Below are 288,358 nucleotides of genomic sequence, written 5' to 3'. Positions count from 1 at the left end.
ATATACTACGGCGCTGAGCAATATACTACGTCGCTGGGCAATATACTACGTAACTGGGCAATATACTACGTCCCTGGGCAATATACTACGTGGCTCTGTGCTGTATACTACGTCACTGAGCAATATACTACGTAACTGGGCAATATACTACGTGACTGGGCAATATACTACGTCGCTGGGCAATATACTACGTAACTGGGCAATATACTACAGTGCTGAGCAATATACTACGTCACTGGGCAATATACTACGTGGCTGGGCAATATACTACGTGGCTGGGCAATATACTACGTGGCTGGGCAATATACTACGTGGCTGGGCAATATACTACGTGGCTGGGCAATATACTACGTGGCTGGGCAATTTACTACATAACTGGGCAATATACTACGTGACTGGGCAATATACTACGTCGCTGGGCAATATACTATGTCGCTGGCCAATATACTACGTCGCTGGGCAATATACTAAATACTACGTGGCTGGGCAATATACTACGTGGCTGGGCAATATACTACGTGGCTGGGCAATATACTACGTAACTGGGCAATATACTACGTGGACATGCATATTCTAGAATACCCGATGCGTTAGAATCGGGCCACCATCTAGTACATCAATAAAAATACAGGTCCTTCTCAAAAAATTAGCATATAGTGTTAAATTTCATTATTTACCATAATGTAATGATTACAATTAAACTTTCATATATTATAGATTCATTATCCACCAACTGAAATTTGTCAGGTCTTTTATTGTTTTAATACTGATGATTTTGGCATACAACTCCTGAAAACCCAAAAAACCTGTCTCAATAAATTAGCATATTTCACCCGTCCAATCAAATAAAAGTGTTTTTTAATAACAAACAAAAAAACCATCAAATAATAATGTTCAGTTATGCACTCAATACTTGGTCGGGAATCCTTTGGCAGAAATGACTGCTTCAATGCGGCGTGGCATGGAGGCAATCAGCCTGTGACACTGCTGAGATGTTATGGAGGCCCAGGATGCTTCAATAGCAGCCTTAAGCTCATCCAGAGTGTTGGGTCTTGCGTCTCTCAACTTTCTCTTCACAATATCCCACAGATTCTCTATGGGGTTCAGGTCAGGAGAGTTGGCAGGCCAATTGAGCACAGTAATACCATGGTCAGTAAACCATTTACCAGTGGTTTTGGCACTGTGAGCAGGTGCCAAGTCGTGCTGAAAAATGAAATCTTCATCTCCATAAAGCATTTCAGCCGATGGAAGCATGAAGTGCTCCAAAATCTCCTGATAGCTAGCTGCATTGACCCTGCCCTTGATGAAACACAGTGGACCAACACCAACAGCTGCCATGGCACCCCACACCATCACTGACTGTGGGTACTTGACACTGGACTTCAGGCATTTTGGCATTTCCTTCTCCCCAGTCTTCCTCCAGACTCTGGCACCTTGATTTCCGAATGACATGCAAAATTTGCTTTCATCAGAAAAAAGTACTTGGGACCACTTAGCAACAGTCCAGTGCTGCTTCTCTGTAGCCCAGGTCAGGCACTTCTGCCGCTGTTTATGGTTCAAAAGTGGCTTTACCTGGGGAATGCGGCACCTGTAGCCCATTTCCTGCACACGCCTGTGCACGGTGGCTCTGGATGTTTCCACACCAGACTCAGTCCACTGCTTCCTCAGGTTCCCCAAGGTCTGGAATCGGTCCTTCTCCACAATCTTCCTCAGGGTCCGGTCACCTCTTCTCGTTGTACAGCGTTTTCTGCCACATTGTTTCCTTCCAACAGACTTACCATTGAGATGCCTTGATACAGCACTCTGGGAACAGCCTATTTGTTGAGAAATTTCTTTCTGGGTCTTACCCTCTTGCTTGAGGGTGTCAATGATGGCCTTCTTGACATCTGTCAGGTCGCTAGTCTTACCCATGATGGGGGTTTTGAGTAATGAACCAGGCAGGGAGTTTTTAAAAGCCTCAGGTATCTTTTGCATGTGTTTAGAGTTAATTAGTTGATTCAGAAGATTAGGGTAATAGGTCGTTTAGAGAACCTTTTCTTGATATGCTAATTTATTGAGACAGGTTTTTTGGGTTTTCAGGAGTTGTATGCCAAAATCATCAGTATTAAAACAATAAAAGACCTGACAAATTTCAGTTGGTGGATAATGAATCTATAATATATGAAAGTTTAATTGTAATCATTACATTATGGTAAATAATGAAATTTAACACTATATGCAAATTTTTTGAGAAGGACCTGTATATAACAAAAATCCAGGTTTACTGCAGCATAATAGTAACCTCAACTAATACAGTACCAAGACGCAAATGATAAAGTCATTCTGTACTGGCTAATGTCACTACATCCAAGTAAGTTTGACCATAACATAAATAAAGCTAAACGCCACAATGCATATCTAGATGTGTCACTATACCCATCCACTGAAAACCATTGAGTACAGATAATGAAATCAGAGAAAAGATATAATCCTATACTAATCTGCTGTATTCATGGTACATGAGTGATTATGGGTCCAAATGGAGTGACTACTTCGATAGTTGAACACAAAAACTCTCGACGCGTTTTCCCCACCAATGGGTTCATCAGGAGAGGCTAAATTATAGCGTGGCAGTGTGGAGTTGTCCAAAAATAAGGCTGAGGACAACTGTAAGGAGAGGTTGACATAGTGAGTAGGTCCAAATAAGTAAGTAGGCTAAATGCAGTTCAAAAATGGTAACAGGACTAACCAGGCGGCATTGCTTTGTTCAGTGGAGGACAACTGTAATGAGAAGCTGACACAGTGAGTAGGCCCAAATAAGTAAGTAGGCTAAATGCAGTTCAAAATTGGTAACAGGACTAAACAGGCGGCATTGCTTTGTTCAGCGGAGGACAACTGTAAGGAGTGGCTGACACAGTGAGTAGGCCCAAATAAGTAAGTAGGCTAAATGTCTGCCAAAATTTTTTTCATAAATAAACAGGTGGCATAGCTAGGTACAGGGGTGGGCTCCTCTGCTGAGTAGCAGACAGTGGTAGTAGGCGCAAAGTATTAACTGGTCTAAATGGAGGCCAGGGCCCCTGTATATTTTAACTGTCATCTATCATTTCAAAAAATTTGTATTGGCAGTGCCATTGAAGGATTTAACAGCACAGACTACACAGTGGTGGCGCAGGGAGAGGTAAGTATTGCAAGTGGTAGAGCACTGTTCGAGCTGGGGGGGAACACTCTCTCGTGGGCGGCGGTACTGGCACAGGGCCCCTCATATTACGACGGTGTGTCTGACGTTGGTTGTGCACCACCACCGTCAGAGATACTTCATTGTACTATGAAGGACCCTGTGCCAGTGCCGTCGCCCAAGAGTGGGCACACCCACCTGTCCAGGCAAATGGCACTCGCACGGGTGCTTGTGCCAGGTGGTGACCACGGCCCTGTGGGGGGAGTCAGCCCATTTAGGGAGGTATAAAAATGGCCTATGGTGGACATTCAGCAGCCGCAAATGGAGGAATTGGAGAAGTCAGTAAACAAGGTAGAAGGTGTATACTGTATAAACTTGTTGAGAATTTAAATCTCCCTTTTTTTTGGGAGACTGAACCAAAACTCAGGCCCTGTGCATAAAACAACACCCTCGCTCAATGCTAATGCTGACACATGAATGTTTTCTCTGCCAGAAAGAAAGAAGGAGTTTTGGGTGTGCAAAAAAAACTAAAGCAAATCTAGGTGACAAGTCAGAGAATAGTGTGGCGGCCCAGGGTCCTGGTCATCACAGTAGCATTGCTTTCCTCACGGGGAGAGTGATGTTACATTTGGAAGCGATGAAGGAGATCTTTTATCAGGTAACCACTAGGGTTGAGCGAAACGGATCAGACAAATTCAAAAATCGCCAACTTTTGGCAAAGTCTGGTTTCATGAAACCCGACCCGATCCTAGTGTGGGATCGGCCACGCTGTTGACGATCTTCGCACCAAAGTCACGTTTCGTATGACGCTTTCAGAGCCATTTCTCAGCCAATGAAGGAGGACGCAGAGTGTGGGCAGCGTGATGACATAGGTCTCGGTCCCCACCATCTTAGAAAAGGGCATGACAGTGATTGGCTTGCTTTCTGCGGCGTCACAGGGGCTATAAAGGGGCGTGCACGCCGACCGCCATCTTACTTCTGCCGATCTCAGCATAGGGAGAGGTTGCTGCAGCTTCATCAGAAGAAGGGATATAGTTAGGGAGGAAAGATTAACCCCCAAACCGCTTGGCTGTAGCGATTTCCACTGTCCAACACCACCTTTTTTTGCAGGGACAGTGGAGGCTAATTTTTTGTGCATCAGCTCTGTAGCTTATTAGGCTGCCTTATAAGGCTCCCTGATAGCTGCATTGCTGTTTGCACACTGCTGTGCAAACCAACAGCTTTTTTAAAAGCAAAAATCCTGTTGATCCTTTCTGCAGTTATCTTGTTTATTTGTCCATACTTTGGTGTGCAGCAGTCCTTTTTGTTGCTGCCATACTTGTCCTGAGATCATTGTAGGGAGATTGAAATTGTGCTACAGTCCTTGGATTTTTTCAGATATCTTCCAGCCACGTTCTGACACTTACATTGTGTTGTGTTATACACTGGGCCTGAGTTGTGGTGCAGTCTCCCCCCCAAAAAAGGGAGATTCAAATTGTCACAAAGTGGATATACGTCAATTCTGTTAGTTTGTCGTATATCAGCCAGCCACGTTCTGCCACTTACATTGTGTTGTGTTATACACTGGGCCTGAGTTGTGGTGCAGTGTCCCCCCCAAAAAAGGGTGTTTCAAATTGTCACAAAGTGGATATTCGTCAATTCTGTTAGTTTGTCGTATATCAGCCAGCCACTTTCTGCCACTTACATTGCGTTGTTTTATGCACAGGGCCTGAGTTTTGGTTCAGTCTCCCAAAAAAAAGGGAGATTTAAATTCTCAACAAGTTTATATACACCTTCTAACTTGTTTACTGACTTCTCCAATTCCTCCATTTGCAGCTGCTGAATGTCCACCATAGGCCATTTTTATACCTCCCTAAATGGGCTGACTCCCCCCACAGGGCCGTGGTCACCACCTGGCGCAAGCACCCGTGCGAGTGCCGTTTGCCTGGACAGGTGGGTGTGCCCACTCTTGGGCGACGGCACTGGCACAGGGTCCCTCATAGTACAATGAAGTGTCTCCGACGGTGGTGGTGCACAACCAAGTCAGACACACCGTCGTAATATGAGGGGCCCTGTGCCAGTACCGCCGCCCACGAGAGTGTTCCCCCCAGCTCGAACAGTTCTCTACCACTTGCAATACTTACCTCTCCCTGCTCCACCACTGTGTAGTCTATGCTGTTAAATCCTTCAATGGCACTGCAAATACAAATTTGTTGAAATGATAGATGATAGTTAAAATATACAGGGGCCCTGGCCTCCATTTAGACCAGTTAATACTTTGCTCCTACTACCACTGTCTGCTACTCAGCAGAGGAGCCCACCCCTGTACCTAGCTATGCCACCTGTTTATTTATGACAAATTTTTTGGCAGACATTTAGCCTACTTACTTATTTGGGCCTACTCACTGTGTCAGCCACTCCTTACAGTTGTCCTCCGCTGAACAAAGCAATGCCTCCTGTTTAGTCCTGTTACCAATTTTGAACTGCATTTAGCCTACTTACTTATTTGAGCCTACTCACTGTGTCAGCTTCTCATTACAGTTGTCCTCCACTGAACAAAGCAATGCCGCCTGGTTAGTCCTGTTACCATTTTTGAACTGCATTTAGCCTACTTACTTATTTGGGCTTACTCACTGTGTCAGCCTCTCCTTACAGTTGTCCTCCGCTGAACAAAGCAATGCCGCCTGGTTAGGATACTTTCACACTAGCGTTTTTCTGCGAATGTCTCAAAGCGTCGGCGCGACGCATCGACGGAGGCGTCACAATTTGTGAAAAACGGATGCAACGCATACAGTATTTCGACGGATCCGTCGTAGATCCGCTACACGGTTCCGTCGAAAAACTGGATCCGTTTCATCCATTGTGTCCGTTTTTACTATCTGTTTCATCCGTTTTTATGACGGATCCGTTTTCCCTGCCTAAAAATGGGAGTCTCTTTATGTGATTGGCTACTGGAAAATGGTGAAAACTATATATTGAATGTTTTTACAGCCCATCTTTGAAAGGATTTAGAGAAAGTGGAAAAGATGGAGCAAGTGCTTGTGAGGATTGCAAACGTGGCTACCGATGTGATTTTTGAGATAAATCGCCTGGATATAGTGGTTCGGAAGAAGGAGGCGGCAGCAGAAAGACGGAAGATGCTTCAACCTCGACGTCACAGACTATGGATTCATCCCATTAATGCTCTGCGGATGACCCGGGGTGTATATTCTACTCTGTACATGGAGTTGCACCAGAACCAGGATAAATTTTTAAATTATCTTCGGATGAGGCAGGAGCATTTTGATTTGTTGCTGGAACAAATTGGAGATGTCATCCAAAGGCAGGACACCCACATGAGGTTTTCCATTTCACCAGCGGAACGGCTGATGGTGACCCTGCGGTAAGCTCTTTTTTTTCTTTTTTTTTTTTAATCATTGTTCATATTTAAACCTTCACATCAGCAGTGAACATGCTCCACAAAATACTGCGCTGAAACACTGCGTTGCATTTTCTGGAGCATGTTAATTTTTTTTATTGTTTGTGGCCATTACTAATTTTTTAACACCTGCTGCATAAATGAACAGATGTAAAAATGCTTTTTTTAATGTGCAGTACAACAGACAAAAAAAAAACGCAGTGCCATTTTTTTAAATTTTTTTTTAAAAAAGTAACATTTGTGTAAATTGTTTAAAAATGTTATGTGGGTGTTTGCAAATTTTACTAACATTTTTTTTTTCACAGCTTCTTAGCAACAGGAGAATCCCTTATGTCACTACACTACCAGTTCCGCCTAGGAGTTTCAACTATTTCCGGAATTGTAAAAGGCACCTGCTGCGCTATATGGGATAACTTGCACACGGAGTACATGCCACAACCGACAAAGGACATCTGGCTGCAGAGTGCAGAACTGTTTGAGAAACTGTGCCATTTCCCAAACTGCTTGGGTGCAGTAGATGGGAAACACGTCCGCATAGCCAAACCGGCAGGATCAGGCTCTGAGTTCTTCAATTACAAGAAGTACTTTTCTATCATACTCATGGCCATTGCAGATGCCAACTGCAAATTCCTGGCTGTGGACATTGGAGCCTATGGCCGGTCCAATGACTCCCAAGTATTCAAAAATTCACCGATGGGCCGTTGTTTGTACGGAAACAGTTATGACTTTCCACCAGCCAGAGCACTCCCGGGAACAACAGGACCACCTATGCCTTATGTATGTGTGGGTGATGAGGCCTTCCATTTGTCCCCACATCTCCTTAAACCGTATTCAAGCAGAGACTTGACCCGAACAAAAAGAGTGTTCAATTACAGATTAACAAGAGCAAGAAGAGTCGTGGAATGTGCATTTGGCATTCTCACAGCCAAGTGGTGCGTGCTGCTCACCGCCATCAAACTTCACACTCAAACAGTGGATGAGGTTGTGAAGGAGTGCGTGGTCCTACATAACTATGTACTTTCCAAGGAGCCTGTTTCCGTGGAAGATGAGGACTTGGAGACCACCCTGTGGGATTACAACAGCAGCTCTGTACATTCCGCCGGTTCTGTTTCCAGAATGAGGGACCAGTTTGCTGAGTATTTTGTTTCACCTGTGGGCAGGGTGCCATGGCAAGAGAACATTGTGTGACATCTTTTTTCATTTTTTTGGTGATTAATGTTTGTGTAAAAAGTTTTTTTATTGACACCAACTTTTACTAATTACTGTCCAAAACTTTGGTATATTTTGGGTAATAAACCAAATATTATACCTTCTAATGTGTGGTGTGTAATGTTTTGGTACATTTAGTTAGCATACTTAAATGAAGGCACTTCACAAAGAAATTCATTTTAAACCAAACCAAATTTTATTTTACATATTACAATACAAAATTTGTGATACTTTTTTTTATAAAAACTTATTTTGGAAAAAATTTTTTTTTTTTTGGTTAACCTTTTCTTTGGTTACCCTTTTATTTTTGGTAAACTTTTTATTTTAAGTAATCTTTTTGTTTTGTTAACCATTTATTTTTGTAAACCATTTTTTTTTGTTAACCATTTTTTTTTGTAAACTTTTTTTGGGTAAAATATAACAACAAATGCAACACATTACAAATCTGTAAACTGTGGGGTGGAGATAGTAGCGGGGGGCTGGAAGGTTGGACCACGTCGATAGGTGGGGAAAGCCTACTGGGTTGGGTGTAGTGGAAGGGGTGGAAAAAACAGGAGGCTGAGCAGGGGTGGGTGTTGTTGGGGTAGGTGGAATACTAAATGGGGAAGGTAAGGAAGAAAACATTGGGGAAGACACTTGGATTTGGGGCCGGGATGGGAATTGGGACTGGGTTGGGTATTGCGACTGTGGTTGGTATTGGGCCTGGGGTGGGAATTGGGACTGTGTTTGGTATTGGACCTGGGGTGGGAATTGGGCCTGTGGTTGGTATTGGGCCTGGGCTGGGAATTGGGACTGGGGTGGGAATTGGGACTGGGCAGGGAAAGTTGCGGTGGCAGTGTGGGGAGGCGTGGGAGTTTTGGATTTGGACATGACCCGCAGTAGAGCAGCATGGCAGTTGTGCATTACCTGCATCTGCACGTCAAGATTAAGCTTTCCCATGCTCCTGAGCATAGATTGAAAGAAAAGGTTGCTTGGAGCTTGACTTGCATCTGAATGCAGCCTATCCAAGCGACCGCTGTTTTCACTGATGCGTGTGCAGCGCCCCAGAGTCCTGGTCGTTGCAGTAATGTCGCTCTGCCACTAAGGGGAGTGATGTTATGTCTGATTGCACTAAAGGAGTTTATCTAACCAGGTAACACTCACACTACACTTCACACTCCGGCCACCAAGGGGGGTGGTTCTATCTAGTAGGCCACTCCTCACACTCTGGTAAAACTGGGGGTTGGACAGGAAGACAAGAAGAGAAGTAACTGGGAAGAGCTAGTGAGAGGACCTGTCAGGGATGGGATCCTGGCAGACTCCTAAGAGCAGAACTAACCAGTGAACAACGGGAATACAGTAAAGAGGAATTAGGACCAGAAGGAGTCGTGCTGTTAGACCGAGGCAACATCCTTCTGAGGCGCAAACAGTCGGTGGCCGGAACACCGAGCAAGTAAGAGACTCTAAGTACTACTGCAAACCATGGCCGGACAGCCAATTATAGGTTGGCTGTCTCACACAAATCACCTAAGCAGACAACGGAGGCAGCTGTGGGAGAGGGGCGACTCTAGGGTCCCGGAAGAACTCCAGGCCTACCCCGTCATACGGGTGCGTCCTACCATATCACCTGGGGGACGGAGAGAACGAACATCAGAGACAGGCAGAATCAGTTGTGAGGACTATCCCGGGAGCTCAGCAGGGAAGAACTACAACACCCAGCGCTAGAAGGTAGACACTGATTCCCACCTGTAAAGGGAACTCCTGATGTGCCTTTGGACCGGCCGGTCTCTGACAGCCCTGTTGACAGCACTCTGGACTGAGGACTCTAAAACCTTCAGTAAAGAGGTAAAGAGACTGCAACCTGGTGTCCTCGTTATTTACTACGACCTACACTGCACCGCAACATCACCAGCACCTTTCATTGGATGCCCCTCAGCAGGGTCACGGACTGGGTCTAGCCACCGTGACAACCCCAGAGCAGAGACTCAGAGGCCCGGTACCGGGTACCCCTCGGCCCTGCGGCAGTGGGGGGGCGCTCCAACTTGGCGTCACGAACAGGATCTACTTAAGCCTGAAGAATCAGGTCATGTGTGCCCTGGAACTGTGATTTATTGTGCTTGGACTGTAACTTATTGCAAAGACTGTGCGTCAACAATTGCCGCCAAGAGTTCCCGCCACGATTCGCCATCGCAGTGTGCGGAGGGAGGAGCCACAGCTTCGTGGGCGGAACCGGCCAAAAGAAGCGCGGAACAAGAAAGCGCGGTAACGTGCCGATCCCGGAAGAGGAACCCCGATCTCCAGCAGGTTAGTGGAGGAAGGGCCAGCCATGTCCGAGTCGGGAGGAGCGGGGGAGGAGGCCGCAACCGGGGATGCAGGGGCACCTCCGGGCCCCGCAGCGGGCGAAGCCGCGGCCCTAATACCACCACCGGTTGCCGCAGAACCCGCTGCCCCCAGCAGTCAGTCGGACACTGCCGCTACCACAAAGGCCATAATGCCCTTCTCTATGCCGTACCTGCCCGGAGCGGCCTGGCTCCCGCGATACTCCGGGGAGTCGCATACATTCACTGTCTTTAAGGAAGGGCTCTGCAGCCTGCTCGAGTTCTATCCCCTGACAGAGCCTCAGAAGGTTCATATGATAACCGGCCAACTCTTTGGGGCGGCTCTGAGAGAATTGAAGTCCTGGCCCGCCGAGGATAAGGGAACTGCACAGCAGATTTTTTCAAAGCTTAAAGCCACCTTCGATACTCGCACTGCTATAGAAATTAAACTGACTTTCTATGGATGCAAACAGAGACCGCAGGATAGCTTACGGGACTATGCCCTTAATCTCCAGGAGGCGATGCGGGCCATTAAGCAGAGTGACCCCGGCAGCATGCAGGATGAGGATAAACTCCTGAAGGAGCGGTTCATTGAGGGGCTCCTGTGCAGTCACCAGCGGGGCCAATTGCACTTCCTGGCCATGCAAAATCCAGACTTGACTTTTGCGCAATTCAAAGATAAAGCTATTCAGGCCTTGCAGGAGCGACAACCCAGCCGTGCAGCACCTCCCTGGTGCCCCGCTCTCACATACCACCAGGGGGTGGCGTCGGATGCCCCAGTCGCCGCCGAGACCGATGCCCAGAGCCTAGAGGACGACTCCCCTGCAGGACTTCGCCTCCAGATGCAGGAGCTAACCAAGAGCGTTGCTGCCCTGGCCCGGACGGTGCAGTCCCTACAGGAGGCCCCCAAGGAGAAGATCCAGTTGGCCTCCAGACCAGAGGATGTCCCTTGGATGCGACAGAGGAGGACTCCGCCGACCAGAGGCCGGAACGATGATCACGTCCACCAGGACGGACGACCCATCTGCCGCCGCTGTCACCAGGTGGGCCACCTTGCAAGGTACTGTCCTTTAAACGAGCAACCCCTGGGGCAAAGGGCCAACCCCCAGGAGTAGGACGGTCAGGCCCGCAGCATTGGAGAACCAAGTACATCGGAGGACGACCAGTTCTCCCTGTAGTGGTTGATGGAATCCCCTTGAACGCTTTGCTGGACACCGGTTCTCAGGTGACAACTATACCTTACGTGCTTTATAGACGGTATTGGGAGGACACCGATATTACTCGTGTCCCTGACGATGATTTCACCATAATAGCCAGTAATGGTCAGCCGTTGCCACAAGTGGGGTATAAGGAGGTCACCATCAAGGTGGGGCGGGTGGAATTGAAAGCCCAAGGGATTGTGATTGTTGATATTGACCGTCGAGAATGTAATCCCATGATGACTCTTGGTACTAATGTTATAGAAAATTGTCTTGCAGAAGTTATTGTTTTATTGCAGCAGGTGGCAGAAACCGCTGGCCACAGTGAGCAATGTGCCCTGCAGAAGGAAATCAGAGCTCTGATGCAGAGACAGCAGGTAGAGCTGACTGGTGGTGAGATTGGTCATGTCACTGTGAGTGATTCAAACCCCATCGCGATACCCCCCAGGAGTGAAATGTTAATATGGTGTCGGGCAGCCATAGGCCTCAGGGGAAAGGACTACCAGGCCTTGGTAGAGCCCGTATATTCAGACAATAGGCCTACTATTCTGACAGCCCGGGGGGTGGTCGACGTTCGCCAGGGGAGAGTGCCCGTACGTGTCCTCAATTGTGGGGAGGAAGAGGTTCACCTCACCAAGTATGCCACGCTTGCCAAATTGTTCACTGTTAATAATAGTGTGATACAGACACCTGAACCCTTGGTCCCGTCAAACGTGGTGGAGGACAACGGTTCTGCAGAGCACTCGAAAGACTGGTGTCGGGAATTGCATGTGGGCACTGACTCTACCCCATCCCATCAAAAACAGGGGGCCTACAGGGTGGTACATGAGTACGAGCAGGTATTCAGCAAACACCCCTTAGATTTTGGGCAGGTGAAAGGGATCCAACACCATATCCCCACGGGAGATCACCGACCCATAAAAGAGAGATATCGCCCTGTACCCCCAGCTCATTACCAGTGTGCCAAGGACATGTTGCGGGAAATGAAGGAGGCTGGGGTGGTGAGAGACAGCTGTAGCCCCTGGGCAGCTCCGTTAGTCCTTGTTAAAAAGAAAGATGGTACAATGAGAATGTGTGTTGATTACAGGCAGTTGAATCGCATTACACATAAGGACGCATACCCACTGCCCAGGATAGAGGAGTCTCTGGCTGCCTTAAAATCTGCTAACTACTTCTCTACCTTAGATCTCACCAGTAGGTACTGGCAGGTTCCTGTAGCGGAGGCGGACAAAGAGAAGACGGCCTTCACGACACCAATGGGTCTCTGCGAATTCAATTACATGCCCTTCGGATTGTGCAATGCTCCCGGGACGTTCCAGAGGATGATGGAGTGCTGCCTGGGACACATGAACTTCGAAACCGTGCTGCTGTATTTGGATGATGTCATTGTCTTCTCTAAGACCTACGAACACCATCTGAAGCACCTGGCCGAGGTGTTTGAAGCCCTGTCCAACTTTGGCTTAAAAGTGAAACCGTCCAAGTGTCATCTGCTGAAACCTAAAGTGCAGTACCTGGGCCATGTGGTGAGCGCTGAAGGAGTGGCCCCAGACCCCGACAAGGTCACAGTGATCAAGGACTGGCCAAAGCCCAGTGACCTTCACGAAGTCCGGCAGTTCCTCGGGCTGGTAGGCTATTACCGGAGGTTCATTAAGGACTTTACCAAGAAGGCCACACCCTTGCAAAACCTGTTGGTGGGCCAACCAAAGAGGACCAAGGGGAGGAACACCCCCTTTGATTGGAACGAGGAGCTGGAGGGATCCTTCACTTGTTTGAAGTCGGCACTGACGGGAGAAGAGGTACTGGCTTACCCCGAATACGACCAACCATTTGTGCTGTACACAGATGCCAGCAATGTGGGATTAGGAGCCATACTGTCCCAGGTCCAGAAAGGCAAAGAAAGGGTGATCGCTTACGCCAGCAGGAAACTCCGTCCCACGGAAAGAAACCCTGATAACTACAGTTCTTTTAAGCTGGAATTCCTTGCCATCGTCTGGGCAGTGACAGAGAGGTTCAAACACTACCTGGCCTCCGCGAAATTCACCGTCTTCACGGATAACAATCCGCTAACGCATCTGGATACTGCCAAACTCGGGGCCTTGGAACAGCGGTGGATGGCCCGGCTGTCCAACTACGATTTCACCATCAAGTACCGGGCAGGACACAAGAATGCCAATGCCGATGCCTTGTCCCGAATGCCCAATTTGCCAGAAACGGGAGAAGACCCGGAGGCACTTGAAGAGGTGGAGCTGCCTGCATTCCATCGCCCCAAAGCCACTCAGAACTCTCATCATGTGAAGAACAGGCACAGGAACCAACCGGATGCCACGCTGAATCCCCTGCCCCATCACGGATGGGCGGAAACTCAGGATGGTGACCCCGCGGTCCGTCGGGTGAAAGAGCTCTTGACGCAGGCAGGGTTGCATCCCGGCCCAGATGATCCACAAGAAACCCAACAGCTGTGGAAGGGGAGAAGCAAACTGTTTATCCATGATGGCAAGCTGTGCAGGAGGAGCATCGACCCACATACTCATGAATTGGTGTGGCAGATAGTGGTGCCAAGGCGAGATTCACCCATGGTTCTGGGAGCCTACCACGATGGGGCCGGACACTTCGGATGGAGGAAGCTAGAGAGGCTACTCCGAGGGAGGTTCTATTGGATTGGTATGAAGAGAGCCATTGAGAAGTGGTGTCGGGAGTGCGGTCCATGTAGCCTGCGCAGGAAGGATCGTGGCAGCCAACGGGCTCCCCTGCAGCCTATCATCACCAAACGGCCGCTCGAACTGGTCGCGCTGGATCATGTGAAGTTGACACCTAGCCGGTCCGGCTATATCTACGCTCTTACCATCGTAGATCACTACTCCAGATTTCTGGTGGTTGTACCTGTCAAGGATCTAACGGCCAGGACTGCCGCCAAGGCCTTCCAGCAGTACTTTTGTAGGCCCCATGGCTACCCGGAGAAGGTACTGACTGATCAGGGACCAGCATTCGAAGCAGAAGTGATCCAAGAGTTCTGCCAACTGTACGGGTGTAAGAAGATCCGAACCACGCCGTACCATCCTCAAACCAATGGGATGTGCGAAAAGATGAACCAGGTAGTGATCGACTTATTGAAGACCTTGCCCGTAGAGGAACGGAACCTGTGGCTGACAAAGTTGCCTGACTTGGTGGATATCTACAATCACATCCCAGTAAATTCCACCAACTGTACTCCAGCGTACCTAATGAGGGGAAGGCCTAGCCAGTTACCCGTTGATCTGGACATGGGGGTCCTAGTCCCCGAAGATACCTCGCCGGATGCAGATTGGGATGCAGAAAGGCAGCGAAGGTACCGCAAAGTACAGGAGTGCGTGGAAAGTGCGTGTTTTTTAACCCTTTCAGACAATTGGATTAATAATGGATAGGTGTCATAATTGACGCCTCTCCATTATTAATCTGGCTTAATGTCACCTTACAATAGCAAGGTGGCATTAACCCTTCATTACCCCATAGCCCACCGCTACAGGGAGTGGGAAGAGAGTGGCCAAGTGCCAGAATAGGCGCATCTTCCAGATGTGCCTTTTCTGGGGTGGCTGGGGGCAGATGTTTGTAGCCAGGGAGGGCCAATAACCATGGACCCTCTCCTGGCTCTTAATATCTGCCGTCAGTCACTGGCTTTACCATTCTGGCGGAGAAAATTGCGCGGGAGCCCACGCCAATTTTTTCCGCCATTTAACCCTTTATTTTAGCAGCTACAGCGCTGAAATTTTGCACATACACACTACTAACATTAGTAGTGTGGAATATGCAAAAAAAAGGGGATATGAGATGGTTTACTGTATGTAAACCATGTCTCATATCCTGTCGGGTTTAGGCAGGAGAAATGCAAAGCCGGCAATTGAATTACCGGCTTTTCACAGATATCGCGCTGAATGAAATATAAATACAGAATATATATATGTGTCTCAATGACATATATATATATATATATATATATATATATATATATATACTGTATATATGTTTTCCCGAACATTTGAGCACATAAATCCATTAGATGTCGGTTTTGCAAGCTTGCGAGAAAATCTCGGCATACGGATGCCATACGGATGTCACACGGATCATTTGATGCGAGGAAATCGCATCCTCGCACTGCACACGGATCACTGTTTTTGAAACATTTGTGCGATTCTCGGCCGTGAAAAACGGACCGTTTTTTTATACGTTAAGTGTGTCCCCGGCCTAAGAGCAGAACTAACCAGTGAACAACGGGAATACAGTAAAGAGGAATTAGGACCAGAAGGAGTCGTGCTGTTAGACCGAGGCAACATCCTTCTGAGGCGCAAACAGTCGGTGGCCGGAACGCCGAGCAAGTAAGAGACTCTAAGTACTACTGCAAACCACGGCCGGACAGCCAATTATAGGTTGGCTGTCTCACACAAATCACCTAAGCAGACAACGGAGGCAGCTGTGGGAGAGGGGCGACTCTAGGGTCCCGGAAGAACTCCAGGCCTACCCCGTCATACGGGTGCGTCCTACCATATCACCTCGGGGATGGAGAGAACGAACATCAGAGACAGGCAGAATCAGTTGTGAGGACTATCCCGGGAGCTCAGCAGGGAAGAACTACAACACCCAGCGCTAGAAGGTAGACACTGATTCCCACCTGTAAAGGGAACTCCTGATGTGCCTTTGGACCGGCCGGTCTCTGACAGCCCTGTTGACAGCACTCTGGACTGAGGACTCTAAAACCTTCAGTAAAGAGGTAAAGAGACTGCAACCTGGTGTCCTCGTTATTTACTACGACCTACACTGCACCGCAACATCACCACCACCTTTCATTGGATGCCCCTCAGCAGGGTCACGGACCGGGTCTAGCCACCGTGACAACCTCAGAGCAGAGACTCAGAGGCCCGGTACCGGGTACCCCTTGGCCCTGCGGCAGTGGGGGGGCGCTCCACGTGCTTGCACCATGTTGAAACCAGCAGTCACTTGCTCTCCCAAAATTTTGAAAGAGCTTTGGAAGGCTGCATTCAGATGCAAGAACTCAGGAGCATAGCTCCTTTCCGGACCCCTCTGTCGCTGCCGCCACGAACCTAATGGTGGTCTAGAGGTGGCAGGATCAGAGGGGTGTGGTAAAGGGAACGCTACGTCTTGACCAGCAGATTCAAGTAACGAGGGCTGCAATGCTGCTCCAGTGCTTGTGGAGGTGGATGGGGCAGAGGTACTGGAAGGGCCAGATGAGGGGTCAGAGGGGTGGGGTCTACCGACGTGGCCCTCGGTGGCGGACTCCTGAGAGATCGCTCCAGAGGGGTCCAAAATAGATGCAGGCACCCGATGACTGGAGAAGGTGCTGTGAAATAGAGAAAAAAAAATTATATATTGATAGGGGAAAAGCCCTGACTGAAACCAAACAAGTTATACAGGTAAACATGGTGATTTATTCAATGGGCTGTTGAATACTTACACTCTACTCAGCATACTTTCTCTGAGGAAGGACAGGGCACGGCTGTATTTATACCTAGTCCTTTGCCGACGTGCTGAGCCACTCGGGGCCTGCATCTCCTCGTTAAACTCCCTCTTGAAGCGATCTCTGAGTGACCGCCACCGCTTCCTAACATTTTCACCTGTAAAGTCAAGAATAAAAGAAAGGGTTAATTTAAACACATTCCATTCAGTTCAAAACATAACTGAAAAGTGAATACTTACATTCTTGAGTCTGCTGCCTTGGATCAAGGTCCTCCCACCGCGGCAATACGTTCTGGCATACTTCCTCCCAGAGCCGACGGGTCACATACGTATCAGCATGCCTGCGGTCAGCCATGTTCCACAGCGGCTACCGCTCGCGGACCTCCTCGATGAAACGGTCCACATCAATTCCCATATCCTCACCATCTGAGTAGGGAGCACGCTGTGAAGACTGAAAAGAAAAAAAAAAGAAAAATAATTAATACACTGAAACCAAAAACAACAAAGAGAAAAAAAAAGACAAAAAACAAAACAAAAACTTACTGCTGGCTGACCGTGGCGGCAGCCACCACGTCGACTCCGGGAGCGGCTGGCAAAGGTGGCCTGTGGTTCCTGGTGGCTGGCAAGGCGGTAGGGTCCCTGGTGGCTGTGTAAGTAAAAAGACACTTGTAATCTGCTATACACATTGAATTGGCAGATTTATGGTCTTCAAAACTTACATCTGGAAATTGCCTTGTTGTGTGCATGTGGCTGTAGTCCCTTGCAAAGGTGGCCTGTGGTTCCTGGTGGCTGGCAAGGCGGTAGGGTCCCTGGTGGCTCTGTAAGTAAAAAGACACTTGTAATCTGCTGTACACATTGAATTGGCAGATTTAGGGTCTTCAAAACTTACATCTGGAAATTGCCTTGTCGTGTGCACGTGGCTGTAGTCCCTTGCAAAGGTGGCCTGTGGTTCATGGTGGCTGGCAAAGGTGGCCTGTGGTTCCTGGTGGCTGGCAAAGGTGGCCTGTGGTTCCTGGTGGGTCTGTAAGTATAAAAAATGTATAGTTATACCCACCCCCCAAACTCATCTAATAGATTTAATAACCACCCTGCTCAAATTATGTGAGCAATGTTCATGAAGGCCAACACCAACAGTTTTGAGAAAGAAACCCAAAAACAAATAGATCCAAGGCACACCAGTTTGAGCTGGATTACCTACTTCAATAGTATGTGCAAGAAGAAAAACCATTTCCCTATCACCCCCCCAAAAAAAAAAAATCCTCTTGTGAAATTGAAATTCCTACACACAAGTTCAAAATGTATTTATCACATATGTGGTTTGAAAATATCCCTTCAAAAATAACTTTAAAAAATTAAACTTCCCTTTAAAAATTTTTATATTACCTTTTATCTTAAAAAATAAACCCTTAACCAACACAGTATTGCATGTGTAACCATTTGTATAAAAACCAGTTTAAAATTTATCTTTGTGAAATGATACTACGGACATTTTTTAGAACATTTTTATTAATTCTTTTTTAATTTTTTTTTTTTTTTACATCACAATAGGCTAAAATGCTCTTTATTTTAAATACAAGTACATCAACTGGAAATGTGTTGAAGAAAAAAAAAAAAAATTTACAGGAAAAAAAAACCACACGCAAGAAATACGCTCACACACGCTCACACACTGAAACCACATGCTGCACAGACCACACTACTTGGTAAATACATCACAGTAAAAAAAAATGCATGTGAAATCACCGCACGTGAGTGCACGGATGCATGCACCTGCAATCACCCAGACGCATGCACAAAAGCACACAGGCACCTGCACAACGAATGCACACGCACAAAAGCACACAAGTACAGGCATAATGCACGCACACACACACAAAAGCACACAGCCATACGCAAACACACAGATGCACACACACAAAAGCACACAGCCGGAGAAAAACACAAAGACGCACACAGACACGCACACACACGCATGCACCAACACACATACGCAAAAATGGCAGGACTCAGGATGGAGCTGGACGCTGGCTGCATTCACAGTGGAAGGCCTCATGCTGCAGCTGGACTCTGGCAGGACGCTGGCTGTTGAAGGACGATGGCAGGCCTCTGCTGTATTCAGGTTTAGCTCTGGCTGTATTCAGTAGCACATCATACAGACACAAACACATGCACACGCACACACAGACATGCACACAGACGCACACAAAAATGGCAGTTTTAGTACTCACACAGGCTGGAAGGCTGCAGCTTGAGGTTCTGTAGCTGGCAGGCCTCTGGACGCTGGCAGGCTGGGCAGATGCTGGCAGGCTGGGCAGATGCTGGCAGGCTGTCTTTAGGCTGGCTGCTGTCTTCAGTCTTCTGTCTGGCACATTTGGGGTTGAAGCCCCAGGCCAGGTTTATATAGATTTGGGGGTGTCTGGTGAATTGGCAACAAAATCCTACTTCTGAGCATGCTCAGTGTAAAAAAACGCATTGCAGCGCTGCATTCCGTCATACGAAGTGACTCGACGCATCCTGCGCCCATAGGCTTCCATTCTAGCCAACGACGCATGCCGCAGGATGCGTCGCGACACGTTTTCCCGCTGCAGACAAAAAACGTTACAATCAATGTTTTTTCCAGACGACGTGTCGCCAAATTCCGACGCATCTGTCGCACGACGCACACAACGCATGTCAATCCGTTGCGATGCGTCGCCAATACAAGTCTATGGGAAAAAAACGCATCCTGCGGGAGATTTTGCAGGATGCGTTTTTTTTCACAAAACGACGCTTTGAGACGTCCATCGAACAACGCTAGTGTGAAAGTACCCTTAGTCCTGTTACCATTTTTGTACTGCATTTAGCCTACTTACTTATTTGGGCCTACTCACTGTGTCAGCCTCTCCTTACAGTTGTCCTCCGCTGAACAAAGCAATGCTGCCTGGTTAGTCCTGTTACCAATTTTGAACTGCATTTAGCCCACTCTATTATTTGGGCCTATATCTGTGTTACCTCCTCATCCTGCCCATTGCCCAGCCACTGCTAGATGAGTCTGCTGGTACATTGACCCAGACCACTACATTCCCCTTGCACTCTACACACCGTGACATCCCCCTGTAAACTCAGGACCCGGTACCGAGTACCCCACGGCCCAGGCGGGGCAACTCAACAACTCTAGGTACAATTCATATTCTATTTTCATAAGAGTATAATGATTGTTGTAGATTCATGGCATTAAATAGTTATATACGGTGTATGGTGTATATATACACTCACCGGCCACTTTATTAGCTACACCATGCTAGTAACGGGTTGGACCCCTTTTGCCTTCAGAACTGCCTCAATTCTTCGTGGCATAGATTCAACAAGGTGCTGGAAGCATTCCTCAGAGATTTTGGTCCATATTGACATGATGGCATCACACAGTTGCCGCAGATTTGTCGGCTGCACATCCCAAAGATGCTCCATACAAGGCAGGATGGATCCATGCTTTCATGTTGTTTACGCCAAATTCTGACCCTACCATCCGAATGTCGCAGCAGAAATCGAGGCTCATCAGACCAAGCAACGTTTTTCCAATCTTCTACTGTCCAATTTCGATGAGCTTGTACAAATTGTAGCCTCAGTTTCCTGTTCTTAGCTGAAAGGAGTGGTACCCGGTGTGGTCTTCTGCTGCTGTAGCCCATCTGCCTCAAAGTTCGACGCACTGTGCGTTCAGAGATGCTCTTAGGCCTACCTTGGTTGTAACGGGTGGCGATTTGAGTCACTGTTGCCTTTCTATCAGCTCGAACCAGTCTGCCCATTCTCCTCTGACCTCTGGCATCAACAAGGCATTTCCGCCCACAGAACTGCCGCTCACTGGATTTTTTTTCTTTTTCGGACCATTCTCTGTAAACCCTAGAGATGGTTGTGCGTGAAAATCCCAGTAGATCAGCAGTTTCTGAAATACTCAGACCAGCCCTTCTGGCACCAACAACCATGCCACGTTCAAAGGCACTCAAATCACCTTTCTTCCCCATACTGATGCTCGGTTTGAACTGCAGGAGATTGTCTTGACCATGTCTACATGCCTAAATGCACCGAGTTGCCGCCATGTGATTGGCTGATTAGAAATTAAGTGTTAACAAGAAGTTGGACAGGTGTACCTAATAAAGTGGCCAGTGAGTGTATATATATATATATATATATATATATTATTTGTATAATTCAAATATAAACAAACATAACCATTTCTGTACTTAATCATGATGTCATAAATAACAAAATGACCGTTTATCTGTAATAAAAATAAGTTGTTTATACAACAAAAGTTTGTTTGTGTTACCATTCAATAAAGATATAGGACAAGGTTGACAAGTGATTGTGCCACGATGTCACAAGGATTGCAAAATTTAGACAACTTGGCCACAACTAAAACTGCCAATAGCATTAGGTGGTCAGCAGTCCTCCATATAGAAACTGCAGCCTATAACTTTTAGGGCAGGATTTATGACCTATTTTAAAGTGTCATCATAGGTCACATTGCAGAATAAGCTGGCATGTGTGTATACATGAGAAATAACGATATGTTTGGGTATTGAAAAACCAAAGAAATGAGCCAGAACATGAGTTGGTATGCATGCAATATGTGGGAGCACGTTCACACTGTGCCCATGTAACAGACAAAACCTAAGAGAAAAACAAAATGAGCATATACCCAGTTGTAAGTAAATAGTAACAGTACATGTAGAGTACTTAGTTAACACTATATTGCTACAAAAAAAAGCTTAAAAGCTATCCTGCCGCGACAAGGTTTTCCAAATTGGGATGGTCCTATCTTCAGCAAGACTCTTGATCTTGCTGAAGAAGATAGGACCATCCCAATTGGGTAAATTGCGAGGAAAAACAAATGCTTGTTCATATTTATAAAACTTAGCTTTTATTTAGCCATATAAAAATGCTCCCAAGACTAATGGTAATTAGTGATGAGCGAGTATACTCGTTGCTCAGGTTTTCCCGAGCACGCTCGGGTGATCTCCGAGTATTTGTTATTGCTCGGAGATATAGTTTTCATCGCCTCAGTTGCATGATTTACGGCTTCCAGATACGCTGAATACATGTGAGGAATGCCTGTTTGCTAGTTAGGGAATTCCCACATGTATTCAGCGTATCTGGAAGCCGTAAATCATGCAACTGAGGTGATGAAAACTATATCTCCGAGCAATAACAAATACTCGGCGGTCACCCGAGCGTGCTCAGGAAAACCCGAGCAACAACTATACTCGCTCATCACTAATGGTAATATGACAGTGCAACAGGAAGGACTAGGACCTTCGCGTTTCGACAACAAGTCATACTCATGGTCCTATCTTCTAGTATAAAAACCAACCTTGTGTCTGGTTATTCTATGACTTGTGTTCCACATTTCCACCAGTTTTCACCTCTGCTGGCTTTATCTCTCTTTTTAGTTCTCTCTGATCTAGTGGGTGTAGGCTAGGTGCTATGAAGTCTTCCAAAACTGTACACAGAAAAAAAATGGATTCCTGCTTTCCTGTGTAGCATATGTTCAGAAGAAGCACAATCATGGACATTATACAGTAGTACTGAACGGTGTAGCTGTGGATCCAGCAACAAAGTGAGACTAAATCACTTACTAGGAGATGTGCACATAGCTGATCTTTGATGTGTGTCTCGCTTTGGGAGTCTTGCCTAATCTCAATCTTGAGATGTTCGTATTAATTGACTATGAAACATAGAAAATGTAAATGTAAATTCCGTTTTACAGAATGGTAACCAATATTCTTTAGGTATGAGTGAAGATAACAATTCTTCATGAAATATTAACCATTTAACCCCTTAACGACCGGAGGTATTTTCGTTTTAGCGCCCCTTCTTCCCAGAGCCATATCAACATCATTGGTTTTAAGATACTGTGTACTGGAAACCAGGAAAAAAATTCAAAGTGCGGTGAAATTGCCAAAAAGTACAATTCCACGTTTTTTTTTTACCATGTTCACTAAATGCTAAAACTGACCTGTCATTATGATTCTCCAGGTCATTACGAGTTCATAGACACCAAACATGTCTAGGCTTTTTTTTTTTTTTTTTATTTAAGAGGTGAAAAAAAAAATCCAAACTTTGGTAAACAAAAAATGGCTTCATTTTCCGAGACCTGTAGCGTCTCCATTTTTGGTGATTTGGGGCTAGATGAGGGCTTACTTTTTGCACATTGAGCTGATGTTTTTATTGATACCATTTTGATGTGGATACGATCTTTTGATCGCTCATTATTGCATTTTATTGCACTGTAGCGGCGACCAAAAAAACGTAATTTTGGCGTTTTGAATTTTTTTCTCATTACGCCGGTTACCGATTGGATTAATTTTTTCATATCGATAGACTGGGCAATTCTGAACATGGCGATACCAATTATGTGTATGTTTGATTTTTTTTATTGTTGATTTGAACTATTATTTTTTTTAATTTCTTTAATATTTTTAAAAACTTTTTTTTTTAACTTTTTGCATGCTTCAATAGTCTCCATGGGAGACTAGAAGCTGCAGTTGTCTGATCGTCTCTGCTACACACAGGCGATGATCGGATCGCCTGTATGTAGCAGAAATGCTCACTTGCTATGAGCGGGCGACGTTCATAACAATCCGGCTATGAAAACCATAGAGGTCTGCTGAAGACATCTGGTTGTTATGCCAACCCATCGGTGACCTGCGATCATGTGACGGGTTCACCGATGGGTGGGTTATAAGATGCGCTTCCGGTAAACACGAGTTAAATGCTGCTTTCAGAGATTGACAGCGGCATTTAACAGGTTAACAGCCGCAGGTGGATCACGATTCCATCCACGGCTGTTAGAGGCACATATCAGCTGTTTAACACAGTTGATATTAGTTGGGAAAGATGTGGGCTAAGTGCCGGAGACCACTTTAAAGGGAGGGATTCCGACATGGGTGTACTATTACGCCCAACATTGGAAAAGGGTTAAGGACCAGGGCATTTTTTTGTTTTCACGCTTTTGTTTTTTCCTACTTTCTTCCAAGAGCCATAACTTTTTTTTTATTTTTCTGTTGACATAGACGTAGTTGGGCTGTAGTTTTGAATGACAGCATTCATTTTGCTGTACCACGTACTGAAAAAAAATGAAATTATTTCCAAGTAAGATGAAATGGTGAAAGAAATGCAATTCCTCTATTGTCATTTTTATTTTTCTGTTGATGAAGTAGAATAAGGCTATGTCCCCACGGTCAGTAATCAGCAGCGCTTTGGACACAGCACATGTCCACTGCGTCCAAAGCGCTGCCGGCTTTTAAACGCAGGTGATTCCGCACGTGTTCATTGAACCGTGCAGAATCACTGCATCCTATACATTGGACGGTGATATTTATCTTGCGGAGACTGAGCGTTTCCTCAATATAAATAGACGGGCTGCCGCATGCGCTGCATGTCCGTCTCTGCAGGGATGCCACGGGTGCCGATGCACGCATAGTGGACATGGGATTTCTTGAAATCCCCTCCACTATGCTGTAACATCTGGACGATGTGGGTTTGGCACTGCGGATGTACGCAGCATCCAACCCGCAAAGTTTACTGAACGTGGGAACATACCCTAAGGGCTTGTTTTTGCGTGGTGGGCTGATATTTATATTTTTACCAATTTGGAGTTTATACAACAGCTTGATGGCTTTTTATTGCATTTATTTTGAGAGGTGAGGTGACGAAAAAAAGTTTATAGTGTTTTAACTTTCTTTCTTTGTACAGTGTTTACCACAGGGATTTTTTAACTCTATATTTTGATAGAGCGATGTTAATAGATGTGGCAATATCAAATATGTTTTTTTATTTACCTTTATTTTCAACAGGGAAATGGGAGTGATTTGTATTTTTATATAGTTTTAAAAGTTTTTTTTATTTTTTACATTTTTTTTGTCTCCTTAGGGGACTGTAGTTGTCTGATCGCTTATACAATATACAGAGAATATTATTGTCTCCTATGAATCTCAGCATATGGCTGAGCTTCATATGAGAACTAAGGTGGCAGCAATGGGGATCTTCTGTAAGGCCCTGTCTGCCACTGTAACCCATCAATCCCCCGTGAGGTGCCGATAGAAGCCACTGTGCATGCAAGTTCCATTTAAAGAAGCCCTCCTCCTCCCATCATCGTTTTATCCTCCTAATTATTGCAGTCATCATATTATATAGCACTGTGTATTTACAGTTGCTCATTTTACCTTTCTACCCAGCTAATTCTTGTATTTTCCATTAGGTCTATGAGATATGTCAAACCTTGGCCCATGGGCCAAATCTGGCCAGAAGGATGATTACATTTAGCTTGTGATGACATATGGAGGACTATGTGGGGCCCATTATACTGTATGGAGGACTATGTGGGGCCCCATTATACTGTATGGAGGACTATGTGGGGCCCCATTATACTGTATGGAGGACTATGTGGGGCCCATTATACTGTATGGAGGACTATGTGGGGCCCCATTATACTGTATGGAGGACTATGTGGGGCCCCATTATACTGTATGGAGGACTATGTGGGGCCTATTATATTGTATGGATGACTATGTTGCCCATTATACTGTATGGAGGACTATGTGGGGTCTATTATACTGTGTGGAGGTCTTTATGGGGATCAAAGTTCGGGAATCATATTGTGTTGAGATCACCATACTTTGTCAGGGGATTTGAGGGCGGGGAGGTCAGTATGGTCAACATACCATGCATGTGGATAGTACTGTGAAGGAAGTCACTATGGATATGGTACAGTTTTTGGGGGCACTATTGTTGGAATCATACTTTATGGGGTATGCTCTTCTGTTACACTACCGAATATTAAGGATTTGTTTTGGAAGGGGCGGGGCCCAATTAGAACTTCTTCTATGGGACCCCATGATTTATATGTTCGCTCCTACCCATGAGAAAATACCCAATGCTCCGGTCATGTGATTTGTCTCTTAAGATTTATTTATTAAAATGTATGCTGTTTGTGGGACAACCCCTTTAAGCAAGTTTCCATATTTGATGATAATGAAAAACTTCCTAATTTGTACACATTTTTTAAATAAATATTAAGGTTGTCCCATGACTTTGTCACAGATTTTAATTTTGTCCCTCTATGTATTTGAATTTGACATCTCTGGCCTATGACATCATGAGATTAAAATAGACTACCTGAATCCTTCTAAGCTATCTGTAGAAAAAAGGAAGTCACTTTTTCCTGCATGAGTCATCATTAGAAATACAATTTTACATCAATGCAAAGTCTCTGGCAGCCCAGCTTTTTAATGGGGTTGTCTGGTCAAGACCGATAAGTCTTATGAATCTCCCCAGTACATGCACTGTGCGCTGTGTGGATTCGCCGCTTTCAGACCAGGGAATGGAGGTTATGTATGAATTATACATACCCCCGGCCAATGGGTGCAGCCTCGCTCTCCATACACTTATATGGAGTGAGTCTGCGCCCTCTAGTCCGCCAAGCCCAGTTGTCATTCGAGTCTCTGGATGGGACGCGGCTTCAGCTCAATATAAGTTTAAGGAGTGGTATAACTACCCTCTGTTCACCAGACTGAAACTGGCACTGTGCGCTGGGGGGATACATAAGTCTGCAGTCACACAGAGTGACTGCAGACTTATCTGTTTTGACTGGACAACCCATTTAACTTCTGACCTAACTTCTCTGTTCTTCTCCCGTTAGGGACTTTGCAGTGATGTACAATTGTAGTTCTAATAATGACTCATGCAGGGAAAAGACTTTTTGTTTCAGCATAAAGCTTAGAAGGACTCAGCTAGTCAGTTTTTAATCACGTGATGTCATAGTACTAATGTAAAAAATAAATAACTGGATAGAAAGACAAAATGAGCAATTGTAAGTACACAGTGCGGTATAATATGATCACTGCAATATATTAATAGGATAACAATTTTGATGGGAGGAGGAGGGCTTCTTTAAATGCTGTTGTTACAGATTGACAGTCCCGACACGGTTGTTAGAAACAGATTCCGGCCATGTAAAATAGCCAGCATTAGCCACGTGTGGAGGGTCCTCAGATCCCGAGCCCAACCATACAGGCGGACCCCTTGCAAGGATGTTGATTCACATCCTAATGTAGGAATGGGTTAAGATATGCTATTTTACAACACAGCTACTGAAATATATTCCCCCTCCAGATGCGACCTTCATTGTAGATCTACTCCAGCGCTGTCAGCAGCTTCAAATACAGAATAAGGGTCACAAAATCTATGTATTTTCAATATAAATGAATTTGCCTGAAGCCAAATTTCCTATTTTTGCAAATGAAGACAGTCCCTCACTTATGCAATTACACGCTGTAACAAATGCTGTATTCCAGCTACCTCAGTAAATTGCATTTTCTCATTTAGAACAATGTAATAGATTTTTCAGCACAGTGATTTATCATATAACAATTAAGAGCTCTAGGGAAGAGATGACCATTTTACATTTTATCAGCATGTCTCAATAAACTGTTAATGTGACCTTAATGTCCGGGAAACACTTGTACATAATCAGATTCCGATTCATGAATCCACTGACATTAAATGTTATCTCATTAATCACCGCTTCACAGGCTTTGTACCTTCATACAACTCTAGGAAGTTATTTCACTGCAATAAAAATCAGCATTAGAAAGGATATTTAATAAGGGCATGCATCATCTTTACACCCTGCAGCTCCCAAACACAAGGAGCTGGAAATATGATTATCCGACTAGTAACGCATTCACCGGCTGCATCCGCAGCACTCATCTTTATGAACTGCTATCATATTCGAATCAATATTGAGAAGAGGTGCCATAAAACTGGAAGCACGGGGGTCTGAGAAGTCAGGAAACATCCAAACAATGTGGTAGGTGGTGATCCAAATTTTAGCCAGTGGAGTAACCCTCTTAGGCCAAGTCACCAACATAGTCGTCATCCTGAATATCCACATCTGAAATTTAATTTAAGTTTTTCAAATAAGAAGGTAAGTGTGTGACAGAATAAACTGGTTGAGAATTTCACTTGAAACCCATCAGAACATTAGATCGGTGGAGGGTCCATCACCCAGACCCCACAGATCTGTGTAAACTTAGCTCAACTCGTACTCACCTCAAACAGCTGATCGCATTTTGTGTACAATCTAAGGTGCCAACCTCCGCAACAAGGTAAGGACTCCGACAGGGATACTGGAGGGTGAATTATGGTTAGATCCAACCTCCATTAGTCCCCCCTAACAAAATTAATGTTTTTTTTACGAGTTATCTGGGCATTTTTGATTGATATATGTTTCTGTGTATTGTTTGGTTATTAAGAGTTTATATGCCATGTGATTAGTTGGCATTTTATCCTTTTTGTACTTGCTAGGGTCACACCTTAGTCACTACCACCCTACCCCCCACCCACACCCCTGAGGACAAATGTATGTCATTTGCTTATGCATTGTGATGTAAACCCCTTTTTTTAAAGGGGTTATTTGTGGATTTGGCTGCCTTTTGAGGCAATCCCTCCTATTGGTGCTCTCGGGATAGAGTAGGGATTTATAGGGAATATCTACGGTGAGCAGGGGTGCCAATTTGTGTTCAAGGTAGGGTGCCAACCTTCGCAGCAACGCAGGTGTGAATCTAGGGTTTAGTAGGGTGACTAAAGCACACTTACTGTGGTTACCCTGGTAGCACACTTGTATATCTTTATCTGTTTTGGTCAGAAATCCGTTTTGTTTGCCTGGTAGAGCATTAAGCCCCCGTCACACTAAGCGAGGTCGCTAGCGAGATCGCTGCTGAGTCACAAGTTTTGTGACGCAACAGCGACCTCAGTAGCAATCTCGCTATGTTTGACACATAGCAGCGACCAGGCCCCTGCTGGGAGATCGCTGGTCGTGTCGGAATGGCCTGGACCTTTTTTCGATCGTTGAGGTCCCGCTGGGTAGCACACATCGCTGTGTTTGACACCTTACCAACGACCTCGTTGACTACAACGTCACACAGGACGTCCCTCATCGAGGTCTGAATCGTCATAATAGCTGCCATGTGACAGGGTCACAACGACCAACGACATCGTTCTACAGGTCGCCGCATCGCTGCTGCGTCGTTGGGAAGATCTCACTGTTTGACATCTCACTAGCGACCACATAGCGACGCAGCAACGATCCCTGACAGGTCATATCGTTGTCGGGATCGCTTTAGCGTCGCTAAGTGTGACGGGGCCTTTACTTGTAGTTGGCTGTTTTTGTTTCTTTTAAATGGTTTAATAAAAGTTAAATTCTATAAGCTATCAGGTTTCTGGTGAACCCTTTTGTCTACTAAACCTGCCAGTCTAGAATTTGTAAGGTTTTTTTACCCCTGCTTTGGGCAACATTAATTAGATATCTTTAAGTCTGTCGGTACAGAAAGTGTATAGAAATTATAGGTGGAAGGAGGACAGTGAAGTGTAGCAAAGTTTAATTTCACCTTGCAATTCAAACTGTAAATCCAAGCGTGGAGAAAATCAAAAGTTTGACACCTCTGGCAGCAGCTTATGCCCCGAGTGAACAAAAGAATTGGGTGTTTGAACTCCAATTTCTTGATCCTACTTTCTTCCACTAATCAGGAGATACCCATGCACATTAGATCGGCAGGAATTATTACAGGTTATTTTTCTTCTAGACCTTTATGGTTTGTTAAAGTTTCAGTGCCCAAGCCAATGAGAAGATCCTCAGGGTCAGTCTGACCCTAGTACCCATTCTCCTCCCATGCTCTTTGTGGCTCCTAACTTGGGAACAAATTGCAGTGTCTGATATATGGCAGGAGTACAAAAAGGCCTTTTAGTTTTCTTTACAATAAACCAGTTGAGTTATAGCACAGGTATAGCAAAAAAATAAATAAATTAGAGTTCTGTTTATATATCTAGAATTCCAAGCGGTGACATTTTGCTCCGATGTTCTACAGTATATTTACACCAACGACGTTGATGTAATTTGCACAGAAAAGGGAAACATTGCCAGTGTACACCACTCAAACACCTAAATTCCCCTTAGAACCATGAAAATCATTTTGGCTTTCAATAACCAAGTCAATTATTGTTCCGGGTAATACAGAAAGGAAGGTAATTACCTAAAGTGAAGTTAGCAGTCAATGCAATGAAACACTGATTTCTCTCTCTCTCTCTTAAAATAAATGCAGCATTTCCTCATCACAGTCTCCGGTATAGTATTAAAATGTCTTTTAGAGGGTAAATTGTCTGCACCATCTATTTGAAATTTGAAGTATATGTGATTAAAGCCTATAAAAATTACATTTTATGGAAGCACTTTCATGTTCTGGACAAAAATAGCATGTTAGAAGCAATGAAACTGTAGGAAAATGTTTTGCAGGGTTAATGCCATCCACGCAACCAGTACATAAACTTTTGCACTGGGGTGGAGGCTTATTTTAAGGATACATAGTTTTACTAACATGGAAAAAGTAACAGCAAAAAAAACACACAAAGTTATTGATACACTGATCTTATAATCGGTCCATGCCCAAAAACCATTAAAACAACCTCACAAACGGATTGTCAAGGTCAGCGGTATAACACTAATGTGATTGATGCCAAAGCTTTGGAGATTTCAAAGTGTCCTATCTGCTCAGTATCAAGTGTGGCTCTTCAGAACGGTAACGTGTTCGGAAAGATGAAACCAAAATACAGAACTGTTTTTACTCACTGCAGTAAGAGAAGATCAATTGCTGATAGTCAGGAGGTGATTTTACAGGAATAGCTTTTACCACACGCTGAACATATTCTCATTTCATAAAGCTTCATTAGAATTTCAATGCACTTGAGATTTTCACAAGTTACCGAAAATGTTGTCTTCAAAGAAAAACCTTGAGTTCAAAAGTTACCATAAGTTTTTATGCAGCCTTGGCAAAAAAACAAAACAAAAAACATCAATTGTGACACCTGCTTCATCACGTCACTTCCTGCAGAACATTTCTATAAGTTAAAAAACATTAAAGCGGTTGTCCACTACTTTATCATTCATGACCTATCCTGCGAATAGGTTATCAATGTCTGATCGGTCGGGGTCCGTAACCCAGATGGAAATACTTAATTGCGGAGCTGCTCAGTCTTCTGATAGTGGCCGAGGTAGGATACTGCACACCCAATTCCTATTGATTTGAATAGTATAGCGGATGTGCAGTATCCTGTCGTGGCTACTATCAGAAGACGGAGCGGCTCCGCAATTGAGCAGTTATGGGTGGCATCCACCACAAGAACATCTGATTGGCGGGGGTGCCGGACCTGGCCGATCAGACATTGATGACCTATCCTAAGGATAGGCCATCAATATAAAAGTAGCAAACAACCTCTTTAAATCAATGACGTGTAACTAGTAGTAAAGTAGTAAGCACAACAGTTGCCATCTGATACTTTAAGGCATTCATGCAAACATTCCGAGACAATAATGGGTCACATTTATTAAACCATATATATAGGGGTTAATTAAGAAACTTAAAGGGGTGGTATGTAACTAACGTTTATTTTAATCCTAAATGTCTGTAGAATTAATGTTCTAAAGGCCTTGGTACTTACCATTGTGAAATTTCCTACGAAGACCAGCTCGTAGCTAGACATCATCAGATACCAGTGACTAATATATTATACTATGATATTGCAGTGTATTGTATGGGCGATCTTCAAGTCGCCTAAGGAAACTAACTAAAAAAATACCCCTTTTTTTTCTCCACATGACTATAAAAAAAATTTAAAAAATTAACATACACTCCTCAACATTGTAAATGCAACACCTAGAAAAAAATGTTGTGGAATTATGGAAATCTCAGGATGATGAGGCATGTTGATGATATGAAAATGATGACAAAATTGAATCATTTCCATTTATTCAGCATGAAAGCCACACACTTGGCTGCTATCCAAGAGATTGTTAATGGTTGTCTGAGAACTGTTCTGCCATTCAATGCACTTGGGCAGCAAATGATCAAGATCCGCTGCTGGCAGCTCCATTTGCAATTGCCAACCAATAACTTCCCAGATGTGTTCGATGGAAGACAAGTCCGGAGACTCTGCAGGCCATGGCAGGACGTTTAGGCAAAGCAGGGTGCTTCCATTAATATGCGGCCTGGAATTATCGTGTTGAAAAATGGCTCATATGATACTTTGGAAAAATAGGCAGATTTGGTGGTTTTTGGTCAACACAAATCCCCCCAAAAAGCAATTATACCGTATGTACCCCAAAATTATGTCAATAAAACTGTCAGCCCAGGGCTCACACAGTCGCATATATCAAAAATTGAAAACGTCAAGGCTCTTGGAAAATGGCGACGCAAGCAAGATTATTATTTATTTATTTTTCCGTAATTTTTTTCACCACTTAAAAAAAAACCTATGCATGCTTGGTATCTTTATAATCATACTGACCTGGGAATCATATTGCTAGGTCAGTTTTACCATATAGTGAGCATGATCAATAAAAAATTCAAAAGAACAATTGTAGAATTGCACTTTTTTTGGCAATGCGCTTTGAATTATTTTCTCACTTTCCTATGCATCAAATTATAAAATAAATGGTGTAATTTAAAAGTACTAGTTGTCCCGGAAAAAAAAGCCCCCATATGGCTTTGTGGAAGGAAAAATAAAAAAGTTATGGTTCTTGGAAGAAGAGGAAAAAAGAAAAAAAAAAAAGAAACGGAAATTGGCCGTATTGCGAAGGGGTTAAAGTAAATTATAGGCTTAGAAAGTAGGATCTGTAATTGGATTGGAAACTGACACACACACCGCACGCAGAAAGCTGTGGTGAATGACTGCTACTCTAAATTGTCTCGAGTTATAAAGGAGTGTACCATAAGGTTGAGTGCTGCATCCGCTATTATTCAACCTATTTTCTATGATATAGAACACGAGATTAATAGTGTTGTTCCTATTTTTGCAGATGACACCAAGCTACAGTATGTAGTGCAGTGCAGCATATGGAAAATGTTCATAAGTTAAAGACTAAATGGACAAACTGAGCGTTTGTGCATATAAGTGGCAGATGTAAAGTGATTCACCTGGGAACGAATAATATGCAGGGAACATATGTTATAGGGAGGGTAAAATTAGGAGTCACATGTAGTTGTAGATCATAGACTAAATAACAACATACAAATTCAATCTGCTGCTTCTAAAGCCTGCAAAATATTGTCACGTATTAAAAAAGGGATGGACCATGGGACACAGCATTAGGGCGATCTATTCTGGAGTAAGAGGTTCAATTCTGAGAACCAGGACATAGAAAGGATGCCCTGTAGGTAGAAAGAAGAGCCACAAAACTGATAAGTGCCATGGAAGATATTGGTGCAGAGGAAAAATTAAAATAATTAAATTTTTTTAGGCTTGAGAAAAGATGGATAAGTGGGGAACTTAATTAAATTGTATAAGTACGGTGAGAGGTTGACTCACTCAGTGGCATTCCCAGGTAGACACAGGAACCGTTCTGGTAGAAGATCACCTGCTGGTTTATTGTGGATAGCATAAACCTTGGCAGGGTTCAGCAAAATAAACAGAGCCTTGCTGGCATAACGGTAAACAAAGCAAAGTATAACAGGGTTCACCTGCAGTTATCCCGCACAGTCCTTTAGCTCCTCTGGGACCTATGTGGGCGTTCCTTCTCTCACAAGACACAACACCCACAGACTCTCATGGTCAGGTGGAAAAACGGTGGACCCCCGCCCACCCGCTTTATGGAGGTCCACTAAAACCAGCCCAAACATGGGTTCCTTTTAACCCTCTCAGCACTTAGCGTGCTGGAGGCAAAAACACTCTGGTTTTACATCACTGACCGCAGTATGCGCAGTGACACATATCTCCGTTCACATACTATGCCTGTGACTCTGTCACATATTCCCCCCTCTACCCAAAGCCGGGTGTTTTGGCACCTTCAGATATCAAACAGGGAATTCGGGTGAGAGCATCTGCATTACCATGTAGCTTCCCTGACCTATGCTCTATGTGGAAAGTGAAGTCCTGAAGGGCCAACAACCACCTAGCCACTCTGGAATTCTTACCCTTCTTCTCTCTCAAACATCTCAGAGGGGCTTGGTCTGACACTAAGGCTAGTTTCACACATCAGTTTTCTCGCTGCATGCCGATTCCTATCCGGCGTAATTTGTGAAAACCGGCTGGGACGGATCCAGATTTCAGCCGGATCTGAGGCCCGGATCCGGCGAGAAACCGGATTCGTCCCATCCGGTTGGCATCCGTTTTGTCTGGTTTTTCATCCGGTTTTTGACAGATCCGGCTTTTAAGAACGCCCCTGGGAGGCTCCAAAATGTGATTGGCCCCCTCAAAACTATATATACAGTCTTCCTACGCACAGGTTGGAGAGGAGCAAGTGTTTGGAGAGAAAGATGGATGTCGTTATTGCGAAGATTCTGCAGAACAACGTGGATTTCATTGTGGAGGCGAATCGTTTGAAAGCAATTGTTCTGGAGAAGGAGCAAGAGAGACAACACATCATGCGTCTGCGCCGACGCCGTTTGTGGATCCACCCCACCACCGCACAGAGAATGACACGTGGGGTGTTTTCTACACTGCACATGGAGCTAAGAGGAAACCCAGAGAAATTTTTCTCATATATGCGGATGAAAGCGGAGAACTTTGATCTATTGGTGGACCGAATTGAACATCTCATCCGAAGGAGTGATACGTATTGCCGATTCTCTATTTTACCGGCCGAGCGTCTGTTGGTCACTCTTCGGTAAGCCATTTTTATTGTATGTACGCCTGTAATACACTTTCATTGATTTTGGTTTTGTAGTAATTTCTGCCTTGATTTTGTTCCCAGACTTCTTGCTACTGGAGAATCCCTTTCGTCACTACATTTCCAGTTCAGACTGGGAATTTCCACCATCTCTGGAATTGTAAAGCACACTTGCCGTGCACTGTGGGACTCTTTGCATGATGAATTTATACCACATCCCACAATGGAGATTTGGTTGGAAGTAGTTGAGAAATTCCAGCAAGTGTGTCAGTTTCCCAATTGCTTGGGTGCGGTGGACGGGAAACATATCCGTATCGTAAAACCGGCTGGTTCGGGATCAGAATATTTTAACTATAAAAAGTACTTTTCCATTGTGTTGATGCGGATTACAAATTTGTAGCGGTGGATATGGGGGCGTATGGCCGCTCTAATGATTCCCAAGTTTTCAAACTGTCTGCAATGGGGCGTCATTTGTATGGAAACAACTTTCAATTCCCCCCCAAGACCACTGCCTCAAACCTCTGGGCCACCAATGCCTTTTGTTTGTGTTGGGGATGAAGCCTTCCAGCTGTCAGAACCTCTGCTGAAACACTACTCCATTTGTGGATTAACCCAAACTAAAAGAATTTTTAACTACCGCCTCACACGTGCACGGAGAATGGTGGAGTGCGCTTTTGGGATTTTGACCGCCAAATGGAGAGTTCTACTGACATCTATAAACTTGAATACAGACACTGTTAACGAGGTGGTGAAAGCTTGTGTTGTCCTGCACAATTGTGTGATGTCCAAGGAACAGATTTCCATTGAGGACCACTCTGAAGAAACCACCTTGGCTGATTATAATAACATTACGTATAGAAGTTCTGTGACAGTTTCCCAAATTAGGGACCAATTCGCAGAATACTTTATGTCACCGGAAGGAAGAATAGACTGGCAGGATGAGAGAGTTTGAACAATTTGTCTTTGACCTTGTAACCGTATTTGACCTACTTTTACCCAAGTTGTGTACCTGTTTGGGTTCTACCCAAAGTATTTTACCTCCTTTTACCCAAGTTGCATACCTCTTTGGGTTCTACCCAAAGTATTTTACCATCTTTTACCCAAGTTGTGTACCTCTTTGGGTTCCACCCAAAGTATTTTACCTTCTTTTACCCAAGTTGTGTACCTCTTTGGGGTCTCCCCAAAGTATTTTACCATCTTTTACCCAAGTTGTGCACCTCTTTGGGTTCTACCCAAAGCATTTTACCATCTTTTACCCAAGTTGTGTACCTCTTTGGGTTCTACCCAAAGCATTTTACCATCTTTTACCCAAGTTGTGTACCTCTTTGGGGTCTACCCAAAGTATTTTACCATCTTTTACCCAAGTTGTGTACCTCTTTGGGTTCTACCCAAAGTATTTTACCTCTACCAATAAACCATCTTTAACCCAAGTGTTAACTATACCTTATAAAGAAAATAAAAACTTGCTTCAAAAACACAGTTTTATTACAACTTTTTTGAACAAAACAATAATAAAATTCTGTTTGGCAACACAAAAATATACTTTATTTGACTGCGGCAAAACTTAGAGGTTTGAATACGTCGGGGTGGAGATAGTGCTGGAGGGGCTGTCAGATAGGAACACTTTGACAGTGGGAGTGTGGAGAGAGGAATGTGGTGGTGGTGGGGAAGGATCAGTAGGTAGTGGTGAAGGGGTGGAGAAAGCAAGTGAAGGGGTGGACAGGAAACTGGGAGTTGGGTTAGGAATTTGGTATGATGGAGGGGTGTAGCTGATAGTTTGGTAGGATAGGGAGGCTGAAGCCTTGATGGGTGGAGAAGGGGGTTGGGACATGACGGGTGAATGAGGCTGGTGGTAGTGGGTAGGGAGAGGAGGGGCGGAAGATGTTGGAAACTGGTATGGGGAGGGATGTTCATACTGGTCTGGAAGGTGGGAAGGGGCACGGGCAGGATGCTTGTAGTGGTCTGGATGTTGGGACGGGGCATGGTCACGATGTGGGTAATGGTGAAGTTGGTGGGACGGGGCTCTGGCATGTTGCTGGTATGGGTCAGGAGGATGGTAGTAGCTGTAGTGAGGGACAGTGGATGAAGGGGGGCAGGTGCAGGAGGGGTGGCAAGTGCAGTGGCTTGGGAGGCAATGAGCGCTAGAGTAGACTGGCAGGCTTCCATTACTTTCATCTGCTGATCAGTAGATAGCTTCTCCATTTGCTCGAGTACCGACAGGAAAAAAGTGTGGTTCGGTGACTGACTTGCCCCTGAACGCATCGTTAGCAGAAGTGTATGCAACTCAAGAATGCGTTCATTTATTAAATTGAAACCTGCAGCCATTTGCTCAGACAAAACTTTGAGACAGTTCTGGAAGGATGCGTTCTGGTGCAAGAACTCGGGCGCATAGTTCTGTACCTGACCCCTCTGCCGCTGGCGCCCCGAAGCCACAGGTGTACTAGAAGTGGCAGCAGCAGAGGGGTGGGGTACAAGAAAAGCTATATCCTCACCAGCAGATTCATGCAATGGAACCGGCCAGGATGCTCCAGCGCTGGTGGATGGTACCGAGGGATCAGATGGGTTGGCAAGGTGGGAAGGTGCAGAGGGGCCGGGACTGTCAAAGTGTCCCTCGGTGGCGAACTCCTGAGGGATCACCCCAGAAGGGTTCAACGCAGCTGCAGGCTCCCAAGTGCTCCCGACAGTGCTGTGGAACAAAAAAAAAAAAAGTAATTAATATACTGATATTGCATGGCCTTTGCTGAAACAACAAAAGAGGGTTAGACATGTAAAACATTGCTTATTACATGTGGTGGGTAATATTTACCTTTGGGTCACCATCGTTGACCTGAGGAACGACAGGGCTTGGGCATATTTGTATCTGCTCCTGCGTCCTCCAGAACCACTCGGGGCCCGCATCTCTTTGTTGAACTCCTTCTTAAAGTGATCCCTGATAGACCGCCACCGCTTCACAATCCTCTCACCTGTAAAAAAAGGAGAAACACAAATTGGTTAAGATACAATACTTAGAATGCATCAACATAACTGAACTGTGTATACTTACGTTCTTGATTCTGGGCCCGAACATCGAGGTCCTCCCAGTTCTCAACTAGCTGTTGGCATACTTGTTCCCAGAGTCAACGGGTCACTATGACATCAGCATGGTGGCGGTCACCCATGTTCCACAGCGGCTCCCTGTCTCGGATCAGATCGATAAGGAGGTCAATATTGAGGCCGATCTCCAATCAGGAGCACGCTGTGAAGCCTGATATAAAAAAGGGCAAAAAAATAAAATTTGATTTAAAACATAAAGAAAATACCAAAAAACAAACAAAAAAAACCCCTGCTTACACGATGACGGCCGCCACGACTCTCACACCGACGACCCTGGGAGCCACTTGGAGGACCTCTTGATGGAGCACCAGAATCTGAACTCTAAAAGAAAAACATAAAAATTATGTGCTTGTAGTTAGCCTTTTTATGTGTTGTGTACATTTTGATATCTATAATGATCATTCTGTTCATGTTGTGCGATGTGTCCAATGATCTGTTTCTATGTGTTGTGTGCATTGTTCTTTCCGTAATCTTTTGTTTTTATGTGTTGGGTGTAGTGTGTGGTTTGTGGTTCCGCGATGCATGAAAGAAACATACCAATTGTGATCCCGCTCCAGATCTTTCTCCACCCCTTCGGTCTTCTTCCGGAAGCACCTCTTCTGCTGCAGCAGCTTCCAACCAAAATGAAAGATGGTGAAATACATTTTATATATACTATACATACATATATATATATATATATATATATATATATATATACATATATATATATATATATATATATATATATATATATATATATATACACACAGTATATATATATATATATATATATATATATATATATATATATATATATATATATATATATATATATATATACAGAGAGAGAGCTAGACAGGGAGAGAGAGCTAGACAGAGAGAAAGAGAGAGAGCTAGACAGAGAGAGAGCTAGACAGAGAGAGAGCTAGACAGAGAGAGCAAGACAGAGAGAGCGCGAGAAAGCTTGAGCGAGAAATTATAAAAAAAAGATATATTCACCTCAATGCACTGCCGACTAGAGGGAGGGCTCCCAGAAGAAGACATGGCTGATGGCAGGTAGGCTCTTGCAGCAGGCAGGCTAGGCTCTTGCTGACAGGCAGGCTAGGTTCTTGCCAGCAGGCAGGCTAGGCTCTTGCTGGCAGGCAGGCAGGCTAGGCTCTTGCTGGCAGGCAGGCAGGCTAGGCTCTTGCTGGAAGTCAGGCAGGCTAGGCTCTTGCTGGAAGTCAGGCAGGCTAGGCTCTTGCTGAAAGGCAAACAGGCTAGGTTCTTGCTGGAAGGCAGGCAGGCTAGGCTCTTGCTGGAAGGCAGGGTGTGGCAGGGTGTTGGCTCTCTTGCTGGAAGGCTGGAAATGAGTGAGGGCCTCAATGGCATTGTTTCATATACAGTATGTGTCCTGGGGGCAGCCCTATAGGTTCTGAGCATGCTCAGATTAAAAAACTGGATCAGGCAGCCGGATCCGCCTTTTTCAGGATGCGGCGCATTCCGGCGTCCACAGACATGCATTGTAGCGAAAAGCCGGTTAAGCCGGATCCGGCCCTTCCGGCTTTTTTGCCACAGACAAAAAACGTTACAGTAGAAGTTTTCTCCAGACGCCCAAATCGAAATTTTCGCCGGATCCTGAAAAAAACGGAAGGAACGCTGGGCCATCCGGCGCAATCCGGCGCGAATACAAGTCAATGGGGAAAAACCAGTTCCGGTTTTTATTTTTGCCGGTTCCGGTTTTTCACAAAAGAGCCATAATCAGCCGGAAGGAAAAATCATAGCAAAAAAGTTGGATCACAAGTATCCATACACACGACTCAGAAGGAGGTATAATAAAAATATTAAAAATTTTCAAAAATATATATTCCAAAAATTAATTTAAATATTTAACAGACATAAAGTAAGAGGGAAAGAGTATACTCAAGTAAGAACACACATGGTAAAGTGGGAAAATACCAGGTTATGGGATGGACAAAGATTTTAAATAACACATGTTTCATACAGAGATCTAGTATCCTGCGTCCTACTCTTGCTGAAAGTAGCAGATAGTAAAGTGCTCACAGTGCAAAAAAAGTTGCAAGTCAGAATATCATATGTAAAATCTAAGACATACTCATATAGAAGTCAGATTCCCGTCCACAGTACCACTAACGCCCCGACGTGCGTTTCGCGGAAGTGCTTTCTCAAGGGGAGGTGTGTAAGTTACGTCCGACCTAATCCGCCTTTTATCCCCCATCGGTTTGTATATGCGGCGAATCATATACCGCGCATAGCGCCACTACCCCCAGGTCCCAGATGCATTGACTATCGGCACTCAATCCCGGCATGCGGGGAGGAAATCATCCTCGACGTCACTTCCGCATACCGGCAGTTAGTAGAGGCCTCTGATCAATGCAGGGATCCTGGGCATAGTGCGCATGCGCGCCGCCATCTTTTTGAAGACCGAGGATAAGTGTGTATATTTGTATCTCTGTGCTATATAGATCTGTGGTGGAATCAAAAGTAATACATTTGTATGACCCTAACAATGTCATTTACAGCATAACAACAATAAATCAAACAAAAACAAAAAAATTCATTATTAGCAGAAAAAGTACATATCTCATATCCACATAGCAATCCAAGTGTCAAAGTAATTAGATGTGGAACATCGAATGTCCAGACCACACAGACACCAGGAATTGCTGTATATACATGCTCAATGTAAATAAAAAATCCCGTTACCCCTATTAACACATATAAGGTCAAATAAGAAAAGTAATGATAGACACCATTGCTAGTGGTTGCAAACACAGGCCTGAGCCCTCCTCTCATTCTCAGCCTTGCATCCTCCAGCACTGATCCTCTCATCCTCAGCCCTGCCTCCTCCAGCACTGATCCTCTCACCCTCAGCCCTGCCTCCTCCAGCATTGATCCTCTCACCCTCAGCCCTGCATCCTCCAGCACTGATCCTCTCACCCTCTGCCCTGCATCCTCCAGCACTGATCCTCTCACTCAGCCCTGCCTCCTCCAGCACTGATCCTCTCACCCTCAGCCCTGCTTCCTCCAGCACTGATCCTCTCACTCAGCCCTGCATCCTCCAGCACTGATCCTCTCACCCTCTGCCCTGCATCCTCCAGCATTGATCCTCTCACCCTCAGCCCTGCCTCCTCCAGCACTGATCCTCTCACTCAGCCTTGCATCCTCCAGCACTGATCCTCTCACCCTCAGCCCTGCATTTTCCAGAACTAATCCTCTCACCCTCAGCCCTGCGTTCTCCAGCACTGATCCTCTCACTCTCAGCCCTGCATCCTCCAGCACTGATCCTCTCACTCTCAGCCCTGCATCCTCCCACTCTCAGCCCTGCATCCTCCGGCACTGATCCTCTCACTCTCAGCCCTGCATCATCCAGCACTGATAAAGCAGACGAGGGAAGGCTGCAGCTTCTATTGGAGGAGCTCAGCGCTGTAATCTTCAATAGTGTTTTTCTCCTCACAGCACTGGCCCCGCCCACCTCCTCTCTATGGTTTCTGTAGCTCCCCTGCTTGATTTCATTGGCTGGGTGCTTGTTGTGGATTCTGTTTTTGGGCTCCCTCTGGTGGTTACAACTGGTACTGGGTGACTTTGGTGGGTTGCGGTCTCTGGTTTCCACCTGTCCATCTGAGGCTGGGTGTTTCCTATTTAACCTGGCTTTCCTGTCATTCCCTTGCCGGCTATCAATGTACTCAGATGTGCTCAGTTTGGTTCTGACTACCTGCTTCCAGATCTCTCAGGATAAGCTAAGTTATGCTTTTCAGTTGTTTTGTTTTTTGTCCAGCTTGCTAAATATTACTCTATGCTAGTTGGAAGCTCTAGTGGGCTGAGGTGCTCCCCATGTGCCATGAGTTGGCACATGGGTGCTTGTAATCTCAGGATGGTTTTTGATTAGGGTTTTTTGCTGACCGCTCAGACCCCTTTTGTATCCTTCTGCTTTCTAGTTATAGCGGGCCTCGTTTTGCTAACTCTATTTTCATATCTATGTGCATGCCTTCCTCTCATTTTCACCGTCAATACATGTGGGGGGCAACTATACCTTTGGGGTTTATTTCTCTGGAGGCAAGTTAGGTCTTTATTTTCTCTGCAGTGCTAGTTAGCTCTTAGGCTGGCGCGAGGCGTCTAGAATCAACGTAGGCACGCTCCCTGGCTATTTCTAGTTGTGTTTGTCAGGAGTAGGGCAGCCTGAATAATCTCGCTGCAAAAGTTCAAAACATACAGGATTTTGTTGTTCACACTCCTATGTCTGAACCTAGAATTCCTATTCCAGAGTTTTTTTCTGGAGATAGATCTACCTTCCTGAATTTCAGGAACAATTGCAAATTGTTTCTTTCTTTGAAATCTCGCTCCTCTGGAGACCCTGCTCAGCAGGTCAAGATTGTAATATCTTTCCTGCGGGGCGACCCTCAGAATTGGGCATTTGCATTGGCACCAGGGGATCCTGCATTGCTCAGTGTGGATGCGTTTTTTCTGGCACTGGGATTGCTCTATGAGGAACCTAACCTGGAGATTCAGGCTGAAAAGGCTTTATTAGCCCTCTCTCAGGGGCATGATGAAGCGGAAGTATATTGTCAACAATTTCGGAAATGGTTGGTACTTACTCAGTGGAATGAGTGCGCCCTGGCTGCAAACTTCAGAGATGGTCTTTCTGAGGCCATTAAGGATATTATGGTGGGGTTCCCTGCGCCTACAGGTCTGAATGAGTCTATGACTATGGCCATTCAGATTGATCGGCGTTTGCGGGAGCGCAAACCTGTGCACCAGTTGGCGGTGTCTTCTGAACAGGCACCTGAGACTATGCAATGTGATAGAATTCAGTCCAGAAGTGAACGGCAAAATTATAGGCGGAAAAACGGATTGTGTTTTTATTGTGGTGATTCAGCTCATGTTATATCAGCATGCTCTAAACGCACAAAAAAGGTTGATAAATCTTTTGCCATTAGTACTCTGCAGTCTAAGTTCATTTTGTCTGTAACCCTGATTTGTTCACTGTCATCCATTTCCGTCGATGCTTATGTGGATTCGGGCGCTGCCCTGAGTCTTATGGATTGGTCATTTGCCAAACGCTGCGGTTTTAGTCTGGAGCCTCTGGAAGTTCCTATTCGTTTGAAGGGAATTGACTCTACACCACTGGCTATGAATAAACCGCAGTACTGGACACAAGTGACCATGCGCATGACTCCCGTTCATCAGGAGGTGATTCGCTTCCTTGTACTGTATAATTTACATGATGTACTAGTGCTTGGTCTGCCATGGTTACAAACTCATAATCCAGTCCTGGATTGGAAAACAATGTCTGTGTTAAGCTGGGGATGTCAGGGGGTTCATGATTATGCACCTCTGATTTCAATCGCTTCATCTACTCCTTCTGAGATCCCTGCGTTTTTGTCTGACTATCGGGATGTTTTTGAGGAGCCTAAGCTCAATTCGCTCCCTCCTCATAGGGATTGTGACTGTGCTATAGAATTAATTCCTGGCAGTAAGTTCCCTAAGGGTCGTTTATTTAATCTGTCAGTGCCAGAGCATACTGCTATGCGGAATTATATTAAGGAGTCCTTGGAAAAGGGACATATTCGTCCATCTTTGTCCCCTCTGGGAGCAGGTTTTTTTTTCGTGGCTAAAAAAGATGGTTCCCTGAGGCCTTGTATAGATTATCGCCTTCTGAATAAGATTACAGTCAAATATCAGTATCCATTGCCATTATTGACTGATTTGTTTGCTCGCATTAAGGGGGCTAGGTGGTTCACTAAGATAGATCTTCGCGGTGCGTATAATCTTGTGCGGATAAAGCAGGGTGATGAGTAGTGTTGAGCGATACCGTCCGATACTTGAAAGTATCGGTATCGGAAAGTATCGGCCGATACCGGCAAAATATCGGATCCAATCCGATACCGATACCCGATACCAATACAAGTCAATGGGACTCATGTATCGGACGGTATTCCTGATGGTTCCCAGGGTCTGAAGGAGAGGAAACTCTCCTTCAGGCCCTGGGAACCATATAAATGTGTAAAAGAAAGAATTAAAATAAAAAATATCGCTATACTCACCTGTCCGACGCAGCCGGGACTTCAGCGAGGGAACCGGCAGCGTTGTTTGTTTAAAATTCGCGCTATTACTTGGTTACGTGAATTCCCGGCTTGTGATTGGTCAGGTCGGCCATGTTGCCGGGACGCGGACCAATCACAGCAAGCCGTGACGAAATTACGTCACGGCTTGCTGTGATTGGTCCGCGTCCCGGCAATATGGCCGCCCTGACCAATCACAAGCCGTGACGTCACGGGAGGCTGGACACGCGCTCATTTTAAAATGGGCGCGTGTCCAGCCTCCCGTGACGTCACGGCTTGTGATTGGTTGCGCCGCGGTCAACCAATCACAAGCCGGGAGGCTGGACGCGCTCATTTTAAAATGGGCGCGTGTCCAGCCTCCCGTGACGTCACGGCTTGTGATTGGTTGCGCCGCGGTCAACCAATCACAAGCCGGGAGGCTGGACGCGCTCATTTTAAAATGGGCGCGTGTCCAGCCTCCCGTGACGTCACGGCTTGTGATTGGTTGCGCCGCGGTCAACCAATCACAAGCCGGGAGGCTGGACGCGCTCATTTTAAAATGGGCGCGTGTCCAGCCTCCCGTGACGTCACGGCTTGTGATTGGTCAGGGCGGCCATATTGCCGGGACGCGGACCAATCACAGCAAGCCGTGACGTAATTTCGTCACGGCTTGCTGTGATTGGTCCGCGTCCCGGCAACGTGGCCGACCTGACCAATCACAAGCCGGGAATTCACGTAACCAAGTAATAGCGCGAATTTTAAACAAACAACGCTGCCGGTTCCCTCGCTGAAGTCCCGGCTGCGTCGGAGAGGTGAGTATAGCGATATTTTTTATTTTAATTCTCTCTTTTACACATTTTAACATTAATGTTGTTGCGATACCCGATACCCGATACCACAAGAGTATCGGAATCCCGGTATCGGAATTCCGATACAGCAAGTATCGGCCGATACCCGATACTTGCAGCATCGGAATGCTCAACACTAGTGATGAGTGGAAAACCGCATTTAATACGCCTGAGGGCCATTTTGAGTATTTGGTAATGCCTTTTGGACTTTCTAATGCTCCTTCAGTCTTTCAGTCCTTTATGCACAATATTTTCCGTGAATATCTGGATAAGTTTATGATTGTGTATTTGGATGATATTTTGGTGTTTTCTGATGACTGGGAGTCTCATGTTCTACAGGTCAGGAAGGTGTTTCAAGTCCTGCGGGCCAATTCTCTGTTTGTGAAGGGCTCGAAATGTCTCTTCGGAGTCCAGAAGATTTCTTTTTTGGGGTACATTTTTTCTCCTTCTACTATTGAGATGGATCCCGTCAAGGTTCAGGCGATTTGTGACTGGACACAACCTACATCTGTTAAGAGTCTTCAGAGGTTCTTGGGTTTTGCTAATTTTTATCGTCGGTTCATTGCTAATTTTTCCAGTCTTGTTAAACCTTTGACTGATTTGACTAAAAAGGGTGCTGATGTTGCTAATTGGTCTCCTACTGCTGTGGAGGCCTTTCAGGAACTTAAGCGCCGGTTTTCTTCTGCTCCTGTGTTATGTCAACCAGATGTTTCACTTCCTTTTCAGGTTGAGGTTGATGCTTCCGAGATTGGAGCGGGGGCGGTTTTGTCACAGAGAAGTTCCGATGGCTCGGTGATGAAGCCATGTGCGTTCTTTTCTAGAAAATTCTCACCCGCTGAGCGCAATTATGATGTGGGTAATCGGGAGCTTTTGGCCATGAAGTGGGCATTTGAGGAGTGGCGTCATTGGCTTGAGGGTGCTAGACATCGTGTGGTGGTCTTGACTGATCACAAAAATCTGATTTACCTTGAGTCTGCCAGGCGTCTGAATCCTAGACAGGCTCGTTGGTCGTTGTTTTTTTCTCGTTTCAATTTTGTGGTTTCATACCTGCCAGGTTCAAAGAATGTGAAGGCAGATGCTCTTTCCAGGAGTTTTGTGCCTGACTCTCCTGGAGACTCTGGGCCTACTGGTATCCTTAGGGATGGGGTAATATTGTCCGCCGTCTCCCCAGACTTGCGTCGTGCATTGCAGGAGTTTCAGGCGGATAAACCTGATCGTTGTCCACCAGAAAGACTGTTTGTTCCGGATGATTGGACCAGTAGAGTCATCTCCGAGGTCCATTCTTCTGTGTTGGCTGGTCATCCGGGAATATTTGGTACTAGAGACTTGGTGGCCAGGTCTTTTTGGTGGCCTTCCTTGTCAAGGGATGTGCGCAGGTACGGACTGGGACTAAAATTCAGCCCTGGCATTTGCAGTCGCACAGGCCCATGTTGTCCCGTTTCCAAGAAACAGATGGGGATATATTAACATTATCGTGGATGGAGGAAAGCAAGATTTACTACAAGACCAATATTTCTAATGATACCCGTGGCCTGTTGGGGTAAGTGACGGAGTCAGCGACTTTGTGCTCCATCACAACTGTATGGGAGTCTTGAGAACACTGATTCTGCTAACAACGTAGCAGACAAGACAGCCCATGACCAGACAGGCCCTTCTGGCATTTGCCAAAATTGCCCAATGGCCAGTCCGGCCCTGGATGTGCGCACCTTTGTGCAGTCTTGTGGAGTGTGTGCTCGGGCTAAGCCTTGCTGTTCTCGGGCCAGTGGGTTGTTGTTATCCTTGCCTATCCCGAAGAAGCCTTGGACGCACATTTCCATGGATTTTATTTCAGATCTCCCTGTCTCACAGAAAATGTCCGTTATCTGGGTTGTGTGTGACCGCTTTTCTAAGATGGTTCATTTGGTACCCTTGCCTAAGTTGCCTTCCTCCTCTGAGTTGGTCCCTTTATTTTTTCAGAACGTGGTTCGTTTGCATGGGATTCCGGAGAATATCGTTTCTGACAGGGGATCCCAGTTTGTGTCTAGATTTTGGCGGACGTTTTGTGCTAAGATGGGCATTAATTTGTCTTTCTCGTCTGCATTCCATCCTCAGACGAATGGCCAGACGGAGCGAACTAATCAGACCTTGGAAACTTATTTAAGGTGTTTTGTTTCTGCTGATCAAGATGACTTAGTTGCCTTTTTGCCACTAGCCGAATTTGCCCTTAATAATCGGGCTAGTTCTGCTACTTTGGTTTCTCCTTTCTTTTGTAATTCGGGGTTTCATCCTCGTTTTTCCTCTGGTCAGGTGGAGCCTTCGGATTGTCCTGGAGTGGACGTGGTGGTGGACAGGCTACATCAGATTTGGAATCAGGTGGTGGACAATTTGAAGTTGTCTCAGGAGAAGGCTCAGCAGTTTGCTAATCGCCGTCGCCGTGTGGGTCCCCGACTTCGTGTTGGGGACTTGGTGTGGTTGTCTTCTCGTTTTGTCCCTATGAAGGTCTCTTCTCCCAAGTTCAAGCCTCGGTTCATCGGTCCTTATAAGATCTTGGAGATTCTTAACCCTGTATCTTTTCGTTTGGATCTCCCAGCATCGTTTGCTATTCATAACGTGTTCCATCGGTCGTTATTGCGGAGGTATGAGGTGCCCGTTGTTCCTTCGGTTGAGCCTCCTGCTCCGGTGCTGGTGGAGGGAGAATTGGAGTATGTTGTTGAGAAGATCTTGGATTCTCGTGTTTCCAGACGTAAACTCCAGTATTTGGTTAAGTGGAAGGGTTATGGTCAGGAGGATAATTCCTGGGTGGTCGCCTCTGATGTTCATGCGACTGATTTGGTCCGCGCCTTCCATAGAGCTCATCCTGATCGCCCTGGGGGTTCTCGTGAGGGTTCGGTGACCCCTCCTCAACGGGGGGGTACTGTTGTGGATTCTGTTTTTGGGCTCCCTCTGGTGGTTACAACTGGTACTGGGTGACTTTGGTGGGTTGCGGTCTCTGGTTTCCACCTGTCCATCTGAGGCTGGGTGTTTCCTATTTAACCTGGCTTTCCTGTCATTCCCTTGCCGGCTATCAATGTACTCAGATGTGCTCAGTTTGGTTCTGACTACCTGCTTCCAGATCTCTCAGGATAAGCTAAGTTATGCTTTTCAGTTGTTTTGTTTTTTGTCCAGCTTGCTAAATATTACTCTATGCTAGTTGGAAGCTCTAGTGGGCTGAGGTGCTCCCCATGTGCCATGAGTTGGCACATGGGTGCTTGTAATCTCAGGATGGTTTTTGATTAGGGTTTTTTGCTGACCGCTCAGACCCCTTTTGTATCCTTCTGCTTTCTAGTTATAGCGGGCCTCGTTTTGCTAACTCTATTTTCATATCTATGTGCGTGCCTTCCTCTCATTTTCACCGTCAATACATGTGGGGGGCAACTATACCTTTGGGGTTTATTTCTCTGGAGGCAAGTTAGGTCTTTATTTTCTCTGCAGTGCTAGTTAGCTCTTAAGCTGGCGCGAGGCGTCTAGAATCAACGTAGGCACGCTCCCTGGCTATTTCTAGTTGTGTTTGTCAGGAGTAGGGCAGCGGTCAGCCCAGGTTCCATCACCCTAGAGCTCGTCCGTTATTTGAGTTATTTTTTGCTTGTCCAGTGCGATCCCCTAGCCATTGGGATCCATAACAGTGCTACAGACAGCAGCTGTGCCTGGTGCGGCCTCTAGAAGTATGCAAGTTATCCCCGGCCATGAGCAGGAGCTGGGAGATAGCCTGGGGATATATGATGCCTCCCTGCCCCCAGCCCAGCTTACCTCCACTCTTCCTCCTGGGATCCTGGGCATAGTGCGCATGCGCACTGCCATCTTTTTGAAGACCGAGGATAAGTGCGTATGTTTGTATCTCTGTGCTATATAGATCTGTGGTGGAATCAAAAGTAATACATTTGTATGACCCTAACAATGTAATTTACAGCATAACAACAATAAATCAAACAAAAAAATTCATTATGAGCAGAAAAAGTACATATCTCATATCCACATAGCAATCCAAGTGTCAAAGTAATTAGATATGGAACAACGAATGTCCAGACCACACAGACACCGGGAATTGCTGTATATACATGCTCAATGTAAATAAAACATCCCATTACCCCTATTAACACATATAAGGTCAAATCAGAAAAATAATGATAGACACCATTGCTAGTGGTTGCACACACAGGCCTGAGCCCTCCTCTCACTCTCAGCCCTGCATCCTCCAGCACTGATCCTCTCACCCTCAGCCCTGCCTCCTCCAGCACTGATCCTCTCAGCCTCAGCCCTGCCTCCTCCAGCACTGATCCTCTCACCCTCAGCCATGCATCCTCCAGCACTGATCCTCTCACTCAGCCCTGCATCCTCCAGCAAAGATCCTCTCAACCTCAGCCCTGCATCCTCCAGCACTGATCCTCTCACCCTCAGCCCTGCATTCTCCAGCACTGATCCTCTCACCCTCAGCCCTGCGTTATCCAGCAATGATCCTCTCACCCTCAGCCCTGCATCCTCCAGCACTGATCCTCTCACTTTCAGCCCTGCATCCTCCAGCACTGATCCTCTCACTCTCAGCCCTGCATCCTCCCACTCTCAGCCCTGCATCCTCCAGCACTGATCCTCTCATCCTCAGCCCTGCATCCTCCAGCACTGATCCTCTCACTCTCAGCCCTGCATCCTCCAGCACTGAAACAGCAGACGAAGGAAGGCTGCACCCTCTATTGGAGGAGCTCAGTGCTGTAATCTTCCATAGTCTTTTTCTCCTCACAGCACTGGCCCCGCCCACCTCCTCTCATTGGTTTCTGTAGCTCCCCTGCTTGATTTCATTGGCTGGGTGCTACAGACAGCAGCTGTGCCTGGTGCAGCCTCTAGGAGATGTATGTAAATTATCCCCGGCCATGAACAGGAGCTGGGAGATAGCCCGGGGATAAATGATGCCTCCCTGCCCAAAGCCCAGCTTACGTCCACTCTTCCTCCTGACTGCCAACTCCTGTCCCACTGCTGATGTTTGCATGAAAAGATCAGCTGAGGCCACACCTCCTTCTCCTGCTCTTGAGCAGCTCCTGTCACATCAAAGGGGCTCCTGCAGAGGGAGCGGCCCACGGCAGGTGGCGGCCCCTCTGGCAAATGCCAGAACTGCCCGATGGTCAGTCCGGCCCTGGGTACCACTTGGAGGTTGGTAGCGCCATCAACGGCTGGCATGGTGTTTGTAAAAGGAGATTCAGCTGGTAATGGTGGTCCGTCTTCTGGTGGCAGCAGTCATTCTACGATACCTTCCATTGAGCCCCTAGTCCATGAACATATGTGGCTCGAGGAAACAAGGCCGCAGCACAATCAGAGCCCCCCGTGGGTGGAAAGGTATATGGTAGTAAAGTGGTACGCAAACATCTGTCCAGTAATCGGTTCTCTCTCTGCAGCACATGCGCTGTACTCACAGTAACGAAGTGCACAACACCTCGCTCACTGTCAGTTACCGGGTGCGCTGCACTTATATCTTTGCAATCCCCGCTGGTCACGGCGGGAATACATGGACACGGGCCGGCACAGCCCTGGTGCTCAAGGGCTGGAGCGCTTCTCTCTCTGTGCTGCACGCTGCTTGTTCCCGCCAAGACTGACTGCTTCAGCGTGCGGTGTGGCTGTTGCCACTTAGCCACACCCCTATTTCTGAGCGCAAAGGACTGTCTGGTCTCTTATTCCTTCCCCCGGACAACAGAGGAGACAGCCCCAACAGTTTCGAACCCGGCATAGGAAAGGTACCTGCTGCCCGGTTCTCCTCCTTACAGGTGTGTGTGGGTGTCTGTGTGTGTGTGCACGGGGGTCTGTGTGTGTGTAGCGAGGCATCGTCTGATGGGACTACTACTCTCATCCGGCTATGTCTGCTGTCACATATAACAGTGACAGCATGAGCCGATTATCGGACAGTAGTCCCATCATCCGGCAACTGTGTTCAATTTTAAAACAAAAACATTCATACTCACCAAACACCTAATTCCCGAAGCCTGTGTCTCCTGCAACAAAAGTAAAATAATAAACTAACATACACATGTGGTCAAAATTGTTGGTACCCCTCGTTTAATGACAGAAAAAAACTAAATGTTTACAGAAATAACTTGAATCTGACAAAAGTAATAATAAATAAAAGATCTATGAAAATGAACAAATGAAAGTCAAACATTGCTTTTCAACCATGCTTCCACAGAATTAAAAAATAAAAATCATGAAATAGGCCTGGACATAAATGATGGTACCCCTGAAAATAATGTGACAAAAGGGACATGTTAAATAAAGGTGTGTCCACTAACTAGCATCACAGGTGTCTACAATCTTGGAATCAGTGAGTCAGCCTGTATATAGGGCGACAGATACTCACTGTGCTGTTTGGTGACATGGTGTGTATCACACTCAACATGGACCAGATGAAGCGAAGGAAAGAGTTGTCTCAGGAGATTAAAAAGAAAATGATAGACAAACATGTTAAAGGTAAAAGTTGTAAGACCATCTCCAAGCAGTTTGATGTTCCTGTGACTACAGTTGCACATCTTATTCAGAAATTTAAGATCCATGGGACTGTAGCCAATCTCCCTGGACGTGGCCGCAGGAGGAAAATTGATGACAAATCAAAGAGACGGATAATACGAATGTTAACAAAAGAGCCCAGAAAAACTTCTAAATAGATTAACCCCTTCCCGACATGTGACGGTATAGTACGTCACATGTCGGGACCCCCGCTTTGATGTGCGCTCCGGCGGTGAGCGCACATCAAAGTCGCGACATGTCAGCTGTTTTTTACAGCTGACATGTGCGCGCAATAGCGGCAAGTGAAATCGCGATCACCCGCCGCTATTAACTAGTTAAATGCCGCTGTCAAACGCAGACAGCGGCATTTAACTACCGCATCCGGCCGTGCGGCCGGATATGAGCGCATCGCCGACCCCCGTCACATGATCGGGGGTCGGCGATGCTTGTACATTGTAACCATAGAGGTCCTGGAGACCTCTATGGTTACTGATCGCCGGTGGCTGTGAGCGCCACCCTGTGGTCGGCGCTCACAGCACACCTGTAATTCTGCTGTGTAGCAGCGATCTTATGATCGCTGCTGCATAGCAGAGCCGATCGGGCTGTGCCTGCTTCTAGCCTCCCATGGAGGCTATAGAAGCATGGCAAAAGTAAAAAAAAAAAGTAAAACAAAATGTAAAAAAATAAAAAAAAATAAAAGTTTAAATCACCCCCCTTTCGCCCCAATCAAAATAAATCAATAAAAAAAAAACCCAACCTACACATATTTGGTATCGCCGCGTTCAGAATCGCCCGATCTATCAATAAAAAAAAGCATTAACCTGATCGCTAAACGGCGTAGTGAGAAAAAAAATCGAAACGCCAGATTTACGTTTTTTTGGTCGCCACGACATTGCATTAAAATGCAATAACGGGCGATCAAAAGAACGTATCTGCACCAAAATGCTATCATTAAAAATGCCAGCTCGGCACGCAAAAAATAAGCCCTCACCTGACCCCAGATCACAAAAAATGGAGACGCTACGAGTATCGGAAAATGGCGCAATTTTGTTTTGTTTTTTGCAAAGTTTGGAAATTTTTTTCACCACTTAGGTGAAAAATAACCTAGTCATGTTAGGTGTCTATGAACTCATACTGACCTGGAGAATCATAATGGCAGGTCAGTTTTAGCATTTAGTGAACCTAGCAAAATAGGCAAGCAAAAAACAAGTGTGGGATTGCACTTTTTTTGCAATTTCACTGCACTTGGAATTTTTTTCCCGTTTTCTCGTACACGACATGGTAAAACCAATGATGTCGTTCAAAAGTACAACTCGTCCCGCAAAAAATAAGCCCTCACATGGCCAAATTGACGGAAAAATAAAAAAGTTATGGCTCTGGGAAGGAGGGGAGCGAAAAACGAAAACGGAAAAACGGAAAAAACTCCGGGGGTGAAGGGGTTAAAGGTGAATTTCAAGCTCAAGGAGCACCAGTGTCAGATCCAACCATCTGTCGTTGTATGAGCCAAAGTGGACTTCATGGGAGATGACCAAGGATACCATTGTTGAAAAAAATCATAAAAAAGCCAGACTGGAATTTGCCAAACTACATGTTGACAAGCCACAAAGTTTCTGGAAGAAATTGAACTTTTTGGCAAGGCACATCAGCTCTGTGTTCACAGACGGAAAAAGCATGTCAAGCAAAGAACACTGTCCCTACTGTGAAACACACAGCTACAAACATCCAAGAATGGCTAACAGGAAAACATTGAACTATTCTGAAGTGGCCTTCTATGAGCCCTGACCTAAATGCTATTGAGCATCTTTGGAAAGACCTGAAACATGCCATCTGGAAAAGGCAACCTTCAAGCACGAGAAAACTGGAGCAGTTTGCTCTTGAGGAGTGGGCCAAAATACCTGTCGAGAGGTGCAGAAGTCTCATTGACAGTTACAAGAATTGTTTGATCGCAGTGATTGCCTCAAAAGGTTGTGCAACCTTTAATGTTAAGTTAAGGGTACCATCATTTCTGTCCAGGCCTATTTCATATGCTTTATTTTTAAAAAATGTCTGTGGAAGCATGGTTGAAAAGTAATGTCTCGCTTTCACTTGTTCATTTTCATAGATCTTTTATTTATTATTACTGTTGTCAGATTCAAGTTATTTCTGTGACCGTTGTGGGTTTTTCTGTCATTAAACGAGGGGTATTAACAATTTTGACCACGTGTGTATACGTGTGGATGTGACCGATCTACCCGGCTGCCAGCGATACACTGAGAGGAGGTAATATCTCCCGTAGTGTATCACTGTGCCACCATGAGAGTTCACCGGAGTTCGTGCTGTCACTTGAGGCACCGCTGCGTGAGAAAATTCTCACGCAGTGGTGCCATAAGTGAGAGTACGAACTCCAGTGGAGTCTCAGTGGTACACTGCAGGAGTAATTAGCTCCTGTCAGTGTATCACCGGAGGCCAGGTAGAGTGGTCACATTTCCCGATGTGACAGTTCTACACATGAGATCATCGTGGGACACTCGGTAAATGGACTACGGAGGACAGGGAGCATTTATGTTCGTTTATTATTTTATTTTTGTTGCAGGAGGTTGAGGGATTCGGGGATTAGGCGATGCCGTAAGTATGGTATATTAAGATGAATAAAGGAGTCTGGGTGATTATTTCAATTAAAGGACTTTATTCTGGCCGTGTCTTTATTTACCATGTAACTATAGGATTAGTAATGGATGTCTTATGGTGTCTTATTGACGCTTCTCCATTTCTAATCCGTGGGCTTGATGTCACTGGACAATACAAAGGTGACGTCAACCCCACAAATATTACCCCACTTGCCACTGCTACAGGGCAAGTGGGAAGAGCGAGCCTAAGTGATGGGCAGCACGGTGGCTCAGTGGTTAGCACTGCAGCCTTGCAGCGCTGGAGTCCTGGGCTCAAATCTCGCTAAGGACAACATCTGCAAGGAGCTTGTATGTTCTATAAGATGCGCCATTTCTGGGGTGGCTGAGAGCTGATGTTTTTAGCCTGGGGGGTGCCAATATACATGGCCCCTTCCCAGGCTATTAATAGCAGCCTGCAGCTGTCTGGCTAGCCTTTGCTGGTTCGATTTTATAGGGGGACCATATGTCAATTTTTCTCTGGGGTTCCCCTGTAAACTAGCCAGTAAAGGCTAAGCAAAAATCTATGAGCTGATATTAATAGCCTGAATGAAAATTACACGGGAGCCCACGCAATTTTTTTTTTACATTTTTTGAAAAATGAACAGATATTGCATTTCAAGCAGATTTCTGGGGGTATTTTCTCACAGTCACTAAACGCTGCGGGTTAGACGCTGCATACATCCGCAACGGCCAGATGTTACAGAATAGTAGATGGGATTTCAAGAAATCCCATGTCCACTATGCATGCACAGGTGTCCGCGGCTTCCCTGGGGAGACGGACATGCGGTGCATCTTTCCAGACTGCAGCATGTCTGTTTATCTTGTGGAGACGCTCAGTCTCTGCAAGATAAATATCACCTGTCCAATGTATAGGGTGAAGTGTTTCCACACGGTTCAATGTTCAATGAACACCTGCATTCAAAAGCCAGTAGTGCTTTGGACACAGCGGACACGTGCTGCGTTCAAAGCGCTGCCAATTACTGACTGTGGGGAAGTAGTCTAATAACAGTTGCTGTTTTGTTACGGCATATGTAGGTTAATTATGTTAATGCTCCTACATAGGCTGGTGACTGTGTGTATGTGTGTGTCTTTATTTAACCCCTTCCCGACATCTGACGTTATAGTACGTCAGATGTCGGGTCCCCTGCTTTGATGTGCGCTCCGGCGGTGAGCGCACATCAAAGTCGCGACATGTCAGCTGTTTTTTACAGCTGACATGTGCGCGCAATAGCGGCGGGTGAAATCGCGATCACCCGCCGCTATTAACTAGTTAAATGCTGCTGTCAAACGCAGACAGCGGCATTTAACTACCGCATCCGGCCGTGCGGCCGGATATGAGCGCATCGCCGACCCCCGTCACATGATCGGGGGTCGGCGATGCTTGTACATTGTAACCATAGAGGTCCTGGAGACCTCTATGGTTACTGATCGCCGGTGGCTGTGAGCGCCACCCTGTGGTCGGCGCTCACAGCACACCGGCATTTCTGCTGTGTAGCAGCGATCTTATGATCGCTGCTGCATAGCAGAGCCGATCGCGTTGTGCCTGCTTCTAGCCTCCCATGGAGGCTATAGAAGCATGGCAAAAGTAAAAAAAAAAGTAAAAAAAAATGTGAAAAAAATAAAAAAAATATAAAAGTTTAAATCACCCCCCTTTCACCCCAATCAAAATAAATCAATAAAAAAAAACCCCAACCTACACATATTTGGTATCGCCGCGTTCAGAATCGCCCGATCTATCAATAAAAAAAAGCATTAACCTGATCGCTAAACGGCGTAATGAGAAAAAAAATCGAAACGCCAGATTTACGTTTTTTTGGTCGCCACGACATTGCATTAAAATGCAATAACGGGCGATCAAAAGAACGTATCTGCACCAAAATGCTATCATTAAAAATGCCAGCTCGGCACGCAAAAAATAAGCCCTCACCTGACCCCAGATCACGAAAAATGGAGACGCTACGAGTATCGGAAAATGGCGCAATTTTGTTTTGTTTTGTTTTTTGCAAAGTTTGGAATTTTTTTTCACCACTTAGGTGAAAAATAACCTAGTCATGTTAGGTGTCTATGAACTCGTACTGACCTGGAGAATCATAATGGCAGGTCAGTTTTAGCATTTAGTGAACCTAGCAAAATAGGCAAGCAAAAAACTAGTGTGGGATTGCACTTTTTTTGCAATTTCACTGCACTTGGAATTTTTTTCCCGTTTTCTAGTACACGACATGGTAAAACCAATGATGTCGTTCAAAAGTACAACTCGTCCCGCAAAAAATAAGCCCTCACATGGCCAAATTGACGGAAAAATAAAAAAGTTATGGCTCTGGGAAGGAGGGGAGTGAAAAACGAAAACGGAAAAAAGGAAAAAGCTCCGGGGGTGAAGGGGTTAATAGTGTGTGTGTGTCTCTTTATTTAAGTGTGTGTGTGTGTGTGTGTCTTTATTTAATATTAATGAGGGTAACTGGCTGAAGAGGTTGAAAAAGGAAATGACATCACTTTTTTTTTTAATAACATATCTTTATCTAGCTTACAAAATGAAAATCCGCATCATAACCACGCGGAATTTCAACTGCCAAGAGAGCCAGAATCTGCTCAGAATTATACACAAGCAAATCCTCAACGTGCGCACATAGGCTAGGAGGGCACTCCCTCGAACTGAAGAAAAAAAAAGGTTCAATCTCCAAAGGAGATTTCTTTACCATAAGAATTAACCTTAGTAGAACAGTATAATTATATATATATATATATATATATATATATATATATATATATATATATATATATATATATATATATATATATATATATATATATATATATATATAAATATATATATAAAAATACTAGATGGAGGCCAGTAATGTCATGATGGGGGCAGGCACGCGGTGCTGTTGTTGCCTAATGGCATCCTGTGATAATTTAATGACTTTTGCATCAGGGTACTCATGTGCTTGACGCCTACCCTGATATGCATTGTTTTTGTCCCAGCGATGCTGTTGCTCTTCAAGAGTCTCATTTGCCCTTTGTTGTCTTTGAAATTGTGCCTTTGCTGCTTTCCTTTCATTGTCATTGGCGTACTTTTTAGGAGGAGCCATGTTGGCATTGATATTTGCTTTTTAAAGGGGTTTTCCCACAAGCAAAAGTTCATTTTAAAAATTGTCTGTGTCTAACCGTGTACCGAACATACCACAGCTCCTGGGCACTGGAGGAAGCAAAAGACAATACTGACATTACAGAAGATCGCAGAGGATTAGTGTTGAGCGATACCGTCCGATACTTGAAAGTATCGGTATCGGATAGTATCGGCCGATACCCGAAAAGTATCGGATATCGCCGATACCGATACCAATACAAGTCAATGGGACACCAAGTATCGGAAGGTATCCTGATGGTTCCCAGGGTCTGAAGGAGAGGAAACTCTCCTTCAGGCCCTGGGATCCATATTAATGTGTAAAATAAAGAATTAAAATAAAAAATATTGATATACTCACCCGTCCGGAGGCCCCTGCACCTTACCGCTGTTAACCGGCAGCCTGCTTTGCTTAAAATGAGCGCGTTCAGCACCTTCCATGACGTCACGGCTTCTGATTGGTCGCGTGCCGCTCATGTGACCGCCACGCGACCAATCACAAGCCGCGACGTCATTCTCAGGTCCTAAATTCCTAGAATGAGGAGTTTAGGGCCTGAGAATGACGTCGCGGCTTGTGATTGGTCGCGTGGCGGTAACATGAGCGGCACGCAACCAATCAGAAGCCGTGACGTCATGGAAGGTGCTGAACGCGCTCATTTTAAGCAAATCAGGCTGCCGGTTACTACCAGGGCGCGTCAGAGGGTGAGTATATCCCTATTTTTTATTTTAATTCTTTATTTTTTACATGGATATGGATCCCAGGGCCTGAAGGAGAGTTTCCTCTCCTTCAGACCCTGGGAACCATACACTGGGAACTTCCGATTCCCGATACCACAAAAGTATCGGATCTCGGTATCGGAATTCCGATACCGCAAGTATCGGCCGATACCCGATACTTGCGGTATCGGAATGCTCAACACTACATTGGATACATTTTGAGAGGTAAAATATTTTTTAAAAACAGTCAGTGAAATATTTTACCTCACAAAATGAAACCACTGTGATCCCCTGCTTGTTAGAATCTGTTTTGTTTTTTGACCATCCGCCTTGTTGTGGTTTTCTGGCTGCTGGTCTTTTTCCCCTGGTGCTGGGTTGTATTAGGTCAGTTGATTGTATCACCCTTTATTACCCAACACCTGCCTCTCATTCCTTGCTGGACAACAGTGTTAATCCGCTAGAGTTCTGGCTAGGTGCTTTAAGGGGAATCTGTCACCCCCAAAATCGTGGCTAAGGTAAGCCCACCGACATCAGGGGCTTATCTACAGCATTCTGGAATGCTGTAGATAAGCCCCCGATGTATCCTAAAAGATTAGAAAAAGACGTTAGATTATACTCACCCTGTGGCGTTCCCGCTGCTGGTCCGGGTCCGGCGCCTCCCATCTTCATCAGATGACGTCCTCTTCTGGTCTTCTCGCTGCGGCTCCTGCGCAGGCGTACTTTGTCTGCCCTGTTGAGGGCAGAGCAAAGTACTGCAGTGTGCAGGTGCTGGGCCTCTCTGACCTTTCCCGGCGCATGCGCACTCCAGTACTTTGCTCTGCCCTCAACAGGGAACACAAAGTATGCCTACACAGGAGCCGCAGCGTGAAGACCAGAAGAGGACGCCATCTGATGAAGATGGGAGGCGCCGGACCCGGACCAGCAGCGGGAACACCCCTGGGTGAGTATAATCTAACGTCTTTTTCTAATCTTTTAGGATACATCGGGGGCTTATCTACAGCATTCCAGAATGCTGTAGATAAGCCCCTGATGCCGGTGGGCTTACCTCACCCGAGATTTTGGGGGTGACAGGTTCCATTTAATAGCTTTCTGTTTGATATTGTGCAGTTCTGGGATCTCTGGTTCTGCTATCTTTAGTTTCTGTTTTTAGTTGGTTTCTGCAACCGTCTCTGTGTTTTCTATTAGGAGGTAACCTGTTTTTATACTAAGTCCTTAGATCTTTCAGGGACCTCCTGCCCCCTGTCTATAGGTCTTCGCTTGAGTTTAACCTAGGGTCGTCGGTGGGTCTATTAGCAAGGAATCGGTCGCCCACTCCATCGTAGGGTATCAGCCTAGTCTCAGTGCAGGGTCAGTTTTCCCCCTTCTATTCTAGTTCTGCGTTGCAGTTCCGTAACAGTTTGTCCAGCCACACATAGAAAAAAAATTTAAAAATTCTCTCCCGGACTCCTTCAATATGTACAGCGTCCAAGAACTTGCTAAACGCTTGAAAGGGTTAACTTTGGAAGTAGCCGACCTGCAACAGCATGTGAGTAATTACTCTGAAGCACGCTCTGAAGAACCTAAGGTAGGATTACCTGAGTTTTTTTCAGGTAAACGGCAGGATTTTTTTACGTTTAAAAATCCATGTTTACTATATTTTTGGCTCAGACCCAGATCCTCTGGGAGTGAGTTACAGTGTGTGGGGATTATTATGTCTTTATTGCTAAATTAACCCCGAATCTGGGCATTTTTATTACATCCTGATGATCCTTGTTTGACATCAGTAGAAGCATTTTTTCTGCTATGGGGTTGTTATATGATGATCCTGATCGGGTCACATCAGCTGAGGCAGAGCTCAGACGGCTTAAACTGGGTTCTGTTGATGCTGAGAGGTATTGCATCCAGTTCAGACGATGGTCCGCAGAGGTCAGGTGGAATGACCTAGTGCTCAAGAGTCAGTTGTTAGCAGGTTTGAGTGAAAGAGTTAAAGATTTGCTCATTGCATATCCTGCACCTGATACTTTGGAAACTGCTATGCAGTTAGCTATCCGTGTGGATAGAAGATTGAGAGGCAGACAGAATGAAGAGAAGGCTCTCATAGTGCTGAACCCCGTCTCTCAGGATAGCCCCGTTGACTGCGGGGAACCGATGCAACTGGGGTGATGTCCTCTCGTTGCCAGGAGAGGGAGAAGAGGTTTTCTGAAGGGCTATGCTTGTATTGTGGTAAATCTGACCATTTTATTAAGTAATGTGAGGTTCGCATAAGGAACAAAAAAAAAAAAAGGTCAGTAGGATTTACACTCCAGTTCGTATTGCGTTTTTACGGTCTGCAGGAGTTTTTTTTCTGGTAATACCACATATCATGGTCATTCCATTGATTTTCAGGTAATGGTGGATTGTGGTTCTGCACTTAATTTGATTGATCAACAATTCTTAGACAAATATAAATTTGATTCTGAACCATGGTCATCTCCTATTCCTGTTGTGGCTATTGATAACACTCCTCTGGAACATGGGTGTTTTTCTTGAAAGGTTACCGCGTTCCCACTTACTATGAATATGGAACATCAGGAGTGTATAGACTTGTTTGTCCTTGCTAAATTACCTTGCCCAGTCGTCCTGGGTTTACCCTGGTTAAAAATGCACAATCCTTTGCTTGACTGGTTGTCTAGTACTATAAGGTCCTGGGGTCAGGGGTGTTACAGTAATTGTTGTAATGTTCACATTGCTGCTGTTGTGAAGAAGGAACTACCTGAAGCCATTCAGGATTTCTGGAGGGTATTTTCAGAGGTTGAGTAGCAAGCTCTACCACCCCCCATAGAGATTACGACTGTGCTATTGAGTTCGTCCCAGGTGCCACACTTCCTAAGAGTTGTTTATTTAATATGACGATTCCTGAGAGGGAGGCCTTAAAGAAATACCTACAGACTAGTTTAGCTGCAGGTCATATAAGACCCTCTAAGTCCCCTGTGGCTGTAGGACTCTTTTTTGTCAAAAAGAAGTATGGGGTCCTTAGGCCGTGTCTGGATTTTTCGGGAGATTAATAAGATCACTGTGCAATCCTTACCCGTTGCCGCTGACTCCGGATTTGTTTAACCAACTAACCGGAGCGAAGTGGTTCTCTAAGATTTACCTTCGTGGGGCATATATAATTTGCTGCGGGTGAAGGAGGGCGATGAATGGAAGACAGCCTTTAATACCCCGGAAGGTCATTTTGAGTGTCTGGTGATGCCTTTTGGTCATACTAATGCGCCTGCGTTTTTTCAAAATTTCATTACTGACATTCTGAGGTCATTGATCGGTAGGAGTGTTATTGCTTATTTGGATCATATTTTGATCTATTCACCTGATCTGGAGTCACATTGGCAGAGAGTCCGCGAAGTTCTACAGATTTTGAGCGAAAACTCACTCTGCTAAATTGGAGAAGTGCGAGTTTGCGGTACAGAAAATGAGTTTTCTGTGGTACCTTGTCTCCAGTGATGGGTTTGAGATGGACCCAGTGAAGGTTCAGGCAGTGCTGGAGTGGTCTAGGCCTGAATGTTTGAAGTCGGTTTAGAGATTTTTAGGGCTTGCTAATTATTACAGAAAATTCATAAAGAATTTTTCTGTGATTGCTAAACCTATAACTAATCTCACCAAGAAGGGTTCCAATACTGTCCAATGGTCCTCTGAGGCAGTTAAGGCTTTTGAGCATCTCAAGGAGAGGTTTAGCTCTGCTCCTGTTTTGATCCAGACAGATGAGATCAAGCCATTTCTGGTAGAGGTTGATGCCTCTTCAGTAGGGGTGGTGGCAGGTCTGTCCCAAGAGGGAGAGGATGGGGTGCATCCCTGTGCTTTATTTTCTAAAAAAATTTCGGAGACTGAGCTCAACTATGATGTTGGGAACAGAGAGTTGCTGGCTATTAAACTCGCATTTGAGCATTGGCGACATTTTTTGGAGGGGGCTAAACATCCGATACAGGTTTTTACTGATCATAAGAATCTTATAAATCTGGATGCTACTAAACGTTTGAATGCCCGTCAAGCTAGGTGGGCACTGTTTTTTGCCCAGTTTCATTTCTCCGTAACATATATCCTGGGACTAAGAATGTTAAAGCGGATGCTTTGTCTTGTAGTTTCTCTCCAGCAGTTAACCCCTTCATGACCCAGCCTATTTTGGCCTTAATGACCTTGCCATTTTTTGCAATTCTGACCAGTGTCCCTTTATGAGGTAATAACTCAGGAACGCTTCAACGGATCCTTGCGGTTCTGAGATTGTTTTTTCGTGACATATTGGGCTTCATGTTAGTGGTAAATTTAGGTCGATAATTTCTGAGTTTATTTGTGAAAAAAAAAGGAAATTTGGTGAAAATTTTGAAAATTTTGCAATTTTCACATTTTTAATTTTTATTCTGTTAAACCAGAGAGTTATGTGACACAAAATAGTTAATAAATAACATTTCCCACATGTCTACTTTACATCAGCACAATTTTGGAAACAAATTTTTTTTTTGCTAGGAAGTTATAAGGGTTAAAATTTGACCAGTGATTTCTCATTTTTACAACAAAATTTACAAAACCATTTTTTTTAGGGACCACCTCACATTTGAAGTCAGTTTGAGGGGTCTATATGGCTGAAAATACCCAAAATTGACACCATTCTAAAAACTGCACCCCTCAAGGTGCTCAAAACCACATTCAAGAAGTTTATTAACCCTTCAGGTGTTTCAGAGCAGCAGAAGCAACAAATAGGGGAAAAATTAACATTTAACTTTTTAGTCACAAAAATGATCTTTTCGCAACAATTTTTTTATTTTCCCAAGGGTAAAAGGAGAAACTGGACCACGGATGTTGTTGTCCAATTTGTCCTGAGTACGCTGATGCCTCATATGTGGGGGTAAACCACTGTTTGGGCGCACGGCAGGGCTCGGAAGGGAAGGAGCGCCATTTGACTTTTTGAATTAAAAATTGGCTCCAATCTTTAGCGGACACCATGTTGCGTTTGGAGAGCCCCCGTGTGCCTAAACATTGGAGCTCCCCCACAAGTGACCCCATTTTGGAAACTAGACCCCCCAAGGAACGTATCTAGAAGCATAGTGAGCACTTTAAACCCCCAGGTGCTTCACAAATTAATCCGTAAAAATGAAAAAGTACTTTTTTTTTCACACAAATTTTCTTTTAGCCTCAATTTTTTCATTTTCACATGGGCAACAGAATAAAATGGATCCTAAAATTTGTTGGGCAATTTCTCCTGAGTACGCCAATACCTCATATGTAGGGGTAAACTACTGTTTGGGCACATGGTAAGGCTCGGAAGGGAAGGAGCGCCATTTGACTTTTTGAATGAAAAATTATCTCCATCGTTAGCGGACACCATGTCAGGTTTGGAGAGCCCCTGTGTGCCTAAACATTGGAGCTCCCCCACAAGTGACCCCATTTTGGAAACTAGACCCCCCAAGGAACTTATCTAGATGCATAGTGAGCACTTTAAACCCTCAGGTGCTTCACAAATTGATCCGTAAAAATGAAAAAGTACTTTTTTTTCACACAAAATTTTTTTTAGCCTCATTTTTTTCATTTTCACATGGGCAACAGGATAAAATGGATCCTAAAATTTGTTGGGCAATTTCTCCTGAGTACGCCGATACCTCATATGTGGGGGTAAACCACTGTTTGGGTGCACGGCAAGGCTTGGAAGGGAAGGCGCGCCATTTGACTTTTTCAATGGAAAATTAGCTCCAATCGTTAGTGGACACCATGTTGCGTTTGGAGAGCCCCTGTGTGCCTAAACATTGGAGCTCCCCTACAAGTGACCCCATTTTGGAAACTAGACCCCCCCAAGGAACTAATCTAGATGTATAGTGAGCACTTAAAACCCCCAGGTGCTTCACAGAAGTTTATAACGCAGAGCCATGAAAATAAAAAAATATTTTTCTTTCCTCAAAAATGATTTTTAGCCCGGAGTTTTTTAATTTCCCAAGGATAATAGGAGAAATTGGACCCCAAATGTTGTTGTCCAGTTTGTCCTGAGTACGATGATACCCCATATGTGGGGGTAAACCACTGTTTGGGCGCACGGCAGGGCTCGGAAGGGAAGGCACGCCATTTGGCTTTTTGAATGGAAAATTAGCTTCAATCATTAGCGGACACCATGTCGCGTTTGGAGAGCCCCTGTGTGCCTAAACATTGGAGCTCCCGCACAAGTGACCCCATATTGGAAACTAGACCTCCCAAGGAACTAATCTAGATGTGTGGTGAGCACTTTGATCCCTCAAGTGCTTCACAGAAGTTTATAACGCAGAGCCATGAAAATAAAAAATTATTTTTCTTTCCTCAAAAATGATTTTTTAACCCACAATTTTTTATTTTCCCAAGGGTAACAGGAGAAATTGGACCCCAAAAGTTGTTGTGCAGTTTCTCCTGAGTACGCTGATACCCCATATGTGGGGATAAACCACTGTTTTGGCACACGTCGGGGAGCGGAAGGGAAGTAGTGACGTTTTGAAATGCAGACTTTAATGGAATGCTCTGCGGGCGTCACGTTGCATTTGCAGAGCCCCTGATGTGCCTAAACAGTAGGAACTCCCCACAATTGACCCCACTTTGGAAACTAGACCCACAAGGGAACTAATCTAGATGTGTGGTGAGCACTTTGATCCCTCAAGTGCTTCACAGAAGTTTATAACGCAGAGCCGTGAAAATAAAAAATGTGTTTTCTTTCCTCAAAAATATTTTTTTAGCCCAGAATTTTTTAATTTTCCCAAGGGTAACAGGAAAAATTTGATCCCAAAAGTTGTTGTCCAGTTTCTCCTGAGTACGCTGATACCCCATATGTGGGGGTAAACCACTGTTTGGGCACATGGCGGGGCTCGGAATGGAAGTAGTGACGATTTGGAATGCAGACTTTGATGGAATGGTCTGCGGGAATCATGTTACGTTTGCAGAGCCCCTGATGTGCCTAAACAGTAGAAACCCCCCACAAGTGACCCCATTTTGGAAACTAGACCCCCCAAGGAACTTATCTAGATGTGTGGTGAGCACGTTCAACCCCCAAGTGCTTCACAGAAGTTTACAACGCAGAGCCGTGAAAATAAAAAATAATTTTTCTTTCCTCAAAAAAGATGTTTTAGCAAGCAATTGTTTATTTTCACAAGGGTAACAGGAGAAATTGGACCCCAATATTTGTTGCTCAGTTTGTTGTGAGTACGCTGATACCTCACATGTGGGGGTAAACCACTGTTTGGGCGCACGTCAGGGATCGGAAGGGAAGTAGTGACATTTGAAATGCAGACTTTGATGGAATGGTCTGCGGGCGTCACGTTGCATTTGCAGAGCCCCTGATGTGCCTAAACAGTAGAACCCCCCCCACAAGTGACCCCATTTTGGAAACTAGACCCCAAAAGGATCTTATCTAGATGTGTGGTGAGCACTTTCAACCCCCAAGTGTTTCACATAAGTTTATAACGTAGAGCCGTGAAAATAAAAAATAATTGTTCTTTCATCAAAATTATGTTTTAGCAAGTAATTTTTTTTTTTGCAAGGGTAACAGGAGAAATTGGACCCCAATAGTTGTTGCCCAGTTTGTCCTGAGTACGCTGGTATCCCATATGTGGGGGTAAACCACTGTTTGGGCGCACGTCGGGGCTTGGAAGGGAGGGCGCACCATTTGACTTTTTGAACGCAAGATTGGCTGGAATCAATGGTGGCACCATGTTGCATTTGGAGACCCCTGATGTGCCTAAACAGTGGAAACCCCTCAATTCTAACTTCAACACTAACCCCAACACACCCCTAACCCTAATCCCAACTGTAGCCATAACCATAATCACAACCCTAACCCCAACACACCCCTAACCACAACCCTAACCCCAACACACCCGTAACCCTAAATCCAACCCTAATCCTAACCCTAATCCCAACCCTACCCACAACTGTAACCCCAACACAACCCTAACCCTATCCTTAACCCTAACCACAAGCCTAATCTTAACCCTATTTCCAACCCTAGCCCTAATTCCAACCCTAAGGGTACCGTCTCACATAACGATTTACCAAAGATCACGACCAGCGATACGACCTGGCCGTGATCGTTGGAAAGTCATTGTGTGGTCGCTGGGGAGCTGTCACACAGACCGCTCTCCAGCGACCAACGATGCCAAGGTCCCAGGTAACCAGGGTAAACATCGGGTTACTAAGCACAGGGCCGCGCTTAGTAACCCGATGTTTACCGTGGTTACCAGCGTAAAAGTAAAAAAAAAAAAAAACGTACATACTCACATTTCGGTGTCCTTCAGGTCCCTTGCCGTCTGCTTCCCGCTCTGACTGAGTGCCGCCATACAGTGAGAGCAGAGCGCAGCGGTGACGTCACTGCTGTGCTGTGCTCTCACTTTCCGGCCGGCAGACAGTCAGAGCGGGAAGCAGACGGCAAGGGACCTGAAGGACACCGAAATGTGAGTATGTACGTTTTTTTTTTTTGTTTTTTTTTACTTTTACGCTGGTAACCACGGTAAACATCAGGTTACTAAGCGCGGCCCTGCGCTTAGTAACCCGATGTTTACCCTGGTTACAAGTGAACGCATCGCTGGATCGCTGTCACACACACCGATCCAGCGATGACAGCAGGAGATCCAGCGACGAAAGAAAGTTCCAAACGATCTGCTACGACGTACGATTCTCAGCAGGGTCCCTGATCGCTGCTGCGTGTCAGACACAACGTCATGGATCGTACCGTCGTAGCGACCAAAGTGCCACTGTGAGACGGTACCCTAACTCTAATTCCAACCCTAACCCTAAGGCTATGTGCCCACTTTGCGGATTCGTGTGAGATTTTTCCGCACCATTTTTGAAAAATCCGCAGGTAAAAGGCACTGCGTTTTACCTACGGATTTACAGCGGATTTCCAGTGTTTTTTTGTGCGGATTTCACCTGCGGATTCCTATTGAGGAACAGGTGTAAAACGCTGCGGAATCCGCACAAAGAATTGACATGCTGCGGAAAATACAACGCAGCGTTTCTGCATGGAATTTTCCGCACCATGGGCACAGCGGATTTGGTTTTCCTTAGGTGTACATGGTACTGTAAACCTGATGGAAAACTGCTTCGAATTCGCAGCGGCCAATCCGCTGCGGATCCGCGGCCAATCCGCTGCGAATCCGCGGCCAATCCGCTGCGTATCCGCTGCGTATCCGTGGCCGATCCGCTGCGTATCCGCTGCGTATCCGCTGCGTATCCGCTGCGGATCCGCTGCCGATCCGCGGCCGATCCGCTGCGTATCCGCTGCCGATCCGCTGCGGATCTGCGGCCGATCCGCTGCCGATCCGCTGCGGATCCGCTGCCGATCCGCTGCGTATCCGCGGCCGATCCGCTGCGTATCCGCTGCGTATCCGCTGCGGATCCGCTGCCGATCCGCGGCCGATCCGCTGCGTATCCGCTGCCGATCCGCTGCGGATCTGCGGCCGATCCGCTGCGTATCCGCGGCCGATCCGCTGCGGATCCGCTGCCGATCCGCTGCGTATCCACGGCCGATCCGCTGCGGATCCGCTGCGGATCCGCTGCCGATCCGCGGCCGATCCGCTGCGTATCCGCTGCCGATCCGCTGCGTATCCGCGGCCGATCCGCTGCGTATCCGCTGCCGATCCGCTGCGGATCCGCGGCCGATCCGCTGCGGATCCGCGGCCGATCCGCTCTGTGTGCACATGCCATAACCCTACCCCTAACCCTACCCGTAACCCTAACCCTACCCCTACCCCTAGTTCTAACCCTAGTTCTAACCCTAACCCTAGTGGAAAAAGAAAAAAAAAAATTCTTTATTTTATTATTGTCCCTATGGGGGTGATAAAGGGGGGGGTTATTTATTATTTTTTTTATTTTGATCGCTGTGATAGAACCTACCACAGCGATCAAAATGTACCTGTAAGGAATCTGCCGACTGGCAGATTCGGCGGGCGCACTGAGCATGCGCCGGCCATTTTCCAAGATGGCGGCGCCCAGCGAGGAGACGGCCGGACACCGGGAGGATCGGTAAGTATGAAGGGGTGGTGGGGGGGGGGTGTCGGAGCACAGGGGGGGTGATCGGACCACAGGGGGGCTTTATTCACACAAGGAGGGAGCGGACAGGAGGACGGGGGAGCCGGCAGGCGGACGGAGGGGACCGGAGGACTAACGGAGGACTGGGGGGGCGATCGGTGGGGTGGGGGGGGTCCACTTAAGTATTTCCAGCCATGGCCGATGATATTGCAGCATCGGCCATGGCTGGATTGTAATATTTCACCAGTTTTTTAGGTGAAATATTACAAATCGCTCTGATTGGCAGTTTCACTTTCAACAGCCAATCAGAGCGATCGTAGCCACGGGGGGGTGAAGCCACCCCCCCTGGGCTGAAGTACCACTCCCCCTCTCCCTGCAGATCGGGTAAAATAGGAGTTAACCCCTTCACCCGATCTGCAGGGACGCGATCATTCCATGACGCATACGCTGCGTCATAGGTCGGGAAGGCACAGACTTTCATGACGCAGCGTATGCGTCAAAGGTCGGGAAGGGGTTAATACTGAGAAGGAGGAATGTATTTTGCAGAGAGGGGTGGTGGTGCCAGCATTGGGTTCTGAGTTGGAGAGTAGCATCCTAGAGGCCCAGAATGCTGCACCAAATAACACTCTGTATGGTAAATTATTTGTGCCTAGAGCCTTGCGGAGAGCTTTGCTTGCTGAATGTCATGAGTCTCGGTTGGCGGGTCATCCAGGGATTTCGAAAACTAGAAAGTTGATTGGTCGAAGTTTCTGGTGGCCAGGGTGGCAAAGAGAAATCATCAAGTGGGTGTGTCAGTGTACTGTGTGTGCTAGGTCGAAGGCCTCACATGCCCCGGCTGCAGGGTTGCTGTGCCCTTTGGAGGTTCCTAGTTCACCATGGTCACATCTTGCTATGGATTTCATCACCAATCTGCCAGTCTCTGAGGGTTTTTCTGTCATTGGGGTTGTTGTGGACCGGTTTATTAAGATGTGTCATCTGGTCCAGTTCAATAAATTACCCTGCGCTAAGACTCTAGCTAAGGCATTTGTGAAAGAGATTGTCAGGCTCCATAGGGTTCCCACAGACATTGTCTCCGATGGAGAACCACAGTTTGTGGCTCGCTTTTGGCGTGCTTTTTGTGACAGATTAAAGGTTCATTTGTCATTTTCGTCAGGTTATCTTCCAGAATCCAATGGAGAGACTGAAAGGAAGAACCAGGACTTCGAGCAGTTTCTGAGATATTTTGTAGCAGACAATCAGGAGATGTGGTCGGAATATCTACCACTAGCTGAGTTTGCTCTTAATAATCATACGTCTTCCTTGGCTGGGTATTCTTTTTTTTTGCTGTACAGGGAATCATCCATCTTTAGGTTCATTTTCAAATATTTGGGCAGTGGTGCCTGAGGAGGAGCGTTTTTCAGGAAATTTCGACAGGGTTTGGACCAATGTATGCCATAATCTGAAAGAGGCAAATAGGAGGTCAAAATATTTTGACAAGAAAAGAAGGGAGGCATTGTTTGCAGTTGGGGACATGGTCTGGTTGTCCTCTAGGTATCTGCGTTTGAAGATCCCTTCTAAAAAACTGGGGCCTAAGTTTGTAGGACCCTTCAAAGTGGTTCAGGTTGTCAACTCGGCAGCGGTGAGATTAGACATCCCCTCGCCCTGGAGAATTAATTCAGTTTTTCATGTAACTTTACTGAAGAAAGTTGACACACTAAATAAGGAGGCAATGCCGACTGTTCCTCCCGTTGATGAGGATGGCGAGTTTGAGATATCACGCATTTTAGATTCCAGGTGGCACAGAGGAAGGTTGCAGTATCTCGTGTCCTGGAAGGGTTTCGGACCCGAGGATAATTCCTGGGTGAAAGCTGAGGATGTCTCGGCCTCAAGGCTGATTAAGGCTTTTCACAGGAGATTTCCGAATAAGGCTAGGCCAAGAGGATCTGGAGGATCCTCATAAAAGTGGAGGTATCGGTAGCATCTGATTTTTGACCATCCACCATCTTGTTGTGGTTTTCTGGCTGCTGGACTTTTTCCCCTGGTGCTGGATTGTCTTAGGTCAGGTGATTGTATCATCCTTTATTACCCAGCACCTGCCTCCCATTCCTTGCTGGACAACGGTGTTAATCCGCTAGAGTTCTGGCTAGGTGCTTTGATAGCTTTCTGTGTTTGATATAGTGCAGTTCTGGGATCTCTGGTTCTGCTATCCTTAGTTTATGTTTTCAGTTGGTTTCTGTAACCGTCTCTGTGTTTTCTATTAGGAGGTGACCTGTTTTTATACCCAGTCCTTAGATCTTTCAGGGACCTCCTTCCCTGTCTATAGGTCTTCTCTTGAGTTTAACCTAGGATCGTCGGTGGGTCTATTTGCAAGGAATGGGTCGCCCACTCATTGTAGGGTATCAGCCTAGTTTCAGTGCACGGTCAGTTTTCCCCCCTTCTATTCTAGTTCTGTGTTGCAGTTCCGTAACACTGCTGTAATGTTAGTATTATCTTTTGCTTCCTCCTGTGTCCAGGAGATGTGGTATGCTTCGTATACGGTCAGACACAGTCAATTTTTAAAATGAACTTTCATTCGTGAGAAAACCCCTTTAATGTGACCGGCTTCCTCTGCCTGTAGACTGTTGTGAATTCTGTTCTCGAGCTCCCTCCTGTGGTTATGAATGGTACTTCGGCGAGTTCTGTTCATGGACTCCCTCTGGTGGCTGTGAGTGGAGCTGCTGGTTCTGAGATTCCTTCTCCAGCTGATCTCGTTCAGGTCTTGGCTGGCTGCTCTATTTAACTCCACTCAGATCGTTACTTGATGCCAGCTGTCAATGTCCTAGTACTGGTTCAGTTCTCTTGGATCTTTCAGATGACCTGTCTACTTCAGCAAAAGCTAAGTCCCTGCTAGCTTATTTGTTTCCATTGTGTTTTTGTCCAGCTTGCTATTATTATTTTATCTGTTAGCTGGAAGCTCTGAGATGCAGAGTGGCACCACCGCGCCGTGAGTCGGTGCGGTGGTTTCTTTTGCACACTCTGCGTGGTTTTTTGTTAGTTTTTTATGCTGACCGCAAAGATACCTTTTCTATCCTCAGTCTGTTTAGTTCAGTCTGGCCTCCTATGCTGAAACCTATTTCATTCCTGTGTTTGTGACTTCCATCTTAACTCACAGTCAATATATGTGGGGGCTGCCTATTTCTTTGGGGAATTTCTCTGAGGCAAGGTAGGCTGTATTTTCTATCTTTAGGGGTAGTTAGCTCTTAGGCTGTGAAGAGGCGTCTAGGCAGAGTCAGGAACGCTCCACGGCTATTTCTAGTTGTTGTGAAAGGATTAGGTGTTGCGGTCAGCAGAGTTCCCACTTCCCAGAGCTCATCCTGTATTGCTAGTTTGCTCATCTGGTCATTTCTAGTGCTCCTAACCACCAGCCCAACATAACAGTAGACACGTCGAGCATCTGCCGCGGAGATCAGCCGAATGATTCACTGCCCCTGCACTGCCGCCATCTTTGTACAGACAGATAGCAGCAGTCACATTAAAACTGCGCATGTGCTCCTCCTGTACAAAGATGGTGGCAGTCAGTGAATCATTTGGCTGATCCCGGCGATGGCTTGTTCACGACAGTGTTCCGCTTGTGGTACCACGCAAGAGACTGCGTGAGTGTGTGTGAGAGTGTGAGTGTGAAAGTGTGAGTGTGTGTGAATGTGTGAGTGTGATTTTGTGTGTGTGAGCATAAGTGTGAGTGTGTGAGTGTAAGTGTGTGACTGTGTGTGTGTGTGTGTGGTGTGTATGGTGTATAGAGTGTGTGTGTGCGTGGCACTCCAGTAGTCCGGATGCCACAACGGTATTGCCTTCCTCACGGGGGAGGTGATGTCATGCCTGGAAACATTGGAAGGATCCCTTAATCAGGTAATACTGACATGCAACACCGTCCTGACTCCAGACCAGAAGGGGGGAGCTCTAAACCCAGTTTCAGGGGAACTTCCCTATAAATTCTGGTCTGGGGAGGGGTTTGACAGTCTGTTAGTCAGTCGGTGTGAGGGACAGTGAGGAGAGGAGGCAAAGGACAGATGCCCGGGGTCTGGAGCTGTGAGTGGGCTCACCCCAGTGAAAAGCACCAAGAGACCGGATACCAGGGTCCGTGGTGGTGTGGGAATTGCAGCCCCAGCCATTGAACCCGGATTGCAAGTCTCCTGTCCCATCCAACACCTGCAGGTACCAAAGCAAGTGAGGAGCCTGGGGCTGCTGGAGAAAGGACAGTGCCCATGAAAGGTTCAAGCTGTCAGCCATACAGTTGAGAATACAGACACTGAGAGGACTTGTGCAGAGCTTCACGCAGTAAGAGTCAGATATACAGCGCAGAGGGAAGGCCTCCGAACCCACCTGGCTAAGTGCATCCCAAGCTGTTTCCAGGCTGCCTGGACCCCACCATCACCTGTTACCTGTACCCTGGACTGTACCTGCATTCTACCAGTAAAAGGTAAAGGAAACTGCTATCCCTGTGTCCTGCAATTAATTCCTGCACCCTCAGTCCTGCACACCACTGTCAATCATCACTCTTACCAACTACACCGGGAGCCCTACCTGTGGAGAGCTATACCATCTAAGCAGCCAAACCATCAGCCCCAGAGGACCCCTTTATGCAGCGTCGGCCACTCCTGGCCGAATACCACAGGTGGCGTCACGAACATACTACATTAGACTTTATTTCCATTTTCATTAATCCCCTTTTTACTGGACGCCCAGGGCCAGGAACCGGGTCACTGCCACCGTGAACACCCCTTTAAGAACAGAATCGGCCCGGTACCGAGTACCCAATGGCCCTAGCGGGTGCTCCATGTGTGTGTGGGTGGTGCGACGGTGTTCCGCTGGTGGTACCGCGCAATAGGTTGGTACCAGCAGCAGTTTCCATATTGAGAAACCCATGACTTGGGTGTTCCAATACGGCGGTCAGCGAACTTCCTCCGCTAGGAATTCTGGGATATGGTGACATCTGGACAGAACAGGAAATGATAACATTACAAGGCAATTATATAAATAGATACACAGTGGAAAAATAAGTATTTGATACACTGCTGATTTTGTAAGTTTTCCCACCAACAAAGAATGGAGAGGTCTGTAATATTTATCGCAGGTACACTTCATGTGTGAGAGACAAAATCTAAGAAAATCTAAAATCCAGAAAATCACATTGTAATATTTTTAAATAATTAATTTTGCATTTTATTACATGAAATAAGTATTTGATCACCTACCAACCAGCAAGAATTCTGGCTCTCATAGACCTGTTTGCTTTCCTTTAAGAAGCCCTCCTACTCTACACTCATTACCTTACCAAGCGCACATTTAGCATTTCCTACTCCCATACTACCTCTTCATCTCGCCCCCTCTCTGTTGGTGTCCCTCAAGGCTCTGTCCTTGGACCCTTACTCTTCTCAATCTATACACTCGGCTTGGGACAACTCATAAGGTCCCATGGCTTCCAGTACCATCTATATGCTGATGACACTCAGATCTACCTCTCTGGCCCAGATGTCACCTCTCTGCTCTTCAGAATCCCAGAATGTCTATCAGCCATATCCTCCTTCTTCTCCTCTCTCTTCCTCAAGCTCAATGTGGACAAATCTGGACTTATTTTCCTCCATCTCGCATATCTTCCCTACCTGATCTATCTATCAAAATAAATGAAATCACACTTTCCCCTGTCCCAAAAATCCGCTGCCTCGGAGTAACCCTGGACTCTGCCCTGTCCTTCAAGCCGCACATCCAAGCTCTCGCCACCTCCTGTCACCTCCAGCTCAAAAATATTTCTAGAATCCGTCCTTTCCTCAACCCTCACTCTACCAAATGGCTTGTGCATGTCCTAATCATCTCCTGCCTCGACTACTGCAACATCCTCCTCTGTGGCCTACCTTCTAACACTCACGCACCCCTCCAGTCCGTCCTTAACTCTGCTGCCTGACTAATTAATCTCTCTCCTCACTACAATCCTGCTTCCCCTCTTTGCAAATCCCTTCAAATCCCCCAATTTCCCAGCGTATCCAGTTTAATCTACTAACACTCAAATGAATAAGGCAGCACACTGCGGCGCTAAAACACATGAATTGGCCAATTTATGCGCTAAACGCTCTCATTTTTTCATATTTCTAGTGCAGTAATGCAGTTGAATTTTCATGTTTCATGTTTGCATGTTTTAGCGCCGCAGTGTGCTGCCTTATTCATTTGACTATATATGAGTTGGTGACTCTAGGTTCAGCACCTGTTCACACTTATTCTATGTTTGGATGTGATGGTCAGTTTTTTGAAATTTGTATTCTTTAGCCTTCTGACTGAGAACTCCGCCTCTTAGCTGCAGGTGTTTTAATCGCAACAGGTCCATTACCCCTCCACAGAGAGAGAGAATTTTAGTCTAAGAAGAGGTTTCACAGGTACCCATTCAGATGAAGACGTTTATTCTCAGCGAGGAAAGGAAAGATTTAGGACCTGGTATACGAGAGATGCCCTAATATGGCTACCAAGTACAGATGAATTGGTAAATAAAAAAAGAAATTCAGGCATAAAAAGCCCTAGCCAGTTCACCACTTCCAGCCGCAGGTGCACGGGACTTCGTCCGAACCCGACGAAGCAATGAAGAAAAAGTAGTATTGTCCCAGCTCCTTAAATGAATTCTTTTATTGAAGACATATTACAATTGCAAAAGCGGCTAAATCCTCCTTCTGTGAAGGTGCACTAGCATGCCAATAGTCCAGCAACACATGAATTGGCCAATTTATGCGCTAAACGCTCTCATTTTTTCATATTTCTAGTGCAGTAATGCAGTTCAATTTTCATGTTTCATGTTTGCATGTTTTAGCACCGCAGTGTGCTGCCTTATTCATTTGACTATATATGAGTTGGTGACTCTAGGTTCAGCACCTGTTCACACTTATTCTATGTTTGGATGTGACGGTCAGTTTTTTTAAATTTGTAAACTACTAACACTGACCTACAAAGCCATCCATAACCTTTCTCCTCGGTACATTTCCGAACTAATCTCTCAATATCTTCCCTCACGTAATCTCTGGTCCTCCCAAGATCTCCTTTTCTCCTCCACGCTTATTTGCTCCTCACCCAATCGCCTCCAAGACTTCTCCCGAATATCCCACATCCTCTGGAATTCTGTGCCCCAACACGTCCAGTTATCAACCACATTTGGATCCTTCAAAAGAAACTTGAAAACCCATCTCTTCAAAGAAGCTTACAGCCTGTAATGACCACACGGCCGCCTCAACAAATTCGGAGCTACTGCAACCCTCGACCTACTGTCTCCTTCCCTCTGTATCAGTCTGTCATTGTTAGTTTTGTTTACTGTAAGTGATATTTGTATTTTGATGTAACCCCTTCTCATGCACAGCACCATGGAATTAATGGTGCTATATAAATAAATAATAATAAAAAATAATAATAATTACCTGTATTAATTGCACCTGTTTTAATTTCTGACCTGTATAAAAGACACCTGTTTACACTCTCAATCAATCACACTCCAACCTCTCCACCATGGCCAAGACCAAAGCCCCGCAGTGATTTATTATTTATTCACATTGCGGGGCTGGGATTCACAGGCAGGACGGCCGCGCAGGCGCAGTCAGCTGGACTGCATATGAGGAAAGACGGTCAGCGCTCACTGCGCCTGCACCAGGCAGGGGAAAAGAGCGCAGGCGTCGGCTATTTTCAAAACAGCGGTGAGGAGGTGGCACCCGGCGCCAAGAAGATGTGAGTGACACCTGTGTGGTGTCTAAAGCAGGTGGGAAACGCCGGCCTCCTTGACTGAAGACCAGGTATTTCTGACAAATTATAAAACTGATTATTTGTCTAGTTACAGCACCCAGAACTAAAAGAGCCACCTTGTCAGAATGCAGCATTACTGCTGCACAAGGTGGCTCTTTTAGTTTGAAACGACTGGGGGGGGGTGACAGGTTCCCTTAAAGTCCATATACATTTGGACAGAGACAACATTTTTCTAATTTTGGTTATAGACATTACCACAATGAATTTTAAACAAAACAAATCAGATGCAGTTGAAGTACAGACTTTCAGCTTTCATTTGAGGGTATCCACATTCAAATTGGATGAAGGGTTTAGGAGTTTCAGTTCCTTAACATGTGCCACCCTGTTTTTAAAAGGGACCAAAAGTAATTGGACAGATTAAATAATTTTAAATAAAATGTTCATTTCCAGTACTTGGTTGAAAACCCTTTGTTGGCGATGACTACCTGAAGTCTTGAACTCATGGACATCACCAGATGCTGTGTTTCCTCCTTTTTAATGCTCTGCCAGGCCTTCACTGCGGTGGTTTTCAGTTGCTGTTTGTTTGTGGGCCTTTCTGTCTGAAGTTTAGTCTTTAACAAGTGAAATGCATGCTCAATTGGGTTGAGATCAGGTGACTGACTTGACCATTCAAGAATATTCCACTTCTTTGCTTTAATAAACTCCTGGGTTGCTTTGGCTTTATGTTTTGGGTAGTGTTGAGCATTCCGATACTGCAAGTATCGGGTATCGGCCGATATTTGCGGTATCGGAATTCCAATACCGAGTTCCGATATTTTTGTGATATCGGAAATCGGAATCGGAAGTTCCCAGTGTATGGTTCCCAGGGTCTGGAAGAGAGGAGCCTCTCCGTCAGGCCCTGGGATCCATATTCATGTAAAAAATAAAGAATTAAAATAAAAAATATGGATATACTCACCCGTCCGGCGGCCCCTGGACCTTACCGATGTAACCGGCAGCCTCCGTTCCTAAGAATGAGGAGTTTAGGACCTGCGATGACGTCGCGGCTTGTGATTGGTCGCGTGAGCGGTCACATGAGCGGTCACGCGACCAATCACAAGCCGCGACGTCATCGAAGGTCCTAAACTCCTCATTCTTAGGAACGGAAGCTGCCGGTTACATCGGTAAGGTCCAGGGGCCGCCGGACGGGTGAGTATATCCATATTTTTTATTTTAATTCTTTATTTTTTACATGAATATGGATCCCAGGGCCTGAAGGAGAGTTTCCTCTCCTTCAGACCCTGGGAACCATCCAGGATACCTTCCAATACTTGTGTCCCATTGACTTGTATTGGCATCGGGTATCGGTATCGGCGATATCCGATATTTTTCGGATATCGGCCGATACTATCCGATACCGATACTTTCAAGTATCGGAAGGTATCGCTCAACACTAGTTTTGGGTCATTGTCCATCTGTAGTATGAAATGACAACCAATCAGTTTGGCTGCATTTGGCTGGATCTGAGCACACAGTATGGCTCTGAATACCTCAGAATTCATTTGGCTGCTTCTGTCCTGTGTCACATCATCAATAAACACTAGTGACCCAGTGCCACTGGCAGCCATGCATGCCCAAGCCATCACACTGCCTCCGCCGTGGTTTACAGATGATGTGGTATGCTTTGGATCATGAGCTGTACCACACCTTCGCAATACTTTTCTCTTTCCATCATTCTGGTAGAGGTTGATCTTGGTTTCATCTGTCCAAAGAATGTTCTTCCAGAACTGTGCTGGCTTTTTTAGATGTTTTTTTTAGCAAAGTCCAGTCTACCCTTTTTATTCTTAATGCTTATTAGTGGCTTGCACCGTGCAGTGAACCCTCTGTATTTACTTTCATGCAGTCTTCTCTTTATGGTAGATTTGGATATTGATACGCCTGCCTCCTGGAGAGTGTTGTTCACTTGGTTGGCTGTTGTGAAGGGGTTTCTCTTCACCATGGAGATTATTCTGTGATCATCACCACTGTTGTCTTCCGTGGGCGCCCAGGTCTTTTTGCATTGATGAGTTCACCAGTGATTTCTTTCTTTCTCAGGATGTACCAAACTGTAGATTTTGCCACTCCTAATATTGTAGCAATTTCTCGGATGGGTTTTTTCTGTTTTCGCAGCTTAAGGGTTTGTGTCCACGTTCAGGATTGCATCAGGATTTGGTCAGGATTTTTCATCAGTATTTGTAAGCCAAAACCAGGAGTGGAACAATTAGAGGAAAAGTATAATAGAAACGTATGCTCCACTTTTGCATTTGTAGCGCCCCCACTGCCGCAGGGCCGAGGGGTACCCAGTACCGGGCCTCTGAGTCTCTGCTCTGGGGTTGTCACGGTGGCTAGACCCGGTCCGTGACCCTGCTGAGGGGCGTACAGTAATAGATGTGGATGGTGGTAGTGGTGGTAGTGGTGCGGTGCAGTAAATAACGAGGACACCAGGTTGCAGTCTCTTTACCTCTTTACTGAAGGCTTCTGGGTCCTCAGTCCGGAATACGGTTAACCGGGCTGCGCAAGTCCGGCCGGTCCGATGGCACCTCCAGAGTTCCCGTTGCAGGTGGAAATCTGTGCCTTCCTTCTAGCGCTTGCGCGTTGTGGTCCTCCCCTGCTGTGCTTACGGGATAGTCCCCACAACTGTTGTGTCTGTTCCTCGTGTTCCCTCACAACAACTCAATTCTGATGTTCTTCTTATTCTCGTCCCCCAGATCTTATGGTAGGACGCACCCGTATGACGGGAAGGCTCGGAGCTCTTCCGGGACCCTAGAGTCGCCCCTCTCCAAAGGTTGCCCCCTATGTCTGCGTAGGTGATGTAGGTGAGACAGCCAGCCTATAGCTCTCTGTCCTGCCGTTGGTTTGAAGTAATGCTTAGAGCTCTGTACTTCCTCGGCGTTCCGGCCACCGGTTATTTACGCCTCAGTAGGATGTTGCCTTGGTCTAACAGCACGATTCCTACTGGTATTTCTCCCTGTTGCGTTGATCTCGTTTCTCACTCAGCACAATAAATCTCGCTTCTTGTCCTTTCTTAGGGCACCGCCGCTATGAAGTGCAGGCGCGGTCCCGTAGCTTTCTCTCTGATTGCCAGGCCTCTGTCAGGATCCCACCCCTGACAGGGACCCTACCGAATCTTCCCCTACAACACCCTCTGCCACAAGGTGTTGCCTGGTTCCAACCCAGTCAGCATTCTTTCTAACTTCCTGCCTAACCCCCAGTTTTACCAGACTGTGAGGAGTGGCCTAATGAATAGTACACTTAGCTCCCCCTGGAGGCCAGACTGTGAAATGTATTGGTGTATGTGATACCTGGTCAGATGAACTCCTTCAGTGCCATCAGACGTACCATAGCCCCCCTTAGCGGCGGAGCCACAGTACTGCAACGACCAGGACTCTGGGGCGCTGCACTCCCCCCCGGTTAAATCCAGTACTCCTGGACTGGGAAGAAAACAACAATACATGTCAGCAAAAAGACATACAATTTTGAAAATGCAAGTACAAGTCAACTTTTTAACAGAGCTTCCCTTTATGGGAGGTGAGGACACTTGAACGTTACAAACATGGTTAAATACTTTTAAATAACTTTACTATAAATAACTTTTCTTACCCAACCGGGTATTCTACTAAGTGCAAAATTTTGAACACCAATCCAACTTTGCCTTTAAGGACGTACCTGCTGAATCCACTAAAGACCTTCTTATAATCACATTATAAGGTTACTGAACATTTTTACATTCTCCTACTTTAAGTCTGCAGGACCGCCTGTCCTAACCGCTCCAGGTCTACTGCCTCTCCTTTCTGTTACAGGACCGCCCCTTTCCGCCCGGGCCTACTGTCCTTCCACTACTATACACAGTATAGAACATATCATTTTTCTTTCAGTTTAAGATCACTGAGCCATCTCTATATGGCTCCTAGGAGGACTCACTAACTAACCCCGTACGGGTTCACTTTCTGTCCTCATTCTTCTATTAACATTATTAAACATTTCTTACAATCAACTAGTTGGCTACATATAACTTCTTCATATTAACATCATTACTTTTTCTTTCAAGACATTATTGCCATCTAACCATCTTAAGGCAACACTGTACATAAATGCAAGATGTGAACATCCCCTTTAAAAGGGGACCAAGTCTCTATGAGGTAGTGCAACTTCTCAAGCCGCAAGTCCGTATGCAGCAAGGACTCCACTGCAAGTTCCAAGAACCGTATCTTCGCAAAGAGTCCGTTTTTTATATAAAACCAGTAGAGAGCACCTTTAAGAAGGTGCAAACTATATACAAGGAGTTTGTATCATGCATTGTTCATGATTCAGCAGTTCTTTGATAACTTGTGCAAACGTAGAAAACAAACAAAAACAATAGGGATCCCGGGTCAACAAAGGGATGCCTTTAAGAGTAACCCTAAACGGGTTTTAGCAGCAAAATAGCAGAGAAACAGTTAACTATGTACATTCATTAAAGCATTTTTGCTTACTCTGATGGTGGCTGTGCAGGGGGTGGTCTTCTGTCCCCGGCCGATGCAATGTCTGTGCTGGTGGTTGGTCTCTCAGGTGCCATCAGATCAGCCGGTGTCTGGATTTGGAGGCTAACCCTGCTTGCAAGCTCAGTGGCTGCTACAAGGCGGACGGTGGTGATAGTAACGAGATCTGTCAAATCTGGATCAATCGGGGTCGCGGCAGCAAGTGATGCTCCCTCAGGCTCACACCGGTGGACGTTCCGAGCGCACCATCCTTGTGCATTCCGGCGGCGAGTGTAGGTCACCTGATCCCCCTTTTGCAATGGGTCACCATCTCGACTGCAGCAGGGAGTTTTTACGTTGTAACTAGTAACGAAGACATCAGTTGGTAGTCCCGGTTCCTGTATGGAGCCCCAACCCCTCTTCGGGTGGAAGGCTAGCACGGTCCCCCGCTTTACCACGTCTTTCCTGTTGTGCGCAGGCTTCCTGCGTTGCGTTTTCGGCATACCAGATTGTTCTGTTTCTTCTCGGTTTTTCCAGTGTTGGATCAGACATTGTTTATACTGTTCCCAAGTGAGCACAGCAAGGGTGAGGCTCTCCCCCGGAGCTCCATCCGGCTCGTTGAAGGGGGTGTCCCACCGGAGGATCACCCTGTCTGGGCCCACATCTATGGGTTCCCCCATCTTGGTCGGTAGGGGAGGTACCAGCTTCCCCATCACCTCGGGGGTGAGGACCACCCGTTCTACCGCAAAGGCGCAATTATTGTTGCTGGGGTGAGGAGCGGTCACAGGAGCAGGATCGGTCAGGGAAACCGGATCGGTCGGGAGAGCAGAATCGGCCGGGGGAGTAGGGGTGCCGTCCGTACATGCGCCTGATGTGATTCCACCGATGTCGATCCGTTCCGTTGACGAGGACACTGGAATCGGCTGCAGCCCAGACCGCGGCTCATCCGGAATGGCCTCTTGATGTGGCTCCGCCCTCCATGGCTGGGATAGGTAGGCTCGGCTCCTCCACTGGCGGCTCCAAGGAGTTCAGGTCCCTCACCGGCGGTGGACGTGAGTCCGCCTCTGATGGGTGAGGGCAAGCCGGGATCACCTCGCCGTTGCTCGGGCATTTGCTGCTCCTCGACGCTGTCTGGCATTCGGCGGCAATGCATGCACCTGGCTGCGCCATTTCTCCGAGGTCGAGCTCCCTCTTCACCTCGTTCCCACCGTTGCAAATCAGGGGGCGGTTCTCCTCTGTTGCTGGGTAGGTCGTCCTCTCGTAGCAGGAGTCGGAGGGGGCGGTCGCTACTTCTGGCTCCGCTTTGGTAGTCTCCTCCCATGGCACGCCCTTCTTCTCCCTCTGCGCTTCCTGTGGCGCTGCAATGGCGGTGACTTTTGGCGGGAACTTTTGGCGGTAAATGGCAGCACACAGTCTTTGCAATAAATCACAGTCCAAGTTGTTGTGATCCTAGTGGTAGAGGATCTCTAAAGTTCCAGCTAAGTCCGCAAACACAAAATCTAGCTCATAGGGAGGTGGTAACTAGGCTGACCGAATATCTGATCCTAACACAACAACTAACAGTAGCCGGGGAACGTACCTACGTTGATACTAGACGTCTCGCACCAGCCGGAGAACTAACTAACACTTTCAGAGAAAATAAGACCTCACTTGCCTCCAGAGAAGGGACCCCAAAAGGTATGATACAAGCCCCCAACAAATAATAACGGTGAGGTAAGAAGAAAAGACAAACGTAAGTATGAACTAGATTTAGCAAAGTGAGGCCCACTAATTAATAGCAGAAAATAGCAAGAGGACTTATACGGTCAGCAAAAACCCTACAAAAATATCCACGCTGAATATCCAAGAACCCCCGCACCGACTAACGGTGTGGGGGGAGAATATCAGCCCCCTAGAGCTTCCAGCAAAAATCAGGAATCACATTGTAACAAGCTGGAACAAAATAGCAGTAATGCGGATTAACAAAATAAGGAAGCAGGACTTATCTTATCTTGCAAAAAGCAGGAGACCAGGAGACAGGAGCCAAAAGACATAGATTGATTACATAGATTCCAGGCACTAGACTGAATTTCCAGGAAGTCTAAATAGGAACACCCAAGGCCTAACGACCCAGGTGGGGACAAACCTGGAGAAAGGCAATCCAAGTGTAATACCGCTAGTGATCACAAGAGGGAGCGAAAAAATACAATTCATAACAGTACCCCCCCTTTAAGGAGGGGTCACCGAACCCTCACCACGACCACCAGGGCGATCAGGATGAGCCGCGTGAAAACGACAAACCAAATCGGCCGCATGAACATCAGAGGCGACCACCCAGGAATTATCCTCCTGACCATAGCCCTTCCATTTGACCAGATACTGAAGCCTCCGTCTAGAGAGACGAGAATCCAAGATCTTCTCCACCATGTACTCCAACTCGCCCTCAACCAAGACCGGAGCAGGAGGGTCAACAGCAGGAACCACAGGCACAACGTACCGCCGCAACAAAGACCTATGAAACACATTGTGAATGGCAAACGACACCGGAAGATCCAAACGAAAAGAAACCGGATTAAGGATTTCCAAAATTTTATAAGGACCAATAAAGCGAGGCTTAAACTTAGGAGAGGAAACCTTAAGAGGGACATACCGAGAAGACAACCAAACCAAATCCCCAACACGAAGTCGGGGACCCACACCGCGGCGGCGGTTGGCAAAACGCTGAGCCTTCTCCTGTGACAATTTCAAGTTGTCCACCACATGACTCCAAATCCGCTGCAATCTATCCACCACGGAATCCACCCCAGGACAGTCAGAAGATTCAACATGACCCGAGGAAAAACGAGGATGAAAACCAGAGTTGCAGAAAAATGGCGAAACCAAAGTAGCGGAACTAGCCCGATTATTGAGGGCAAACTCAGCCAATGGCAAGAAGGTCACCCAATCATCCTGATCCGCAGAAACAAAACATCTCAAATAAGCCTCCAGCGTCTGATTAGTTCGCTCCGTCTGGCCATTAGTCTGAGGATGAAAGGCAGATGAGAACGACAAATCAATGCCCATCTTAGCACAAAAAGATCGCCAGAACCTGGACAAAAACTGGGATCCTCTGTCAGACACGATATTCTCAGGAATGCCATGCAAACGAACCACATTCTGAAAGAACAAAGGAACCAGATCGGAAGAGGAAGGCAACTTAGGCAAGGGCACCAAATGGACCATCTTGGAAAAGCGATCACACACCACCCAGATGACAGACATACCTTGAGACACCGGAAGATCTGAAATAAAATCCATGGAAATGTGTGTCCAGGGCCTCTTCGGGACTGGCAAGGGCAAAAGCAACCCGCTGGCACGAGAACAGCAAGGCGTAGCCCGAGCACAAATCCCACAGGACTGCACAAAAGAACGCACATCCCGCGACAAGGAAGGCCACCAAAAGGACCTAGCTACCAAATCTCTGGTACCAAAAATCCCAGGATGCCCTGCCAACACCGAGGAATGAACCTCAGAGATAGCTCTGCTGGTCCATTTATCAGGAACAAACAGTCTATCAGGTGGGCAAGAGTCAGGTCTACCAGCCTGAAATCTCTGCAACACACGTCGCAAATCAGGAGAAATGGCTGACAAAATTACTCCCTCTTTAAGAATATCAGCTGGCTCTGAGACTCCCGGAGAGTCAGGCACAAAACTCCTAGATATAATTCAACTGAGTACATGGTCTGTCTCTTTAATCATATCCATGTGATTATATAGTATACAAATTGAGACAGACCTGAACTATAGAGAGACAACTGCAATTATGTAAAGCAAACACACAGCACCAAAAACGCAGCTCCGAAACGTCCCGTAAACGGACGTTTCGGAGCTGCGTTTTTGGCGCTGTGTGTTTGCTTTACAAAACTCCTAGAAAGAGCATCCGCCTTCACATTCTTCGAACCAGGCAGGTATGAGACCACAAAGTCAAAACGGGAGAAAAACAACGACCAACGAGCCTGTCTAGGATTCAGGCGCTTAGCAGACTCGAGATACATCAAATTTTTGTGATCAGTCAAGACCACCACACGATGCTTAGCTCCCTCGAGCCAATGACGCCACTCCTCAAATGCCCACTTCATGGCCAACAACTCCCGATTACCCACATCATAGTTCCGCTCCGCAGGCGAAAATTTCCTAGAAAAAAAAGCACAAGGTCTCATCACAGAACAACCAGAGCCTTTCTGTGACAAAACAGCCCCTGCACCGATCTCAGAAGCGTCCACTTCAACCTGAAAGGGAAGTGAAACATCAGGCTGGCACAAAACAGGCGCCGAAGTAAACCGGCGCTTCAGCTCCCAGAAAGCCTCTACGGCTGCCGGAGCCCAATTAGCCACATCAGAACCTTTCTTGGTCATATCCGTCAAAGGTTTAACAACGCTAGAGAAATTAGCAATAAAACGACGGTAGAAATTAGCAAAACCCAAGAACTTCTGAAGACTCTTAACGGACATGGGTTGGGTCCAATCATGAATAGCTCGGACCTTGACTGGGTCCATCTCCACTGTAGAAGGGGAGAAAATGAAACCCAGAAAGGAAACCTTCTGCACTCCAAAGAGACACTTTGAGCCCTTCACAAACAAAGCATTATCACGCAAAACCTGAAACACCATCCTGACTTGCTTTACATGAGAATCCCAATCATCAGAAAAAACCAGAATATCATCCAGATAAACAATCATAAATTTATCTAGATACTTCCGGAAGATGTCATGCATAAAGGACTGAAACACTGAAGGAGCATTAGAGAGCCCAAAAGGCATCACCAAGTACTCAAAATGACCTTCGGGCGTATTGAACGCAGTTTTCCATTCATCTCCCTGCTTAATGCGCACAAGGTTATACGCACCACGAAGATCTATCTTGGTGAACCACTTGGCACCCTTAATCCGAGCAAACAAGTCCGACAACAGTGGCAAAGGATACTGAAATTTGACCGTGATTTTATTCAGAAGCCGATAGTCTATACAAGGTCTCAAAGACCCATCTTTTTTGGCTACAAAAAAGAATCCCGCACCAAGAGGGGCCTGGAATACTGTTGTGATCCTAGTGGTAGAGGATCTCTAAAGTTCCAGCTAAGACCGCAAACACAAAATCTAGCTCATAGGGAGGTGGTAACTAGGCTGACCGAATATCTGATCCTAACACAACAACTAACAGTAGCCGGGGAACGTACCTACGTTGATACTAGACGTCTCGCACCAGCCGGAGAACTAACTAACACTTTCAGAGAAAATAAGACCTCACTTGCCTCCAGAGAAGGGACCCCAAAAGGTATGATACAAGCCCCCAACAAATAATAACGGTGAGGTAAGAAGAAAAGACAAACGTAAGTATGAACTAGATTTAGCAAAGTGAGGCCCACTAATTAATAGCAGAAAATAGAAAGAGGACTTATACGGTCAGCAAAAACCCTACAAAAATATCCACGCTGAATATCCAAGAACCCCCGCACCGACTAACGGTGTGGGGGGAGAATATCAGCCCCCTAGAGCTTCCAGCAAAAATCAGGAATCACATTGTAACAAGCTGGAACAAAATAGCAGTAATGCGGATTAACAAAATAAGGAAGCAGGACTTATCTTATCTTGCAAAAAGCAGGAGACCAGGAGACAGGAGCCAAAAGACATAGACTGATTACATAGATTCCAGGCACTAGACTGAATTTCCAGGAAGTCTAAATAGGAACACCCAAGGCCTAACGACCCAGGTGGGGACAAACCTGGAGAAAGGCAATCCAAGTGTAATACCGCTAGTGATCACAAGAGGGAGCAAAAAAATACAATTCATAACACCAAGTATAATAAATCACAGTTCCAAGGCACACATGACCCGATTCTTCAGGCTTAAGTAGATCCTGTTCGTGACGCCAAATTGTAGCGCCCCCACTGCCGCAGGGCCGAGGGGTACCCGGTACCGGGCCTCTGAGTCTCTGCTCTGGGGTTGTCACGGTGGCTAGACCCGGTCCATGACCCTGCTGAGGGGCGTACAGTAATAGATGTGGATGGTGGTAGTGGTGCGGTGCAGTAAATAACGAGGACACCAGGTTGCAGTCTCTTTACCTCTTTACTGAAGGCTTCTGGGTCCTCAGTCCGGAATACGGTTAACCGGGCTGCGCAAGTCCGGCCGGTCCGATGGCACCTCCAGAGTTCCCGTTGCAGGTGGAAATCTGTGCCTTCCTTCTAGCGCTTGCGTGTTGTGGTCCTCCCCTGCTGTGCTTACGGGATAGTCCCCACAACTGTTGTGTCTGTTCCTCGTGTTCCCTCACAACAACTCAATTCTGATGTTCTTCTTATTCTCGTCCCCCAGATCTTATGGTAGGACGCACCCGTATGACGGGAAGGCTCGGAGCTCTTCCGGGACCCTAGAGTCGCCCCTCTCCAAAGGTTGCCCCCTATGTCTGCGTAGGTGATGTAGGTGAGACAGCCAGCCTATAGCTCTCTGTCCTGCCGTTGGTTTGAAGTAATGCTTAGAGCTCTGTACTTCCTCGGCGTTCCGGCCACCGGTTATTTACGCCTCAGTAGGATGTTGCCTCGGTCTAACAGCACGACTCCTACTGGTATTTCTCCCTGTTGCGTTGATCTCGTTTCTCACTCAGCACAATAAATCTCGCTTCTTGTCCTTTCTTAGGGCACCGCCGCTATGAAGTGCAAGCGCGGTCCCGTAGCTTTCTCTCTGATTGCCAGGCCTCTGTCAGGATCCCACCCCTGACAGGGACCCTACCGAATCTTCCCCTACAACACCCTCTGCCACAAGGTGTTGCCTGGTTCCAACCCAGTCAGCATTCTTTCTAACTTCCTGCCTAATCCCCAGTTTTACCAGACTGTGAGGAGTGGCCTAATGAATAGTACCCTTAGCTCCCCCTGGAGGCCAGACTGTGAAATGTATTGGTGTATGTGATACCTGGTCAGATGAACTCCTTCAGTGCCATCAGACGTACCATAGCCCCCCTTAGCGGCGGAGCCACAGTACTGCAACGACCAGGACTCTGGGGCGCTGCACATTTATCACCCACTCCTGGTTTTGGCTTACAAATACTGATGAAAAATCCTGACCAAATCCTGATGCAATCCTGAACGTGGACACATACCCTAAGGATGGCTTGTTTCACCTGCATGGAGAGCTCCTTTGACCGCATGTTTACTTCACAGCAAAACCTTCCAAATGCAAGCACCACACCTCAAATCAACTCCAGGCCTTTTATCTGCTTAATTGAGAATGACATAACGAAGGGATTGCCCACACCTGGTCTTGAAATAGCCTCGGAGTCAATTGTCCAATTACTTTTGGTCCATTTGAAAACAGGGTGGCACATGTTAACCCCTTAAACCCCGAGGGTGGTTTGCACGTTAATGACTGGGCCAATTTTTACAATTCTGACTACTGTCCCTTTATGAGGTTATAACTCTGGAACGCTTCAACAGATCTTAGCGATTCTGACACTGTTTTCTCGCGACATATTGTACTTCATGATAGTGGTAAAATTTCTTCGATATATCTTGCGTTTATCTGTGAAAAAAACAGAAATTTGGTGAAAATTTTGAAAATTTTGCAATTTTCCAACTTTTTATGCCCTTAAATCACAGAGATATGTCACGCAAAATACTTAAGTAACATTTCCCACATGTCTACTTTACATCAGCACAATTTTGGCACCAAAATTTTTTTGGGTTAGGGAGTTATAAGGGTTAAAAGTTGACCACAAATTTCTCATTTTTACAACACCATTTTTTTTTGGGATCAAATCTCATTTGAAGTCATTTTGAGGGGTCTATATGATAGAAAATACCCAAGTGTGACACCATTCTAAAAACTGCACCCCTCAAGGTGCTCAAAACCACATTCAAGAAGTTTATTAACCCTTCAGGTGTTTCACAGGAATTTTTGGAATGTTTTAATAAAAATGAACATTTAACTTTTTTTCACACAAAATTTATTTCAGCTCCAATTTGTTTTATTTTACCAAGGGTAACAGGAGAAAATGGACTCCAAAAGTTGTTTTACAATTTGTCCTGAGTACGCTGATACCCCATATGTGGGGGGTAAACCACTGTTTGGGCGCATGGCAGAGTTCGGAAGGAAAGGAGCGCCATTTTACTTTTCAATGCAAAATTGACTGGAATTGAGATGGGATGCCATGTTGCGTTTGGAGAGCCCCTGATGTGCCTAAACATTGAAACCCCCCACAAGTGACACCATTTTGGAAAGTAGACCCCCTAAGAAACTTATCTAGATGTGTGGTGAGCACTTTGACCCACCAAGTGCTTCACAGAAGTTTATAATGCAGAGCCGTAAAAATAAAAAATCATATTTTTTCACAAAAATGATCTTTTTGCCCCAATTTTTTATTTTCCCAAGGGTAAGAGAAGAAATTGGACCACCAAAATTGTTGTGCAATTTGTCCTGAGTTCACTGATACCCCATATGTGGGTGTAAACCACTGTTTGGGTGCATGGCAGAGCTCGGAAGGGAAGGAGCGCCGTTTGACTTTTCAATGCAAAATTGACTGGAATTGAGAAAGGACGCCATGTCGCGTTTGGAGAGCCCCTGATGTGCCTAAATATTTAAACCCCCCACAAGTGACACCATTTTGGAAAGTAGACCCCCTAAGGAACATATCTAGATGTGATTTAACAGCTTTGAACCCTCAAGTGTTTCACTACAGTTTATAACGCAGAGCCATGAAAATAAAAATTCTTTTTTTTTTTCACAAAAATGATTTTTTTAGACCCAAGTTTTGTATTTTCACAAGGGTAACAGGATATATTGGACCCCAAAAGTTGTTGTCCAATTTGTCCTGAGTACGCTGATACCCCATATGTGGGGGGGAACCACTGTTTGCACGCATGGCAGAGCTCAGAAGGGAAGGAGCGCCATTTGGAATGCAGACTTAGATGGATTGGTCTGCAGGCGTCACGCTGCATTGCAGAGCCCCTGATGTACCCAAACAGTAGATACCCCCCACAAGTGACCAAATATTGGAAACTAGACCTCTCAAGGAACTTATCTAGATGTGTTGTGAGAACTTTGAACCCCCAAGTGTTTCACTACAGTTTACAACGCAGAGCCGTGAAAATAAAAAAATCTTTTTTTTCCCACAAAAATGATTTTTAGCCCCCCAAATTTTTATTTTCCCGAGGATAACAAGAGAACTTGGACCCCATATGTTGGGGTAAACCCCTGTTTGGGCGCACGGGAGAGCTCGGAAGGGAGGAATCGAGATCAGACGCCATGTCGCGTTTGGAGAGCCCCTGATGTGCCTGAACAGTAGAAACTCCCCAATTCTACCTGAAACCCTAATCCAAACACACCCCTAACCCTAACCACACCCCTAACTCTAATCCCAACCCTAATCCCAACCGTAAATGTAATCCAATTCCTAAACCTAACTTTAGTCCCAACCCTAACCCTAACTTTAGCCACAACCCTAACCCTAGCTTTAGCCCCAACCCTAACTTTAGCCCCAACCCTAACTTTAGCCCCAACCCTAACCCTAACTTTAGCTCCAACCCTAGCCCCAACCCTAACCCTAGCCCTAACCCTAGCCTTAATCCTAACTCTAACCCTAATCCTAATGGGAAAATGGAAATAAATACATTTTTTGAAATTTTATTATTTTTCCCTAACTAAGGGGGTGATGAAGGGGGGTTTGATTTACTTTTATAGCATTTTTTATAGCAGATTTTTATCCACATTTTGAGACGTATAATTTTTCCATATTTTGGTCCACAGAGTCATGTGAGGTCTTGTTTTTTGCCGGACGAGATGTCATTTTTATTGGTACCATTTTCGGACACGTGACAGTTTTTGATCGCTTTTTATTCCGATTTTTGTGAGGCAGAATGACCAAAAACCAGCTATTCATGAATTTCTTTTGGGGGAGGCATTTATACCGTTCAACGTTTGGTAAAATTGATAAAGCAGTTTTATTCTTCGGGTCAGTACGATTACAGCGATATCTCATTTATATCTTTTTTTTATGTTTTGGCGCTTTTATAGGATAAAAGCTATTTTATAGAAAAAATAATTATTTTGGCATCACTTTATTCTGAGGACTATAACTTTTTTATTTTTTTGCTTATGATGCTGTATGGCAGCTCGTTTTTTGCAGGACAAGATGACGTTTTCAGCGGTACCATGGTTATTTATATCCATCTTTTTGCTCGCGTGTTATTCCACTTTTTGTTCGGCGGTATGATAATAAAGCGTTTTTTGCCTCGTTTTTTTTTTTTCTTACGGTGTTCACTGAAGGGGTTAACTAGTGGGACAGTTTTATAGGTTGGGTCATCACGGACGCGGCGATACTAAGTATGTGTACTTTTGTTTTTTTTTATTTAGATAAAGAAATGTATTTATGGGAATAATATATATTTTTTTTCTTTATTTAGGATTTTTTTTTTTTTACTTTGTCCGGGGGGGGAACTTAACAGATCGCTGATCTGACAGTTTGCACAGCACTCTGTCAGATCGGCGATCTGACTTACAGCGCTGCAGGCTTATCAGCGCCTGCTCTGGACCCGGAAGTAGTCCCTGCAGGACCCGGATGCAGCCCCGCGGCCATTTTGGATCCGGGGCCTGCAGGGATAGGAGGTAAGAGACGCTCAGAGCAACGCGATCACATTGCGTTGCTCCGGGGGTCTCAGGGAAGCCAGCAGGGAGCCCCCTCCCTGCGCGATGCTTCCCTATACCGCCGGAACACTGCGATCATGTTTGATCGCAGTGTGCTGGGGATTAATGTGCCGGGGCGGTCCGTGACCGCTCCTGGCACATAGTGCCGGATGTCAGCTGTGATAGTCAGCTGACACCCAGCCGCGATCGGCGGCGCTCCCCACGTGAGCGCGGCCAATAGCATATGACGTACTATCCCGTCGGTGGGAATTAAGGCCCACCCCACCTAGACGGGATAGTACGTCATATGGGATTAAGGGGTTAAGGAGCTGAAACTCCTAAACCCTTCATCCAATTTTAATGTGGATACCCTCAAATGAAAGCTGAAAGTCTGAACTTCAACTGCATCTGAATTGTTTTGTTTAAAATTCACTGTGGTAATGTCTATAACCAAAATTAGAAAAATGTTGTCTCTGTCCAGATATATATGGACTTAACTGTATATCGGAGACTTTCAAGATTTAGGCCGTAAAGTGAAGGAAGGAGTAGCGCAGGTTGTCTTCTCATCCATTGTCCCAGTGGATGGATATGGACCAAGGAGACTGAACAGGATTCTACAGGTGAACAATTGACTACTTCAATGGTGTCATGAGCAGCGTTTTGGGTTTCTTGACCATGGAATGAATTACCTATATGACGGACTACTTGGTAGAGATGGGTTGCATCTAACGAAAACAAAAAAACACGTATTTGGTAGACGCCTTGCTACACTCATAAGGAGAGCTTTAAATTAGAGTAATATGAAATGGGAAATATATAGCATCGAAAAATTATGCAGCTAATGAACAAAAACAACAAACTTAATGAAAATAGAGCATCAAGAGAAACAGATTAGAAGCTAAAATATGTCTATACAAATGCAGAGCATGGGAAACAAACAAGGAGAATTGGAGCTGCTAACACAGGAACTTGGAGGGATGATACACATGACTGGAATACAAACCTTGATGGCTACAACTTATTTATTAGAAACAGGATTACAAGAGGGGAGGAGGATTTGCATTTTATATTGGGAAAATATATATCTCCACAGAGATCCAAGCTTCAGAGACTGGTAGCTCTGTAGAAACTGTGTTTTTTTTCCCTTCTATTCTTACCCAAAGGACACTATTGTGTTTATTATAGGCCACCTGGACAGACTGAAGACATGGATTAACTCTTTTCACATCAGATGTCTCTGTACTCAAAAAAATGCAACTGTGTGGTCATGGGAGATTTTAACTCTCCAGATATTTGTTGGGAATCTCTCTCAGGCAAAAGTAATGAGTCCACAAAATTGTTATATTCTCTGACAACTTTATGTTTTAAAAACTAGTAGAGAGAACAAGAGGATCTTGGACTTCATTCTTATCAACAGGGAGAAAATGGTTGAAGAAGTAAAGGTGGCTGTGAACTAAGAAGGCAGCGATCATGCTATCCTTGAATTTTGGATTACAAGAGGAGAAAGACTGCGAGGACTAAGACTTTAAGGTTGGACTTCAGAAAGGCAGATTTTAAAAGACTCAGAAAGCAGGTAGGATAAGTCCAGTGGCTGGATGTTCTAAAGGACAGAAATGTCCAAGAAGGATGGGAGATTTTGCTAAATGAAATTCTCACTGCACAATCGGTGACAATCCTGAAAAAAAGGAAGAATTGGAAGCATTTAAAGAGACCAGGACGAGTGAACTCAGAACTTAATCACTTGTTTAAAATGAGAAAAGTAATGTACAGGATGGGCCATTTATATGGACACACCTAAATAAAATGGGAATGGTTGGTGATATCAACTTCCTGTTTGTGGCACATTAATATATGGGAGGGGGAAAAGATGGGTAGTGACCATGGCGGCTGTGGAGAAACAGGGTCAGTGGGTGCTCTCATCCGCTGGCCCGGCTGTCTTTAGCAAGACTGCATGGACCACGGCTCATACCATTGAACGCCCGCTCTATCTCCCAGTAGGCAATACACTACACAGACAACACAGGGTTAAGGTAAAACAGTGTGGCAATACTTTATTGAACCACAACACACAATAGCAAACAGAACAACCCCACCAATTACCCCAAGATGGTGCACATTACAGGACCTCAACCTTCCGCTGACTCGCCGAGATAATGGTAGATGTTATGTCAGAGCTCCCAGGGTTGCTACTCCATCTGTGGATGCACGCACAGAGAAGGGGTATCAGATCTGTGTCCTTCCAACCGGAGCCGAAAACCCCTGGGTTGTTTCCTATAGAATCATAGATCAGTGTCCCTCGTGATGGTGCCATGATGAATTGGCTGCAGTCCTTTCTCTTGTCTGTTGGGTGGTTTGCAGAATGTCTGGCTGATAGCTCCGTGTTACTTCAGTCTCCCAGCATGTGATCTCTGAGTCTTTTTTATACCCAAGGCATGTAAGCTATATTTAGAATTAGATGTAATAACTACACCGGCGCTCCAAGGTGTTTGAACGTGGAGGTGAGCGGAGCTGCTGGTGCCTAGACGGCTACTGTGCCTGTCATGTAGGAGGGAAAACTTAGTATGATAGAAAATAGGTCACCGCGCTACCTTACTCCAAAATAGAAAGTAACTATATAGTGCCCTCAAAAAGAATAAAGTAGGAAACTTACTTAAACGCTGTAAGTGCCGATGGTATGTCTGTGGGAGCGGTTCTTAGGCCGAGGTGGAACTAAAAGAGAATGGCTGTTCCTCCGTGCATCTGGACGTGAGGATCCGATCGGCGGTGTGGGATGGCAGGGCTGCGGGGAGCGTCCTCCCCTGTTGGCGCCTAGCCACCACGCGCACCAGAAGAAAAAACAGGCGGCGTCTCAGTCGGAGAACGCCGCTACACTGCAGCGGGGGATGAGGGGGCGTGTGGTCTGGGTGACGTCACCCGAGGCTGCAGGGAATGAGCAGGAGACGGATGCTGAGCAGGGCCTCAATTGCCTACGCGTTTCGAAGGTCTCCGGACCTTCTTCGTCAGGGCTAGATGTCTATTTGCTATCATACTATTTTTAGAATTACCCAGGGTCCTTCAGTCCAACATCAAGATAAGGTAAACAATGGTGATGGGATCAAGGTAGCACTATTAGCATATTAGCACACATCAATAAACAAAGCTTAACACACTCTATGTACAGTCACTATTACAGACTTACACAGTATGTTAGATAGTATATCAGTTGGCAAGTCTGTCTTCTTGACCCACCAGACATAAATACTTAAATTCACAAGCCAATATACAGATTAAAAAGCCAGTTCTTTTGGTTTGCAAAAACATGGTTGTCTGGGAAATTAAGATACAATCTGGTTTCTTCGCATTCCTCCCCCATCTTAATTAACCAGACATGATAGGCTTCTGATCATCCAGTTTCCCTAGAGCGTATTCCATATGCTCCTTACGAGAATAAACTCCATACGTAATTGAAGAGTAACTACTGGTATCCATTGGGTCCACGCATGGCTTCCTCCACATTCCGTAGTTCCTGCATTAAATTCTATTCAATCTGTTGAAGCTGGAACATCCCCTGTAGTTTCCATTTCTTGTTGAGGTCATATAGCCACTCTAGTCCTCTTCCCAAGGCCAATTTAGTGGGGTTGGATATAGTGGCATCCAAAACCTGCTGTGAATGCCTCATCAATGGTCTGCTGGGTCTGTCTGTATACCTCCCTTGTTGTGGAGCCCTGGATGGTGTGTGAGAACACCAGTCTCCTGCAGCTCCCCCGGTTCTGCCGGGCTGAGTAGTGTCCCACTGCTGCCACCAATTTTGGAGAAATGGGGTCAGTGGGTGCTCTCGTCCACTGGCCCGGCTGTCTTTAGCAAGACTGCATGGACCACAGCTCATACCATTGAACGCCGGCTCTATCTCCCAGTGGGCAATACACTACACAGACAACACAGGGTTAAGGTAAAATAGTGTGGCAATACTTTATTGAACCACAGAACCACAACACACAATAGCAAACAGAACAATCCCACCAATTACCCCAAGATGTTGCACATTACAGGGCCTCACCCTTCCGCTGACTCGCCGAGATAATGGTAGATGTTATGTCAGAGCTCCCAGGGTCGCTACTCCATCTGTGGATGCACGCACAGAGAAGGGGTAACGACAAGCATAGGGAGATGACCAAAAACTGTCCATAGAGTCCATACAAGGTCCAAAGCCAGTTGACATGATGTCAGAGCTCCCAGGGTCGCTACTCCATCTGTGGATGAACGCACAGAGAAGGGGTAACGACAAGCATAGGGAGATGACCAAAAACTGTCCATAGAGTCCATACAAGGTCCAAAGCCAGTTGACATGTCAGAGCTCCCAGGGTCGCTACTCCACCTGTGGATGCACGCACAGAGAAGGGGTAAAGACAAGCATAGGGAGATGACCAAGAACTGTCCATAGAGTCCATACAAGGTCCAAAGCCAGTTGACACGAGAGTCACCACCTGGCTTATCTGACCATCTCCATGGAACCAGGTGACCAGCGGGTACCAAACCTGGCTTTCTCCAAACATATCCATGGTTCAGAGATGGTCACTGGATCAGATCTGTGTCCTTCCAACCGGAGCCGAAAACCCCTGGGTTGTTTCCTATAGAATCATAGATCAGTGTCCCTCGTGATGGTGCCATGATGAATTGGCTGCAGTCCTTTCTCTTGTCTGTTGGGTGGTTTGCAGAATGTCTGGCTGATAGCTCCGTGTTACTTCAGTCTCCCAGGATGTGATCTCTGAGTCTTTTTTATACCCAAGGCATGTAAGCTATTTTTAGAATTACCCAGGGTCCTTCAGTCCAACATCAAGATAAGGTAAATAATGGTTATGGGATCAAGGTAGCACTATTAGCATATCAGTACACATCAATAGACAAAGCTTAACACACCCTTTGTACAGTCACTATTACAGACTCAGGGTACTGTCACACATTGGCACTTTGATCGCTACGACGGTACAATCCGTGACGTTCCAGCGATATCCATACGATATCGCTGTGTCTGACACGCAGCAGCGATCAGGGATCCTGCTGAGAATCGTACGTCGCAGCAGATTGTTTGGAACTTTCTTTCGTCGCTGGATCTCCCGCTGTCATCGCTGGATCGTTGTGTGTGACAGCGATCCAGCGATGCGTTCGCTTGTAACCAGGGTAAACATCGGGTTACTAAGTGCAGGGCCGCGCTTAGTAACCCGATGTTTACCGTGGTTACTAGCGTAAAAGTAAAAAAAAAAAAACAGTACATACTCACAATCCGGTGTCTGTCCCCCGGCGTTCTGCTTCTCTGCACTGTGAGCGCTGGCCGCCGGAAAGCGAGCACAGCGGTGACGTCACCGCTGTGCTTTCCGGCTGGCAGACACAGTGCAGAGAAGCAGAACGCCGGGGGACAGACACCAGAATGTGAGTATGTACTGTTTGTTTTTTTTTACGTTTACGCTGGTAACCACGGTAAACATTGGGTTACTAAGCGCGGCCCTGCGATGTTTACCCTGGTTACCCGGGGCCTTCGGCATCGTTGGTCGCTGGAGAGCTGACTGTGTGACAGCTCCCCAGGGACCACACAACCACTTACCAACGATCACGGCCAGGTCGTATCGCTGGTCGTGATCGTTGGTAAATCGTTTAGTGTGACAGTACCCTTAGGGTATGTGCACACATCTGGATTTCTTGCAGAAATTTCCTGAAGAAAACCGGAAATTTTCTGCAAGAAATCCGCATTTTTTTTTTTTGCGTTTTTTTAGCATTCTGCAAGCGTAATTAGCTTGCAGAATGCTAAAGTTTTTCAAGCGATCTGTAGCATCGCTTGGAAAACTGACTGACAGGTTGGTCACACTTGTCAAACATAGCGTTTGACAAGTGTGACCATCTTTTTACTATAGATGCAGCCTATGCAGCATCTATAGTAAAAGATAGAATGTTTAAAAATAATAAAAAAAATAAAAAAATGGTTATACTCACCTGCAGGCGTCCGTTCCTATAGATGCCGTTGTGGTTCAGGACCTTCCATGACGTCGCGGTCGCGTGAGCGGTCACATGACCGGTCTCGACCAATCACAAGACAGTGACGTCATCGCAGGTCCTTCACCGCACACCAGCTTTAGAAACCGAAGCGGTAGCATGCATCTGAGAGGCGGGAAGACATCGAAGGTGAGTATAGGACTATTTTTTATTTTAATTCTTTTTTTTTTTACCAATTATATAGTGCCCAGTCCGTGGAGGAGAGTCTCCTCTCCTCCACCCTGGGTACCAACCACACATAATCTGCTTACTTCCCGCATGGTGTGCACAGCCCCGTGCGGGAAGTAAGCAGATCAATGCACTCCTAGGTGTGCAGAATCCCCTGCAATTCCGCATTTTAATGAACATGTTGCTTTTTTTTCCGCGATGCGATTTTTTCGCGGAAAAAAAGGCTACATTTGCACAAAAAATGCGGAATACACTGAAAATAATGGGAGGCATATGTTAGCGTTTTTATCACGTTTTTATAGCGAAAAAACGCGAAAAAAACGCGAAAAATACTGAACGTGTGCACATGGCCTTACACAGTATGTTAGATAATATATCAGTTGGCAAGTCTGTCTTCTTGACCCACCAGACATAAACACTTAAATTCACAAGCCAATATACAGATAAAAAGCCAGTTCTTTTGGTTTGAAAAAACATGGTTGTCTCGGAAATTAAGATACAATCTGGTTTCTTCACAGCGTCCATTTTGAAGTTGGCCATTTTGGATCCAACTATTTTTTTTTCATGGGAAATGGGTCATGTGACACATCAAACATTTTGAGAATTTCACAAGAAAAACAACGGTGTGCTTGGTTTTAAAGTAACTTTATTCTTTCATGAGTTATTTACAAGTTTATGACCAATGTGTTAAAAGTGCTGCCCATTGTGTTGGATTGTCAATGCAACCCTCTTCTTTCACTCTTGTCAAACTGATAGCAACACTGCAGCAGAAATGCTAGGACAGGCTTCCAGTATCCGTTGTTTCAGATGCTGAAGATCTCGTATCTTCACAGCATAGACAATTGCCTTCAGATGACCCCAAAGATAAAAGTCTAAGGGGGTCAGATCGGGAGTCTTGGTGTCCATTAAACTGGCCCACGATGACCAATCCACTTTCCAGGAAATTGTTCATGTAGGATTGCTCAGACATGGCACCCATAATGTGATGGTGCACCATCTTGCTGGAAAAACTCAGGGAACGTGCCATATTCAGTGCATAAAGTGGGCAACACATCATCATGATGGTCGTCGTGGGCCAGTTGAATGGCCACAAAGGTCTCCAGACTCACAGACTCAACATGAGTCAACAGTGTGATGCAGCAGCAAAAAAGGTAAACACAGTTCTTGGATGTAATAAGAGAAGCATAGGATCTAGATTATGTGAGGTAATTATGCCCCTCTACTCCTCCTTGGTCAGGCCTCATCTGGAATACTGTGTCCAGTTCTGGGCACCACATTTTAAAAAAGACATTAAAAAACTGGAGAAGAGCTTCAAGATTGCTGAGCGGACTGCAAAGTATGTCCTGCGAGGAAAGGTTAAAGTATCAGGGAATGTTTAGCTTGCAAAAACTAAGGCTAAGAGGAGACTTAGTAGCGGTGTACAATGTCACAGTGTAGAAGGCTCATCCTTATTCTCATTTGCACATGGAGACACGAGAATCAATGAAATGAAACTGAAAGGAAGAAGATAAAAATTAGATTTTCGAAAAAACGTTTTGGCAGTGAGGGTGATCAATGAGTGGAACAGGCTGCCATGAGAGGTGGTGAGTTCTCTTTCAATGGAAGTCTTCAAACAGAGGTTAGACAGACATCTGTCAGAGATGGTTTAGTGAATCCTGCACTGCATTGAGCAGTGGGTTGGACACGATGACCCTGGAGGTTCCTTCCAACTCTAACATTCAATGATTCTATGATGAGTCATGGCTAGTCTTCCAGCATGACAATGACCCGAAACACGCAGTCAGGGCAACTAAGTAGTGGCTCCGTAAGACGCATTACAAGGTCCTGGAGCGGCCTAGCCAGTCTCCAGATCTCAACCCATAAGAAAACCTTTGGAGGGAGCTGAAACTGAATGTTGCCCAGTGACAGCCCCAATACCTGAAAGATCTGGAGGTAGATCTGTATGGAGGAGTGGGCCAAAATCCCTGCTGCAGTGTGCGCAAACTTAGTTAAGAACTACAGGAAATGTCTGATGTCTGTAATTGCAATCAAAGGTTTCTGTACCAAATATTAAGCTCTGTTTTTCTATTGTATTAAATACTTCTTTTGAGCAATAAAATGCAAATGAATTATGTAAAAATTATAAAATCTGATTTTCTGGATTTTTTTTAATCGTAATTACAGTTGAAGTGTACCTACGATAAAAATGACAGACCACTCCATTCCTTGTAGATGGGAAAACTTGCAAAATCGACAGTGCATGAAAAACCTATTTCCCCCACTGTATATATATCAGAGAATAGTGCATATACTTGTGAAATCACAAATACAAATGACTGTACATAGTATCTTAAGTTTTCAGTGAATACTATATACATGAAACAAGATCTTACACATAAAATAAAGATAATAGAGGCAATACTTGAGCGGTTATTGCAGCTATAATTTACATATCACTGATCAAAACATAGTTGACACTGACTGCAACTTTGCTGAGAGTGGATTTAAAAATCATGCTAATATTATACTCATTTGCTGCTTGTAAAGAGGAAGGTTTTCACAGCAAAAGGAAGAATGAAGCAGAAAGGCGACTCTTCTAGTTTATATCACGTCACCCCGGAGATCAGCACTTTGAAGACTAAACTTGAACAATTCTTTAAGAACCTACATTTTTGTGTCTGTGCTAAGCTTTTGCACCTCAGCATTCATACACACAGGAGTATTTCACATTCCAAAGTTCTCCGCTTGATTGTTAGTGCAAACATATAACTGGCAAAGCATTGTGCTGATGTGGCACAAGTGTCCCCAGCTATCGGGTGACCGGCAGAGCATTAGAATTATCATTGTCAGGCCCCAATCACACGTTAGTGAATTTCCTGATACGCAAAAAAAACACAAACAGTCTGATCGTCCTCAATGTTTTGCATTAGAGTTTTGGGTCAGTTTTTACTATCAGTGATTGTCTCATATGAAAAAATAAATGACAAAGCTTCTCCTAGCCATTACAGTGTTAATCATGGACAACACACGGATTTTCACGGACACATAGGGCCGTAATTCATCAAAGCTTTTTCTGTAATATTTTGCCATAAAAAGTTTGAAAAGTCGCATAACTTTGGCGCAAACGGCACTAAAACTATGTGACTTTTGGTTTCCTAACCTAACCTTTTTTTCCCCAGCTCTGACAGGGTGGGACAGGGGCATGGTGACTTCCGCTTGTCAAATTCATGATGGGCAGCGGCGTTCGCTACGCCACAAATCTTACAGCATGGGGTAGATTAGGAGTTCAGGTGAGATGCAGAGGTGCACGCCGCTCGTCCTAAGCTCCTGATTCATGGAGACCACTGCGCCTTCTCAGTAATCAGGAGCGTCTGGCTCCAACACATCTGCTCAACACCGGCGTCAACAATGTCGGTCTTGATAAATCTGGCACAGACTTGTATCGGAAATTTTGATCTGTGACTTGGATGAAAAATGAAGATCACTAGATTTTTAACTCTAAATTTTGCAACTTTTTAAGGTTTCACTGTATTTTCACCCAGCATTGACAAAGTGGGCAGAACTTGGGTGGGAGAGGGGCATGACAACCTCCGATCATCAAATTCATTAAGAGTGGTGGCATTCCTCATGCCACAAATCTTACTCCAGTCTTGGACTGAACTAAGATATGCAGCCAGGTGAACCCAGAGGCAAACACCGGTTTTCAGATACCTGACCGCCAATATGTCTTTTTACTGACCTGAGATATAAGAGAATAGCCTCCCCATACAGGTGACAATCCAGCAGCTGTTAGCGGTACACAATAGCTGACTACTTGCTGCATCAGCCAGTGTTTGCACCGTCCAAATCTGTTTAACCCCTTAGATGCTGATGTGACTACACTATACAAATGGTTAACGGAGTGTGGGGGCTCAATCTTTATCCCCATCGGCACCCTGAGATCTTGATCATGTGGTCCTGATGTTTGCCTTGGCAATTCACGGCCAAATAACGGTCTTAAAAGTCTGTCAGCTACAGCGGCCTGTTCAGAATTTAGAAACATTTAGGTGGTAAAAATGCACTTTTTCATTCCTGTCATGTCACTTTGCATTAATTCCTGAAAATCACCTGAAGGGTTAATAAACTCCCTGACAGCAGTTTTCAATATGTGGGGGGGGGGGGGGGGGTCACTGTTTTTAAAATGGTATCACCTTTGGAGGTTTTCCAGTAGATAGGACCCACAAAGTCATTTCAGACCTGGATAGGTCCCTCAAAATAATACATTTTGTTAATTTCATTGAAAAAATGAAAATTAACAGCTACATTTTTAACCCTTTTCTGACCTCGGATGGGATAGTACGTCCGAGGTCAGAACCCCCGCTTTGATGCGAGCTCCAGCGGTGAGCCGGCATCAAAGCCAGGATATGTCAGCTGTTTTGTACAGCCGACATGTGCCCGCAATAGCGGCGGGTGGAATCGCGATCCATCTGCTGCTATTAACTAGTTAAATGCCGCTGTCAAACTCTGACAGCGGTATTCAACTAGCGCTTCCGGCCATCGGGCAGGAAATGCTCGCATCCCTGACCTCCGTCACGTGATCGGGGGTCAGCGATGTGTCGGCATAACAACCAGAGGTCTATTGAAGACCTCTATTGTTGTTGATGCCTGATTGCTGTGAGCGCCACCCTGTGGTCGGCGCTCATAGCAATGCAGTAAATCTACTACATAGGAGTGATCTGAGCTTCGCCCCTATGTAGCAGAGCCGATCAGGCTATGCCAGCTTCTAGCCTCCCATGGAGGCTATTGAAGCATGGCAAAAGTAAAAAAAAAATGTTTTAAAAAATATGAAAAAAATAAATATATAAAAGTTTAAATCACCCCCCTTTCGCCCCATTCAAAATAAAACAATAAAAAAAATCAAACATACAGATATTTGGTATCGCTGTGTTCAGAATCGCCCAATCAATAAAAAAAAAAATTAACCTGATCGCTAAACAGCGCAAGCAAGAAACAAAGTCGAAACGCCAGAATTACTTTTTTGGGTCGCCGCGACATTGCATTAAAATGCAATAACGGGCGATCCAAATAACGTTTCTGCACCAAAATGGTATCATTAAAAAAGTCAGCTCGGCACGCAAAAAATAAGCCCTCACCCAACCCGAGAACACGAAAAATGGAGACGCTAATTGCGCAAATTTTTTTTTAGCAAAGCTTGGAATGTTTTTTACCACTTAGATAAAAAATATCCTAGACATGTTTGGTGTCCATGAACTCCTAATGACCTGGAGAATCAAAATGGCAAGTCAGTTTTAGCATTTAGTGAACCTAGCAAAAAAGCCAAACAAAAAACACGCATGGGATTTCACTTTTTTTGCAATTTCACCGCACTTGGAATTTTTTTCCCGTTTTCTAGTACACGACATGCTAAAACCAATGATGTTCAAAAGGACAACTTGTCCCGCAAAAAATAAGGCCTCACATGGCCATATTGACGGAAAAGAAAAGTTATGGCTCTGGGAAGGAGGGGAGCGAAAAACGAAAACGTAAAACCGAAAAAAGCTGGATCATGAAGGGGTTAAACCTCGTCAAAGATTAACAAAATAAAATAACATTTTATTAATGGTGCTGATGTAAAGCAGACTTGTGGGAACTTTTATTTATTAATCTATTATTAATCTGGATTAAATGGATAATCATGCAAAGTTTGAAAATTACAATTTTTTTAACATTTTTAGCAAATTTCTGATATGTTTTGTGTTTGATTATAAAAAAATACCAACCTAAATTTACTATTATCATAAAGTATAATGCGCCATGAAAAAATAATTTCAAAATCACTGGGAATTGTTGAAGCGTTCCAGAGTTACCACATAAAGTTGTCACGGATCCTTACTCCGTGGTGTCACTAATTCATCACGTATCCGCTCTCAGCACGTGACTTTGGGTTGTGCCTGCAATGGTTAATCTATCTCTCCTCTCTCAGTCCAGCATTCAACCTCTGTCCTATGCTATAATGGGAGCACAAGTCACACACCGACCCAGGCCACACACCCGCTCATACACGCTGCCACCATTCATCGAACACACGGGCGATGAGTCCCGGAAATATTAATAATAACATTGTCTACCACACATAAGGCTCACACACCTTAGGCTATGGATTCGTTAGAACATCAAGGTTCGCGTCATCCACAAGAAACAAGCAGGAGGACGGGGATCGTAACAAGATGGGAGGTGCTGGACCAAGACCAGCGACGCCCATCGGACCGGACCGCCCCGCAGGTGAGTATAATAAGTATTTTTCAGTTCTTCCAGGTCGTGTTGGGGGGCTTATACTCCGCATTATAGAATGCGGTATATAATCCCTGAAAGGTGATGACCGTAACTTATATCTGCCAAAACTGCTGACAGGTTCCCTTTAATGTAGCACACTTGTGTGGACCACTTGGTCCAAGAAAAAAATACAAAAACGACATGTGAACAGCCCCATAGACTATAATAGGTGTGACTAGAAAGCACGGATAGCACTTGTATGAGAAAACTTGATGTGTGAATGAGGCCGTGCTTGCATGTTGTGAATGAGGCCGTGCTCGCATGTTGTGAATGAGGCCGTGCTCGCATGTCGTGAATGAGCCCTTGCTTGCATGTCGTGAATGAGCCCTTGCTTGCATGTTGTGAATGAGGCTGTGCTCGCATGTCGTGAATGAGCCCTTGCTTGCATGTCGTGAATGAGGCCTCGCTTGCATGTCGTGAATGAGGCCTCACTCGCATGTCGTGAATGAGGCCGTGCTCGCATGTCGTGAATGAGGCCTCGCTTGCATGTCGTGACTGAGGCCTCACTCGCATGTCGTGAATGAGGCCGTGCTCGCATGTCGTGAATGAGGCCTCGCTTGCATGTCGTGAATGAACCATTTCTTGCATGTCGTGAATGAGCCCTTGCTTGCATGTCAAGAATGAGGCCTCGCTCGCATGTCGTGAATGAGGCCATGTTTGCATGTGGTGAATGAGGCCGTGTTTGCATGTCGTGAATGAACCATTTCTTGCATGTCGTGAATGAGCCCTTGCTCGCATGTCAAGAATGAGGCCTCGCTCGCATGTCGTGAATGAGGCCATGTTTGCATGTGGTGAATGAGGCCGTGTTTGCATGTCGTGAATGAGCCGTTGCTTCCATGACGTGAATGAGCCCTTGCTTGCATGTCGTGAATGAGCCCTTGCTTGCATGTCGTGAATGAGCCCTTGCTTGCATGTCGTGATTGAGCCCTTGCTTGCATGTCGTGATTAAGCCATTGCTTGCATGTCATGAATGAGCCCTTGCTCGCATGTCGTGAATGAGCCCTTGCTCGCATGTCGTGAATGAGGCCTCGCTCGCATGTCTTGAATGAGCCCTTGCTTGCATATCGTGAATGAGGCCGTGCTCGCTTGTGAACGAGCCCTTGCTTGCATGTCGTGAATGAGACATCGCTTGCATATCATGAACGAGCCCTTGCATGTTGTGAATGAGGCTGTGCTTGCATGTCGTGAATGAGGCCTCGCTCGCATGTCGTGAATGAGGCCTTGCTCGCATGTTGTGAACGAGCCCTTGCTTGCATGTCGTGAATGAGACATCGCTTGCATATCATGAACGAGCCCTTGCATGTTGTGAATGAGGCTGTGCTTGCATGTCGTGAATGAGGCCTCGCTCGCATGTCGTGAATGAGGCCTTGCTCGCATGTTGTGAATTAGCCCTTGCTCGCATGTCGTGAATGAGGCATCGCTTGCATGTCGTGAATGAGCCCTTGCTCGCATGTCGTGAATGAGGCCGTGCTCGCATGTTGTGAATGAGCCCTTGCTTGCATGTCGTGAACGAGCCCTTGCATGTTGTGAATGAGGCTGTGCTTGCATGTTGTGAATGAGGCCTCGCTCGCATGTCGTGAATGAGGCATCGCTTGCATATTGTGAATGAGTCCGTGCTTGCATGTCGTGAATGAGGCATCGCTTGCATGTCGTGAATGAGGCCGTGTTCGCATATCGTGAATGAGCCCTTGCTCGCATGTCGTGAACGAGCCCTTGCTCGCATGTCGTGAACGAGCCCTTGCTCGCATGTCGTGAACGAGTCCTTGCTTGCATTTCGTGAATGAGGCATCGCTTGCATGTCGTGAATGAGGCCTCGCTCGCATGTCGTGAATGAGTCCGTGCTTGCATGTCGTGAATGAGGCCGTGTTCGCATATCGTGAATGAGCCCTTGCTCGCATGTCGTGAACGAGGCATCGCTTGCATGTCGTGAATGAGGCATCGCTTGCATGTCGTGAATGAGGCATCGCTCGCATGTCGTGAATGAGGCCGTGCTTGCATGTCGTGAATGAGGCCGTGCTTGCATGTCGTGAATGAGGCCGTGCTTGCATGTCGTGGCTGCGGTAACTTGCTGCTCATTGACTGTCTACAGCATTATGTAAGAGAGGTGGCGCAATGCGCAAATTGCAAAAAAACGTAAACCGGTTGTATTTTTTACGCTGTTGGATGTTACTGGTTGCACTGTGGCCACTAGGAAATAAAGACACGTCTGGCTGCACGACCTTTAACACTCACTAGTCGCCCTACAGGGCTAGTGGCTTTCATGGCCGCAGCCCACTACCTGGCCATGACAAATGTGCCCCACACCTGGGCAAATGCGCAATGTGCTAGCAGGTGGTGCAGCGAGTACGAGCGCGGCAGTATACCACGTCAGCCATGCTCTGGAGCTGATGTCGGACACTTTCTGCCTGTTGCACACACTTTGGGACGTGGCACTGACAGGGGGAAGACTAAACAGCGGGAGCAGCACGTCAGCACAGGCTGCCACACAGCGAGCGCTCTCCCGCCTTCTGCAGGACGGGATCACTCGGGAGGAGGAGCGGAGGCTGCACGAGACGGCGCTAGGTAGGCAGCAGCAGCGGCGGCGGCGGCGGCCTGTGCACGGTCCGGGGCTGCACACTGCAGCTCGGGGGTCCTGAGTGCTCTGCAGCAGTGCTGGGGGATGGGGGGAGCCCGCACTTCCTGGCTCCTGTGTGTGCAGCGTGGGTCACTGCGGGCTGCTCAGCCATTACTGTGCATGGAGTATACCTCTGTGCTATTCTGCCTACTCATTACCTGAGTAGTAGACAATTGCTTAACCCCTTAACGACCAAGGGTATTTTTGGTTTTGCATTTTCATTTTTTTGCTCCCCTTCTTCACAGAGCCAAAACTTTTGTATTGTTTGGTCAAAATGGTCATGTGAGGGCTTATTTTTTGCGGGACGAGTTGTACTTTTGAACGACACCATTGGTTTTACAATGTCGTGTAACAGAAAATGGGAAAAAATTCCAAGTGAGGTGAAATTGCAAAAAAAAGAGTGCATTCCAACACTTGATTTTTGTTTGGCATTTTTGCTAGGTTCACTAAATGGGGACGGACTAAACTGCATATTGGGATGATGGGATGATGGGATGATGGGCTGCAATACTAGACTTGACCACTAGATGGCAGCACATTTTACAAATGCAGACCAGGAAATGACTACTTGTAATATAGCAAGAAGGGAATTCAATGGAAATACTTAAATGAATCAGAACATCCACAGGGCTGGATTAAAGTTTAATAATAGAACCAGGGAAATAAGATTGTAACTATATGGGATTATGTGTAGAATATCGGGTTACACACGCCTGGTGATATATCTCATCAACATCTGATAGGAATATGGGTATAACTATTGTTCTGTATGGGGATTATGGGTGAAATATCACAAATACACATGCCCAGGAACATACTTCATCTACTTCTGATAGGAATATGGGTACATCTGTTGTTCTGTATGGGGATTATGGGTGAAATATCACACATACACATGCCCAGGAACATACTTCATCTACTTCTGATAGGAATATGGGTATAACTATTGTTCTGTATGGGGATTATGGGTGAAATATCACAAATACACATGCCCAGGAACATACTTCATCTACTTCTGATAGGAATATGGGTATAACTATTGTTCTGTATGGGGATTATGGGTGAAATATCACACATACACATGCCTAGGAACATACTTCATCTACTTCTGATAGGAATATGGGTATATCTATTGATCTGTATGGGGATTATGGGTGAAATATCACACATACACATGCCCAGGAACATACTTCATCTACTTCTGATAGGAATATGGGTATATCTATTGATCTGTATGGGGATTATGGGTGAAATATCACAAATACACATGCCCAGGAACATACTTCATCTACTTCTGATAGGAATATGGGTATAACTATTGTTCTGTATGGGGATTATGGGTGAAATATCACACATACACATGCCCAGGAACATACTTCTTCTACTTCTGATAGGAATATGGGTATAACTATTGTTCTGTATGGGGATTATGGGTGAAATATCACACATACACATGCTCAGGAACATACTTCATCTACTTCTGATAGGAATATGGGTATAACTATTGTTCTGTATGGGGATTATGGGTGAAATATCACACATACACATGCCCAGGAACATACTTCATCTACTTCTGATAGGAATATGGGTATATCTATTGTTCTGTATGGGGATTATGGGTGAAATATCACAAATACACATGCCCAGGAACATACTTCATCTACTTCTGATAGGAATATGGGTACATCTATTGTTCTGTATGGGGATTATGGGTGAAATATCACACATACACATGCCTAGGAACATACTTCATCTACTTCTGATAGGAATATGGGTATATCTATTGATCTGTATGGGGATTATGGGTGAAATATCACACATACACATGCCCAGGAACATACTTCATCTACTTCTGATAGGAATATGGGTATATCTATTGTTCTGTATGGGGATTATGGGTGAAATATCACACACACACATGCCCAGGAACATACTTCATCTACTTCTGATAGGAATATGGGTATAACTATTGTTCTGTATGGGGATTATGGGTGAAATATCACACATACACATGCCCAGGAACATACTTCATCTACTTCTGATAGGAATATGGGTATAACTATTGTTCTGTATGGGGATTATGGGTGAAATATCACACATACACATGCTCAGGAACATACTTCATCTACTTCTGATAGGAATATGGGTATAACTATTGTTCTGTATGGGGATTATGGGTGAAATATCACAAATACACATGCCCAGGAACATACTTCATCTACTTCTGATAGGAATATGGGTATATCTATTGTTCTGTATGGGGATTATGGGTGAAATATCACACATACACATGCTCAGGAACATACTTCATCTACTTCTGATAGGAATATGGGTATATCTATTGATCTGTATGGGGATTATGGGTGAAATATCACAAATACACATGCCCAGGAACATACTTCATCTACTTCTGATAGGAATATGGGTATAACTATTGTTCTGTATGAGGATTATGGGTGAAATATCACACACACACATGCCCAGGAACATACTTCATCTACTTCTGATAGGAATATGGGTATATCTATTGATCTGTATGGGGATTATGGGTGAAATATCCCAAATACACATGCTCAGGAACATACTTCATCTACTTCTGATAGGAATATGGGTATATCTATTGATCTGTATGGGGATTATGGGTGAAATATCACAAATACACATGCCCAGGAACATATTTTATCATTATTTTAAGAACATATATATTTATCCCAAATAGTCATGCCCAGTACCACATTTGATGAATTTCCCATAATAATATAAATAGAATTATTCACCTCCATGGTAATTCAATGTGAAATATTATATTTACAGAGGCCAAATAATTTTGCAGCTTTGTTTGAAAAAATATCTTTAAAAACTTGTGGGCACCTAAGCTCCTTAATAAATGAATGCCTATATGTACATTTATATTACAGCGTCAAATAGGCTAAGTAATTTCCTTTTACAGCTTGGTAATTCTGCATTCAATAGCGCTGTAATAAGTCAGTATAGGCTGTTTATTGTCTCTATATGACGGCTTTTCATTAATATAGCGATAACAGTTTGAACTATTAATTTGAAAATATCTGCATTGATTTCCTGGACATATGCAGTGTTTATACGCTCAAAGATGCTGAAACAGGCCTGGAAAGACGGGTTTAACAAAGTTTTTGCTTTATTTATTTTTTTTCTTCAAGATCGTGAAAACTGTCTGAAGCATTGACTTGAAAATAGCTTTTGTGACTTTATTGATATATTTTGTGGTTGGACGTCAAGGTTGCTGAAATAAGTAAATAAAGGCTGATTTAAGAGACTTTTAACTGCTTATCTTCAGTACTGAAAAAAGGCTTAAAGCTGACCTGTCATCACATTCAATGCCACCAAGCCGCAGCTATGGTGGCATAGCTGACAGGTCCAGCAGTGTGGACAGCCCTCTATCCGCCTCCCTGGTGCCTCCGCACTAAAATATTACACTTTATTCCTCTCGACGGGCACCACTGGAAGCATGAAGTGTCTGTATCGGTCCGATGGAGTGTGAACAAATCTGCGCTATCTACAATGCACTGCGTCATCAGTTGCTGGGCAGGAATTTTTTTACTGCCCAGCGACTGATGACGCGGCACAGCGCAGGGCTCAAGCACTGATTGGTTCACACTCCAAAACACCAACAGGACCACTTCTTGATTCCCGTTACGCGCGCCAAGGGGGCAATAAAGTTTAGTATTTCAATGAGGAGGCACCCAGGGAGGTGGACAAAGGTCTCTCCACACAGCTGGACCTGTCAACTATGCCACCATAGCTGCGGCTTGGTGGCATTGAATGTGATGACAGGTCCTCTTTAAAGCGTCGAGTTGAAAATAGCCAGTGTTTTCTTTGTGAAATGTAATACTTAGCTGCTCAATCGTGCATAGCGTGTGCTGTCAACCAACAAACACCTTACCCCACTAATTTCACATAAAATGTAATGTGATATGATCATCAGATGTGGATGATTATATTATTGATTATTATCAATATTCATTTATATGGGGATTATGATTTGGATAATATGGCTTCAAATCCCAACTCCCATATTTATCCTTTACCTGATAAAAATATCCAGTAGAGTCTCTTTTATCCAAGCTAAACGGGAGCAGAGGGTGCTTGGATTTGTGAAAAACTGGGATAACTCAAAAAACTGAATAAAATGCCCCCCTTTGTATCCTGCTGTCCCGCTTTGGGTCTTCCTGTCCCTCTTGTATCCTTCTGTCCCTCTGAGTATCCTCCTTTTGTGTCATCCTACTTCTCTTTTATGTTCTACTGTCCGCTTTTGTCCCTTTTTTGTGTCTAAAAGGGGAGCTCTGGGCAGCCGCCTGGATGCTTGGATAAAGCAGTAAATTGGCTGGCAAAGTGCTGTACAGTCATGGCCAAAACTATTGAGAATGAGACAAATAGTAATTTTTCCAAAGTCTACTGCTTCATTTTTTCTAATGGCAATTTGCATATACTCCTGAATGTCAAAGAGTGATCAGCTTAACAGCAATTACTGTACTTGCAAAGTCAATATTTGCCCAGAAAATGAACTTTAACCCCCAAAACACATTTCAACATCATTGCAGTCCTGCCTTAAAAGGAGCAGCTAACATCGTTTTAGTGATTGATCCATTAACACAGGTGTGGGTGTTGATGAGGACAGGGCTGGCGATCAATCAGTCATGATTAAGTAAGAATGACATCACTGGACACTTTAAAAGGAGGCTGGTGCTTGGTATCATTGTTTCTCTTCAGTTAACCATGGTTATCTCTAAAGAAACACGTGCAGCCATCATTGCACTGCACAAAAATGGCCTAACAGGGAAGAGTATCGCAGCTACAAAGATTGCACCTCAGTCAACAATCTATCGCATCATCAAGAACTTCAAGGAGAGAGCTTCCATTGTTGTCAAAAAGGCTCCAGGGAGCCCAAGAAAGACCAGCAAGTGCCAGGACCGTATCTTAAAACTGTTTCAGCTGCGGGATCGGACTACCAGCAGTGCCGAGCTTGCTCAGGAATGGCAGCAGGCTGGTGTGAGTGCTTCTGCACGCACTGTGAGGTGGAGACTCTTTGAGCAAGGGCTGCTGGTTTCAAGGAGGGCAACAAAGAAGCCACTTCTCTCCAGAAAAAACATCAGGGACCGACTGATATTCTGCAAAAGGTACAGGGAGTGGACTGCTGAGGACTGGGGCAAAGTCATTTTCTCTGATGAATCCCCTTTTCGATTGTTTGGGACATCTGGAAAACAGCTTATTCGGAGAAGAAGAGGCGAGCGCTAACACCAGTCTTGTCTCATGCCAACTGTAAAGCATCCTGAAACCATTCATGTGTGGGGTTGCTTCTCAGCCAAGGGAATCGGCTCACTCTCAGTCTTGCCTAAAAACACAGCCATGAATAAAGAATGGTACCAGAATGTCCTCCAAGAGCAATTTCTCCCAACCGTCCAAGAGCAGTTTGGCGCCCAACAATGCCTTTTCCAGCATGATGGAGCACCTTGCCATAAAGCAAAGGTGATAACTAAATGGCTCATGGAACAAAACATAGAGATTTTGGGTCCATGGCCTGGAAACTCCCCAGATCTTAATCCCTTTGAGAACTTGTGGTCAATCATCAAGAGACGGGTGGACAAACAAAAACCAACAAATTCTGGCAAAATGCAAGCATTGATTATGCAAGAATGGACTGCTATCAGTCAGGATTTGGTCCAAAAGTTGATTGAGAGCATGCCAGGGAGAATTTCAGAGGTCTTGAAGAAGAAGGGTCAACACTGCAAATATTGACTTGCTGCATTAACTCATTCTAAGGCCGGGGTCACACATGCGAGTTTTACAGACTTAAGAGCGCAGAAACTACGTCCGTAAAACTCGCATAACATACGGCACAATTATTCTCAATGGGGCTGCTCCTATCAGCCGTATATTACGGTTCAGTATTATACGGCTTTCTACGGCCGTACAAAATCACAGCATGCTGCGTTTGTCAGCGTATTGTGCAAAAAAAATCGCCAATGAAAGTCTATGGGGGCGAGAAAAATACGGATTCCACACGGACCATGCGTGTGCATGGCGAGAAATACGCAGCGGTGTTAGTGAAAAGTCGGTAATTCAATTGCCGGCTTTTCATTTCTCCTGCACAAACCCGACAGGATATGAGACATGGTTTACATACAGTAAACCATCTCATATCCCCTTTTTTTTGCATATTCCACACTACTAATGTTAGTAGTGTGTATGTGCAAAATTTCAGCGCTGTAGCTGCTAAAATAAAGGGTTAAATGGCGGAAAAAATTGGCGTGGGCTCCCGCGCAATTTTCTCCGCCAGAATGGTAAAGCCAGTGACTGAGGGCAGATATTAATAGCCAGGAGAGGATCCATGGTTATTGGCCCCCCCGTGGCTAAAAACATCTGCCCCCAGCCACCCCAGAAAAGGCACATCTGGAAGATGCGCCTATTCTGGCACTTGGCCACTCTCTTCCCACTCCCTGTAGCGGTGGGATATGGGGTAATGAAGGGTTAATGCCACCTTGCTATTGTAAGGTGACATTAAGCCAGATTAATAATGGAGAGGCGTCAATTATTAAAGCGGACAGTAGAACATAAAAGAGAAGTAGGATGACACAAAAGGAGGATACTCAGAGGGACAGGAAGACCCAAAGTGGGACAGCAGGATACAAAGGGGGGCATTTTATTCAGTTGTTTGAGTTATCCCAGTTTTTCACAAATCCAAGCACCCTCTGCTCCCGTTTAGCTTGGATAAAAGAGACTCTACTGGATATTTTTATCAGGTAAAGGATAAATATGGGAGTTGGGATTTGAAGCCATATTATCCAAATCATAATCCCCATATAAATGAATATTGATAATAATCAATAATATAATCATCCACATCTGATGATCATATCACATTACATTTTATGTGAAATTAGTGGGGTAAGGTGTTTGTTGGTTGACAGCACACGCTATGCACGATTGAGCAGCTAAGTATTACATTTCACAAGGAAAACACTGGCTATTTTCAACTCGACGCTTTAAAGAGGACCTGTCATCACATTCAATGCCACCAAGCCGCAGCTATGGTGGCATAGTTGACAGGTCCAGCTGTGTGGAGAGACCTTTGTCCACCTCCCTGGGTGCCTCCTCATTGAAATACTAAACTTTATTGCCCCCTTGGCGCGCGTAACGGGAATCAAGAAGTGGTCCTGTTGGTGTTTTGGAGTGTGAACCAATCAGTGCTTGAGCCCTGCGCTGTGCCGCGTCATCAGTCGCTGGGCAGTAAAAAAAATTCCTGCCCAGCAACTGATGACGCAGTGCATTGTAGATAGCGCAGATTTGTTCACACTCCATCGGACCGATACAGACACTTCATGCTTCCAGTGGTGCCCGTCGAGAGGAATAAAGTGTAATATTTTAGTGCGGAGGCACCAGGGAGGCGGATAGAGGGCTGTCCACACTGCTGGACCTGTCAGCTATGCCACCATAGCTGCGGCTTGGTGGCATTGAATGTGATGACAGGTCAGCTTTAAGCCTTTTTTCAGTACTGAAGATAAGCAGTTAAAAGTCTCTTAAATCAGCCTTTATTTACTTATTTCAGCAACCTTGACGTCCAACCACAAAATATATCAATAAAGTCACAAAAGCTATTTTCAAGTCAATGCTTCAGACAGTTTTCACGATCTTGAAGAAAAAAAATAAATAAAGCAAAAACTTTGTTAAACCCGTCTTTCCAGGCCTGTTTCAGCATCTTTGAGCGGATAAACACTGCATATGTCCAGGAAATCAATGCAGATATTTTCAAATTAATAGTTCAAACTGTTATCGCTATATTAATGAAAAGCCGTCATATAGAGACAATAAACAGCCTATACTGACTTATTACAGCGCTATTGAATGCAGAATTACCAAGCTGTAAAAGGAAATTACTTAGCCTATTTGACGCTGTAATATAAATGTACATATAGGCATTCATTTATTAAGGAGCTTAGGTGCCCACAAGTTTTTAAAGATATTTTTTCAAACAAAGCTGCAAAATTATTTGGCCTCTGTAAATATAATATTTCACATTGAATTACCATGGAGGTGAATAATTCTATTTATATTATTATGGGAAATTCATCAAATGTGGTACTGGGCATGACTATTTGGGATAAATATATATGTTCTTAAAATAATGATAAAATATGTTCCTGGGCATGTGTATTTGTGATATTTCACCCATAATCCCCATACAGAACAATAGTTATACCCATATTCCTATCAGAAGTAGATGAAGTATGTTCCTGGGCATGTGTATGTGTGATATTTCACCCATAATCCCCATACAGAACAATAGTTATACCCATATTCCTATCAGAAGTAGATGAAGTATGTTCCTGGGCATGTGTATGTGTGATATTTCACCCATAATCCCCATACAGATCAATAGATATACCCATATTCCTATCAGAAGTAGATGAAGTATGTTCCTGAGCATGTGTATTTGTGATATTTCACCCATAATCCCCATACAGATCAATAGATATACCCATATTCCTATCAGAAGTAGATGAAGTATGTTCCTGGGCATGTGTATGTGTGATATTTCACCCATAATCCCCATACAGATCAATAGATATACCCATATTCCTATCAGAAGTAGATGAAGTATGTTCCTGAGCATGTGTATTTGTGATATTTCACCCATAATCCCCATACAGATCAATAGTTATACCCATATTCCTATCAGAAGTAGATGAAGTATGTTCCTGGGCATGTGTATGTGTGATATTTCACCCATAATCCCCATACAGAACAATAGATATACCCATATTCCTATCAGAAGTAGATGAAGTATGTTCCTGGGCATGTGTATGTGTGATATTTCACCCATAATCCCCACACAGATCAATAGTTATACCCATATTCCTATCAGAAGTAGATGAAGTATGTTCCTGGGCATGTGTATGTGTGATATTTCACCCATAATCCCCATACAGAACAATAGTTATACCCATATTCCTATCAGAAGTAGATGAAGTATGTTCCTGGGCATGTGTATGTGTGATATTTCACCCATAATCCCCATACAGATCAATAGATATACCCATATTCCTATCAGAAGTAGATGAAGTATGTTCCTGAGCATGTGTATGTGTGATATTTCACCCATAATCCCCATACAGAACAGTAGTTATACCCATATTCCTATCAGAAGTAGATGAAGTATGTTCCTGAGCATGTGTATGTGTGATATTTCACCCATAATCCCCATACAGAACAATAGATATACCCATATTCCTATCAGAAGTAGATGAAGTATGTTCCTGGGCATGTGTATGTGTGATATTTCACCCATAATCCCCATACAGATCAATAGTTATACCCATATTCCTATCAGAAGTAGATGAAATATGTTCCCGGGCATGTGTATGTGTGATATTTCACCCATAATCCCCATACAGAACAATAGATATACCCATATTCCTATCAGAAGTAGATGAAGTATGTTCCTGGGCATGTGTATGTGTGATATTTCACCCATAATCCCCATACAGATCAATAGATATACCCATATTCCTATCAGAAGTAGATGAAGTATGTTCCTGAGCATGTGTATGTGTGATATTTCACCCATAATCCCCATACAGAACAATAGTTATACCCATATTCCTATCAGAAGTAGATGAAGTATGTTCCTGAGCATGTGTATGTGTGATATTTCACCCATAATCCCCATACAGAACAATAGATATACCCATATTCCTATCAGAAGTAGATGAAGTATGTTCCTGGGCATGTGTATGTGTGATATTTCACCCATAATCCCCATACAGATCAATAGATATACCCATATTCCTATCAGAAGTAGATGAAGTATGTTCCTGGGCATGTGTATGTGTGATATTTCACCCATAATCCCCATACAGAACAATAGTTATACCCATATTCCTATCAGAAGTAGATGAAGTATGTTCCTGGGCATGTGTATTTGGGATATTTCACCCATAATCCCCATACAGATCAATAGATATACCCATATTCCTATCAGAAGTAGATGAAGTATGTTCCTGGGCATGTGTATGTGTGATATTTCACACATAATCCCCATACAGATCAATAGATATACCCATATTCCTATCAGAAGTAGATGAAGTATGTTCCTGAGCATGTGTATTTGTGATATTTCACCCATAATCCCCATACAGAACAATAGTTATACCCATATTCCTATCAGAAGTAGATGAAGTATGTTCCTGGGCATGTGTATTTGTGATATTTCACCCATAATCCCCATACAGAACAATAGATATACCCATATTCCTATCAGAAGTAGATGAAGTATGTTCCTGGGCATGTGTATGTGTGATATTTCACCCATAATCCCCATACAGAACAATAGATATACCCATATTCCTATCAGAAGTAGATGAAGTATGTTCCTGGGCATGTGTATGTGTGATATTTCACCCATAATCCCCATACAGATCAATAGATATACCCATATTCCTATCAGAAGTAGATGAAATATGTTCCCGGGCATGTGTATGTGTGATATTTCACCCATAATCCCCATACAGAACAATAGATATACCCATATTCCTATCAGAAGTAGATGAAGTATGTTCCTGAGCATGTGTATGTGTGATATTTCACCCATAATCCCCATACAGAACAATAGATATACCCATATTCCTATCAGAAGTAGATGAAGTATGTTCCTGGGCATGTGTATTTGGGATATTTCACCCATAATCCCCATACAGATCAATAGATATACCCATATTCCTATCAGAAGTAGATGAAGTATGTTCCTGGGCATGTGTATTTGGGATATTTCACCCATAATCCCCATACAGATCAATAGATATACCCATATTCCTATCAGAAGTAGATGAAGTATGTTCCTGGGCATGTGTATTTGGGATATTTCACCCATAATCCCCATACAGATCAATAGATATACCCATATTCCTATCAGATGTTGATGAAGTATGTTCCTGGGCATGTGTATGTGTGATATTTCACCCATAATCCCCATACAGAACAATAGATATACCCATATTCCTATCAGAAGTAGATGAAGTATGTTCCTGGGCATGTGTATGTGTGATATTTCACCCATAATCCCCATACAGAACAATAGATATACCCATATTCCTATCAGAAGTAGATGAAGTATGTTCCTGAGCATGTGTATGTGTGATATTTCACCCATAATCCCCATACAGAACAATAGTTATACCCATATTCCTATCAGATGTTGATGAAGTATGTTCCTGGGCATGTGTATGTGTGATGTTTCACCCATAATCCCCATACAGAACAATAGATATACCCATATTCCTATCAGAAGTAGATGAAGTATGTTCCTGAGCATGTGTATGTGTGATATTTCACCCATAATCCCCATACAGAACAATAGTTATACCCATATTCCTATCAGATGTTGATGAAGTATGTTCCTGGGCATGTGTATGTGTGATATTTCACCCATAATCCCCATACAGAACAATAGATATACCCATATTCCTATCAGAAGTAGATGAAGTATGTTCCTGGGCATGTGTATGTGTGATATTTCACCCATAATCCCCATACAGAACAATAGATATACCCATATTCCTATCAGAAGTAGATGAAGTATGTTCCTGGGCATGTGTATGTGTGATATTTCACCCATAATCCCCATACAGATCAATAGTTATACCCATATTCCTATCAGAAGTAGATGAAATATGTTCCTGAGCATGTGTATGTGTGATATTTCACCCATAATCCCCATACAGAACAATAGATATACCCATATTCCTATCAGAAGTAGATGAAGTATGTTCCTGGGCATGTGTATTTGTGATATTTCACCCATAATCCCCATACAGAACAATAGTTATACCCATATTCCTATCAGAAGTAGATGAAGTATGTTCCTGAGCATGTGTATTTGTGATATTTCACCCATAATCCCCATACAGATCAATAGATATACCCATATTCCTATCAGAAGTAGATGAAGTATGTTCCTGAGCATGTGTATTTGTGATATTTCACCCATAATCCCCATACAGAACAATAGATATACCCATATTCCTATCAGATGTTGATGAGATATATCACCAGGCGTGTGTAACCCGATATTCTACACATAATCCCATATAGTTACAATCTTATTTCCCTGGTTCTATTATTAAACTTTAATCCAGCCCTGTGGATGTTCTGATTCATTTAAGTATTTCCATTGAATTCCCTTCTTGCTATATTACAAGTAGTCATTTCCTGGTCTGCATTTGTAAAATGTGCTGCCATCTAGTGGTCGAGTCTAGTATTGCAGCCCATCATCCCATCATCCCATCATCCCAATATGCAGTTTAGTCCGTCCCCACTAAATGGTCAAACGGCCCTGCCAGTATGGTTCTCCAGGTCCTTACGAGTTTGTAGACACCAAACGTCTAGGTTCTTTTCTGTCTAAGTGGTGAAAAAAAATGTCAAAGTTTTGTAAGGGGAAAAAAAAAAAAAAAGTTGCCATTTTCCGAGACCCGTAGCGTCTCCATTTTTCGGGAACTGGGGTCGGGTGAGGGCTTATGTTTTGCGTGCTGAGCTGGCGTTTTTAATTATACCATTTTGCATGTTGCAGTGACCAAAAAAACGTAATTCTGGCGTTTCAAATCTTATTTTTTTTTTCTCACGACGCCGTTTACCAATTTGATTATTATTTTTTTTTTATATTGATTGGGCGATTCTGAACATGGCAATACCAAATACGTGCATATTTGACTTTTTTTTTAATTGTTTTATTTTGAATGGGGCGAAAGGGGGGGAGATTTGAACTTTTCTATTTTTTTTTTTTTTAAACATTTTGTTTTAAAACTTTTTGCATGCTTCAGTAGCCTCCATGGGAGACTAGAAGCTGCACGTGTCTGATAGCCTCTGATACATAGAGCCCGGCTGCTGCCCTGCTCGATGTATCAAAAATTCTCACTTGCTATGAACGCCGACCACTAGGTGGCGCTCAAAGCAATTCAGCAATGACAACCACAGGGGTCTTCTCCTGACCCCGGGTTGTCATGGCAACCCGTCAGCTACCCGCGGTCATTTGACACGGGCGCCGATGGGAGGAGGTAATGACGCGCTTCCTGTGCGTCTATGTTAACTGCCGCTGTCAGAGTTTGATAGCGGCATTGATCATGTTAACAGCCGCGGGTGAATCGCGACTTCACCTGCAGCTGTTCTGGGCACATGTCAGCTGATCAGATCAGCTGTCATGTCCCAGAAAAGGTGCGGGCTCACCGCCGGAGCCCGCGCCAAACGGTGGGAGGCGTCCAATGACGGACTGTGTCCGTCATTGGACGTTAAGGGGTTAAATTACAATTCCATATTCGATAATGCTTTTTGAGACTTCTGTGAGGATCCCATATATGCGACTGTGGCATCCATCACCCATAGGCACAGTCTGCCATGGCCGTCTCTATAGGACGGTGCCGCAAGGTCGCGCTTTAATATATGCTACCGATAATATTATTATATGATACTTGCTGCATGAGGGAAGTGCTCAAGTAGCAATTCCAAGATGTGTAATGATCTGAAATACCATCTTTGTGCCGATCACTTATTATAGGGCTATGTCTGGTGTTATAGGCGCTAAATATAGGTGGAAAAAAAGGATCAAGACTGGTGTCATACGGCAGCCTGGAATCTACATCCTGCCGGAGTAAGGGGCGCGTGCTGCACCATGCACTTGTGCCCCACATTACTGGTTTTGGCTGCACTGTACGTGTGGCAGAAGGTCTTGTCCAGTCTGTTGACCCCCCGGCATCCTTATTTTTTACAAAAAAAACCCCTAACAAATCTCAAATTGCAAAATCTAATTTTTTTATGCCAGAAAAGTGTCATAGCATGAAACGCCCTCCCCGTAAGGCCTCATTCGCACCTCAGTGTTTGTAGCCAAAACCAGGAGTGGAACAATTGGGGGAAAAGCTATAACTGAAGGCTGCCTCTATCCGGAGCTTTGGAGACACTCCTGGGCTTTGGCTACAAATACTGAGGTGTGAATAAAGCCTACAGGTCCCATGTGTGGCCTTGGGTGCCGCCTGTGGCACATGGCATCTATAGATCTACTGATACAATGATATAAAAACAACAGGAAAAGGCATCGACCTTGGTAGAATCGCTGTATTTTGATCACATCACCTCCCCCCAAAAGCAGAGTAATAAGGATAAAGTCAGATGGAGTTACCGTATCTTACATAAATTATTGAAGGGTGAAAAGAACTTCTTACTAGAGAAAGAAACCCTTGCTAAAATATAACTTTTAATAAGTTTCAGAATAAAAACAATTCCAAGTAACCACTCAGTAAGGCTACGTTCACATTTGCGTTGTGCGCCACAGCGTCGGCGACGCAACGCACAACGCAAACAAAAACGCAACAAAACGCACGCTAAAACGCTGCGTTTTGCGACGCATGCGTCCTTTTTTGCCGAAAGTTGGACGCAAAAAAAATGCAACTTGCTGCATTTTCTGCGCCCAACGCTTGCGGCCAAAAAAACGCATGCGTCGCAAAACGCAGCACAACGCATGTCCATGCGCCCCCATGTTAAATATAGGGGCGCATGACGCATGCGGCGACGCTGCGGCGCCGAACGCTAATGTGAACGTTACCTAAAGGTGCAGAAGTGCATAAAAGAACAAAACAGAAAAAATATACCGTATTTTTCGCTTTGTAAGACGCTCCGGATTATAAGACGCACCCCAAATTTTGAGGAGAAAAATAGGAAAAAACTTTTTTTAATAAATTGAGGGGGCTTCTTATAATCCATGCGTCTTATTGCTTACCAGGGGTTGTGGCTGCGGTGGATCAGGGTCCCAGGGTCGTTGCTGGAGGCAGGAGTGGAGCATTGCTGCAGGCTGGGATGATGGGGTCTGCAGGGGGGCTTCGGTGCTGCATGGGGGCTGCTGTGCTGCAGGCTGGGATGAGGGGTGCTGCAGGGGGCTGTGGTGCTGCAGGGGGCTGTGGTGCTGCAGGGGGCTGTGGTGCTGCAGGGGGCTCTGGTGCTGCAGGGGGCTCTGGTGCTGCAGGGGGCTCTGGTGCTGCAGGGGGCTCTGGTGCTGCAGGGGGCTCTGGTGCTGCAGGGCTGTCTCCAGGGCTGTCTCCGGTGCTGCGGGGGGCTCTGGCAACATTTTGTGAAAGACCAGAGCCCCCAGCAGTTCGTCCATGCGTTCCTGTATGACTGACTCCGGGAAAATGGCCGCCGGAATCTCGAGAGATGAGATCTCAGTGCTGAAATCTCATCTCCCGAGATTCCGGCGGCCATTTTCCAGGAGTTAGTCATACTAGAACGCATGGACGAACTGCTGGGGGCTCTGGTCTTTCACAAAATGTCGCCAGAGCCCCCCGCAGCACCGGAGCCTCCAGCATCACCCGGGGCAGCAGCGGACAACCCCGGCAGTGGCGGCGGGTGACAGCAGCGGCGGGCGACAGCGGCGGCGGGCGGTAGCAGCGGCGGACACCCCCTCATCCCAGCCTGTAATGGTAAGCGGTATATCCGCTTTGTTAGACGCACCCACATTTCCCCCCCAAATTTGGGGGAAATAAAGTGCGTCTTACAAAGCGTAAAATACGGTATATAGAGACAGTCTGTATTTCTTTAGGGCTACAAAAAATCCTATAAGTCATAAATTAATAATTGTTATAATCTACCTTACTAGGCTACCACTTTTACCAGTATATGTTTTATCTGGTTAATACGTCTTAGTTGCATGAGGACGGGAATACTCTGGACCTGGTTTTCTCCCGTCCCGGATCGCTGCACGACTTTATTAACTCCCCTCTCCCGCTTTCGGACCACAACCTTCTTTCCTTCTCTGTCAAGAATTGTCTCCTCACTCGGGACACCCCCACTTACACCACTTATCGGAATATACGTTCCATTAATACCCAGCAGCTTATGGACAATCTCCACACATCTTTAGCCCCCATCTCCTCCCTCTCCTGTCCAGACTTAGCATTGTCACACTTCAATAATACACTGAAGAATGCCCTAGATGAAGCAGCACCTTCTACACGCAGAAAGACCCGACACAGACAACGGCAGCCCTGGCACACTATGCAAACACGCTTTCTTCAGCGTTGTTCAAGGTGTGCAGAGCGGCAGTGGAGAAAATCTCTCAGCAGAAGACTTCATCCACTATAAGTTCATGCTCAAAACCTATAACTCTGCCTTTTATCTGGCCAAACAATCCTACTTCACCACCCTCATCACCTCACTATACAACAACCCAAAACGACTTTTTGAAACCTTAAGGCTAAGTTCACACGTTGCAGAATTGCCACGGAAATTTCCGCGGCAATTCTGCGCCTCCTGCCGCGGGTATATCGCATGCAGAATTAGCATGCATATACCCTCAGAAAACTAGCGTTTTGCAAGCATAATTAGCTTGCAGAATGCTAGTTTTCCAAGCGATCTGTAGCATCGCTTGGAAAACTGACTGACAGGTTGGTCACACTTGTCAAACATAGTGTTTGACAAGTGTGACCAACTTTTTACTATAGATGCAGCCTATGCAGCATCAATAGTAAAAGATAGAATGTTTAAAATTTATAAAAAAAATAAAAAACATGGTTATACTCACCTGCAGACCTCAGCGGTGTCCGTTCCTATAGCTGGAGTGCAGTGAAGAGCCTGCGATGACGTCACTGTCTTGTGATTGGTCGCGTGAGTCACATGAGCGGTCACGCGACCAATCACAAGACAGTGACGTCATCACAATTCCTGAACCACATCATCTATAGGAACGGAAGAGAGATCATGCACCGGAGAGGCGGGAACACTTCGGGGGCCATCAGAGGGTGAGTATAGGACTATTTTTTGTTTTAATTCTTTATTTTTTACCAATTATATGGTGCCCAGTCCGTGGAGGAGAGTCTCCTCTCCTCCACCCTGAGTACCAACCGCACATAATCTGCTTACTTCCCGCATGGTGTGCACAGCCCCATGCGGGAAGTAAGCAGATCAATGCATTCCTATGTGTGCAGAATCGCCGCGATTCCGCAATTTTAATGAACATGCTGCGTTTTTTTCTGGAATGCGATTCCGCTCAGAAAAAAATGCAGCATGTGCACAAAAAATGCGGAATGCATGTCCCCATAAGGCCTATAACTATAAATATAAAATAAAACACAAGACACCTTTAATGTTTGGAATAAATGGCCGTGAGGTTTTATTTTGGGTTACAAAATCCAAATAAATTGAATAAATAACCAATAAATAATATCCAAAAGTTCATAAGTCCAAAATGTCCATAAACTTCCATAAACCAAATCCACTCAAAATTGAGTGATTTTTTCCCACAAATAAAACCAAACGACAGGTGAATGCTAACATAAAGGGAGGGAGGGCGGGATCTTCTTTTCTTCATGCACCGGCGAACTGAGTATCTAGCGCCGGTGCACAGGTATATATAATAATAAAATCTGCCCAGCAACTGATTGGCAACCAATCAACATTTCAAATTTTAGGCGGGCAAAAAGCCAGCCAGAACCAGATCTGGCTGCTTTTACATAAATAAACGTGATATGTGCTGACCTTAACTTGACCCTGAAAAACAATGCCAAATTGAATGAATTAGGCCTATGTGGACATGGGACCCCCGCTATATTTTATTGTTTGAGCGGGGGGGCTTGCATGTCCCCATAAGGCCTATAACTATAAATATAAAATAAAACACAAGACACCTTTAATGTTTGGAATAAATGGCCGTGAGGTTTTATTTTGGGTTACAAAATCCAAATAAATTGAATAAATAACCAATAAATAATATCCAAAAGTTCATAAGTCCAAAATGTCCATAAACTTCCATAAACCAAATCCACTCAAAATTGAGTGATTTTTTCCCAAAAGGCCAAGGTTCAAAGGACCGAGGCCCCCCCCAAACCACACAGCCATTTTTCAATTATATTGCCCATATTAAGATTAAATATATCAAGTCCAATTTCGGACAAATGAATTAAATCATCTCTGAACATCCCTGGCAAAAAACCTTCTAAATCTGAATGTCTAAATGAAAACCCAGAGATAAGAGGTAAAAACTTCTTCATAGAAAAATTAACCCTCTTCCTGATCTTATCCAAAAATGAAAGTTCATTACAGTGCCAAGCACGCCTGGGGATGACTTCAGAAAAAACAACACCGGATAGAGGAAAAGTTTGCCTTAAATAAGTAAAATCTGACCGCATAATGGCCAGAAGATTCAAAGTGTTGATTCTTCCCAAATCATTCCCGGCGAGGTGCACTATAATTAGATCAGGATAAGGGAAATTCTCTAAACAACTTTCTACTTCAGAAACTAAAGAGGGCCAATTCAGGCCGCGAATACCGTGCCAAAACACTTGTACTTTAGAAGAATGGAACGATAGGTTCTCAGAATATGATCGAAGGCTGGCCCTCTTCTGAGCCCAGAAGACAAATGAATGCCCAACGATCCATACAACTGTAGAATATAAAAGAAATAACAATTAATCAGGATATAAATCCGGACGAACATAAATTTTGAATCTATTAGATTCCCATCTTCCCAATCTTTTTATTCTATTGTCAGATAGGCCAGCCCTCGATGCTTCTGTAGCCGCGCCTATTCTGAAAGAATGGGAAGTGATTTTCAGATGGCTTTTTCCCAAAAATGCCAAGCACTTTTTTAAAATAAAATTAAATTGAAAAACCGTCACCGGGGAAGAATCTCTATGAACAAATAGGGAGCCTTCAACAGAAGGCCTGAACAAAATCCACTTGGACAGATTATTCACAGGGCAAATCCTAGACTCAGGAAATGAATTCAATCTTAGCTCAGATCCTCGCCCTAATTGATCTGTTTTAGACTTCCTGATAAACAAGAGAAGAAAGTGTTGAAAAATTCTGACGTCCGAAAGCATAAGTCCGGACGAAACAGCCTTCTTAACTGAGACTACCTCGCTGACCCTTAGCGCCCCAAAAAAGGAGATAGAAAATATTGAATTAAACAGAAGCGCTTCCTCCATATTGCTACAAACATGCCTGAGAGCGGAACAAATATCGATCAACAGAGAAATAGAAATAGGGCACCTCAAATCTGGACAAAACCTCTCCCTTTTCAGGCCCTTCAAAAATTGCTTAACCAAAAAGAAATCTGTTAAAGCAGTACCGCCATTCATTTTCAAAAAGAAAGAGACACCCGCAAAGCTTTTTGCTATTGTGGAAAAAGATAAACCTTGCTTGACCAAAGACTCAGCGAAATTCAAAGCTGAATTCGGGTCAGAAACATAGGGGTTAAAACCGAAAAGCACAGAAAAATCGACCCATTTCTTCCATGCGACTGAGTAATCAGCCCATGATCTTACTGATAAAGAATTCTGAATAAAATAAGAAATTAAATTGGAATCAGGTCCTGAATTGAAAGGGGGAAATCGTACGCTTCTTTGTCTGCCATTGGGACCTGTAGATAAAAATCAAGCCACTGACGATGTAATATAAGATCAGTCAAATAACTAACTTTACTATCTCCCAAAGCTGCTTTTAACCAAATATTGCATTTTAAGCACTCCAAAACCAATTTTCTGAGAATTTTTGCAGCAATCGTGTTCTTGGAAGATAGAGTATTGATAGAAAAATTCACTGTTGGATTCATGGAATGTAATATGACCCTAAAATTTCTTAACTCATGGCCCCATAGGCAAATACACAGAAGGATTGATAACAGTTCAGCAATAAACGGGTTCTTGTTTAAATTCCTAGCAACCCAACTAGCAGGCCATTCCCGGGATACCCAATGAGTTTGGAAAAGACATGCCAAACCCATATTGGAATCTACCGAAAAAACGAGGGGAATAGAATCAGAGGAAATAAAAGGGGATTGGATTATTGATTTACCATTAAAGCCCTCTAAAAATGCTAGCCAGATTCTGGCGTCCTCCTTCACTTCAGAACATAGTCTGATATGGGAATTGGGAGAAGAATGCCCTTTAGTTGCATCATAAAGTGACCTGGAAAAAACCCTGCCAATCGGAAAAACTCTTAAAGAAAAATTCAACAGGCCCAGTAGGGACTGAAGCTCCTTCAGCGTAATCTTGTCCTTTGTTATTAAGTTCTCCAGTGAACCACGAAGCTTGACAATTTTCTCACGGGGCAACAAAGTTTCCATTTTAACTGAGTCAATAGTGATACCCAAAAATTCAATACAACTACAAGGGGGTACGGTTTTCTCGTGGGCGATTGGGATTCCAAAATATGTGCACAATTCCAAAAACCTAGAAAGAGCATTTTCACAAGCCAAAGAATGGGAAGGGCCAACAAAAAGGAAATCATCTAAATAGTGTAAAATACCCGCCTCGCAACCACTGTATTCTAAAACCCAATGTAAAAAACGAGAAAAATTCTCAAAATAAAAACATGACAGGGAAAAACCCATCGGAAGGCATTTGTCAAAAAAGAAGAAGTTATCAAAATGAAAACCCAACGAATTAAACCCCTCCGGGTGCACTGGAAGAAGTCTGAAGGCAGATTTGATGTCTGATTTGGACATAAGGCAGTTAGGGCCGAATTTCCTAAGCAAATCCAGAGCGATATCAAAGGATGAGTAGGTGACAGAACACAATGACTTGTCCACCTCATCATTCAGTGATTGACCGACCGGATAAGATAGGTGATGAATCATCCGGAAAGAACCCGACTCCTTTTTGGGAACGATACCCAAAGGGGATAACCGAAAATTTAAAAATGGGGGAGACAAAAAGGGGCCCGCAACCCTGCCTAGCTCTAATTCCGAAAAAATTTTTTCCCTAGCAACATCAGGGAAGTCGTTAATGGATGGTAGGTTTTTAACTAAAACACACCCAGAGCCTTTAAAGTGAGGAACACGAAAACCTAGAGAAAAGCCATTATATAATAAACTACTGATCTCCCTGTCTGGGTATTTGTTTAGCCAGTGGGCCATTCTTTCCAGCTTCACTGGCGATTGAGCCCTTAGAAATTGCTTCTTTAGAGGATTGCTGGGCAGCCTGCTTTTTAAAGCATTTGGACATTGGGTGGGGGTTCCCACAAAAGGAACATTCGTGCCGAAAACGGCAGCTATTGTTCCATTTACAGGATGAATCATTATAAGCAAAACAAACACCTTTTTTGGTAGCAGAAAAAGAAGACTGCCTAGCAACATTAGTCCTCATAGGAAGCATGAGATTGATCCATAATCCAATGTCTTTGGATCCCCATTTAAGTTCGGGATGAACTGACAGCTTGTGTCTAAAGGCCTCATCATAACTGAGCCAAGCGGAGCCGCCAAAATTTCTATAAGCTTCCAAAATGATATCAACGTGTTGGAAGAGACTACTACAAAGGTTAGGAGATTTCTCTCCCAACACGGAAGCATAGATGGCGAACGCTTGGACCCAGTTATTAAAAGACCTAATATTACGCTTAGCATCATCATTATCAGATTTGTCATCTTTTTTCTCAGATTTATGGGGGTGATCCCTACTGGGTAATAATGAAAATAGATCGACAAATTGATTGTTCCAAATGAGCTCCTTAACTGAGGGGCTCAAATGGAATCCCAGCGGGGACAGCTCACAAGTTAAAGCCTCCTTGAACGGATTCAAAGGAGGTACAACAGGGGCAGCAGATTCTGAGCGAAAAATAGCAGGAGAAGCTGCTGCCCGGGAAGAATTACTAGCCTCACATAATGCTTCGGCTACCACTGATTTAATCAAATCCCTTAAATGGTTCTGAGGGACAGACAAGGGGGCATTATAAATCTCACCCCTCGCTGATCGGTCGTCCGGTCTTCCTCCTTCTTCACAGCCTGAGCTCCAGCCCACGGGACGGGGCGAGCTCAGCTGCCTGGCAGATCCTGGATCGCGATCCTCTTCTTCCTCAGATGATAAGGGGGGTGGAGCGGGCCTTGAGCTCCGTACAGCAGCTGCAGGAGCAGACCGGGCGCCAGCTGAGAGGGGCACCGTGGCGCTTTTACGGCCGGTGCCCTTCCTGGCTCTTCCGGCCGCTCCTGATGACGTGGACGGCTCACCCGGATGACGACTCCCGAAGTCTCGTGGAGGGCTGCGGGACTTTGACGTGCAGCGTCGGCCGGACTTCCTGTTCACCGCCGACACTCCGAGCCTGGATGCCGCGGGAGACGGAGCCGCTGAAGAAACCTTCTTCTGTCTTCTGGTCCTCGATGGAGAGCTCACAGCGGCCGGAGCTCCCATTTCCTGCCCTGCATCTGGCGTCGGAATCTCCGGAACAGCCGGAGGAGCGATGGCTTCGGAGGCTGCTAACGTAGGTTTTACAGCTAAGCAGCTCCTCAGCCAATCCTCCCCGTCTTTCTCGCCGGCTCTTGATAGCAGTTCCTGCAGGAGCTTTTCCATCTTCAACGAGGTATCTTCTTTTCTTCATGCACCGGCGAACTGAGTATCTAGCGCCGGTGCACAGGTATATATAATAATAAAATCTGCCCAGCAACTGATTGGCAACCAATCAACATTTCAAATTTTAGGCGGGCAAAAAGCCAGCCAGAACCAGATCTGGCTGCTTTTACATAAATAAACGTGATATGTGCTGACCTTAACTTGACCCTGAAAAACAATGCCAAATTGAATGAATTAGGCCTATGTGGACATGGGACCCCCGCTATATTTTATTGTTTGAGCGGGGGGGCTTGCATTCTATTACATAGGATGCTTAATGTAAGCGTTTTTTTCGCGGTTTTATAGCGTTTTTATAGCGAAAAAAACGCGAAAAATATGCTACGTGTGCACACAGCCTAAAGGGAACCTGTCACCTGAATTTGGCGGGACCAGTTTTGGGTCATATGGGCGGGGTTTTCGGGTGTTTGATTCACCCTTTCCTTACCCGCTGGCTGCATGCTGGCCGCAATATTGGATTGAAGTTCATTCTCTTTCCTCCGGAGTACACGCCTGCGCAAGGCAATAAACACATGTTGCGGATTTGCCTGTGGAATTTTCTGTGCGGATTCTGCATCTCTTGGCAGAAAATGCAGGTCAGAATCTGCGCGTTTTTATGCGGTTTTTGGCATGTTTACTTCGGATTCTGTGCGGATTTCATGCATTTTTACCCCTGCGTTTTCCTATAGTGGAATGGGTGCAGAAACGCTGCAGAAACACACAAAGAATTGACGTGGCCCTTTTTTTAATCCGCTGCGCATTCTGTTCGGAATTTTCTGCACCATTAGCACAGCATTTTTTATTTTCCCATTGATTTACATTGTACTGTAAATCACTTGCGGTTCTGCAGCGTTTCTGTGTGGAAAAAACGCTGCGGATCCACAGTAAATCCGCAACGTGTGCACATACTCTTACGGTCCAGTGTTCTCTGTACATAAGCTGGTAGTGTATACACTTGACCACGGTTTATGGAAGCCATGTTCTCAAATGTGCACTACCACTCCATTCACATTGGATTAGGGCACTTGTTTTAAGGTCCCAGTGGTGTGACACCAATGATCCCATTGGTGTCACCCATCTTGTATATAAGGGAATCTTGTTGTTTGTGGGATAGCCTCTTTATGAACGCCTGCTCATCAGCCCGTTAATCTGCCTCTCTTGTATACAGCCGCTGTTTCTTATTTATTATATTGATTGTTCTTCTTTCCTTGTAGTAATTTGTTTGTCCTGTATTATTTTTTTGGGAGAAATCCTTAGCGCAGAAATAAAGCCCTCTTCATCTGATACACAGCAGGAGGTGTAATTCTCTTGTGAGCAGATCATAAAATACGTCTCGCCGTGTCGAGAATGGAAACAAAGAGAATCTTCCTGCTTGTGTGAAAGATGTGAACATCTTTTATTTTTTTATTATTAATTCCCTGTATTAAAGTTTGGGGAACCTTTCATTTATCTTATGGAATTGCTCCTCAGCAACATGGCGGCTCAGTAGTTGGCATTTTGCAGCACTGGGATCCTGGGTTGAAAGGATGATATCCATGTGGAGCTTTTTTTTCCCCTTCTCTACACACTAGATGCTGTACAGAGGAGCTATCTGACGATGTGTATATTTATATTTGAAAATATAATTTAGATGTTTTGCAATTAAAACAAAAAGATGAGTTGGGGGGGGGGGGGAATTAAAAAAAAAAAAAATAGTCCTTGTGTCTTGGAGGTCAGCCATAGGTCTGCTTCTTACTGCACTCTTTAAGGGTGCAGACACATGGCCGTATATATCGGACTGAGGCTGGAACGCAGTGCACGGACTGGCCACTTCTTCCCCTAGCCAATTGTGACAGCTGAATAGAAATATATGAAGCTGTCACACTGGGATGAGGTGCCGGCCAGTCCGTCCACCTCGTTCTGGTCTCGGTCCGATTTATACGTTCGTCTGACTGCACCATAACTGATAATAATAAGTTATGAAGTAGAGCTGCTCGATGAAGGGCGAATTCACATATCCAGTAATCATCCGTTCGAACAGATCCAGCAGCAGTAACTTTTATCCACCTGAATAAAACTGCTTTCAACTGGATCCGTTTTTTAAGATTGAAGTCAATGGAAAATGGATCCGTTAATTAGCCATCCGTTTTTCTCCCAGTTTGAAAATATATACTGTATATATTTTTTTTCTTACTGAATTAGTTTCAAATGGATCATTATGGCACTTGAAAGCTCATATGTCCAGTAATATATGTTAAATATTGCTGCTGGATCCATTCCAACTGATGGTTACTGGACATGTGAACTTGGCCTAAGCATCAAGTGCAAGGGGCTCAAAGGATTATTCCCAGCATAGGCTTTTATGGTATATCCAAAGGGGACACACCTATCTTTAAAGCTGAAATCCTCCTACTCACACCGCCTGGAGAGGAGCTCACTGTAAGTTGACATGCATGTGTGGCTTTGTCCATTCACTTCTATGGGGAGTCTGAAGTCTGCTGAGCATGCTCGCTCCGTTGCTTTCTAAATTCTGATTAAAGTAAATGAAGATAACTGCGCATGCGTGTCCACCTTCTGAATCACTGCAGCCTCCTAACCAGGCGGGATTGTAGTTTGGAGTATTGGGGGACTTTCTGGCCCATTTTGGAGGTCTTAGACATCTATCTTGTGGATGTACCATAAATGTCTAAAATAGGAATAACCCTTTAAGCTGTATTTGGTGATATTGAAAGCTGAGTTTAGTATTGAGGCTTTTTGGGCCAAACCCCAACCTAAAGTATTCACAGCAAGTTTCTCGTTTCCAAAATGAGTTTAATGCTGTATTCACACATCCATGTGTGATGGTCTGAGACCGGACCACGACACACAGGCTGGCTACGAATCTCCCAAACCAGACTTAATAGCATTGTAGGCATATATAATGCTGTTAATTTCAGTTTTGGAGACCCATGTCCAGTCTGTGTATCATGGTCTGTACTTAGACCTTGACACGTGGATGTGTGAATGCGGCATAAGGGAGCTCCTAGCCCCCAATTAGTCTGGACGGACATTGGGGTGTGTTTATACACTTAGTGCATTGATTCCCCCCCCAGTGCCCTTCCGGGCTAATTTTCATGTAGCTTTAAAGTTTTGTTGCTCGGTGCTAGCAAGTAGGAATAAAAACAATGTGTATCGTTTTTATTGTTCTAAGATCTATGCAGCCATTCTATTAATGTTAATAATAATTATCCTAAGGGGTTCCCTAAAAAGCGGGTCTATCCATGTGTTGGGCGCCTTTTCCAGCTCGCACTCCGTTCTTTTCGTTCTTTCATGTATACAGTGTTCTTTATATCCACTCATAGGCCGTCTAAGGTTTTCCTTCTGTTAGCGGAACGTCAATTTTCTGATCTAAAATGGTTTATTTTTAATGCGCCGGTTATTCCATTTTACATACAGTACTTTTCTATTTTTCTCGTGCAGCATACCATTTAGCTGAGATCTGTTTTCATAATATTTATTTGATGAGCCTTGATTCAGACACAATGCATATGGAGGAGCCTTATCCAAATAGAAGGGATATGGTGAATGTCGGCTTTGTGACATCTGACTGCTGCTTTTTTAAGTCTCACATCAACATTCTTTTCTTAATAGCGCTTTATGGATCGTTCCTTTATATAACCTGCGCTGAGGAAAGCAACACAATTTAGGTAAGTGCTTTAATTCTCTTTAATGTGTCTCAGATGTGCTGTAAACTGTGGAAGGCAACTGTGAGCTCTGATAAACATCAACTACAAACTTTTCAAAGAAGAACCCAACTTTTGGAATTTATTGCGTTAGTACACAGGAGTACAGATATTTGCTGATGGTCTTTGCTTATCATGTATCAAATGTAAATCACTGCCTGGGAGTAGGAAGGCAAACATTGGACTCATCCTTCTCCCTGTCCATACAAATCCAGATGGCAGCAGTGACCTAATTTACCCATGCAAGTGCTTCCCTGGCTGTCTCCCAGCTCTGTCCATTTTGCGTGTGCAAAATACAAGAGATTTTTCTGCCCGAATGTGCGCAGAGCCGATGAACCAGTCACGTAGGTAAATAACTTGACCATTGCCGTCACTAATGCCATGGGCAACAAGGGGACTTACAGTCATTTTAAACTTATAGTGCTTTGGCTCAAAACATTCTGGAAGAGTTTTTTTAATTTTTTTTTAAGCTCACTTCCTGTGTTCAAATACCCTTAGGCTACTTTCACACTAGTGTCGTGCACTGCACGTCGCTATGCGACGTTGCGGCGCACCAACGCTAGCTGTGAATGCGCTGCACAACGGGGGCAGCGGATGCTGTTTTCCAACGCATCCGCTGCCCCATTGTGAGGTGCGGGGGGGCGGAGTTCCGGCCGCGCATGCGCAGTCGGAAATGCTGCAGACGACGCACCAAAAAACGTTACAAGCAACGTTTTTTTGGTGGCGACGGTCCGACGCAACCGTCGCACGACGGTTGCGACGTGTGGCAATGCGTCGCACTGCGTCGCTAATAAAAGTCTATGGAGAAAAAATGCATCCTGCAAGCACTGTTGCAGGATGCGTTTTTTCTGCAAAACGACGCATAGCGACGTGCAGTGCACGACGCTAGTGTGAAAGTAGCCTTAGAGTAATGTTCCCCAACTCCGGTCCTCAAGAGCCACCAACAGGTCATGTTTTCAGAGTTCACCCCATTTGTCGTTGACTGCCCCTATTGTCTCCTGATAATTCCTATACATCATCCGTCAAACGTGTGCTACACTACACAGTGACAAGATACACAAAGCAAAAAAAAACCCAAACAATGTTACAGTGGGGAAAAGAAGTTTTCAGTCAGCCACCAATTGTGCAAGTTCTCCCACTTTAAAAAGATGAGGCCTGTAATTGACATCATAGGTAGACCACAACTATGAGAGTCAAAATGAGAAAACAAATCCAGAAAGTCACCTTGTCTAATTTGGCAAGATTTATTTTGCAAGTTATGGTGGAAAATAAGTATTTGGTCATTAACAAAAGTTCAGCTCAATATTTAGTTATATATCCTTTGTTGGCAATGACAGAGGTCAAACGTTTTCTGTAAGTCTTCACAAGGTTGGCACACACTGTTGGTGGTATGTTGGCCCATTCCTCCATGCAGATCTCCTCTAGAGCAGTGATGTTTTAGGCCTGTCGCTGGGCAGCATAGACTTTCAACTCCCTCCAAAGGTTTCTATGGGGATGACATCTGGAGACTGGCTAGGCCACTCCAGGACCTTCATATGCTTCTTACAAAGCCACTGTTTCGTTGCCCTGGCGGTGTGCTTGGGATCATTATCATGCTGAAAGACCCATCCACGTTTCATCTTCAATGCCCTTGCTGGTGGAAGGAGGTTTGCACTCAAAATCTCATGATACATGGCCACATTCTTTCTTTCATGTACACGAATCAGTTGTCCTGGTCCCTTTGCAGAGAAACCACCCCAAAGCATGATGTTGCCACCCCATGCTTCACAGTAGGTATGGTGTTCTTTGGATGCAATTTAGCTTTCTGTCTCCTACAAACACGATGAGCTTTGTTTCTACGAAACAGTTCTACTTTGGTTTCATCAGATTATATGACATTCTCCCAGTACTCTTCTGGATAATCTAAATGCTCTCTAGCAAACATCAGACAGGCCCGGACAGGTAATGGCTTAAGCAGGGGGACACGTCTGGCACTGCAGGATCTGAATCCCTGGCGGCATAGTGTGTTACTGATGGTAGCCTTTGTTACAGTGGTCCCAGTTCTATGCAGGTTATTCACTAGGTCCCCCCCGTGTGGTTCAGGGATTTTTGCTCACCGTTCTTGTGATCACCACGGGGTGAGATCTTGCGAGGAGCTCCAGATCGAGGGAGATTATCAGTGGTGTTGTATGTCTTCCATTTTCTTATTATTGCTCCCACAGTTGATTTCACACCAAGCTGCTTGCCTATTACAGATTCAGTCTTCCCAGCCTGGTGCAGGGCTTCAATTTTGTTTCTGATGTCCTTCGACAGCTCTGTGGTCTTCACAATAGTGGAGTTTGGAGTGTGACTGAGGTTGTGGACAGGTGTCTTTTATACTGAAAACAAGTTCAAACAGGTTCCATTACTACAGATAATGAGTGGAGGACAGAGGAGCCTCTTAAAGAAGAAGTTACAGGTTTGTGAGAGCCAGAAATCTTGCATGTTTTTAGGTGACCAAATAGTTGTTTTCCACCATAATAAGTGTAAGGGGGTGTGTGTGCGGCTGGTTTGAGACCTGCATTCCTGTGCATGCCTACCCAATGAAACTGGGTATGTTTTGTGTTTGCTGGGTGCCCTGTGTAGTTTTTGATAGTTGACACTGTTTAATATTATAATGGCTGACCTTGTTCTGATATATGTGTGTTAGGGGCAGGAATAGGGACAGTCAGTGGCAGTGGTAGGTCAGCATTGGTAAGGGTTATGGCAGTGTAGTTGCGGGTTTGAACACTGGGGGGCACTGTAGAGTAGGAGATTAGATTGTGTTGAGAACTGGTTTCAGTCAGAGGAGTGACGCTTGAGAAAGGGGCGGAGCCAGTGTAGTGGCAGGGAGAGGGCCTTCCTGAGGTAATTTTCAGTTAGTGGGAGGAGCTAGAGCAGAGTGAGAGGAATTGTTCTAGAAGGATTGCAGTTGTGAATAGGACAGTGAACAGAGAAGATTATAAAGGTGACACGTCCATCTTTGTGACTGGTGTGATCTGGGCAGTAGGAGTGGTCAGCGGTTAAGTCTTTGGGAACTCCTGTGACGTCCGGGACCTACGGTCCGATAAGGATTAGAAGCATAATCCTGTAATTTCGCCCAAGGAAAGGGAAAGTGGACGGGAAGCACTGGGGACCAGCTAGGCAGACAATCCAGAAAACTGCAGGAATGGAGATCACGGTACCAGATGACGAGTTGTCAGGAAAGACCAGGGACAGCTTAGAAGGTGAAACATCTGTGATATGTGAAGACTGATGGACGGTGTCTGTAATGCAACTGAAGGAGTTAAGTAAAGTTCTGTTGGAAATGAATCTGGACTTTGAGAGTAATTGCGTGTTTCTGAGACAAATCGGGACTTTGCAGTCTGAGGAGAATGCTGACCCACAGGTGGGTGAAATACATTGCAAACTCAGCACGCCAGAGAAAGAACTTTTATAAATGCAGCGGGGCGCAGGGGTGTGAGGGAAATAGAGAAGCCCCTCGCCATGACTACCACTCTGGCCCCCCTTACATATGTAAAATAAATTTTGCCAAATCAGACTAGGTGATTTGTTATCTCAATTTTGACTCTCATAGTTGTGGTCTACCTATGATGTCAATTACAGGCCTCTCTCATCTATTTAAGTGGGAGAACGTGCACAATTGGTGGCTGACTAAATACTTTTTCCCCCACTGTATATATAATTTTTTTTTTTCCATGTTACACTGATCTTTTGACTCCCTGACCTGATATACCAAATTCTGAGAGCTGACGTGCTACTGACCAACAATTTTAAGACCCACTTATAAGTTATTCTCATCCGACAAATGTGTCTGCAAGTGGGCGTCTTAGGCCTGGTTCACACTTGCGAGTTCAATGTGAGAAACTCGTGTGAATCTCTCGCATCAAGTCCCGACACTGCCGCCGGCACTCGGGACAGTAGCGTCCATCTGCATAGAAATACATCCAGCCGCATGCTCCGGTCCCGAGTGCCGGCAGCAGTGCCGGATATTGATGCGAGAGACTCGAGCGAGTTTCTCGCATTGAACTCGCAAGTGTGACCCCGTCCTTAGAATGGGAAATGATTGTTCATTCCTACAATTCACGTTTGGCTAATCGTTGACCTGTGCATTCAATGAAGCCTAATGGCTTATGACCAAATATATTTATAGAGGTGAGGGAAGGGAAAAAAACAGACATAGATGTAACATTTAACTTTGTAAGGTGATTTGGAAAGGAGTAATTCTGTTCACGCTGCCCTGGTCAGGTATTCGGTCCGATCCTCCTTGGCTGCGGGTCTTCACGTTACCTTTAGCTCTTACAAAGACCCAAGGATCGTGTCCTAGACATTGAGTAGTGCGAGGAACGTCATGTAGTCTTGTGACTAGGCTACACAAGACCTTATGATTTTGCGTTGCCTAGTAAATGCCAGAAGTGACCATACTGCAAATCAGAAAACCAGCTGCCATAAAGGAACCATCTGAACATCCGGCATCACAAATTGGATTGCTTATATTTATTGCTAAGCTTTATAATTTTTCTGCTTAATGGTTTTTAGTACACATTTTGAACAAATTGTATACTCTCGCTAGCACTCAAAGGCTGTAAGACCTGGCCAAACTGAATTCCTGATAACTCAAACGGCAGCATAAGATAAGCGGATAGTTCGGCACTTACGGTACATCTGTGTGCATAGTATTAATGAGAATTGCTGCATTGCTAGTACTTGCATCAAGCAATCTACAGCAACGGTCACCAGCCAGTTTGTGGGTGGCTGGAGTGCTGCATGTTGCTGATCCATACTGATTGGTAAATCTGAGAAAAACGTAGGAATAGTCACATCTGATCCCTATCTCCCCTGTATAACATAATAAACTTGGTGCTCAAATTATAGCTGAACAGTGTATGCATGTATATGTATGTATGTATGTATGTATGTATATCACTGTTCAACTACAATTTGAGCGCCAAGTTTTTTTTTTCTCTTGTATATTACCGCTGTTGCACCCTACTTGAGCACCTATCCCAGGAGAGCCGTGAATTCGTCATAATTCTAACTCCCCTGTAGACATAAACGGACTGCACGCAAAGACCTACTTTTCTGAACACTAGGTACACAGTTCATCTATTGCATAAGTGTGTACTCGGCCCACTTAAGAGGTCACTGAGAAGCGCCAAGTGGGCTTACATACTTTTATTAAAATGGGTACTAAGAACATCATGATCATTTTTGAAAAATGTTTTTTCTCAGCCAAGGTTTCTTGTAAGTAGTTGGATGTGCAGTAATTTTTTTTTCTTTAATTGTTTTGTGAGTTTAGAAGCGTTGCCACTTTTTTACAAAGGTCTGATCGTTCAAATACTTTCTTCACAAAGTTTCTTTCTAACATTTATCAAACCCACTTTGTTTATAAACAAGTAAACTGGCTTTCAAGCTGCCCAGATTTATGATCTATCCATTCATTCTCTTCTGTGCATAATACGTGTGTAGGTCTTATTACATAATCCAGTCATTGAAAGACTCCTCTCTTGTGTATTTGCCTCTTTCGCTATTAAACCCAGATGAATTGAGATTTGTTTTTAAAACCTACCACTATTGTTGTTTTATCAACGTTTACATGGTCGCTTGGAAATGATGATGGCGAGCCAGGTATTCCACCTAAACATGGCCATATATGAAGAACTATGCCAGGCGTTCAAGAATCCAAAGCCACAGAGTATATACACTGTGTACATGAGCATCCTACAGGCGTGCCGTGCTTTTTTTCCATAGATGGAGAGAATGTGCCAAGCACTGAATTTCCTGGAGTGTAACATCTCCGCCTATGACACGAATAGACTAACTATTCCCTGTGATAACCGTGTACAATGTGACCTTTCTAAAGGCTGAAACTGGTTTGGATTTTTATCTAAAATTTAGTAATTCAGCAATTTAAAAATTTTATTTTTTAAGTGCATACCATTTTCCCATTAAAAGAAATACAAATAACTTAAGGTTTTACAGTATTAGTTTGTATTCAGTGACGTCACCCAAAATCCCATGAAGGATGGTTTTCGAGAAAGGTGCAAAATGCATAGGTTGTAAGAAACTTCAAAAACTCTTAAAATTCTCTCCTCAAACATTTCTACTTTAAAGAGGAACTTTTGCAAAATGTTTCACAATGACCTGTGCACCCAATGTAATAGTGTGGCTGCAGATTTGCTTTATCGTTTTTAATTTCACTGCTCTGTTGCGGAAATATTAGTAAAATAAGTATTTGTACCTAATGTGTGTGTGTATGTATCTACAGGTGCTTGTCACAAAATTAGATTAATTTTTTAATGATATTCGATTTCAGTTCTTCAATACAAAAAGTGAATCTCCAAATATTATATAGTCAATACAAACAGAGTGATCTATTTCAAATGTTTATTTCTGTTAATGTTGACGATTATGGCTTACAGCCAAGTAAAACCCAAAAGTCATTATCTCAGTAATTTAGAATAATTAACAAAAAAACACACCTGCAAAGGCTTCCTAAGCGTTTAAAAAGGTCCCTTAAGGCCCCGTCTCACATAGCGAGATCGCTAGCGAGATCGCTAGCGAGATCGCTAGCGAGATCGCTGCTGAGTCACAAGTTTTGTGACGCAACAGCGACCTCAGTAGCGATCTCGCTATGTGTGACACGTACCAGCGATCAGGCCCCTGCTGTGAGATCGCTGGTCGTGTCGGAATGGCCTGGACCGTTTTTTGGTCGTTGAGGTCCCGCTGACATCGCTGAATCGGTGTGTGTGACACCGATCCAGCGATGTCTTCACTGGTAACCAGGGTAAATATCGGGTTACTAAGCGCAGGGCCGCGCTTAGTAACCCGATGTTTACACCCTGGTTACCAGCGTAAATGTAAAAAACACCAAACAGTACATACTCACCACCTGATGTCCGTCAGGTCCCTTGCCGTCTGCTTCCTGCTCTGAGTGCTGCGCTCTGCTCTCACTGTACGGCGGCTCAGTCAGAGCAGGAAGCAGACAGCAAGGGACCTGACGGACATCAGGTGGTGAGTATGTACTGTTTGTTTTTTTTGGTAACCAGGGTAAACATCGGGTTTCTAAGCGCGGCCCTGCGCTTAGTAACCCGATGTTTACCCTGGTTACCCGGGTGCTGCAGGGGGACTTCGGCATCGTTGAAGACAGTTTCAACGATGCCGAAGTCGTTCCCCTGATCGTTGGTCGCTGGAGAGAGCTGTCTGTGTGACAGCTCCCCAGCGACCACACAACGACTTACCAACGATCACGGCCAGGTCGTATCGCTGGTCGTGATCGTTGGTAAATCGCTATGTGAGACGGGGCCTTAAGTCTGTTTCAGTAGGCTCCACAATCATAGGGAAGACTGCTGACTTGACAGATGTCCAGAAGGCAGTCATTGACACACTCCACCCGGAGGGTAAGCCACAAAAGGTCATTGCTAAAGAAGCTGGCTGTTCACAGAGTGCTGTATCCAAGCATATTAATGGAAAGTTGAGTGGAAGGAAAAAGTGGTAGAAAAAGGTGCACAAGAAACCAAGATAACCAAAATACCATTCCAAAATTTGGGGGAGATTCACAAGGAGTGGACTGCTGCTGGAGTCATTGCTTCAAGAGCCACCACACACATACGTATCCAGGACATGAGCTACAAGTGTCGCATTCCTTTTGTCAAGCCACTCATGACCAATAGACAACGCTATAAGCATCTTACCTGTGCCAAGGACAAAAAGAACTGGACTGTTGCTCAGTGGTCCAAGGTGTTGTTTTCAGATGAAAGATAAATTTGCATTTAATTTGGAAATCAAGGTCCCAAAGTCTGGAGGAAGAGGGGAGAGGCCACAATCCAAGCTGCTTGAGGTCTAGTGTGAAGCTTCCAGTCAGTGATTGTATGTGGAGCCATGTCATCTGCTGGTGTAGGTCCACTGTGTTTTATCAAGACCAAAGTCAGCGCAGCTGTCTACCAGGAAATTTTAGAGCACTTCATGCTTCCCTCTGCCGACAAGCTTTTTGGAGATGGAAATTTAATTCTCCAGCAGGACTTGGCACCTGTCCACACTGCCAAAAGTACCAATACCTGGTTTAAAAACAGTATCATTGTGCTTGATTGGCCAGCAAACTCGCCTGACCTTATCCTCATAGAGAATCTATAGGGTATTGTCAAGAGGAAGATGAGACACCAGACCCAACAATGCAGATGAGCTGAAGGCTGCTATCAAAGCAACCTGGGCTTCCATAACCCCTCAGCAGTGCCACAGGCTGATCGCCTCCATGCCACGCTGCATTGATGCAATAATTGATGCAAAAGGAGCCCCGACCAAGTATTGAGTGCATTTACTGAACATACATTTCAGTAGGCCAACATTTCAGATTTTAAAATCATTTTTCAAGCTGGTGTTATAAAGTATTCTAATTTAGGCTACTTTCACACTAGCGTCGGGCTCGGCCCGTCGCGGTGCGTCGGGTCGAGGTTACCGACGCTAGCGTTCTCTGCGCAGCACAACGGGGGCAGCGGATGCATTTTTCCAGCGCATCCGCCGCCACCATTGTGAGGTGCGGGGAGGTGGGGGCGGAGTTCCGGCCGCGCATGCGCGGTTGGAAAAAGCGGACCGTCGGCGGCAAAAAACGTTACATGTAGCGTTTTTTGGTGCCTACGGTCCGCCACAACACGTCGCACGACGGTTGCGACGTGTGTCAATCCGTCGCAATGCGTCGCGTAATGTTAGCCAATGGAGAAAAAACGCATCCTGCAAGCACTTTTGCAGGATGCGTTTTTTCTGCAAAACGACGCATTGTGACGGATTGCAGTTAACGCTAGTGTGAAAGTAGCCTTACTGAGATAATGACTTTTGGGTTTTCATTTGCTGTAATCCATAATCATCAACATTAACAGAAATAAACACTTGAAATACATCACTCTGTTTGTAATGACTATATATAAACAAATTAACTTTTTGATGATATTCTAATTTTGTGAGAGGCACCTGTATATCTCTCTCCAAATGGGTTTTAGGAGCGTTTTCACTGGGAATGTGTACTTCTTCTCCCAGTATGATGTTACCCAATCAGCAATATCCTAGAGAGAGACTTCCCCTTCCCTATTCTCGTATATCCTGTCATTGCCTTTAATCTGCATCAGAGAGAGAGGCGGGGGTGCCAGAGCCACACTCCTGAGTCATTATGTATATCTAAACGGTCTCCATGGATAGAAGTGCAGAAGGACCTGTGATGTCAAATGAACACTGTTCCAAAAGGTCTCATAACATTACAGCCCACAGGGTCTCATGACGTCACAGCTCACAGAGTCTCTTGACATGACAGTCCTCAGGTTCTTCTGCCAGCCTGAGTACTGTTTAAATATACCGTCACCATACATTACACAGCACATAAATGTAGATCTATTACCTGTAGCTTAAAAGATCAGATTGTACCATTGGTGGATATTTAAAGTCTTTTAAGTGATTTGGTGGAGATAAAATGAAGGGAGCAGAACTATGCATAGTGCACTGATGGTATTTGCCCCTCATCAGTGTGGAGTAGGAAACTGGCTATTAGGAGCAGTGCCTAGTAAAAAGACTATAAACATAAGGATGAATGACCTCGGGGAGATCAAATCATCCATAGGTGGTTTTCCTTTATTGGATGCGGCCCTTCCCGTGGTTGTTCCTTCCTGGTGAAAGACCTGACTATTCATTGCTTGCGTTGAGAAACACGTGATGGTGTCTCCGCGGTGTTGGATGTTTTGATCTCCCCGAGGTCATTCATCCTTATGTTTATAGCCTTTTCACTAGGCACTGCTCCTAATAGCCAGTTTCCTACTCCACACTGATGAGGGGCAAATACCCCGAAACAGCTGTCTGTGGATGGATACCATGTTTTGGCATAGGTGGTTTTCCTTTCTTGGATGCTGCCCTTCCCGTGGTTCCTTCCCGGTGAAAGACCTGGCTCTTCATTGCTTGCGTTGAGAAACACGTGATGGTGTCTCCGCGGCTTTTCTACATGCATTTGCATATTTCCCTTAGGGGATGGGGGCAGTGTTCTGGATCACTGCGTTGAGAAACATGTGATGGTGTCTCCGGTGTTGGATGTTTTGATCTCCCCGAGGTCATTCATCCTTATGTTTATACATTGTAATGTAAACTCATGGGATGCTGCTGCGGACCCGCAGCTGCGAAAATGCTGCGGATCCGCAGCGTTTTCCACATCGTGTGCACATAGCCTAAGTATCCACTTTGTTCCACTGCAATCCCACCCCACGCACATACACACTGCGCTTTTGTAAAATATCCCCAGCACACTTCCCCTCTGAATAAAGTACCCCCCGCCACTTCTCTCAAAACTATGCCACCACCCCCTCATTATATGCTCTCACAGTAACATTAACCTCTTCGCCACCCACCATCTACAATTATAATGCATTTAATCTTCGGCTTCTTGATGGAGCGCTTCCAATTTGCAGCGCTGTCTCATCCGCGGCACTTCGGTGCTGGCAGCAGTGTGATGACGTTACCAGAGTGCTGAACTCCTCACGCTGCTGCATGTCTGGGTTGGGACCGATGAGCGCTGCACTGCTTCTGTCGTGGCGTTAGTGTTCAAAGACTCGAATACATTTGAATATAAGAAGGGAGCGAAAGTTCCCGGGAGAGAAAGTTCTCGCTTTTAGTGAAAACAGCATGATATCACTTGGACTTAATTATTATTTTTTTTTCCAGTTAGGTTCCAGTACCCATGGTTTATTCTGCTCTGCAGCCACTATTATATTGTGTGCTGATTTCGACATGATGCATTTAGTGAAGGGTCCTCTTTAACCCTTTTTGAAGGTCATATTGGCCCCCAAACATATTTTTGAACCAATCACAAATCCATATCCTTTTTGTTGCACTGAAAATAATCTTCAAAGCAGATAAATGCGTTTTTGTTTTGTATTACGTGACCGGCGGGCCTGAATTGCCCTGCAAATCTGTGAGGGACCAGAGTAGTCAGACTGTGAAATGCCCGATCGCAAGAGGTAGTGATGGAGGACACTATATCATCATGTAAAAATGCTTCCCTCACTACAACAAATGTCGTTGTGGGTTATAAATTATATCTACTGATGGCGACTGTATCAAAAGTTGAACTTGATGGACCTGCTTCAGCCGTCCATGAACTGTGAGGTCATTTCTAGCCATTTCTGAGTACCTAGAATCTGAGATTAGTGGGATCTGGGTAAGCATTGGGACTGGAGTTGGAGAGGATCTTGAGGGCAAGTATTGATTTTTTTTTTTTCCTTTAATGTCTGAGCTCTTATAAAAAAATTTTTTTGTACCAGACACCTCGTTAACCCCTTCATGACGCGGCCATTTCCATTCCTTTTTCCCCTACTTCCCAGATCCATAACCTTTTTTTTTTCCGTCAGTATGGCTGTGTGAGGGTTTTTGTTTTTGAGTTGACCTTTTCAACGACCCCATTAATTTTACCGTATAGTGTATTGGAAAATGAGGGAAAAATTCCCAAAAATAAGTGCAATGGCACATTTTTTTTTTTTCCTTAAAGGGGTTCTCCACTACTAGAACAAGTTTTCTTAAACTAAATGTTCTGCCCCTATAAAAGAATAAAGCTGATATCTCCTCCCGTGTTGGCTCTGTTCCGTCATTTGCGGTCCTGGGGCTGTGATGTGGTGGATTGACACATGATGCCCGGCGCCCAATTAGCACTGGCATCACTGTCTCTGCCTTCGGACAAATTGAACCTCATCAAGAGAATGCAAGAGTGTGCAAAGCAGTCATCAAAGCAAAAGGTGGCTACTTTGAAGAACCTAGAATATAAGACATAATTTCAGTTGTTTCACACTTTTTTGTTAAGTATATAATTCCACATGTGTTAATTCATAGTTTTGATGCCTTCAGTGTGAATGTACAATTTTCATAATCATGAAAATACAGAAGAATCTTTAAATGAGAAGGTGTGTCCAAACTTTTGATCTATACTGTATCTACTATATAATTGTCTAAGGGTCATTTCCGTCTTTCTGTCCTTCTGTCTTTCTTTCTGTCACGGATATTCATTGGTCGCGGCCTCTGTCATGGAATCCAAGTCGCTGATTGGTCGTGGCAAAACGCCCACGACCACTGCCACTACCAATCAGCGACGCGCACAGTCCGGAAGAAAATGGCCGCTCCTTACTCCCCGCACTCAGTGCCCGGCGCCCGCATACACCCCTCCGGTCACCGCTCACACAGGGTTAATGCCGGCGGTAACGGACCGCGTTATGCCGCGGGTAACACACTCCGTTACCGCCGCTATTAACCCTGTGTGACCAAGTTTTTACTATTGACGCAGCCTATGCAGCGTCAATAGTAAAAACATCTAATGTTAAAAATAATAAAAACTCATTATATTCTCACCTTCCGCCGCCTTTCCAGCTCCTCGCGATGCTCCGGCCGGTCCATGCAAGTGGCACGTTCCGGTGGCAAGGATGGTCTGGGAGAAGGACCTGCCATGACATAATGGTCATGTGACTGCGACGTCATCACAAGTCCTGCGCGCCTGCGCTAGAAGGACCTGCCGTGACGTCACGGTCATGTGACCGCGACGTCATCACAGGTCCTGCGCGCCTGCGCGAGAAGGACCTGCCATGACGTCACGTGACCGCGACGTCATCACACCCAGGGACTGGAAGCTGCCACCTGCACCCCACACAGGCGACAGAACTACAACGCGCCTGCGGAAGGTGAGTATATGTTTTTTTTATTTTTTTAACATGTGACATACGTGGCTGGGCAATATACTACGTGGCTGTGCAATATACTACGTGGCTCTCTGCTGTATACTACGTCACTTGTCAATATACTACGTGGCTGGGCAATATACTACGTGGCTGGGCAATATACTACGTAGACATACATATTCTAGAATACCCGATGCGTTAGAATCGGGCCACCATCTAGTGTGTATATATTTATATATTTTTTTTTTTTACTTGCTTCAAAAGTTTTTAAGTTGCGATCTTCTCATCACTTGTGTTACACTTAGCAGAGCTTCATCCCTGCTAAAAATCATCATCTGCTAGGAAAGCCGGCTATGGGGCTGTGCTCATAGCAGGTCTCCTGCAGACCCTCGGTTGTCATACCAACCCATCGGTGCCTTGCGATCATGTGGTGGGTGCTGATGGGCGTGGTTTGTGACGTTCTTCTGGCATGCTCTTGTTTAATGGCGTTATCGGAGATTGACAGCAGCATGTAACTAGTTAACATCCGCAGGTGGATCGCGATTCCACCCGCGGCTGTTGGGGGCACATGATGTGCCTGAAAAAACACGGGCTAAACACGGGAGCCAGCATCAAAGGGGGAGACACGACCTATGACGTACCTATAGGTCATGAAGTGGTTACGATAAATTTCACATTGTGCTTAACTGCATAGATATATCTATAGCTTGTGTCTCTAGTATATTTGTATACAGAACCTTTATTAAACTTTATGGACCACTATTCTAGATGCTAGACTAATTGACCAGATCTTGCTGCCTACGCCAAGCTGAACCTGACTGCTTGGAGCTCTGGGATTTTCACATCCACCTTTTGTGCCTCTGGGTTAACCGTTTTCATTTCCAGCTCTGCAGCTGCCCACATAACCAACAGTTGTGATGAGGATGTGATCTTGGAGAAGTGCTAATTAATCTCACCCTAGAGACTGCACAAGTTACCTCTCTGACTGTGGAGGGCTCAGCTGGCATGTTCAGATAGTGTTTCTACACGGAGATTATGCCTGGGGTAATAGAAATCAATGTCCTCTCAGTTGTCAGGGACCTGCAACCCTGGAGAGTCATAACATATTGATGAACTGATCAGCATTTCAGGATTAGGAGGAGAGTGATGATTAATCAAACTGTTCCAAGTAAAGCAGAAGTCATGCACGGCTGTACATGTTCTATCACATGCGAACGAGAAACTGCCGCCCAGGACTGTGCATGAAAGCATAACTCCACATACAATATACCCATATGCCAATCTCGAACATAACACTATATGTAAAGAATTTAACCTTCTAAATTAAATCAATAAAAACCTTTCTCTATCAGCGGGAATGTTTACAAATTGTAGGAAGAGAATTTATGAAGAGAGTAGGAAAACTATTTAAAGGGAACCTGTGTCCTCCGCAGTACACGCCTTGCGCAGGCGTGTACTACGGAGGACACAGCATGAACTTCAATCCAATATTGCGGCCAGCATGCAGCCAGCGGGTAAGGAAAGGGTGAATCAAACACCCGAAAACCCCACCAATATGACCGCAAACCTGTCCCGCCAAATTCAGGTGACAGGTTCCCTTTAAAAGGACTATGTTAAGCAGTGTGGGGGGTGATGGTGGTTCAGCTTAAATGACTAGGAAATACTTATTTTTATACCCCTGGTCCCACAGTCACTAGTATCTGGAATAGACCCCATTGTGGAAAGTGCCCAGTGCTCTCAACATTGAACATTCTCCACCTTTTCCCTCAGCTCTGAGATCCGCTCTAGTGGTCTCCTGATTGAACCTTACAGACATCACTTGGAGGGGAGGAGAGGAGCTTTCAGTGCAACGAATCCTGAGCACTCCACGTAAATGTGCCATCACCTGGGTACGATCTGTAATGCTTCCTGCCCTGCATTTTCTATATTGCTGTCAGAAATTTTGCAATTAGTCAAAATTAACTTTTTGTTTCTACAACTCCTATTCAGGCCTTTGTATCTCCATTGTAACGGGCAACAAGCAAACCCTGTGTAGTCTTAAGGCCTTGTATTTTTGGTCCGTGGGTGAGGCGACAAGACATTAGTTTGCACTTGCACTAATATTTTATGTAAATTTGCACTGTTTTCTATTTTTTTTTTTTTTTTTTTTTGCTTGTACAGTCCGTCCAAAGAAAAAATCGCAACGTTCATGATTTGCATTCGATATTTGGCTCCAACATGGCCATGCAAGTCAGTGACTCTGTGGGAAAAAAATCTAACCGCTCTTGGATGCTGTCCAAATGCAGTTTGATTTTGACAGAATTGAGAAGCTGAAGACTTATTTTTTTCTCTTCCATCTTCTCCTCATCCAAAATAATCTGATCACATTATGATTACCATAACCGGACCGCATGATGCCCCCAATCCGTCCTTTACTTCTTGCTGTCCAACCAAATGAATTTCTCCTGGTTTTTATGGCGGTTTTCTTGTGTACCATAGGAATAGGAGTTATTACTATATTAGTTTAGTTTTTTCCCTTCACCCATGACGGCACACCTGATAGGGGGACCCGCCCAGCCAGGACAGGAAACTTACTGACCTGGCAGGTTGAAGGTTTCATTATATATTTTGTCTACTTACCCACTCCTGTCCCGGCACTGGAAGAACAGGCACATGCCTATATGCCAGCCTTCAGGTTTTGGAAGCGCCGTCCGTGGGTCCAGTGGGCCTTAGTGTACATGCAGGTGGGGGCGGCACAGAAATGGGCCTGTCGGCTCCTCTGCTTTCCTTCCTCTGGCCGCAGCTTTGTAGTGAGCCGGGCCTCCGGGGGTGCTCTCCGCTGACGTCGCAAGCAAGGCCCGCTGGGAATGGCTGTGTCCTCGTGATGTCATGGGGGGGCTGCGCCGGAGCCAAGATGGCGGTATCCTGGGCAGAAGAGCTGGCCGGGAAGTGTGGAGACTTGGCTCGTCCTGGCGGGGGGCAGTGGAGTAGAGAGGGGCATCGTTGCGGGATGTTGTGTGTACCCCTGATCAGCCTCAGAATCCGGTACCCTTGATATGATAGCGGCTAGTGAGTAATGTACAAGAATGTCGCCTTTTTTTGTTAAAAAAATAAAGTAAATCACTAGGGGCCTAGGAAGGCTAGCGCCAAGGAAGAATAAAGAATGTGCCCTTTGTAGGACCCCGCTGGCAAAATCTCTGCTCTGACTGCATTAAAAGAACTATATAGGATGAGAGCCCTGACTTCGCCATGAGCCTTAGGTCCATGATCAGGGCAGAGGTGCCAGGTTCCCTAAAGACCCTGTTAAAAAAGGGGAACAAGAGTGCTTAGGAGGTCGTCACGGAATCGGAGGCCTCTCTACAGTCTGTTGGAGAGGAGAATACCATAGTGAATCCCCGTCTCTTCTCTTACTATTCCTATAGTTATATGGCAAATAAACACAGACACCCAGAATAAAGTATTTTAATTGAAATAATGACACAGACTCCTTTAATAGATATTAATCAAACCATACTTACTGCATCACCTATTCCACCGACGCTCTTGTCTCCTGAAAGAGAATTAAAATAAAAAAGCAACAATATTCTGACCTGTCCGCCTAGAAGATATACATACAGTCCCACGACGAGTCCAGCTCTGCTACATCTGGATGCCTTTAGATGAATGGTGGCATTATGCCACCATTCAGCCTGACAGCCAGAACACAGTTGAGCTTGAAGCTGAGGAATGGAGATAACTCTGTCCCCGGCAGTGGCGTGCGCTGCAGTTCTCTCGATCAGCTGATTGTGAGAACTTTGCTAGAGACCGGAGATCACCCCATCCCTGGCGGTCACGTGCACTGCAGTTCTCACGATCAACTGATTGCGAGAACTGCAGTGTATGTGTACTTCCGGTTAAAACAAGGTACACTTTATTTAAATTAGTACACATGCGTAGTAAGCTGTGTTTCCACACTTAATACGCATGTGACTAGGAAGATAATACGGTTTTACCACATCTCATGGAAGTGTATTGGTAATTTACGAGCGTGTCTGCTACATAAATTAACATGCTGTGGTCTAGAAAGACGCGCCGCATGTCTGTCTCCACAGGTAAGCCAGAGGCGTCTCGGCACGCATAGTGGGCATGGGATTTCTTGAAATCCCATCCACTATGCTGTAATATCTGGCCACTGTGGGTTGGATGCTGCGGATGTACGTAGTGTTCAACCATCAGCGTTTACTGATGGTTGAATTATTATTTTTTTTTTTTTAGCACCTATGACCTAATATAAAAATGATGCATTTATATATAAAAGTTACCGCTGTCTTAAAACGACGTGGAGCAAATACATTTGGTTTCATCTTCAATTTTATCATGCATAAAGTGTCGTAATTTGCTCAGTATTCATGTGAAACATTTAATACATTGCTCTGCTGTTCTTTTATAATAGTTTAAAGTTTACTAAAACTTTTTTTTTTATAGTACATTTTATAAATCTGAAGAGGACTAATTGCAGGGAGAACACTTAAGATTTTATGGCCATTACAACATCATTAATAAATTGGGTAAACATGTACACTAAAATGGTGCTATAAATGATTATATTTTTAATAACGGTAACTGAATTTTTGTAAAAAAATTTTGACTTTTGAAATGCAGTAATGGAAAAAAAATGCTACTTCCTAGTGAAAGAAGCTTCATTCAGGGTTTTTTTCTTGCAAACTGGTTTGTCCAGCCAGCATTTGTGATATCCTTAACATTTTAAAAGGAACCTGTCACCCCCAAAATCGAAGATTAGCTAAGCTCACTGGCATCAGGGACATTCTGTAATGCTGTAGATAAGCCCCCAATGTATCCTGAAAGATGAGAAAAGGAGGTTATATTATACTCACCCAGGGGCGGTCCAATGGGCGTTGCGGTCCGGTCTGGGGGCCTCCCATCTTCATAGGATGACGTCCTCTTCTTGTCTTCACGCTGCGGCTCCGGCACAGGCGTACTTTATCTCCCTGTTGAGGGCAGAGCAAAGTACTGCAGTGCGCAGGCGCTGGGCCTCTCTGACCTTTCCCGGCGCCTGCGCACTGCAGTACTTTGCTCTGCCCTCAACAGGGAGATAAAGTACGCCTGTGCCGGAGCCGCAGCGTGAAGACAAGAAGAGGACGTCATCCTATGAAGATGGGAGGCCCCGGACTGGACCGCGACACCCATCGAAACAGGACCGCAGAGGGGACCTCCCCTGGGTGAGTATAATATAACCTGTTTTTCTTACCTTTCAGGTAACATCGGGGGCTTATCTACAGCATTACAGAATGCGGTAGATAAGCCCCTGATGCCTGTGGGCTTAGCTCATCTTCGATTGTGGGGGGTGACAGGTTCCCTTTAAGTACCGTTTCTTTTTTCTTTTTTTTTTTTTTTTTAAATTTGCCAACTTTATCCTGCACAACCAGTAAGGCTGCCAATTTTAGAAAGTAAAAAAGAAAACAAACAAAAAAACAGGTGCTGTGGAGATCTTAATAAAATTTGAAATGATAGTGTCAAACTAGCCTGTTTTTTTTGTACATTCCATTGTCACACCATCCTGGAATGCAAATTTTCCAATTTTGTTATCTTGCATTACACTTTAGTTTGAGAGATAATAGTTATAAATTCCTCCAAAAGGAACTGGTTGAGACTGCACTTAACATTAAAAACGAGACTCTTTATGCCGTGCCTGCAATCGGTTAGTTAACGCACTTATTCTCATTATACTGAAACTGACACAGGATGACCTTCTTTATATGCCTGGATAGTGGGATTTAGTTTTCGAAAAGAAGCCAATAAATAAAGCTGGTTTCTTTTGCAATAGCCATAAATTCTTTGGGGTATTTTCTGGAAGTGAATAAAATACAAATTCCTTAGTTGAAGATACGGTACATTTTTTTTTTTTTTGCCCACGTAGCTGCCACAATGCAAATATAATTAAGGAAAATAATAAATATTTCTTAAGTACGGTATACATTTTTTATCTTTTAATCGACAAAAGAAACTGAGAAGGATTCAAGAGATTACATGTAGCATATAAGAAAATGCATGAAGTTTTTAATAGACACATGTTTAAAAAGATCTATAATGCAAAAATATGCACACATAAAACAAAACCGCAGGTGTACCAGCAACGTATTACTGCTAACTAGTATACCGAGCAAAGTATTTACCCACAGGATAGTGTAAGAGTAAAAGGATAACTGGATACAGCGGGTACGTGCAACAAGGTGATTACAGAAAATCAAATTGTAATAGACCGGCAGCTATCCTGAAAAGTATGGGAATGATGCTACAAAAGCTGTAGTAGCAAAGTGTAAAAGTGGTTCACCCGACACATGTTTCGCAATAGGTTCACCTAGGGTGCTTTTCTGGTGCCAAACATACTTTGATGGATAGCTTAGTTGCCAGTCTATTAAGACTTTATTGTCGGTAATCACCTGGTTGTACACTCCCTGACACAAGTTATGTCGCTTATCCATGTTATATAAATAAAAGCTTATAACCGGACGTTAAATTCATCATTTGGTTGTATATAAATTATTCTTTTGAAAGCTGAAACCCTCCTAAATGTGGGTTAGGGTAAGAAAATAAATTGGCATCAATGCAGAAATATTGATCAGTTAATGGACACAGAATGGTCAGATTTTGGCAAGACAAAAGATTTGTCGCCCCCAGAAAGTAATGTGATATTCAAATAATTAACTTAAAATAAAAATATATGTTGCATAACATTGGTGAATGAAGTTGTGGTGCTATTAGTCATATTCAATATTTTGTGTGACTTCCATGAGCCTGAAGGACTGCATCCATGCTGTTCAACAATGATTCATACAATTTATTAATGAAGTCATCAGGAATAGCAAAGAATGCAGTCTTACATGCCTCCAAGAGTTCATCTAGATTCTTTGGTTTTGTCTTCCAAGCTTCCTCTTTCATTCTACCCCAAACATGCTCAATGATGTTCATGTCTGGTGACTTGGCTGGCCAGTCCTTGATAACCTTGATCTTTTTTGCCTGGAGGAACTTTGTTGTAGAGATGGATGTATGAGATGGAGCACCGTCCTGCTGCAGAATTTGACCCCTTGTATGATTTGGAATATAAGAGGTAGCTAATACTACTTGATATTTTAGGCTATTGATATTGCCTTCCACCTTGCAAGTGTTTCGCACACCCCCATACTGAATGTAACCCCAGGCCATGATCTTTCCACCACCAAATTGAACTGTTTTCTGGGTGTATTTTGGAACCATACAGGCTCCAGTAGGTCTCCTGCAGTATTTGTGGCGGCTATGGTGTAATTCTACTGAAGATTCATCAAAGAAATCCACCTTCTGCCACTTTTCCAGCGTCCATTTGTTTAGCAGGCTGTGGGACTTTGCAAATGCCACACGTTTTTTTATTTGCCTTTTGTTTAGTGCTGGCTTCTGGGCACTGATTTGACCATGGAGGCCATTTCGAGACAGAATCCTACAAACTGTTATAGTTGACACAGGGAGTTGAGGTGACCAGGCCTGTTGGAGCTCTGCTGCAGTGGAAGAAGTGGCTTGCTTTGGTTTTTCTAACCAACAAATGTTTCTCCTGAGCAGTTGTCTTGCGGGGTCTGCCGGACCTGGGCTTGTCAAACACATCTTCAGTCTGTTCAAATCTTTTTTTTTGTTTTTAATTCTTTGTACTTGACACTGAGAAATATTAAAGGTGCCAGCCACCTCTGCAGTGGATCTGCTCTTCAGCCTCTTGATAATCCAGGCTTTGGTCGCAGAGTGGACTTTTGGCATGTTGTCAGAGCTCAAGTTACAGTTCAAGTGAAGGTCTGGGGTGCTGGGTTTCTTTTTATACACACACACTTACTAAGCACAGGTGAGGATGTAAACTAGGATTGGGTGCATTATATGACCAGGCGACAAAACTTTTGCCTTGCCAAAATCTGACCATTCTGTGTCCATTAACTGATCAATATTTCTGCATTGATGCAAATTTATTTTCTTAACCTAAACCACATTTCGGAGGGTTTCAGCTTTCAAAAGAATAATTTATACAACCAATGGATGCACTTAACGTTAGGTTATAAGCTGTTATTTACATAACATGGATAAGCGACATAACATCTGTCAGGGAGTGTACACACCCTCAGTATCCAGTTATTTAACTTTTTACTCTATTTTCCTGGGGGAAAACCTTTACTATGTATCCTTATAACCAGTGATTCTTTGCTGGCTCCGAATGGAAGAGCATGAAACTATGCTGGGCTGGGTTATGTGTTTGTTGAGCTTGTATTCTTTACTAAACCAATCAATCCATAACACGAAAACATATCTTGATTGCTAATTAAATAAATGCAGCAAGACCTGTGTCACCAGGACAAGTGTCCAATTTCTGCTCTTATTTTCTTCTTCCTGCACTCCTGAGTTCTAACTTTTTTTTTGTTTGTTTGTATTGTTTCTTTTAAATCCGCCATAATGTTTTAGAGATTTTATTTATTTATCTTTTATGTTCTTTACCAGAAGGTGTTGCTCACTGGGTAATTATGCAGAGTAGACTAAAGACACATCCCCAGAGAAACCTGGGAGCCAAGTCCCCTTGGTAAATATCATAAAAGTTATCACTAAATATAAAGGGCTATGTCTCAGGAACCATATAGTAGGTTAAAAAAATCAGAAGAGTCAGGGTAGAAGCTGGGATACAATGAGGGCAAAAGCAGACCACTTTTGTCCATATGACAGGTCCTCTTTAAAATGTATTTTGGTATCATTAACCGTAGATTTTGTTGTTGTGTCAGTTTTTAACTTGTCTTCACTGATCATACTTTGTTTTTTATCACTTCCCATACTCGCTCAATCTCAATTGAGATGTCGGGAATTAGGAAACGGTGTCAACAGCTTGTCCTCTTTGACATGTTCTGCAAGCCATTGCTGAACAGTGTTTGCAGAGTTGCAGGGGATATGACGCTGTTCAAAGAGAACACTGCTGTTAGAGAATACCAATGCCATGAAGAGGTGAGCTTGGTATGAACCTTTTTTTTTTTTTTAAATAGATGGTGGTAGAATTGAGCACAAAGATTTGCAAAACCCTGTTGCTGAGTCCGTAGTCGCTTGGCTAGGGTCCTATGAATCTTTTCGCAAAACTCTAGTAGGTTGTGCAATAATTGGAAAACATAGTCATCGTCCTGACTACCAGGGACAGAGGTTTACTTGCAGATCTTTACTCAGATGATCATACTTCATTCAGTGAGTAGTCGTCTTCCCATAGTGCTAGTCCCATCTCTTTTCTAGATAAGCAGCACAAATGGACCTATCCATCCACAAGATGTAAATGAAAAATGCTAGTCATTATTAGTCAAGGCCACTCTTGATCTACTTGTCTCACATTGCCCCCCCTTTCATTTATAATAAGCTCTGGAGACATTCTCAGGGAGATCTACGTCCGGCCCATAGATCTTAACAGCTCATTTAGATATTTAAGAAAAACATGTATTTCTTGGGACATCAGAATACAGATATCAAGGTATAATTTTATTCAACTTTCTTTGAACTGCAACTCTGAACTATGATCTGCAGCTTCTAGCTTAGGAGAGTTTATCCTACTGAGAGATTCCCTTTTAAGTGATTTTTATGATGCAGAGGAAGCAATATTTGGGCATCTTGGACTGCGGTACGTGGAAATGTTTAGGTTTCTTGCTCAGGAGTCTTCAAAAAGTGACACCTTCACATTTTTCTGTTTCATCTACAGAAGTTTTAAGACCTAGAACTTCATTCAACTTTTTAAAAAGGCCTGTGATTTTCCTGAAATTGCAAGCATCATAAATAATAACTTCACTTGCCGGTAAATAAGCCACATTGTCTATGAATAACTACCTAACTGCTGAGAAAGAGTAATCAGCACAGCATCAAGGCTGTCAAGCTCACATTTACTGTAGAGGTGTAAAGTGTAATAGGTGGGAGTATTTTTTTTTTCCCATAAATGGTCTTTTTTTTTTTTTTTTTCCTTCTAAATTTCAATGATAATTTTCAACAACCCGATTGCAGATATGTATAGCTTAAAATGTGGATATGTTTTGCAGTTAGTTTTGATTAGTTTAAGTTATAACAATTGCTAATGTGATTGAACTGAAGCCTCCATAGACAAATGGAAGTACTGTAAGGTGTCACAGTAAGACCTGAGTTACTTTCAATAGGTCACTGACCTACGATGTGAATTAGTTAATTGTTATTTTAAGCCCTTCACAACATATACGGCGCTGAGGGAGCTGCGTTCCCCCAAGCTGCGACGGTTCAAATGCCAATCCCGGACACATATATATATATATATATATATATATATATATATATATATATATATATATATATATATATATATATATATATATATATATATATATATATATATATATATATATATATATATATATATCTGTATGTGTGTATGTCCGGGATTGGCATTTGAACCGTCGCAGCTACAGCCACAATATTTTGCACAGTCTCACACGTCTGGACCCCGAGAGCGTCATAGGCTATGTTGTGAGGTGAAATTTTAACCCCGCGCTTTCCAATTCACCAAACAATTTTGCCCCTATCTACATAATGGGGAAAAAATGAAAGGAAAAGTGTTGGAGGCAAATTAACAGCTGCCAGATGTGAACAAGGGGGACTTAAAGAATGAGAGCGATGGCGCCAAAGAGTATATACTGTACAGTTGCTAAGGTGGGGCCCCAACATGGGATAATCACCACACCACCACGGGGATATGAACACACACACAAAATGCGCCACACACTACCACGTGCTCGATCACATATACCACCCTCAGCGCACATTTCACCACACATACACCAACCTCGCCACATAAAAGTCGAAACACAAAAGTCGCCGCTGAAAACTCGCCACGCGCAAAACTCTCCACATGCAAAACTCGCCACACGTGCAAAACTCACCTCATGGAAAACTCGCCACACGCAAAACTTGCACACGCATAAAAATTGCCACACGCAGAAAAATTGCCACATGCACAAAAGTTGCAACACATGCAAAAGTTGCCTCACACAAAACTTGCACATACTCAAAAGGCACCACACATAAAACTCGCCACGCGCAAAACTCGCCATGCTCAAAACTTGCTGCACACAACTTGCTACACTAACCTGTCACATGCAACTCGACACACAAAAAGTTGCTACACGCATGTCGCCACACAAAACTCATCTCACAAAAGTCGCTACATGCATGTCGCCACACGCAACTCAACACACACAACTTGACACACGAAACTCCCCCTAAAACACACACAAGTCTGGTATTATCCTTCAAAAATAAAAATCTGATTAATAAGCAGACAAACTACAAGAGCAACAAATGTACCATATAGGAATCCGGCAGCTGTCAGTCACATGACCTGTCTATTATGTGTATGTGTGAGCTAATATATACTGCCAGGGGGTGGGCTTACTGTTGGCTGGGGATTTATCAGGCTGCCAATTTAGCTTACAAATACTGAGGTAAAAATACTGACCAAAGAACGTGTGAACGAGGGCTAATACAGGAGGAGATGACATACAGATATATACTATATACAGGAGGAGATGACACACAGGTATATACTATTTACAGGAGAGATGACACACAGGTATATACTATATACAGGAGGAGATGACACACAGATATATACTATATACAGGAGAGATGACACAGGTATATACTATATAGATGAGGAGATGACATACAGGTACATACTACATACAGGAGGAGATGACATACAGGTATATACTATATACAGGAGGAGATGACACACAGGCATATACTATATACAGGAGCAGATTACCTACAGGTATATAGTATATACAGGAGGAGATGACATACAGGTATATGCTATGTATAGGAGGAGATGACACACAGGCATATACTATATACAGGAGCAGATTACCTACAGGTATATACTATATACAGGAGGAGATGACACACAGATATATATTATATATAGGTGAGATGACACACAGGTATATACTATATACAGGAGATTACATACAGGTATATCTAATATATAAAGCTGAATGTGTGTGTGTGTGTATGTATGTATGTATGTATGTATGTCCGGGATTGGCATCTGAACCGTCGCAGCTACAGCCACAAAATTTTGCACAGTCACACGTCTGGACCCCGAGAGCGTCATAGGCTATGTTGTGAGGTGAAATTTTAACCCCGTGCTTTCCAATTCACCAAACAATTTTGCCCCTATCTACATAATGGGGAAAAAGTGAAAGGAAAAGTGTTGGAGGCGTCGCAGCTACAGGCACAAAATTTTGCACAGTCACACGTCTGGGCCCCGAGAGCTTCAAAGCTATGTTGTGAGGTGAAATTTTAACCCCGCGCTTTCCAATTCACCAAACAATTTTGCCCCTATCTTCATAATGGGGAAAAAATGAAAGGAAAAGTGTTGGAGGCAAATTAACAGCTGCCAGATGTGAACAAGGGGGACTTAAAGAATGACAGCGATGGCGCCAAAGAGTATATACTGTACAGTTGCTAAGGTGGTGCCCCAACATGGGATAATCGCCACACCACCACAGGGATATGAACACACACACAAAATGCGCCACAGACTACCATGTGCTCAAACACATATACCACCCTCAGCGCACATTTCACCACACATACACCAACCTCGCCACATAAAAGTAGAAACACAAAAGTCGCCGCTCAAAACTCGCCACGCGCAAAACTCTCCACATGCAAAACTCACCACACGTGCAAAACTCACCTCATGGAAAACTCGCCACACGCAAATCTTGCACACGCAGAAAAATTGCCACATGCACAAAAGTTGCAACACATGCAAAAGTTGCCTCACACAAAACTTGCACATACTCAAAAGGCACCACACATAAAACTCGCCACGCGCAAAACTCGCCATGCGCAAAACTTGCTGCACACAACTTGCTACACTAACCTGTCACATGCAACTCGACACACAAAAAGTTGCTACACGCATGTCGCCACACAAAACTCATCTCACAAAAGTCCCTACATGCATGTCGCCACACGCAACTCAACACACACAACTTGACACACGAAACTCGCCCTAAAACACACACAAGTCTGGTATTATCCTTCAAAAATAAAAATCTGATTAATAAGCAGACAAACTACAAGAGCAACAAATGTACCATATAGGAATCCGGCAGCTGTCAGTCACATGACCAGTCTATTATGTGTATGTGTGAGCTAATATATACTGCCAGGGGGTGGGCTTACTGTTGGCTGGGGATTTATCAGGCTGCCATTTTAGCTTAAAAATACTGAGGTAAAAATACTGACCAAATAACGTGTGAACGAGGGCTAATACAGGAGGAGATGACATACAGCTATATACTATATACAGGAGGAGATGACACACAGGTATATACTATTTACAGGGGAGATGACACACAGGTATATACTATATACAGGAGGAGATGACACACAGATATATACTATATACAGGAGAGATGACACACAGGTATATACTATATAGAGGAGGAGATGACATGCAGGTACATACTACATACAGGAGGAGATGACACACAGGTATATACTATATACAGGAGCAGATTACCTACAGGTATATAGTATATACAGGAGGAGATGACATACAGGTATATGCTATGTATAGGAGGAGATGACATACAGGTATATACTATATACAGGAGGAGATGACACACAGATATATACTATATACAGGAGATTACATACAGGTATATCTAATATATAAAGCTGAATGTGTGTATGTATGTATGTGTGTATGTCCGGGATTGGCATCTGCACCGTCGCAGCTACAGCCACAAAATTTTGCACAGTCACACGTCTGGACCCCGGGAGCGTCATAGGCTATGTTGTGAGGTGAAATTTTAACCCCGCGCGTTCCAATTCACCAAACAATTTTGCCCCTATCTACATAATGGGGAAAAAGTGAAGGGAAAAGTGTTGGAGGAAAATTGACAGCTGCCAGATGTGAACAATGAGGACTTAAAGAATGAGAGCGATGGCGACAAAGAGTATATACCGTACAGTTGCTAAGGTGGGGCCCTGACATGGGATACTCACCACACACGGGGATATGAACACAAACACAAAATGCACCACACACTACCACGTGCTTGAACACATATACGACCCTCAGCACACAATTCACCACACACACACCAACCTCGCCACATAAAAGTCGAAACACAAAAGTCACCACTCAAAACTCGCAACGCGCAAAACTCACCTCATGGAAAACTCACCTCATGCAAAACTTGCACACACAGAAAAATTGCCACATGTACAAAAGTTGCACCACATGCAAAAGTTGCCTCACACAAAACTTGCACATACTCAAAAGGCACCACACATGAAACTTGCCACGCGCAAAACTCGCCATGCACAAATCTTGCTGCACACAACTTGCTACACTAACCTGTCACATGCAACTCGACACACAAAATGTTGCTACACGCATGTCGCCACACAAAACTCATCTCACAAAAGTCGCTACATGCATGTCGCCACACGCAACTCAACACACACAACTTGACACATGAAACTCGCCCTAAAACACACACAAGTCTGGTATTGTCCTTCAAAAATAAAAATCTGATTAATAAGCAGACAAACTACAAGAGCAACAAATGTACCATATAGGAAATACGGCAGCTGTCAGTCACATGACCTGTCTATTATGTGTATGTGTGAGCTAATATATACTGCCAGGGGGGAGGGCTTCCTGTTGGCTGGGGATTTATCAGGCTGCCAATAGCAACCAATCACAGCTCAGCTTCTATTTTGCTACAGTTAATTAACCTGAGCTCTGATTGGTTAATATAGGCAACAAAGACATTCTCAGTATCACAAAGCTAATATATGTTGTGAAATTCTTCTATTAGCTTGGTTTTTGCCTTTTAATAATTACATTTCTATCTATTTGTTTTGTGGTTTTTGTGTGCAGAATAAATTTTTGTTAACACATTCTATTTTGCTAACAGCAGTCATTAACCCGGGCGAAGCCGGGTAGTACAGCTAGTCTAATATATAAAGCTGAATGTGTGTATGTATGTATGTGTGTATGTCCGGGATTGGCATCTGCACCGTCGCAGCTACAGCCACAAAATTTTGCACAGTCACACGTCTGGACCCTGAGAGCGTCATAGGCTATGTTGTAAGGTGAAATTTTAACCCCACGCGTTCCAATTCACCAAACAATTTTGCCCCTATCTACATAATGGGGAAAAAGTGAAGGGAAAAGTGTTGGAGGAAAATTGACAGCTGCCAGATGTGAACAATGGGGACTTAAACAATGAGAGCGATGGCGCCAAAGAGTATATACCGTACAGTTGCTAAGGTGGGGCCCCGACATGGGATACTCACCACACACGGGGATATGAACACAAACACAAAATGCGCCACACACTACCACGTGCTTGAACACATATACGACCCTCAGCACACATTTCACCACACACACACCAACCTCGCCACATAAAAGTCAAAACACAAAAGTCACCACTCAAAACTCGCCACACGCAAAACTCGCTACATGCAAAACTCGCCGTATGCAAAACTAGGCTCACGCAAAACTCGCCACACGTGCAAAACTCACCTCATGGAAAACTCACCTCATGCAAAACTTGCACACACAGAAAAATTGCCACATGTACAAAAGTTGCACCACATGCAAAAGTTGCCTCACACAAAACTTGCACATACTCAAAACGCACCACACATAAAACTCGCCACGCGCAAAACTCGCCATGCACAAATCTTGCTGCACACAACTTGCTACACTAACCTGTCACATGCAACTCGACACAAAATGTTGCGACACAAAAAGTTGCTACATGCATGTCACCACACGCAACTCAACACACACAACTTGACACATGAAACTCACCCTAAAACACACACAAGTCTGGTATTGTCCTTCAAAAATAAAAATCTGATTAATAAGCAGACAAACTACAAGAGCAACAAATGTACCATATAGGAAATACGGCAGCTGTCAGTCACATGACCTGTCTATTATGTGTATGTGTGAGCTAATATATACTGCCAGGGGGGAGGGCTTCCTGTTGGCTGGGGATTTATCAGGCTGCCAATAGCAACCAATCACAGCTCAGCTTCTATTTTGCTACAGTTAATTAATCTGAGCTCTGATTGGTTAATATAGGCAACAAAGACATTCTCAGTATAACAAAGCTAATATATGTTGTGAAATTCTTCTATTAGCTTAGTTTTTGCCTTTTAATAATTACATTTCTATCTATTTATCTATTTGTTTTTGTTTTTTGTGTGCAGAATCAATTTTTGTTAACACATTCTATCTTGCTAACAGCAGTCATTAACCCGGACGAAGCTGGGTAGTACAGCTAATATATATATATATATATATATATATATATATATATACACATACACACACACACTGCTTGACGATCGCACACACACTCACACACTGCTTGACGATCGCACGGGCTCGTTCTCAGTTCCGCGGCTGCTATCGAAAGTGGGTGTCACCTCTATATGAGAACTAACACCTTGCTAGCACCGATCACAGGCAAATATGCCTGATTTAGGCGGAAACCCGGGCAGAAGAGTCCCTATAATTAGGCAGATGGAGGCAGTCTTGACTGTCTGGTGTCCGTCTTTTTAGGCATGCATAAAAGTGCGGTCCACCACAGTTTTGTGCACTTCTGAAAAGGACACTGCTAAACAGAGGCCAGACGAAGTCCAGAGTAACTTTACTGCCTCATTAGTGAGTGGCTCCCTTGGGGGTTTCATCTGAATCACGTCACTCGAAGATTTACATGTAAACCCCAATATATGTGTTCGTCGTAGAGCGCTGGCTAAAAGTGATTCCAAACGTTATGTAAAATGTTCCGAAAAAAAGCAAGTTCCCACTCAGGTCTATCATCTGTTAACGGATAAATAGGGGGCTTCCACGTTACTGGTAGTACAAAGCGTTGTGGCTCTTTGCCCTCCAAAAGAAATTCAGTAAATTATTCGCTCCCAAATCCAAATGCCCCCTATTTTCTGAGCCCTACAGTGTGCCTAAACCACATTTGGCAGCCACATGTTTGCATGTTTGTAGTGATGACAGCCTGCCTAATTTTACGGGTATACTTCTCCAGAAGCATGAGGTGGTCTCTACAACTTATTGGGGACTACAACAGCAGTTTGCAATTTTCACTCCGCAACATCCACTACTGCTTGTTTCTGGAAAACAGTGGAGTCAAACTAGTCACTACACCTGTAGATAAATTCCCAAAGGGGTATAATTTCCAAAATGAGGTCACTTAAGGGAGGGATTCTGCTCTTCTAGCAGTTAGGGGCTCTGTATATAGAGTCCTCGAACTGTTCTAGGAAAATCTGCACTCGAGGAGGCAAATAGCGCTCCGTCCCTCACGAGACTCTTTGTGTGGCTATTTCTATATTCAGCAGAAATTGTGGGACAAATTTTGGTGCCATTTTTACCCATTTCACAGTTTGAAAATGTCAAATCTGGGGCTACAATAAAATTATGGTGGTAAAAATGTCATTATTTTTCCTTCACCTATGGTGTCAATTTGATCACTGCACCCTTAGATTAATTCAATGAGAGGTGTAGTTTGTAAAATGGGGTCACTTATGGGGTGGTTATGCTTTTATAGCACCTCAGGGGTTCTACCAAGTTGACATGGCACCCTCAAACCATTCCAGCAAAATCTGAACTCCAATATGGTGCTTCTTCCTTCTGAGCTGTACACTGTGCCTCAAAATTAGTTTTCGAACACATATTGGGTATCTGTGTACTCAGGAGAAATTTCCCATCAAATTTTGTGGTCCATTTTCTCCTGCTATCTTTGTGAAAATGAAAAAAAAAATTGGGCTACAATACTTTTTTTTTTTTTTCCACAGATAAACATAAAATTCTGTGAAGCACCTGTGGGTTCTTGTGCTCAACACACATCCAAATGCTTTGAGGCGTCTAGTTTTCAAAATCTGGTCACTTGTGGGGGGTTTCCACTGTTTAGGCACATCAGGGGGGCCTCCAAGCGTGACATGACACCCGCAGAACATTCCATCAAAATCTGCATTCTAAAACGTAGTTCAATGTTAGCTGAGCCTTAATGTGCTCAGGAGAAATAGCGCAACAATTTTTTGCATCCATTTTCTCATGTTAACCCTTGCGAAAACAAAAAATTGGGTCTAAAGTGAAATTTTTGTGAAAAAAAGTTAAGTTGTTTTTTTTCCTTCCACATTACTTCAGGGTTAACATACCTCTTGAATGTGGTTTTGAACACCTTGAGGGGTGCAGTTTTTAGAATGGTGTCACTTTTGGGGATTTTCTGTCATACAGACACCTCAAAGCCACTTCAAAGGTAATGTGGTTCTTTTTAAATGATTTTGTTGGAGAAAATGAGAAATTGCTGGTTTACTTTTAACCCTTATAACTTCATAACTAAAACATTTTTTTTTTCAAAAATTGTGCTAATGTAAAGTAGACATGTGGGAAGTGTTAGTTTTTAACTATTTTGGGTGACATAACTGATTTAAGGGCATACAAATTATAAAATCTTCACCAAATTTCTGTTTGCACAAATAAACGCAAGTCATATCGAACACATTTTTTACCACTTTCATGGGATCCGGTTGAAGCGTTCCTCACAAACTGACACTGGTCAGAATTGAAACAATTGGCCTGGTCAGCAGAGCGAAAACAATATTTGGGGTGAAGGGGTTAAAATTTTCTTAAATGTGTAGATCCTAGTAAGGAATTCTGAGAAAATGGTCTCCCGTTCATATATTAGTGTTTCCCCAAACTCTAGTCCTCACTGCCCCAAGCAGATCATGTTTTCAGTATTTCCTTAGTATTGCAAAGGATATTATTACCGTATATACTCGAGTGTAAGTCAACCTGGGTATAAGCCAAGGCATCTAATTTTGCCAAGAAAAACTGGGTAAACTTATTGACACGAGTATAAGCCGGGTATGCACTGTCACCTCATCCCTATACTGGTATGCATGGCTCCCCCATCCCTTTATGAATGGCTCCTTATTCCCTATCGTTGTATGCATGGCTCCTTATCCCCTATCCCTTGTATGCATGGTTCCTATAAATAAAAACACATCCTACTTACCTTCCTGCGCTCCCTCGCTGCATCTCGTTCTGGCGCCAGCTCTTCCTGCTGAGCGATCACGTGGCCCCGCTCATTAACCCCTTTACCCCCAAGGGTGGTTTGCACGTTAATGACCAGGCCAATTTTTACAATTCTGACCACTGTCCCTTTATGAGGTTATAACTCTGGAACGCTTCAACGGATCCCGGTGATTCTGACATTGTTTTCTCGTGACATATTGTACTTCATAATAGTGGTAAAATTTCTTTTATATTACCTGCGTTTATTTGTAAAAAAAAAGCTGAAATTTGGCGAAAATTTTGCAATTTTTCAAATTTGAATTTTTATGCCCTTAAATCACAGAGATATGTCACACAAAATACTTAATAAGTAACATTTGCCACATGTCTACTTTACATCACCACAATTTTGGAAACAAATTTTTTTGTTTGTTAGGGAGTTATAAGGGTTAAAAGTTGTCCAGCAATTTCTCATTTTTACAACATCATTTTTCTTTTAGGGACCACATCACATTTGAAGTCATTTTGAGGGGTCTATATGATAGAGAATACCCAAGTATGACACCATTCTCAAAACTGCACCCCTCAAGGTGCTCAAAACCACATTCAAGAAGTTTATTAACCCTTCAGGTGTTTCACAGGAATTTTTGGAATGTTTAAATAAAAAATGAACATTTAACTTTTTTTTTCACATAAAATTTAGTTCAGCTCCACTTTGTTTTATTTTACCAAGGGTAACAGGAGAAATTGGACCCCAAAAGTTGTTGTACAATTTGTCCTGAGTACGCTGATAACCCATATGTGGGGTAAACCACTGTTTGGGCGCACGACAGAGCTTGGAAGGGAACGAGCGCCATTTGACTTTTTCAATGCAAAGTTGACTGGAATTGAGATGGGACGCCATGTTGCATTTGGAAAGCCCCTAATGTGCCTAAACATTGAAACCCCCCACAAGTAACACCATTTTCGAAACTAGACCCCCTAAGGAACTCATCTAGATGTGTGGTGAGCACTTTGACCCCCCAAGTGCTTCACAGAAGTTTATAATGCAGAGCCGTAAAAATAAAAAATCATATTTTTTCACAAAAATGATCTTTTCGCCCCCAATTTTTTATTTTCCCAGGGGTAAGAGAAGAAATTGGACCCCAAAAGTTGTTGTACAATTTGTCCCTAGTATGCTGATACCCCATATGTGGGGGTAAACCACTGTTTTGGCGCATGGCAGAGCTCGGAAGGGAAGGAGCGCCGTTTGACTTTTCAATGCAAAATTGACTGGAATTGAGATGGGACACCATGTTGCGTTTGGAGAGCCCCCGATGTGCCTAAACAGTGGAAACCCCCAATTCTAACTGAAACCCTAATCCAAACACACCCCTAACCCTAATCCCAACCCTAACCACACCCCTAACCCTAATCCCAACCATAACCCTAACCACACCCCTAACTCTGACACACCCCTAACCCTAATCCCAACCGTAAATGTAATCCAAACCCTAGCCCTAACCCTAGCCCTAGCCCTTATCCTAATGGGAAAATGGAAATAAATAAATTTTTTTAATTTTTTAATTTTTCCCTAACTAAGGGGGTGATGAAGGGGGGTTGGATTTACTTTTATAGCGGGTTTTCTAGCGGATTTTCATGGTTGTCAGCCGTCACACACTAAAAGACGCTTTTTATTGCAAAAAATACTTTTTGCGTTTCCACATTTTGGGAGCTATAATTTTTCCATATTTTGGTCCACAGAGTCATGTGAGGTCTTGTTTTTTGCGGGACGAGTTTACGTTTTTATTGGTAACATTTTCGGGCATGTGACGTTTTTTGGTCGCTTTTTATTCCGTTTCAGAATGACCAAAACTCAGCCATTCATTAATTTCTTTGGGGGGGGGGAGTGTTTATACAGTTCTGCGTTTGGTGAAATGGATAAAGCAGTTTTATTGTTCGGGTCAGTACGATTACAGGGATACCTCATATAATTTTTTTATGTTTTGGCACTTTTATACGATAAAAGCTATTTTATAGAAAAAGTAATTATTTTTGCATCGCTTTATTCTGAAAACTATAACTTTTTTATTTTTTCGCTGATGATGTTGTATGGCGGCTCGTTTTTTGCGGGACAAGATGACATTTTCAGCGGTCCCATGGTTATTTATATCCGTCTTTTTGATCGCGTGCTATTCCACTTTTTGTTCGGCGGTATGATAATAAAGCGTTTTTTGCCTCCTGGTTTTTTTTTTTTTACGGTGTTCACTGAAGGGGTTAACTAGTGGGACAGTTTTATAGGTCGGTTTGTTACGGACGCGGCGATACTAAATATGTGGGGGGGGGCCGGAATCATGTTATAGTGTAAGATCGCTGATCTGACACTTTGCTTTGCACTGTGTCAGCGATCTGACGTGCACTCCTGGAGGCTTCCCGGCGCCTGCTCTGAGCAGGCGCTGGTAAGCCACCTCCCTGCAGGACCCGGATGCAGCCCCGCGCCCATTTTGGATCCTGGGCCTGCAGGGAGAAAAAGGTAGGAGACCCTCGGAGCAACGCAATCACATCGCGTTGCTCCGAGGGTCTCAGGGAAGCCCGCAGGGAGCCCCCTCACTGCGCGATGCTTCCCTATACCGCCGGAACACTGCGATCATGTTTGATTGCAGTGTGCCGGGGGTTAATGTGCCGGGGGCGGTCCGTGACAGCTCCTGGCACATAGTGCCAGATGTCAGCTGACACGCGGCCGATCGCTATGAATTACTATGCCCGTATTCCCACCCCACCTCAACGGGATTGTACGTCTAATGTCAGAAAGGGGTTAAGGTAATGAATTTTCACTCCACACCTAAGGGATCGCTCATCCGGAAGAGCTGCTGGCGCCGGAACGAACGAGATGCAGCGAGGGTGCGCAGGAAGGTAAGTAGGATGTGTGCTGGAAGCCGGTTGCTGCGGCTGTAACTGTGCACGCTATAAGAGAAATGAATATTCACTGCTAGCGCAGTGAATATTCATTTCTCTTTAGCAACGGGCACAGTTACAACTGCAGGCTTCTGCCTCCTGTCACCCGCTGTCTTTCTGGGACTCGTGAATAAGCTGAGGGAGACTTTTTCAGCACAAAAAATGTGCTGAAAAACTCGGCTTATACATGAGTATATACAGTAATTGGAATTATTAAGGCATCAGCAACTACAGGTTCTCACTTGTTCAATACTAAGGAAATTCTGAAAACCTGATTTTTTGGGGGCGGTGATGACTGAAGGTTGGGAATCACTTATCTATTAGCTGGAGCAGGAAGCTAATGTGGCCTTCACCAAGGAGGCCCAGTGCATTGCACTGACACATCTGTGACTATAATTGAACCTGTAATTCAATTCTTTTCAAGGAAGGAACAAACAAATCCATGGAAGTGCACTGTCACCAGCACTGAAAAACCTGAAGTAGAAGACGCTGTTCGGTAGTGTCTGTTCTAAATTTCAGTTTTGTAAAAAAAACATATAGCCATACTGTAGCAGCCGCTATGGGGACCAGCAGTTGGTACCGACCCAACCCCATTGTGTTACATAGTTAGCACATTAAAAAAAAAAAAAACAAACACATGTCCATTGAGTATAGTGGTGGGATAGGAGAAGGAATGGGTCTAGGTACAACCACAATGTGTGAAACAATTTGCTGTTAAATTTTTTTTCTCCTGACCTTTTTTTTTTGTTCTGTGTTATTATGCTGCCACTCACTGAGGTGAACTGTGCCCATATCGCACCTATAGATACCCACCTACCCTAAACTTTAAAATAGATTGGATATACCATATCTGCCAATCGTGCACTTGTCCTAGCAAACGTCTGTATATGTGACCAGTGTTGGACTGAATCACCTTGAGCCCGCTATTAGTGATGAGCGAGTATACTCGTTGCTCGAGATTTCCCGAGCATGCTCGGGGGGGGGGGGGTCTTCCGAGTATTTTTTTAGTGCTCGGAGATTTAGTTTTTCTTGCCGCAGCAGAATTATTTACATCTGTTAGCCAGCATAAGTACATGTGGGGGTTGCCTGGTTGCTAGGGAATCCCCACATGTACTTATGCTGGCTAGCAGATGTATATCATGTAGCTGCGGCGATGAGATCTAAATCTCCGAGCACTAAAAAATACTCGGAGGACCACCGAGCATGCTTGGGAAATCTCGAGTAACGAGTATACTCGCTCATCACTACCCAATATGTAGCTTCATAAAAATAAATACAAGACCACCAAATGTGTGGTAAAACATGCTAATATCAGGGTATAATATAATATAATGTAATATATAATCTAAGGTTATAGAAAGAGCTGGTGCCCACATTTTGATGCAAAATCGATTATAAATGTCCCTTGATGTGTGTTAACCACTAAGCCACTGTGTTACCGCGCTAATGTAGTGGATGGGATTTTATGATCTCTCATTAGTGATGAGCAAGTATGCTCGTTACTCGAGATTTCCCGAGCATGCTTGGGTGTTCTCCGAGTATTTGGGAGTGCTCGGAGATTTAGTTTGTCGCTGCAGCTTATGATTTGCTGCCTGAATACATGTGGGGATTAGCTAACAAACAGGCAATTCCCACATGTATTCAGGCTGTCTAGCAGCCGCAAATCATGCAGCTGCAGCGACATAAACTAGATCTCCTAGCACTCCCAAATACTTGGAGAACACCCGAGCATACTCGGGAAATCTCGAGTAACTAGCATACGCGCCCATCACTAACTCTCATCCACACATTGAGAAAATCCACGGGAATTGACTGATGCTGTGGATTTGACATGAACAGTGTGTCAGTTTATATTTGCTGCAGAATATCTACAATGAAAATCCCACAGCACAATCACTCATGTATGACATTGGAGTGATATCAAAGGAACTCTCCCCCCCCCCCCCCTCCCCCAAACAGTTTTTACGGAGATCTCTCTGCCACCTATAAGGCCATAAGCTTTTATGAAGGGCCTCATTTTATTACGGGGGGGGGTTGAAATATTCCTCAGTCGGGTGTGATACAGGGAGAGGATGCTCAGTCAGTCAAGGGTGATACAGGGGAAGGGGGGGCTCATTCAGTAGTGATACAGGCAGGGGGGGCTCAGTCAGATATGGGTAATACAAGAAGAAAGGGCTCAATCAATTAAGAGGTGATGAGGAGGGGGTGTAGTCAGCGGTGGTTATAGGGGCAAGGGGCTCAGGTGTGATACAGGGAGGGGGCTCCGTCAGGAAGGGCTAAAGTGCTGTCTGTCGGTGATGAGGGGTAGATGGTGCAGTCGGGTGATATAGGGGAAGGGGCTCAGTTTGGGGCAATAAGGGGAAGGAGCGCAATCACGAGAGATATGGGGTGGCATGCAGTCAGGGTTGATATTGTGGGAAGGGACTCAGTCAGAGGTGATACGTGATAAGGGGAAAGGAGTGTAGTCAGGGATAAAATAGATGAGGGAATGGGTCCTTTTTCATCCATAAGTAATTTGCCTCCCCCCTTCCCCCTACACACTAGCGTTATGAATGACAGCACAGCTTATCACCTGAGCTGTGCTAACCGGGCAAAAAAGGACACAGACGAAGCTAACACTGACCACAGCGCAGCCAATCGGTGTAAGCCTTATCAAGTGCTGTGCCACCGCTCTCCCTGCTTGTTGAAAATGGGGAAGAGCTGTGACCTAAAGAGCCATCAGGGTGCAAAGCGCTCTGTTATGTCCAACGCAAAGCGCTCTGCAGCAGGCAAGTGTGTCAGTGTTATCAGTGATGAGCGCACTGCTCTCCCAAATTGTCTAACTGGGAGGAACTGCAAGCGTGACATCCTCCCAGTGTGTATGTCACTACTCCTCGCGGCTCCTCCCAGAGTTAGACAACCCGGGAGAGCGGTGCGCTCATCACTTATGGGTAACGTTTCTCCTTATGGAGAGTGACATACCAGCTGGCTTGTCAAGGTAAGGAGGCTTATTCGCCGTGCAATGCTTCTCTGGGAAATTAAATATGCAAATTGCCTCTTCTGAGAAAAAGAGGACTTAAACTCTATAGTGCCACCTGTTGGCAATTTGCATATTTAATTTCCCAGAGGAGCATTGCACGACGAATAAGCCTCCTTACCTTGACAAACCAGCTTGTATGTCACTCTCTATAAGGAGAAACCTTACCCCTTAGGGTATGTGTCCACGTTCAGGATTGCATCAGGATTTGGTCAGGATTTTTCATCAGTATTTGTAAGCCAAAACCAGGAGTGGAACAATTAGAGGAAAAGTATAACAGAAACATATGCACCACTTTTGCATTTATCACCCACTCCTGGTTTTGGCTTACAAATACTGATGAAAAATCCTGACCAAATCCTGATGCAATCCTGAACGTGGACACATACCCTAAGACCCCAGTCCAGAGCCTCTCATCTAGCCAAATCAGTTCTCATGCTTCACACTGACGAGGGCCAACAGCCCGAAACACCGTGTCTGCGAATTGAGATACTGATTTGGCTTTTATCCTAAGTCATATTGCACGACTCGTTAAAGGGTTGATTGTGACTTGTAGGATCGCTACTTCCAACAGGTGGCGCTATAAAGTTAAGTCCTCTTTTTCTCAGAAGAGGCAATTTGCATACTCATCACTTATAACACTGACACACTCACCTGCTGGAGACTAGTGCTCACTAGCTGTAAGTAACAAGAGCGCTGTTGCTCCAAGGTGGCTTTTTATGTCACCGCTACTCCCAGTAAGACAACCGGAGAGAACGGTCGGTATGCGCATCGCTGGCACTCGTGACTTATGTTCACTATGTCAGCAGATGTCAGTCCCTGAGCCCACCAGAGAATCCTCCGGTAGGCCAATCAGACTCTGCATGTGCCCTCTTTGACACCGCTCACTTCGCAGGACTAACCTTTTCAAGGTCTTGGCTCACCTTAACATGCAATACCTTGTGTTCAAAGAACATTAACCCCTTAATGACAGACCCAATTTTGTACTTAATGACCAAGCCAATTTTTACAATTCTGACCACTGTCACTTTATGAAGTTATAGCTCTAGAACGCTTCAATGAATCCCACTGATTCTGAGATTTTTTTTCCTCTGCAAATAAACGCAAGTCATATCGAAGACATTTTATCACTAACATGAAGTACAATATGTCATGAAAAAACAAACGTAAATTTCCCAAAAATTTTGAAAATTTTGCAATTTTCAAAAGTTTAATTTTTGTGCCCTTAAATCAGAGAGTGATGTCACATAAAATAGTCAATAAATAAAATTTCCCACATGTCAACTTTACATCAGAACAATTTTGGAAACATTATTTTTTTTTTGTTAGGACGTTCTAAGGAATTCTCATTTTTTCCAACAAAATTAACGAAACCATTTTTTTAGGGACCACCTCACATTTTGAAGTGAGTTTACAGGGTCAATATAACAGAAAATACCCAAAAGTTACACCATTCTAAAAACTGCACCCCTCAAGGTGTGCAAAACCACATTCAAGAAGTTTATTAACCCTTCAGATGCTTTACGAGAGCTAAAGCAATGTGGAAGGAAAAAATTAACATTTTACTTTTTAAACAAAAAAATTTATGTTGGAGCCAAACCTTTAAATTTTCCCAAGGGTATAAGGAGAAAATGGACCACCCAATTTGTTGTGCAATTTCTCCTGAGTACGCAGATACCCCGTATGTGAGGGAAAGCCACTCTTTGGGTGCATGGCAGGGTTCAGAAGGGAGGGAGCACTGTTTGACTTTTTGAATGCAAATTGGCTGGAATCAATGGTGGCGCCATGTCGCGTTTTTGAGACCCCCCTGATGTACCTAAACAGTGGAAACCTCCCAATTCTAACTCCAACCCTAACACACCCCTAATCCTAATCCCTACCACCACCGTAACCCCAACACCACCCTAGCGCCAACCTTGACTGCAAAGAATGGGAAAGAAATACATTTTTTTTTATATATTTATTACATTTACCTACCGTATATACTCGAGTATAAGCCGAGATTTTCAGCCCAAATTTTTGGGCTGAAAGTGCCCCTCTCGGCTTATACTCGAGTCACGGTCTGTGGCAAGGTAGGCGGGTGAGGGGGAGAGAGCGCTGAGGCATACTTACCTAGTCCCGGCGATCCTGACGCTCCCCCTGCCCGTCACACTGTCTCCGGGTGCCGCAGCTCTTCCCCTGTACAGCGGTCACGTGGGACCGCTCATTAGAGAAATTAATATTCATTTCTCTATTCAGCGGTGCCGGTGACCGCTGATAGAGGAAGAGGCTGCGGCACCCGGAGACCAGCTGTCCGGGGGAAGGAGCGGGACGCCGGGAGCAGGTAAGTATCGCATATTTACCTGTCCTCGTTCCACACGCCGGGCGCGGCTCCGTCTTCCCGGCGTCTCTCCGCTCTGACTGTGCAGGTCAGAGGGCGCGATGACGCATATAGTGTGCGCGGCGCCCTCTGCCTGATCAGTCAGTGCGGAGAGACGCCGGGACGGGACGCTGAGGAGCTGCAAGCAAGAGAGGTGAGTATGTGTTTTATTATTTTTATTGCAGCAGCAGCAGCAGCGTTATATATGGCACAGATTTATGTGGAGCATCTATGGGGCCAAACTGAACGCTGCAGAGCATATAGGGCACAGCTATATAAGGAGCATCTATAGGGCCATAATGAACGGTGCAGAGCATATATGGCACAGCTATATAAAGAGCATCTATGGGGCCAAACTGAACGGTGCAGAGCATATATGGCACAGCTTTATATGGAGCATCTATAGGGCCATAATGAACGGTGCAGAGCATATATGGCACAGCTTTATAAGGAGCATCTATGGGGCCATAATGAACGGTGCAGAGCATATATGGCACAGCTTTATAAGGAGCATCTATGGGGCCATAATGAACGGTGCAGAGCATATATGGCACAGCTTTATATGGAGCATCTATGGGGCCATAATGAACGGTGCAGAGCATATATGGCACAGCTTTATATGGAGCATCTATGGGGCCATAATGAACGGTGCAGAGCATTGTATATGGCACAGCTTTATATGGATAATATATGGGGCAATAATCAATGGTATGGAGCATTATATATGGCACTCTTTATATGGAGCATCTATGGGGCCATAATGAACGGTATGGAGCATCTATTTTTATTTTGGATATTCACCGGTAGCTGCTGCATTTTCCACCCTAGGCTTATACTCGAGTCAATACATTTTCCCAGTTTTTTGTGTCAAAATTAGGGGGGTCGGCTTATACTCGGGTCGGCTTATACTCGAGTATATACGGTAACTAAGGGTGTGAGAAAGGGGGGTTTGATTTTTTTTTTTTTTTTTTTTTAAATTTTGTTCACTGTGATAGGTCCTTTTAGCCCCAAGGACCTGACATGCACTTCAATTTCATCCTACATGGGTAAGCACCGTATGTATCACTTTTCGTTTAGGCACTCTGCCCTTTTTCCTTAAGGTGTGTGTCTTGTTACCGGACATCTGTTTCCATTGCTGACTGTGTCTGTGGGTATATCATGTGATTGTGCAAAGACTTCTGGAATTCTTGTTGATGGCATATATGCTGCCCCACTCCCAGCCTCCAATGGGACAGTCTCTGATATAGACCAAATTTGGTAGCCTTTGAAACTATACAGTGCTATTTATATTATTTTGTGCCACCTCTGTGTCCTTTTTGTCATCACTATTCATCTATCTTTATTACTGAAATGTCATATATGTTTGCATTTGTATGTGTTTTTTTTAAATTTTTGTTGTTATGGTTGTCATTGTTTGCATATTTTTGGGGGGCATAATTCGCCAAAAGCATTTGTGGGAACCATTTATCATGAGTTGCCCACCCCTTGTTATTAATCAGTTCTTCTCCCTGGATAGGGTTTTAGTACACATGTATTTCCCAGATGTTTGTTATTGTGAAAATAAATTTGAGATGCTTTGAAAATTTTTTGATTCCAATGACTTTGAAATATTCAAATCATAGACATTTCTTTCCATCCAGAACCTTTCATGATTTCACGACTTTCCCTTCTTTGTGTTCCAATTTCAGTATTGTGAAGTGTACATGCAATGTCCATAGTCCACCATAAGCCAAGACCTTCAATTGTTTCTGTAGTCTAATCCTCTGCAGCTCAATCAAATCGAATGTAGTTTGTTGCTTTAAATGCATAAATGTGACTTTATTCTTTTACACGGTTTATGACAAATTAATACCTTCACAGAAAGGATTGGTGTGTTAAGGGTCATACTTTTAAGTTGCACTTTGTGCTTTTCATAAAATGTTCTGCTGGATTTCTGTTGAATTGCTCTGGAGGACTCAGCTGTTCTTAACATTTGAGGTTTGCGACCTTTTTTAACCTCATGGCCTTAAACTTCAATTAATTGTAGGATCCTAACTGAAAATGAAGACCAAAGGTGTAAAACTATGCTGGAAATGGCAAACAAAATGAAAATGCTGATGTTCAGTCTGGGCCCTGAGGTGCTGATGCCTCGTCTCCTCAGTGCATGACAACATTGATTTCTGTCATTTGGAAAACCCCCTCCTTGATTTATTACCTTTTTGTAAAATTGATGCTACTTACTGTATTTTGATGTAATTTTTTTTGTGTCTTTGTTGTGTTTTGTATTTTTGTGTTTTTATTAAGGATTTTCAGTTTTACTATTGCTTTCAGATGTTTAGCTGATATACAGCTCTGGCAAAAATAAAGAGACCACCATATCAAAACCCTGTCATGGGCAGCCCAATCTCCAGACCTGAGCCCCATTGAAAACCTCTGGAATGTAATCAAGAGGAAATCAGACAAACTGAACATTTTGCGGTGGTCTCTTAATTTTTTTGACAGAGCTGACTGCTAGCTTTAAGTTAAAAATACACCTGTTGGGGACCACTTTTTTAACAGTGGAAAACCCCTTCAAAAATCTAAAATATTTACAGCCAATATTTGAAATTGGCTATCCAAAACAGCTGACATTTACCGGGAAAGATGTGGGTTCAACACCGGAGGCCACATCAAAGGGAGAGACAATAGTAGAGAGAACGAAAAGCTAGCACTCGACTATTTGTGGAGTGTGACGGTGCGAGTGAACGGAGCCAATGGTCCCATAAATAGCTGAGGTGAAAAATCTCTGCACTCATCCAGTTCAAAAGAGTTGCTTAGGTGAACACTTTGAGATACGGTGATAAAGACGAAATGACAGGTGACTTCCCACTTTGCCACCAATGCTGGCGACCAGGACCAGGATTGCCGTCCCTACTGTGCTGCCAATGGATACCTAAGCATTTATAATCCTTTCGGGCAAGTGTGCACATACAGCGCGGTTACCGCTATCTACTTCAGTTCCTGCTGGCTCAACGCTACACGGCAAACCCTTTTGGGATATACCCTGTTTGGATCACTGGCCATATATTCCTGTATGGGGTTAAGACTTGGCCTTCTTCTCAATTGATTATCTTTAAACAATAAAACGTCCACTGTTAGAAACGAACCGCCACAAAGGCATTATTGTGATCAAGGCCACTGGGTGGCCAAAACGTTAATTGCCTTATCACCTGTCGTTTCATCTTCATCACCGTATCTCAATAGTGTTCACCTAAGCAACTCTTTTTTGAACTGGATGAGTGCAGTGATTTTTCACTTCAAAGGGAGAGACAAGACATGCGCAGTACATGTGTGGCGCATGTCGTGAAGGTGTTAGGGTGCAGATCTGTGGTCATATGGAATATTCCAACATTAGCAAAAACATAGCCATTGTTAGCCATAGCTAAGAACTGTTTTAACCTTTATTAAAAGTCCTATGTATATTCTGCTAATTTAGGCTTACCTATTCCAAACTAAAGCTACAGAGGTTATCTCACTAACATGTATCCGCTATCCACAAGATAAGGCGGATAAGTGATAAATATATGATCAGTGCAGGTGTCCTAGCTATCACCCACATTAAGGGTGTCGGGTCCGAGCATTCCTACATGAACAGTTTCCTGGAAAGTGGATTGGTCATCGTGGGCCAGCTGAATGGCCACCAAAGTCTCCCAATTTGACCCCCTTAGACTTTTATCTTTGAGGTCATCTGAAGGCAATTTTCTATGCTGTGAGGATATGAGATGTGCGGCATCTGAAACAAAGGATACTGGAAGCCTGTGCTAGCATTTCTTCTGCGGTGTCGCTATCAGTGTGTAAAGAGTGGGAGAAGAGGGTTGCATTGACAATCCAACAAAATGGGCAGCACTTTGGACACATTTTATAAGTGGTCATAAACTTGTAAATAACTAATGAAAGAATAAAGTTACATTAAAACCAAGCACACCATTGTTTATCTTGTGAAATTCTCAATAAGTTTGAGGTGTCACACGAACCTCATCCCATTGGAAAAAATAAAGTTGGATCCAAATTGGCCGCCATGGTCACCACCCATCTTGAAAAGTTTTCCCCATTCCAAAAAACTAATGTGCCACAAACAGAAAGGTGATATCACCAACCATTCCCATTTTATTTTGGTGTTTCAATATAAATGGCCCACCCTTGATATGCATTGATAGGTTTACTCCCCTCCATGGTGCAGTATTTTACATGACTTACAGTGTATTGTTGTTTCATGATTTCAAACTTTAGAGGAGGGAATTTATCATAATTGGCGTGTTACGTTCCAGTATTTAACTATAGCCCGCTGGAGTAATGTGCAACAAATTTATTTAGAGATTTCTACATTTATAAATTTGGCTTGTCTTTTGGGCTGTTTATGCAGCATGAAAATAAAATCCACAGCAGCCACGAGCTGGTATTCATTGCAGCTGCAATTTATGCCAATTTTCATTCATTGCGCGATGGTCATACAGTTTTGCCAATCTTTGCCCAGTTTTTGTAAAAGCAGCAGGGCCGACACAAAAGTGCACAAAGTAGAAACATTTTGTGCCAATGCCACTTGCAACAAACTTTTTGATACCAGAATACTTTAGCACTGTAGATGAAAAATTCACTTGGTTATTAAACTGTAATGTACATAGCCGTAATCAGTACAGCATCTACAGAGCATAATTATCAGTATTCCCCGCATAATATCAAATGACACTCTAAATTGCTCATGCCAAGAATATTGTTTATTTGCAGTCTATTTTTTTTTATTTTTTTTTTGTCTGTACTACAGTTCAGGTTGCTAATTTTCCTCCATCTCGTCTACCGTATGACTTATTATTCAGTCGACATTTATTTTCTAGTCAGATTGTTCATTTGACGGGGAATCAAAGGCAGTGCAACTAATAAGATATGTTTTTGATTCCACCCGTCCCATATGTTCACAGCAGGACTGGTAGGACTGTAAAACTAAAGAAGAAAAAAAATGAAGTCTTCATTCAAGTAACGCAGCCAACAGTAGCTCCATTTCCACTGAGGAGTATTAGACACATTTGGCACGTCACATTATCAGGCAATATCCTCTACTAATAAAGTCATTTAAGCATTTTAAAAAGGTTACTGTGACAAATCGTACGTAGAAAGCTCACCCGACGTGATTGATAACAACAGATCTTCTGATGTAGTGGAGGACGCAGACATATGGGGTACGTCTGGTTGCAGTGAAAGCTTTAGTGTGTATAGACAAAGACAGACTGTATATAGATACACATGCCACATGGGTTCTTTATTTATTTTTAGAAGCGGAGTCACATACACATATACGCATAAGTATAACTGTCTCGTGTATATGTAATATCACATAGACATATATTACCGTACATACTCATGACAGATATAGATGTTTACACATCTCGTGTGTATGTAATGCAGATATTGCAAACATACACAAATGTAGAAGATATAGATATTTAGATCTCGTATGAGAAAATAGATATTATTTATTATTATTATTATTATTATTATTATTATTATTATTATTATTATTATAGCGCCATTTATTCCATGGCGCTTTACATGTGAAGTATTAATCTTTGTGTGTATATGTGTAATATATTAAACATTTTAGCTATTTAACATGTTCTACTCCCGGGTGGTGAGCATTTTTATACATTGTCTACAATAATATGGCGCCAGAGATCGCGGTATGCGTGTGCGCTGACTCTGGAGCAATCTTATTGAAATATTGTACTGCAACGTCAACATATCAGTACGCATTCGCCAGCCATAGGGATAATGGTGATAGCCTGTGCACTGCTATGCAATAAAATGGTGCCGTCCTTAGGTAGGCGCACGCTCTGACTCTGGCACCACACTGCGCAAGTGCCCTTATCCCGGCTATGGACAGAAGGACCCATCCTTCGTTGTATATACAGATATACATCTTGTATTTAGCTCTTTTGTATGTGTGTGTGTGTGTATATGTATTGTATTATACTATACTAGCTGAAGAGCCCGGTGTTGCCCGGGCATAGTAACTAACTGTGGTTGGTTATAACAAATTATAAAGATTATATTGCACATAAAAACATTTCACATCATATGCTCAACATTACAGATTTGCAACACAAATTAACTAAACGATTGCCTAAGTATTGATGGTATTTTATTTTCAACTCGATCAAGAGCCTTTTGATAAACAAAATTTTTGATTTTTCCTTCCGGTGCAAACATGAACAGATTTTTGGCAGTGATGCTGTGTACCTAATCCTATCCTGTGTGATACTGTATCCGGAGCTGTGTATCTAATCCTATTCTGTGTGATACTGACTGCTGACCTGTGTATCCAATCCTATCCTGTGTGATACAGTCTACTGAGCCCTGTCTCTAATCCTATAAAGTGTGATAGTCTGCTGAGCCCTGTCTTTAATCCTATCCTGTGTGATACCGTCTGCTGAGCCGTGTATCTAATCCTATCTTGTGTGATACTGGTCACCCCCTGCAGTCTGTGTCAGAGGGTGGTCTGTGATGACACAGTAATCAATTATTTTATTTCCTGCTTTTACAGAAGGACAATAACACCATAGAAGTGATAAGAGTAATAGGCCTCACCGCAACTGTCTACAAGGAAAACTCTTGCGCATAGCAACCAGTCACAACTCATTTTCTTATAAACCGCTCTGGTGAAATGAAAGATGTTTAGTGATTGATATATAGAGAGATTTCTTATGCACTAATTCTTAGCATCATTTTGATTTTTTTTTTGTTTTATCCTGTATTTTATTTTTACTTTAAAATGTTGATTTTAATTTTTCAATTCATGCAAAAAGAAATTGTGCATTTTATACCCCACCCCCAATAGTAATGAGTTGTTATGAAAGAATAGACTTTGCATTGATATAAAAGTTACTTTACCCGATGGTTATGAAGCACAGTACATATGTTTGGTGATAATGAATTATCAGGAATGAGTGAATTTATTTGAGAAGAATTTAAATGTCATAGAATGTGAAATTTACATTCTCCAGAATAATTTTCACTTCCAATTTGCTCCGTGTGACTTCACTAAAATAGTGACTAGCTGGCGACCATTCTACTGAACTGTAAAAGGTGAAAAAAAAAATTACTACTCTCCTCACCTGTCACCCATCCTAAAGCAGCCCGCCATCCAGTTCTCCACTCCTTTTTTTTTTTTTTCCCCTCCTCTCTCTTTCATTTAGACAACTGTATACTTTAACTTTTTTTTTTTTTTTAAAGATCAGTCTTAATTTGCTTTATTTCATTTTCATATAAATTTAGGTCATTGTGAAAACCTGCACAAAAGTGTAACATTAAATATCCTACTGTATGAGGATGATAATTTATATCATATATGGAGTAAGACTGCATGTTACATGAATGGAAGGAATAAAACACCCTGCTACAAAGCAAAGGAAATGTTATTTATTCATGGCCTTTACTATTTTTACTGCTATTGCTATTATAATATATGTTTTTAAATACTGTTAATATATTATCAGTCACACACTTAGCGAGGTAATTCACGTAGATGGAATCTTTATTAGCATTGTGTTTTAAAAAGGCTGAGCAGAGCATAAAATGCAATAATAAGGTATAAATGAATAGATTGTGTGAACATTATATATATATATATATATATATATATATATATATATATATATATATATATATATATATATATATATAATTTATAATATATCCATATTAAAATGCCGGCATGTACATGAAGTATAAAGTGTGTAATCTATAGTGTATGTATGTGCGTGTATATCATATATACATGTACCATGTATATATAATATGATTGCCACAATGGCTATTGAAAAGCACCTTATAATTTTGGATTTGGTGTGCTGCCTCAACTTTTTGGGATAAATATTAAATAAATAAATATATATATTTATATGATTTTCACAAAAGTGTAAATATGTCAGTGTATATATCAGTTTCAAACATTTACACTTTTTAAATTTTAAAATCATATGTATGTTTCAGGGGATACAAGCCATTTCTCAATTTCTTGCGACTTTTGCCTACGATGTTTAATCCAGTATTGTAACTCCAACAGAAGGATTAATAAGTAATAAACATCATCTCTGCCTAATCCATCTTCTCATGTAAGTTTCAGTGACGAGCGTCGTCCTCGGTGAAGCGCACGTTCTTTCTGAGGTTAGGTGATGAGCCACATTCCCCAGGGATGGATATTGTGAAAACAATGTTGATTTTGTACATGCTAATCTAATCTCCATTTCTCCATCTATCATTGCACACTGGAAAGTGTCTGATCTTTTATGCAAATAGCCGGCTTATTAGGCATTGCGACTGTATGTGCTAACGTCTCGGTTGGAATCTTGTGGATTTTTTTTTCTTTTAGTTATCCAACCGTCAAAGCTGTAAAAATGAATAATGATTGCTACGTAGCTTTGAAGAACAAAGAGAAGTCACAGCATTTTATCGGTGTCAGATGCTTCAGATCCTGACAGCATGATGGTTACCGATGAACAAGGCTGCTGATTTTGGGTTAAGTAGCTAGTGTAACAGATATACATTTGAATAAAAAAAAATAATAAATACTGTCATCACCCACTTGGAAGCATTTTATTGGCAAGACTAAAATTATAGTCTTAAGATTCTTTCAGTAGCGACATTTTGTAATAAATGGTTATCAGGGAATGCCAGTGGCAGCTAATGGGATTATTCAGCAGGCAACATGAGCAATCGTCTGAGTCTCCGAAGAGCTACTCAAATCCTCCTCCTTTAACCTCACGCTGCACTGTTATAATTATGTTCACTTTGCCGCAATTTTATAAAACCATTAAATAAAGTTTCCTTAAAATATTTCATCTTAAAAAAATGTTTTGTTCTGTAAATGGGAGCATCAGTTTTTTATTTTCAGTTTATGTAAAATTGGTTAAGACTTACATTGCATCTTATTGTATTTAGAGCTGATATATTTCACAACTGCTTCATTATTGTGTAATCAATTCTACTTTTAATTTATTGCTTGCAGGGTCAATATTTTTAAGTAGGATTTAAAGGTTTTCTCCAGTGTATTCTCTCTGATACAGAGGATAAGTTAATTGCCACAATTTGTGACCCCAAAAAAACAAAATACCGACTGCCAGGTCAGTGGAAAAATAAAAAGTATAGCTCTTCATAGGAGAGGGGAAAAAACAATTGGGCAAAAAAAAAAAAAAAAACTAAAATTGTGGTCTTGACAGGGTTAAATGTAAAACCAATATAGAAAGATTAAAGAATTCCCCTGATTTATCAGTGATGTAACCCCTTCCCGACATTCGCTGTGTGTGTGTGTATGTATATGTATGTGTGTGTGTATATATATATATATATATATATATATATATATATATATATATATATATATATATATATATATATATACACATATACACACTGTATATACACCGTGTGCAGAATTATTAGGCAAGTTGTATTTTAGAGGATTATTTTTATTATTGACCAACAACTATGTTCTCAATCAACCCAAAGGACTCATAAATATCAAAGCTTAATATTTTTGGAAGTTGAAGTGGGTTTTTTTTTAGATTTGGCTATCTAAGGGTGAGTGTCCACGGTAAGTAAACGCTGCGTGATTGACGCTGCAGCGTCAAACATGCAGCGTCCAGATGTTCCAGCATAGTGGAGGGGATTTGTTGAAATCCCGTGTCCACTATGTGTGGAAACCCGCACGCGGCGGCCCTGCGACTCCGGACATGCTGCGCGTCTTTTCAGATCGCAGCATGTCCGTACACCTTGCGGGGACGCAGCGTCCCCGCAAGGCATATCACAGGGCCCTATGGCGAGGGGTGCGATGATCCCGGATGTGTACTGAACACATCCGGCACCATCGCGTCCCAGAAAGGGGGCGGGGCTTAGCGCCGAGCGGCGATACCGCCGGCCATCCTGAGCGTGGACACGCACCCTTAGGAGGATATCTGATTGTGCAGGTAACTATTACTGTCTTAATAAAAACCAAATATATCCCCATCTCACTTGTTTATTTTCACCATGTAAACCAATATAACTGCACAAAATTTTGAAATAAATATTTCTGACATGCAAAAACAAAACCCCAAAAATTAGTGCCCAATATAGCCACCTTTCTTTATGATGACACTCTGCAGCCTCCATCCATAGATTCTGTCAGTTGCTTGATCTGTTTACGATCACCATTGCGTCCAGCAGCCACCACAGCCTCCCAGACACTGTTCCGAGAGGTGTACTGTTTTCCCTCCCTGTAGATCTCACATTTTATGAGGGACCACAGGTTCTCTATGGGGTTCAGATCAGGTGAAAAAGGGGGCCATGTCATTATTTTTTCTTGTTTGAGGCCTTTACTGGCCAGCCACACTGTGGAGTAGTTGGAGGCATGTGATGGAGCATTGTCCTGCATGAAAATCATGTTTTTCTTGAACGATACCGACTTCTTCCTGTACCACTGCTTGAAGAAGTTGTCTTCCAGAAACTGGCAGTAGGTCTGGGAGTTGAACTTCACTGCATCCTCAACCCGAAAAGGTCCCACAAGTTCATCTTTGATGATACCAGCCCATACCAGTACCCCACCTCCACCTTGCTGGCGTCTGAGTCGGAGTGGAGCTTTACTGATCCAGCCTCTGGCCCATCCATCTGGCCCATCAAGGGTCACTCTCATTTCATCAGTCCATAAAACCTTTGAAAAGTCAGTCTTAAGATATTTCTTGGCCCAGTCTTGACGTTTTATCTTATGTTTCTTGTTCAAAGGTGGACGTTTTTCAGCCTTCCTTACCTTGGCCATGCCCCTGAGTATCGCACACCTTGTGCTTTTTGTTACTCCAGTAACGTTGCAGCTCTGAAATATGGCAAAACTGGTGGCAAATGGCATCTTGGCAGCTTCACGCTTGATTTTCCTCAATTCATGGGCAGTTATTTTACGCCTTTTTTGCCCAACACGCTTCTTGCGACCCTGTTGGCTATTTGCCATGAAACGCTTGATTGTTCGGTGATCACGCTTCAAAAGTTTGGCAATTTCAAGACTGCTGCGTTCCTCTGCAAGACATCTCACAATTTTGGACTTTTCGGAGCCCGTCAAATCTCTCTTCTGACCCATTTTGCCAAAGGAAAGGAAGTTGCCTAATAACTAAGCACACCTTATATAGGGTTTTGATGTCATTAGACAACACCCCTCCTCATTACAGAGATGCACATCACCTGATTTACTTAATTTGTAGTTGGCTCTCAAGCCTGAACAGCTTGGAGTAGGACAACATGTATAAAAAGTATCATGTGATCAAAATACAACCTGCCTAATAATTCTGCACACAGTGTATTTAGTGCATCACACACAAATTTTCTAACATAATGCAAGGATGTTTGAAAAATTATGCTGATGTAAATTAGACAAATTATAATATATAAGGTATATAAAGGTTGCAAAAAAACTCAGGTCAATCAAGGTCAACCTTTCGCTGCCAATTATAACATTATGGGTTATAGTTTAATTTGTGACAAAAATGTATATGTACTGAGGAAATCTCAAACCCTTTTTTTTAAATGCTGCTACAGTGTCGGCCATTACTAGCTCTTGTGGTCGAGCATTGACTGTGGGTCTGACTTCTCTAACTGTAAAGAACCCTTTCCTATTTAGCTGTCAGAATCGCCTACCCAGAATGAGTGCCCCCTGCTTCTTAGTAGGTCTTTGGAAGGAATAAGTCATGTGCTAGTCCTTCGTACTGACCACGCATGTATTTCTACATATACCGTATATACTCGAGTATAAGCCGAGATTTTCAGCCCAAATTTTGGGGCTGAAAGTGCCCCTCTCGGCTTATACTCGAGTCATGATCGGCGGTGGGGTCGGCGGGTGAGGGGGAGAGAGGACTGTCGCATACTCACCTAGTCCCGGCGCTCCTGGCGCTCCCCCTGCCTGTCCCACGGTCTTCGGTGCCGCAGCTCGTCCCCTGTTCAGCGGTCACGTGGGACCGCTCATTAAAGTTATGAATATGGACTCCACTCCCATAGGGGTGGAGCCGCATATTCATTCATCTAATCAGCAGTAACTGTGACCGCTGACAGAGGAATAGGCTGCGGCACCCGGAGACCATCTGTCCTGGATAAGGAGCCAGGAACGCCGGGAGCAGGTAAGTATGTCATAGTTACCTGTCCACGTTCCACCCTCCGGGCGCCGCTCCGTCTTCCCGTCCTCTTGCTCTGACTGTTCAGGTCAGAGGGCGCGATGACGTACTAGTGTGCGCGCCGCCCTCTGCCTGAACAGTCAGTGCGGAGAGACGCCGAGACGGGACGCTGAGGAGCTGCGGGCAGCAAGAGAGGTGAGTATGTAATTTTTTTTTTTTATTGCAGCAGCATTATATACTGCACAGATTTATATGGAGCATCTATGGGGCCATAGTGAACGGTGCAGAGCATTATATATGGCACAGATTTATATGGAGCATCTATGGGGCCATAATGAACGGTGCAGAGCATTATATATGGCACAGCTTTATGTGGAGCATCTATGGGACCATAATGAACGGTGCAGAGCATTATATGTGGCACAGCTTTATGTGGAGCATCTATGGGACCATAATGAACGATGCAGAGCATTATATGTGGCACAGCTTTATGTGGAGCATCTATGGGGCTATAATGAACAGTGTGGAGCATCTATTTTTACTTTTGAAATTCACCGGTAGCTGCTGCATTTTCCACCCTAGGCTTATACTCGAGTCAATAAGTTTTCCCAGTTTTTTATGGCAAAATTAGGGGGGTCGGCTTATACTCGGGTCGGCTTATACTCGAGTATATACGGTAAATGAAATCCCCCACTGAGGCGTTTTTTTTTTTTTTTGTTTTTTTTTAAAGCTAAACAAGCCTAACTTTCCAAACTCTCATCATATGAGAGGCCTTCCATCCCTTGTAATAATCTAGTTGCTCGTCATTGAACTGGTTCTAAGTTCTGAATATCATTTTTAAATTGTGAAGCCCAAAACTGGATCCTATTTTGGCCTCACACGTGATTTATAAAGGGGTAATAATACATTGAAATCATAGGATTTTATCTCTCTTTAGGCATCCTATTATCTGGTCTGCTTTTGCAGCTGCTGCTCATCTGAGAGCATCATGATTTGGCATAGAGACCCTTATTCCAATGATGTATCACCTAGTTTACTGGGTCCAGCCATTCTGACAGTGTTTAGATTTATCAATGCATCAGAGGTGAGAGCTGCCTCAGCCCACACCAAGCTCTGTATTTATAATAGCTATAGACAGTGAGCTGCTTATCATAGAAGGGGTGGAGTAGTACTACCAGGCACTCTTCCATAGTCCAGATAATGATGATCACAAAGTGATAAAACCTTTGGTGTAAGTAAACAAAACCACACAGCCGGATATGTGGCACATCGTTGAATTCTGTGATTTAACCCCTACTTCATGGTGTCTTCAGATTACATAGCAGCAACCTTCAGAATAGATTCCCTTTAAGTTAAATCTGACGTGAACAAAACACATTCTCTCAATTTCTTGATCATGTGGAAGTATTCCAGAGTTCTTACCAAATAAGATGACACATTAAAAAATGGGGCTTTTTCACTAAGGCCAAATCTGGCTCACTAAGAGGTTAAAGGTATTGAGGAATTAATTTACAAAATTTAATTTTACTTACTTTTTTTGTTTCTATTCCTAAAGAACCCCTTTTATGAAGAGCAGTGAAGATGGCAGATGTGTTGCATGCAATAACATCAGTGTTTTCTGTCCTCCATAATAGTTATCAATGTGTACATATAACAAGCAAGTATTGTATCTGGAAATGACTGTTACTAATCCTTCCATCTCAAAACTGTCAAATAATTTTGCACTCCTAAATTCATTCTTGCCTTAAAAAAAAAAAGCTATTGTAGTCGTAATTGATTAGAACATTAGACACAACCTGTGGACAGGTTGTAGAAGCAGATGCCACTGTCTGGTTATGCTTTATATTCATTCAATATACTTTTCCCTTTTTGTTACAGTGGGAAAAATGGGCCGAAAAGACGCTTCAGCAACAAAAGTGCCGGTTGATCAATATCGTAAGCAAATCGGTAAGCCCTTTTATTGTAGGAATGTTAATGTAGAGTTGACACGACCCCTTTAAGGGCTTTAATAATTTATATAGAAACATTTATAAAAGTAAAAAAGGGAAAAATAAAGTCATTGTTAATTTCCTTTAGAAAGCCTTGCCATTCAACCATGTTTTTTTAATCAAGGGGCAAAAATTGACAGGCCCTCATAAAAAAAAAAAAGAATTGCCCCCAGGCATATGTGTATATGGAGGCAATTAGCATCCCTATAGAAATTCGGCAGTATTTTACCATATTGTTAAAGATTGCCGTTTTCTGAACTCTGCTCATCAGACGTGTTTATTGTTCCATACATGAAAGAGGCCTGTGAAAAGTTCACATCCAGGAAAACAAATAGATTATGCAGTCAATTTTTTTGTGACCTGCAGTCTTGCCTAAACCTTCAAACAATTCTCTTAAGACCAAGGAAAAATAAGAGATTTATTTCTGCTCTCTTCAAAGAATTTCTAACTAAACAGAATCTGTCTTAAAGGAAAAAAAAAATGCCTGACGACTCTGGGAATGTTATTTGGAGGATGGATCCCTATAGGAATTGATATAGCTAATATCTCTGCACTTCTCTCTTGGCTTTAATATGTTAAAGGGAACCTGTCACCAGGTTTTTCCCATTAAAAGTAGGGCCAGCACCTATACGCCCTCATATACAGCATTCTAGAATACTGTGTATATGACCCCAATATGCTCTGCAGAACACTGCAAATAACTTTTATTATTTTCCAGTCCGATGGGTGTTATTGGTCTTGATTCGGCACCTCCTCTTTTCTTGCTTCGTGTGGATGACGCTTTCTACTTCATCCACAGAGCTCTCTGTATCACGCTCCTGCACAGGTGCACACCTCTCTGCCCTGCCGTTGGCAGAGCAAAGTATTGTAGTGCGCCCGCGCTCTGTCTTTTCACAATGCATTCGCATTAGTGTTTTGTTGTGCCCCCAGCAGGGCAGAGAAGTGCAGCTGCGCAGATGTGCGATGCCCAAGCCACAGTATAGATTACATAGAAAGTGTCAGCCACACGACGCAAGAGAGATCAGGACCAGTGACGCCCATTGGACCGGACTGCGGCGTACGTGAGTATAATAAAAAGCAATTTTTTTTATTTGTATGGAGAGCACATTGGGGACATATAGACAGTATTCTAGACTGCTGTCACATAGGGCGTACAGGTGCTGGCCCTACTTAGTTTGGGGAAAAAACTGATGACCTGTTCCTTTTACCATTTAACATATTTTTTTCTTGCAATTTTATTGAACTTTCACACAAAATATATAATTAGTTAGAGGGTCAACCAGTAGCCACAGTTTGGCAATTCAGTTGCTTTTTTTTAATTATTTTTCTTTTTTAGCTTGATGTGCCAGACATTTTTACAAATAGGACAAACGGAAGCAGCCGTATTGGTCACTTATTTTCAGAGTAATGGTAGTTTGTAACTTCAGAATCTAAACTACTTACTGTTTAACATATTGACCAAGAAATGAGCTTGAAAACAAGAGTGACCACCAAATTTCATGGTAAAAGTGGTGGGAGAATTGATGGACTTCGGTCCAGCTGACAGTTTTATCTGTGACTGTTGGTCCTTAGCTTGGCAACTCTTTTCTCTTACCTCCCGGCATTCCCGACTCTTCTTTTGATTAGCCAGCAGGCATGATGCCAATATGGCAGCATGAAGTGCACATGCTACTGTGTCACTCCAGTTCATCTAATCAAACGAAGAACTGGGATGGCCAGGAGATAGGAGGTTCGCTGGGGTCTCATCCATCGGTCACAGATTACTGATATGGCTGATGGGCCAGAGTCTTGCGAATTGATTCTCTCCTCTCTATGAATTGCTTAAATTAATTTACGAAGAGACAATATGATCTGATCTTTGGTTGAAAATTTTAAATCCAGTAGCCCTGGGGAGGGACGTGACTGACCATCCAAACGTATTCACGAAAAAGAAAATGTCAAAGTCCCTGTCAAAAACCTTTTTATGCTTGACCATGTTTATTAACTAGGGAAGAGAGTAGGCTTTCTTCTACTGCAGCCATAATTGTATATTTTTAACGTAACAGAAGAGGGTTTTTCAGATTTTGTCATCCTACTTTGAGAGCATCCACATGCCGCTGACACATTTTACATTTTGGTAAATAGAATTAGACTTTAAAAATAAATTAAATAAAAAATCTGACTTTCAGGGCATGATCTCGGAAAGTTTCTAAGGAAAGTTGTTTGTGTCTGCATTTGAACATGTACTTAAGATCAGCTCAGCTTGCACGGACATTGCCTGAATCAACAGAATTTACGAAACCCATTCATGGATAAAGGCCAGCAATTTCAAGATCATCCCATAAGATTTAGGCCCTGATTAATCAAAGCTTTTACACCAAAAAAATGGCTTAAAAATTCAGAAAAGTTGCACAATTTTGGTGCAACTCTGTTGCAGCAAAATTTTTCGAATTTGCCTTTTTCACACAAGTTTCACTCAAGTTCGTCAAAATATGTGGAACTGTGGCATGATGCCATAGCTCATCTATATCATGACAAGCTGTGGTGTTCTGTATTCCAGACATCTCCTTTCAGTCCCTGACTGGAGTAAGATTTCTGACATAGCGCACGGAGGCACACGTCACTCATCAAATGGTTCAGATAGAGGCGGGCACTTCATGAATAAGCATCTGACTTAACCACGCCCTCTCAAAAAGAATTGATGAATTGGGGTCTTAATTTTATTCCATCATGGATAAAAAAAAATAAAAATGTATAGGAGCCTGTGAATCGGCCTGCATATTTTGGCAAGTTACACCTTATTCGTTGTGTGCACAAGTCTTAATGAAGACAGCGCTGGAATAAGGTGCACCGTATTCATTAAGAGACGTATGGCTCTTAATAAATTGTGCGCATCTTACAACTGACACGTTCTTCTGCCTGTTCCTCTCTTCAGGGACTGGAGTACATTTCTGGTGTACTTTACTCATCAATTTAGATGAATTTGCCAAGCTGTCCTCACCACACTCCATCCAATCCCCATGCTACATCCACATTGGCAAGCTGATTGGTACTGGTGTAAAAACGCCAAAAGTTGCAAATTTTATTAAACAACTTTTGGTTTGCACAAAAATTATTTGACATTTCAAGGTGTATTTTATGCAAAAATTCTGGCATAATACACATTGATGAATCGGGTCCTATGTCTTTTGCGAATCCTTATATATTATTTCTAAACACTCTTTTTCGGTGATTACTTTGTATCTATGTTCATACTGCACCCACTCACGCAAATGATACACCATTTGAAAGGTAAACTTGCCCCCTTCAGCAAGAAAATTGCCAAACAAACCACACGTCCATGATGTGATCACAAAATACAGTTTAAACATTAACTTTCAAAAACCTGCAGTAAGGAAAAATGACCTGCAAGTGGCACCACACTACCCCAAAGCACACTACCACAAAGCTGCTTACAGACATTACAAACAAATCCTAACATTTGCCTTGGAGGGCTTTCCAGCTTGCCGAACTCCTTGCCCAGCCTATTTCGGGCACATTGGAGGATTGCACACTTCACTGCAGGTGGGTCACATATGCAAACACATTTGTAAACATGCACTGCCTATTCTTTTGCACACTTGCTCCTTGTATAGTACACACAAATGGTACACCATTTCAAAGGTCAAATTACCTGCAGGTGGCATTTGCCTTGGCATCTTTCCAGCTAGCCGAAGTGCTTGCCCAGCCTATTTCAGGCAAATTCGAGGATTGCACACTTCACTGCAGGTGAGTCACATATGCAAACACATTTGTCAACATGCACTGCTTTTTCGATGATTACTTCGCTCCACACACACAAATAATACACCATTTGAAAGGTAAACTTGCCCCCTTAAGCAAGAAAAGACACAAGCAAACCACACATTCATCATTTGATCAATAAATACAGTTTAAACATTCATTTTCAGAAACCTGCAGAAAAAACAACAACCTGCAGGTGGCACCACAACCTCAAGACATTTTTTTAGCCTCAACTTATCAAAACCAATTTATTGTATTACCAATCTACATCTATAAATACCTCTCTGTGTTCATCATCTCATTAAATACATTAACATTTGACCAGCTTCCTTTTCCTGAAATTGCCTGCACCCCCAACAACCAATGTGCGAAAATTTCGCACGGGCCAACTAGTATCTCTTAATTTCTGGACTATTTCTGTGTTTGTGATTTCAGTGGGTTTGGGATGTTTGTTCGACTGCAATAGAAACCAATGTAAAATGACCAAAAAATACCCTACTTTTGGTCAATCAGCTAGCTGTATTTCTGTACTTTAGTACTTAATGCTGATGAAATCTTCTTACTAGGTTAATGTTTAGCCCACAATGAATGAAGCAATCAGATGGCAATGTTGGGCAGGCAGCTAATCCCTACAAGCTGGCAAGAACTGTAAGAGCCAAAATTCACAGTAGAAAAGGTTTCAAACAAAACCTGCTAATCCATTAGGAGAAATGAATCATTATGATCCCCTATGTGCCAGTTTTTAGCCATATAAAGTCACAATGTTTGTCAGAAGTGACATTTGCACCAAATTATTCGACTTCCATTTTGGAATTGACTCTAGAACTTTACTAAAAAGTGTGTGGGGCTTTGGGAAAGAGGCTTGCATATATTGTAGCTGAAATCTGCACCACTTACCGGTATGTTATTTTCTGATCTATTGATCGACCAAACTCTGTGCTTTTTACTACATTTGGGACACCTTACTTTAGCAGACTATGGGGTCAAGACTTGCGTATAACTTCCTCTTCATAAACTCCTCAAATGTTTTAAATGAAGGCAATAAAATGACAAATGTTTCCAGATATATGTGATGTGGATGAAGAGGCGTTCTCATCTCTAGCCCGAAGTATGGCCATTGTGGTTTGGAAACTCCTGACTTCAATGCTTGTAATTTCCTCTTGTGTACAGCACTTCAGAACATGTAGGTGCTGTAAAAATATCTTAAAAAAAAAAAAAGTGTTATGGCTGGAATTCATCAGATAGAGATGACTGAAGCAGTTGTAAGATAATCAAAGAGGCCATTCAACCATGTAAATAACAGGCTGGATCAATTCTTTTCATATTGGGCTGCCAAACTGCAAACAAATGTCAAAGCGGCCTTGGATATTGGTGGTGAATCTCTGACTCATGATATTCCTCTTTTTCAGTCTTGTGAAATCATCAGCACTGATAACACTGGACATCCTGGTGCAGCATTGAAATAAATTATTTGTAGCAGATATTCATTATTACACAACCCTTTTTGGGTGCCTTCAAAATGCTTAAAGGTTGTCCAAGCTAACAATGAAGTTAATATTAAAGGGGTTTTCCCATGAAAAAGTTCATGTTAATCAATATATCTTGGAATAATGATAATTTCCACAATTAGATGTATTTTTTTAAAACCATGTTCCTGTGCCGAGATAATCTTACAGTACATATGTGCCCTTGCTGTGTACTGTGTAATGTCTGTCTGACCATACAAAAACATGGTCTGCTCATACCACATCTGCTGGCCAGGGAGGGAAATGCTTTACCTCACAAAGAATCAGCTGCAATTGCATGTTATCCTGTCTGTATTTTCTCTTTTGCATCCTCCCTGGCCAGGAGATGTGGTATGATCAGACCATGTTCCTGTATGGGTCAGACGCAGCCATTACACAGTACACAGCAGGGGCACATTTATAAGATTATCTCAGCACAGGGACATTATTTTAAATAATCAAATTATGGAAATTATTATTATTCCAAGATATAGTGATTAAAACTTTAAAATTCACTTTGTTAGTAGGAAAACCCCATTTAAGTCCTAACTATTTTTAATAAAAATACCTTACCACTTTTACTATGTACTTCAATTAAAGTTTCCCTACCCTTCCCTTTTTACTCTACTCTAATTTCTATTTTTTAAAGGGAACCTGTCATGTCATCTTTGCATATTAAACTGCCCCCAAAGTGTAGTTAGTGATGCAATGTGCAGCACTAATCTGTTTTCCCCCCCAAAAAAAGTCCCAGTATATATCTTATATAAAAAAAAATTTATCCTTAGATGATTGCCTCACATACCTTCTGTTTCAGTCATAGGGGTGGCGCTTTGTAACGGTTCAGTCATGGTCAGTCAGGGTCATATTGTAATTAATTATTCACGCCCAAAGCATTGTGATTGCCATGACTGGCCCTACGTCACTGAAACCACCTAGCAAATCGCGTACGTGCGCACTGCCCATCCGCTCCCCGAGCTTGCGCCCTGACTCTGGGTGTACAACCCCAGCTTATTATGTGGACATGCTCCTGACCTGAGTCAGTGGCTATATGACATGCTGTGACTCACGGCTGATAAGTTTATATGTAACTAGCTATTGAACCCGTTCTACGCCCGGGTGGCGAGCATTTATATTGGTATATGGTCTCCATCCTGGTATGTGCTGCTCCCATCTTGCTCTCCCATCCTGTCATGTGCTGCTCCATCCTGCGCCCCCATCCTGTCATGTGGTGCTCCATCCTGCATCCCCATCCTGTCATGTGCTCCCATCCTGCGCCCCCATCCTATTATGTGCTGCTCCATCCTGCGTCTCCATCCTGTCATGTGCTCCCATCCTGCGCCCCCATCCTATTATGTGCTGCTCCATCCTGCGTCTCCATCCTGTCATGTGCTCCGATCCTGCGCCCCCATCCTGTGATATGCTGCTCCATCCTACACCCCCATCCTGTCATGTGTGTGCGCCCCCATTCTGTCATGTGCTGCTCCCATCCTGTGCCCCCATCCTGTCATGTGCTGCTCCCATTCTGTCATGTGCTCCCATCCTGCACCCCCATTCTGTCATGTGCTGCTGCCATCGTGCGCAATCATTCTGTCATGTGCTGCTCCCATCCTGCGCCCCCATTCTGTCATGTGGTGCTCCCATCCTGCGCCCCCATTCTGTCATGTGCTGCTCCCATCCTGTGCCCCCATTCTGTTGTAATGTGCTGCACCCATTCTGCCTGCGGGCGGCTGTGCCGAGTGCGGGCGTGAGTGCGTGGCGGTGCTGAGTGTGGGCGGCTGTGCTGGGCGCCGAGTGCTGGGGGCCTGAGCAGGCTGGGACACCGGCGCGCTGTGGGGGTCAGGTGCCGGAGTCGCCGCTAGCTCAGGCCCCCGGCACTTGCTATATTTACCTGTCACCCGTTCCACTGCTGCGCGCCTCTGTCTTCCGGGGTCCTCTGCCTGTGACTGTTCAGTCAGAGGGCGACGCGCATTAAGTGCGTCATCGCGCCCTCTGAACTGAACGTCGCAGGTGGAGGATGGAGCAGCGCGCAGCAGTGGAACGGGACAGGTAAATATACTCACCCTCCGCCTCCTGGCTCGTCCCTGCTTCTCCGTTGGAGATCGCGTTGTGCGTTCAGCGCTTATGCATACCGCGATCTCCTGGGAGCGTCACTCTGTGGAGTCCAGACTGCGCCGGCGCTTGCGCAGTCTATAAAGGCTTCGGACAGAGTGACGCTCCCAGCGTTATATTAGATAACGGACATTTTTTTTGTTTTTTTGTTACGTAGTTGCAGCTTCTATATCTTGTCTTTTGTATAGAGCTCACGTTGGCATTATTACAACATACTTTTTTTTTTTAAATTGAGTTTATTAAAATAAAATCTGTTCCATTTTTTTTACCCGGTCACCTTTGCCTTGTCTCTGGTAGCTCAATACTACGTTCAGCTATCTTCATATCGTCAGTGCCCTAGAATGGCGTGTCCAGGCACATACTTGACCAGCTTCTCCATCTGGTCACAATCTTATGACTATGGACGAACAGGTGCCATGATCTGGTAGTGGGTGGGAGGGGTCCCAGCTATTTATCACCCAACCAATAAAAAAAATGATTAATTTTTGTAGACCAGAATACCCCTTTTAACCATTCAGTCTATGACTATTTTTTGAAGGTGGTGACTTCTCGACAACATACAGTACAGACTAAAAGTTTGGACACACCTTCTCATTTAAAGATTTTTCTGTATTTTCATGACTATGAAAATTGTATATTCACACTGAAGGAATCAAAACTATGAAATAACACATGTGGAATTATATACTTAACAAAACAGCGTGAAACAACTGAGATTATGTCTTATATTCTAGGTTCTTCAAAGTAGCCACCTTTTGCTTTGATGACTGCTTTGCACACTCTTGGCATTCTCTTGATGAGCTTCAAGAGGTAGTCACCGGGAATGGTCTTCCAACAATCTTAAAGGAGTTCCCAAAGATGCTTAGCACTTGTTGGCCCTTTTGCCTTCACTCTGCGGTCCAGCTCACCCCAAACCATCTCGATTGGGTTCAGGTTTGGTGACTCTGGAGGCCAGGTCATCTGCCGTAGCACCCCATCACTCTCCTTCTTGGTCAAATAGCCCTTACACAGCCTGGAGGTGTGTTTGGGGTCATTGTCCTGTTGAAAAATGAATGATGGTCCAACTAAACGCAAACCCGATGGAATAGCATGCCGCTGCAAGATGCTGTGGTAGCCATGCTGGTTCAGTATGCCTTCAATTTTGAATAAATCCCCAACAGTGTCACCAGCAAAGCACCCCCAAACATCACACCTCCTCCTCCATGCTTCACGGTGGGAACCAGACATGGTGAGTCCATCCGTTCACTTTTTCTGCGTCGCACAAAGACACGGTGGTTGGAACCAAAGATCTCAAATTTGGACTCATCAGGCCAAAGCACAGATTTCCACTGGTCTAATGTCCATTCCTTGTGTTCTTTAGCCCAAACAAGTCTCTTCTGCTTATTGCCTGTCCTTAGCAGTGGTTTCCTAGCAGCTATTTTACCATGAAGGCCTGCTGCACAAAGTCTCCTCTTAACAGTTGTTATAGAAACGTGTCTGTTGCTAGAACTCTGTGTGGCATTGACCTGGCCTCTAATCTGAGCTGCTGTTAACCTGCGATTTCTGAGGCTGGTGACTCGGATAAACTTATCCTCAGAAGCAGAGGTGACTCTTGGTCTTCCTTTCCTGGGGCGGTCCTCATGTGAGCCAGTTTCTTTGTAGTGCTTGATGGTTTTTGCCACTGCACTTGGGGACACTTTCAAAGTTTTCCCAATTTTTCGGACTGACTGACCTTCATTTCTTAAGGTAATGATGGACACTCATTTTTCTGTACTTAGCTTCTTTTTTCTTGCATAATACAAATTCTAACAGTCTATTAAGTAGGACTATCAGCTGTGTATCCACCAAACTTCTGCACAACACAACTGATGGTCCCAACCCCATTTGTAAGGCAAGAAATCCCACTTATTAAACCTGACAGGGCACACCTGTGAAGTGAAATCCATTTCCAGTGACTACCTCTTGAAGCTCATCAAGAGAATGCCAAGAGTGAGCAAAGCAGTCATCAAAGCAAAAGGTGGCTACTTTGAAAAACCTAGAATATAAGACATAATTTCAGTTGTTTCACACTTTTTTGTTAAGTATATAATTCCACATGTGTTAATTCATAGTTTTGATGCCTTCAGTGTGAATGTACAATTTTCATAGTCATGAAAATACAGAAAAATCTTTAAATGAGGTGGTGTCCAAACTTTTGGCCTGTACTGTACATAATGACATCTAAACATCTGTGGCTAGTAACCTTTTTATCAGTAACGCTTTTGCGCAGGATTTAAGTTTTCTTTTTCATATTTCTCTTTTTTTTTAATTACCTCGGTATCCTTACAGATAGACCAATGATTAAAGGAAAACGGAACAAATTAGGATTTTTTTTAACTTCAGAATTATTATTTTTCCCGTAGGTGTTAATATAGACTATGGTCTCCTGCTCAGCTGGATCCCTAATACGAGTTGCTGGAAAATTTTGTTTGCATCTAAAGTTCAACTGTTTGCCTGGCAACCATGTAGAAAAGTAACGTCTTACTGAACTTTTGTGCACTTTTATATCGGAGAGTTAGTATAGGCTTAAAGTATAATGGTGTCTCGCTTTATCAGTTTCCCACTGTCCCTCTTCCTAAATTTAACAGCTGCACCTCTAATTTATTACATTGTAAGGTATTGTAGTAGGTTGGTGGAACAGTTCTCTTCGACAACGCGAGACATCTTGTTATAGATGACATAAGGGGCATCATCCACTTCAGTCAGAGGCAAATGGGCTGGATTGTCATGATACAGGAGATGGTAAGAATGGAGCTGATGTGAAGTTCCTAAGAACGACTACTACAAAGTGTATGGGGTTATGCTGTCTCTGCTTCGTTTCCTGTTAACATCTAGTTGCTGTGGAGCAAGGTGACCGCTGAATGGTGGTGGTGGTGCCGTACATTTCACTCCACCACTCTGATGTTGATGATCTATCTTGGAGGTAGGTCATCAATAAGGATAAGGATAAACCCTTGAATCCATGTGTATCAGAATATAATTTTTATTTAAGGTGAAGCTGATTGATAACTAATATAGTTACATAGTTACATAGTTATTAATGTTCAAGGAAGACTTTAAGTCCATCTAGTTCAACCCATAGCCTAACCTAACATGCCCTAACATGTTGATCCAGAGGAAGGCAAAAAAAACCCATGTGGCAAAGAGTAAGCTCCACATTGGGGAAAAAAATTCCTTCCCGACTCCACATACGGCAATCAGACTAGTTCCCTGGATCAACGCCCTTTCAAGGAATCTAGTGTATATACCCTGTAACATTATACTTTTCCAGAAAGGCATCCAGTCCCCTCTTAAATTTAATTAATGAATCACTCATTACACCATCATACGACAGAGAGTTCCATAGTCTCACTGCTCTTACAGTAAAGAATCCGCGTCTGTTATTATGCTTAAACCTTCTTTCCTCCAGACGTAGAGGATGCCCCCTTGTCCCTGTCTCAGGTCTATGATTAAAAAGATCATCAGAAAGGTCTTTGTACTGTCCCCTCATATATTTATACATTAAAATAAGATCACCCCTTAGCCTTCGTTTTTCCAAACTAAATAGCCCCAAGTGTAATAACCTATCTTGGTATTGCAGACCCCCCAGTCCTCTAATAACCTTGGTCGCTCTTCTCTACACCCGCTCTAGTTCAGCTATGTCTTTCTTATACACCGGAGACCAGAACTGTGCACAGTATTCCAAGTGTGGTCGAACTAGCGACTTGTATAGAGGTAAAATAATGTTCTCCTCATGAGCATCTATGCCTCTTTTAATGCATCCCATTATTTTATTTGCCTTTGTAGCAGCTGCCTGACACTGGCCACTGAATATGAGTTTGTCATCCACCCATACACCCAGGTCTTTTTCATTGACGGTTTTGCCCAGAGTTTTAGAATTAAGCAAATAGTTACACATCTTATTACTTCTACCCAAGTGACCTTACATTTATCCCCATTAAAGCTCATTTGCCATTTATCAGCCCAAGCTTCTAGTTTACATAAATCATCCTGTAATATAAAATTGTCCTCCCCTGTATTGATTACCCTGCAGAGTTTAGTGTCATCTGCAAATATTGAAATTCTACTCTGAATGCCCCCTACAAGGTCATTAATAAATATGTTAAAAAGATGTTGATAGGAACAGATTTTTACAGTGAGTTGCATAGATAAGATGACCACTGTTAATGTAACGGTGGCCATATTGCAGATTGCCCAGACAGATCGAACTAAAACCATGGTGGAAAGGTATTTTTGAACCTTTTGTAAGCAAGTTAAATCACTGGAAATATTTAACTTTTCTACTCCAATTATGATATACCGTAGGTCTATAAATATCCCAAATCCCAAAGGAGTTAAGTCCCAACTTCCAGGTCCTGCAGTCCCAACTTCACCTGCACCTGCCCAAAACTCACCATGACACCATACACGAGATCTCTGATGGCTATGAGTGTGGTCTACTGCATTAAAGGGACTCGTCAGCAAACAGTAGTTGTTGAAACCATGTAGAGGCGCTCTGGCCGTGCCGTGAAGCACAATCATTTAAATACACCTTCCCACTGTCTTGGTTTCCATCCATTCTCACCCTTCTCTGTCTCTATGAAGCCAGAGCTGTCAATCAAAGAAGAGGCAGGGGGTAATAGAGGGAAAACGAGCAGGTGGTACGGTGTATTGAACGGATTGGCTCCACCATGAAGCACCGAGCGGCAGGACTTAGTTTGAAAAGTAATTCAATGCTGACAGTCCCTTTAAAGGTACAGTCAGACTGCTGTATTACTCGCACATCGCATAGCAATCCTTGGACTGGCCAGCTGCTCTCTTGAGCGTGACAGCATGTATTTCTATGCAGCTGCCACGCTCGGGTCAGGACAGCCAACGGCCAGTATGAGGAATGTGTGAATAATATGGGTGTCTGACTACACCTTAATGCTATAAAAAATATATATATATTTTATATGGATATTTTTTTTGAGTTGTTGATTTCACTGCAGCCTTGCAGAGTTGGGGTCCTGGGTTCAAATAACACCAAGGACAACATCTACAAGGAGTTTGTGTGTTCTCCCCGTGTTTGTGTGTGTTTCCTCCGGGTTCTCCGGTTTCCTCCCACATTCCAAAGACATCCTGATAGGATTCTAGATTGTGAGTCCCATCGGGGACAGTGCCTATAATGTCTGTAAATCACTGTGGAATTATTGGCTCTTTATAAGTGAGTAAAGTAAATATATAAATTTCCATTTACATCTATGACTGCAGTGTTCTTCCCCTAAATAGCATTCTTTTAGTCTGAGGACCGATAACTGGCTGCTTTATGAAGCAATCTTGGGTACTGCTCATGCAGGGATCTCACAAACCGGAAATCTGGAGATGTATTTTGAAGGAAACAATTATATAATTTTTTTTTTTTCTTTTCTTTTTTTTTTTTTTTTTTATGTACGAATAGCCTTTTTGATGAGAGGTCCTCGTAGACATCTCCTTCATTGCATCAGCCTTCACTAGTACAATGGATGCCATATTTCAGTGGTTGTGCGGAGTCTTCTGCTGTCCGGAATGCACTTGATTGATATAATCTAACAAGATGCTAATCTGGCAAGTATGAAAAAACTCATTAAATTGTGGTTGATGGTGTACAGTGTGTTTCTGCAGACCACATTATTACAGTATCTCATTAATTACTGTAACATTGTCAGACTGAAGCTGTTGTATATTCATTACGTCTATTTTTCTTCTTTTTTCGCAATTAATGAAAATACATGATTTCATGAATTTTGTATGTGTGTGTAACACTATACCTGTTTAAAATCCTTATTAACAGCCAGTAAATTTGCCTGATTTGCACCATACGAGCTCAGATGTTACTGTTGCATGATCATTCTTGTTAGAAAGGTAACTGTTCATATATTTGATGCTGTTTGACTCCCACAACCCCAAAGTGTCTGCAGCAAAATCCGCATGTGATGCACAAATTTCACCTTGTGCATTGCAAAGGATATATGCACAGTGAAAATCCAAAGAAAGAATTGACAAACTGCGGATGTAAAAAGCCGTAGGTCAATTTATGCGCAGAAAATACCTGGAGCTTGCAGATGGGATTTTTTTTTAAAATATTCATTTAGCTGATATTGTATCATTCTGCGAATTGTCATCTATACATGTATGGAGAGTAACCTGTCAGTCTAGCGGAGTGGGAGAAAAATAGACCGTACCCGCCTGACTAGTTGTCTGATTCCCACTGGCAGTGTATCAGAATAATATACACTGCTCAAAAAAATAAAGGGAACACTTAAACCACAGAATCTAACTCCAAGTAAATGAAACTTCTGTGAAATCAAACTGTCCACTTAGGAAGCAACACAGTTTGACAATCAATTTCACATGCTGTTGTGCAAATTGAATAGACAACAGATGGAAATTATTGGCAATTGTCAAGACACCCTCAATAAAGGAGTGGTTCTGCAGGTGGGGGACCACAGACCACATCTCAGTACCAATGCTTTCTGGCTGATGTTTTGGTCACTTTTGAATGTTGGTTGTGCTTTCACACTCGTGGTAGCACGAGATGGATTCTATAACCCACACAAGTGGCTCAGGTAGTGCAGCTCATCCAGGATGGCACATCATTGCCAGCTGTGGCAAGAAGGTTTGCTGTGTGTCAGCGTAGTGTCCAGAGGCTGGAGGCTCTACCAGGAGACAGGCCAGTACACCAGGAGACGTGGAGGGGGCCGTATAAGGGCAAAAACCCAGCAGCAGGACCGCTACCTCTGCTGTTGTGGATTCTGTTTGTGGGCTCCCTCTGGTGGTTACTGCTGGTACTGGGTGACTTTGGTGGGTTGCGGCCTTTGGTTTCCACCTGTCCATCAGAGGCTGGGTGTTTCCTATTTTACCTGGCCTTTCTGTCATTCCCTTGCCGGCTATCAATGTATTCAGATGTGCTCTGTTTGGTTCCTGCCTACCTGCTCCCAGATCTTTCAGGATAAGCTAAGTGCTGATTTTCAGTTGTTTGGTTTTTTGTCCAGCTTGCTTATTATGTCTCTATGCTAGCTGGTAGCTCTAGTGGACTGAGGTTCTCCCCATGTGCCATGAGTTGGCACATGGGTTCTTGTAATCTCAGGATGGTTTTTTTGATTAGGGTTTTTTGCTGACCGCTCAGTCCCCTTTTGTATCGTTCTGCTTTCTAGTTTACAGCTGGCCTCAATTTGCTAAAACTATATATATCATCTCTATGTGTGTGCCTTCCTCTCATTTCACCGTCAATACATGTGAGGGGGCAACTATATCTTTTGGGGTTCATTCCTCTGGAGGCAAGTGAGGTCTTAATTTTCTCTGCAGTACTAGTTAGCTCTTAGGCTGGTGCGTGGCGTCTAGAACCAACGTAGGCACGCTCCCTGGCTATCTCTAGTTGCGTTTGTCAGGCGTAGGGCAGCGGTCAGCCCAGGTTCCATCACCCTAGAGCTCGTCCGTTATTTATTTGTACTTTGCTTGTCCTGTGCTATCCCTAGCCATTGGGGATTCATGACAGTATAGCCGGCCCACAAAGTGTTAATTGTTTGGGCTGAAGCAGGAGAAAAAAGTGTTTAAGGGAAATTTTTTTTTTTTTTTTCCCTTCAGAGTTTTGCTGCCTAGCCCTTAATTGCTGTCTAGCTGCTTCTTACCTCCTCTTAACCCTTGAATGGCTCTGATCTTAGCTGTTTAACATGGATGTCCAGAGTTTGGCTTCCAGCCTGAGTAATCTCGCGGCAAAAGTTCAAAACATACAGGATTTTGTTGTTCACACTCCCATGTCTGAACCTAGAATTCCTATTCCAGAGTTCTTTTCTGGAGATAGATCTACCTTCCTGAATTTCAGGAACAATTGTAAATTGTTTCTTTCTTTAAAATCTCGCTCCTCTGGAGACCCTGCTCAACAGGTCAAGATTGTAATATCTTTCCTGCGGGGCGACCCTCAGAATTGGGCATTTGCATTGGCACCAGGGGATCCTGCGTTGCTCAGTGTGGATGCGTTTTTTCTGGCATTGGGATTGCTCTATGAGGAACCTAACCTGGAGATTCAGGCTGAAAAGGCTTTATTAGCCCTCTCTCAGGGGCATGATGAAGCGGAAATATATTGTCAAAAATTTCGGAAATGGTCAGTGCTTACTCAGTGGAATGAGTGCGCCCTGGCTGCAAACTTCAGAAATGGTCTTTCTGAGGCCATTAAGGATATTATGGTGGGGTTCCCTACGCCTACAGGTCTGAATGAGTCTATGGCTATGGCCATTCAGATTGATCGGCGTTTACGGGAGCGCAAACCCGTGCACCAGTTGGCGGTGTCTTCTGAACAGGCACCTGAGACTATGCAATGTGATAGAATTCAGTCCAGAAGTGAACGGCAAAATTATAGGCGGAAAAATGGATTGTGTTTTTATTGTGGTGATTCAGCTCATGTTATATCAGCATGCTCTAAACGCACAAAAAGGGTTGATAAATCTTTTGCCATTGGTACTCTGCAGCCTAAGTTCATTTTGTCTGTGACTCTGATTTTTTCACTGTCTTCCATTTCCGTCGATGCCTATGTGGATTCGGGCGCTGCCCTGAGTCTTATGGATTGGTCATTTGCTAAACGCTGCGGTTTTAGTCTGGAGCCTCTGGAAGTTCCTATTCCTCTGAAGGGAATTGACTCTACACCATTGGCTATGAATAAACCGCAGTACTGGACACAAGTGACCATGCGCATGACTCCCGTTCATCAGGAGGTGATTCGCTTCCTTGTACTGTATAATTTACATGATGTACTAGTGCTTGGTCTGCCATGGTTACAAACTCATAATCCTGTCCTGGACTGGAAAACAATGTCTGTGTTAAGCTGGGGATGTCAGGGGGTTCATGATGATGCACCTCCGATTTCAATCGCTTCATCTACTCCTTCTGAGATCCCTGCGTTTTTGTCTGACTATAGGGATGTTTTTGAGGAGCCTAAGCTCAATTCGCTCCCTCCTCATAGAGAGTGTGACTGTGCTATAGAATTGATTCCTGGCAGTAAGTTCCCTAAGGGTCGTTTATTTAATCTGTCACTGCCAGAGCATACTGCTATGCGGAATTATATTAAGGAGTCCTTGGAAAAGGGACATATTCGTCCATCTTCGTCCCCTCTGGGAGCAGGTTTTTTTTTCGTGGCAAAAAAAGATGGTTCCCTGAGGCCTTGTATAGATTATCGCCTTCTGAATAAGATTACAGTCAAATATCAGTATCCATTGCCATTATTAACTGATTTGTTTGCTCGCATTAAGGGGGCTAGGTGGTTCACTAAGATAGATCTTCGCGGTGCGTATAATCTGGTGCGGATAAAACAGGGTGATGAGTGGAAAACCGCATTTAATACGCCTGAGGGCCATTTCGAGTATTTGGTAATGCCTTTTGGACTCTCCAATGCTCCGTCAGTCTTTCAGTCCTTTATACACAATATTTTCCGTGAATATCTGGATAAGTTTATGATTGTGTATTTGGATGATATTTTGGTGTTTTCTGATGACTGGGAGTCTCATGTTCTACAGGTCAGGAAGGTGTTTCAGGTTCTGCGGGCCAACTCTCTGTTTGTGAAGGGCTCAAAGTGTCTCTTCGGAGTCCAGAAGATTTCTTTTTTGGGGTACATTTTTTCTCCTTCTACTATTGAGATGGATCCCGTCAAGGTTCAGGCTATTTGTGACTAGACACAACCTACATCTGTTAAGAGCCTTCAGAAGTTCTTGGGGTTTGCTAATTTTTATCGTCGGTTCATTGCTAATTTTTCCAGTATTGTTAAACCTTTGACTGATTTGACTAAAAAGGGTGCTGATGTTGCTGATTGGTCTCCTGCGGCCGTGGAGGCCTTTCGGGAACTTAAGCGCCGGTTTTCTTCTGCTCCTGTGTTGTGTCAACCAGATGTTTCACTTCCTTTTCAGGTGGAGGTTGATGCTTCCGAGATTGGAGCAGGGGCGGTTTTGTCACAGAGAAGTTCTAATGGCTCGGTGATGAAGCCATGTGCATTCTTCTCTAGAAAATTCTCGCCCGTCGAGCGCAATTATGATGTGGGTAATCGGGAGCTTTTGGCCATGAAGTGGGCATTTGAGGAGTGGCGTCATTGGCTTGAGGGTGCTAAACATCGTGTGGTGGTCTTGACTGATCACAAGAATCTCATTTACCTTGAGTCTGCCAGGCGTTTGAATCCTAGACAGGCTCGTTGGTCGTTGTTTTTTTCTCGTTTCAATTTCGTGGTTTCATACCTGCCAGGTTCAAAGAATGTGAAGGCAGATGCTCTTTCCAGGAGTTTTGTGCCTGACTCTCCTGGAGACTCTGGGCCTACTGGTATCCTTATGGATGGGGTAATATTGTCCGCCGTATCCCCAGACTTGCGACGTGCATTGCAGGAGTTTCAGGTGGATAAACCGGATCGTTGTCCACCCGAAAGACTGTTTGTCCCGGATGATTGGACCAGTAGAGTCATCTCCGAGGTCCATTCTTCTGTGTTGGCTGGTCATCCTGGAATATTTGGTACTAGAGACTTGGTGGCCACGTCTTTTTGGTGGCCTTCCTTGTCTAGGGATGTGCGTACCTTTGTGCAGTCTTGTGAAGTGTGTGCTCGAGCTAAGCCTTGCTGTTCTCGGGCCAGTGGGTTGTTGTTATCCTTGCCCATCCCGAAGAGGCCTTGGACGCACATTTCCATGGATTTTATTTCTGATCTCCCGGTTTCACAGAAAATGTCCGTTATCTGGGTTGTGTGTGACCGCTTTTCTAAGATGGTTCATTTGGTGCCCTTGCCTAAGTTGCCCTCCTCCTCTGAGTTGGTCCCTTTATTTTTTCAGAACGTGGTTCGTTTGCATGGGATTCCGGAGAATATCGTTTCTGACAGGGGATCCCAGTTTGTGTCTAGATTTTGGCGGACGTTTTGTGCCAAGATGGGCATTGATTTGTCTTTCTCGTCTGCATTCCATCCTCAGACGAATGGCCAGACGGAGCGAACTAATCAGACCTTGGAAACTTATTTGAGGTGTTTTGTTTCTGCTGATCAAGATGACTGGGTTGCTTTTTTGCCACTGGCCGAATTTGCTCTTAATAATCGGGCTAGTTCTGCCACGTTGGTCTCTCCTTTTTTTTGTAATTCGGGGTTTCATCCTCGCTTTTCCTCTGGTCAGGTGGAGTCTTCGGATTGTCCTGGAGTGGACGTGGTGGTGGACAGGCTACATCAGATTTGGAATCAGGTGGTGGACAATTTGAAGTTCTCTCAGGAGAAGACTCAGCAGTTTGCTAATCGCCGTCGCCGCGTGGGTCCCCGACTTCTTGTTGGGGATTTGGTGTGGTTGTCTTCTCGTTTTGTCCCTATGAAGGTCTCTTCTCCCAAGTTCAAGCCTCGGTTCATCGGTCCTTATAGGATCTCGGAGATTCTTAACCCTGTATCTTTTCGTTTGGATCTCCCAGCATCGTTTGCTATTCATAATGTGTTCCATCGGTCGTTGTTGCGGAGGTATGAGGTGCCCGTTGTTCCTTCGGTTGAGCCTCCTGCTCCGGTGCTGGTGGAGGGAGAATTGGAGTATGTTGTTGAGAAGATCTTGGATTCTCGTGTTTCCAGACGCAAACTCCAGTATTTGGTTAAGTGGAAGGGTTATGGTCAGGAGGATAATTCCTGGGTGGTCGCCTCCGATGTTCATGCGACTGATTTGGTCCGCGCCTTCCATAGAGCTCACCCTGATCGCCCTGGGGGTTCTCGTGAGGGTTCGGTGACCCCTCCTCAAGGGGGGGGTACTGTTGTGGATACTGTTTGTGGGCTCCCTCTGGTGGTTACTGCTGGTACTGGGTGACTTTGGTGGGTTGCGGCCTTTGGTTTCCACCTGTCCATCAGAGGCTGGGTGTTTCCTATTTTACCTGGCCTTTCTGTCATTCCCTTGCCGGCTATCAATGTATTCAGATGTGCTCTGTTTGGTTCCTGCCTACCTGCTCCCAGATCTTTCAGGATAAGCTAAGTGCTGATTTTCAGTTGTTTGGTTTTTTGTCCAGCTTGCTTATTATGTCTCTATGCTAGCTGGTAGCTCTAGTGGACTGAGGTTCTCCCCATGTGCCATGAGTTGGCACATGGGTTCTTGTAATCTCAGGATGGTTTTTTTGATTAGGGTTTTTTGCTGACCGCTCAGTCCCCTTTTGTATCGTTCTGCTTTCTAGTTTACAGCGGGCCTCAATTTGCTAAAACTATATATATCATCTCTATGTGTGTGCCTTCCTCTCATTTCACCGTCAATACATGTGAGGGGGCAACTATATCTTTTGGGGTTCATTCCTCTGGAGGCAAGTGAGGTCTTAATTTTCTCTGCAGTACTAGTTAGCTCTTAGGCTGGTGCGTGGCGTCTAGAACCAACGTAGGCACGCTCCCTGGCTATCTCTAGTTGCGTTTGTCAGGCGTAGGGCAGCGGTCAGCCCAGGTTCCATCACCCTAGAGCTCGTCCGTTATTTATTTGTACTTTGCTTGTCCTGTGCTATCCCTAGCCATTGGGGATTCATGACACTCTGCCTTTGTGCAAGGAGGAGCGCTGCCAGAGCCCTGCAAAAAGACCTCCAGCAGGCAACAAATGTGCATTTGTCTGCACAAACGGTTAGAAACCAACTCCATGAGGATGGTCTGAGTGCCCGACGTCCACAGAAGGGGGTTATGCTCACAGCCCAACATCGTGCAGGACGATTGGCATTTGCCACAGAACACCAGGATTGGCAAATTCGCCACTGGCACCCTGTGCTCTTCACAGATGAAAGCAGGTTCACACTGAGCACATGTGACAGATGTGACAGAGTCTGGCGACGCCGTGGAGAGCGATCTTCTGCCTGCAACATCCTTCAGCATGACTGGTTTGGCAGTGGGTCAGTGATGGTGTGGGGTGGCATTTCTTTGGAGAGCCGCACAACCCTCCATGTGCTCGCCAGAGGTAGCCTGACTGCTATTAGGTACCGAGATGAGATCCTGAGACCCCTTGTGAGACCATATGCTGGTGTGGTTGGTCCTGGGTTGCTCCTAATGCAGGACAATGCCAGACCTCGTGGCTGGAGTGTGTCAGCAGTTCCTGTAAGATGATAGCATTGAAGCTATGGACTGGTCCGCCCGTTCCCCAGACCTGAATCCGATTGAACACATCTGGGACATCATGTCTCGCACCATCCACCAACGTCACATTGCACCACAGACTGTCCAGGAGTTGGTGGATGCTTTAGTCAAGGTGTGGGAGGAGATCCCTCTGGAGACCATCCGCCGTCTCATCAGGAGTATGCCCAGGTGTTGTAGGGAGGTCAGGCAGGCACATGGAGGCCACACACACTACTGAGCATCATTTCCTTGTCTTGAGGCATTTCCACTGAAGTTGGATCAACCTGTAACTTCATTTTCTACTTTGATTTTTAGCATCATTCCAACTCCAAACCTCCGTGGGATATTAGTTGTGATTTACGTTGATAATTTTTAGGTTTCATTGTTCTCAACACATTCCACTATGCAATAAATAAAGATTTACAACTGGAATATTTCATTCAGTGATATTTAGGATGTGAAATTTTAGTGTTCCCTTTATTTTTTTGAGCAGTGTATATATGTTTGCACTGAGGTAGCCGGACTCTTAATTTAATGCTGCACTGAAGTAGCCAGACTCTTTATTAATGCTGCACTGAGGTATCCGGACACTTATGCTGCCCATGGATCAGGCAATGTGAATTCCTTCATGGGTTACCTTTATTTGCAGAGTCATGGACTAGTATACCCAATAGTCTGGAGCAAGTGTGTGGGTCTACACTTGGAGATAGATGTATGCCCCTCATGCTCCTATTTTTCATGCGTACCAACTTATGCTCCAGTTCATTTTTTTCGGTTTAGTTTCAGGTTTCTGCATATGGTGCAGGTAAGGGTGTGGTGTCCCTTCCTTTTCTGCTTGCTATTACATGTAAAAAGCTCCTCACCAGCTGTGTGTCCATGTTTGGGATCTGATCCTGCTCTGCCGTTATTCACACAGGACGTCACTATGACACATGGTAAGGTTTAAATATTAGAGGTTAGGACCATCCCAAATTTGGGTACACCTTGACGCTGGTGGGATGGCTTTTATGAATTTTGTTATCAAAAACTGTTGTTTATGTGCAGTATTGCTTTTACTTATTTACTTACAGCAGGGGATATGTTCATTTTGTTTCTCTTGGGTTTTGTACCCTCCTCATGTGTCTACATTGGACAGTCTTGACCTATGGGAATGGTAACACCATTTGTCAATTATTCATACATTTCTAGGAGTAATAACTGAGGAGTAACGCAACATGAATTTCAAAGAATAGTTGCTTAAAAAGAAATGTCTCTTTATTGAAAACACGAATATTCACTAATCTAGAAATGTCGGGAACAAGGACTGGTTTTCCTGACGCTACTTTCACACTAGCGTTAACTGCAATCCGTCACAATGCGTCGTTTTGCAGAAAAAAACGCATCCTGCAAAAGTGCTTGCAGGATGCGTTTTTTCTCCATTGGCTAACATTACGCGACGCATTGCGACGGATTGCCACACGTCGCAACCGTCGTGCGACGGTTGCGCCGTGTTGTGGCGGACCGTCGGCACAAAAAAACGCTACATGTAACGTTTTTTGCCGCCGACGGTCCGCTTTTTCCGACCGCGCATGCGCGGCCGGAACTCCGCCCCCACCTCCCCGCACCTCACAATGGGGCAGCGGATGCACTGGAAAAATGCATCCGCTGCCCCCGTTGTGCGACGGAGACAGCACTAGCGTCGGTAACCTCGGCCCGAGGCACTGCGACGGGCCGAGCCCGACGCTAGTGTGAAAGTAGCCTGAATCTGCTCTGATACACCAACTCGGCAGCACATTGTCCTCTGATATTGCTGTATCTATGTATGATTGTCTCGCATCAGCCGTAACCCCAAATTAGTTTCCCCATCAAAAACAATCTATATGCAAAATACTTATGTACAGTCACATACGGACTTCACAGTGACCGTATAGTGGTTGGCTGCATGTGCTTTTATCTATCATTGCTGTGAAGACTACAGTACTGATAGGTTAACACGTATACTCTTGCCTGTCCAAACTGAGTCCGCTCAGGCAAATCGACAGTACTTTTCACAGCAAAAGCCATCTATTTTACATGCGGGTTTTGCCACGACCATTTACACAGCACCAGCAATGCACATGAGATTTGGCTAAACTAATCTACGCATTGCAAATATTATCACTGACATTGAGTGTGGTTTTTGAAATCTGCAGCATGTCCTTCTTTTTGCGGAATTCCTTCCAATGCTCTGCATGGTATTTTTGCATGGTAGAAGTGGTGACTTGAGTTGTCAGATGCTGTATTTAGTGGCATAAAATCTCCATAGACCATAATAGGCTGCAACAGTCACTTGTTGGTACAGCACTTATTCTCTTCTGGAGACCACTAGAGCATCAGCGCTTGATATTTTCCACTAGCTTATTTTTGTTTTGTTTTTTTCTTTCTTATAAAATATAAATGTTTCACTAATGTTAGAAGCTGGAGCACTTTTCCTTTTGATGCATCTCTCATAAGTCTGCCCACTGGGTGACAACCACTAGTTCTAGCCTTTGGGTTGTCAGCAGATTTTACAGATTCCGCTTTCCATTACGACAGATGCAGAAGTTTTTTTTTGTTTTTTTCTTTACAAAAACTCCCCCAAACATCTGTATGAACTCATCCATACTCTCTTCACATAGAAATATAATTGCATGCATTTCATTTAAAGTTTAAGGAAATTAAAGATTTACTGGCACATAAAAGACAGAAAGGGGAAAAAATAAATATAGCAGCGAGCCCATTTGCAGGTGAAAAGACATGTCTTTCATGCGGAACCAGCTGTATTTTCATTGAAAGAACAACAGTTTAGGAAGCCTTTCTGCATGTGTCTGTTTGATAGCATAATGTGCTCGTAAGCAGCTTAAGCCGTATTCAGAAAATAGCAATGCATTAATTTTTAAAGCAGAAAATGCAGGCGGAAAGCGGCCCTGCCACATGATGATAATGAGGTTGGATATTGTAAAGTCTGCTGAGGAAAAGCATAGAGGAAAGCTTTGAAATATGAACATTCATAAAACAATAACTAGATATTCAGATGATAATGAGATCTGGACAGCTATGTGAAGAAATGGCGAGGAGGCCCCAAGCCTCTGGTGAAGGCTGATAAAGTCCAAGGCTCGTTGCTAGAAGCCATCAGACGCCCGTCATTTTTTCTCTAAATAAGCTGAGGTTACAGACGACCGTGCGACATTTATCTCTTATGATGATGGAGGATTTTACCGTATGTTGCTGGAAAGGCATAATCCCCCATAATGATCACGATGTTGCTTTGTGGGAGTAGAACATTGGACAGTGAATATGACAGTGAATTACAACCATTTTACTGAATATGAATGGTGAAATTAAAGGGAATCTGACCACTGATGTATGCTGCCCAATCCTCGGGCAGTATGTATTGCCCTAAAAATGCCAGGGACCCGAGCACAGCTGTAGACTAGTCGGACAAGCAGCTTCACCCCTCCCGCTGCCCTGGAGGGACCGATCTTTGCCTACGTGTGCATATAGGCAGAGACCTGTCAATACAGGGCAGCTTGATGGAAGAAGCCACCGGGGACCTACCTGTCCGACTAGTCTACAGCACTGCTCAGTCGCCAGAGGCTAATAAAGTATGTTCTTCTCTAAAACGCCTCAGCCAGATAGGTTTCCCGCGGATTGGGCAGCATGTATCAGCTGTCAGGTTCTCTTTATAGAGTAACCGTCAGTTTAATTCCCCGCATAAATCAATAGTACACATAGTAATGAGCAATATATCTTCAGAGAAATCTGCTTTTTCTCCTCAACTGACCTTCTACCTGTGGCTGTTAGGGGCATATGTTAACTGATGAAATCAGCTGGCATGTGCTGGAAAACATGGGCTCAGTGCTGGAGCCCTCTTGGAATGCAGGGATATTACCTTTGACATACAGTGCGTGAAATAAGTATTTGATCCCTTGCTGATTTTGTAAGTTTGTCCACTGACAAAGACATGAACAGTCTATAAGGGTAGGTTCATTTTAACATTGAGAGATAAAATATTAAACATAAAATCCAGAAAATCACACTGCATAAATTATATAAATGTATTTGAATTTTGCAGTGAGAAATATTTGATCTCTCTGGCAAACAAGACTTAATACTTGGTGGGAAAACTCTTGTTGGCAAGCACAGCAGTCAGATGTTTTTTGTGGTTGATGATGAGGTTTGCACACTTGTCAGGAGGAATTTTGGTCCACTGCTCTTTGCAGATCATCTCTACATCATTAAAATTTTGAGGCTGTCGCTTGGCAACTCGGAGCTTCATCTCCCTCCATAAGTTTTCTATGGGATTAAGGTCTAGAGACTGTCTAGGCCACTCCATGACCCTAATGTGCTTCTTTTTGAGCCCCTCCTTTGTTGCCTTGGCTGTATGTTTTGGGTCATTGTCTTGCTGGAAGACTCAGCCACGACCCATTTTTAATGTCCTGGCGGAGGGAAGGAGGTTGTCACTCAGGATTTTGCGGTACATGCCTCCATCCATTCTCCCATTGATGTGGTAAAGTAGTCCTGTGCCCTTAGCAGAGAAACACCCCCAAAACGTAATGTTTCCACCTACATGCTTAACAGTGGGGACGGTGTTCTTTGGATCATAGGCAGCATTCCTCTTCCTCCAAACATGGCGAGTTGAGTTAAAGCCAAAGACCTCAATTTTTGTCCCATTTGACCACAGCACCTTCTCTTAATAACTCACAGAAAAATCCAGGTATTCATTGGCAAACTTCAGATGGCCTGTACATGTGCCTTCTTGAGCAGGGGGACCTTGCAAGCAATGCAGGATTTGAAACCTTTACGGCGTAATGTGTTACCAATGGTTTTCTTGGTGACTGTGGTCCCAGCTGCATAGAAATCATTAAAAGTTCCTCCCGTGTAGTTTTAGAATGATCTCTCACCTTCCTCATGATCAAGGACACCCCACGAGGTGAGATTTTGTATGGTGCCTCAGATCGATGTGGTTTGACAGTCATTTTGTATTTCTTCCATTTTCTTACTATTGCACCAACAGTTGTCTCCTTCTCACCCAGCGTCTTGCGCATGGTGTTGTAGCCCATTCCAGCTTTGTGAAGTTCTATGATCTTGTCCCTGACATCCTTAGAAAGCCCATGTTGCATCTTGTAGAGGTTAGAGTCTGACTGATTGAGTCTGTGGACAGGAATCTTTTATAAAAGAGACTATGTAAGACAGCTGTCTTTAATGCAGGTAACGAGTTAAGAGCGTCTAACTGGTTTGCAGCAGCCAGAAATCTTAATGGTTGTAGTGGATCAAATACTTATTTCTCAATGCAAATAAATGTACCGTATATAATTTCTAAAATGTAATTTTCTGGATTTTATTTTTGTTACTCTCTCAATGTTATCCAAGAAGTATCGTTTCTCCTTGCGGAGAGTGACATGCTAAGTATGCCGAGATGAGGAGACTTGAAGCCGCAATGCTCCTCTGGGAAATATGCAAACTGTCTCTTCAGAGAGGAAGAGGACTAGAACTCTAGTGCCACCTATTGGAAGGTAGCAATCCTACAAGTCAATGTCGACCCTTTAACGAGCCTTGTCACATGACTTAGGATAATACTGGTTTGGCTACTATCCTAAGTCATGTGACAAGGCTCGTTAAAGGGTCGACATTGACTTGTAGGATTGCTACCTTCCAATAGGTGGCACTAGAGTTCCAGTTCACTTCCTCTCTGAAGAGACAATTTGCATAATTACCATATCTCTCAATGTTATAATTTACCTACCCTTAAAATTATAGACTGTTCATGTCTTTGTCAGTGGACAAACTTACAAATTCAGCAAGGGATCAAATATTTATTTCCCCCACTGTATAGCTGTCATAGGTTGTGAAAATGCAGACGGGCATATAATTGTAAATGGAGCTCCGTGCAAGTTTACAGTGAGCCAATTCAAAAAAGAAATCCCTTCCAATAATAAATGATGTACTATAATCGCAAATTGGAATCCACCACACTATGCAGAAACAAAGCAAAATGCTCTAACAAGGTCTGATATTAAAGGTAAACATACATAGACAATGTAAGAAAAGGCACAGCCTAAGGGCTGTCCCACACGTCCAGATAATTCCGGTACCGGAATAAATCGGTACCGGAGTTATCCGTGTCCGTGTGCCTGGGAACTCACGGAGGCCATACGTGCGGCACACGTGTGCCGCCCGTATGGCGAGTGGATACCACACGGAGCGTGTGGTACCCACTCTGCATGGTGCTGAAGCTGCGATTCATATCCTCTCTGCAGTAGCGTTTGCTGCAGAGAAAATATGAAGAATAGTGTTAAAAATAAAGATTTAGGTGTCCGCCGCCCCCCCACCCCCTGTGCGCCCCCCCGCTGGTCAGAAAATACTTACCCGGGTCCCCCGTCGGCTGTCGCTCCTTCCTGGTCTGGCCGCGGCTTCTCCTGCATGCGGTCACGTGGGGCCGATCATTTACAGTCATGAATATGTGGCTCCACCTCCCATAGGGGCGGAGCCGACTATTCATGATTGTAAATGATCGGCCCCACGTGACCGCATACAGTAAGCCGCGGCCAGACCAGGAAGGAGCGAGGGAGCGGGTAAGTATTTTCTGACCAGCGGGGGGGCGCACAGGGGGTGGGGGGGCGGCGGACACATGGATCTTTATTTTTAACACTATTCTTCATATTTTCTCTATAGCAAACGCTGCTACAGGGAAGATATGAATCGCGGCTTCAGCACCATGTGGGGGGGACAGCGCTTACTGTAGCGCTGTCTCCTGCACGCACACGGACCCCAGACGGAGAATGTCCGTGTGAGGTCCGTGTTTTACGCGGACCCATTGACTCTATTGGGTCCGTGTAAAACGTGCGCTCCCACGAACACTGACATGTCTCCGTGTTTGGCACACGGAGACACGGTCCGCAAAAAATCAATGACATCTGAACAGATGCATTGATTTTTATGGGTCTACGTGTGTCAGTGTCTCCGGTACGTGAGGAAACTGTCACCTCACGTACCGGAGCCACTGACGTGTGAAACCGGCCTAATACCATGAAGAACTACATTATGTAATAAGTGCAAGAAAATCAAAGCATGTTACCTATAACCCTCCGTCACATACAATATTCGGACTAACGAGTTCACATACAATGTGCCTGTCAGGCGCCTGCTGGAAAAATACCTATAATATCTAATGTTTGCAATTTCAGTGCTCTAAAAGTTATCAGTGACCTTCATAGGGATGTAATAAAAGAGACTACACATAATCAGTTGCAAAAAAAAACATTTACTTAACATAAAACTAATAACTATGAAATACAAACTTTTCAAAACTCCCGCCAAATAGTCCCCAGTTCGACTCTCTCAAAAAAATGTACAAAGAAAATTTTTGAACACAAACTTAATTTTAAGGTACCTTAAGTACTATTAAAAACATATTCAATCAGAAGTAGATGCTGAGGTTTCCCCAGAAAAGTCACACTTGCAGAGCAAATAGCAAGAATTACACACCATTTTTGCATGTGTCAGGCAAATTGCTTTATGACATTTGAGACATTCATAATTTGAAAGCCTTCTGGTTCCGCTTTCCGTTTGGCAGGTGGTGCATCTCCTTCTTTTGTGAGGTGGTGCAGATGGTGACTTTTCACCATCATCTTCTGGGCGGAACCTTTTGAGCTGAACTTGAAGGCGAGAGGGGATACCGATTGTTTTCACGCTTCTCCTGCGTAGCTCTCCAAGTACTAGTTCATGGGCCAATTTTTTCAGATACAATCGTCTACGGAGTGGTTCAAGCTTGTTTTCAAGATAAATCACTTGTGAATTTATACCACCCAAATTCAACATAGCAAAAAATATGACCATTGGCCAGCGTTTGATGTTTCTGCTGACGTTGAAAGTGGAGCACATCTGATCTGCTGTATCCACACCCCCTTTGGTGGCATTGTAAAATGTAATTATCTCCGGGTTTTTTTCTGCCCCAGTCCCAGGATCGATGGCAGCATCATCATGAAGTGTTGATAGAAGAAGTACGATTTTTTTGCCATGTGGTACATAGGAAACTAAAGCCTTTCCATTATGGAATGCAAACATACTGCTGTACTGTTGTCTCTCTTTCACACTTACAAACTGTGGCGGCAATTCCCTTTTGTTTTTTCTTACAGTTCCCACATATGACAGCTTCTGAATTTTCAGATAATCAATCAGATCACAACTTGTAAACCAATTGTCAGCTGTAATATTGCGACCCGATCCAAATAAGGGTTCAGCCAGTCTTTTTACAACATCAATGGGTTTGTTGCTCACACAGTAAGGACCTTCTGGTTGTTTTCCTGCATAAACTTCCAGGTTGTAAGTGTAGGTCTTACTGGCATCAACAAGGGCATACATTTTTATTCCATATTTGTTTGGCTTTGATGGAATATATTGACGAAAGGCACATCTACCACGAAAACCAGGGAGCATTTCGTCAATAGTGAGATTCTCTCCAGGGTAATAACTTTGTTTACAGTTTACAACAAATCTTTGAAATATATCACGAATTGGAGCAAGTCGGTCATGTGTTTTGCGTTCGGTTCGGGTAGTTCTGTCGTCAAACCGAAGGCAACGAATTAGAATCTTGAATCTGTTTATGGACATAACAAGGCTAAATTTTTCAACTCCATCCCCATCTTTACCCCAAAGTTCCTCCAAACTTTGTCTATTTGCCCTATAAGCTCCTGCAAGGTACAGTAATCCAAAAAAAGCACGCAGTTCTATTTCATCTGTGGGCTTGATGGTTCTGTTGCAGATGTACTTGTCCTTTATAATGTCTATATATTGGTTGGTATATGTGACAATAGGGTCCAGAATGTCATCTGTAAATATACTGTTCCAGCATTCAACTGCAGTTTTTGCATTACGTGCAGTTCCTATTACTGCAGGAAGGTGAGTAATAATGTTTAAAGGTTCCCTACGTTTTTTCTGGAATGGCTTCTTGTTCCATTTAGTATTTTTATCTTTTCCAATATAATATGATCCAACTTCTTCATCCTCACCACTGTCACCATCTTGCTCTGTTTCAGAATCCAGGACACATTCTTCCACCTCATCATGAGAATCAATCTCACTTTCCTCTCCTAAATCCTCATTCAGTGTGAGGTCTCTATCATCTAACAGCATGTTTGTTACTTCCTCAACATCAAGTTGTTTGGATAAATTGTACATTTTCCTCTCCATTTCAGCAGATAATCTGAAGCAAGAGAAGGAATATGTTAGGGAACTACTGTATATGCCTGAGCAGCACACTTTCTTTTATAAAATCTCCCTTATTTCTATGAAATATCCTCACATTTTGTGCTATACATTCATAAAACAAGCTAAATAAACTATTGTGATGAATAAAAACATAAAATACCAACCTTACTGAATGTGACGTATTCACATACAATGAGCCTGAGAGATCTGTGCAGCTATATCCTCTCCCCTGAAGCTCTGAAATCCAACTGTGATATCAGGTTTCACAGACCTTCAAGAGACAGGAGACTACCTGGAGGGAGGGGCTTTCCTCACAATCTGGTGAGGAAGGAGAAATGAAAGTAAAAGAGAAGCGCCTGTCAGATCAGTTGGATGTGACGGAGGGATAAAGAGGGTGCTAGCTCCTAGGTCGGGGGGATTAGAGCCCCACGTATTACCCCATCCATGTTTGTGGCTTTATCATCTTAACTGTTTTTCCTTGTAGTTTAGTATACCTTTCTATAGTTTTGTTATTGTTTTAGAAGAAAAAGTGAGCCCCTCGTCTACAACCCCAATTTTTTTTCATATTAAAAAAAGAGGAATTATTTCAGCTATTCGGGGGGGGGGGGGGGGGCAACTGCGGGAAAATTGTGATGGAACTAGTCGGCTACTAAAATGAACTGTTTATTGTGTGTTGCATGATTTACCGGATCTGTCGGACCGGGATCTGTTCTTGCGTGGCCACTTCACCCATCATCTGTACCAATCACTTATTCTTGACTTATATTATTACTGACTTGAAAATGCATTTCTAGAATTGTCTTTATCGTAGAAATTCACAAATCAAATAGACGCCGGGTGGCTTTCTGTAGGTTTTTCCTTAGGCGAGATGCCACCAGTCGGTTGACTCCCATCATGAATTTTCTATAACACAAGGCTTAGTTTAGCTGAACAGTCTGTGTGAATATTAATGAACTTAGAGATTTCGCTGCTCTGTACTTGCAGAAGGTACCTGAAGTTTTCTACATTAGAGCAATATGCTATCTTTCCAATTAATTTACCATGTTCAGACTTTTTATGTCTGGAAAAAATGTTAATTAAACCAAGGTGCTTTTGAAGATCCCGTCTTTAGCATTTTAAGCGAGATTGCAAGTTCTTGATGTTGAATGGTCTCTTGTGGGTTAACTCTTCCAGGAGGTATTATTAATACCCCACAAGAAAAGCACTCGTCTCACCCTGATTAGTGTTTGCACCTATTATACAGAAGAAGGGAATATTCTCACAAACTGCAGTAAAATCACCATAATTTGGATTCAAGATGATGAAAAAGAATAAAATATATCTGTCCAAAAATGATCATCTCAAGGTCCTAGTATATGAAAAGCCTTCTTCCTGCAGTGTAAAATTTTTGACACTGTACAAATGATGATCCCTTAAAAAGGAAATACGTAAGAAAATAGTGCAAAAGAGAGTAATAGTATAACAATTGAATGTATATTATTTTTTTTTATATAGGTTTTTGCCAAATATTTTGTACGTTGATACACAGGTAGAGATGAGACCAGATTGGGGCTGCCCTCGGCTGGCTTCTCCCTGCACCGCTCCAGGTTATTAACAGCTGTATATGTACATACATGGGAGAGACCTGTCAGTCAACTAGAGCGGTGTGAGGAAGACAGACAGGGGCAGCACTGGACTAGTCTGGTCTTTGTCTGTGGTTCCCAGTTGGCTCTTTAAACTACGGTATGTTTTCTCTGAAACTGGAGAAATACGGGTGCCTCTCACAAAATTAGAATATCATCAAAAAGTTAATTTATTTCAGTTCTTCAATACAAAAAGTGAAACTCATATATTATATAGAGTAATTACAGAGTGATCGATTTCAAGTGTTTATTTCTGTTAATGTTGATTATGGCTTACAGCCAATGAAAACTCAAAAGTCATTATCTCCGTAAATTGGAATACTTTATAACACCAGCTTGAAAATTTATTTTAAAATCTGAAATGTTGGCCTACTGAAATGTATGTTCAGAAAATGCACTCAGTGCTTGGTCGAGGCTTCTTTTGCATGAATTGCTGCATCAATGCGGCGTGGCACAGAGGCGATCAGCCTGTGGCACTGCTGAGGTGTTATGGAAGCCCAGGTTGCTTTGATAGCAGCCTTCAGCTCGTCTGCATTGTTGGGTCTGGTGTCTCTCATCTTCCTCTTGACAATATCCCATAGATCCTCTCTGGGGTTAAGGTCAGAAGAGTTTGCTGGCCAATTAAGCACGGTGATACTGTTGTTTGTAAAAACAGGTATTGGTACTTTTGGCAGTGTGGACAGGTGCCAAGTCCTGCTGGAGAATGAAATTTCCATCTCCAAAAAGCTTGTCGGCAGAGGGAAGCATGAAGTGCTCTAAAATTTCTTGGTAGACGGCTGATCTGACTTTGGTCTTGATAAAACACAGTGGACCTACACCAGCAGATGACATGGCTCCCGAAACCATCACTAATTGTGGAAACTTCACATTAGACCTCAAGCAGCTGGGATTGTGTGCCTCCTTGTGGAGTGTGTCAATGACTGCCATCTGGACCTCTGTCAAGGCAGCAGTCTTCCCCATGAGTGTGCAGCCTACTGAAACAGACTAGGGGGCCTTTTTCAGTGATTAGGAAGCCTTTGCAGGTGTTTTTTATTAATCTAATTTACTGAGATAATTTTTGGGGGGTTTTCATTGACTGTAAGCATAATTATCAACATTAACAGAAATAAACACTTGAAATAGATGACTCTGTGTGTAATGACTCTACAGCTTGATTATATGTGGGGATTCCCTAGCAACCAGGCAACCCCCACATGTACTTATGCTGGCAAATAGCTGTAAATCATCCAGCTGCAGCGATGAAAAATAAATCTCTGAGCACTTAAATACTCAGAGACCACCTGAGCGTGCTTGGGAAATCTCGAGTAACGAGTATATTCGCTCATCACTATTTATTAACCCTTCAGATGCTTCACGAGAACTAAAGCAATGTGGAAGAAAAAACTGAACATTTTACTTTTTTCACAAAAATTTGACTGGAATCAAACTTTTTTTATTTTCACAAGGGTACCAGGAGAAAAAGAACCACAGAATTTGTTGTGCAATTTCTCCTGAGTAGGCCGATACCCTGTATGTGAGGGAAAGCCACTGTTTGGGCGCATGGCATGGCTCAGAAGGGTAATAAGCAGCATTTGACTTTTTGAACGCAAAATTGGCTGGAATCAATGGCGGGCACCATATCATATCACGTTTGGAGACCCCCTGATGTACCTAAACAGTGGAAACCCCCAATTCTAACTCCAACCCTTGCCGAAGGCCTAACCCTAGCCCCATCCCTTACCCTAGCTCTAACCCTAGCCACAACCGTTGCCCAACCCTAACCCTAGCTATAACCCGAACCCTAGACCTAGCCCTAATTCTAATGGAAAAAATGAAAAAAACCAAAAATGTATTATTTTTACCTAACTAAGGAGGTCATAAAGGGGGGTTTGATTTACTATAGATAGACCCTATCATAGTGATCAAAATGAACCAATAGGAGAAATCTCCTGTTGTTGCCGGGTGCCGGCTGGCAGATCTTGGCGGGCGCACTGCACATGCGCCAACCATTTTCTTCCCAGAAGAAGAAGCCGAGGGCCTGGAGACAGCTGTAGGGACCGGGAGGGCTCGGGGGGACCCCATTTCTATCTCCTCTGATTTGCTAGATAATATCAGGAGAGAGAAATAATAGGAAATCAGACTTTTTTTTTTTTGCTCTCGACATTTTTCCATGAATAACGGTGATTGCAACACTGGGGTCTGTAAAAACCGACCCGAATCATGATCTCCTGGTAGCTGAGACCCCAGACATTTTCCAACGTTGGGTGGAGCTAAAACCTTATTTTTCAGCACCATTTAACCCCTTAATCCCATATGACGTACTATCCCGTCGAGGTGGGGTGGGCCTTAATTCCCACGGACGGGATAGTACGTCATAGCGATCGGCCGCGCTCACGGGGGGAGCGCGGCCGATCGCGGCCAGGTGTCAGCTGCCTATCGCAGCTGACATCCGGCACTATGTGCCAGGAGCGGTCACGGACCGCCCCCGGCACATTAACCCCCGGCACACCGCGATCAAACATGATCGCGGTGTACCCGGAGGTACAGGGAAGCATCGCGCAGGGAGGTGGCTCCCTGCGTGCTTCCCTGAAACCCCCGGAGCAACGCGATAAGATCGCGTTGCTGCGAGGGTCTCCTACCTCCTATCCCTGCAGGCCCCGGATCCAAAATGACCACGGGGCTGCATCCGGGTCCTGCAGGGATTACTTCCGGGTCCGGAGCAGGCTGCAGATGAAAGCTGCAGCCTGCAGCGATGTGAGTGAGAGCGCCGATCTGATAGAGTGCTGTGCACACTATCAGATCGGCGATCTGTGATGTCCCCCCCTGGGACAAACTAAAAAAGTTTAAAAAAAAATTTCCACATGTGTAAAAAAAAAAAAAATAAATTCCTAAATAAAGAAGAAAAAAAAAATATTATTCCCATAAATACATTTCTTTATCTAAAAAAAACAAAAAAATTAATAAAAGTACACATATTTAGTATCACCACGTGCGTAACGACCCAACCTATAAAACTGTCCCACTAGTTAACCCCTTCAGTGAACACCGTAAGAAAAAAAAAAAAAACGAGCCAAAAAACAATGCTTTATTATCATACCGCCGAACAAAAAGTGAAATAACACGAGATCAAAAAGATGGATATAAATAACCATGGTACCGCTGAAAACGTCATCTTGTCCCGCAAAAAACGAGCCGCCATATAGCATCATAACCAAAAAAATAAAAAAGTTATAGTCCTCAGAATAAAGCGATGCCAAAATTAATTATTTATTAGTTTTTATCGTATAAAAGCGCCAAAACATAAAAAAATGATATAAATGAGGTATCGCTGTAATCGTACTGACCCGACGAATAAAACTGCTTTATCAAGTTTACCAAACGTGGAACGGTATAAACGCCTCCCCCAAAAGAAATTCATGAATAGCTGGTTTTTGGTCATTCTGCCTCACAAAAATCGGAATAAAAAGGGATCAAAAACTGTCACATGTCCGAAAATGTTACCAATAAAAACGTCAACTCGTCCCGCAAAAAACAAGACCTCACATGACTCTGTGGACCAAAATACGGAAAAATTATAGGTCCCAAAATATGGAGACGCAAAAACTTTTTTGCTATAAAAAGCGTCTTTTAGTGTGTGACGGCTGCCAATCATAAAAATCCGATATAAAAAACGCTATAAAAGTAAATCAAACCCCCCTTCATCACCCCCTTAGTTAGGGAAAAATAATAAAATTAAAAAAATGTACTGTATATACTCGAGTATAAGCCGACCCGAGTATAAGCCGACCCCCCTAATTTTGCCACAAAAAACTGGGAAAACTTATTGACTCGAGTATAAGCCTAGGGTGGAAAATGCAGCAGCTACTGGTGAATTTCAAAAATAAAAATAGATGCTCCATACCGTTCATTATGGCCCCATAGCTGTGCCATATAGTGCTCTGCACCATTATTGCCCCATAGCTGTGCCATACAGTGCTCTGCACCATTATTGCCCCATAGCTGTGCCATATAGTGCTCTGCACCATTATTGCCCCATAGCTGTGCCATACAGTGCTCTGCACCATTATTGCCCCATAGCTGTGCTATATAGTGCTCTGCACCGTCCATTATTGCCCCATAGCTGTGCCATAGAGTGCTCTGCACCATTATTGCCCCATAGCTGTGCCATATAGTGCTCTGCACCGTCCATTATTGCCCCATAGCTGTGCCATACAGTGCTCTGCACCATTATTGCCCCAGAGCTGTGCCATACAGTGCTATGCACCATTATTGCCCCATAGCTGTGCCATATAGTGCTCTGCACCGTCCATTATTGCCCCATAGCTGTGCCATACAGTGCTCTGCACCATTATTGCCCCATAGCTGTGCCATACAGTGCTCTGCACCATTATTGCCCCATAGCTGTGCCATATAGTGCTCTGCACCGTCCATTATTGCCCCATAGCTGTGCCATACAGTGCTCTGCACCATTATTGCCCCATAGCTGTGCCATATAGTGCTCTGCACCGTCCATTATTGCCCCATAGCTGTGCTGCTGCTGCAATAAAAATAATAAACCACATACTCACCTGTCTTGCTTGCAGCTCCTCACGTCCCGTCCCGGCGTCTCTCCGCACTGACTGATCAGGCAGAGAGCGGCGCGCACACTATATGCGTCATCGCACCCTCTGACCTGCACAGTCAGTGAGGAGAGAGAGACGCCGGGAAGACAGAGCGACGCCCGGAGTGTGGAACGAGGACAGGTGAATATGTAATACTTACCTGTTCCCGGCGTCCCGCTCCTTCCCCCGGACAGCTGGTCTTCGGTGCCGCAGCCTCTTCCTCTGTCAGCGGTCACCGGCACCGCTGATTAGAGAAATGAATTATGCGGCTCCGCCCCTATGGGAGGTGGAGCAGCCTATTAATTTCTCTAATGAGCGGTCCCACGTGACCGCTGAACAGGGGAAGAGCTGCGGCACCCGGAGACCGTGGGACGGGGAGGGGGAGCGCCAGGATCGCCGGGACTAGGTAAGTATGCCTCGGCGCCCTCTCCCCCTCACCCGCCGACCGTGACTCGAGTATAAGCCGAGGGGGCACTTTCAGCCCAAAAATTTGGGCTGAAAATCTCGGCTTATACTCGAGTATATACGGTATTTATTTCCATTTTCCCATTAGGGCTAGGGTTAGGGCTAGGGTTAGGGCTAGGGTTAGGGTTAGGGTTGGGGCTAGGGTTGGAGCTAAAGTTAGGGTGGGGCTAAAGTTAGGGATAGGGTTGGGGCTAAAGTTAGGGTTGGGGCTAAAGTTAGGGTTGGGGCTAAAGTTAGGGTTAGGGTTTGGATTACATTTACGGTTGGGATTAGGGTTGAGATTAGAATTAGGGGTGTGTCAAGGTTAGGGGTGTGGTTAGGGTTACAGTTGGGACTAGGGCTAGGGGTGTGTTTGGATTAGTTTCAGGTAGAATTGGGGAGTTTCCACTGTTCAGGCACATCAGGGGCTCTCCAAACGCAACATGGCGTCCGATCTCAATTCCAGACAATTCTGCGTTGAAAAAGTAAAACAGTGCTCCTTCCTTTTTTGCCAAATTTCCATTTTTTTCACAAATAAACACAAGTTATATCGAATAAATTTTACCACTAACATGAAGTACAATATCTCACGAGAAAACAATGTCAGAATCGCCAAGATCCGTTGAAGCGTTCCAGAGTTATAACCTCATAAAGGGACAGTGGTCAGAATTGTAAAAATTGGCCCGGTCATTAACGTGCAAACCACCCTCGGGGCTTAAGGGGTTAAAAGCGGCGCTGAGGACCTTTAACTGCCGCTGTTAAAAGGCGTATCGGCGGTCGATAAGGGGGGTTAAACCAAAAAAAGCTCAATTCTGGTCTTACCATCCACAAAATATTGTTCCAATAGCCTTTTGGCTTGTACAGCTGATTTTTAGCATGCTGTAGATGAGCTGCTATGTTCTGGATCACAGTGGCTTTGTCCTTGCTGCCCTGCTATGCACACCATTAATGTTCTGAAAGCGGAGTCATGAACATTAAAGGGGCTGTCCATTCCAAACTGAGAAGTCTGCAGTCACTCTGCAACTGCACAGTTATGAATTCCCCTCCCCCCCCAGTGCACTCATTGTGCACTGTGGGGATTTGCCGGTTATTGATTTGAATCCGGGGGGTATGTATGAGATATATAATTATGCATACTACTGGCCAGTGGGTGCGACCTCACTTCCATACACTTTTGTGGAGCCAGGCCACGCCCATTAGACGGGCCCTGGCCAGGAGTATGTATAACACATAAATAGCCTCCGGTCCCGGCTCAGAAACCGGTGAATCCTCAGTGTGTGCACTAGGGGATTCATAACTCTGCAGTCACACAAACTGACTGTAGACTTATCGTTACAACCAATTTTAATCCCTTAGGCTACGTTCACATTTGCGTTGTGCGACGCAGCGTCGGCGACACAACGCAAGCAAAAACGCAACAAAACGCACGCTAAAACGCTGCGTTTTGCGACGCATGCGTCCTTTTTTGTCGAAAGTTGGACGCAAAAAAAATGCAACTTGCTGCGTCCTGTGCGCCCTGACGCGTGCGCCCACAAAAACGCATGTGTCAAAAAACGCATCACAACGTATGTCCATGCGCCCCCATGTTAAATATAGGGGCGCATGACGCATGCGGCGACGCAGCGGCGCCCGACGCTGCGTCGCACAACGCTAATGTGAACGTAGCCTCACTGACATCAGACGGGATAGTACATCCGATGAAAGTATCCCCCTCTTTGATGTGGGCTTCGGCGGTGAGCCCCACCTCAAAGCCGAGATATGTCAGCTGTTTGTACTGACATATGCCCGCAGTAGCCGCGGGCGGAATCGCGATCCGCCCATGGCTATTAACTAGTTAAATGCCGCTGTCAAACTCTGACAGCGGCATTTAACAAGCGCTTCCGGCCATCCATGCGTCGGCATAACAACCAGAGGTCTCCCTGAAACCTCTGTTTGTTGATGCCGGATTGCTTTGAGGATCATCCTGTGGTCGGTGCTCAAAGCAAGTCTGCAATTCAGCTACATAGAGGCGATCTGAATATCACCTCTGTGTAGCTAAACCGATTAAGATGTGGCAGCTTCTAGCCTCCCATTAAGGCTATTGAAGCATGCCAAAAGTTTAAAAAAAAAAAAAAATATGAAAATAATAGAAAAAACATAAGTTCAAATCACCCCCCCTTTCTCCCCATTCAAAATAAAACAATAAAAATATCAAACATACACATATTTGGTATCGCCGTGTTCAGAATCGCCTGCTCTATCAATAAAAAAAAAGGATTAGCCTGATCGCTAAATGGCGTAGCGAGGAAAAAAATTCAAAACGCCAGAATTATGTTTTTTTTGGTTGCCACGACATTGCATTAAAATGCAATAACGGGAGATCCAAAGATCGTATCTGTACAAAAATGGTATCATAATAAACGTCAGCTCAGCACCCAAAAAATAAGCCCACACCAAACCCTAGATCACGAAAAATGAAGACGCTACGGGTCTCGGAAAATGGCGCAAATTTTATTTTATTTTTTTATTTATTTATTTTTTAGGAAACTTTGGAATTTTTTTCACACTTAGATAAAAAAGAACCTAGACATGTTTGGTGTCTATGAACTCGTAATGACCTGGAAAATAATACTGGCAGGTTACCGTATATACTTAAGTATAAGCCGACCCGAGTATAAGCCGAGACCCCTAATTTTGCCACAAAAAACTGGGAAAACTTTGACTCGAGTATAAGCCTAGGGTGGAAAATGCAGCAGCTACTGGTAAATTTCAAAAATAAAAATGGATACCAATAAAAGTTAAATTAATTGAGATATCAGTAGGTTGTGTTTTTGAATATCCATATTGAATCAGGAGCCCCATATAATGCTCCATACAGTTCATGATGGGCCCCATAAGATGCTCCATATTAAAATATGCCCCATATAATGCTGCACAAATGTTGATTATGGCCTCATAAGATGCTCCATACAGACATTTGCCCCATACAATGCTACACAAATGTTGATTATGGCCCCATAAGATGCTCCATAGAATAATATGCCCTATATAATGCTCCACAAATGCTGATTATGGCCCCATAAGAAGCTCCATAGAGAAATTTGCCCCATATAATGGTGCACATGGCCCCATAAGATGCTCCATACAGATATTTGCCCCATATAATGCTGCACATGGCCCCATACAGATATTTGCCCCATATAATGCTGCACATGGCCCCATAAGATGCTCCATACAGACATTTGCCCCATGTGCTGTTGCTGCGATTAAAAGAAAAAAATCACATACTCACCTCTCAGGCCCCCGACACTTGCTATATTCACCCGTCCGCGTTCCACCGACGGCCGCCACTGTGTCTTCCCCATCCTCTGGACGTTCAGGCAGAGGGCGGTGCGCACACTAATCGCAACGGGGAAGGGGTGAATATCGCGCACTGCGTTATACTCACCTGCTCCTGGCGCGGTGCAGTCCCTGGTTCTCTGGCGCCGGCAGCTTCTTCTTGTATTGAGCGGTCACATGGTACCGCTCATTACAGTAATAAATATGCGGCTCCACCCCTATGGGAGTGGAGCCGGGTCCATATTCATTACTGTAATGAGCGGTACCATGTGACCGCTCACTACAGGAAGAAGCTGCCAGCACCCGGAGAACCAGGGACCGCGCCAGAAGCAGGTGAGTATTATTAGACAGCTGCTGCTCCACCTCCCCTGCCGACCCCTGGGTATGACTCGAGTATAAGCCGAGAGGGGCAATTTCAACCTAAAAAATGGGCTGAAATTCTCGGCTTATACTCGAGTATATACGGTAATTTTAACATTTAGTGAACCTAGCAAAAAAGTCAAACAGAAAACAAGGTGAGATTGCACTTTTTTTTGCAATTTCACCGCACTTGGAATTTTGTTCCCCATTTTTTTGTTACATTACATGATAAAACCAATGGTATCGTTCAAAAATACAACTCGTCCCGCAAAAAAATAAGCCCTCTCATGGCCATATTGACGGAAAAATAAAATAGTTATGGCTCTGGAACGAAGGGGAGAGAAAAATGAAAACGCAAAACCGAAAAAAGCTCCGGTTATGAAGGGGTTAATAGCTTCCTTGAGAGAAGCCTTCAATTGCTTAGATGTTATCTTAGGTTCCTTTTGTAACCTCATGGACTATTAAACTCCTAAAGGTACCGTCAACTGAGCAACTTTCCAACGAGAACGACAGCGATCCGTGACGTTGCAGCGTCCTGGATAGCGATGTCGTTGTGTTTGACACGCAGCAGCGATCAGGATCCTGCTGTGACATCGCTGGTCGGAGCTAGAAGTCCAGAACTTTATTTCGTCGCTGGATCACCCGCTGTCACACACACCGATCCAGCGATGTGTTCGCTTGTAGCCAGGGTAAACATCGGGTTACTAAGCGCAGGGCCGCGCTTAGTAACCCGATGTTTACCCTGGTTACCATTGTAAATGTAAAAAAAAAAAAAACACTACATATTCACCTTCTGATGTCTGTCACGTCCCTCGCCGTCAGCTTCCCGCACTGACTGTGAGTGCCGGCCGTAAAGTAAAAGCAGAGCACAGCGGTGACGCCACCGCTGTGCTGTGCTTTACGGCCGGCACTGACACAGTCAGTGCGGGAAGCTGACGGCGAGGGACGTGACAGACATCAGAAGGTGAGTATGTAGTGGTTTTTTTTTTTACATTTACAATGGTAACCAGGGTAAACATCGGGTTACGAAGCGCGGCCCTGCGCTTAGTAACCCGATGTTTACCCTGGTTACCCGGGGACTTCGGCATTGTTGCTCGCTGGAGAGCTGTCTTTGTGACAGCTCTCCAGCGACCACACAACGACTTACCAACGATCACGGCCAGGTCGTATCGCTGGTCGTGATCGTTGGTAAATCGTTTAGTGTAACGGAACCTTTACTCTTGGTGTAATCCTTGTTGGTCAATCCACTCCTCTGGAAGGTAAGGCCATGTGCACACGTTTGATTATTTGGTGAGTTTTTTTACCTCCTTATTTGTAAGCCAAAGCCAGGAGTGGGTAAAGATTCCAGAAGTGGTGACGTGTTTATATTTATACGTTTGCTCTGACTGTTCCACTGGTTTTTGCTTACATTCAGTATTTGGTGAGTTTTTCACCTCTGTATTTGTGCGTGCGTGACCTAATAATGGTCTGGAATTTTTCTACATTTGTACATAATCTGTCTGACTGGATTTCAAACTCTTTAGCGATAGTTTTGTAACCTTTTCCAGCCTGATGAGCATCAAGGACTCTTCTTCTGAGGTCCTCAAAAATCTCCTTTATTCGTTCCATGATTTATTTCCACAAACTTGTGATTATCAAACGTTGATCCTTGTTCTTTTAATTAAATTGGATAACCAACTCACCTGATTGCCAGTGCATTGATTGAAAACACCAGACTCTAATTTCGTCCTCAAATCCGCTTATCCTATAGATTAACAGACATGTGATACTGGATCATTTTTCTCAATAAAAAAAACAACAAAATCTGATATTTTTGACTCGTTTGATTTCGTTTTAATCTACTTTTAGCACTGTGTGAAAATCCAATGTAGTTTTAGATCAATTGTGTGTTGAAATATGTAAAATACTGAAGTGTCCACAAACCTTCAATGCTGCTTGAATGTGAATTTAAAAAAAATAAAGTTCTAATCTTTTGGAACATGGGAGGCAAAAGCTAAGAAATAGTTTTTAATCCTGAATGACAATAATTAATGCTATAGATTTTTTTTTTCTTCTTTTACTTTTAAAATGCATGTTATAAAAATGTATGTATTAGTTTTATATTACATTGTAGAGCAACATATATCATGGGTCCAAACTTTATAGTCGAACATTTGTTTAATTTTTGGAGATAGAAGTTGGAAAAAGACCTGTAAGTATAATCCCTATGTGGAGCACAGTACAGGAACAGTGAGGTACAAGCAGATGGGACTCGATGGTAACCTGATCCCTAAGTGACTAATTATTACCCTTTTATACCAGAGTTCATTGCGTAACTTCCTATCCCCTTTGGATCTTGAAAACTTGTCTACAGAAACGGAGCTTAAGAAATATTTCACCCACATGTCTGTTTCTAGTTAATGAAAATAGATTAGGTCGAAACGAAGCCATTAAATATTTCTATCAATTACTTCTGTGTAAAAGTAAATGTGACTATATATATGTTTTCTATAAAAATATGTATTTAGTTATGAAAGTTAAATTTTGTTAAAGAATAAAATGAATAGTGGGCAGCATGTATCAGACACTTGTCTGTATGATTTCAGTCAGGTATGTTTGACTTCAAAACACTGCCAGTTACCGAAGAATACTGGAGACTACTCGGATAGGCGGGTCCCCTGCGGCTTCTTCCCGCTTGCTGCCCTGGAGCAACAGGTCTTTGTGTATGTGTCTGTATAGGGTAAGATCTGTCAATCCAGGGCTGCAGGCTGGGAGAAGCTGCCAGGGACCCGCCTATACAACTAGTCTCCCATTCAGTTTGGTTCATGGCATTTATTAAAGTATGTTTTTCTCTGAAATACTGTACTAATTCAGAGCCAAACATAAATGGATCGGGCAGCATGAAGTTCCCTTTAAGCAGTAATCTGAGGTTAAAGGCCCCGTCTCACATAGCGAGATCGCTAGCGAGATCGCTGCTGAGTCACAAGTTTTGTGACGCAACACTGTCTTCACTGTTAACCAGGGTAAACATCGGGTTACTAAGCGCAGGGCCGCGCTTAGTAACCCGATGTTTACCCTGGTTACCATCGTAAATGTAAAAAAAACAAACCAGTACATACTCACATTCCGGTGTCCGTCAGGTCCCTGGCCGTCTGCTTCCCGCACTGACTGACTGCCGACCGTAAAGTGAAAGCACCGCTCTGCTGTTAGGGCCGGCGCTCAGTCAGTGCAGGAAGCGGACGCCGGGGGACGCGAAGGTGAGTATGTAGTGTTTGTTATTTTACATTTTACACTGGTAACCAGGGTAAACATCGGGTTACTAAGCGTGGCCCTGCGCTTAGCAACCCGATGTTTACCCTGGTTACCCGGGGACCTCGGCATCGTTGGTCGCTGGAGAGCGGTCTCTGTGACAGCTCTCCAGCGACCAAACAGCGACGCTGCAGCGATCGGCATCGTTGTCTGTATCGCTGCAGCATCGCTATGTGTGACGGGGCCTTAACTCTTCCTTCATACCTACCGGAGTTATATCAGATGCATTTTCTGATTTCACAATACAAGCTGCATGAGCTAAAGCCCCTTTAGAAAAAGGCTTAGGTAGGCCTTAAGGCCCCGTCACACATAGCGATGCTGCAGCGATACAGACAACGATGCCAATCGCTGCAGCGTCGCTGTGTGGTCGCTGGAGAGCTGTCACACAGACGGCTCTCCAGCGACCAACGATGCCGAAGTCCCCTGGTAACCAGGGTAAACATCGGGTTACCAAGCGCAGGGCCGCGCTTAGTAACCCGATGTTTACCCTGGTTACCATCGTAAATGTAAAAAAACAAACACTACATACTCACCTTCGCATCCCCCGGCGTCCGCTTCCTGCACTGACTGAGCGCCGGCCCTAACAGCAGAGCGGTGACGTCACCGCTGTGCTGTACTTTCACTTTACGGCCGGCAGTCAGTCAGAGCGGGAAGCAGACGGCAAGGGACCTGACGGGCACCGGAATGTGAGTATGTAGTGTTTTTTTTTTTTTTTTACATTTACGATGGTAACCAGGGTAAACATCGGGTTACTAAGCGCGGCCCTGCGCTTAGTAACCCGATGTTTACCCTGGTTACCAGTGAAGACATCGCTGAATCCGTGTCACAAACACCGATTCAGCGATGTCAGCGGGACCTCAACGACCAAAAAAAGGTCCAGGCCATTCCGACACGACCAGCGATCTCACAGCAGGGGCCTGGTCGCTGGTACGTGTCAAACATAGCGAGATCGCTACTGAGGTCGCTGTTGCGTCACAAAACTTTTTTTTTTTTGTCATCTCAATAGATTTTATTTTTGTTGACGGCTGTATGAGGATTTTATTTGTTGAATGAGCTGTATCAATCTGTGGCACCATTTCTGTGGGTTACTATTATGGTAATGCCAAATCTATATAGATTTTTTATAACCCGTTACTGACATTTGATGCTTTTCTGCATCATAAGCGAGGAGGAGTTCCCACAACATATGTAATTGTGATAGTGGGGGCTAATCTCGTGGCCGAACTAGTGCAGCATCCAGGATCAGCGTCAACACAGATCTTGGCTGTTTAATCCTCTAGATGCTATGGTTGATGACACCACAGCATCTAGTTGATTATGAGACATAGGAGGTTCCCTCTTTTGCCCCATCAGCACCCTGCGACACGATCGCAGAGTGCCGACAGTTGCAATGCCAACTTAAGGCCAAGCAATGACCTCCGAGTCTTTCCCTGTTTGAATGTTGGTTTAATGGACTGCAATACGAAGTGTAAAATGCTCCAAAGTGAGACGGAGATTAGAAAAAAAAAATTATAATGGGCTAAAATTACTAAAAAATGTTTTGCCATTTAAAAAAGCAGATTTTACGTTGTATAAAAGAAAAAAAAACACCTAATTTCAAAATGTGGAAAGACCCAAATTATAAAACTTTTACATATAACATATTTACATTTAACTTGCACAGTGACAATTTGATTTTTTTCTTTCAAATATTCGTTTGTAAAAAAAAAAAAAAAAATCATAATACCACATAAAATGTAATGTAGAACTGTCAAAAATTTGTGTTTTTTATTAAAGCGGTTTCACTGAAAATGACCTTGTGTTGCAAAAAAAAAGCCTTTTTTAATTTTCTCATCAACAAATCATACAGTTATAGCTCTAAGTATATGGCAAAGAAAATTCAAATTATTTTTTTTGCAAAAAGTTGTGTGAAAGTACCACTTACCACAACTTTATTGTACGGGTCCGTACAATTACAGCAATTTCAGATTTATCTAGGTTTTTTATTGCTTCTACCGCACAGTGAACGTCCTAAAAAGAATCAATAAAACCAATTTCTGAATTGCTGTTCTTTGTTCACTCCACATCCAATAAAATTGGAGTAAAAGGCATTAAAAAAAGCTATGTGCTCCAAATCTGTTTCAGTGAAAAATTCAACTCCACCCACAAAAACAAGCCCAAACGAAAAAACAAATTAGTGTGCAGAAGTCGCAGAACATGAAAAAAAATATATAAATCTCTTGTTGTTGGTTACTGCAGGTTGTAGGCTTGTCGGAAGAGGTGGGTCTTCAGGTTCCTTTTGAAGGTTTCCACAGTAGGCCAGAGTCTGATATGTTGGGTAGAGAGTTCCAGAGTAGGGGGGATGCACGGGAGAAATCTTGTATACGATTGTGGGAAGAGGAGATAAGAGGGGAGTAGAGAAGGAGATCTTGTGAGGATCGGAGGTTGCGTGCAGGTAAGTACCGGGAGATGAGGTCACAGATGTATGGAGGAGACAGGATGTGGATGGCTTTTGTATTTCATGGTTAGGGTTTTGAACTGGAGTCTCTGGGCAATGGGGAGCCAGTGAAGGGATTGACAGTGCACTACTATGCTGAGCACTTGTTTCAGGGTTTCCATCTAAATAAACAAAAAAAAGCATAATTCCAAGAAATGCTCAGCTGGAACCATTCACTAAAATGAGGCAGAAGTGAGTCACTTTGCACTCTGTTTTATTAATGGTGTCCATCCTTTAGGGGTGCACAAAAGCATGGTGGACCATGTTTTTGTGTACAGTTAAAGATGTGACACAGTCTGGCGTGGCTGCTGTTCACTCTCATATTAATGATTCTCTGTATAAGGGCTCGCTCACACCACCGTTATTTTATCGAATATGCCCTTGGACCAATGTTATACTATGGGGCAGTTCTAATTACCAATTTAACGAATTGGTCTGTGAAAAAAAAAAATCGCAGTATGCTGAAGTTTTACTACAAAATCAGAAGACACTCACCCATTAAAGTCTATGGATGCGGGGAAAACATCGGTCTGCACTACGATGACATCCGAGTGTAGTCTGATTTCAGTGGGCTCACAAAATGGAGAAGATTGAGAAATTCTGTTCTCCATTTTTTTCTTACCTGTACTACGATTCTTTAGAATCTGATCACACGAAGCTGTCACTCGTATCAGAATTTGATCAGAGTGTCATTACTAGTGATGAGCGAGTGTACTAGTTGCTCGGGTGACCTTCGAGTATTTGTTATTGCTTGGAGATATAGTTTTCATCGCCTCAGTTGCATGATTTACGGCTTCCAGATACGCTGAATACATGTGGGAATTCCCTAACTAGCAAACAGGCATTCCTCACATGTATTCAGCGTATCTGGAAGCCAAAAATCATGCAACTGAGGCGATGAAAACTATATCTCCGAGCAATAACAAATACTCGGAGATCACCCGAGCGTGCTCTGGAAAACCTGAGCAACGAGTACACTCGCTCATCACTAGTCATTACCATAATGGAACCAATTTTCTGAGAGAAGAGAATATATGGTCATGTGATCCAGGTCCTATTCACAGACTGATTACTGCACTCCTCATCTTCAGTGCTGCAGTTAAAAAATACTCAAGACAGACTGTGTTGTATAAGTAATTTAGGGCTTTCCCTCCTTTTTCTTAAAAGTATTCAGTTGAAGGCTGCTGCTTACCTTGCCTCAACTTTTATACTGGCTTTGATAGTGAGTCTATTGTGATTGGCTGTGCTACACCATGTGACGTGATATCAGCAAGGCTGAGGTCTTAAGTCTTCTGTGGCTAATGTATTCTTCTGCAGTTTGTCAAATGGCACTGTGCTTTTTTTTTTGCCATTTATTGCCGTTTTTTCAAATTCCCCGGCATCTGTATATTTCCTACAATTTAACACAAATTAGATTTTCATCTCTAATACAAATGCTCAAACTGTGTCCAAATATGCATCTACAAAAAATGGATAGGGGGTACTTCTGCATGGCATTTTTGGAGATAAAGCTACTGTAACCTCTGTAGCGTTTCCCTTACTTCGGGTCTTGGGGGACATTCGCTTTGCACGGGAATGCACGATATCTCACAGAAATCAATCCATACCGTTTATTAACCGTCTCAGGCTCTGTAGATGCAGCCTTTCCGTGCGCTTCCAAGAAGTTCAATCACAGGCACCTCCAACAAACAGGCCATCAGTCCATGATCTTACCAAGTGCTTACAGGACTCCAGTCCATCCCAGGACAATCCAACACTCCAACACCATTCCAGGACTCACACTCTTACCAGGTGCTTGCAGAACTCCAGTCCATACCAGGACAATCCCAACACCCTCGAGCATTCAGTCCATAGCCTCAGCAGTGCTTCCAGGACAATCCAACACATAGGCTATTGCAGGACTCACTCTCTTCAGTGCTTCCAGGACATCTCCACTGCCAGGAGACTCCAACACTGACTGTCCACTAGGTCCACGGTCTCAGGTGCTTCCAGGAAGACTCCACTCACAGGAGCTTCCAACACCGACCGTCCAGGACCTTGCACATGGGCCACACAGATCCATACACTCTGAACCTACAGGAACCATGTGACTCACACCCTGGTCACATTACATACCTGTAACCACTCCCCTGGGTGGGAGTGTGGGTGTGTGTGGCTAGTTTGATCCTCCCTTCTCTCATAACTAGCCCTGCCAGTCTCCCTTTAGAACTACACAATTACTTGTGGGACTACAGGTCCCAGAACACAAAATAACGTTATACTGACAGCGCAGAGTGTCCTCCTCTGCGACACACATACCGGCCATTTATAATCCTGCCGGACTTTCTCTCACCACCACAGTTATACATCCAAGCGCATCCTGCAGCGCACACACCGAGCCCCCTGGCTGTAAGATTGGTCACTGCACCACACCTCCCCAATGGAATACGCTGTGGAGCACTATATACGTGCATAAGGCTCTGGTCATAGTGCTGCTCTTCTTTCTGAGATTTATCTCGGATCGCATTGTCTACTATCAATTCAATGGGGTGAGCTATAATCCATACAAAGAAGCCGATTATGTTTATTATTTTTATTCTTATACAAAACCTTTTTAATAGTATTTTTCTTTTCTTCATTTCTTTGTATATAGACGCATATTCTGTACATTTGTCTCCTGACTATCTGTCTAATACTTAGAAATATATAGCACGCGCTTTTTAGATCTAATTTCAGGACGGCGTCTCTTTATGAATTCTATGCAGATTCCCTCGCGGTGCTGTAAATAATCTTTGCGTGTCGCTATACTTGTACGCCTCTGTTTATTGCGGCTGAACATTATTGCACGTTTGCGATGGTGGGTATTTTTAATAATAAAGAAAAAAAAAACCTCGAATCGATAATGCTAAAATAATTACGAGTGTACATTTAGTCATCAATTATTTATTCTATTTCTACTTTAGGAAGGCAAGACTACAAGAAAAACAAGCCTGTATTAAAAGCAACACGGCTAAAAGCAGAAGCCAAGAAAACAGCAATCGGGATTAAGGTAGACATGTATTTGATAACTCACATTAACTTTCGCTGCATGTCTACTTCCCTTCTCCCCCAGGATGTGCTGTGTGAATATTGATTTCTGAGAGAGATTGCTTCTGACACTTCAAACCCTGAGTACAATGTCTGCACCTAAAATATTTATCACGCGCTGCCTTACTTAAAGCATCGATTAACCCTTTGATTGCTGCAAACAATAGATTTAAAGGCATGTCAAGGGTCCTTGTGTTAAATGGTACGAACGCCGCTGTGACTCTGTAATGTGTCATTTTGATAGAAGAAACTTGGAAAATCCCAATATTCAGGTTTTATTATTTTCTTACCATCATGTTTCTGGTGACGCACATGCCAAGTATATGTATTTCATAATGGTATGTAACCTTCACGTTGCATACAGTAGAAATGCGGGGAAGAGGTTTGTACTGTTCGCTCTGGTTTTTAGGTTCTGGTTCTTCAGGGAGAATTGCATTAATAGTTTTCCAGGCTTTATATTGGTCAGCAAAGACTTTGTGCGTTTCATCCTGACGTGTGCAAATGCGTTCTTCACCCTGAAGTTTTTCTTGGATTTGGATAAAGAGTCTTAATTTCTTCAAAAATAAATTAAAAACAAATTCAAAACAATGTCACAAAATGCTACCGAAATCCTGATTCTTAATGAATCCTGCGCATCTGAATTGTGGCATGCAATCTCCGCATGTCTTGCTACAAATCTTACCCCAGCCGGGGACTGGAACACCACCACTTGTCAAGAATTTGAGTGGGAGTTACCATGCCCCAATCCTGCCTCAGCTCTGTCCAGCTTGGCAGGAGACCACTAAGGCTACGTTCACATTTGCGTTGTGCGCCGCAGCGTCGGCGCCGCAGCGCACAACGCAAACAAAAACGCGGCAAAACGCACGCTAAAACGCTGCGTTTTGCGCCGCATGCGTCGTTTTTGCCCGCAAGTTGGACGCAAAAAAAATGCAACTTGAAGCGTTTCTTGCGTCCAACGCTTGCGGCCATGCGGCGCAAAACGCAGCACAACGCATGTCCATGCGCCCCCATGTTAAGTATAGGGGCGCATGACGCATGCGGCGCCGCTGCGGCGCTGACCGCAAATGTGAACGTAGCCTAAAAACCACATAACTTTAGCGCAGTTTTATGCTGCGCCAATGCATTGTCTTTTCAAAGCTTTTTACACCAGAATTCCTGCGTAAAAGCTTTAATGAATCAGGGCCTTGGCTGTCTGAGTGTAGCTCATGGTTCTTGTTGAGCAATTAAAAGGAACATCTTAAGGAGCTTGAACTGGATAATGAAACGGCACTGCAGCATAGTGTTTGGGAGAGAAGGCAGCAAAATATAGTGAAAAAATCATGCTTGGAGAATAATTAAAAAAAAAAAATACTCACTTTCTTTGTACATTGATGTAAACAGTCAAATAGGGTTCAAAAGTAGACATACACTTTAAGTACTTATGGATTGCAAATACTTAGAGGGCATGCATCATGATTGATGTTATGTACCTGTATATATTAAAATTCAACTGGTGTATGATGCACCAATTATATGAAGAGTGAAGGGTCCGTCTGCTACAAATAGGAGTCTTTGAAGAGTCCAAATGTTTGTTCTGTATCCTCCAGCTACGTTTTAAAGAGTAACAGTCCTTTTAATTATTATTTCATAAATCAATAATGCACATTAAATTAAGCAACTTTGTAATATATTTTATCTGAGAAATCGGCTTTTTTTTCTCCTCTTGGACCGATCATTCATCCATAATACCCTGGTAAAATCTGTATTAACCCCTTAACGACCAGAGGTATTTTTGTTTTTGCATTTCCATTTTTCGCTCCCATTCTTCCCAGAGCCATATCTTTATTTTTCCGTCAATATGGCCATGTGAGGGCTTGTTTTTTGCAGGACGAGTTAGGCCTTTTTCACACTTCTGTCTTTTCTCTCCCGTCGAAAACCGTCGAGTTTTGAAAAACAGGATCCTGCACGTTTTTCTGCAGGATCCTGTTTTTTCTCATAGACTTGTATTAGCGACGGATTGTGATGGATGGCCATCTGTTTTATCCGTCGTGCACTGGATCCGTCGGAAAATTGCTGTCCGTCGGGCGGGGACAACGCACAGAGGAACGTTTTTTTCTGCACGTCGGAAAATCGCTCAGCGACGGGTCCTGCGCTGTCCGTCGTTGGCTATAATAGAAGCCTATGGGCGCAGGATCCATCGCTGACCATCTCTCTCTCTCTCTAAAATTCAGGCTGGAACTCGTTTGACACATCCGTCATAACACTGGATGCGTTACACACGTTTTTCCCTATTTTCACAAAATCCGTTGATACGTCACTTCACTGCATTAGGACGTACCCTGAACGACGGAAGTGTGAAAGAAGCCTTATACTTTTGAATGACACCATTGGTTTTAACATATTGTGTGCTGTAAAAATGGAAAAAATTTCCAAGTGCGGTGAAATTGCAAAAAAAATTGCAATCCCAGTTGTTTTATCATTTAGTGAAAATCGTAAAAAAACAAAAACTGATCTGCCATTTTGATCCTCCAGGTCTTTGAGTTCCTAATCACCAAACATGTCTAGGTTCTTTCTTATGTAGGTGATGAAAAAAAATTCAGAAGTTTGTAAAAAGAAAATTAAATTAAAAAAAATAAAATAAATAAATAAAAGCGGAATTTTCCTATACCCGTAGTCTGTTTTTCGTGGTCTGGGACCAGGTCTGGGTTTATTTTTTGCGCGCCGAGCTGACATTTTTAATGTTACCATTTTGGTGCAGATACGATCTTTTGATCGCCCATTATTGCATTTTAGTGCAATGTTGCGATGACCAAAAAAACATAATTCTGGCGTTTTTAACTTTTTTTTCTCGTTACACTGTTTAACGATCAGGTTTTTTATATTGATAGATTGGGTGATTCTGAAAGCGGTAATATCATATATGTGTATGTTTGGATTCATTTTTTGGGGGGGGATTGGGGTGAAAGGGGGGTGATTTGAACTTTTTAATTTTTTTTAATGTTTTTAAAAACATTTTTTTTCTTTACGCATGCTTCAATAGTCTCCATGGGAGACTAGAAGCTGCAGTACTTTGATTGGCTCTGCTACATACAAGTGATGATCAGATCGCCTGTATGTAGCAGAAATGCTCACTTGCTATGAATCCCGCCCGGTGGTCGGCTCATAGCAATCTGGCTATGACAACCATAGAGGTCTGCTGGAGACCTCTGGTTGTCATGCCAACCCATCGGTGACCCGGGGTCACCGATGAGCGGGATGTCTGGCGCGCCTGCTGGAAGCACGAGTTAAATGCCACCGTCCGAGATTGACACCGTCATTTAATGGGTTAGCAGCAGCAGGTGGACTGTGATTCCACCCACTGATGTTGTGGGCACATGTCAGCTGTATTTATCAGCTGTCAGGTGCCCGGAAAGGTGCAGGCTCAAGGCTGGAGCCCACACCAAACAGGGGGAGTTCAACGTCGGCGTACTATTATGCCTGATGTCGGACAGGGGTTAAAGGGAACCTGTAACCAGGTTTGGCAATATGAGATATAGCCATCACCTTTCAGGCCTGATGTACAGCTTTCCAAAAATGCTATTTATAAGCCCCCAACCCGACCTGTAAGAGAAGAAAAATAACTTTTATTATACTCCCCTGCAGGGCGGTCTGGTCTGAGAAGTGTCGATGTCCTTGGTCCGGCGCCTCCCATTTTCTTACAATTGCGTCCTCCTTCTTGCTTTGATTGGATGATGCGTTGCTGCGTTATCCACTGAGTCTCCTCGACACCGCGCTCCTGCGTAGGCGCCTTTCTCTGCCCTGTTGAGGGCAGAGCAAAGTACTGCAGTGCGCAGGTGACAGGAAAAGCTCACAGAGCCTGAACACGGGCAGAGAAGTACGTCTGCGCAGGAGCACGATGCCGAGAAGACTCGGTGGTAGCGTCGCATCATCCACATGAAGCAAAAAGGAGGACTGCAAGAAGATGGGTGGTGCCAGACCAAGAAGAGTGACACCCGTCAGACCAGAACGTCCCGCAGGTGAGTATAAGTTATTTTTCTTCTCTTACAGGTTGGATCGGGGGCTTATATACAGCATTACAGAATGAAGTATATATCGGCCCTGAAAAGGTTGCGGCCGTATCTCATATCCACCAAACCTGGTGACAGGTTCGCTTTTAAGTAAAGACTGATTTTCCTGTTACTGAGAGAGGATATGACTGGTGGTGTTTTTAAGATTCTATGGAGGGTGGAGGAGCTACAGGCGGAGACACAGATTCTGCTGCAAGTTCTCCTGATGCAGCAGTTAAAGTTCTCTATAGAACTTTATAAGCACCAACTGTCATCTCTTATCTCAGTAATGGGAGCATCTGTCTTTACTTAAAAGGAACCAGTCACCATGTTTGGCCGAATTTCACGGAATACAGATTTTACCCATGAATTGAGAATTTGGAAAACAAATCAGTCGAGGAGGAGAAAAATACAGATAAATCTGATGATACCATATATTGCAAAGTTTCTCATTTTCATCTCTACTATTAATTTATTAAATAAAAATTTAAAACAATGATTAATCTTTAAAGAATAGCTGAAAGAGCGTGAAAGTCACAGGATGTTTTATTTTTTTTAAACGCCATAAAACAGGCACAGTGGCTGTGGTGACCTCCCTCTTAAGCATTGGAAGGCCATATTGGTTGCAACGCACTTTGCCACGGTTTTTCCACTCCTTTTTGGGCACATGAATTGTGCAGGGTTAAGCACATTTAAACGATTAAGCTTGACTTGTGCAAGTCACAGAGCCAAAATTGGGTAATTTTTATTTTTTTCTATTCTATATTTAGTTGTTTTTGTTTTTTTTTTGTTGTTTTTATCATTCCATCCCTGACCATTCTATCCTTGACCGTACTGGCTATTGATAATCTGACAATTGAGTATTAAAATAAAAAAATAAAAAAGAGAGAATCTACATGGACATTAAATTGCCTCCACTGTATTCTTCACCAACCTGTCAATCAGAAAAGTGAAGTCTGAAATGCAAAAGGTCTCGGTTCTGCTCTGGCCGTTACCATCTGAATCCACGTTGTACCACAAAATTCCTAATGGCACTGAATCAAATAGGGGTGAATATTTTATTTTCCTCCAATAGGAAGCGTATTCAATGTCCTGATCGGAGTAAGGTGAAAGTGTAAACGTCTTTATACACCGGTCCCTGGAGAGGCTCGAGCCTCGGCCCAGCTGTCACACGCATATTAGCGCAATCAATTAAAGGGCAGTAGTATTCTGGCGCGGGATCGATCAGTTTTTACTGGGTCGCTATTCCACTAAGCACCGCCAAATAGTCGGCAAAACAAACAAACAAAATTTGCAAATGAAGTTCGGTGTTTGCCCTGGGATTACACTTACTCCTTGCCCAGCATCCATCCATGGTAATGAAGCTGGCAGCTCGCACACCTCACAGACACATTGTCTGCAATTCTACATGTTCTATTTAGAAAAAGATATTAAAATATGTTAAAACAGAAGAGCATCTCCCTTGTATGTGGCAGATGAAAAATCAATTTTTACAAGTTCTAGCTAATAGGAAATGCCAAGGTATTACTACCAAGCTGTACCAGCTGCTCGGCTGCCAGATGACGGATTTGGGTTCCTTCCAGTATTTGCTATTCTAATCATGAAACAGTACTTTCTCTCTTTTTTTTTTTTTTTTTCTTCTCTTGACTGCAGATCTTGATCAAGCATTGCCATACGATGTAGCATGTTTTCCCAACATAATCTCTGCAGTTAGTGCCGTGTGTCAGTTTTTAATGAGGAAAAGGAAATTGCCATTTTTGTTAAAGGATGTTTCATTAACCTTATGTGTTCTTTCTTTCTTGATTTTTTTTTTTGTTGAAATTAGATGTCATGTTCCCTTTTATCATTTTCTATGTTCTTGTGTTTTATTGCAATTTGGCACGGCTTTATTTTTTCAGCATTTTTTTTTTTTAAAGAACAACAGAACAAAAGCTTTACACCTGAAGATACTTGTGTCATTGCTTCTCCCTTTACAATTCTTAGGTTGCTGATGTTGCTTTTGCCATTATTTTCAGTGTGAAATAATAATAATTAAAAAAAAAAAAAAAAAAATTGTGTGTGAAAGAGTATCACAATCCCTGAACTGAGCGAGAAGTAACACTCTTGGGTTTAATAAACTGAGCTGTAATTATCTGTTACTAGACCAGGCTGTCTGGAGAAAATTGAAAGGTTTCTATCAACAGTGAAACCTTTTTTTAATTATTTTTTTATTATTTTTTTCTGTATCACATTATATGGGGGGTATCCTTATTTGCAGCTCGCATCAGCATGAGAAAAAAAAATCTGTCCATACACCTAAAATAGCACTCTGGATTGGATTCACATGGTCGAATATGTGTACACCTTTGCTCATCGCTGCCGTCACGCAATTTATTTTATAACTGAATGAATGATCAGATATGTTGACGCTGGACATGCTGTATACTCCTTTCCAATTAGTCAGGATTTCCCCCATACACATTAGATTGTTGGCCAATATTTATCTTGTGTAGGAGCAGCTTTGCAGAAAAATTAGGAATTATAAGTCAATAGCAACGTAGACAAGACCTCTAAATAATATCCCAGCTAGTTTCTAACTGTTAAGCAATAGCCACTTTTATAAGGTATTCATATAAATTCGTTATTGAAGAGACCCTCGACTCTAAAGTATGGTAATAACAATAATTTTATATAGCGCTAATATATTCCGCAGCACTTTACAATTAAACGGGGACATGTACAGACAATAAAAGACATTACAGAATAACACACAGCTCAACAGTTACAGGAGGAGTAAGGGCCCTACTTACAATCTGTAAGTCATATTTTTATTTTTTGATTGCAGCTACTCTTTCATGCATAAAATGAAAGGGTTAAACATTAAACCTCAGCTTGACTGATGCCAATTGGAGGCCAACCAACATCTTCACTGTCGGCCACGGACCGAGGAAAGATTGGAGGGGTAGATAGTTCAGACAGAGCAGATTCTGGTTCACAGACAGGACGTACACTGGGGCTGGTTCATACAGTGCAGATTTTGGATTACAGACTGGGCGGACACTGGTATCAGGTGTGCAGGTACTGGTTCAGACTAGGCATGTTCAGGAAGACAGAACAGGAACCTGACAAATGCTAGTTGCTCGGGCTTCTTCCAAAAGATGAAGGTGCCTTAAGTAATAATTGCCTCCCAGCTATTGGCTGGGGACACTTCAGGTGTGCAAGCGTTGTCTTTTTAAGAATATGGCAACGTGCATGCCCTAAACGCACTGCCAGGAGACCTGCGTTGTGTGCACAGGCCCTGGGACACAGAGGACACAGAATGATGGCTGTGGTGGGAAGTCTGTTGGCGTCTCTTCCGGGTGGTTTGGGAGGCAGCGTGCAGGGATGCCGGCGTTACACAATTATTTAGGCAGTTTGTATTTTTGATGATTAATTTTTATTATTGACCAACTACAGTGCTTAATGTCAATCTAAAAGATTAATAAATCTGAATATTCAAGAAAGTAAAAGTGAAGTTTTGTCTTTTCAGAGAATATCTGTGTGCAGAATTATTATTCAAAGATGCAGGCTTTTTTCCTGTGCTACTGCTTGAAGAAAGTGTCTTTTAAATCTGGCAGTAGGTTCAGAAATTGTTTTTTATTAACCCAAAAGGTCCAACTAGCTCATCTTTAAGCATACCAGTTCATACCAGTTCCTCACCTCTACCTTGGTGGTGTCTGAGTGGAAGTGGAGGTCTGTGCCAGTTACTGATCCAGCCACGGACCCATCCATCTGTCCATCAAGAGTCATTCTCATCTCATCAGTACATAAAATCTTTGAAAAACCTGTCTTCAGATATTTGTTGGTCCAGTTTTGATGTTTCAACGTATGTCTTTTTCATTGGTGGTCGGGTTTCAGCCTCCCTTAGCAAAAAACTGATGTGTGAAAGGGGCCTATCAGTCGCAATCCATCGAATTTAAAAAAAGACCGGCTCCGGTGACTGATACCGCCGGATTAGTTTTTTTCTTATCGACTTGTATTAGCGACAGATTGTGATGGATGGCCTCACGTTTCATCCGTCGTTCGCCGGCAAAAATTGTTCGGTGGCCGGAGACAACGGACAAAGTAACGTTTCTTGTGTACGTCGAAAAATCTGACTGCGAAGGATCCGTTGTCGTCCGTCGTTTTCTCGAATGGAAGCCTATGGGCACCGGATCCGTCAAATGGCAGAATCCAGCAACGGATTCCGTTTTTTTGAACGGAGCATACTCTTATTTATTTAGGATCCACAAAATTCATGGTGTAATCACAAATATGAAAACTGCAATACGTTTGGTACTCCAACATACATTATATCAAAAGACAAAGATATCAAACCATCTCATCCTGCCATTCTACTCTTGCTTGAGGTGAAATAAAGTACTCTGTAAATTTGTCATTTCTACGGATGAGGTCTCCAACACGTGCAACCAAAATATCAAAGTTTTCTGCTTTCATCTGAATAGTTATGAAAAACTTCTCGAGGTTTCCTCTCAACTCCATATAACGTAGAATACACCCCACTCATGTCATTCTCAGTGCAGTGATTGGGTGGATCCAAAAACGGCGCAGACTCATGATGCGCCGTCTTTCTCACTCCTTTTCAAGAACGATCGCTTCCAAACGATTCGCCTCCAAAGTAAAATACACAAAGATCTTCACAATGTTCGCAATCACACCATCCATTTTTGCCACTTGCTCTACAACCTTTCAAAGATGGGGTGTAGAAACACTCTATATATAGGTTTTCAGTAGCCAATAACGTTTGGGAGCCTCCCATTGGGTGTTTTTACAAAATGGATCCATCGAAAAACGGATGAAAAAACTGATGCGACGGATCTGTTTTTTTGCCGGATCTGCTAGTCGGATCCATAAAAAAACGAATCCGTCACATCAGTTTTTCACAATCTGCCAACAGTCGAGCCAACGGATTGTGACTGACTGCAAAAAAACTGATGTGTGAAAGGGGCCTTACCTTGACTCCATTGCAGAATCAAAGTTTCCACTGCTTGTCTGCTGGTAAAGGCCCTAAAGGAATAATGACACTACCCCTTCATTCTTCACCAGACCGAAACCTATGGAGAACTTTATGGTGGTGTAGGAAAACATCCACCTGTCTGAACAGTGTCTAGAAAGCTGTGGTTGGTGCTGCCCAAAAAGTAAATTGTCAACAGATTAAGAAACTGACAGACTCCTTGAATGGAAGGCTTATGACTGGTATGGAAAAGGCAAACTATCTTGGCCATTGAGCTATGGATATAGATTCACACGAGGCATCTTTGGAGTGGTTTTAATTCAAATTTTCAGCTGCATGTTACAGTACCAGCAGAGTCTGAGATTTCCGAAATCTCATGCACACACATCACACATGCACACATTTGTCCTCAGTATTTTGTGCTTTGCGTGGTGTTTTGCACAATGGAGCATATCACTTCTTTCAGCATTTTCTCAGCGTTTTTTACCCATTGAAATTAATGGGTGCTAAAAAAAAAAAAAAAAAAAAGCTGAAAACGCACCTGGTATCGGGTTTTGCTGAGTTTTGTGTGCCAAAACATGATTCTATAGAATAGGACTTTTTTTTTCAACATTAAACTTTATCAGCATTCACAAGAGACAAATCTAGCTTGCCAAAACTGCAGCAAAAAAAACGCAAGAAAAACAAAGGAAAATCAGCTTTTTTTTCTGCAGCTTCTTTCTGCCAAGAGATCAGGTTTTGCTGCAGAAAAAAAACTCTGAAAAAACACTTAGTGTGAACTTACTCTAATACTTACCGAGTAATTCTGTACACACAGGTTTTTCTCCTTAGGCCATGTTCACATGTTCAGTATTTGGTCAGTATTTTACCTTGGTATTTGTAAGCCAGAACCAGGAGTAGGTGACATACAGAAGTGGTGACGTTTTTCTATTATGCTTTTCTTCTGATTGTTCCACTCCTGGATTTGGCTTTTAAATACTGATGTAAAACACTGACCGAATACTGAACGTGCCGAAGAATGACCAAACCTCATTTTTACTTTCTTAAATATTCAGGTTTGAGGTTTATTAACCTTCGCGATTGACTGACAGTACTGTAGTTGTTCAATTATAAAAGAAGTCCTCAAAGATACAGATTACCGTACCTAATAATTGTGCACACAGTGTAAGCAACATTTTTTTTTTTAATCATTTAGAGTTATTTTCTGACTACTCAAGATAAGACTGTACGGTACTACTTAAATTTCTTGGTCTGGGAGCATTGAAAAGCAATGCTTGTATTCTTGTCTGAAACCTTATTCCAATATTGTTCCCAGAAATTAAAGCGCTATTCTGGTAATCTATTGTTTCAGAACATTTGATGCTATGTTTTAAAAATTGATATCCATGGTTATTGCTTTGATGATTTATTATTCTATGCTCTGATGAAAACGATTGACTGAATGCTGCCTTTCCCGTAAACCCTAAACAAGTTAAAAACACATATGTGGATATATCACTACTTTGCAAGACTTTAATCTGTTTTGTTCTTTCCATCCTTGGAACATTCCTCCTATTATCTTGGTGCAGATTGATAAATAATTCCTGCAGTGTTTTAAATAAAGCATTTATCTACAATTATAACCCGCAGTCTATCTGACCTCTTCTATCTATGACTAATGGATAGTTGTCCGACAAACCCAGGGCAGATAAATGACATTAACCTCAAACCGCCTATCATTGCACAGAAGTTTTGTATCTTGTAGACCAAGTTTATTATCCCCTTACACAAGATTTGTTCTACCTGTTGTCCTTTTCACAATCTATTATTAGCAAATCATGATCAGAAATTCTGCTTGCTATCATGAAATTTAGTTTTTATCCAATGTGTGTTTAGGTTTTTCAAAACTGTAAAATCTAGAAATTCATTAGGGTGATTTCCCACTGTGTTTTGGCACCTGTTCGACGGTCCCGTCAGGGGACTATGTTTGAACCCTCCACCCCCTGGATCAAATGTGCATCATTTTCGGGCGTATACAATTACTGGAAGTGGACTTTCAGACGCTGTCAGATAAGGTCTGTCTGGGTATATGCCCGAAAATGATGCGCAACAGAGCATACAATTCACTCTGTCGGCACCATTATAATCTATGGCTCTGTCTGAGCATAATCCCAAATCCTGTTCTGATTTGAGCCCCGCCGGAACCAACGAATGGGTAACAAAATGCAATGTGAAAGCACCCTTAGAAAACAAACTGTGACGGACCTTTCTGATTTTCAGTAGAATAAATGCCCACTGGTGTTGCTTTATAGATGATCACTAAACTGACAGCATACCTTTTTAGGGCAAGTGATGGCAAAGCAAGAATGATGAAGTTGTGACAATCTGTGCAAAAGACACTCTTCCTGAACTTTTCTTGGGCAGTGTGTTGACAAGCATTGTTTGTGTACTGCCACTGAGCCCATTTTGCTTGTATTGGGCCGAGATTCTTTGCACTGCACCTGGACAGGAGCTGCTTTCTTGTCTTGATGCCTTCATTGACATGTTTGGTGATGGTCACTCAGTTGAGTGTGGTTGTACCCCCTTGTTATGCTCACTTGGTGAGGTGGGTCCTCAAAACCCAAGTTCCGAGTGGGCACATAGGCATCCGTGCAGCAGGCAGTTGAGACATGTGGGGAAACGGGTAGCAGAGGTCCTGGAGACCACAAACAGTTTGTCTGTACACCATGGCCTGCTCAGTACCCAAAAGTATTAATACCAAGACACCGGTGTGTCTTTGTAGGCCTTATGTAGGCCAATGTGGATAATCACATGGGAGCACGCCAGGCTACTTGCAAATCCTGATGTGGAGCACAAGAAAGTTTACCGAACCGTGGTGACGGAAGCAGAACCTAGATGCAGTACAGGTGTGTAACACCCATGCTGTTCAGCAAGTCATAGTGCAATGCCCTCACCTTCACTGCCAGTGCTCTGATTAATCACATTTCTTGGCATTTATACAAATATTAATTCTCCTGCCTGAACCAATATTGCGTCAGTCAGGTAATAGCTTAAAATGAATGTGTCTTTTTTCATGTTTAATCATATTTTTGAAAATTGTTTTGATTTGCGAAACTTGATCATCTACTATATAATTTTCTAAGGGTCACTTCCGTCTGTCTGTCTGTCTTTCTGTCTGTCTATCACGGATATTTATTGGTCGCGGCATCTGTCTGTCATGGAATCCAAGTCGCTGATTGGTCTCACCAGCTGCCTGTCATGGCTGCCGCAATCAATCAGCGACGGCCACAGTCCGATTAGTCCCTCCCTACTCCCCTGCAGTCAGTGCCCAGCGCCCGCTCCATACTCCCCGCAGTCACGGCTCACACAGGGTTAATGCCAGTGGTAACGGACCGCGTTATGCCGCGGGTAACTCACTCCGTTACCGCCGCTATTAACCCTGTGTGACCAAGTTTTTACTATTGATGCTGCCTATGCAGCGTCAATAGTAAAAACATCTAATGTTAAAAATAATAATAAATAATAAAAAATCATTATATACTCGCCTTCCGGCATCTTTCCCGCTCCTCGTGACGCTCCGGTGACTGCTCCAGGCAAGCGGCAGGTTCCGGTGCTAAGGATGGTATGCGACAAGGACCTGCCATGATGTCACTGTCATGTGACCGCGACGTCATCACACCCTGGGACCAGAAGCTGCCGCCTGCACCGCACACAGGCGACAGAACTACAAGGGTACCCTCGGAAGGTGAGTATATGTTTATTTTTTATTTTTTAACCTGTGACATACGTGGCTGGGCAATATACTACGTAGCTGGGCAATATACTACGTGACTGGCCAATATACTACGTGGCTGGGCAATATACTACGTGGCTCTGTGCTGTATACTACGTTGCTGTGCAATATACTACGTGACTCTGCGCTGTATACTACGTCACTGGGCAATATACTACATGGCGGGGCAATATACTACATCACTGGGCAATATACTATGTGGCTGGGCAATATACTACGTGGGCTGGGCAATATACTACGTGGACATGCATATTCTAGAATACCCGATGTGTTAGAATCGGGCCACCATCTAGTGAAAAATAAGCAAGTGATTTAACTTTCTAGATAATCATTAGGCGTTACATTCCAAAATGTTGTTTTATTAGTAAATTGCTATTTTAATTAACCCTCCCAACTAAAACCATGTCATAAAAAAAGAATAGGATGCTACAATCTATAATGAGGACCACTCACTACTTTTTTTTTTTTAATTTAATTTTTTTTTTTATACAAGGGTCATTGATTCATCCTTAAAGGGAACCTGTCACCCCCCACCCCCCACCCCCCCCAGTCGTTGCAAACTAAAAGAGCCACCTTGTGCAGCAGTAATACTGCATTCTGACAAGGTGGCTCTTTTAGTTCTGGGTGCTGTAACTAGAGAAATAATCCGTTTTTTAATTTGTCCGAAATACCTGGTCTTCAGTCAAGGAGGCAGGCGTTTCCCCCCTGCTTTAGACACCACACAGCCAGTGGCGTATCTAGGGGGGGGGCAGCTGGGGCATTTGCCCCGGGCGCAGGCGGCAGGGGGGGCGCAGTCGGGCCGCCTAAAGCGGCGGTCCGCAGTGTCTCCCCCGGCGGCTGCATTCTGCCGCCCCCGGTCTGGGAGTCAGCTGTTCTCTGTGCCGACTGTCAAGCTGACAGCCGGCACAGAGAAGCTGCAGCGCGCCGACTCCCAAAGTGTGCAGAGGTGGAGGGGAGCCCCTGCAGAGTGGCTGCGGTGGGCAGGGAGAAATCCACGCAGCTCTGCAGCCCAGCGATCTGTCTTCCTGCTTCCTCTGACCCAGACGCGCCGCTGGATGACGTCATCATTCAGCGGCCGGCTGTGTCAGAGGAAGGCGATGAGATGCTGCTGCAGAGCGCGAGGAGAGGTGAGAGGTGTGTGTGTATGTGAGTGTGTGTGAATGTGAGTGTGTCCAGGGCTGCAGCATCAGCAAGCTTGCACAGGCGGGAAGTGCTGACACTTGTAGTTCCAGAACTCAGAGCTGCTGCCTTGTAATCTTCCTGATCCTGCATAGAAACCCATGGCTCACCCAGCCTCACACATACAGGTCCTTCTCAAAAAATTAGCATATAGTGTAAAATTTCATTATTTACCATAATGTAATGATTACAATTAAACTTTCATATATTTTAGATTCATTATCCACCAACTGAAATTTGTCAGGGGAAAGGCCTCCTCACAGAGGGTGTGAGCTGCTCTCTGGAGTCTCTCCAGCTTTCTGACTAAACCTGCTTTAACCTTCCCCCTCAGTAACATGTAACCATTATTGTTAGCTACATTGGTGAAGTTTCACTTCCTGGCAGAGACTTCATCTGGGCGACATTATTACTTTTATTTGCCGCCCCCTGGGTGTCTTACCCTGTTCTGGGCTTTTTTATCTTTTGTTTTTGTGGCCACATCCTGTGTGACAGAAGAGCAAAGGAGAAGACACGACGACAGTCCCCAGTGAGGAGGAGCAGCCCGGGGTGCACACAGGTAAGCGCCAGGCAGCTTGTGCTCTCATGGGGCTTTTGGCCTAAAAGCTGCACAGAGGGGCGGCTGCTGCTGGGGTCTGGCAGAGCAATAGTTAATCTAATCATTGCAAACATCTGCTTAATGGAGCTACTGGTCACCAGTGGCTAATGGTTGGGAATGGAGCTGCATGTTCTCCTGTTACCTGTACAGGTCCTTCTCAAAAAATTAGCATATAGTGTAAAATTTAATTATTTACCATAATGTAATGATTACAATTAAACTTTCATATATTATAGATTCATTATCCACCAACTGAAATTTGTCAGGTCTTTTATTGTTTTAATACTGATGATTTTGGCATACAACTCCTGATAACCCAAAAAACCTGTCTCAATAAATTAGCATATTTCACCCGTCCAATCAAATAAGTGTTTTTTAATAACAAACAAAAAAAACATCAAATAATAATGTTCAGTTATGCACTCAATACTTGGTCGGGAATCCTTTGGCAGAAATGACTGCTTCAATGCGGCGTGGCATGGAGGCAATCAGCCTGTGACACTGCTGAGATGTTATGGAGGCCCAGGATGCTTCAATAGCGGCCTTAAGCTCATCCAGAGTGTTGGGTCTTGCGTCTCTCAACTTTCTCTTCACAATATCCCACAGATTCTCTATGGGGTTCAGGTCAGGAGAGTTGGCAGGCCAATTGAGCACAGTAATACCATGGTCAGTAAACCATTTACCAGTGGTTTTGGCACTGTGAGCAGGTGCCAGGTCGTGCTGAAAAATGAAATCTTCATCTCCATAAAGCATTTCAGCATTTCCCCAGGTCAAGCCACTTTTGAACCATAAACAGCGGCAGAAGCGCCTGACCTGGGCTACAGAGAAGCAGCACTGGACTGTTGCTAAGTGGTCCCAAGTACTTTTTTCTGATGAAAGCAAATTTTGCATGTCATTCGGAAATCAAGGTGCCAGAGTCTGGAGGAAGACTGGGGAGAAGGAAATGCCAAAATGCCTGAAGTCCAGTGTCAAGTACCCACAGTCAGTGATGGTGTGGGGTGCCATGTCAGCTGCTGGTGTTGGTCCACTGTGTTTCATCAAGGGCAGGGTCAATGCAGCTAGCTATCAGGAGATTTTGGAGCACTTCATGCTTCCATCGGCTGAAATGCTTTATGGAGATGAAGATTTCATTTTTCAGCACGACCTGGCACCTGCTCACAGTGCCAAAACCACTGGTAAATGGTTTACTGACCATGGTATTACTGTGCTCAATTGGCCTGCCAACTCTCCTGACCTGAACCCCATAGAGAATCTGTGGGATATTGTGAAGAGAAAGTTGAGAGACGCAAGACCCAACACTCTGGATGAGCTTAAGGCCGCTATTGAAGCATCCTGGGCCTCCATAACATCTCAGCAGTGTCACAGGCTGATTGCCTCCATGCCACGCCGCATTGAAGCAGTCATTTCTGCCAAAGGATTCCCGACCAAGTATTGAGTGCATAACTGAACATTATTATTTGATGTTTTTTTTGTTTGTTATTAAAAAACACTTTTATTTGATTGTACGGGTGAAATATGCTAATTTATTGAGACAGGTTTTTTGGGTTATCAGGAGTTGTATGCCAAAATCATCAGTATTAAAACAATAAAAGACCTGACAAATTTCAGTTGGTGGATAATGAATCTATAATATATGAAAGTTTAATTGTAATCATTACATTATGGTAAATAATTAAATTTTACACTATATGCTAATTTTTTGAGAAGGACCTGTACAGGTAACAGGAGAACATGCAGCTACATTCCCAACCATTAGCCACTGGTGACCAGTAGCTCCATTAAGCAGATGTTTGCAATGATTAGATTAACTATTGCTCTGCCAGACCCCAGCAGCAGCCGCCCCTCTGTGCAGCTTTTAGGCCAAAAGCCCCATGAGAGCACAAGCTGCCTGGCGCTTACCTGTGTGCACCCCGGGCTGCTCCTCCTCACTGGGGACTGTCGTCGTGTCTTCTCCTTTGCTCTTCTGTCACACAGGATGTGGCCACAAAAACAAAAGATAAAAAAGCCCAGAACAGGGTAAGACACCCAGGGGGCGGCGAATAAAAGTAATAATGTCGCCCAGATGAAGTCTCTGCCAGGAAGTGAAACTTCACCAATGTAGCTAACAATAATGGTTACATGTTACTGAGGGGGAAGGTTAAAGCAGGTTTAGTCAGAAAGCTGGAGAGACTCCAGAGAGCAGCTCACACCCTCTGTGAGGAGGCCTTTCCCCTGACAAACACATCTGTGTGGTGACTGACATAGCAGAGCTGGAGGAATCCCTGCCTACTGTACATGAGCTTTGGACTGTGCAGGAGGAGCAGCCATAGCCCCCACTGCTGCTGATGACTCCAGAGCTGTCCTTGGGGGTGAATTCTTGCCCCGGGTGCCAGAAACTCTAGATACATCTCTGCACACAGCTGTCACTCACATCTTCTTGGCGCCGCCTCCTCCTCAACGCTGTTTTGAAAATAGCCGGCGCCTGCTCTCTTTTCCCCTCACTGGTGCAGGCTCAGTGAGTGCTGCCCGTCTTTCCTCATATGCAGCCCAGCTGACTGCGCCTGCGCGGCCGCCCTGCTTGTGATTCCCAGCCCCGCAGTGACTTATGATTTATTCACATTGCGGGGCTGGGATTCACAGGCAGGGCGGCCGCGTTTAAAGCCAGATTTAGATACAAAATGATTCCAAAACGTTAAACATCCCAAGGAGCACTGTGCAAGCGATCATATTGAGATGGAAGGAGTATCCTACCACTGCAAATCTACCAAGACCCGGCCGTCCCTCTAAACTTTCATCTCAAGCAAGGAGAAGACTGATCAGAGATGCAGCCAAGAGGCCCATGATCACTCTGGATGAACTGCAGAGATGTACAGCTGAGGTGGGACAGTCTGTCCATAGGACAACAATCAGTCGTACACTGCACAAATCTGGGGTTTATGGAAGAGTGACAAGAAGAAAGCCATTTCTCAAAGATATCCATAAAATGTGTCGTTTAACGTTTGCAACAAGCCACCTGGGAGACACACCAAACATGTGGAAGAAGGTGCTCTGGTCTGATGAAACCAAAATTAAACTTTTTGGCAACAATGCCAAACGATATGTTTGGCGTAAAGGCAACACCGCTCATCACCCTGAACACACCATCCCCACTGTCAAACATGGTGGTGGCAGCATCATGGTTTGGGCCTGCCTTTCTTCAGCAGGGACAGGGAAGATGGTTAAAATTGATGGGAGCATGGATGGAGTCAAATACAGGACCATTCTTGAAGAAAACCTGTTGGAGTCTGCAAAAGACCTGAGACTGGGATGGAGATTTGTCTTCCAACAAGACAATGATCCCAAACATAAAGCAAAATCTACAATGGAATGGTTCATAAATAAACGTACCCAGGTGTTAGAATGGCCAAGTCAAAGTCCAGACCTAAATCCAATCGAGAATCTGTGGAAAGAGCTGAAAACTGTTGTTCACAAACTATCTCAATCAAACCTTACTGAGCTCGAGCTGTTTGCCAAGGAAGAATGGGCAAGAATTTCAGTCTCTCAATGTATAAAACTGATTGGGACATGCCCCAAGAGACTTGCAGCTGTAATCGCAGCAAAGGGTAGCGCAACACATTTTTAAGTTAAAGGGGCCAAATAATATTGCACGCCCCACTTTTCATTTTTTTAATTTCCACAAAAATTTAAAATAACCAATAAATTTAATTTATTAACTTCACAATTGTGTTCCACTTGTTGTTGATTCTTCACCAAAAATTTACATTTGGTATCTTTGTTTGAAACATGATATGTCGGAAAAGGTTGAAAAGTTCCAGGGCGCCGATTATTTTCACAAGGCACTGTAAATGTTATGGGTGGACGGAGTTTCGACTACACGGCCGGCAGCAGTGTGTCCATAGCCTTAATGTTCATCCTCCTAACTGCTAAGCAAAGTCACGAAAAATGGCTTACTGTTTTTGGTGTGGAAGAGCTTAACTGATGGGAATGGATCTGTAATACAGAACTCATTAAATTCCATGGGCCCATACTTTACTTCTTTGTGCCTCTTGATGGTCATGTAATACAAGATGCATGAGCAAAAATAAAAACGTAATCCAGTCATATCGATAATATAATTATAATTAAAAAAAAATGGAACTTGATGTTAATTTCGCTGAATAGTTTGGGAACATTACTTCCATATAAATTTACTGCATCCTGACTAATTAACGTACTATATTCTTTTAGAGATCTCTCACCAAAAAATAAAATTATGAAATTAATAAACCTGCAGAAAAATAATTTTGCAAACACCGTGGCCATGGAAGTTTATGCTTGCGCTAATTAGTTTCCGTCATTAGAATGTTATTACTATGTCAGTCGAATGCAGCTTTTTAATGCGACACTTTTTTTGTTGCTGATATTATAAAACTTTTTTAATTTCCCCAAAGAATAATTCTGTTGCCGATTAATAATGTCAGAGAAACAACAGAATTACTAAATAGAATTTAACTTATATATTTATTTGTAAAACAAATAAAGATGAATGCATTGATATGACTCTGAAATATCTAATTACAACTTGTGATTTCTTAATTAGGACTCAGTAATACTAATTGGGTTACATCTGCTTATTTTGTAGCAGTTAACCTTATGTTACCAATTGTAAATCATAATGTATAGTGGCAAGCTAGTTGCATTCTGTTCTTCGCTAGGCCAGCATAGTCCAGTCTTAGAAGAAAGTGCCCCTTACCACTGAAGATGGAAAAGACTGGTTTTTGATGAGACAAATGTTTGACATCTGGAGCTTAAGGCCACATTCATGCAATCAGTATTTGATCAGTATTTACATCAGTATTTGTAAGCCAAAACCAGGAGTGGAACAATCAGAGGAAAAGTATAATAGAAACGCGTCACTTCTGTATTTTTTACCCACAATTGGTTTTGGCTTACAAATGCTGATGAAAAATAATGCCCGTGTGAACGATGCCTTAGTCTTTTAATGTTTGATACTTTAAATAATATGTGACACTAGATCTTGAGACTCTTATTTCCTAGGTGTAGGAAACGAGATCCTGCTTTCAATAAAAGACATTTGGTCCTGCAAGGAATTTCTTGAACATAACCTTAGTGTTTCCCTATAAAAAATAAAGGCCAAGGATGACCGTGTGACCATTACACAAGGATCCAACAGGGTTAGGATTTTTTGTGATGCTCACAATGTCAATGGCAACCTTGTCTTTCATAATGAAATATCAAGGCTACGGCTGTATGTATGTATGTATATATGTCAGGTCCTATGTATGATTCCGTTTCTGGAGGGAAGATTGTACAGAATCTTCCTCTAACAGCAGCGAGGTGAGCTGATTTCTGCTCGATGCTGTTAAAGCGAACCTGTCACCAGGTTTGGCCCATGTAAGATATGGCCACCGCCTTTCAAGGCTTATCTGCAGCATTCTATAATGCTGTATCCGATCCGACCTGCAAGAGAAGAAAAAGAAGTTTTATTATACTCCCCGGAGAAGCAGCCCGATCCCATGGGTGTCGCAGGTCCAGGTGCGGCACCTCCCATCTTCTTATGATCGCCGCCCTCCTGTTGCTTCATGGCTCCACTGCATCACACTCCTGCGTAGGCGTACTTCTCTGCCTTGTTGAGGACAGAGGAAAGTACTGCAATGTGCAGGCGCCAGGAAAGGTCAGAGTGGCCCTGCGCACTGCAGTACTTCTTCTGCCCTCCAAAAGGGCAGATAAGTACACCTGCACAGGAGCGCAACACTGGGGTGCCATGACGCAATCAGGAGGGCAGTGATCACAAGAAGAAGGGATGCGACACCTATCGGGTGAATATAATAAAACGTATTTTTCTTATCTTTCAGGTCGGATCGGGGCTTATCTACAACATTATAGAATGCTGTAGATATGCCCTGAAAGGGGGTGGCTGTTTCTTATATACCTGGTGACAGGTTCGCTTTAAATATAACAACAAAAAATTAAAATTTAAGTTAAAATTCCTCCCCTTTTTGCCCCATTCAAAATATAAAAAAATACGTGTTTGGTAACCCCCGATCTACCAAAATATTAACTAAATCCGATCGTTAAACAGCGTAACGAGAAAAAAATCAAAACTCCAAAATTATTATTTATTTTTTTTTTTTTATCTGTCCAACATTATCATAAAACGCAATATCAGGTGGTCAAAACATCGAATCTATCCCAAAATGGAATCAGTAAAAATGTCAGCTTGGCGCTTAGGAAAAAAAAGCCCTCACCCAGATCCTGAAAAAAAACCACTTAATTTTTAATAATCTTACATTTTATTTATTATTAAAATAATATGGTAAAATCAATGGGGTTGTTCAAAAGTACAAATTATCCCACAAAAAAACAAGCTCTCGTGGCCATATTGAAAGAAAACTAAAAAAGTTATGGCTCTGGGAAATACAGAAGGAAAAAGCTGAAAATCCCAAGGTCGTGAAGGGGTTAAGCGAATAGAAAACTAAACGTGGTGTCCCTGCTTCTCTAAAACTCTGATCTATCAAATTATATAGTTTAACTTGATTTGTAAACTGTGTAAAGGGGAAAAAATCGAAACGCCAGACTTTAGTTTTATCGCCAGCAATAAATGCAATAAGAAGCAATCAAAAGGTACGTCCTATCTAAACCAAATGGTATCGATAAAAGCGTTAAATCGCCACACAAAAAACAAGTTCCATTGACACAAAAATGAAAGCATTACCGTTCTCAGAAAATGGCGATCACATTTTTATAGCCAAATAATTGAGGAATTGCGTTTTTTAAATTTATTTATTTACGGTAATTATTTTTTGGTATCCCTGCACTTGGAATTTGTTTACATTTTTTCCTGTCCATTTAATGATGAAATTCAAAGCTATAACTCATCCTGCAAAATAAGCCCTCCTACCGCCACCGAGATGGAAAAATAAACATTTTGTGCCTCTTGATAGTAGAGGAGGGAAAAACAGAAGAGCAAAAAAAAGCAATTGCCCAGTCGGGAAGGGGTTGAAAAGTCCATAGAGGCAGTGGGTTGCTCCACTGTGAGTCTGGAATATCACTACTATTGGAGCATTTCACTACTCATGGCTAGATTACCTATCTTTTCATCTTTGTTCCCAAATTTAGATCCCTGATGACCCAATTATTACAAAGGGGAACTGCGTTCGGACATTACTTTTGGGGAATATTGTTTTTTGATCTCATCACTGAGTTGTCCTTGGCATCGTGGCTTGTTTGCTTGTCACAACATTAGACAACGTCATTTTGTTTTTTTCCCCCTAATAAAATTGTTTTACATTTCACTGATGTGGATGATCTATCCTCTGGAAAGCTCATCAATATCAAATCAAAGGGGCTCATGACCTGGCACCCACACCGATCAGCAGCTGGCATTGGACGGATATAACCTGTGTGAGGAGCGGAGCTTTACCTGCATCTGCACATTATTTAGTGGATGCTCCCGGTAACTGCAGCTCATCTCTGAGTCATTAATTGGAGCAGATCTACAGTGCTCGCAAGCTGCCTCTAAACCGTGTGACGAGATGTTGGGGTTCTACTCCATACACTGTTTACACCCAGCCACCAAAACTCACAACAGCTGATCCATGCTGGTGCCAGGAGTTGGATAGTCCATCAAATTCAGTATAGTGGAAAACCCTTGAATGTTCTATACATTTCGAAACTTCACAATGTTTAGCTTGGTATCGTCCAGTGATATGTTGCATAGATTATGTATTTTGGTGCACTATGAGATTACTGTCACAAACCCGGTAATGTTGGCTTAATAGAGATGCGGTTTCCCCTTATTTACAATTGAACAAAGGTTTGCATCTTTTCCTAGGCCATAACGTGGTGTCCCTCACAGTTGTGCTCTTTAGAAGTTACAATTATCACTGTCATTTTGAAACCTCAGTCATGGAAGAATAGACACACACCATAGCAAATTTATGTATTTTTTTTTTTTATTTTCCATTAGTAACCCTAAACTTTTTGTATCTTATCAACACATCTAGAAATACTGTTAGTTTTTACCTAGTCCTGTGCCTGAATCTAATGATGCCTCTAAATTGTCCCAGAAAGTAGTGTTTACAGCAAACATGTCCTACACTAAGATGGTCAGTATTGAAGTACAACCTTTTAGTTACTCTCCTGCATCCATGAATAGTTTAGAAGAAATCAGTGATGAGCAAACGTGCTCTATCGGATAATGTATTTTCCTAGCTCTGGTGTTATCCGAGTATCTTGGGTGTGCTCATATATTATGTTCGAGTCCCTACGGCTGCATTAATCCCTTAGTGACGGAGCCAATTTTTTTACATCTGACCAGTGTCACTTTATGTGGTAATAACTCTGGAACGCTTCAACAAATCCCAGTGATTTTGAGATTTTTTTTTTTTCATGACGCATTATACTTTATGATAATGGTAAATTTAGGTCGATATGTTTTGTGTTTATAAAAAATATGAGAAACGTGAGAAAAATGTTAAAAAATTAGCAATTTTCAAACTTTTAATGATTATCCCTTTAATCCAGATAGTCATACCATAGCAAAACATTAATAAATAGCATTTCCCTCATGTCTGCTTTACATCAGCACCATTTGTAAAATGTTCTTTTATTTTGTTAGCATTTTAGGAGGTTTAAAAATGTAGCAGCAATTTTTCATTTTTTCAAGGAAATTTAAAAATTTATTTTTTTAGGTACTTATCCATGTATGAAGTACCTTTAGGGGTCCTATATATTGGGAAACCCCCAAACGTTATACCATTTTAAAAACGGCACCCCCTGACATATTGAAGACTGCAGTCAGGTAGTTTATTAACCCTTCAGTTGCTTTTCAGGAATTAATGCAACGTGACATGACAGAAATAAAAATGTGCATTGTTACCACCTAAATGCCTCTAACTTCTGAACAGGTTACAACAGCCGGCAGACTCTAAGGCCGCTATATGGCCATGAAATGCCATCGCAAACGTCAGGACCACATAATCATGATCTGAGGGCACCAATTGGGATTAGGAGGAAGCCCCCGCAGTCTGTTAACCATTTATAACGATGTAGTCACTATTGAAAGCAGCATCTAAGGGGTTAAACAGATTTGGACGGTGCAAACACTGATCATGGCTGATGCAGCAAGTTGTCAGCTATAGTGTACATCTGGTAGCTTCTGGATTGTCACCTGTATGGGGATGCTATTCCCTTATATCTCAGGTCAGTTAAAAGACGCATTGGCGGTCATTAAGGGGTTGATTGCAGCTGTTAGATACCCTCAACACATGGGGATTCCCTAACAAACAGGCAATCCCTGCATGTGTTGTCTGACTAGCAGCCGCAAATCATGCAGCCGCGTAGACTCGGACATAATATACGTGCACGTCCAAGATACTCGGATAACACCCGAGCATGCTCGGATAAGACATTATCCCAGCACGTTGGCTTATCACTGATAGTAATGGCTTCAGTGTAGAAATTCCCTTATTGGATCCATCTCAAAGAATTATATATACTATTGTGCCAACCACCTGAGTTCAGCTCGCATAACCATGCCCACAGAGTAGATTTTTTGGTGTGCACTACAGTGATGTTCTCCTCTGAAAGTCAACGTTGCTCTGGTCTACTCTGCGGCAATGGCAGAGGTGCCAGGCCATGCATGCGCGGTGTGCTCATTTTGCTACCCTTCGTACAATCAGAGGGCCTGGTTGGTGGAACAAACAGAGGGAGGACTGTGGCCAGTTGGCGTTCCCTATTCAGGATTTAGGTTGGTCTTGTCCAGTGCCAGTGGATTGCGCTTTGGCTCCAGCTTTCATGTTGGATAGTTTCACCCTTTGCTTATCTTACTGGTCTTTAAAGAGCAGCCTGTAGAAGACATTCACGAGTTGATGAGCGCAATTACATGATGTTGTAACCATTGTGGCCCAATATTACACACACCTGTGGCATTCTCTGCTGAAAGAGGTCATCCTTCCTTCTAATGTCTATCTCTCTGCTGATCTATATGTTGTGTAGTGAGGCATTACCAGTGGAAGTTCAAGTTTGTCGTGCTCGACAGAACTTTAATACAAAGTTCGGTTCAGCTATGAAAACTGTACCTGAACTTGAACCTGAACACGAACCCCATAGAAAAGCATTGTGACCCAAACTTTGGAGCTGGAAAATATTTATTTTGATTCTCCGGTGCCATGAGAAGCTGGCTTGGGACCACGAGTATGCAGTTTGCATACACGCGGTCACATGCCGACTAGACAAGCAAGGTTTCACACATCTAGTCGGCACATGACTGTAGGTATGCAAATCGCATACATATGGTCCCATATCCGCTGTTCTTGCCACCGGAAAATGCTCACATAATGCAGTGCATGCAATGTGAGGGTTCACAAGTCTACAGTCACATATTGACTGCAGATTTGTACCTGAAGGCCTAAAAACCTCTTCAATGTATTAGATTTTTTTTAGCCTTCGTTTATGCTGTCTAAAAATTAGATCAAATTGATAAATATGGGAATATTTATCGTTGTGCCATGATGTGAATTGAAGGTACCACATACTTGTGCCTTTTTTCAATGGTTAGGTAATATTTTAATGGGTTAATGTTATCCAATCCCTTATCTCATGTTAAACTTTATTCTTATAATCCTCTGATATAAAATGTATATACAGTAATCGTGGATGTGCCATACCTTTTTATAAGTTGTAGGTGTCTGCATAAAGACTATTACCTTGTGTACAGATTTTGGACATGAATGGGTTGTTCGACACCTCTGCCGCATTTGCATTTTGAAAGCAATCAAATGCAGTTCTTATCTTTCTTTCTTCCTTAATCACTGTTGCTCTGGGAGATTCTGTGGCGTTCTTCCAAGATCACGTCCGATCCAAGTTTTGTGTGTTTTGGAGAGAAAAAGAGAATTGAGATTGATTGCCATCATCAACCAGTGTGTGCCATTATACCATTTCCCCTGTGGATGCATTGGCATAGGCAACATGGATATCAAAGCAGCAGGTTGCTTGGCATCACAAGTGGCAGCTTCACGGCTGGAGCATCTGCAAGCCTGCCATGTCGAGATGGGAAGAAGCACGGCTTATCTCTCACATTCACCGCGCCTCTGGCTGTATTAACTCTCTGCTAACGACATCAAATGCTGTACAGTACATTAAGTAGTAAACATTGCGATAACTGTGAAATAATAGGGAAATCATATGTTACAAATTACAAACAATTGGACTGCGCAGAGACAGCCGTGTCCCTTTTTTTTGTTCTTTAGCACTGGACATTAATGAGAACATGTGATTGCGATGGATGGGAAATGAAAGAACTAGAAATGAGAGAACTTTTTTTGGGGGGAATGGATACATTTATTTCATGGAGAGAATAGTAAATCCACTTAGAAAAATCCATACTAATGGACATATTTACAAAATATAGATGACTTTACAATTTTTCACACGGAAAAACTGTCTTCTCTACCTACAGTATCTTTGTACAACATGCCAAGACATCTACCAGATACTTGATTTTGCTGTGTAGCACCTTGAGATTAAATGGGAGCTTACACGTTGGGTGTTAATTGTCTATCCATCAGATAAGTTGATTTCTGGAAAGCTTACCAACGATGATCTACTTCTCTTGTTTTGGTTCGTTTCCCTCGTGTGTAAATTCTAATCTACAATTAGAAACAAAAATATTGGGCTTCTGATGTTCCTATCAAAAGATTTGAAAATACACTCCCCTCAAAGTGGTTTAGTGTCGAATAGAGTAGGACAACACTTCAATTACAAACCCGCTCATGGGCGGACACAGAAGAATGCATCAATGCAAGAATAGCAGTAGCTCATCATAATGTACCCCTGCTTTTGTGTCTGACAGGAGCAGCATGTCTATTTAGTTGTGGAATTGACCCCTCTACCCCATGGATCCACGTGCGGCTACCACAGGTTGCACCAATGGTATGTCCTTAGCCCCCTTGTGAGATATAGATATTGTAAATAACAGTAAAGTGACTTTCACCAGCTCCACGTAGATTGAACTTACCAGCTAAAGTCCTGTGATCACAGCAGCATCTTCATTAATTCAGGCAGGCAGTCCATCTCTGAGGACTGTGTGATAGAAGTGAAGGGAGTAGAGATAAGGAATTGTAATGTGAGCTGTGAGGCTTCTACTGATCGGACTGCAACTTTATTGTATATACACCATGGTAAATAACTTTCTGCTCGGGAATTCAAGGAAAAGGTCTACAGTACAGACAGGATTCACCAAGTAAGGGCACCTTTTTTCACTGGAAGTACGCTTTGAATTTTATTGTCACCTTGCAGATGTCCCTTATTTATTATTTAATATTTGTCGCACCTAATGATCTCGAATCTGTAAACTAAATTTAATATGGGAGAAGTCTAACTAAAATGCCTATTGTAGAATTATTGTGCATTTGTAGTTTTTGCTTTTTTTAAAAAAAAAAAACAAAAAAAAACCTTTTGCCCATGTGGAAAATAACATCTCTCGAAACTTAAACTAAAACTGTGCAAAGTAATGTGTCTGGAAAAAACACATTTTTTTCTTCTGAATGTTCGGTCACTGGAACCCCTCAATCTTGACTGCTGGCTTTCCAAGTCACCCATCCTTCCCATTCCCAGTTTGAAATGAGATGTTTGCGTAGATTGTGCATAATCATTTTATTTTTATGTTCCTCTATGGGACTTAAACTTGTTCGTTTCATCACTTCTATAATACATTGATACTTCTCTATTGCAGTGTATTTATTTTGACTATATATTGTAATGATCTCATTCCGGTGGTGCGGTAGGTTTGTCCCTCCCTATGTAAAACCTACTCCATGCAATAGTCAAGGGGTTAACCAACTAAGTATAGGTGATCCTGTCTTCTGCAGCAGTTTGTTAGCGCTGACAGATTTGAGCAAATTTTTCAATATTCGGTTCGGATTATGTTCACCAGTGAATATGGTTTTTGCAATATTCACCAAACGCCATTGGAGTCAATGTTCAGATTTGGCGATCGTTTCCGAACATGTTGCAGGACATACCATGAGCCACAGTTATAGTAGAAGGAGTTAAAGGGACTCTGTCCGCACAGAATGACTGTCTAAAGAAAGCATCGGCACTCTGTTCATCAGAGTGGCCAAACCTTTAAGTACACCTTCCTACCTGCTTCCTTTCTATCTATCTCCACCCCCTTCATAGAGCCAGAGAAGAGTGGAGATGGATGGAAATTAAGTAGGTGGGAACATGCACTTAAATGATTGGCCCCTCCATGGTTCCCCAAGCGCCTCTACTTGGTTTGTAAACAGACATTCTGTGCTGACAAAGTCCCTTTAAATTGCATTTGGTTAAATAATGACTGAAGATTAAGTTACAAAAGCTGAAACCTCAGGCCAACCAATTTTTAATTACACTAATGTTGCTAAATTTAAATAAATATAACTTGGCAAAAAACTCTGGTAAAAATACTTTCATGTCTCCATGGTTACAGACTACAAACAAACCTTGTGTGTAGTCTGGACTCTGCAGTATAACGAGATCACGTGTAAATATAGACTTTAAATGGTAAATGCGCATGGTAGATGGAAGGGGGTGACACGTGGTGGAAAGTACAAACGACAGCGGGTTTATTTGAGGTCTGATCCCACAGGACAAATCTGCATAGTAGCTATACTATAACCTAAACAGTTGGAGATTTTTCTGCAGCAAAGTTTCCTATTTTTGTCAATTTTAATTGCATTCATGCAATAAAAAAAAAAATGACATGCCTTAACATGTTATTGGTGGTTTGGACAGTGTGAACATGTCCCAAGACTCTACTCTGAATTTTGCTAGCCTTAAATAATTGGTATGGTGGGTGAATACTTCTTTTCTGCTGTCATCTAAGGGTATGTTCACACGATCCTGATTTCAATCCTTTTTTTTTCAGGACAAAAACCGCAGCTCTTGGCAGAAAACGCAGGTGCGTTTTTGGTGCGTTTTTGGTGCGGTTTTTTGTGCGGTTTTTTATGCAGTTTTCTCTGCAAATTGTCTGTGTTTGACACAAATAAAGCTTTAACTGCAGTGGGGGAAAAAAAAAAAAGAAATGATGTAATTTCCTTGTCCAACCCTTTTCTTCTTCCATCCTCCATTTTGGGACTAAACACCAAAATGAGTGGACGTGTTTTGAATGACAGCGCTCCGCGTTTTGCGCCGCATGCGTCACTGCAGCGCACGCATCCGGGCGCAGAGGACGCAGCAAGTTGCATTTTTGCTGCGTCCAAAATCAATCAAAAAAAGGACGCATGCGGCACAAAACGCAGCGTTGTGCATGCGTTTTGCTGCGTTTTACTTTGCGTTGTGTGTTGCGGCGCCGACGCTGCGGCGCACAACGCAAATGTGAACATAGCCTAAGTGCCACGTGCCACGTATTTCAGTGCCACGTGCCACGTATTTCAGTGCCACGTGCCACGTATTTCAGTGCCACGTGCCACGTATTTAAGTGCCACGTATTTCAGTGCCACGTGCCACGTATTTAAGTGCCACATGCCACATATTTAAGTGCCACGTGCCACGTATTTAAGTGCCACGTATTTCAGTGCCACGTATTTCAGTGCCACGTATCACGTATTTAAGTGCCACGTGCCACGTATTTAAGTGCCACGTGCCACGTATTTCAGTGCCACGTGCCACGTATTTCAGTGCCACGTGCCACGTATTTAAGTGCCACGTGCCACGTATTTCAGTGCCACGTGCCACGTATTTAAGTGCCACGTGCCACATATTTAAGTGCCACGTGCCACGTATTTCAGTGCCACGTATTTAAGTGCCACGTGCCACGTATTTAAGTGCCATGTGCCACGTATCACGTATTTCAGTGCCACGTATTTAAGTGCCACGTGCCACGTATTTAAGTGACACGTATCACGTATTTAAGTGACACGTATCACGTATAAGTGACACGTGTCACGTATTTAAGTGACACGTATCACGTATAAGTGACACGTGTCACGTATTTAAGTGCCACGTATTTAAGTGCCACGTATCCCACGAAGATTTTCCATGGAGAACAGACACATCCAGAGATATGTCTGCTCTCCACGGATGCAGCAACACACTGACAGGAGCCATAGTTCCTGTCGGTGTGTCACTGCGCATGCGCGAGCGAGTTTACCGGCGGTCATTGACCCCGGCACTCTCGCTTAACGGCAGTGCTGCGTGGGAAAGTTCAACGCAGCTGTACTGCTGTTAACCGAGACGCCGGAGCCATTGAGCTCCGGGACAGTACGCGATACACTGCTAGGAGCTTCGCTCCTGGCAGTGTATCGCCGGAGAGCAGCCGATCGGCGTGGGACACTCGTTTTATGGATTCTGCGGACAGGGAGTATGGATTTGGTTTATTATTTTGTGATTTTTTTCCTGGAGGATCGAGGGCTTCGCCTACAAGTGTGCTGTTGGTGAGTATATACTCTGTGTTATGTGTTGTATGTACTGTACTGTGTGTCATGTATGTGTATTGTGTGTAGGTGTTTGGTGTAACTTTACCATTGTGCTAAGTCGCCGGACACAGGGACAACTCTCCCATCCTAATACCGGATGGGAGTAGTAGTCCCATACGGCGACTTAGCACAATGGTGGCACTAGCGTCGCATGGGGACAGACACACACACACGCATACACACACATACACACACACACACAGACACACATACCAAATCAATCAAACGGCCGACACGATCCCCATGCGCCGGTATGCCTCCATGTCTCTCCGCCCACGCACTTCCGGCCCCGCACTTCCGCCGGCTTCCCCGCACTTCCGGCTGCAGCGGTTCTGCACAACAAACCGCAGTAAAACCCGCAGATATATTTTTGATCTGCGGGTTTTACTGCGATTTTGACCTCACAATGGAGGTCTATGGGTGCAGAACCGCTGCAGTTTCGGGGAAAGAAGTGACATGCTCCTTCTTTTTTCCCGCACCGATTCACCGCGGCTTTTTAAGGGAAATTCAGGACCGTGTGCACAGCGGTTCCTGTTTTCCATAGGGGTACATTGTAATGTACCCTGCATGGAAAACAGCTGCGGAACCGCAGCGGCAAAACCGCTGCGGTTCTGCAGTAAAAAACGCACTGTGTGAACATGGCCTAAAAGTTTGAAAAAAGCAGGGAAAACAAGCGTTTGTTAGTGTTTGTCTAAATATTGAGAAAACACATCTGTACGCACTGTATCATGTAGCTATTCTGACAGTCATTATGTGGGTTGAGAATAGTAAGTGCACTGTACGGGTCTGCTGTCCATTCTCTCGAGCAGATGGCTCCTACAGTTGTGTGTCACTTGCTTATTTCATCCTCTTAAGATTAGTAGCTGTGTGTCCAGATGGGCCTGGAAGAACAGCTGTGTATAAAAAAGAGAATAAATGAAACCTGCATTATATAAAAAGTGTCCTAGTTGCAATGAAATCACATTTCTCCCTCTACGTTAAGATGTTTTTAATCGTTTGTGGCTTGTTTGTATTTTTTGTTAATTTAAGTAAATATTCATAATTTGCTTCTTTAATGCAACTGTGCATTTATTTCACACAAGGGCAATATAAATAGTGAAATTATCGAAAACTTGTCACAATGCAAAATCAAGACGATGCCTCAGAGAAACGTATGTTACAGTTGGAATGTTTTGAGCAAATTTATGCCATTAGCACTAAAACATGAACAGCCAGGTAGAAAATCCCAGCAGAAAATAAACAAATACCATGAATTATTCATCACTCCCTTTTTTTTGTTCTATCTTTCCTGGTTAAACTGAAAATGATGTTTTGAAGGTTGTTGGGTTGTTCTTTTTCTCTTTCTATTCTGCCTTTTTTTTTTTTTAATCAGACTGATTTATTTGAAAATATTCCTAAGATTTCAGATAGAATTAAAAAACAAAAAAAAAACATTAAAATGTGTTTTGTTTTGTTTTAACTGTTCATTTAAAATATCACGAAAATGTGTAATTATACACAGTCACTAACATTTATTCTATTCCTATTGAATATTCCTATTTATTGAATTCTAGGAGAATTCAGATATATTTAAAACCCCCAAATTCTTGTATATCATTTTTAATTATTTATTTATTTTTTTTAAGTTGTGTGACAGTCACTGGAAAAGTACTGGAGGGGAGATATGTATCACTGCGGTTACGCTCCAGCACACAGTGCTGAGAGGGGTTAATCTGACAAGTTTACTTCTAGGTTGAGTGAACAGCTGTAGGGTGGGAGGTGTAAGTTCCAGAGCTGTTTTTTTTCATGATAAGCAAAGCTGAACTCTTTTTGTTGATTGTTCCTGAGTGGTCGGATCCTCGCAGCAACAGGGACTGTCATACATTTTGTTTTTGTTTTCCCACTAGGCCAGAAAGGTCGTGTTAGGTTTGCGAACATTGCACTGGTTTATGCAGTACCTTTTTAATAAACTAGTGGACGATTTAAAGAGACCGCGTTCCTGTGTCTACCTCTATGTGCAGCCAAGTGAGCCGATATACCACAGTTGCTATATACTTTTAAAATTCTCTTTTGACTCCCATCCTGACAGACCTGTGATCCCCTAGCACACTTTGTTTGCCATTTTTTGGCAGCAATGTTTGGCAACTAGTGATTAAATGCTTTGGGTGCACATTGAGTGTGAGCTTGATTCCTCCTTGCATATGGGGGGAAAAACTGGGACCGCTATGAATACTAGAGATAATAGGGCAGAACTACTAAGCAAAGGGCACTAGAAATCCTGTCAAAATTGTGCCCAAAACTCTCTAGAATAAATAATGTGGCTAATTTGTCAAGTTTATTAGCAGCACTCAACATATTACCAAAAACATTGTAGGCTATCTAGAGGATGGTTAATATTGGAAGGAAAGGGGAGACACAAAGAGTAAATAGGGTCTTATCTCACAAAACAGAAGAATCACCAAGAGAGTCGCTCACCTGATGAAACTGAAAGCAGGCTTGTAAAAATTTCGGCTGCCGCAGATCCACAGGCCGGTCACCGACCATATGGAGCAATATACTGGATAGGAAACGTGGATTAAATCCACGCTGCTGTAATAATGAGGTTGATTCCAGTTGATAGTAGAGTTTAAAATAGTGGTTTATTCAACACGTTTGAAGGCTCCAATGGCCCCTTCCTCAGGAATTACCACATACAACGTACAGAGACAGTGTGCTTACAATGTTTAAATATATGCCGGGTTCGAAAAACGGCGCCAAACAAACAAATGATGTATAATGTCAAAGTTCATAGGAGACAGACTGTTAACAAATCTTTATCCGCAAAGAAATTATCATATAATAGGGTTTATCATATATATTAAATATTACTTTCTTAATCACAAATCCATTCTTAATTTACAGGACCTTGAGATGAAAAGAAAAAATAGAAAATGAACTAGAAATAAAAAATATATAAAAAATATAAACAAGAAATGAAATATATATGTACCGTATATACTCGGGTATAAGCCGACCCCCCTAATTTTGCCACAAAAAACTGGGAAAACTTATTGACTCGAGTATAAGCCTAGGGTGGAAAATGCAGCAGCTACCGGTAAATGTCAAAAATAGAAAGAGATACCAATAAAAGTAAAATTAATTGAAACATCAGTAGGTTAAGTGTTTTTGAATATCCATATTGAATCAAGAGCCCCATATAATGCTCCATACAGTTCATGATGGGCCCCATAAGATGCTCCATATTAAAATATGCCCCATATAATGCTGCACAAAGGTTAATAATGGCCCCATAAGATGCTCCATAGAAACATTTGCCCCATACAATGCTGCATAAAGGTTGATGGCCCCATAAGATGCTCCACACATTATGGCCCCATGAGATGCTCCATACATTGTGGCCCCTTGAGATGCTCCATACATTATGGCCCCATAAGATGCTCCACACATTATGGCCCCATAAGATGCTCCACACATTATTACCCCATGAGATGCTCCATACATTATGGCCCCATGAGATGCTCCACACATTAGGGGCCCCATGAGATGCTCCACACATTGTGGCCCCATGAGATGCTCCATACATTGTGGCCCCATAAGGTGCTCCACACATTTGCCCCGTTTGCTGTTGCTGCGATTCAAATAAAAAAAATCACATACTCGCCTCTCTTCGCTCAGGCCCCCGGCACTTGCGATAGTCACCTTCCTCGTTCCATCGCTGCGCGCTGCTCTGTCTTCCATCCTCTGCACTGACTGTTCAGGCAGAGGGCGGCGTGCACACTAATCGCGTCATCGCGCCCTCTGACCTGAACAGTCACTGCCAGAGAACGGAAGACAGAGCAGCGCGCAGCAATGGAATGAGGAAGGTGACTATCGCGCAATGCTCACCTCCCCTGATATACTCACCTGCTCCCGGCGTGGTCCCTGGCAGCGTCTCACTGTCAGATGGTCTCCGGGAGCCGGTGGCATCTTCCTGTGTTCAGCTGTCACGTACTGCTCATTACAGTAACCTTCTCATTTAAAGATTTTTCTGTATTTTCATGACTATGCAAATTGTACATGGACACTGAAGGCATCAAAACTATGAATTAACACATGTGGAACTATATACTTAATTTCAGTGGTTTCACACTTTTTTTATGTCTTATATTCTAGGTTCTTCAAAGTAGCCACCTTTTGCTTTGATGACTGCTTTGCACACTCTTGGCATTCTCTTGATGAGCTTCAAGAGGTAGTCACCGGGAATTGTTTTCACTTCACAGGTGTACCCTGTCGGGTATAATAAGTGGGATTTCTTGCCTTATAAGTGGGGTTGGGACCATCAGTTGTGTTGTGCAGAAGTCTGGTGGATACACAGCTGATAGTCCTACTGAATAGACTGTTAGAATTTGTATTATGGCAAGAAAAAAGCAGCTAAGTAAAGGAAAACGAGTGGCCATCATTACTTTAAGAAATGAAGGTCAGTCAGTCCAAAAAATTGGGCAAACTTTGAAAGTGTCTCCAAGTGCAGTGGAAAAAAACCATCAAGCGCTACAAGAAACTGGCTCACATGAGGACCGCCCCAGGAAAGGAAGACCAAGAGTCACGTCTGCTTCTGAGAATAAGTTTATCCGAGTCACTAGCCTCAGAAATTGCAGGTTAACAGCAGCTCAGATTAGAGACCAGGTCAATGCCACAGAGTTCTAGCAGCAGACACATCTCTACAACAGCTGTTAAGAGGAGACTTTGTGCGGCAGGCCTTCATGGTAAAATAGCTGCTAGGAAACCACTACTAAGGACAGGTAACAAGCAAAAGAGACTTGTTTGGGATAAAGAACACAAGGAATGGACATTAGACCAGTGGAAATCTGTGCTTTGGTCTGATGAGTCCAAATTTGAGATCTTTGATTCCAACCATCGTTTCTTTGTGCGATGCAGAAAAGGTGAATGGATGGAATCTACCTGCCTGGTTCCCACCGTAGAGCATGAAGGAGGAGGTGTGATGGTGTGGGGGTGCTTTGCTGGTGACACTGTTGGGGATTTATTCAAAATTGAAGGCATACTGAACCAGCAAGGCTACCACAGCATCTTGCAGCGGCATGCTATTCCATCTGGTTTGCGTTTAGTTGGACCATCATTTCTTTTTCAACAGGGCAATGACCCCAAACACACCTCCAGGCTGTGTAAGGGCTATTTGACCAAGAAGGAGAATGATGGGGTGCTACGCCAGATGACCTGGCCTCCACAGTCACCAGACCTGAGCCCAATCGATATTGTTTGGGATGAGCTGGACCGCAGAGTGAAGGCAAAAGGGCCAACAAGTGCTAAGCATCTCTGCGAACTCCTTCAAGATTGTTGGAAGACCATTCCCGGCTCATCAAGAGAATGCCAAGAGTGTGCAAATCAGTCATCAAAGCAAAAGGTGGCTAATTTGAAGAACCTAGAATATAAGACCTAATTTCAATTTCACACTTTTTTAAGTATATAATTCCAGATGTGTTAATTCAGTGTTTTAATTCCTTCAGTGTGAATATACAATTTTCATAGTCATGAAAATACAGAAAAATGTTTAAATGAGAAGGTGTATCCAAACTTTTGGTCTGTACTGTATATGAAAAAATAGAAAATGAAAAAAAGAGTCCATTCATATATATATATTTTTATTTCTTGTAAACACGCTGTCTCTGTACGTTGTATTTGGTATTCCTGAAGAAGGGGCCATTGGAACCTTGAAACACGTTGAATAAACCACTATTTTAATTCTATCAACTGGAACCTCATTATTATGGCAGCACGGATTTAATCCACATTTCCTATCCAGTATATTGATCCAAAGGGTGGTGTAAGTATGAAACGTGTAGTTTGGTGAAACTCGCTAAGCAATTATTCCACTAGTACTGCATACAGCACAAGCTATTCCTTAAAAGTATAGACCTGACTTGGGTTACAAGTAGAGATGAGCAAATATGTTCGGAAATCTGTCACAGAATCTGAATTTGCCATATTGGTACCCTATTCGTGACGAATTTATGTTTGACGATAGTTTCCGAATATATTCGGTCATCTTTACTCCCATTGACTTCAGTGGTGTTCGTCTATGTTCAGCGAATATTATAAATACGATGATCATAATCTGAACCAAATATTGAAAAATTCACTCATCTCTAGTTACAAGACTGCATTCACTCTACAGTGCGTGCACTGCACAATGTGAGATTTTTCCTTTTCTCGGAGCGGTCGGTCAAGTGACCATAAGTAAACTTTTTGCATGCTTGAGGCCACATTATGACTAAACGTGTCCTGCCTCACTAAATGCTTTTGCGTTGCGCGATGCTGCACACATCTAGTCAGCACCTGACCACGTGTACCCTGTTGTTATAGGAAGCCAATTAAAATCTATCGCTTCTTAATAGTGGCTTTTTTTCAGAACTCATTATTATATAAATTTGACGGTTTTAAAGAGGACTTTTCACCAAGTCAAAAGTGCCCAGTTTTTACTCTTACTTTATTTCCACTGCTCCCCTGAGTAATCAACAATTTTTAATTTGACCAAATCTGTCATATGATTCAAGAGATGTGCACCTTTTCATTTAGTGCACATTTTTCTAGTGTTTACAAGAGGGTGGTGCTCACAGGATCCTCTGGGCTGTGTCTTCAAGATGCCCTTCATTATTACCTGGTCCCCACTTAGTAAAGACCATAAAAATTAGCAGAACAAAAAAAGCCTATGTGAGGGGCTTGATGAGGAGGTTGTGTTGGAGCAGACAAATCTGATTTATTAGGAGACATATGCCTCTTAATGAATCAGGTGAGTACCTTAGTGTTGTCCATTGCTATATACACCTCACCACAAATTTTCATGCCCCTGCAGCAGCAGGATTCATGGCATAGCGAACGCTGCCGCTAGTCATGAATTTGACAAGCGGGGGTCATCACGCCCCTATCCCTCCCCAGGTTAACACACTTTGTCATAGTTGGGGCAAGAATGGCATGAAAACACCAGAAATCAAATTTTTCTGTGCAACCTCACTTTGCGCAAAAAAAAATTGCAAATTTTCAAAGTTTTTTTTTTATGCCAGAGATCTCGCAAAAAAGCTTTGATGAATCACCCCACATATCTTTATAACTAAATATTGAATTTAAAGAAAAGATTACTTTTAAAGATTTAATACTTAGTGTTAACAGTGGGAATGATATAAGATAAAAAAAAGTGGCAACTTTTCACAGGTCCTCTTTAAAGTTTGTTAAATAAAGAAACAATGATCCTTTGCTTTTGTAACTCAGCTGCTTCTCGCATTACTTTTTGAGATTATTGATATTATAAATTGAGGCATACAGATCAGACGCCTTAGTGCTGAAAGCAGTTGACTTTTACCAGGTTAAAGGCATATTAGCTATCGTCATTTAATTGTCCAGTGGATTTAAAATTAAAAATTAGTTAACTTTTTGGTTTGGTATCGTCAGCTTCTACTTAAACCCGCGTAGTCTGATTTTACAGTCCTGTCACTTTTGTCCATCTGTCTGTAGGTACTATATGTGAAACTTATGCAAAAAATAACGGTAAATTACAGTCCAAAAAGCATACTGTTACTGTGTATTATGCAAACATAGAGGTTTTGGAGTAGAAAATGAGAATAAGTTGAGCAGAAACTGTAAATCTTCCTCCTAAATCTCAAAACTCCTGAAACATTGAGTTTTTGCTTAGTTTTCACTCTAAAGACTCAACAAAAGGGGACTGTATGCATATGGCCTAAAAGAAACTTCTTGTTGCCATGGTCAAACTCATGAGTTCATTGTTAAAAAGAAACCACTGAGCCACCATACACATGTCAAATTGATGGGGATACGGGGAGGGCGTATAAATCGATTAAGTATCCTAACCTTTGTTCTTGTATCTTTGCGTTTTAGGAGGTATTGCTTGTTGCTGTGGCCATCTTGGTGCTTCTTCTGGCTTTCTATGCCCTGTTTTATTATAATTTAGCTCCAACTGTGGAACTTGGAGAAGACTCGGCAGACTAATCTGTGCCAGCCGCCTGAATGCTGTGATTTTGCATTGGAGAAACCGGAGCATCTAAGAATACATTATGTGCTATATCCGTCAAAGATGTTACATTCCATTTCTAACATAATGATAATGAGGAACAATATACAAAGTCTTAAGGCACTCATAATTAAACATTCCTGATCTGAATCGTTATCCGGCATATGAATTGATGATTATGTATTAGATACAGACATCTCTTTTGGGAAAAACTAATTTTATTTTTTTTTTTACAAGTTTCGATTTTTACTGGATGTGTGCCTAATATGTTGATTTATAAATTTCATTATGGTTAGCAATATCATGAAACTGATGAAGGCGAACATTTTAAATATGGGTATTTTGATAAAGTGATTTTTTTTTTTTTAATGATGGAATTTTTGTATTCAACACATTAAACATATTGTAATCTTCATTTGTATGCCATGTTTGTGTTGTGTGCGTGGTGCAACATTTCTGGAACATCTGTGCCTAGGGACACGACTTGCTGGCTGATGTGATTTCATACACACTTCGAGAATGTAAAATTATATCTCGGTAAGTGGATTTTTTTTTTTATTAATACAAGAAGAGGATGCATTGCATCTTTAGTTATATTATAGGTAGCAGAAAGCTGACACACTGCTGTAAAATATAGAGGACCAAAATATGTCAGCTTTGAGGTTCTCTAGATTTATCTTTAGTTTTGTTATTTTCCTTATATTAGAAAAATTATATGTATAATGATTAGTGATGAGCGAGTATACTCGTTGCTCAGGTTTTCCCGAGCACGCTCGGGTGATCTCCGAATATTTGTTAGTGTTCGGAGATTTAGTTTTTGTCACCTTAGCTAAATGATTTTCGGCTACTAGCCAGGCTGAGTACATGTGGGGGTTGCCTGGTTGCTAGGGAATTGCCACACGTGTTCAGCCTGTCTAGTAGCTGTAAATCAATCAGCTTTGGTGACGAAAACTAAATCTCCGAGCAGTCATAAATATTCTGAGATCACCAGAGCTTGCTCGGGAAAACCCAAGCAACGAGTACACTCGCTCATCACTAATAATGACCAAATTATTGATTTAAAAAAAAAAGACATCAAGGTTTATGCTGTAGAAACAGGAAAACGTCTTCATGAGAGAACGCAGTAGAATAGTTTCAAGATCACCATTTATGAATAAATTAGGACATAAGAAAAAAACCTTTACAAATTTGTTTAACACAAGGTCTCGAAAAGCGAAGGTAATAAATTTTTGACCCAACTGCAAGATCTCATAATTGGGAGCATTTTTTTTTTTTGCTTAAATAATTTCCAATAGTAATATTCTGCTTTGTAAGATCTTAACAGACGAAGTTAAAATTAATATGGGTCTACCAAGTCCCTGTCAAGGTTATTTTTGCTGACCATTTTATCATTTTAATATGCAACCATGGTGTTTTCCTAAAGATGTATTGGAATAAAAAAATGGGCAAGAATAACCATGTAAATGGGTTTTACAAGGGCCAAATTGTGATGTAAAATTGGGATCATAATTTAAGTACCTTGTGTGGTGTTGCCAATATGCATCTGTTAGTATGTACCAAAAGTTGTCCAGGGAAGGACAGTTGTTGAACCTGGAACTGAATTATAGTTGAGTCCTTCTCATCCAGTTCTACAAAAGAGTACAAAATGCTGAAAGTTATTGTTGGTGAATAGGTGTCTGAGCAGATTTCAAACTCTTCACACATATTCTAAACCCAAAATCATGCAATGCTATCATGGTCTGTGATAGATCTTGGATATGTACCACTTGACATAAAAGGATTCTCTACCAGCAGAGAACCAAAAAAAAGTTAAACTGAACTTTGCCATTTAAAAATAAATAAAAAGAAGGTATTTACAGTCTACCTGTCTGTTCTACCCAGCGCTAGCTCAGAGTGGTCATGAGCCACTCCTGCCGATGCTTGTGTTGGTTTCGTCAACCGAACAGCTCTTTCTCTTTCGAGTTTCTCCGTCGATGGGGTGAGACAATGGCATCATGCTGATTGATAGCTGGCTTCCTGCAGTTAAACAGTAATGCCTCATCAACAGAGCAGAGCGGAAGACACAAAGCTCCTTTGTTGATGTGACATCACTGGAAGCTGCAGGAGCAGTCTGTGACTGCATGAGTCGGCAGAGATCGGCGGCAGGCGGAACAGTCAGGCAGTTGGCAACTATCTACCTGTTAGGTCTTAGGCCTACAGTAGAAAAATAAATTGGTCCCAGATAACCCCTTAAAATGGACACAGAACATATGCTATTTTGTGTAGAGCGGGCTCAGGATGTAGCATGGGAACTGGTTCTGATAGAATCAGTTTCACCCCTTAAATGACACTGTTAAGTGTAACAGCGGAATTTAAGAGTCTTCAGCATGGCAGACTGCACTTCTGACATTCATTGACACCGCACACGATTACAAGGTGCTGACTGGTTGCCTTGGCAGCCTGAAGACTTATGAAAGACATTTAATAGATGTAAAATAAAATGTAGAAAGAAAAGAGTATTAAAATACATACAGTATATATTTTTTTTGAAATCATCCCCCTTTACCCAAATAAAAATAGGAAAATAAAATGCAATAAAAAGCGATCAAGATGTCTTATGTACCCCAAAATGGTATCCATAAAAACATAATCTAGTCCCACAAAACATAATTTATCACAGCTCCATTGACAGAAAAATCTAAAAAGTTACAAGTCAGAGAGAATATTGCCAACCAATTTTTTTTGCAAACTTCAGATTTTTTTAAACCATGAGCCCCTACACAGGAGCCTGTTTTCACCTTCCTGACCAGGCCAAATTTTGCAATTCTGATCAGTGTCACTTTGTGGTAATAACTCGAACTCTTCAATGTATCCTAGTAATTCTGGAACTGTTTTTTTTCGTGACATATTGTATTTTATGGTAGGGGTAAATTTAGGAATTTTGAGAATATTTTGAAATGTTTGCAATTTTTAAAGATTGAATTTTTATGCCCTTAAATCAGTCATCACACAGAATAGTTAAAGGGAATCTCACCCCTTTTTTTTTCGATATGAGCTAAAAATATCGTTCAATTTCGCATGAGCTCTGCATTACCGCAGTACCTTTCATGTCCTCTGATTCCGCACCTTTGCTGAGAAAATACCTTTGTAATCTCTCCGGCACCCTATGTAAATTACTGCGGTCCGATGGGCGAGGCCTATTCACCGTCTCTCCCCACCTCCTGCCTTGCTGTACGCATTTATTTTTCTTCTTTACTGCGTTGGCGTTGTTTTCCTGTGCCTGCGCATTGAAATGTCCTCTCGCGTGTGCGCAGTATGTTTTACCCAACAGTGGGCAAAGCATAAAACTCATTATTGCACGTGCGCCGGCATTTTCCATGACGTTCTGTGCCATGGAAGTCTTTCCATGCAAAGTCCAGGAACACAAGATTTCCACAGCAATACTTCCGGGGCACAGAGCATAGGGTACAAAGCCGGCGCATGCGCAATAATGATTTTATGCTTTGCCCACAGTTGGTCAAAGCATACTGCGCAGGCGCTAGAGGCCATTTCAATGCGCACGCTCAGAAACTGTACGGGATCTGTGCTATTCACAGATCTCGTTATGTCCAGCACGCTGAGGATCGGGGGGAGAGACGGCTAATAGGCCCCGCCCATCGGACCGGGGTAATTTACATAGGACGCAGGAGAGATTACAAAGGTATTTTCTCAGCAAAGGTGGGGAATCGGGGGGATATGGAAGGTACTGCGGTAATTCAGAGCTCACGCTTAATTGAACAATATTTTTATCTCCTTTCGAAAAAAAGGGGTGACAGACTTCCTTTAATAAATAACATTTACCACATGTCTATTTTACTCCTCTGACTAAGGTCGCCTACCGCACCAGAAACGCGTCAGTTTGTTTTAACCTCCCTCTTTTAGAATTATTAAATAAAAATTGTATTTTACCTGGATGTTGTACAAATCCTCCTCCTGTATGTCGATTTTATATTAGCATAATTCTTGAAACACATTTTTCTTGTTAGAAGTTTAGGAGGGTTAAAAGTTTAAAAGCAATTTCTCTTTTTTCCAACAAAACTTACAAAACCATTTTTTAGGGACCACATCTTGTTTGAGGTGCCTATGTGACAGAAAATATGCAAAAACTACACCATTCTAAAAAATGCACCCTTCAAAGTGCTCAAAACCACATTCAAGAAGTTAATTAACCCTTTGCTTCACAAGAATTAAATCAATGTGGAAGAAAATCATGAAAATATTAACATTTTCAACAAAAATGTTGATTTACCACCACATTTTTCATTTTCACAAGGGTAAACCAGAAAAAACAAAAGGTACAATTTTTGCGCAATTTCTCCTGTGTGGGTGTTTTCCAGAGACAAATAACAATAAATGTTGCGGAGTGAAAATTGCAAATACATATATTGCGGTTTGCGGGAACACACCTCCTGCAGCGCGTGAATGGCGGATGTCGTGAAGTTGTTGCATTTTTTAATAAAAACCTGTTTAGTATCGCTCTAATCTTACTGACCTATAGATTTAAGTTACCAGATCGTTTTTAACAAAGACAAAATGCCATTAAAAGGAAAACCTCAAAAACAATGGTGGAATTGCATTGTTTTTTTTCACCATATGACTTCACTTGCATTTTTTCACATTTTTCTGTATATTTTATGGCAAAATGAATGTTGTAATTCCATGAAAACAAGCCTACATGTAGCTAAACTGAATATCATTGATGTGCCTATTTCGCAATACCGAGGATTTAAAATATCTTCCAAAAATATAAAAAAAATGATGAAAAAAGTAAGGGAGAAAGGGTAACAAATTCACATAAAGGGCTGAAGTGTTTTGAAACCCATGGATTCTTATTCATAGCCTTGTGATTAAGGCTATTTTCAGTATCGCTGCCCACCGCTTCCTACTTAGAACTTTGGATCCAAAAGTTCAACAAGCCTTGGGTGAGCCAATAAGTATATTTTGTAATTTGACACACCTCATATGGCGATGTCAATGGAAAAGTAAAGAAGTTATAGCTCTTGGACAAAGGATAGGATAGAATCGAAGTATGGAAATGAAAAATTAGCCTAGTCACAAAGGGTTAATGGACAGTTATACATTTGTAGCCTAAATAACAAGATATGAAATTGACATTTTTGTGAATACAACATTCTAACACAATGAGATTTTAAATGAAATACGAGCAAAAAGTCTTAGGACACTCTACTTATTGCTTGGTACACCAGTTTATATAATGAATGAGAATGTTGATTGTGCGAAACATAAAATCAATCTCAAGCAAACAGAAAAAATGCTGGATAAATTCAGGAAACTCAGTTATTTCTGTCATCTCCAAGGTTTTTGATGGAAAATGTATGATCAAGGCTGTTGTCTCTTACTCTTAATTATTCTATATTGAACCAACATTGAAGGGCACTGTGCAAAAGTCAGGTTTTTGTGGCTTAGTTATTTTGTCTTCTATGGCAAATTTTCCAATCTAATCACAGATATCTTATATTTTATTGAACAACTTATTGACCCTACAAGAAGCTAAGACTGTATGTTCTTAAAATGTCTGACCCTCCCAAAGGTATGGCAAGGTTTAACCCTTTCACCGAAGCTGCTGAACATGTAATTTACGACCAGGGTGCTCTTGTTTGGAATGGGGTCATGGGCTCCTGAAAAACACCGCTACCGGTAAATAGCTTACGTATTTTATCGGTCATCACTCTGACACGTTATTTAATAGGGTCATTCAGATGAACGATTTTTCTCTCTATTCGTCTGAGACAAACATTACAGTGCACTGTTCTCTTCCAAGTCTCCAATGAGACTCACCCATTCAAATCTATGGGTGCGTAAAAAAATTGGATCCTGCACAGAACATCAGAGTGGCATCTGATTTTTATGGATACATTTCTGTTATAAACCTAGGAAACTTTATTTGATCATGTACATTTTTTAATGTAGATGTATGAATATGGATTGCACACGGAGGATAAAAAAAAAGGATTCATGGACGGAAATTGGCCAAGATTTCTTGATAAAATTCAAAACAGGCAATTTGTCTGCCCGTCTGCAGCCGATCATAGGTTTTGCTTCAAAAGAGACTGTGATTTATACTATATACTGTAATAAAATAGTACACTGTATGCTTCAATACTATAATAGATCACAGGTTGAAGGGGTTGTCCGTTCTAAAAAGATTTTTGAATTCCCCCAGTATTGTGCACTGCAACGATTCGCCGTTTTTTTGAGTCGGGAATGATGGTGATATATTCGATAACCTACTCCTGGGCAGAATCAGTCTAGTGGGCGCTGCCTCGTGCCATACAAATATATTGATCGAGGCCGCTCCCACTAGACAGCTTTGCCCTTGCTCCATATACAGTGGGGGGAAAAAAGTATTTAATCAGCCACCAATTGTACAAGTTCTCCCACTTAAAAAGATGAGAGAGGCCTGTAATTGACATCATAGGTTGACCACAACTATGAGAGTCAAAATGAGAAAACAAATCCAGAAAATCACCTTGTCTGATTTGGCAAGATTTATTTTGCAAATTATGGTGGAAAATAAGTATTTGGTCATTAACAAAAGTTCACCTCAATATTTTAAAACAAAGAAACTAAAGGAGGGAAGAAGCTCACATAGGGTATTATCTGACAATTTCAGAATCTGTTATTCAGAAAACTGCTCACCTGGTGCCCTTTTGAAAGGGCATATACACGTCAGCTGCTGCAGATCCACGGGTCAGGCATTGACCATATCAGGAGCCAAACGAGGGAAATTAGTGGATATCATCCACGCTGCTGAACAAATGAAAATCCGGACGTATTGATGCAAAGGAATTGTGGCTTTATTCAACGCATTTCAAAGTCTCTGTATGACTTCTTCCTCAGGAATACCACACACTTGTGTGACAACAACCAAACATAAAAACCCAATATAAATCTGGTGATGCTGTAATCACACCGACCCGAAGAATAAACTCGCCTAATCACTTATACCGCATGAGGTACAGTGTAAAAAATAAAACCAATTCTTCACCTGCTGATGATTTGTTCCTTCTGTCTCCCAAAGATCGCAATAAGGCCCGGCTCACATTTATCCTGTGCTCTACGCTGAGCACTTACATCGGGATTTCCGTGTAAATATCTGAAATCGTGTTTCTGGCAGAACCAGCGGCAGAAGATTCCCTATAATGAGGCAGATGGAGGTACTGTGGACGCTGTTTGGCCTGTAATCCTGCAGTGTCAGTCTTATTAGGCAAGCATAAAAGCACGTCGGCCACAGTTTTCTGCACCTCTGAAAAAAGGACACAGGTCTGAGAGAGTCCAGGGTAACTCTGCTGCCTCATTGTAGTGAATGGCTCCCTTAGGGGTTTCATCTGAATTGTTACTCGAAGATTTAAAGGGAAACCCCAATGAAAGTGCTCAGCGTGGAGCGCTGGATAAATGTGATCCAAATTATATAAAATTCCCAATAATAGCTTCAACTCAATCCACAAAAAAAGTCCCCACTCAGATCTGTCATCTGTTAACCGAAATATAGGGGCTTTCCATGTTACTGGTAGAACAAAGGCTCTGGAAAAGTGAAATGGCCCTCTCCCCCCAAAAGAAATTCGGTAAATTGTGTCCAAATCTAAATGCCCCCTCCCTTCTGTGCCCCAGTGTGCCTAATCCACATTTAGCATCCTGTTGATTGTAATTTCTGTAGCGATGAGTGTCTGCTTAATTTACAGTTGCGTGAGCTGGTCACAATGTACAGGCACTACAGCTTATTGGCCAATACAGCGGCAGTTTGCAATTTTCACTCTGCAACATCCACCGCTACTGAGTCAGAATTGTCATGACACCTGTGGATAAATTCCCTAAGGGGTATATTTAAAAAATGTGGTCACTTGAGGGGGGATGCTGTTCTTCTAGCACTTAGGGGCTCTGTACATGGAGTCCTCAACTATTATAGAAAATTCTGCGCTCCAAGATGCCTCCTGTATAACCGTACTGCTTAGCCATATGACTAGAGACTCTAGAGGGATGTAGCGCTATTTGTGAAGAGCGATCCATCCCTCCCGAGTCTTGCAGTACTGTACAGCCACATTTTGAGTATTTCTGTGTTCTGCAGAAATTGTGGGACACATTTTGGTACCATTTTTATCCATTTCCCCCTGTGAAAATGTAAAATCTGGGGCTAAAACAAAATTTTGGTGGTAAAAATATAATTATTCAACTCTTCCTTGCCCAATGGTCTAAAATTCTGTGACCTACCTGTGGTGTTAATATGATCACTGCACCCCTAGATGAAATCTTTGAGAGGTGTAGTTTGTAAAATGGGGTTTTGCTGTTCTGGCTCCTCAGGGGCTCTTCCAATGTGACATGGCACCCTCAGACCAGTCCAACAAAATGTGAACTCCCATGCGCTTCTTTCCTTCTGAGTTTTGCTCTCTGCCTCAAAAGTAGTTTTTGACCACATATGGGGTATCGGTGTCCTTAGTAGAAACTGCACAACAAATTTTGTGATCCATTTTCTACTGCTATCCTTGTGAAAATAAGGCTACTTTCACACTAGCGTCGGGGTCGGCCCGTCGCAGTGCGTCGGGCCGAGGTTACCGACGCTAGCGTTGTATACGCCGCACAACGGGGGCAGCGGATGCATTTTTCCAGCGCATCCGCTGCCCCATTGTGAGGTGCGGGGAGGTGGGGGCGGAGTTCCGGCCGCGCATGCGCGGTCGGAAAAAGCGGACCGTCGGCGGCAAAAAACGTTACATGTAGCGTTTTTTGGTGCCGACGGTCCGCCACAACACGGCGCAACCGTCGCACGGCGGTTGCGACGTGTGTCAATCTGTCGCAATACGTCGCTTAATGTTAGTCTATGGGGGAAAAAACGCATCCTGCAAGCACTTTTGCAGGATGTGTTTTTTCGGCCAAACGACGCATTGCGACGGATTGCAAAAAACGCTAGTGTGAAAGTAGCCTTAGCTAATTGGGGCTAAAATAACAACATACGTTATAAACTTCTGTGCAGCACCTGGGGGATTCAACTCACATCCAGATGCATTACTTGAGGGTTTTCCCTTCTAAAATGGTGTCACTTGTGCCTAATCAATGGAAAACACCCACGTCACAGGCTCTTGAAATGAGATTTGAAGTCTGCGCTCCAAAATGTTGTTCTTGTCTGAGCCCTGCCGTCAGCCTAAACAGTATTTTACCCCCACATATGGGGTATCTGCGTACTGAGGAGAAATTGGACAACAAATTGTACGGTGCAATTTCTCTTGTTACCATTGTGAAAGTGCAAAATTTGGGGCTAAAAAACATTTTTGTGGAGAGAATGTGATTTTTTTATTTTCATGGCTTAACGTTGTAAACTTCTGTGAAGCACCTGGGGGTTGAAGGTGCTCACCACACATCTACATAAGTTCCCTGAGGGGTCTAGTTTCCAAAATGGTGTCACTTGTGGGGGGTTTCCACTATTTAGGCACATCAGGGGCTCTCCAAACGCAAATTTCATTCGTTAATTAATCCAGCAAATTTTACATTCCAAAAGTCAATTGGCACTCCTTCCTTTCCGAGACCTGCCATGTGCCCAAACAGTGATTTCCTCCCACACATGGGGTATCGACATGCTCAAGAGAATTTGCACAACAAATTTTGGGGTCCATTTTTTTTTCTGTTACCCTTGCAAAAATAAAAAAAAATGTTATTTTTTTTTCCTTCCACATTCCAAAAATTCCTGTGAAGCACCTGGAGGATTAATAACCACCTTGATCGTGTTTTTGAGCACCATGAGATGTGTAGTTTTTAGAATGGTGTCACTTCTGATTATTTTTGTCATATAGGCCACAAAGTCACAAATATAACATAGTAACATAGTTATCAAGGCCGAAAAAAGACATTTGCCCATCCAGAACAGTCTATATGATGTGGTCAATAAAAAAAAATGGTTTTGAAAAATGAGAAAAAAAATTGTTTAAAAAATTGTACTGATGTTAAGTCGTTGTGGGAAGTATTTTGTGTGATATAACTCTGATCTTAAGGGCAAAAAAAACAAAAGTTTGAAAACTGCAGTATTGGTCAAATGAATGGTGTCATTCAAAAATACAACTTGACCCCCCAAAAATGCAAGCCCTTGTGCTCCTATATAGATGGAAAAAAAAAATGTATGGCTCTTCTAAGAAGAGGAAGAAAAATGAAAGTGAAAAAATGAGAAGTCATTCAGTCTTGAAGAGGTTAATGTGAATGTCCAAACTTGACATCAGGTCTAATTAACTAGGTTAACTAATGCAATGATTGATTTCTTCATGTATGTTGCTAGCTAGTGATGAGCGAATATACTCATTACTCGAGATTTCTCGAGCACGCTCGGGTGTCCTCCGAGTATTTTTTAGTGCTCGGAGATTTAGTTTTCCTCACCTCAGCTGAATGATTTACATCTGTTAGCCAGCATAAGTACATGTGGGGGTTGCCTGGTTGCTAGGGAATCCCAACATGTACTTATGCTGGCTAACAGATGTAAATCATTCAGCTGCGGCGCTGAAAACTAAATCTCCAAGCACTAAAAAAAAATACTTATAAAAACAAATGCTTGGGAAATCTCGAGTACCGAGTATATTCCCTCATCACTATTGCTAGCACTTGAAGTGAAGGGTTGGGTTGTTTTTTTTTTTCGAACACAGCTCAAAATCCCCAGATGTGATTTCAACCTCTACTCGACTAGTACATCCAATGTTGGGTTTCCAATGCGGTCCCATGGGGCGTTCCCCTGCAAGAGGCCGTTGCCCCCCCAACACAATGCAGATTGTCATGGCAGTGTCGGATCCTCATGCCTGCCTTGACGGTACTCCTGTGAGGTCTAGCCCGTGACTAAGCTTAATATGAGGTCATGATTTTTTATATATATTGTGATGCTGCGGAAATAAAAATAAAAAAGTAAATAAAAAAAAAGCATCTCAAAATATTTAAATATTAAAAAAAATCACCTTCCTCCTCCTTTACTGCACTAAAATTAAAGAACTAAAAAAGTAATATAAAAAATAAAACGTTTTAGTATCCCTGCCTGTGTAAATGTCTTACTTATCAAAATATGATATTAATTAACCTGTATGGCAAATTCCATACATTCAAAAATCAGAATTGCAGTTTTTTAGTCTCTCCAACTGTGCCAAAAATGCAATAAAAGCAAATGTTGATAATGGATATACCACAAAATTGTATCAATAAAAATATCACCTCTCTCTACAATAAACAAGCCTTTCACACCTCTTAATTGATGAAAAAATATAAAAGTTACGGGTTTCAGAAAATAACCACACAAAACTATTTTATTTTTTTTTTATTTTTTTTTTACAGATTTCTGACTTTTTTTTTACTACTTTAAATAAAAAAAAACAAAAAACACCACACCATATTGCTGTAATTATAGTTACCTGTAGAATCTTTTTGCCTGGTCATTTTTACCACACAATGAACACCATAAAACAAAACCCAAAAATATTGACAGCATTGTGCTTTTCTTTTCTTCAGTTTCACCAAATTTCACCAGAATTTGATTCATATTTTCCAGTACATTGTATTTTAAATGAATGAATTAAATGAATAGGGTCATTCAAAACTACAACTCATCCTGTAAAAGGCAAGCCTTCATTGCGCTTTGTCAATGGAAAAACACATTAAAAAGTTATGAGTCTCGGAAGAGCGGAAGGAAATTTTAATTAAAAAAAAAAAGTACAAAAATGAAAAATTCCACAATCATGAAGGTGTCAGAATATACCATGCTGGCTGCCTGGAATTGCCACTAAAGGAATTAAATTTTACTAGAAAATTATAAAAATCCATATTCGCCAAAATGCTTTTTTTTTTTTTTTTTAATTCATTTCTGCATGGATTTGGCAAAATGGAAGCTGCCATTATAAAGGGCATAAAAAGGCAAAAAAAACTTAAACTCACCGCCTGATCTTCAGCCGTCTACTTTTCGATGCACCTTATCACCACCATGAGCGCCGAATCCCCAGTGTGAATATCTTCACGCTAGGCAGGATTACCAGCTTTGTTGAGGCCCAGGACTGTTCTCTGCATACACAAGTCATGTCATGGGTTTACATCATGACGTCTGACTTTACTGAGTGATAAGATTATGTGATTTAGATCAGACAGGTGACCGATCACATTCAGCTCATGAACAGGCAATTTTGCTTGATCAGCTCAACTTGAACTGCAAATAATTATTTTTTTATTATGTTTTTCTTATATAGTGTCATATTCCGCAGCACTTTACATACTTTTATCATTGCTGTCCCCAATGGAGCGTACAATCTAAATTTCCTGTCAATATGTGTTTGGAGTGTGGTAGGAAACTGGAGTACCCATGCAAACACAGGGAGAACATACAGACACCAGTCAGATGTTGTCCTTGGTGGGATTTGAACCCAGGACCCCAGCGCTCCAAAGCAATACTGCTAACCACTGAGCCACCGTGCTGCTTGTTTTGCATCATGGGGAAGACTGGACAGCCGCGCCTGAGGCTGTGTAAGCCTTCTCCAGCTCACACAATCTTCTCCTGTATGTAAAAAGGTGGTTGTGATTTTTTTGGGTGATTCGCACAAATTGAAAATAGTTCAAATTTGCAGAGTCAAATTGTCTTAAAATTTGACAAAATTTAATTTGCTTCAAATTGATTAGCTCATCTGTACAGCTCATCCAATAACTGGACACAGCACTGAACCACTCCACCTAGCGTTGGGAAATAAAGCCAAAAGTTCTTGCTCTCAGTGCAATTAAGGGTATGGCTTCCCTTTCTTTGACCTGGGCATTGTATTTATATAGCTTCCCAAGGCTGGATGTCCATTGCTATGCCTCCGTTTTGCTCTGCCCTTATTCACATTGAGGTCGTTTTTGACACATGGTCAGATTTTGATACTAGAGACCATATAGGACCATCCCGATTTGGGTACAACTTGACTCTAGTGGGATGGCTTTTCCACTTCTTTTAATCAAAAACGGTGTTTACTAAGTATCCTATGTTATTTATATGCAGTATTGCTAATTTTTTTCTCTCTTAGATTTTGTCTGTTTAATGGCTAGTGTGAACATGCTCCTACACGTCGCAACTTATACTCCAGTTCATTTTTTTTTCTTTTAAAAGATATCTGTTCGACATTCGACACTAGCGGAAAACAACTGGTACATCAGTCATATGTTGTACAGGTATCCTCATAAATTACATTCGCGTTTATTCCGTTTTTTATTATTTTCATATGGTGTAGCCCATGTGCCAGTTTTTTCTAAGGGTGTGATCTCGGATAAATATACATTGAAAAAAACTGCAAATATTTGTGAGGTCAGAAGAATTAACATTGCATGGCAGCACGTAAGAACAGTATAAAATCTAAGCACTTGGATTGACAACATAATTACTGGTATACATATTTCTACTTAGAAAATTGTGAAATACAATCATTTTAGTTAAGCTGCATTTATTTATACCTGTGAGGCTGAATAAAACACACGTCTGCCCTGAAAGACGCTGCTGGCTGCATCATTAAAATGACAACTGTTCCACAGGTAGAACTTTATTTTTGTTTTTTTGTTTGTTTTTTTTTAGCTTAGTGATGAAATCCCTCATACGGTGGAGGACTTGATTTTCAATACATCAGTAGGATGAACATTTGATTAAAAATATTTCTTTCTATCGACTGGAACTTTTAGCAATGACAAATTATTCTTTGGCACACAGGAGTTGGCTGGAGTAAGCAGCGTTCTACAGTGAGTGGATAAAAATAGGAAAATCTACTTGAGCCTAAATTTACTTGCTAAATATGTTCTTTTGATTGAGGCGATAATTATAATGCACTTTACTGCAATGTGGAAATTATGAGATCAGAACTACTTAGAGTAGCACATAATGGATTTCCAATGCGATGAGAAACTGTTGGTAACCGAGCTGAAAAACTGATACAAGTAAGAATTATAATACATATTAAAAAAAAACTAACAAAAACTACTCGTTGTGGGACACATAGAAGGCTGAAATGGGTAAAGTTGCTGTGATATATCTTAAATAGATACAGTAATGGCTAAAAGTGTTGGTATCCTTGAAATTGTTCCAGAAAATGAAAATTTTCTTCCAGAAAATTATTAAAATTGTTTTGTTATACACATTTATTTCTATTATGTGTATTGAAACAACACAAAAATAAAAAGGGAAAAAAAATCAAATTGGACATATTTTCACACAAAATCTCAAAAATGGGCTGGACAAAATAGTTGTACATTAAATATTTGGTTGCACACCCTTTGGAATAAAAAAACTACAATCAATCTTTTCCTATAACTATCAACAAAGTTCTTGCATCTCTCAACTGGAATTTTTGACCACTCGACTTTTGCAAACTGCTCCAAGTCTCATATTTGAAGGCGCCTTCTCCCAACAAATTTAAGATCTCTCCAATGGTAATCAATGGGATTTAGATCCAGACTCATTGCTGGTCACTTCAAAACTCTCCAGCGCTTAGCTTCCATCTTTTTCTGGGTGCTTCTTGAAGTATATTTGGGGTAATTTTCCTGCTGGAAGACCCATGACCAAGGACACAAACCCAACTTTCTGACACTGGGCACTTCATTCTGACCCAAAATCTTTAGGTAATCTTCAGATTCTGTTTTCAGGAAACAGTGACCCGGAAGTGACTGCTGGCAAAGTCTATGAAGTGTCAGAACGAGGCTCCATAGACTATGTTGGATTCTCTGGACTACGTCAGATTAGGTAGACTACAGTTAAACTCTGGGATTTTTTTCTTTTTTAAAAAATAAAGTGGTGATCGAGGGACTGTTGGAGAATTTTCATAAAGTATTTTTTGTGCCTTTTCCTTTTTATTACTGGACTAGTAAGGGCAGTGTCTGATAGATGCCTCTCCATTACTGTAAAGGCACAGATGATTGGCCTCGGGGAGACCAAAACTTCTGAACACCGCGGAGACACCATCACGTGTTTCTCAACGCAGTGATCCAGAACACTGCCCCATCCCTTATGGGAAATATGTAAATGCATGTAGGATAGCTGCGGAGACACCATCACGTGTTTCTCAACGCAAGCAGTGAATAGCCAGACCTTTCCCCGGGAAGGAACAACCACGGGAAGGGCAGCATCCAATAAAGGAAAACATCCAATACAGGAAAACCACCTATGCCAAGCATGGTATCCATCCACAGACAGCTGTTTCGGGGTGTTTGCCCCTCATCAGTGTGGAGTAGGAATCTGGCTATTAGGAGCAGTGCCTAGTAAAAGGCTGTTCACTGCTTGCGTTGAGAAACACGTGATGGTGTCTCCGCAGCTATCCTACATGCATTTGCATATTTCCCATAAGGGATGGGGGCAGTGTTCTGGATCACTGCGTTGAGAAACACGTGATGGTGTCTCCGCGGTGTTCAGATGTTTTGGTCTCCCCGAGGCCAATCATCTGTGCCTTTACAGCCTTTTACTAGGCACTGCTCCTAATAGCCAGATTCCTACTCCACACTGATGAGGGGCAAACACCCCGAAACAGCTGTCTGTGGATGGATACCATGCTTGGCATAGGTGGTTTTCCTGTATTGGATGTTTTCCTTTATTGGATGCTGCCCTTCCCGTGGTTGTTCCTTCCCGGGGAAAGGTCTGGCTATTCACTGCTTGCGATGAAACACATGATGGTGTCTCCGCAGCTATCCTACATGCATTTGCATATTTCCCATAAAGGATGGGGGCAGTGTTCTGGATCACTGCGTTGAGAAACACGTGATGGTGTCTCCGCGGTGTTCAGATGTTTTGGTCTCCCCGAGGCCAATCATCTGTGCCTTTACAGACTTTTACTAGGCACTGCTCCTAATAGCCAGATTCCTACTCCACACTGATGAGGGGCAAACACCCCGAAACAGCTGTCTGTGGATGGATACCATGCTTGGCATAGGTGGTTTTCCTGTATTGGATGTTTTCCTTTATTGGATGCTGCCCTTCCCATGGTTGTTCCTTCCCGGGGAAAGGTCTGGCTATTCACTGCTTGCGTT

At 43.5% G+C, this 288,358-nt stretch overlaps 1 protein-coding gene across 3 annotated transcripts; it reads left to right on the top strand.

Annotated features, from left to right (window-relative positions):
* The first annotated feature begins 104,857 nt into the window (after window positions 1-104,857).
* On the top strand, window positions 104,858-272,759 carry TRIQK (triple QxxK/R motif containing). 3 transcript variants are annotated; one of them, XM_077270844.1, is made up of 5 exons: window positions 104,858-105,196; window positions 131,246-131,301; window positions 185,450-185,518; window positions 234,245-234,330; window positions 272,212-272,759. In XM_077270844.1, exons 3-5 carry the CDS (start codon window positions 185,458-185,460, stop codon window positions 272,320-272,322), a joined length of 258 nt encoding a protein of 85 aa, XP_077126959.1. In that variant the 5' UTR covers window positions 104,858-105,196; window positions 131,246-131,301; window positions 185,450-185,457; the 3' UTR covers window positions 272,323-272,759. The 3 variants fall into 3 exon arrangements, with proteins under 3 accessions (XP_077126959.1, XP_077126958.1, XP_077126960.1); XM_077270843.1 differs by lacking the exon at window positions 131,246-131,301 and having other exon boundaries at window positions 104,989-105,196; XM_077270845.1 differs by lacking the exons at window positions 104,858-105,196; window positions 131,246-131,301 and adding an exon at window positions 179,441-179,557.
* The last annotated feature ends 15,599 nt before the right edge of the window (window positions 272,760-288,358 follow it).

This window comes from Ranitomeya variabilis, chromosome 6 (genome assembly GCF_051348905.1).
Source record: "Ranitomeya variabilis isolate aRanVar5 chromosome 6, aRanVar5.hap1, whole genome shotgun sequence".
NCBI classification, from domain to species: Eukaryota; Metazoa; Chordata; class Amphibia; order Anura; family Dendrobatidae; genus Ranitomeya; species Ranitomeya variabilis.
The sequence above is the reverse complement of the archived record's forward strand: the minus strand, read 5'-3'. Positions and strand labels throughout refer to the sequence as shown.

Excerpts from the sequence above, each read along its gene's own strand:
- TRIQK (XM_077270843.1), top strand. The coding sequence starts at position 105,022 with ATGTCGGACACTTTCTGCCTGTTGCACACACTTTGGGACGTGGCACTG. Across the intron at positions 185,519-234,244 it reads TCAATATCGTAAGCAAATCG|GAAGGCAAGACTACAAGAAA; the intron begins GTAAGCCCTTTT and ends TTTCTACTTTAG. Across the intron at positions 234,331-272,211 it reads AAACAGCAATCGGGATTAAG|GAGGTATTGCTTGTTGCTGT; the intron begins GTAGACATGTAT and ends TTTGCGTTTTAG.